Source organism: Equus caballus, chromosome 17, assembly GCF_041296265.1.
Source record: "Equus caballus isolate H_3958 breed thoroughbred chromosome 17, TB-T2T, whole genome shotgun sequence".
NCBI classification, from domain to species: domain Eukaryota; kingdom Metazoa; phylum Chordata; class Mammalia; order Perissodactyla; family Equidae; genus Equus; species Equus caballus.
Window position 1 is genome coordinate 94,382,812 of NC_091700.1, and position 288,358 is coordinate 94,671,169.

Sequence of the window (288,358 nt, forward strand, 5' to 3'; positions counted from 1 at the left end):
TTCTTGTGTAAATGCAGTAAGGAACTCGTGAGAAATGAAACGTTGTTGTAGGAAATTCCACTGATTGTGCCCTTTTAATTGTTCCTAGCTTTTGACCTATTGTTTGAATAATTTTAAGGAAAAAAAAATTCCCTCCTGAGAAGGAAATATAATAAATACCACTTAGGAAATACAGAGATATAAATATAATTATGAGAAGAATGTGTTATTTCTGCCAAATTACTGGTGGAAATCTAAAAAGGAAATTAAGGCTTTTTTAAACCCATCAAAAATGTTCACTTTACAAAGAATAAATCCTGCTTAAACCTAACCTCAAGTGAGATTTGTGGAAGACTAACTTGACATCCACCTTCTAAGAGAAAAATAATGAGAGAACCTGAGCCCAGAAGTGTTTATGAGTGTGCTCTAATAACAGAATTTGATCCACAATCTTTGTATTTTTCTTTAACAACAAAGATCACTTCGGTTCTCTTATAAATTTCCCTCTTAACAATTCATTGTAAACTGTATGTATATACATGTGTGCATATAGACATAAATCTTACTGAAGCAGAATGCAGAGATTGACCCCTACCTTCATGAAGGTTTAAATAGATTTCACTTTATTTTCAGAAAACAAATTTCTTGTCCAAGTAATCAACTCTACAGAAAACAAAATTCAATCTTTATCATATAAGGACACATCCATGACAAGGATTTTAAGATAGAGGCATAGAAATTCTCTATACTGAAATAGAATCAACTTTTCCATATCTTCTGAATCATTACTTTTCTTACCTTAATATGCCCCATTTTTACCTTTTCAGTTCTCATTTCTCCCTGAGTATCATTTAATGATAGTAAATGAATTTTATATGCTTTAGTAGAGATTCAATGAAAAAAATCAGTGTATTACTTATGATTATCCTTGATCTGCCAAGAGAACATTCCACAGCCTTCTTTTCCCCCCATATCCTTTGCAAAGTGAACCAGAAAAAAAAAAATGTGGGAATAAATACACACTTTAGAAATGAGAACAAGTATTAGGCTTATCAAAGTAGCCTATAGATCACATTTTGCTTAAAAGACCCTAAATTCAAAATTATCCCAAGAAATTGAAAAGTATAACATTACTCCATTCAACAAATATTTCTTGTAGATCTAGTATGGGCTAAGTCCTCTATAAGGTGTCATAAAGAATATTAGGAAGTATCAGATACTTTCTTCTTAAAATCTGAGTGAGATAGTACAGGTAGGTAATTATGGGGAAATTCCCAAAATTATTGACCCAAACTAAACAAAAGGAAGGGACCACTGACAAGTGTAAAGCTCTCCACTTAGTTTCAAAATAATCTGTTTCATATGTTCAAGTTACAAAGAACTGAGAACCAACTACAAACTAAAGAAGAGGAGACAGAGTAGCAGCTGCTAAGATCCCTAATACAAACCTGCTTTAAAAAGACCCATCGTCATCCCATACTGAGACTCCAGACGCTAAATAACGTGGGATCAAGTTCTTACTTTATTAGGAAATATTAGCCAGAATCAAGTGGGAGAAAAGGTCAGTATGCCCAGCACACAGTAGATGCTCAATAAATTGTTGGGTAATGAATAAATAAATGAATTGTCTTCAAACATGTTTGTAATAAATATCTGAAGGTAAAATGAGCTTATGCCTATTTTCATTTTTCTAGGGAGGAGGTAAACACTATGGAGAAGAAGTAAAAGAAAGCAGGCTTCTCAGGATGTTGGCTATCCTCCTCTAGACCAGGGCTCAGTGCAGTGTGGCGCCCAGACCATGTGCATCCTGTGGTCTGGTTTGATTGGAACACAGTCACACTCACTCATTTATCTTTGTCCGTGGCTTCCCTTAAAGCCTAAATTAGTTATTGTCTAGTCTTTCACATGTATTCCTGCCACCAGCAGGGTTCTTGGCAACCTTCTTACCATAGTGCTAGCTCTTTTTTTAATAACGGGATGCAGCATAGCAAAGGGAAAAGGTGAGACATCAACAGTGCCTTCCATGTCTGAACTTCATTCTATTGCAGCATTTCCTGAGCTTATTTTCTCACTTTTTTCTGTAGGATGTCTTTCAAAACATGCTTTTCTATGACCAAACATATTTTGGGAGGACTACATATAATAACCTCCTACTGGAGATTCCTAATAATCTATAAGCATGTTCTTATTCATATTCTGAGGCGACCTACAGGCAAGGAGCCAGTTTCACTTTGCTTAACCCACTATTTGCCACTCATGTATAAAGACAGAACTCCTTTCTTCTCAGAGCACTTCCCAAATTCTCTGGCACCAGGGTTTACAGAACATACTCAGAGAATATTGCTCAATTCCTCTATTTAAGGGAACCAGAATAAGTGTCCTAAGTAGGGTGGACATGCACAGTTAAGTATAATAATGACAAGAAAATTACTTGCCAGACGTGAATATCTAGAATACTACTAAATCACATTACAAACTATGAATAAACTTTGTGATTAGAACTTTGGCTATATTAAGATAGTGTTTTTCCAAGCAACCCATGGATGCCCTGCATCAGCATCACCTGGGAAACTTGTTAAAAGTGCTGCCTTCCATGCCTCACCCAAGACATAATAAATCAGAATATTTGTAGTGATGTTGTGCATCTCCAGCTTAACAAGTCCCCAGAGGATTCTCACATGCCTTACTACTGGAGAGCCAAGCCCTCCGGAATATCAATGGAAATTTCTCAAGAGAGAATCGCAGGGCCCACTCGTCCATGATATTCCTACTTTCCCCAGTGCTTTTGTAAAGTTGGCTATCTTTGAATCACGGAGGACAGCCGCCTTGGGATGACATTAATGAGGCTGTGCAAGCGGATTAATGCAACTCTAGGAAAAACACAAAACAAAGATTTACATCTATCATAGCAATCTCTCTACCAAATATAAGAAATCAAGAAATTTACAAAAAACCCTTAGGTTCATTTTTGACCTTTTCCATAAAGCTTTGCTTGAGCTTCCTTCAGTCTTCTAAGATTTCCTTATCCCTTAAATTTGATTGCAATTTTAGTTTTTTCTACATTATTTCATAAGTATTTATATTCTATTCAATATTATAATATTTTATTATTTTATATTTGCTCATTCTTGTCTCCCCAAGGCAAATACTCAAAAACGTGTTTGTACATTGTGGGACACAGTGGGGACAAGTAAAGCTGTTTTAATAAATATATGTGACATGTTTGATTTACTACTTCATGATGCCAAGTAGATAGTAACATATGTGTCAGTGTCATAAGCGGCCTTGTTCACGGCTTTGTGAAGACAACAGGGATACAAAGAGTCCTGATGGCGGCTCAGCTATTTGCCCTTCTCCGTTTTCATTACATACACCGGTCTCAGTGACTTGAGGGGTGATCTTCAGAGGGAACAGAGGTTCTAAGGTCATATAATGGGAAATAGTGGCTAAAGAATGAAACTGATTATAGAGTCGGCTTGGTTCAGTAATCGAATGGACTCAGGCAGGAATTTCCCTGCAGCTCTGAGCTACAAGTTAATAGCCTCAGCAACAACAACAAAACTTGTGAACAGAAGGAATGTTTTCCTGAGTGGAGAGCATGGGAAAAATAGTGTATCCCCAAAGTCATAGAAGGAAACAAGCATCATTAGCCATAATTAGGAGAAGAAAGTTTGAAATGGGTTCCTTTAGGGTGCTAAAACAATGCACACGTGTCCCGAGGTAAAGCTGTGTGTGATCAGTGATGAGGAGATGGTGTTTCAGATAGCTAGATGGCAGGCCTGCAAAGAACTGAGGGAATGTTTGAGAATGTGTAGATTTAGAAAGGAAACAAAATAGCATAAAAGCTTGGAGGCAGAATTCGCTGGTGCTGGGGAAACCTTCAATGGAAGACCAGAGGGTGTTCAAGGACAAGACCAGAAGGAAACCCAAAATATACATTTTAGACATTAGTTTCTCAAGCAAAGAATTGAGTAAGGATCCGCATTCCTAAGGTCCAATAAAAGACTAAGCCCAAGGTTCCTGTGAGGGAGATCTGGGGCCACCAGCGGGGCCACCTGTGGACATTGGTGTGAGCAGGGTGTTTACCTACAGCCAACCTTGGTAGGCTGGTGCCCAGGTGGGAGACAGCCCAAGTCTGCAGGAACCTCTGAGTCTTCAGAAAATTTTTCCTGGGTTTGAGGATAACTTTGGTTAAATGAATGGGGGAAAAAAAAGGTAAAAGCAGAGAATATCTATTTAAGACTTAAAATAGTCTAACTATCATAAAATGTAATTTCTATGGGTTGTAATTCCATAAGGACAGGAACATGTCCTATGGCCACATAGCCACATAGTAATTACATTTGCAAGAGTTTATAATTATTCCTCCAAATTTTCTCACAGGATCAAAACTTAGTTATGCCTTTGCATGTCCTCTGTGCTAAATTCAGCATAAATAGCCTGAGGAGATGTGAGGTACCACCACTAACACGGAAAAGCTAAAGGAAGATCCAGGCGTTTTTGATTTCATATATGTATACTGTGGAGGTTCTGTATACTGATCATATGTGTATGTGTTGGAGACAGATGAATGTCAGCACTCATGAGTCTACTGCTGCTTCTAAAAAACACACCTTTCCATAGCTCTCCTCGGCTTCTCTTAGATTGTGGCGACAGAAAGTGATCTACAACAGAGCTACCTGGCTGGAGCAGCCTGCAATTTGGAAAACAGGTAAATGTCTTTGAAGTAGCTTGTTCATATTCTTGGGGTGGAGGAGGTCTGTGCCCTGTTTGCATGAACAAAAAAGCAGGAAACTCCAGGAAAAAGAGGGAAGTGACTACTGTATCCCTTTAGCATTCAGAGTGGTGCCTTCTAGCGTTGGGTTGTGTTGGTTGGTTTGTCGCTTTGTTGTTTGCTTGCTTCTCCTGCCCTCTTTCTGAGCTCTTTCACGGTCAGCAGCTTCGGAGTGCTCTCCTCTCCCACCTCTTTCCTCACCCCCATAGATGAGAGAAGTCTCTCAGAGTTTTTTCCTGAGGAAGCTTCGGTTGCTGATCAAAATTAATCGCACTGCTCCCTCGTGGTACATTTACTGAGAATCTGAGAGCAATCAAATGTATCAGGAGGAGTAATGAGCTCTAATTTAGAGTGAACTGAGCAGGCTAAATGCTATATTTGCCTGCAGCGTTATCCTTCAGAAACCTTGTTTTGTGGTTTGACTTTATTGCCCTAAGACCCTATCATCCTCTAGTTGACGCTGAGTCACAGCACTCCCTAAATATGACAGAGCAAATATTTCACTTCTTCAAGATTAAATTTAGTTTTCATTTTTTTCTTTTTCTTTTCTTTTCTTTTGTTTTTTTTTTTGAGGAAGATTGGTCCTGAGCTAACATCTGTTTCCAATCTTCCTCTCTTTTGCTTGAGGAAGATCGTTGCTGAGCTAACAACTGTGCCAATCTTCCTCTTTTTGTGTGGGATGGCTGCCACAGAATGGCCTGAGAAGCAGTGCTAGGTCTGTGCCCAGGATCCAAATCTGTGAACCCGGGTTCGCTGAACCAGAGCCCGAGAACTTAACCACTACGCCGGCCCCTACTTTTTCTTTTAAAGAATTTTATACTAACTTTTAAGGCAGTTATTTTCAAATTTTATTTGAAAAGGAGAAAACAAATGAAATGTTTTATGAAACTGCAGTTTTGATGCCAGTTTGAAGCTAAACCTTTTCCTTCCACCTCCACCTTACCCACCTCTGCAGCCGTAAGAACCTCTGCAGAAGTGCACAATGTGTGTGCAATGCAATTGTAAGTTTATCACTTTCAGGTAACAGAGTACTTAGTGTGATCTGAAACCAGCACTGACATCGTCTCCTGTAGAAGCCCCAGGTAAAGAGTAAAGGCTAAGATTTACCCAAAACTTTCTCTCCTATTTACTTGCCAGCTTTCAGGAAATAGCCTTTCATCAAAAGAAATTATTTTAACTTTTAGTTACTTATTTGTAGCCTAAACATCTATGGCTGAAGATAAGCAATCAAGAGAAACTAGTTTAATCATTATCTTCAGAAAATCATTTTATATTTATGTTCTGTTACAATTTTTATCATAACTTCCAACTCATCATTCTTCTCTTCTCAGAAAAATCTGTTGAACTTTGAGAAAATCCATCTTCTAAGTGAGAATATTCTGTCTGCCAAATGGTGATAGTTGGCATTTGAAGAAAAAAGTAAACAGAAAGTAGAAGAGTGAGATGATTATTTTTATGAAAAGTACTATCAGTAACAATCATATTAAAGTTTTTTCTTCAGAAACTTTGGACTATAACTGGGCAACCAGAAGAGGATGATGGGAAAAGACGACTCCAGATTTCTATTTGAGTTACACTAGTTATAACGATGTAAAATTGTTTCATATTCTCCCAGATATTGGTGCAATTAATGAAATAGCAGATGCCATTCTTTATGGACGCTCACTCATGTATTGAATGAGAAAGACACAATAATTGGCTTCATCCAGATGTCCTTGGGAAGTAACTGAGATTTTGAAATGGTAAAATTTCTGAAGAAATATAAAAAGGATGCCAAATCAAAAAATGTTTGTTGATACATGGGAAATAAATTCAAGCAAGGGAGAGTGCTTTAAAAATTGTGTGATTTAAAAAGGCGCATTAACTAATTTCAGATAGGATAGGTTAAAACTAATGCTGCAAGTGTACTTTGTTTTATAAGACGCTTTATTAGGGGCTGGCCTGGTGGCGTAGTGGTTAAGTTCACATGCTCTGCTTCAGTGGCCTGGGGTTCACAGGTTCAGATTCCAGCCATGGACCTATATACTGCTCATTAAACCATGCTGTGGTGGCATCCCACATATAAAGCAGAAGATTGGCACAGATGTTAGCTCCGGGACAATCTTCCTTACACACACACACACAAAGACTTTATTAGTCTAAGACTGTAACACAATTTCTTCAGAGCATTTTCTGGGCATAGTCAGATCCAAAATAACAATAAATGTGGTACTCTGTAGCTCCAATTTTTCAGAAATCTAACTTTCATTCATTTCCAATCAGAGCTATGTCACAAAAATTCATCTACAGTTTCTCGTTCTGAAATTATGCTCTGAAATTATGTCTAGTTATTCCCAAGACATCTGAATACACAAGCCTGACATTCTGGTGGCATAGGTCCAACCCTTTGTCAATCAGGGCTACGTTTGGAACAAAAGAAACAAACTTGGCTAACAGAAACAGAAAAAAATTAATCAGAGCCATACAGGTAACTCACAGAATCAACAGGAAACCTGGACAACCAGATTTCAGGACCCGTCAGTAACCATGACCTGTTTCAGTAACCATCCAGAAAGATGTTTACCATAGCAAAATTAAGGTCATGCACAGGGACAGCTGAGGTAACATGAAGTTGCCGCAAGACCTAGACGACCACACTGCTATCTCCGGACCGTGGATGCTGCCAACTCTAGTGGAATGAATTCTAAGATGTCTCTGCTTGCAGTTACATAGGCAGACTCAAGTGAGGACGCTCACATGGATACACTCAGATCCCCTGGCTTCACTGGACCTAGCAATATGTTGGAGAGCAAGTATCTACTCTTTCTTTTTTTTCCTTTTTTCCTTTTTTGTCTTTTTGTAGCATGGCAGATTCAAAACTAGAGCTCTGAGACACTGGGCATCCAAAGGAATGACAAGTCTTCATTAAACACGTGATACTGTTTCACCATTGTACCAGCCTGGTGGCATGGAGTGGCAGTCTCTTAACTACTTTATTTTTCTGACTATTTCACAGTCAGAAAAGATAGCACCATTGGTTAAGGTTTTATTGTTTTGTTTAAAACAGATTTATAAAACACAATTTACATTATTACAATCAAGGTTTCATATGTCCATTATAGAAGAATTGGAAAATATAGATAAGCAAAGAGAAAGAATAGCACTCATTACTCACCCAGCCAGAAATAACAAAAATGTCAACATTTGGCTGTATAACTCCAGATTCTTTAAAATTCTTAAATAAAAACGCAGATATGTAGGCATACCTCGCTTTATTGAGCTTCACTTTATCACACTTTGTAGATATTGCATTTTTTCAAATACTTTCCACCAGCAAAAAGATTAAGACTCGCTGAAGGCTCCAATGGTGATTAGTATTTTTTAGCAATAAAATATTCTTTAATTGAGATATGTACATTGTTTTTTAGACATAACACTATTGCACACTTAACAGACTACAGCATAGTGTAAACATAACTTTTATATACATTGGGAAATCAAAATATTTATGTGACTCACTTTATTGTGATATTTGCTTTGTTGCGGTGGTCTGGAACAAAACCTGCAATATCTCTGAGGAAGGCCTGTATATAAGTGTGTGTATGTGTGTATTTGTCCATTGGGTGACTTTAGAATACAGAATAGTATGTCTTAAACATCCTTAACGTTTTCAGAGTTTTTCTGCATTACTTCTATGTACTCATGTAAATTCCATCATATTGCTGTATCATAATTCATTTAATCCTTTCCCTATTGATGCCATTCATAGATTTCTCCGCATATGTTTCTCCTGTTATAAACAGGCCTGGAATGAACATCCTTCTAGAAAATGTATAATTATGGTCTTAGGATAAATTTTTAGACTTGGGTTATTACAGGATCAAAGGGCGATATCTAATTGCCTTTAATATGAAAGCCAAAGTTCCAGATTATCTAACCGACAGTGCTAGCATCCTGTAGTTAACAGCTGCTGACTTATAATTGAATCCACCCAAGTAATGTTTTTATAAAGCCTATACATGTTTACAAGGCTGGAGTCTGAAGTGGCTTCCCCTCTCCACACTGATGAAGATAAAGCTCCACAAGGATATGAACCACTGACGGCCAATCAGGAGTTTTTCAGAATGGAGTCTGGTAATTAGCGAGCAAATTTAGAACTGAAAAATTCCCTTCACTTTCCTCTACCCACATCTATTAATGTAAAAAGCCTATTTATCCTTCAAAAGACAACTAAAATACTGCCATTCATAAAAACTTCCTTTTCTGGAAGTGATCTCTTCCTAGTTTTCACTTCCTCAACATTTTTTCCTACCACTGCCCTCAACCGCAGCAAATTATGCTTGGAAAGTGATCACTCCACCCCGGTGTTCTCCATGTCCTCATCTCCCATGCAACCCTCAACCAGGACACTACTTTTTCACCCACCATTCTTTCTTAACTTACTTAGAAAAAATACTTATTTTCATTACAAATATAATGTGCTAAATTTTAAAAATACACAATTCCAGAAAAGCACAAATTAGAAGAGGAGATGCTCTATAATCCATTCCTCACCCTTAGCCTGATGCCTCAAGGCCACCATTCCCCAGGAGTTTTTCTCTGGGCACCCTGTCTTCTCCCAACATGTACCAGGCTTCCCAGTCAACATCGCTCATAACCAATAGAGTCAACTACCAATATGCAAATGATTCACACTGGGTCTGGACTTCAGGACATTTACTTTCATGTTCCTAATGTATTCCTTTACCTGAAAGATTAGTTCGTTCAGTGTCTCTGCCTTGGGTCTCAGGCTAGTGCGTCTCCTGATCCCAGTAGGTCAGCCAGCAATTTCCAGTCTTGCATACATCCTCTTGTGCACCTGGTAGGAAGTATAACCACCTTTGTCTCAATTTCTAGTATGCCCTGAGATTCATTCTCATTGTATATATCTGCTCCTGATGCCTTGATAGCGTCTTGATAAAGACAATGTGTAAATTGGCTTGTCCTTGATCACCTGTTCCTCCACTTGGAGAAGGGACAGAGGCTACTTCTTCAACACACAGGTGATCATGGAGGAAGAGGTGGCCTGTCAAAAGACCAGAGGGGTCTTGCTACCAAGGACAATAAATGGATGCCAGCAACAAACAACAGGTGCGCACAACTGCTCTGTACTGCCTTTGTCCGGGCTTCCCTCATCCCTTGCCAGGACACTTCAGGTAACTCCCGAGCTTATCCACTATCCTCCAGAGTATTCTTCCTCCTATTCTCCATTCGAATGAGATGACTGATTTTTATAAAAACAGGTATGATCTTGTCACTCTTCTTTTTTTTTTTTTTTTAGGAAGATTAGCCCTGAGCTAACTACCGCCAGTCCTCCTCTTTTTGCTTGAGGAAGATTAGCCCTGAGCTAACATCTGCTGCCAATCCTCCTCTTTTTGCTGAGAAAGGCTGGTCCTGAGCTAACATCCCTGCCTATCTTCCTCTACTTTATATGTGGGACGCCTACCACAGCATGGCTTGCCAAGCGGTGCCATGTCTGCACCTGGGATCCAAACCGGCAAACCCCGGGCCGCCGAGAAGGGAAACGTGTGAACTTAACCACTGTGCCACCGGGCTGGCCCCTCTTGTCACTCTTCTTAACAAATCTTAATGGATGTTTGTGGCACTTACAAATATTTGAATTCCTAGGCATAGCCTTCAGACTATTCCAGGGTCCCTTTGAAGCCCATTTCTAGTCATAGCCCAAACTAGACTGCTCAGTTTTATCAGAAATGGGATTCATGGGCCGGCCCCATGGCTGAGTGGTTAAGTTTGTGCTCCGCTTCGGCGACCCAGGGTTTCGCTGGTTCGGATCCTGGGCACGGACATGGCACCACTCGTCAGGCTACGCTGAGGCGGCATCCCACACGCCACAAGTAGAAGGACCCACAACTAAAATATACAACTATGTACTGGGGGGACTTGGGGAGAAAAAGCAGAAAAAAATAAAAAAAGAAGATTGGCCACAGTTGTTAACTCAGGTGCCAATCTTTAAAAAAAAAAAAAAGAAATGGAATTCACTTTTTTTATACCTCCGTGGCTTAGTTTAATTTGTTCTCTTAGCTGGAATATTATTTGTACGATACAGTTTTTCCAGGCCCTTGTCTCCACTAGTCCACCACTTCCTCTGCTGGATACAATTGCTTTTGTATCCGTATTTCCGAGGCGTCTCTGTTAAGGTACTGATCGCCTAGGTTTGCAGGAATTTATGTTTACATTTCAGTGTCTCTTAGTTAACTGTGAGTTGCCAAGTTTAAGTCTTCTCAGCTTTAGAAACCAAGATGTCTAAGACAGTGCTTTGCATAAAGTATAAACTCAGGCCAGCCCCGTGGCCTAGCAGTTAAGTTCAGTGCACTTTGCTTCACTGGCCTGGGGTTGGTACCCAAGCACAGACCTACACCACTCGTTGGTGGCCATGCTCTAGTGGTGACCCACATACAAAATAGACAAAAATTGGCAGAGACGTTAGCTCAGGGTGAATCTTCCTCAGCAAAAAAAAAGAAAAACCCAAAAAACAGAAAACAAATATAAACTCAATAATTATTCACTAAATTCAATTTTTATACACTTAGCAACAGAAATATTTCAGAGTTGTTCATATTATTTTTGTTAATCCAACCAGCTTCAATCATACAACATAGCCGTGTGAGAAGCAACAGGTTCCTCCAGAGTCACTCCCATATAAAAGCGTTTTTGTACTATGAGCATGCCCTGTAATCTTTATGGACTATTTTCTTCTAATCAAATGTATTTATTGACCATCTAAGCACAATGCGTGATGCTAGACTCAGAGGTTGTTGATGTTTTATATAAAGGTGACAATAGCGATATTCTCTTCTCTCAAAAATTCAAGGCTATGGATAGCCATCCACGATGAAAGGCCAATAGAAAACATCTCTGAGATGGTGACATGATGATTTCTCTGTGCACGGACGATACAATTCCAAATTGCAATGCACTCCATTAATTAAAGAAGTCTGCATGCCCATAATTTAATTTGCTGAAAGAATTCACAAGAGGGATGGGAAACCGGGTTCCCCTGCTTCCCATAAATGTAATTGACATAATGAGCAGCTTTCTCTTTTGAGTCACAATGCCTTACAGTAATACCTGCCTCACGTGATGCCAAGCTTTCTTGGAGTTGCACAGAGAAATAATTTTCTAAGTGCAGTTCAACTCAATGTAGATAGATATCACATAGCATCAGAGACTTCAGAAATAAAGGAGGTGAAAAGGACTTCAATGAACTTGGTGGGTGGAAATGGTAAAACCTGAGTTACATAATAATTCACATTAACATACTGCATATGTATTTCCCTCTCTGGGCATTTTCAAAATTTGAAATGGAAGTAAAAACATCTTAGGCTGAAATGTGAAATATATTGCATTTGTTACATATATTTCTATTAGCAGTTTACAAAGCACTTTTATATGCATTAACTTGATGTTTTATGTATCAGGTTTATGAATGAGCCAGTTTTTTATCAACCTCCTCGTCATCTCTTTTTACAAATGATAAAACAGAAGATTCGAAGGACTTAGTAATTTGACCCTAATGCTATCATTCTTCCACTACGTCATTTTAAGATTGGTTCAGGATTTTTCATTGAGTCAGGATCATACTAGATGCTCAGTAATCATCTACCCAGTGAATGGATATAATAGAATAAAAAACAATATTTATTATGTCACTTATTTTTACAAAAATTTTAATTTATTCCTAATGCTGACTACTAAAAAATCAAATATCCTTATCAGAAATTTCAATCTCCTCTAAGATTACAGTCACAAATCTTTTGATTTTTTTCCTGATTTTAAAATGGTACTTTTAGACCTCTAAGATAAAATAGCCAATAAAGAGGAGATGTGAGTCTTTATTTTCTGAACGCACTTTATACCTCTCACTCCATCAAAGTTTAATTTCATTATTTAGTTTCTCTCATTCTCCTTCTTGCTGGCCATTTTTTTTCCAGTTAACTATTTGTAGGCTTTTAAATTTCAAATGCAGTCCCTTTCTTCCCTTCCTGGGCTGCATTGCTTGCAATCGTAAAGAAAAATAACCAAGAAGCTAATAAATGTCATTTTTTACATGTTATATAAAGTATTTGTAAAACAGTAAGCAATATTCAAGTATCCTTAGAATTGACCATTTAAGACTTTAATATCTGGCCCTGAGAAAAATAGTACTTTGAAAGCTTTCATTTTATACCTAAGCTATAGAAATGTCAGCACCTGCTGATAGGTTGTGAACAGTTACAAGTGAACAAAACAAATTACATGACAAACTCCTACCAGTGTTGGGAACATAATATTTTAGCGGCTGCTTTACTTATCAAATAAAATAGAATACAAGCAACTACTCAATAAACTTAGTTTTATGATTGTTTGAACCAACTTGGTTAAAAATTCCGTTATATGTACAAAGACACACTTTATACTTTTCATTAATTCAACCTATTTCTCAAATCTGTAGGGTCTCATGTCAGGATCTCTGAGGATCACAGAGATTATATGTTTATATCTACATATCTGGGTCTATATCTATTACATCCTTTCCTTCAACTAGGTTATTTGGAAATGTTAACTGGGTGTTTTTCACTGACAATACTTTTCATAATCTAGATATGTTCAGAACTGTGAAAGTGGAAAATAACCTTGTCCCACTGACTAGTGGAGATGAAAGCTCCTCTGCTCCTCCAATCCGTTTTACCTAACAGCTTGGGCTTTCCAAGGCTACTAGTTCAGGGATAGAATGATACAACAAAAAGGTTTATTTCAGGCACCATTTGAAAGAAAGATTTCAAAAGCATGGCCTGTTAATATGAAAGGACTCTCAGATAATGCGAATGTAATTGCTATAGATATAGAAAAAGGCCCACTGAAATTGGACTCAGTTTGCTTCCTCTGGGCTGCGGAGCGGAGAAGAGGTTGTGAAGAGACCACTGGGACTCTGACAGGCTCTTTGAGTCTCTGAGTCAAGCTCTCCTCCTGCTCTCCATCTCCTGCCCCATCACCAGAAACTGTGTCAAGGGAAGAAGTATCAGAATCTAGATATGTTCAGAACTGTGAAAGTAGAAAATAACCTTGTCCCACTGACTACGTGGAGATGAAAGCAGCCGTCTTGCAGAGCTCTCTGAAAAACCATGGCATGGATGCCAAGGGTGCCGAGTGTGATATCAAGGCACTGGGTGCCTGCAATGGCGCCCCCAAATTCACTGATGTCCCAGAGAACACCTGGGAAGCAGCAATGTTTCTCACGTCCTCAGGAGTGACGCGCACGTTAGCAGGGAGTGGGGTAGCACGCTTGGATACACCACAGGATTAGCACGAGAGAGATGCTCGCAAATGCCCAGGTGTCCATAGGCCAGATTGCTTATAAGATCAAAGTAATCTAAGTGGGTGCTCGCAAAGGCTGGACAGGACAATGCCATTTATGAGGATGGTGGTGTGGACCAGATAACCAAGACCAGACATTCACCCATTTATAGTGCTATTATAAAAAAAAAAGAAAGAAAAGAAAAGCCCCCTAGAATTAGAGATCCTTCTTAGGGAGGAAGGGGAATTATATTGAGACAATCTCTAACTAAGTACATAAAATTTCTGCCATTGAGGGAAATGAGAAGCTCTAAATAAAGATGAGCTTGAAAAGATGAGCTTATGAAAAGTTGCATACCCAAGTTTTTGCCCTGAAAATACTATACCTGTTTTAAATATATCTACTCCACACAGAGTATAAGTTTGAACACAATAAAGTTCCTTAAGGATAGATGTCAGACTGACCTGGTGGCGCAGTGGTTAAGTGTGCACTTTCCACTTTGGCGGCCCGGGGTTCACAGGTTCAGATCCCGGGTGTGGACATGGCACTGCTTGGCAAGCCATAATGTGGTAGGCATCCCACATATAAAGTAGAGGAAGATGGGCATGGATGTTAGCTCAGGGCCAATCTTCCTCAGCAAAAAGAGGAGGATTGGCAGTAGTTAGCTCAGGGGTAATCTTCGTCAAGAAAAAAAAAGATAGATGTCAAAGTTTAATAATAGTTCAAGAATAAAGCAGAAGACACAAAATTAGATAAAAGTTAAGCCATACCTTAAGACATAAACTTTTGGGCAAAATTTTAGTGGAATTTGTGTGCTGTGTTAAAATGATCGGACTTTCATGCCATCAGAATAATGAGATGCTACTATAGGTTGTTAAACATGAGGATGACATGATTCTATGACTTAGGTTAATTGTGCAAAAAATGTGAACGACAGATGCGAGTGATATCTAGAGATTAGAATATTAACTGAGAGTTTGTAGCACTTGTCCATGCAGAGGTTAATAAGGAAGTAAAGGTAAATATGAGAGAGAGATATCACAAAGATGGAATTAACAACATTGGATTTGACTGGAGATTAATTATGGAGAAACAGACTTGTCAAAAACAACTCAGATTTCAAAAACTAGGGGTACATGAGTACAGTTAATGAAGGAGAGGTATTGGCTAGTGGTTAACAGCATGATAGTGAACATTTTTAGTTTTAGGTGATGGAAGGACATCTAAGATGGCAGATCAGAAATAAAGCAATAGAGGAAACATCTAATGGAGAAAATAGTTGAGGAAAAGGAAGGAGCTAGGACTGCTGAAAGCAAGAGGATAGGAAAAGAAAGTTGCCTTTGTGTAGGGAGCAAGGAAACAGAGAATCAAAAGCAGAGATGGGAAAGCAGAGACGTAGGAGGTCAGCAAGACGTGAGAATGCCAAGAAATCTGTCAATCACCTCTCGTGATTGTTGGGAAGTCAGACGGTCTTATAGTTAATGCAACTCGCTACTACGCTGTTGCTCTTAGACAACACGGACAATAGAGAAGCTCGCAAGTGTCTTAAGAGCAATGGCCAGTGATGACAACGACCGAACTGTGCAAGTTCCTCCAGGATTTTCCATGAAGTCTGATGTGTTTTTTGTTGTTTTACATGTTTGTTTTCATTACAATCTCTATGCACAGTCTTTCATGTTGAAATTTTTATTTTCCAAGTGGTTTTCCATTTTCAAGAGACTAAATAAAAGTTCTGACTGAGCTGTACTTGTGGGAATTCCTAGATCTTTTTATAGGAAGTTATTTTAGTCAAATGGAGTTGAGAATCAGATTTCCAGTTGGAGAGAATAACAGAAATATGCAAATTGAGGATGTGGCTGTACAGCACCCTCATGTTAGTGAGAACAAAAATTTGGAGTCATCCAGATATTAACTGTTAAACATCTGGATATTTTAAAGCGTTAAGACAGAAAAAAATCCTATATGTTAACCAAATTTTTATTTAATTTAGTGAACTTCAGAGGATAAAAATATCCTCATTGTGACAGACGCTGCTCTTTGCTCATCCAAATCAAAGCTTCCTTCTGCTACGGGACACACAGCAAGGCTTTCTGTTTCAAGTTCCTCCGCAGTCAGTTGTGGCCAGGAGATTGAGTTGTAGCCAATAGAATGTCAGCAGAAGTAATGTGTGACACCTCCAGCCATGAGTACTTTCCAGTGTTGATGGCCCATGCTCCTTCTTCACTAGCCATTTGGATGGAACGACCACTGGTGTCTTAGAAGTTGATGATGGAAGACTCCGTATCAGCCCGATTCCTTAGAGAATTATGTGGAAACAAGCCGCTACCATGGAACTGGAGCTGTTCAGGCTGGACACTGGAGAGAATTAAATTCCTATTGCATTTGAGTTGTTGTGCGTCTTGAGACTGATTTGTTAAGTAGCTTATGTTACTTTTAATTCAGAGACCCTCTATTTCTTTTAGCATCATTTAGGAGCTTCCGTCCCCTCTCTCCCTCTCCTCCTGCCTCCCTCCCTTCATTTAACTACTATGCTCATTTTCCTCCTCTTCTGGTCCCCAGGCTGAGCTCAAGAAGTAGGGACATTAGCTATTGTCCTTACTCTGCATTGCCAGACACAGTTCTCCTTATTAGTGACTCCTGTCACCTTGTGGACTTTCAGACCACAGCCCTACATGCACTGAGGCACTCACTACAAAATTTACAATCTTCCAAAGCATCTTCTCTGGGAAGATGTCCTCCAACACATCTAGCTTAAAAAAATTCTTGTCATCCTTCGCTGCTACCTCATTTATACCCACTTCATTTCTCTAACCCACCCTCATATACAAGTTTAATTCTTTATCTGTACCTAAAAGTGCTTGGATATTTTAAAATCTGAAATTCGCTTCTTGGGCCACAGCTTCCTACTTCATACCTACCTATTCTGTACATGCAAGGTATCTTTATTCCCCGTATCATCATTTCAAGGGGCTCTGCTTATTCTCTCTGCCTACAACCTTTGTCTTGATATGGCATTCATTTAGCATCTGGTATACAGTATTTGCACGTTAACAACCAGTATCTAGATCTTACAGTCAATCGCTTCAGCCACTACTTTACCACTAACAACCCCCTCATTCTCTCCAGTGTCCACCACTACTGCCATGTTCATTCAGCAAATAGTTATTAAGCACTTACTGTGAGTCTGGAGCCCAGAAGAGAGGTCCAGAATGCAGTTGTAAATGTAGGAGCTGTCAGTGCTGGATGGCATCTAAAGTCATGCTACTAGAAAAAGATTCATAAATGAGAATGTAACTAGAGAACAGGGCCCAGAATCAAGCCTAATATAACTCTCAGTGGAGGGCTAGCAAAAAACAATGAGGAAGAGAGTCCAGTGAGGTGTAAAAGAAAATCCAGGGGGCCAGCCCAGTGGCTAGTGGTTAGGTTTGGCTCGCTCTGCTTTGGCAGCACAAGGTCCACAGGTTTGGACCCACACCACTCACCAAAGCCACGCTGTGGCAGTGATCCACGAACAAAATATAGGAAGACTGGCACAGATGTTAGCTTAGGGCATCCTCAAGCAAAAAAGAGGAGGACTGGCAACAGATGCTAGCTCTGGGCCAATCTTCCTCACCAAAAAGAAAAGAAAATCCAAGAGCAGTTAGCATTACTGAAGGCAAAAGAGATGTACCAATTCAGGTTCTTTGATTTCAAGCAACATAAAACAGATTAGGATAACCTCATGGAGACAAATTAATGGGGAAAATATTTTGAAGGGCATAGAACTGAAAAAGGCTGAAGAAAATTTTGAAAATGTAGGTGATCTAGGTAATGGTCTTATCAGCTTGTCTGCTGGAATTGAGCAAATCTAAGTATTTTTGGTTATTGTGTTATTCTGTCTAAAAGTTATATGCTCAAGGACCTACTATTCCAGAGTAAGAGTAGAACTGGAGACCCACAAACTACGTGATTAAATAGCTAAAAGTTATAGATCTAGCTAACAAAGCTTTAATTGAAATGTATTATTTTCTCCTACCTGGAAAAACATATACTCATGTGGAGAAGTATGTGTAAAAATATGATTTTATTTAACTGAAATTTGGCAAGACATGAAAGATGACTGAACGAAATTATTATGAGCATATTTGGATAAATAATGATAGTGAGACACATGCAATTTATACATTACTATATAGTTATTCATATAAATCATTTTTCTTGTTTTCACTTCAAAAAATTATTAATTAAGTCATTGTGATCATGATTTCACATAATTTGATATTTATTGACAAATGAAAATTTTTTAAGTGTAACTATTCTAATCATATAAAATTCAATATACATTTTCATCAAAATTGTAAATTACAGTATATGTAAAATTAGAAGAATTAAGATAATTTTTTAATATTTTTAAATGTCATCTTTCTTTGAAGGTGGTGAAAATTATCTTCAAAGCATAAAAGGTAAAATGTAAATTATAATTAATACCCAAATATATTAAAACATTTAAGTAAAATTAAACTTTGTCCACTTTAAAAATAATTAAATCTTATCAAGTAATGTTGATCAAAACAAAAGTACTTACAATTCTAGAATTCAAAATCTATCTGCCAGTATGAGAATTTAGTATCACACCTCACACTTGAAAAATATAGACCTATATGCATCAAAAATTGAGTAATAAGGATTGTTGAAAATTACAAATGCTTCTTAATTGTCTCATGCAAATACACATTCACACAAACAATACCACGCTAAGGAGTGTATGCTTCTAGAACCATGTATTGGAATACAAAGAGAAATGAGAAAATAAGCATCTAGCACTACTGGGAAATGATAGCACATTGTCCACATTCTGAAGCTGTGTCTACTTCTACACCAGCAGTAGCATAACCTACAGACCTTCATGACATTTAGACACAGTCATTTTTTGTTTTAAGGATGAAGGCCAAAAGACACGGGAAAGAGTTTCCAGGAAGCCTGAATTGTATTAGTCATCAGAGTGGACGTTGGGGTTACAGGTCCCCCTGGGTCATTGCTGAGCACTGGATCCCAAGTGAACAGAGATGCTCATCTTTTTTTAAATAACAGAGCCCAGGGTAGTGAACTTCATGCCAGGATCCAAGAGTGGTCCTGTTTGGGTGATCCTCTAAAGTAAAATTAGGGTGTACTAGTGAAATAAGGAGAAAAAATGCAGGTCAAGCAAAGATACAAGAAGAAAGAATTGGTCAATGGGTGAAATGTGGCTTAAATAATTTAAAAATTGGGTATAGAAGTATTCACTTGAACTTGGCAAATAGAAGTCACTAATGAATTTAGCAAGATCAGTTTCACTGAAGTGGTAATGAAAGAAATACCACAGAAGTGAATTGAATTGGGAATGTGAATGGGAAGGAAGGAATAGAGACAATGAGGCTTAACAAATCTCTTGAGAAATTGCGTAGTGAATGGTGAGTAAAGACATGGGACAGTCATGCAAGAAGAATATAGTGTATGAGCACAGTTTTATAAAATAGGAGATACTTAAGCAATTTATTATGCTGAAGGAAATAATCTAGCATAACGGGATAGAAGGATGATGCAGAAGATAAGGAAGGTATTGAAGAGCAAAGACATTGAACGGAGGAGAGAAATGTATGGCCAGAAGACCAGGAGAAAAGCATTGCAGAAATTAACAGAATATTTAGAGAACTATGATTTGGTACATAGGTAAGTTATCTAGCACCAAAACACATTTGAAAAGCCCCGAGTCCCCAGATTAGTTATGATTCCAGGGTACTGTGGCCCAAGACTTTAAAAGGTGACCCAACTCGAGAAGGATAGAAGGGGGCTCAAAAAGTATGCAACACAAAATCAGATGTCAGTACATCACTGATGAACATATCACCTTCAAAATGGGAGAAAGAAATCATGAATTACACGAGAAGAATGGTACTCTTTACAGAAATAGGAAGGCAAGTTGGATTGCATGCAATCTTCTTCAAAAACCCTTAGTTGGAAGAGATAATGAGATATCTAAGTAGAAGTGCCTTTGGGCAATTAAGTCAGAATTTAAGATTAGATATTTGAATCTAGGAGTAATCAGCAAATAGTCATAATCTCCTGTCTAACTTCTAGTACATTAAAAAAAACAAAATCAGGGGCTGGCCCTGTGGCTGAGTGGTTGGGTTCGCATGCTCCGCTGCAAGTGGCCCAGTGTTTCATTGGTTTGAGTCCTGGGCACGGACATGGTGCTGCTCGTCGGACCACGCTGGGGCGGCGTCCCATGTGCCACGGCTGGAGGGACCCACAATGAAGAATATACAACTATGTACCGGGGGGCTTTGGGGAGAAAAAGGAAAAAATAAAATCTTTAAAACCAAACAAAACCCAAAAGCAAACACTTCAATTCTGAACATTTTATAGCAAAATACAACTTTTTTTCTAAACATAGATTCTTATGTTTTCTTAACTCTACGTTTAAAACAATTCAATCTTATTTTGTACTTTTTAATAGAAAAACATTTCTAACATAAAAATGTACACCGTAGAGTAGATAATTAAATATGTGTAATAAGTTTAGCTTATTAAAAGCATTTTTATTTGTCTCTCTTAAAAGCAATGTCTCTACTGCCTACGCAAAGTGAGTTTTAGTAAACTAGTCTAATGTAGCAAGATTAAAGTTTCACATTGTTCTGATCGATTTCAAACCTTCTGGCTTATGGAGCTCATCATGCCTTCCCTCCTAGATGAGCTAACAGAATTTGTGTCGCTCAAATTATCTCTGTTTAACTAGTAGAAAAAATTTCAATCCACATCTAATGGTGAAGCTTAAATTATTACGTGTACTGTTGAGAGATTCCAATTTGTCTTTAAAAAGTTTATAACAAAAGAATTAAGGGAGCAAAGATAAAGGGAAGTGTCAAATAGAAAAAAAAAAATCTTCAGAACATATATTTTGAGGAAACAGTGTGTGTAAGTGAATTTTACACTGTGGTGGTAGTCTAATTCTTCCCTACTGGAGCCCTACCAACATAGTAATGAGGCGAAAAGAAAATATATCACATTGAAAAGTTTTTCTTGAAATTTTTGAAAATTGAAAACTATGGTTGAATGAGAGTTCAAGTTTCCTATTTATGGTTTAGATAGAATATGCTAAAATGCTATTCTTTTTTCCATTATGAAATTTTAAAGAATATTTTTGCCATTTTTAAATAAATTTCATTTTTTAGAATAGTTTTAGATTTACAGAGAAATAGAGAAGCTAGAACAGAGATAAACCACTTATCCACACTTTCTCCTATTAACATGTTACATTAGTATGATACATTTATTACAGTTACTTAACAAATATCATTGCATTATTTTCAACTAAAGCCCATATGTTGTTCTGATTTCCTTAGTTTTTACCTAATATCCTTTTACTGTTCTAGCATCCCATCCCGGGCACCATGTTACATTTAGTCATCAAGTCTCCTTAGATTCCTCTTGACTGTGGCAGTTTCTCAGACTTTTCTTATTCTTTAGGACCTCAACTGTTTTGATGTGCACTGGTCAAATATTTTGTAGAATTTCCCTCAATTGGGATTTGTCCGATTTTTTTCATAATTAGACTGAGGTTACCTGTTTTGGGGAAGAAGAAGACAGAGGTAGCATGCGATTTTTATCACTTCATATCAAGGGTGCATAACTCACTACTGTGATATTGACCTTGATCACCTGGCTTGGACTGGGTGTATTTGGTTTCTTGACTCTAAAGTTACTCTTTTTTAAACCTCTTTCCATAATGCAGTCTTTGGAAGGAAGTCACTATGGGCAGCCCCCACTTAAGGAGTGAGGAGCTATGCTCCACCCTCTTGAGGAGGCATCTATACAAATTATTTGTAAGTTTTCTGCATGGGAGATTTGTCTCATCTTCCACATTTATTGATTTACTCAATCATTTATTGTATCTGTGGACTCATGGACATTTATTTTATACTTTGGGTTATAATCTAATACTATTGCAGTTATTTTGTTGATCAAATTATTCCAGCTTTTGCCATTTGGCTCTTCTAGTTTGCTCGTATGTCCTTTTGACATGCCCTCATCAGCGTGGGTGTGTTTTTTTTTCCGTTGAGCACCTCTGGACCTCTTTACATTTCAAGATGCTCTAGGATCATCTTATATTTTCCTGCCCAAATCCTACAATCAGCCATTGCTCCAAGGAGCCCTGGCTCCTTTCATTAGAGAATGGTGTTAGAGACTCAGATCTGGGTGATAGGTGTGCTCATTGTACTGGAGTGTCATTACTTCTAGTCCCTCTCGGCTGACAGAGCAAGGAAATATATGTGCGTATACTAAGCTGTATATATACACACATCTATAAATATTTACATCTGTAGCCAAGTGAACTATATTAAGCTAAATATGAGTTCACATTGATAATGTCTTCAACTCTAATCCATTACCACACAGATCACTCTAGATTTTTCCCACTGATACCAGCGATATTTTTAAAAGGAAACAGAAAATATTCTTTCTGAAGTAGCTAAAAGAAAAATAGAGATAATGATTGAGCCAAAAAATTACTCCAAGTGCATATTTAATTGACATTGGTACATTTATTCCTATATGGGCTAATCTTACCCTAATTTTCATATATGCTAATATTGTACATGGAACTCTGCACACAAGCAAGCAATGTGGATGACTTCATGGTATAACCTGAAGTTTGCCACAAACCTGGGTTTGAATAATTTCCAAAATCTCATCTTTTTTTTTTTTTTTTAAGATTTTATTATTTTCCTTTTTCTCTACAAAGCCCCCCGGTACATAGTTGTATATTCTTCGTTGTGGGTTCTTCTAGTTGTGGCATGTGGGACGCTGCCTCAGCGTGGTCTGATGAGCAGTGCCATGTCCGCGCCCAGGATTCGAACCAACGAAACACTGGGCCGCCTGCAGCGGAGCGCACGAACTTAACCACTCGGCCACGGGGCCAGCCCCCAAAATCTCATCTTTTGAGAGACAACTTCTTTGGTTTGAAGCATTTTTGGTCTTTTTGAGCTCTCCGTAAAAACAAAGACAGACCTAAGAGAAATATCAGTGATACTATTACAGTTTTATAAGTAAGTAACATTCAGAATTATCATGGTCTACCTTCACTGGCAGTTAGTAGTTGGGCAAAGAATAAGGAATAGCAAAGAACTGTCTTCATTTGGAGTTTCAGGAGAGTAAGGATATAGATGAAGAATAATGCCTTGTAATCTCATGCAATTTCAGACACCTGTGCCCAGCAGGCAGCATGAAGCCACTAAGACCATTAGGGCTATACAAACTTGAACAAAGAGAAGATTTCTCAACAAGGGTCCTGCAGTCTAAATGGCTTAATTTCTAGCTGTGTTGGTGAAAAGGATAATTAGTTTAAAATAAGTGAGTATAGTAAATTTATCGTATATTAATTAAGCATTATTCAATGATTGAGAATATTACTAAGTTACTAAATCAAAAAAATGTATAGCAAATTTTTGTGATAAAATTATTACCCACAATTATTTATTAGTCTTTGCAATCAATAAAAGATATAAAATATTGGGCTAGGAAAATCAAACGAGTGTGAGTTAATATTTAAACAGGCCTTACGTCCCCAGACAGGCTCCTGGTGTTCCAGGGAGAGGCTGCTTGCCTTTCCATCCCAGCCAGCAGGACACAGGAGTCACCTCCTCATGCAGGCAGTAGGAAAGAGGGAAGTAAATGAACTAAACAAAATGAGTGTTCCTTTCTTTGATAGCAGCTCATGAAAACTTTAAGGGAGAGTTAGAAGTCAAAGTTGGCTCCAGGAAGGGAAAGCTGAGACCCAGCCTATTGATCTAGTTGTGAACTGATGAAAGCATTAATTCAGGGCAATTGGCCTCCATCCACTATTTCCAAAAATATATTAGAATTTCTCCCCTCACTCTTGCTCTCCTCAGCTCACTTGTATTCTCTAGATATCTCTCATCCTCCTGAACTACTTTAAGTATTTTGGTAGATAATTTCAGATACTATTGCTTCTATGAATGAGGATGGAAGACAGGAAGAGAAAAGAACAACAAAAATCTGATTACTTTCCAATTTATCCCATTCTCTGTCTTATCTATACAACATGAAGGAAAATACAGAACTTTATTCTGGAGTATCAGACAGCTTCATTCCTCAGGTGTAACGAGAACCAAAAGCACAATCGAGTTAGAGAAGCTTGTCAGAAAGCCGATAGTTGATAGTGCAGATTCTGGGAGACAACACAAAGCTGGAAAAATCAGATACGCTAGCATGGATAGGCTGGAGAAGCAAGCTATGGCAAGCACCACAGAGCAATTTTGTTTATAAGTGTGGTCCGCAGACGCCTGCATCACCGTCACTTGAAATGTTTATGAAAACGCAGGTTCCTGAGCCACATACTGTGTCACTGAATCAAAATTGTTGAAACCATAAATCTAAGGAATTGATATTTTTAACAATGTGTTAAAGCTTGAGAATCCTGGCTCTGGAGATTAGAAGATTCAAAAACGCTTTTCCAGAAAGTTGGAGGAGTCAAGAAAAGCTACATAGGTACCACAGGTAGAAAAACGTAGTTATGTAGCTGCACGGGCCAGGGTGAGAGAGAATGGAGCTGAGAAGCTGAACACAGTGAGTCCCGGAGGGAAGACGGCACACCTTCTCTCTGCTCGGCTCCCCTCTGAGCGAGGTGGGCCTCCACACTCAGGTATTAATTGGGGCTCTGAGGCGCCTAGGGACCTAAGGACAAGCCCCACCCTCTCCTGAACCAGGGGCAGGAATGCTGGCATCACCTCCTGCGTCGCTAACTGAATCCCTTCGCAATTCGAGGATTTAAGGAGGGAGAGTCCCGACTACTAGACCTGGACTTTAATTTTCTTCTGCACTCACCCAGACAGCCCTTTTGCACACGGAGTTCATAGTTTCCTTTTCAGAGCAGCCTGCTATGAAAGAAAGACAAGTGAGAAGGCATTTTAGTGATAGTTTTGATGTAATACCCCTGAGAAGTTTCGATTCCAGAAGTCGCTTTTACTCAGGGGCTGCGAAGTCCTGGTGGATAGTACTGCTTTTGTGAAGGCCACTGTCTTTGTTTATACTGCCCAGCCCCAGGAAGGCGGACACTGACAAAAGGGCTCCTTATGTCCTCAGCGGGCATCCTTTGATCCCAGCGTGTTTGCTTCACCAATGTCTTGCCATCCTCGGGCGCGCGGGCAGTCTGGGCAGCCCTGTGCACAGCCTCTGCGGAATTCTGCCTTCCTCCAAGCTGCAGGCTCGCTCCGGGAGCTGAGGGCTCTGGCTTTCACATACTCTCTCTGGTTTTCATACATACCGTTCGTTCATTTACAGGTGAATTTTTCCTTTTCTTCCTAATTGATTTGTTGGCATAAAAATATGCTTTATTTTATTGTTATTGTACCACGCATTGTGCTCATCATTCCTCACTAATGTTTACTATTTACACTTGGCATTACTAATATGGCTGTTATTAACTCAATATTGCAGGCTTTCATTAGTATAACTGTCTTCATTATCTTCATGCCTTCTCACACTAGGCAATTAGCCAGTTCATTGGATCGAGGTACACAGCTAAAATGATGAATTAAGTTTCCTAAGTTATCTCTGTCTACACTGATGATAGGGTGGGTCCTATAGGACAGTAGCGCAACTGAGCATAGGAGATTCCTTGAGTTCAGTTCATCACAGTTCATGACTAACCTGCTGAGAGTGACAAAAAGCCCTAACATATCCACATCCCCTGCTGACTGCACAGGCACATACACTGGGAATGGAAAATCAGATGAGACAAATAGTCTGGACTCGTCTCGTTCTGCAGTGCAAAATACTGATGCTGTCATGAGGAATGACTGATCAGACAGGAGTGTCTCTAGTGGGCGGAGAGCTTCCATTTATTGAACATGCATTATGAGTACAAATAACGTCCTATCAGGAAGCAAGAGAGGTTGAATTAGCCCTCCAAAGCCATAGAGCGGATCGCAAGAGGAAAGCCCATATTAACCAAGGCCTGAATCTCAGTCCAGCCCACCTTCCTTCTATCACACTACAAAGGCAACTGAATTACTGCTCGAGTGTGAAAGATATGCGTAATTTTTCTGTTCCCTTCCTCAGGTTCCTGTCATCTCCACTTGCAGGATAATTTTACTACCTATTCTAAGAATGGATCGCAAGGAAACTGCAAAATGCTCCCCATGCTTTAAACCATATCATTTATGTAGGGGAATAATTGCCTCATTCTCAATTAATTTAAAGACTTTTCTCATATATGTCTCTGAGTCCCAGATCTTGTGGCTCTGGTGTTCCCTACCTGGAATGTTTCCACTTTAAGAATATCAGAGAGGCTGTCATAATAACATAACTATTAATTTTAATCAGATGGGAATGATGACCTGTATCCTGGGAGACAGGAGGGCAAGTGGAGGGGTGTTTGCCAGGCAGTGGAAACAAGCTTACAAGGAACACTTCCTATTTGCACGGGTCTGACCTTTCCCAGGAAGAAGAGGTTTCTAGTTAATCCACCCGCTGATCTGCTCAGCGACTTCCATATAAACAATAAAACCACCTTAGCTTTCTGTTTACAAGCAAGAGCCACCTGTGATGGCTGGTTATTCAAATCTGACCACCAGTTACGTTAATCCATGGAGCTTAAGACAGGAAGGGAAGTGGGGAATCAGGAGCCAGGATTCTGCAAATCGACTTAACATGAAAAGAACAAGGTTAACAAGAAGAGGAGGCAGACGGAGGAGAAGAGGGAACATCCTTGTCCCGGAGTCCTCTCCTCTTTACTGTTCCATTTCAGTAAATAGAAGCATTTCTGCGTCTCATCTGCTTTCTGCTCTGTTCCAGTCTGTTTTTGGCCTCATAATATTTACAGCTTTAGAAGCTGGGTCTAAAACTGGGTCCTGAACTTTAATTAAAGGGACATCCAGGTCCACTGTGTTTTTGTTCTCTCCTAGTATCATAAGACTCAGGTTTCCTGCCAAGCGAGGAGCATCACGCTTGATTCTGTGTGCCTCTTTGGAGGAGATGTTCCTCGAAGCTGACTGAGGCCTGTGAGACTCTGTGATCTCCTCTGTCAATGCTGCATGTTTCCCAGAACTATCATTCTGGGGGAGTTTTGACGTATTCCCAATGAAAAGCCTGCTTCTTATGTGTGAACATCAACTTCTCTGTACAACATTCTAGAACTTCCCAGATATCAGAGTGTGATCATGGAAAGTACACCTAATTAAGTGACAGCAGCACTGGAGCCACTAACTAGCTGTGTCACTTACCAGTACAAGCTAATTTTTCTGAATCCTAACCATTTTTGAAAAATGAAGAAAATTATGCCAGTGATATCTACCTTACGGGGTTGCTGTGCTTTTCAAATGAGCTAATATACACAAGAATGATCATACACTACAAGACACTACACAATTGTAAGGTGTGTGTGCATATTCAATCAGTCATTCATTTAGCAGATACTAACTAAATATCCATATGTGATGGGCACTATAATAACTGCTGGCCCTTATCATTAAGGGCCTTATGTCTAGGACATCAGAAGAGAATTCCTCTTTACCCAGATTTCAAGAGCTTTGTATGAAGTCTATCACTTAATATTCCCTACCACCATCACCAACATCAGATTGGCCCTGGTTTATTGAGCACTTACTAGGTACCCATTTCCCCCTCTATCTGAGAGTAGAGAATTCCTATGAAACCTTTCATAAACCAAAATGGCATAAAGTGAACAAGTAACTATTACTAACTTACATGGGAAAATTTTTTGAATATTTCCAGACCCCAAAAATAACCTAACAAATCGTACAAAATAACATGTTAAACCTAAAATAACACTACCATATAGTAAAAGCAGGGATGATATGCCAAATACACAGCCTATATAAAGTAGAAATAATGTCTGTACAGTGTAGTTTCATTTACCAGAATCGAGAAGACAGCGAGCGCACTGGAAGGTGGGGAGGTGGTGGTGGTGTTGATGGGCTGTTAGGCTGAGTCGTCAGAGGTTGGGGTGGTGGGAAGTCAGGAGACTGGAGTGTAGAAGAGAGGGGAAGAGGGCCATCTGTTAACGTCTCATTGTCATCTGAATGCATCAGGGCAGCGGGGCACTCACATCTACACCTTCTTCTACGTCTGCCTGCCTCCATGTCAAAGGCCGAGGTTCCTTGTCTGATGTGGCTGATGTGGAAGCCTTGAAATACAACAGTATGCTTGACTGCTTTGCCTCTATAATGGCTTGCTGCAAAACAAATGCTGAACGTTATTTTAGCTTTTCTCCTTTTTTCATAAAAGTGAAAATCCTCTTTGGATTTCTTTCAGTTAGTGAAAACAGGTGCTAATGGGGCTCTTTCCTAAAAGCGAAGTGACATGAAGCAAACTTTCGGATAGCAGGGTAAACCTGTACCGGTGCTAAACCAAACACTTCCAGTTAGCTTACTCAGTCCTGGCAAACGTGAAGGGTGCATGCTAGTATCCTTCTCACAGATTAGGAAATAGGCCTCTCCAGAGGGTGGCTTGCTCACCCTTAGGTTGTAATGGCAGATTCCACCTCAGGTTTGCCCCATTCTAAACCCACGCTCTCAACCACCAGCCAAAACGGGCATCACCCAACTTACAGATGACAAATCCGAGGCCACGGAGACTATGTAACAGTCTAAGGCTCTATAAGACGAAACAGGATCAAGACTTGAACCTGCTTTCATTTGCTTGCAAAGCCCTGTTCTTTTCACCATGCCACGGCTTAGCACCCAGGTGTTGAGACCCCAGGCCAACCTGAGCTGCAGAATGATAGCATTTCATTGCAAGAGGAATTATTTGAAACAGTTAAGCCTCAGCAAATGATTCCCTTTGAACCATTTTCTTTTTAAAGACTGTAAGAAATCTTATTTATAGTGTTTAATTTCACTTCTCATTTTATTAACATGACTGAGGTGGTATTTTTCCTTTTCTGCTATAACCTGCTGATTTCGTAGGCTGTATTATTTTATGATGCATCCTTTAATTTTTTCTATTATTTCACACTGAGTGTTTTAATAGGCTTTTAGAAAATTTCCGTTTCTTTCTCAGGAAAAGATTTCTCTCTTGGAAAGGTTTTCTTTGGTGCATTTCCAGCTAAGGAATAGTCTCCCAAGCTATATCAAAGGTTGTTAGCTCTCTGTTCTCTCCTATAGGTCTATGGAGATGAGCTTTTAATATTTATTTCTAAGGGCTGTTCTCTCTGCTTATATCCTGCTGGTGAAATGAGCAGTTCAATAAACTTCTTAATGAAGGTGGTTGAAGCATTTCCTTTTGCTTTCATTTCTATTGCTTTTGAGATGACAGTGTAGTAAACAGTTTCTGTGCTTTTAAAACTTTCTGTGAACTTGAAATGCCCTAATAAATAATCTTGAAATCATTAATTAGCATAAAGAATCACTGAGCTTAGAATTACAATGTTTTTAGCAAACAACCATGCTTTCAAGCTTATATTATCTCTAAAATAAATTCCCCTACCATTCAGTCTCACCATAAGGCTTTTGTGATAAAGGCTGCATCTGGCATTAAGGTTCGTTATGGATTGTCTTCCAGTGTAGCGTGTAGTCCTGATCCTGTGACTTTAAATCAGAACTTTTGCAACAGAAAATTGTTAGAGAGAGAGAGGAAGATTTTCTGAAGTCCTCTGAGAGTCCTGTTACACTAATAGTCTGACTCCTGAGTATTTATTATTTTTTATTACATTCTCCAGTGAATTTCAAAAAGGTTCAAGTACTTTTCAGAATGTAGGCTCTGAGAAAGTTGAAACCATACCTGGGCTTGGCCCTACATCAATTAATAGATGTTTACTGCATGTCTGATATTCCAACTGAGTTAACTAGTCCCTGGAAATAAATTGCCCACATTCAGGAGACAAATTTGCTATTCAAGAAACGAGAATAAGGTAACCTTCTTTTATTGGCAGAGATACCCTACTGCCTTAAAAATAGACAATTCACCTCCACAAAGGTGGATAATTGTCCACCAGATATGGATTATTCACTGGGAATGATCAGGCCAGGCTATATCGTCTATCTATTCATCTCCCTATGTATCATGAATCTATCTATCTATCTACCTTTTATCTATCATCGCTGGAAGGGAGGAGTTTATTCAGTTGAGAAGCCGTTACTCCTGTATAAACATTATTTCAGCACATACAGCATATGATGGCTGCACTACAAATCATAAGAGATCCAAAACATATATGCATATGGATAAAAGATATAGTCTTTTTAATTGTTCGTGATCTACTCAAAATTAAAACCTATATCCAACATGCATGACAAGAGAACAGAACTAAAACAAGTGCTAATAAACAAAAGATGGTATATTTTAGCACAAACTGAATAGGCAAGCTCCAAGAACATACAGACCAACCCTCAGAGTTGGTCAGAGGTGGAGTGGATGTGGGTGGTAGGAACAAACTTCTCTGACGGCCAGCCCTGTATTTACTATCAGAGCTGGACTGAAATGTGAGTCAGGTTTGCTGTTTGGCACAATCCTAAGAGGGACCATTCACTTGTCTTCTCTTTTCTAGCCGGTACCTCAAACTGGACACAAGGAGGATGGAGCTCTGGCAAATCCTGGAATTCCCAGGCTTGACTAAACTGGAAGGTTGCTTAGGCAAAGATGACCTTCTTTTGTTCCTTTCTTAGTTGGAATTCCTGCTATAGAGGATAATACAGTCAAATAGGAGACAAGTCTTTGGTCAGGAACGAGGAAGAAATTGCTGGACACTCCCATGAAGATTCATCTCCAATCCCAGAAAATTTAAAGTCATCTCTGACTACCTTTCTCTTATCTCCCACTGTCAATTTGTCCCAGAGATTGCCTCTCTAATCCTCCCACTTAATTTACCACAGTGGCTCAGTCCTGGGCCCAGTGCCCACCCTACCCTGGACCCCTCATGTGGCCATCTATTCTACTCACTGCTGCCAGGATCTTCTACTGAGTCCACATTTGCACAAGTAATTATTTTGATTAGTGGTTCCTCGTTGCACAGAGACTAAGATGATTGTTAAGAGCAATGTTTTTATTCAGCCTGTAGGAGTCTCATAACCCTAATCTGATAACTAAATCTTTCTGGCCCTCACCTGTAAAATGGGAACAATTCATTCACTCACTTACTCATTTGGAAAAATTTATTGAGATCCTACTATGAGGAAGGTGCTGCTCTAAACATGAGAATACACCGATGAACTAGGCGGGAAAACTCCTGCCCTCACAAAGCTTACATGCTCATGGGCTCCAAAGAGAATGGGGGTGTTCTCCTGCCCTGGAGGATAGCAAAGCTCCTGGAGGGGCAGACACAAAGTAAGTCATTACCTAGGTAAATAGGAACATTGAAAACACATAAAATGTCTTCCATTGTCAATATCTGCTATAAGAAGTTATGAATTATGCATGCAAATATATCAAATAAGATGTAGAAAAAAGAATCTAAATATGCTTAAACATCCTTAGTGAAACATCTCATCTCCTGAGAAATTGAGACTAACTGATTCAAGAAGTTGTTGAAAGTAATAAACAAGATACTCATGGAAAGTGCCCACTACAGTCCTTGGCACATAGTAAGAATTCATTAAGTCTTAACCGTGAGTAGGAGCACTTCAACCGGGGTCCAGCTTCCCTTGTCAACCCCCTTCTCAGCTCTCCTCCACCACTTCAGCCCCACGCAAGACCCACATACTAGCCTGGCTGGCCCAGGGGCTGCCTGGCGCTGCCTTTGCAACTAGTCTGAAATGTCTTTCATGTTCTGCTACTTATTTTACTGTTCCTCCCCTGTCATCAGTATGACTCTCAAAACTGGGGAGGATTTTGTGTGGGGCAAACTCTTAGAAGTAGCTTGTAAATCAGAAAATTAAAAGTATTTTTATATTGGATGAAACTGAAAGGTTTAGAATTAGATTTTATTGCATTTTAAAGCTTTGAAAATTCATGCTGCTGATGTACACAGAGGATGAAAATAGAAGTGCCATTAGCCAAATCTGCCTAGACATCCATTTTGTTTTCCTCACAGAAAGCTTTACAATGTTGAATGCGAATGCCTTCATAGCTGGCAAGTGCTCTCCAGTCAGCCAAGTCTCCACCAGGCTCTGTTTTACACCTAGAAGTCTGCATTCATTGAAATTCCCTACATGTTGCCTGAGGTCATATAAGATTGCCCTCTCTGATGTGGTTAGATAAGTAATAGCCTCTTAGGCAATATATTTTGTTAAAGAGAACAACACAGTGGCCGGCCCCATGGTCAAGTGGTTAAGTTCGCACACTCAACTTCCGTAGCCCAAGGTTTCACTGGTTTGGATCCTGAGTGCAGACATGGCATCGCTCATCAGGCCATGCTGAGGCAGCATCCCACATAGCACAACCAGAAGAACCTACAACTAGAATGTACAACTATGTACTGGGGAGCTTTGGGGAGAAGAAGAAGAAGAAGAAATAAATTGGCAACAGATGTTAGCTCAGGTGCCAATCTTTAAAAAAAAAAAAGAGAACAACACAATTTCTGTTTTCTAATATTTATCCAGTTCAGAATAGAAACCCAGAAAGTGTAATCTGTATTTGTTGAAATTTAGACTTGCTGGAAATATTAGCAGATATTAGAAATATTAGTAGGTATGTCTAAAGAGATGCCCAGTACTCTCACTATCCATGACACATAAAGAGGAATCTGTATCAAACTGTAAAGTTTGCTCAATTTATCTAACGAAAAAGTGAACTCTAAGGATCAAGAAAGAAATAGAACTACAACATAAAACATTGGATTCTTATTCTCATTGCAAATAATACTATAACCCCTAAAACCACTCCATAAAATTTTGGATAATGATGAAAAACGTATCTAAGTAAAACTGGAATTTTTTTATAAACTATCTTGTTTTACAGTACACGATCTCTAAAGTTAACATAACTGACAGAATTTTTTTGGCAGGACTATTGTTGGAATCATGATAAAACTTCCTGGTGCTCTCAAATTATATTAGACCTTTTATATCATTTATTGCAAAGGATGAAAATAATCACATTTCTGGAGGAAACTTTTTCTGCAACTTGAATTCAATAACACCAAAAGCTTCTAGAAAGTGAGGTCTAAGAACTTCCAAATTGGAATTTAAGTTCATGCTACTGAAAGGAAATTGGAACCAGTTTGTGAATAGTTTATGAGAGAATTTCAATGAGATAAGTGTAGAAAGTGAAGTATTTAGAAACTTTTATAACAATTTGACATTGCTGTAATATTAGATTGCATTTTATAAAAATATGAGTCCTCCATGGGCTGGAAATTTAAACAATGAAAACAAGAGATCTCATCAAGATGGTGGTGTAGGCAGACTCTGAACTCACCGCCTCCCACAAACACAACCAGCTTACAACTATTATTGGAAAAATTACCCTGGAGAGAAAAGTGAAAACTGGATAAAAAGAACCCCCACAACAAGGGACATTCTTGACTAAGGCAAAAGAGGAAGTAATTCCTTCTGGAGAGAAAGAAAGCCACCTTCAGGAGCAGTGGAGTTTGTCAGCTGGCCAGGCGGGAGCCACCCTAAGATACACAGCCCTCTCTGGAGAAGTGGGGGACCTTAGCGGGGGCACATTACCACTATAAGCACGCTTCAGACTTAGCACAACTGAGATGAGTGTCCTACTATCTGGCTTCGCTGGCTATTAACTGCAACATGGAATATCCCCTAAAAAAGCTATCAGAGGAAAGCTGAAAAAACCTGGCTTTTAAAGGGTCCATGCAAAAATTCACCTGTCTCAGAAAGCAACCTAAAATCACCAAAAAGACAGCTGCACAGTCCTTTGGTGAAAATAGACTTACCTGGTAGGCTCTGGGTGCATCTCAGTGAGAGGTGAGACCTCTCCAGAGACTGAGACTTTGGTGGCAGCCATTGTTGTGACCTAGTACGGGTGTGCTGACACAGATGCAGGCAGAGGCCACTGAAGTTCTTACCCTGGCCTGATAGCCCCAGGGCCTGCCATACTCACTACAGCACAGATTTAATTTAACCCAATTCAGCCAGGGTAGGCAGCCCACCCTAGAGACCAGCCCCACCTAACAGCAAGCCCTCAGGCTACTTGTCAGCCTGCATAGACTGGGTGCCTTGATCTTCTAAAGGCAGGTGAGTGTGACCACCTGTGTGGGGCAGGGCCTGTGTGAGAACCAGGTGAACTGTGGGGGACATTGGTGGAGAGGTTGGGACCTCTGCAGTGGAGCAACTGGGTATGATCCTGGGGCTCTGGAAGTGTGCATGGACCAGGGCTGTGTTGACAGTGTGTCTGGACCTGTGGAGGGTGGGGCTTATCAGTGGCAGAAGACCTGTGCTTCACAATCAGCCACAAAGAGGATTGGCTCCACTTTCCAAAGCCTGAAATGATTGGGTGCTCCCATGCCTGGAGCCAGCCCCACTCAGCTGCAATGCTAAGAGAGCTGATGACAGCCTTGAAGGCCTAAGGCCTACAGTAACTGTAAGCCCCTGAACCTATCAAAAAGCTACACTGGGTACCTACTCAATTAACAGGAAAACTACCACATGAGTGTGCTATTAGAACTTTCAGCCGACAGTGCTGGGGTTCCTCAAACCCAATTTACAACCAGCCAGCCAGGGAAGGAGAGACTACACTGCCTGGGTACCTGCAGTAAGAGCAACCCTGCCACAGCAGAAGGACACAAGTACCCCAAACAGGGGTCACTCCTGGATCATTTGGACTGGTGATAAGAAGGAAGCACTCTGCTGGGCCACAAAAGGCATCTCATACATAAAGCCACTTCTCCAACACAGTAGACATGGCTGACTCACCTAATACATAGATATAAGCACAGAGAAAGAGGCATAATGAGGAGGCAAAGGAATACATTCCAAGCAAGGGAACAGGACAAAACCCCAGAAAAAGAACTAAATGAAGCAGAAATAAGCAATTTACCTGACAAAGAGTTCAAAGAAAAACTCATAAGGATGCTCACTGATATTGGCAGAAGACTGGATGAGCACAGTGAGAGCATCAACAAAGAATTGGAAAATATAAAAAAGAACCAATCAGAAACAAAGAATACAATACTGGAAATGAAAAATTCACTAGAGGGACTCAATAGCAGAGTAGATGATACAGAAGAATGGATCAGCATGCTGAACAATAGACTAGAGGAAATCACCCAAGCTGAACAGATAAAAGAAAAAAGAATTAGACAGAATGAGAGCAGTCTAAGGGAACTCTAGGACAATATCAAGTGCACTAACATTCTTATTAAAGGAGTCCCAGAAGTAGAAGAGAATGACAAAGGGGCGGAGAGTCTATTTGAAGAAATAATAGCTGAAAACTTTCTTAACCTAAGGAAGGAAACAGAAATCCACGTACAGGAAGCACAGAGAGCACCAAACAAGATGAACACCAGGAGGCCCACATCAAGACACATTATGATTAAAATGTCCAAAGTTAAAGATAAAGAGAGAATCCTAAAAGCGGTGAGAGAAAGGCAACAAGTGACATACAAAGGAAAGTCTATAAGGTTCTTGGAGGACTTCTCAGCTGAAACCCTACAGGCTAGAAGACAGTGCTAAGACATATTTAAAGTGCTAAAAGGAAAAAAAACCTACAGCCAAGAATACTCTATCCAGCAAGGTTATCATTCAGAATGGAAGGGGAGATAAAGAGTTTCCCAGAAAAGCAAAAATTAAAGGAGTTTATCACCAAGAAACTAGTTCTACAAGAAATGCTGAAGAGACTTATTCAAGTGGGAAAGAGAAGACCACAAATGGAGATAAGAAAATTATCAACAACAACAACAACAAAAAACCAACCAGGCAATAAAATCACTGGTAAAGGCAAAAATATTGTAAAGGTAGCAGATCAACCACCTATGAAGATGACATATAAGTTAAAAGACAAAAGCACTAAAATTACCTATTACATTGATAAGAGGGTAATGGATAGATGCACACAAAACAAGAGATTAGATATGATTTCAAAAATGCAAAATGTTGGAGCAGGGGAGTAAAGAGTAGAACTTTTAGAAAGAGGTCAAGCTAAAGAGACAATCAACTCAATATAGATTGCTATATATGTGGAATATTATATAGAAACCTTGTGGTACTCACAAACCAGAAACCTATAATAAGTAAAGAAATAAGAGGAAAGAAATCAAGCATATTACCAAAGAAAGCCATCAAACCACAAGGGAAGAGAGCAAGAGAAGAAGAAAGAGAGAAGAAGTACTAGAACACCCAAAAAAGAAAAGTAACAAAATGGCAATAAATACATTTTTATCAATAGCTACTCTAAATACCAATGGACTGAATGCTCCAATCAAAAGACATAGAGTGGCCAATTGGATAAAAAAACAAGACCCATATATATGCTGCATACAAGAGACACACTTCAGAACTAAAGACATTCACAAACTGAAAGTGAAAGGATGCAAAAAGATACTCCATGCAAATGGCAAAGAAAAGAAAGTGGGGGTGGCAATACTTAGACAAAATGGACTTTAAAACAAACCTGTAACAAGAGACAAAGAAGGGCAGTACATAATGATAAAGGGAAGAATCCAACAAGAGGATATAACATTTGTAAATATATATGCACCCAACCTAGAAGCAACTAAATATATAAAGCAATTATTAACAGACATAAAAGGAGAAATAGACTGTAACACAATAATAGTAAGGGACTCTAACACTCCACTTACACCAATGGATAGATCATCCAAACAGAAGATAAATAAGGAAACATTGGCCTTAAATGACACATTAGATCAGATGGACTTAGCAGATCTATATAGAACATTCCATCCAAAAACCACAGAATACACATTCTTTTCAAATGTACATGAAACATTCTCCAGGATTGATCACTTATTAGGCCACAAAACAAGTTTCAATAAATTTAAGAAGATCGAAATAATACCAAGCATCTTTTCTGACCACAGAGATATGAAACTGGAAATTAACTACAGGAAGAAAATCAGAAAAGACTCAGAAATGTGGAGATTAAACAAAATGCTACTGAACAATGATTGGGTCAATAAAGAAATCAAAGGAGAAAGCAAAAAATACCTGGAGACAAATGAAAATGAAAATATGACATGCCAAAATCTATGGGCTACAGCAAAAGCGGTTCTAAGAGGAAAGTTTATAGCAATTAAGGCCTATCTCAACAAACAAGAAAAATCCCAAATAAACAATCTAACACTGCACCTAAAGGAACTGGAAAAAGAAGAACAAAGAAAACCCAAAATCAGCAGAAGCAGAAGCAAAATAATAAAAATCAGAGCAGAAGTAAACAAAACAGAGACGAAAATATAGTAGAAAAAAATAATGAAACCACATGCTGGTTCTTTGAGAACATAAACAAAATTGACAAACTTTTAGCTAGACTCACCAAGAAGAAAAAGAGAAGCCTCAAATAAATAAAATCAGAAATGAAAGAGGAGAAATTACAACAGACACTTCAGAAACACAAAAGATTATAAGAGAATACTATGAAAAGCTATATGCCAACAAATTGGATAATCTAGAAGAAATGGATAAATTCTTAGAACCATACAACCTTCCAAAACTGGGTCAATAAGAAGTAGAGAATTTGAATAGACCAATCACCAGTATGGAGATCATAACCATAATCAGCAACCCCTGAAAAGATAAAAGTCCAGGACCAGATGGCTTCTCTGGTGAATTCTACCGAACACTCAAAGAAGAGTTAATACCTATCCTTCTCAAACTGTTCCAAAAAAATTGAAGAGGAGGGGAGACTTCGTAACCCATTCTATGAAGTCAACATCCTGATACCAAAACCAGACAAGGACAACACAAAAAAAGAAAATTACAGGCAAATGTCACTGATGAACATCAATGCAAAAATCCTCAACAAAATACTAGCAAGTTGAATACAACAATACATTAAAAAGATCATACATCAGTATCAAGTGGGTTTCATTCCAGGGATGCAGAGATGGTTCAACATCTGCAGATCAATCAACGTGATACCCCACATTAACAAAATGAGGACTAAAAATCACATGATCATCTCAATAGATGTGGAGAAAACATTTGACAAGATACAGCATCCACTTATGATAAAAACTCTAAATAAAATGAGTATAGAAGGAAAATACCTCAATGTAATAAAGGCCATCTATGACAAACCCACAGCAAATATCATTCTCAATGGAGAAAAACTGAAAGCTACCTCTCTAAGAACAGGAATCAGACAAGGATGCCCACTTTCACCATACTTATTTAACATAGTAATGGAAGTCCTAGCCAGAGCAATCAGGCTAGAAAAAGAAATAAGAGGGATCCAAATTGGAAAAGAAGAAGTGAAACTGTCGCTCTTTGAGAACTACATGATTTTATACATAGAAAACCCTAAAGAATCCACTAAAAATCTTTTAGAAATAATAAATGAATACAGTTAAGTCTCAGGATGCAAAATGAACATACAACAATCAATTGTGTTTCTATACATTCACAATGAAGTAACAGAAATAGAAATTAAGAATACAATCCCATTTACAGCTGCAACAAAAAAAATAAAATACCTAGGAATAAACATAACCAAAGAGGTCAAAGATCTGTATACCAAAAACTATAAAACATTGTTGAAAAAAATGAAAGAAGACACAAAGAAATGGAAAGATATTCCGTGTTCTTGGATCAGAAGAATTAAGAGTTAAAATGACCATACTTCACAAAGCAATCTATAGATTCAGTGCAGTCCCTATCAAAGTTCCAAGAACATTTTTCACAGAAATAGAACAAAGGATCCTAAAATTTATATGGAACAACAAAACACCCCAATTAGCCAAAGGAATCCTGAGGAAAAAGAACAAAGCTGGAGGTATCACACTCCCAGATTTCAAAATATACTACAAAGCCATAGTAACCAAAGCAGCATGGTACTGGCACAAAAATAGACACACAGATCAATGGAACAGAATCAAGAGACCAGAAATAAACCCACACGTATATGGACAGCTAATATTCAACAATGGAGCCAAGAGCATGCAATGGAGAAAGGAAAGTCTCTTCAATAAATGGTGTTGGGAAAAATGGACAGCCACATGTTAAAGACTCAAAGTATACCATTATCTTACACCATGCACAAAAATTAACTCAAAAGGGATTAAAGACTTGAATGTAAGACCTGAAACCATGAAGCTTGTAGAAGAAAACCCAGGCAGTACACTCTTTGACATAGGTCTTAGCAACATATTTTTGGGGGTTTTTTTTTTTTCAAAGATTGGCACCTGAGCTAACAACTGTTGCCAATCTTTTTATTTTTTTTTTCTGTTCTATCTCCCCAAATCTCCCCGGCACATAGCTGTATATCTTAGCTGCAGGACCTTCTAGTTGTGGAATAACATATTTTCAAGCACCATGTTTGACTGGGCAAGGGAAACAAAAGAAAAAGTAAACGAAGGGTACTACATCAAACTAAAAAGAGTCTGCACATCAAAGGAAGCCATCAACAAAACAAAAAGACAACCTAACAATTAGGAGAAGATATTTGCATACCATATATCAAATAAGGGGTTAAAATCCAAAATATACAAAGAACTCATATGTCTCAACAACAAATAAACCAACAACCCAATTAAAAAATGGGCAAAAGATCTGAACAGAGATTTCTCCAAGAAGATATACGGATGGCCAACAGTTACATAAAAACATGTTCAACATCATTAAGTATCAGGGAAATGTAAATCAAAACTACAAGGAGATATCACCTCACTCCAGTCAGAAGGGCTACAATTAATAAGACAGGAAACAGTAAGTGTTGGAGAGGGTGTGGGGAGAAGGGCACCCTTGTACAATGCTGGTGAGAGTGTAAACTGCTACACCCAGTATGGAAAACAGTCTGGAGTATCCTCAGAAAACTAAGAATAGATCTACCATATGATCTAGCTATTCCACTGCTGGGTGTTTATCCAAAGAACTTGAAAAGACAAATGCATAAAGATACATGCACCCCTATGTTCATCACAGCATTATTCACAATAGCCAAGACTTGGAAGCAAACTAGATGCCCATCAAGTGACAAATGGATAAAGATGTGGTATATATACATAATGGAATACTACTCAGTCATAAGAAATGATGAAATCTGGCCATTTGTGACAACGTGGATGGAACTTGAGAGTATTATACTAAGTGAAATAGGTCAGATGGAGGAAGTCAAATACCGTATGATCTCACTCATAAGTAGAAGATAAAAACAACAGCAAACAAACATAGCAACAGAGATTGGATTGGTGGTTATCAGAAGGGAAGGGGAAAGGAGGACAGTGAAAGGGGTGATTAGGCACACGTGTGGTGATGGATTATAATTAGTCTTTGAGTGGTGAGCATGATGTAATCTACACAGAATTTGAAATATATTATGCTGTACATCCGAAAGTCATATAATGTTATAATCCAATGTTACTGCTATAAAAATTAAAATTAAAAAAAAATAAAAACAAAACTTGGTTGTTCTCCACAGATAGCTTGAAAGCCCCTCTTTGAGAGGATAACAACCCATTAGCCTCAGCGTTATAACTTTCCTAAGAGCAGAAGGTTTGCTATGAGACAGACCTGCGTTCAATTTTGGATCTGCATATATTGTCTGTGTGACCGAAAGATAGTATGTAACTGTCTAAAACTCAATTGATCCTGTAAACCGAGGAGGAAAATAGTACCTACTTTAAGTATTTCTTTGGTGGAATAAAATGAGATAATGTTTATAAAGACATCAGCTTATTTTCTGAGACATTTTTCAAAAAAACCTGTTACTACTAGAGAAAAATGCAACATTAAAGCTCGAATTGTGGGGCTGGCCCCAAGGCCAAGTGGTTGAGTTCGTGCACTCCGCTTCGGTGGCCCAGGGTTTTGGTGGTTCGAATGCTCGGCGCAGGCATGGTGCCGCTCATCAAGCCATGCTGAGGTGGCATCCCACATGCCACAACCAGAAGGACCCATAACTAAAAATACACAACTATGAACTTGGGGGCTTTGGGGAGAAGTAGCAAAACATAAAATTAAAAAAATAATAAAATAATAAAACTAAAATAAAAATTAAAATAACTCGAATTGTACCTCCCAAGAATGTGAAGAACTTTGGGGTAAAAAATAATTTGGTATGTTTTCAGAGGGTTGATTATAACAATTTAACAGTTTCAGTTTGTATACAGATTTTAACTCGTCTATCAAATGAATACCTTACCGTCTAGCCTTAAAAGCATGATTAAATCATCCTAACACAAACACTGTTCTGCGAGTAAATCAAGTTTGTAATCTAGGGTTACTTTATACATAAAATACTAATCTTTTCCTTTTGTCTTTTCCTCTGCCACAAGGGATGAAAACATATATATGCAGCTCCCATGTATTTTTTCTTTCCATTCTTGGCTGGATCAATATCCTCTGTGCCAATTTTTAAAGCAGCTATCTTATGCTGTAATGGGTAATTTTCCATGTCCATCGTAAGTTTAATAATTCTCACTAGCTCCATCTGCATGTATGTTTTATAGTGCCATTTTCCAGTCCCTTAGTGAGATGGATGTCTTTCCTTGGGCAATTGAAGCAAGGTTACCCATTTGTATCATCTGTGAGTCAAAACTCCAAATTCTATGTGTATATGACCAACTAGGTTTCAAGAAACAGTTTCCTGAAGCCTGTTTAGAGCCTTTCTAACTAATGGAAAAATCTTTCTCCTCTGATGAGAAAAATAATAATACACATTTGTGTTTTATTTTAGACATCCAATGAGCTCGTATATGCATTGTTTTATTTACTCCTCACAACTCAGTGCAATGAGATGACCTAGCTTCTTCTAAGCTTTTGAAAGAGCTCTACAAGCTCAGAGACCAGATGAGCTTAGGTATTAGCATCCATGTATCAGACCTAGACATCCGTGGACCACAGAGTTGTAGGCGTGACAACTGTTGGTTATTCCTTTTATGATCGATCACTTTCTGCTGAAAGACATTAGGTACCTCCAGTACACTAAGCCATATGCACTTCTCTTAATTTTAGATTATATTTGATTACCGGATTTTCTTTTAATGAAACATTTATAATCATTTCCTTTACAACATCAATGTGCACAGTTCCAGGAAAACTAAAGATTCATTAAATTATCAAATGCCAGTAATAGTTTTATTTAAGCCAGTAATGTCATATACGTATAAATACCCAGCAAGTATATTTTAAATGGTCAACAAGGGTTTTTTACTCAAGACAAGAAGATAAACAGAGGAGATAGGCACAAAATAGAAATACGCTTTGCCTGTGAAAGTTTTCTAACTCGCAAGATAGAAATGAGAAAGAAATGTAGGTGATTATTTATAGGAAGTTTGTCTAAAATTGAACTATTTTGCAGTTTATCTAAAAACTTAAATTTGACATATTTTACCCGAGCAGATAAAAATGAACAATTGGCAAAGTCAGGTCTGCCCCAAGTTTCAAGACTCCAGACGCAGATTTCTTCCTACCCCTCCACCGGGCAGACAGCGAGGCTGTGTTCATGACCTAACTCCCACATCTTGCCAGCACGTCAAATGTGTAATCCAGGGCTGTCTACCTAGGATCACCGGTGTGTTGAACTATGGAATCCGAAAAGCCTAAGATTGTGTTTGCTACAGTTGGGATTTAAGCCTGTCTGAATATGCCACTTTCTAGCCAAACAAACCAAACCCAAACCGGGGGAAATCTGCCAAGACAAACTTTCAAACCCCAAGTTTAAAAACATTGGACTTACTGATGTGTAGCCCTCCAATGTAAATGTTGTCACATTGGGCCAGACCATCAGCTTAAGAGAGGCCAGAACTGTGGGAGGAGTTGATGGAAATTGTTCAGTGCCATTGACTAGCTCTTGTTGACAGTGGCAGAGAATGCTACTTGCCTGCCCCATTGTTCCTTCTTCCCTTCCTGCTTTAATAAAATCTTCAGTTTAACTGGACACATCATTTACTACCCAAGAGACTATAATGCCCAGTGGCCTTCGTCCATATTAACTCCCACTGCTTGACCCAGACTCCATCACTTCTACACTAAATTGATGCAATGAACTTCAACTTTTTTCCCTGCCTCTTGTCTTGCTTATCCATAGTGTTTTTCACATCACTAAGGGTGCTCTTTATAAAATCCCAGCCCAATGATGTTTTTCCTCTGCTCAAAATTCTTTAATGCTCTTCATGATTTAGAATACGATAAGGCTAACTCCTTAGCTTGGCACATAAGATCTTCAAATATCTGAGGCTTGGCCGTCTTTCCAGCCCAATCCTTCACCATTTTCCCCTAATATATCCTACACTATAACAATACTATCTTACAGGAACCTTCCTGAACAGACCAAACCCCTGTAAACTTCTTATTTCTTAGTCTTTGTGAAAACACTTACTCATCCTTTCTTTTTTTTCTTGCTGAGGAAGATTAGCTCTGAGCTAACATCTGTGCCAATCTTCCTCCTCTTTATATGTGGTCACCACTACAGTGTGGCTGATGGGTGCTGTTGGTCTGCACCCAAGATCCAAACCCACAAACCCAAGCTGCAGAAGTGGAATGTGCCAAACTTAACACTTGGCCACATGGCAGGCCCCCTTTCTTATCCTTTTTGAAACCTTGAAGCATCTCTTGATCCTATTCCTTTTCCTGGGCAAAAGCTGATATTCTCTGCTAGGTTCTCAGAAAGAGTTCTGCATATTCCCTTTTTATACCTCTTATAACACTTTTATTTAATAGCTGATTGTTTCTAAACAATGTGTCTTTCTTGAAGGAAGTGCTGTTTTCTTGTTCATATTTGTGTTCTCAGGGCTTTCTGGAGCATCTCAGGCAATGTGGGCAGTCCACATGTATTTAATTACTGAATGGTGCAGACAGTTGGTAATGTTGGTGAGATGTTGACCATTGTCACACTATAGTCATGCACCATATAATGACATTGTCTTCAATGATGGACCGCATATACAATGGTGGTCTCATAAGATTAGTACCATATAGTCTAGGTGTGAAGTAAGCTATACCATCTAGGTTTGTGTAAGTACACTCTATGATGTTCACACAACAACGAAATTGCCTAACAATGCATTTCTCAGAATGTATTCCTGTTGACACGTGACTGTACTAAATAAGTTCCTTTTACCTTCCCTCCAGACATCTCACATTCCCTAGGAATAGGAGATCCACTGAAGTGCCAAGATACTTGTCTAGGCCTTCTCTAACTGCGTGTAGCAAATTAGGATTCTTCACATAAATCCATTCTTGCATAATAGAACTTGAAACTGAATCATATAATGCTTTCAAGATTGAGACAGACAGGGATGGAGACTCTGGTCAGTGTTATTTAATTTAATTAGTTTAACTGATACTCAGAATAACTCTGGGAAACAGAAGGTCTTATTATTTGAATTTCATCATTATTAAAATATCTTTTGTGTAGGCATAGTTGGTCATTAGCAAAGATTTACAACATACAGATTCCAAAATTCCTCTACAAGGGAACAATCTGTGAATTGATGTAGTTGCCATCTTTGAAAGGCAATTTTTCATCTCTTCCAACTGGACTCCCACATATCTCTTCCACCATCCCTTGGAAATCCTTGACCTGCTCCACAGAGCATCTGGTATTTAGTGACAAGAGAGTAGATCCAGAGAAAAGTCACATTCTTATATTACCATGTTTCCCCACCACAAGCCATAATCTACCAGCTACTCTCAAAGAGAAAATTAGAACTTTCAAAATTACGTATCATAGTTACGCATTTTCTTGCTTGCTTTCCTTTTTAATACAAGGTACTTGAGATTCCAGGGAGAGAGAAGGCATCCAGTACTGTTCCTTAAATCCACCTTTTCATCTGCTCAGATACTTACACATCTCAAGTTCATTGTCAAAGTTTGTGAGAAAAAAATTAGCTTTACATACTAAAAAATTTGAGGACGTTTATTCTAATCACAGGTCATATAGGGCCGAGGTACTTATATCAAATGATATTGTGTCATTTGTAAGGTCATGCTCTAGTTAAAATTATCTTGCTTATTGTCTCAATGCTGTATCTAAAAGGTTATCATTGTACCTTGTTCTATTGTGGTGAGACTTTTAAATCTTTGAAAATTCCCTTTAAAAATAACAAATAGTCCTTCGAGTGTCAATCCATTGTCTGTTACTAGTACTTTAATTGGGTGTTAGTTCATTAGATCACATGCCAGAGTTGTCACAGACCAGATTAAAGCAGAGAAGAATGGCTTGGAGGTACCTAGATAGAAGCAAGGATAATAGCACTGGGTATGACATCACAATGAGGTGCCCATGCTGCTTCTGAAAGTAAAAGAATGATAGCAAAATTTATTGAGTGTTTATACTATGCCAGACACTATTCTAGGCAATTTATATGTGTTACTCATTTAACTCAATGTCCTCAGAGTAAGTGCATTATCTTGATTTTATAAATGAGGTAACTTGGGCTTAATAAATTTAAGTATCTTGCCCACAGTCATACAGCTAGTATAAACATTTGTACAAGAATTCAACTTGGGCATATTATATTCTGAAATACATGCTTTTGCTAAGCTCTATGGGTCCCTGGAGAAGGGGTAATCAGGTGCCAGCACTAAGAACAGTGTATCAGGCCCTTACTATTTTATAAAGAGGAGGATATCATGCCTTTCTTTTCTTCAACAAATACCCATTAAGCACCCACTGTATGCCAGACCCTTTTTCAGTTGCTAGGGATATAGTTATAAACAAAATTGAAAAGTCTTTATTCTTACCAAGGTTATATAATAGTGAGAGTGCATTTGGTTTTATTTGCTATGCTTTCTGCTCTGTCTTCAAATATTTCCAATAGTGAAAAAAATACATCATATTTTCTACTCTCCAGTGTGCATATTTGAAAAACTATATATATACTCCACAAATGGTAAACAACTAAATACACTTGTGTTTAAATTTTTAGGAAAAATTTTTCTCTGTGATAGAGCCATGAAGAGCATATACATTGGCCAATTGAACTAAAAATATCAAGTAAACTGTTAACACCTACAGAACTTAGCATGAACACTGAACTTTCAAACATGTTAAATAATGCAGTGCCTTATACACGCTGAAAACCTGTTTAAGGATGTGCATTTGCGGACATCTTAGCTGAGTCACTAATGGATTTTTAAAGTATTTTTAAAGTTATTGAATAAATATTTCATCTCACGGTTGCATATGTCTACCTCTGTTATGATGGTGGTAATTGAATGCACCAAACTATAATTATTTTCCAACTTAGGTGTAATTTTTTTTGAGCAACAGGAGCTATTAGGAAAGTCCCATCTCCAGTTTGCATTTCCTAATTGTTTTAAAGAACTTAGTACATAAAATTCATGCTAAGCTACTATTACTATAGAAATGAGAAATACATGATTTTATTTAACTTAATGTATCTACTGATCTGAATAACTCTTTTATGTTCATTCCTTTAGCCCTTCCCTGGGATAAAGAATAAGACAATGGTATAAGTGAGTGACGTCAGTCACATGGCAGAGTGAGCTGTTCCCTTTGCCACTCTCCCTCTGAATTACAACTAAATGGACATTCATTGACCAACAGAGGATACTTACATGGCACAACAGGATGCCTGAGAGATGCATACAGCTATACATCTGAAGGTGGATGAACCAGATCCCCGGAAAGCAGTGGAGATTGGTAAGCACACCCTGCCCCCAGCATGACTCTAAGAGGAGACAGGAACAGCACAGCCTGCATGGGATCACTATCCAGGCCTATAGCAGTGCCCACCTTGCCTCATACCCATTGCTAGTGGGAATGCTCCCCACCAAGAGGCTGTGGCTCAGCCCCACAAAGGTGCCCTGCCCACCAAGCACAGTGGCTCACCAGTGAGCCCAGTGCCAGCCTGCCCCTGTGCAACCCACCCACTGAGTACAGAGGCACAGAGGCACCACCCCCATGAGAGTGACCCACCAAGCAGCTGTGGCCATCCATGCAAATGCAAAGCAGCTGCACCCACACAGACAGGGCAGGATCAGAAACACGGCTCCTACTTCCTCTCAGTTGTGGCAGGTGGAATCTATGACCTGATGCTACCACAAATGCAGCAGCAAAGATTCAGTTTGTCGAGTACCATGAAAAACCACAGTAACCTTCAGAGCAGAAGGAAAATGACAAAGCTCCAGAAACCAATTCTGAAGTTAAAGAAATTTGCAATCTAAATGACAGGGAATTCAAAATACTTGTCATAAAGAAGCTCAAAGAGTTACAAGAAAACTCAGAAAGACAATTCAATGAGCCAAGGAATGAAATTAATGAGCAGAAGGAATGTTTCACCAAAGAGATTGAAACTATAAAAAATCCCACCAAACAGAAATTCTGGATATGAATAACACAATTAATGAAATAAAATATAATCTAGAATCCTTAAAAAATAGTTCTGACTTTATGGAGGACAGAATTAGTGATTTAGAAGATAGACATATAGAAATGCTTCAAATGGTGGAGGAGAGAGAACTAAGACTTGAAAAAAAGGGAGAAATTCTTCAAGAAATATCCAACTCAATTAGGAAAAGCAAAATAAATATTATAGGTTCCAGAGGGAGAAGAGAGAGAGAAAGGAGCAGAGAGTTTGTTCAAAGAAACAATAGCTGAGAACTTCCCAAACCTGGGGAAGAAACTAGATGTACAAGAACATGAAATCAATAGAACTCCTAATTACATCAATGCAAAAATACCGTCTCCAAAGCACGCAGTAGTAAAACTTGCAAGTCAATGACAAACAAAAAATATTAAGGGCAGCAAGGCAGAAGAAAATAATCTACAAAGGGGATCCTATGAGGCTTCCAATGGATTTCTCAGCAGAAACTTTACAGGCTAGGAGAGGATGGAATGATATATTCAGGATACTGAAAGATAAAATCTTTCAGCAGGAATACTCTATCAAGTGAAACTATCCTTCAGATACGATGGAGAAATGACAGTTTTCCAAGATAAACAAAAGCTAAGGAAATCCATTGCCACTAGACCTCTCTTGAAGAATTGATAACAGAAGCCCTCATACCTGAAACAAAAGGGCAAAGGCTTACAAAGCTTTGAGCAAGGAGATGGATAGACAGACAAAATCAGAAAGTTGCAGTTCTCTATCAGAACAAGTTAGCAAAGACTTAATTATAACATAAAAGATAAAGGGAAGGAGAGCATCAAACATATTTAAAACACTTTAATTTAGTCACAACCTCACCACACAAAACAGAATAATTTGTGAGAACAATAACTCAGAAGGGGAAGAGGAGGGGGCCGGCCCTCTTGTGCAGCGGTTAAGTGTGCACATTCCACTTTGGCAGCCCTGGGTTCACTGGTTCGGATCCCAGGTGTGGACATGGCCCTGCTTAGCCCGCCATGCTGTGGTAGACGTCCCACATATAAAGTGGAGGAGGTTGGGCACAGATGTTAGCTCAGGGCCAGCCTTCCTCATAAAAAAGAGGAGGATTGGCAGCAGTTAGCTCAGGGCTAATCTTCCTCAAAAAAAACAAAAAACAAACAAAAGCAAAAAAAAGAAGGGGAAGAGGAGAGGGATGAAACCTGCTTAGGGTAATGGAGACAAGAGGCTATAAGAAAGGAGACTATCTCATCTATAAGATCTGTCATACAAACCTCATGTTAACCACTAAACAAAGAATCAGAGAAGAGGCACAATTAATAAATAAAGAGAAAATGGAGGAAATAATCACATAAAACCACAAAATGAAATGGCAGTCAGGAATACAAAGGAAGAGAAACAATGGAAACATAGAACAACTGGAAAATAAGAGATAAAATGGCAGTATTAAGCCCTCATACATCAATAATCACTCTAAATGTAAACGGATTGAATTCCCCAATCAAAAAACACAGAGCAGCAGGATGAATTAAGAAACAAGACCCAACAATATGCTGCCTCGTGGAAACACATCTCTGCTCTAAAGACAAACATAGGCTCAGTGTGAAGGAACGGCAAGCAAAAGTGAATGACAAACAAAAGGAAGCAGATGTTGCCATATTTATATCAGACAAAGCAGACTTCAAGATAAAAAAGACGATGCGAGACAAAGAGGGGCAGTATCTAATGATAAAAGGGACATTCCACCAAGAGGACATAACATTTATGAATATACACTCACCTAACACAGGAGCATCAAAATATATTAAGCAATTATTAACAGACCTAAAGGGAGAAATTAACAGCAATATAATAATAGTAGGGGCTCTCATTACCCCACTTAATCCAGTGGATAGATCATCCAGAGAAAAAGTCAACAAGTAAATAGTGGATTTAAATGAAACACTAGATCAGATGGATTTAATAGATATATATGTATAGAAGATTCCAGCCAAAAACAGCAGAATACTCATTCTTCTCAAGTACACATGGATCATTCTCAAAGGTAGACCATATGATGAGAAACAAGGCAAGCCTCAATAAATTTAAAAAGATTGATATTATGTCAAGCATCTTTTCTGACCACACTGCTATGAAACTGGAAATCAACTACAATAGAAAAGCTAGGAAAGTTACAAATATGTAGAGACTAAACAACATGCTAATTAATAACCATTGGATCAATGCATAAATCAAAAGAGAAATCACAAAATACCTGGAGACAAATGAAAATGAAAATACAACATATCGACTCTTATGGGCTGCAGCCAAAGTGCTTCTAAGAGGGAAATTTATAGCAACACAGGCCCACCTCAACAATCAAGAAAAATATCAAATAAGTAATCTTAAACTACCCCTAACAGAACTAGAAAAAGAAGAACAAACAAGGCCCAAAGTCAGCAGAAGGAGGAAAATAACAAAAATCAGAGCAGCAATAAGTGGAATAGAGACCACAGAAACAGTAGAAAGGATCCATGAAACTGAGAGTTAGTTCTTTGAGAAGATAAACAAGATTGACAAACCCTTAGCCAGACTCACTAAGAAAAAAAGAGAGAAATTTCAAATAAAGTTAGAAATGAAAGATTGTAAATCACAATGGATACCACAGAAATACAAAGGATTATAAGATAATGCAATGAAAAACTATATGTTCACTATTTGGATAACCCAGAAGAAATGGATAAATTCTTAGACTCATACAACCTCCCAAAACTGAATCAAGAAGAAATAGAGAACCTGAAAGGACCAATCACAAGTAAAGAGATTGAAACAGTAATCAAAAACCTCCCAAAGAACAAAAGTCCAGGACCAGATGGCTTCTCTGGAGAATTTTACCAAACATTCAGAGAGGATTTAATAGCTATTGTTCTCAAACTATTCCAAAAAATTGAAGAACACAGAATACTTCCTCACTCATTACAAGAGGCCAACATCATTCTGATACCAAAACCAGACAAGGACAACACAAAGAAGGAAAATTACAGGCCAATATTGCTGATGAACATAGATGCAAAAATCTTCAACAAAATATTGGCAAACTGAATACAGCAATATAGTAAAAGGATCATATACCATGATCAAGTGGGATTTATACCAGGTATGCAGGGATCATTCAACATCCACAAATCAGTCAATGTGATATACCACATTAACAAAAGAAGGTATAAAAATCACATAATTGTCTCAATAAATGCAGAGAAAGCATTTGCCAAAATCAAACATCCATTTATGATAAAAACTCTCAATAAAATGAGTATAGAAGGAAAGTACCTCAACATAATAAAGGCCGTATGTGACAGATCTACAGCCAGCATCATACTTAACAGTGAAAAACTGAAAGCCATCCCTCTGAAAACAGGAACAAGACAAGGGTGCTCACTCTTGCTACTCCTTTTCAACATAGTACTGGAGGTTTCGGCCAGACCAGTTAGGCAAGAAAAAGAAATAAAATTTATCCAAATTGGAAAGGAAGAAGTGAAACTCTTGCTCTTTGTGGTTGACATGATTCTGTTTATAGAAAACCCTGAAGGATCCATGAGAAAACTCTTAGAAATAATCAGCAACTACAGCTAAGTTGCAGGGTACAAAATCAACTTAACAAAAGTGAGTTGCATTTCTATATGCTAATAATGAACTGACAGGAAGAGAAGTCAAGGATGCAATCCCACTTACAACGTACAACATACAACAACATTGCAACATAAACAATAAAATATGTAGGAATAGGGGCCGGCCTGGTGGCGCAGTGGTTAAGTTCGCACATTCCGCTTCTCGGCGGCCCGGGGTTCGCTGGTTTGGATCCCAGGTGCAGACATGGCACCACTTGGCATGCCATGCTGTGGTAGGCAGCCCACATATAAAGTAGAGGAAGATGGGCACGGATGTTAGCTCAGGGCCAGGCTTCCTCAGCAAAAAAGAGGAGGACTGGCAGTAGTTAGCTGAGGGCTAATCTTCTTCTTCTTCAAAAAAAAAATATGTGGGAATAAATTTAATCAAGGAGGTGAAAGATTGTGCAGTGAAAACCAAAAGACATTGTATGGTGAAATCAAAGATGAGGTAAAGACATGGAAAGATATTCCATACTCAGGGATTGGAAGCATAAACATAGTTAAAATGTCCATGTTACCTAAAGCAATCTACAGATTCAATGCAATCCCAATCAGAATCCCAATGACATACTTCATGGAAATAGAACAAAGAATCCTAAAATTTAGATGGAACAATTAAAGACCCTGAATAGCAAAGCAATCCTGAGGGGGAAAAGAAAAAACAAAGCTGGAGGGATCACAATCCCTGACTTCAAAATATACTACAAAGCTATAGTAATCAAAACAGCATGGTACTGGTGCAAAAACAGCCATACTGATCAATGGAACACAATTGAAAGGACAGAAATAAAACTACACATCTGTGGACAGCTCATCTTTGACAAAGGAGCCAAGAAAATACAATGGAAAGAGGAAAGTCTAGTCAATAAGTGAAAACTGGATGGCCACATGCAAAAGAATGAAAGTAGACCATTATCTTATACCATACACAAAAATTAACTCAAAGTGGATTAAAAACTTGAATGTAAGACCTGACCACCATAAAACTCCTAGGAAAAAACATAGGCAGTACACTCTTTGACATTGGTCTAAGCAGCATCTTCGCAAATGTCATGTCTACTCAGGCAAGGGACACAAAAGAAAGAATAAACAAATGGGACTACATCAGACTAAAAGCTTCTGCAAAGCAAAGGAAACCATGAATAAATGAAAAGACAACCCACCAACTGGGAGAAAATATTTGCAAATCATATATCCAAAAAGGAGTTAATTTCCAAAACATATAAAGAACTCATACAACTCAACAACAGAAAGACAAACAACTGGATCAAAAAATGGGCAGACATTTCTCCAAAGAAGATATACAGACGACCAACAGGCAAGTGAAAAGATGTGCAATATCACTAGTTATTAGGGAAATGCAAATAAAAACTACAATGAGGTATCATCTTACACCTGTAAGAATAGCTATAATTACCAAGACAAAAAATAACAAGTGTTGGAGAGGATGTGGAGAAAAGGGAAAGCTCATACACTGCTGGTGGGAGTGTAAACAGGTGCAGCCGCTATGGAAAACAGTATGGAGATTTCTCAAAAAATTAAAAATAGAAATATCATGCAATCCAGCTATCCCGAAACTGGGTATTTATCCAAAGATCTTGAAAGCAACAATTCAAAAAAGAGATTTATGCACCTCTATGTTCATTGCAGCGTTAATTACAATAGCCAAGACATAGAAGTAATCCAAGTGCCCATCAACTGATGAATGGGTAAAGAATATGATATATATGTACAATGGAATACTACTCAGCCATAAAAAACACAAAATTATCCCATTTTCAACAACATGGATAGACCTTGAGGTATGATGTTAAGTGAAATTAGCCAGACAGATAAAGACAAACACCACATTGTATCACTCGTATGTGGAAGATAAACAAACACATGGATAAAGAGAAGAGGTTACCAGAGGGGAAGCGAGTGGCAGGGTGGGCGAAAAGAGTAAAGGGACACTTATGTATGGTGACAGATAAAAAATAGACTATTGGTGGTGAGCACGGTGCACTGCATACAGAAACAGATAAATAATAACATACACCTGAAATTACACAGTGTTATACACCATTATGACCTCAATAAAATAATTGAAAAGAAAATGGTACAAGTACGAGGATGCTAACCTCAAAAACTAAAGAAAAAAATTAATTTTAGAAGACTAAAAGCATGTCCATATTTTATTTTTATGCTTCTCTAATTTACATTGTAAATATTAACAACTTAAAAACATTGTGCAGCCTCTGAGAAGTGAAATATTTTGGCAAGTGTTTCTAATAAGGCGTTCTACATACATATCAATAAAATGAAATATTATAGTGAATACATAGAAAGCTAAAGACCACACCTGTTATCAGGTAAGCGTGTTCTGCAAATTCACTTATTGGGCTAAGCCTTACACTTTCATTAGCAGTTATGCTCATTGCTTTGTTTGAAGTCATGCTCATTATGGTTCATTAAAATTTGTTAGTTACAAGAAATTTATGATTGAATCGTACAGTTCTATGTAAATATACAGATCTGACATTTATTAGGGAAGATCACAACCTGTCATTTTTATATGCATTAATAGCTATTTTAAGTGGGGCCTGTGGTCTTACCTAAAGTAAAAAGAAAATAAAGACACTGCCTTTAACCATAGAACTACAAATAGGAACATAATTAATCAATATATAAAGACAAATAATTTACGCATTATAAATATAGGCAGAGTTGTTTGGTCTTGAAACTGTGGGGAACAGGGCCTCATGTAAGCTCTAGGGCTAAGGCCTGGCATGATAGAAACAGCATTTTAGAAAAGATTTGTGTGACTAATTGAGGAAGGTAGAAGAGCAAAAGAGACTCAGGAGTCATTAGGTGGCAATTAATGTGATAAAAGAGGTCAGAAGAGCCTACATGGAGATCTTATTCATGGGAGATGCATATCCATCCTTCACAAACACAATATTCTTAAAGGATGACAACATTTGTACATTTCGGTACGTTTGGTTTTGCTTAGAGAGGCGCTAGTCAAATTCACTTACTACTGCCTCCCTTTTCCTGGAGACTTAAAATAAAATAGTTATCATTAAGATGTTCCACATGTGCTTTTCAAAAGCCCTTGTAGCTAAGCCAATAAACCAATTAGATCAGCCTAAACAAATTCTTAACCTTTTGAGAATTTCCTGTACCTTATGCATGTGTAAACAGTTAAGGCATTACAAAAATTGTAAGAGTAAAGAAGTGCAATTCAGGCATCTGTTTGTCAAATGAAGTTCTGCTAACTTTCATTTCCACAAGTTTCATTAAAAGTTTCATGGAGAAGTATCAGTAGATGAAAACAAACAAAAAAAGCCAAATAGTTGTGTGTCTACCATGTGGATAGTAATCTGTTGTAAACACTGTAATTCCATTATTTATTAGTTCTGAACATCCATTAATGTGCTGTAACTCTATCTGAGAATGAACTACAGAGAAGAAAGAACTAATTTTCTTAGAAAAGGATTCTAGTTATACAAACACACATACTTATGTATATACCTTCACAGGTCTTATAAAAGAAATATTTGATTTAGGAGTGTTCTCTTTAACAAAGATAATCAACCAATCCAGAATGTGAAAACTCTTTAAATTAAGCATTAAAAGAAGTTACTATTTATTCTGTGATTTATATTTTACAAAATATCACTACTTACGTAATTTCTAGTCGTGATGACGGTAACAAGAACGAATATTTCTGTTTCTGTCTTGGCAATGAGACTGACTTGGGTTCCCAATAGAAATAGTTTAAAGGGCACACAATAGACAAATACCCACTATTTATTAATACAGGACATTGACTTTCAAGTGTTTCCCTCATCTCCCCTCCATGGCCACCCCACATCACCACCATCACCACCAACCAGAGTCAGGGCCTAATGCATCACACTGCTCATATAACATCTTCTTGAAGCCTTGTTCTTAGCCTAAAAATGTATGTGAATTTCAAATATTCTGCCATAATGTGTCCATATTCATTTTTATCACTTCCAAATCTTCCAGGAAGATGTAGCATGTTGATCATGTGGCTTTGAGGACACTGGCATACTATGTCACATATTGCCAGCTCAGCTGAAGGAGCACTGTTATACTGTCAAAACTTCAGACTCCAATAGACTAAAGTAGGTGCAAAAAGAGTATTCAGCCCCAAACCTCCATTCCTTTGCCTGTTCCCTTGATATTCACTTATCCTTCTGGAAAAGGATGTGAAAAATAGTAGTACTGACTCTCAAGGGGAGGAAACCCTCATCCTTTTAGCTCATTATATATGTAGACTTCTGAGAAAGAAAAGAGCAGAACAATGCAATCCAAAAGGAAGATCCAAGAGGATATGACCCAAAAAGAAGAATAAGAGTTGGCCTTCTATGTAAATAAAAAGCTTTTGATTTTTCTCCATTCCTACTTTTCTGTTCTCATTTCTTAGCTCTATAACCATTAGTGTTCTTGGCTTCAACTCATTAAAATGCTTCTTTTAGGGAATGAGCTGGACTGTGTTCCTCCTAGAGTTTGGATTCTGACCACTATCATTCTCCCACATTTTGAGCTTTCTTCTGTTAACACAGGGAGCTTCACAAGTAACCACAGATATCGTTTTCAACAACAGGGAAATTAACGAGATACGTCAACAGTCCTATCTGGAACATTAAGAGATTAATTCTCCACCATTGCCACTTTCTCCACGAATCAACCTGAAGTTAATGGCCCCTTAAGGTCTTTTGATTCTCTCCTTTCAGGTACATTGAGAAGTAACTGAATTGGACCAGGTCATTGCTTTGGTAATTTTCCCACCAGCCCTGTCATACATTCCACAAAGAAATCTCCCTCTATTTGCCATTCTTGAGTCGTGATGTACTACCAAGTACATTAGACAGTTTATGAAATACATAACGGATAATCAAAGATATCCAATCCCAGTGAAATAAAGAATCTTGTAACATCTCTGTGGGATAATTTACTATATTTACTATCATTTAAGTATCAACAAACTTGGAAGTTAATTCAATTACCCTAGGGCATCCAGCTAATAAGCAGAAGAACCAGAATTCAAATCCAGGTCTGATTGACCCTCAAAAGGAAGTCCTTGATGATAACACTGTCCTGTATCCTGCCCTTTACTGCTCATTCCAGAGAACTTAAATTCTTAAATTTCCTTTTCCAATGTGTCTAACGTTCTTTCAATTCCTCTTTCCCCAACAATTTAAGTAAATAAAAAAACCAAAATAATAAAAAAAGAGGTGTTTTATTAAGAAAGAAGAAAACCAAGAAAAGTAAACCTCCCTACTATTTGAATATTTCCCATTATTTTAAGTTTATTTTCCGAAAGTCATTTGGTAAGAAAAGAATGACCAAAAACTCCTGGCATTTGGCAATACCACTTAAAAATATTCTCCCCATGTTCACTACAAGAAGATAGTGCATTGTTGCTTAAGTATATTCTTATCTTAGAATTACAGTTTAAGATGTCTTTTCTGTAATGTAAAATTCAGAATTCCAAGATTATATTTAGTTATGCTTTTAAAGTTACAAGAAGTTTAGAGACAGCTTAGGGAAAATTGATGAAAACTTGTTTGGAGAAACCACTGACAATACTAAATAAAAGGTATAGGGAGTAGGCGTGTGTGTATGATCAGACAGAGTTTAACGGAACCTAAGGATCTGCAAAGCAGCAAGGGAGGTGACTTGCCCTTTAATAATGCTGATCAAAACTCCCATCATTGTTTGTCAGAACTGTGGCTGATTGGCTAACTACTTATAAAAACCTACAAGTTCTGTCAGGTCAAAGTTGAAGTATGCTAAATAGACTTAGAAAGGAAGAAAAATACTGCTTTCATCTTTAAAAAGTTTTTTTAGATAATAGCTTTCTTTAGGGTCACACAGCAATTTCCTAAGTGCCAGATTCTTTTTGAACAATATCGTATTATTTTTGTTGTTAGTTTTATCATCATCACCATTGTCATCATTGCCATCATCTTTGCCATCCTATAGTACTTTTTTCAATTATCCTTTTGTTTACCTCACATGGAGCTTGTTCAGAGTGATGCATTATGGTTAAGAAAGTGCTTGTATATTACCATGCGGGTTGTTGCAATAACAATACTTATACTCTCAATGGTTTTCAAAGTTATATAATATAATACTAGAGAAAGTAAGAGAAAGAGTATCTACTGTTGTTTTGAAAAAAGTGACAAAAATAATATAGAACTTTCAATTTTAATTTTATACATATTTATGATCTTGTTCTTGTGGCATTGCTTCAGTCTTTAAAATCTTTCTTTCAATGCCTATTCAAGTATGTTTGAGCAATTCTAAATTAGCTATTTACATTTACAGATTGAATTTATATTTTCTTTCTCCAAAAAGAAAAAAACAAATGTCATGGTCTATTTTTATTAGGAAGAATTTCCTAAACTTATTGGCTCTAGAAACTGAGAAGCAAATTGCTTATACAGTAGTATATCCAAGAGCCTTTGCACAGGAAAAATCAAGATTTATATTATTTCTTGTTTACGATTTCTTAAGCCCACTCATACAAACAAATATGACCTACAATATATCTTAAAGTAATATGGAGCACATAATGTGTGTGTACACATGCATATACACATATATAGATTTGTTTTTAATTTGTTATATGTGTGCCCATTTGAGATAGTTCACTCTCAATTACTAGCTCACTATGTTAACAGACTGAAGACTTATTCATAGGGAAATGCATTACGTACATCTTCTACACAGTGCTGGCAACAGCAGGCCGTCTTTGGATGTGACTTATGTTACGAAAAACCATTGGTGGGTAAACGGGATACATCGTTCAACCAATTTAAGGAAAATATATATGAAACAATATGTTTTCCATAAACATCTTTTTTGTAATATTCAAAATGTAGTTAACGTCTTTGCAACATGTCCCCATATCTTTTTTTATTCAATTGCCAGAACTTGAACTTGAACAGAATTAAAAAAGGAGGCTGAATCACAAAGCAATATGAGGTGAGAGGAAGTGAATGCAGTCTTGTGCTCCAAAATTTGTGTAGAAAGATTATGTAAAAAACAGAATAATCCCAAGATATGCTAACTTATACATTTTTAGATTCCTCAATTCTAAACTAAAACTAATCAAATGTGGCTATTTCTTTCCTAGATTGTATAATGGCTCATGCATAAATCTTTCTGTTTACCCAAGAACCTGTTCATAAGTAGACAAATATGTCTAAATGTAAGATTCCAAGGTGAGTTGGAGAAAATGCCATGTAAAACTCTGAACAGCCCAGATGATCCATCAACAGTTAATTAAGTTGCAGGCCCTGAAACAGCTATAAAGCTGCAAACCTGAAGCCTACAGTCAATTCTGGGGTCCTATAAAGAGAAAACCAAAAGTTTTTGGGGAGCTGGGATTAGGGCTCTGTGACATCGTTGGGAAAATCAGACAGTAGTGCACACACCTTTCCATACAAACACACAATCCACAGTTCAGACTGGAAGAATGATGATGAGACGAAGAGACTGAATGACTTGGGTTACGGGTGATGAGACATAAAATCTTCAGCACAGACCTTCTGTCTTTGTCAGCATCTTTAATCTTGTTTAACGCACCTGGGATTAAAAATCGTTAGCCTCTCCTATCTGTTCACATAATTATATAAAACAGGAGCGAGGTCCATGTCCTATGCTTGGATGTTGTTGTCTAAACTCATTGGCCTCTGGAAGTCCCCAAAACCTTTAGAGTAAATGGTATATGTGAGGAACAGTGTTTAATAATAACCAAGGCAATAGTTCATAATTACCAAGGCAAACTGGTTTTATGTGAAAAAATGCAAGTTACTTAAGCTCTCTGAGTCTTGAGTTCTCCATCTGTAAAATGGTGTTATTAGCACTGTGATATGGATGGGAATGTGAGGATGAAATGAGATAATCCATGTGAGAATAGAGGCAAAGTGAGACATATATCATAGTTCCAGAAAAAAAATTAGCTTCTGTGATGATGATGATGATATTGTCTTCCTCCATTTCAACTTCAAATGTATTATATAATTATTTAAGTATATAAATTAGTACCTGGCCCATAATAGGCATTCAATAAATATATGTTGAAAGAACCAGTGAACATAACAGCATAATTCTGTGGGATGGATACTTATATCAGCATGTCACAAAGAATAAAGCTCATTCTCAGAGGACTTAAATGAATAAACTCACTCAGCTAATAACTAATCTAAGTGGGTGAGCAGAGAAGCCCCTACTGTGTCCTGTTGTTCCATCATAATGTTAATCCACTGTCATGATGGTGGCTCTCTCGTGATCAACACAGCACACCTGTGAGGCAGACCGAGCAGGTCTTCTAATCACAGATGCAGGTGAGTTAGCTGATGTCCAAAGAAGCTGAGCATTTTGCTGAAGATCATCGTGTACGTCTTGGGCAAGTGGACTCTAGGCTGGTTCTGGTCATGTGAGGGAGGGAAGGCAGAAGAACTTTGTCCTAGCCCCAGAATTTCCACAAACTAAGTGATGAGCCTAACCCAATGGGTACCTCTGGGCAAATAGGAATGAGAGAAGTGGCACGGTATTGTCCCAGACTTCACTATGGTCATTTGACCTCTTAGCTTGTGACCCAATGACCCATGCTCTTTATAAAGAGGTCTTTATTCCTCACCACTGCCTACCACTGTGAATATTGTATTTTGCTCTTTAGAAAGTACACCATTGTGTAGTTAAATATAGCTTCTTTTCCTTTTATTTATTTATTTATCTATTTAATTGAGGAAGATTAGCCCTGAGCTAACTACTGCCAATCTTCCTCTTTTTGCTGAGGAAGACTGGCCCTGAGCTAATATCCATGCCTGTCTTCCTCTTTCTATACATGGGACGCCTACCACAGCATGGCTTTTGCCAAGTGGTGCCGTGTCCGCACTTGGGATCCGAACCGGCGAACCCTGGGCCACCGAGAAGTGGAACGTGTGAACTTAACTGCTGCACCACCGGGCCCGCCCCTCCTTTTATGTATTTTTTACATTCCATTGGAAAAGGAACATGAGAGGTGACACGTATTATGAATGTTGCTTTCCTAGTTAAAACCTTTTTCACAGTGTCTTTGATGCAAAAGAACATGATTCTTTAAAACGTGTTATGATTGCCAAATGTGGGTAAGAAACAAGAGGCAGCACTATTTACCCAGTCACAAATTCTTCCTTACAAGAATACCTTTGAATACATAGAACATCTTTGGCTTTGAAAGGACATATTGATAATAATACTAATAAATAAAAATAATGACTAACTTGTCTTGATGCACTTATTATGCATCAGACGTGCCCTAAACAATTTACTCCTCATACAAAGATGTCAATTAGAACCTTGCTCTCAGCCACACAGCTCCTGGTGAGCAGAGCTGGGGGTTTAACGCAGGTGGTCAGATTCAGAGCCCATGTTCCTATCAGTGGTTACAGCATAGAGGCTACACTTCGCTGGCACTTAAGGATGCCAATCACTTTTTGGTGCTGACAGTTTGGCAGATAAAATATCTTCGTGCCTTCAGGAAGCCAAACAATGTCTGCTAGCAGCTTTTCCAAAAGATTGCTATAAAATATAGCCATAGGTGGAACACCACTGCATTTATTTTTTATGTTTTTGTAAAACTGCTTTTGAAGACAGTTCTTCACCATGAAATTCAATATTCCTTATTAAAGATGTGGGAAAACTCAGATTAGACAAAAAGTTGTCTCTCCTGACTAATTAATATACTTCCTTTTATGAGAAAAGGGAGCCATCAAAACTCTGATTTTCTGTGTTTACTCTGGCTCCTAGGAAGCTTTGAGAGAAGCTTCGAATGATTGTAGGAGCTTTACAAAGCAAAAGTTTTCAGTTCTGATTATTTCCTTTTCTTATTCTCTACAATTTGATTCTGCTATTTTCAGTTTAATGTAATATAAGTTAATGAAACGCTAATGCTTGAATGTAAGCATTTTCAGTTTTATAATTTATGTATTTTAGTTTTCACATCTTGAAATAGATCTGGTCTTGCAGATCAGCAACCAAACCAGACTTGGGTGGGTAATTTTTGTATACGACTTTGGTTGCGCAAATGCTGGAGTCTATGGTTTGCATTATTCGCTGCCCAGGACAGACTTGCTGTTTTTCAGAACTCCAATAGGTATAGATGTGGTTGAGGAAAGAACATAATTTTCTTTCTGTCATCTTTCAACAGACTCCTCTTATATTTCAAAATTATACTGAACATGTTACATGAAATCCAAAGAGATAATAAGACTATTATAAATTAACGAAAGTCACACACATAAATCAATCACATTGGATCACAATTATAACCCTTATTCATATCAGACTAATAAAAGAGTTGATCTTTGACACATGGCTCTGGGCAAAATCGATCCCAAGTCTTAACTGCAATATAAAGGCTTTTTGAATAAAAACACAATGTGTGAATTGGTTCTTAAGGAAGCATGGAGAATTATTTGGCAGACTTCACCAAGATTAAAAGATACTCTATGAAACTTGCAAAAACCAGAACCTCTTGACTCATTTAAATATTAATATAACAAACTGAACATTTAGCATCACATTTCTAAATTTTAACATAAAAAGTTCAACACAAATGACTATCAAATGCTTAAGGATCTTATGGATTCTATTGATTTTCTTCCTAGTTTGGTTGGGCACACAATTATTAAAAATATGAGAAAGAAAAGTTGTTATATTATTTATTCTGTTATGTAATCTGAAAGAAATCCATTTTTTAAAGGGAAAAATAAAAAATATCTCACTGGGCATCTCTTATTTTTTTCTTTTTGTTATTGTTATTATTATATTCCTATTATTCTCTTCTTTTCTTATGTTTTCTTATCCTGTATTCCTATTATTTTTGCTTCCCATTGAGAAAAATAAGGTATCTAATTCATTGAATAAAAAAGGAAAGACAACTTTATTTTTTCTCCATCAGTACTTGTAGTTCAGTTGAACAGGTAAAAGTCAAAATTTTAACACAGACAGTTGTCAACTTACGATGGTTCAACTTATGATTTTTCAAATTTACGATGTTCAGAAGCAATACACATACAGTAGAAGCCGTATTTTGAATTTTATTCTTTTTCCTAGCGGATTACAGTACAATACTCTCTTGTGGTGCTGGACAGTGGCAGCGAGCCACAGCTCCCAGTGAGCCACACGATCACAACGGTAAACAACTGATACACTTACAACCACTCTGTACCCACACAACCATCCTGTTTTTCACTTTCAGTACAACATTCAATAAATTATATGAGATATTCAATACTTTATTATAAAATAGGCTTTGTCTTAGATGATTTTGCCTAACAGTAGGCTAATGTAAGTGATCTGAGCGCGTTTAAGGTAGGTCAGGCTAACATATGATGTTTGGTAGGTTAGGAGTATTAAATCTATTTTTGACTCAGGATATTTTCAACATATGATGGATTTATCGGGAAGTAACCCTATCATAAGTTGAGGAAGATCTGTACACAAGTCTCTTTGTTATGATAAAGCAGAAAGGTTTAGAGTCTCAGATAGAAAATGTACCATCTGACTTAGAAGGTGATGTCTCAAAGCATCCTATTGCTACTCAACATATTTTAATACTTAGCACAGGTAATGATAATTGTAGGACATAAACTTCTTTTCTTAGTAAAAAAAATTAGTTAACTTAAAATCAGTGAGATACAATAGAGAAAATATGGTACTTTCCAGTATAATAAAGTCTGATCACCACCTACCTGGAGGATGAGAAGTAGAGTGGCAGTGATGGGAGTGGGACAGAGTTAGGAAGGAGAAGAAAGAGCTGTGTTAAATCTAGTCATAGCATATAACCTCCAATTTAAGAACAGCTATTTAATTCCTATTTTCCTTCAGAGGAGGTATTATACTCTAAGTTATGCGTGAATTCTACAACTGAATGAACTTGAAGGACCCTGAAGTCCTTTTATCTATGTATAACACTTCAAATGTTATCAGTTGCATGAGAAATCAATACTGATTTAGATAGTGGTTTAGTGATTCCAATCCTTGGAATTCAGCCAATGAACCCCCATAAGGAATAAAAACACCAATTAGTATTACTGAATACTATTCATAAGAGTGTAAATAGGCATAACTTTTCTGAAGTCAAATAAGGAAAAAAAGATATTAAAGCTACATAATGTATCAAACCTTTGGCAATAATTCCAAATCTAAGAATATTTCCTACAGAAATGATCAGAGATGTGTACAAATAGGTTTCAACAAATAGATACAATGGTGAAAAGTTGATCAACGGCAGTAGTTTAATTAAATATGCAGTATCCATACAGTGGGATATTATGCAAACACTGATTACTTTTAACAAAGAAAAAAAAGTTGTGATATGGAAAACTACTCATGATAAAATTTTTTTTTGGAAGATTAGCCCTGAGCTAACATGTGCTGCCAATCTTCCTCTTTTTTGCTGAGGAAGACTGGCCCTGAGCTAACATCTGTGCCCATCTTCCTCTACTTTATGTGTGAGACACCTGCCACAGCATGGCTTGACAATCGAAGCATAGGTCCACACCTGAGATCTGAACTGGCGAACCCTGGGCCACCAAAGCGGAATGTGTGAACTTAACCACTGCACCACTGGGCCAGCCCCTCATGATAAATTTCTATGTGAAAGAAGTCAGACAAAAAAATAATTATTAATTATTATCTGTATTAGTTAAAATTACATTAGTTGCTATAATAAATAAACCTTGATATTGTCAGACTTCCCAAAACAGAAAGTTATTTCTTAACATGCAAAGTCACATTGTTAGGTGGCTTTCCTTCATAAGGGCCCCATTTTGACAGAAACTCTACCATCTTCGACAGGGTATTTTTCTAGGTCACTCTGGGCACCACACACAGCCAGCAATACGGGGAGAGGGCCCTAGAGGATCATGCAGCAATGTTTAATGGGCCAGTCCTAGAAGCGCTTTATGTTACTTCTGCTCTCATTTTGCTACTCAGAACTCAGTTTCTTGGCCACCTGAGGACACATAGTCTAGCTGTGTATCCAGAAAAGAAATAGGAGATTCAAACAGCTCTCCTGCACTTGTTCACTAAGTTCTACTAAGGACATGAACTTCGCCTGTGCGTTAGTGTGTGTATCCATATACATAGATGTACATATATCTTCCCTTGGGGAGTAGGATAATGGCATTCTTATTTTCTCATTTATGGAGATCAAAAGGCTTCTCCAGCTTTCTCGGAGATGAAAGCGCCAAGTAGAAACAACAAGGTTCCATGATAGAGCAAGAGAGAACATGACTTGGGAATGTCCCAAAGTAGGCATCTAGCAGAAGTGACCACATGACAGCGGCCCTCTCAAAGCCTGGAGGAGAAGTCCAACCTCCATGGTCAGGAAAAAGGAGGGGAAGTCGCAGACATCGTTCTCCAGCTGACCCTGAGATTAAAGTGCCCCCACGTGCCTAAACCACCTGCTTTCCTACCAAGTTCTGAGGAGAAACAATAAACCATGAGTGCTCAAGGGCATAAGAAAGGTTTCTAAGGGCCCAGATGGTCTGTGTTTGCAGCACTGACCAGCACAACTGATTCCCTGTGAATATAGGACACAAAGATCAGCAAAGACCGGTTTCCCTTTGCTAGAATACTTTCTCCTGTCCTGACTGGGAGTAGACGCTACTGCTTCCAGACATGGCTGACTTCACCTTGGCTAATGCCATTGCTTGTACCATCGTTCTCCTGCTTGGGGGACAATGTCCACATGGGGCTGGAGTCTCAACCTCATCAGCTCCGGTAAGGGAAAGAGAATTAAGGGGACCTGGGCTGTCCAGCTGATTAAAGCTCGTGTCTGTGGGCAGGAATCTGTTACCTGCCGTCACTGAGAATCTTGGAGAAGCACAGACCCACAGTGATTTCATCTGGGTTGGCATTGCTTCAGCTAACTGCAGATTCCCATCGGTTCATATTTTGGCAACAACTATTAGACATTTTTTTCTTTTCTGATGCTAAACATTTTATTCACTTTTTCACAGTATTAGAAAAGCCAAGTGAAATGCAGAGAAAAATCCATATAGTACTCAGGAAAGGACTATACCATAGTGGGGTTTTTTTCCTTCTTATAATTAACACTAGCACATGCATGCCCCTTTGCGTGCCTGGCCTACTATAGACGTACTGGTATAAAGTTCTTGTGTATGATCTCAGGAGACGGAGCCAGAGGGAGGCCTTTAAAAGAGGGGTTTGTTGTTTCCCCAAAACGAATGATCCCACTGAGAGAAGAGGAAAATAAAGAGGTGATCTAGCCCCGTGGCCTGGAATGGATGCTTTTTGAAAGCTAGGAAAGAAAGAAGTACATTTTAGAAGAGTGGTAACCTTTTTACTACAGAAAAAAAAAAGGCTAACATTATATATTGAAGAAACCTGTGAAGAATAAAATGCCAGAAATTGTTCTTTTAAAATTATTTAAAAGTAATTATTGGCAGTATTGTGCAACTTATTTCCTGAGGAAGAAAATGAAGGCACATACATTTAAAAAAGAAGTGCTAGGATTTGTGTCATTTAATATTGTCACACGTATTTCCCCCATAAGTGGAGTGAGGGAAATGAATTGACCTAGCATGAACACTGGAAACTACATAAAAGTATGTGTTTACTCTTAAAGTTCATTCGTATTAGCCCGTCCAACTTAGAGTTTATCTTCAGAGCTCATGGGCAAGTGGGTACTAAAAAGGTCAATTTTCCAAGTAAACATTTATCTACTAGTAGAGTGTTACAGAAATGCCAGTTCCTTTTCTTTACCTTTTGGCTATTGGTGTGCTATCTCATGGAAAGGTGAATTTGTATCTTTCTAGGACAACTGAGTTCTCGGTGCATTTTGGCACGTGTAAGTACTATGTTTAAATTCCTGACTGATTTACACGCTGCATATAGCATTCAGGGCCTAGGCTCTTTGTGTCTCCTCAATCACGGATGATGCTAATGTCTTCCGTAGTCAGGGATATGCATTTTAAAGCTGGGTTAAGCCAGACAGCCGAGCCCTAGGAGTGAGGCAGGAATTGAAGACTCAAAGCTGAGAGTTCTGTTCTTTGCTCAGTCAGTGACTCAACGTGTGATCTCAGGCAAGTCACTTAACCATTGTTAACTACTTAATTATTCCATCTATAAAAGAAGGCTTAGTGAAACACGAGGCGATATAAAACTTCAGAGGTAAAATTATGAAACTAGGTGTATTCTAAGAGGCATTTGGGCAATATTCTTAAAAGTGAGTAAGAAATGGTACCTCCAACTGCTTTTTAATTTCAGTAATTCATTCTCTGGGCTGGAAAAGGATTTAGAATTCACTCAGTTGTAACTCTCCCCAATGCTTCATTTAAGTGATGATATATAATAATATCTTGGTAAATCGGATCTTTTGCTTTTGGCTGAGGAAAAGTTTTAGTATTATTTTAAATATCTTAAGTAAGCCTTACTTCTCAATTGAGAATATAGTTAAGACAGCCCTCCCTCCGTATTTCTGCAAACTTGTACCAGATACTTGCTATAAGACCACACACAGTAACCAGAAAAAAAGAAAAAGATTCTTAAAGGTTAAAGGTGAGGACCTCAAAGTATAAATTAGATATGCAAATCATTATAAATCCTATTAATCAATTTAACTTGCCTCTAGTTTACCCATAAGTAAGGTTGCTAGATAAAATACAGGATGCCCGTGGGTCTAGCCCGGTAGTGTAGCAGCTAAGTTTGTGTGCTCCACTTCCGTAGCCTGGGGTTTGCTGGTTCAGATCCCAGGCATCGACCTACGCACCACTCATCAAGCTATGCTGTGGCAGGCATCCCACATATAAAGTGGAGGAAGATGGGCACAGATGTTAGCTCAGGGCTGAGCTTCCTCAAAAATACCCAAAAATCAAAGATAAAGGATGCCAGGGAAATTTGTTTCAGATAAACAACGAATTATTTTGTAGGTTAAGTATGTCTCATACAATGTTTGGGACATACTTATACTAAAAAGTTATATTTTTGCTTATATCACATTCAAATTTAACTGAGCATCTTGTATTTTTATTTGCTAAACTTGGCAATCCTCTTCACAAGTTAAGTTCTCACCTTGATCCCTGTTCTGGTTGCTACTTGTGTCACTGTACTTCCTCTCTGGAGGTGACATTAGACCCTCCTGGGTCCCCAGGATACTCAATGATGGTCTTTCTTAGAACACTAGACAAAACACAAAGCAACACTTTGCTTATTCATTCTTCTCTCTGATACTGGAAAATGAGTTCTCTCAGGCAAAGAACATTACCTTTGTGCCATTACTTTGAAACACGGCCAGAATTCTACGAGTTCTTAAGCATAATCTGTAGGGGCAAGACACGTAATTCCCAACTTCTTCTCCCCATCTCACATTCTTTCTCTGTTTCCAGCTTTCTTTTTCTCTGCAAGCAAATTCCAGGCATTTGTCATAAAAGAAGGCAAACTGACCAAGGGAAATTTCTCACCTATAGTTTTGGGACACATGCGTGGGTTGGCATGAGTTGTCAGAACTATTGCAAATATTGGATTAGCATGAACAGTTACATAGCAAACGTTGAGAGTGGCTTACATTTTTTGTAAATTTTTTTCACTTCCTTATTCATGTATACAACAAATATTCATTAAGTACAAGTGAAGAGCCCAGCCACTGTCACCCTAAATTTCAGTACATATATATTTCAGTATATATATACAGCTGTCCCTCCTTATCTGTGGGTTCCACATCCATGGGTTTAACCAATCACCTATCAAAAGGTCTACCATGGTTGCGTCTGTACTGAATACATTCACACTTTTTTTCTTGTCATTATTCCCTAAAGAATACAGTATAACAGGTATTTACGTAGCATTTACCTCGTATTAGGTATTGGAAGCAATCTAGAGGTGATTTAAAGTATACGGGAGGGTGTGTGTAGGTTATATGCTGATACTACACCATTTACGTAAGAGACTTGAACACCCACAGATTTCGGTATCTGTGGGACGTCTTGAAAACCAGTCCCACGTGGAAACTGAGGGACGATTGTATATAAGGTAATCTTCCCACATTTGATATAGCAAAACCAGGATATGAATCCTTTTTGGGAAAACTAGAAATAAATCTAATCAATCACCTCTTCTTCTGACAAAGAAAGGCAATTTGTGCCTACACTTTGCGCACAAAATGTGATTCTCATGTGCCTGTTTGCTTATTTTTTTGATAACACATCCTTACACATAAGAAAAAACTCCAATAAATACAAGTTAACAGTAAAATAATAAGTATTTTTTATTGATAAAACAATGGTAAAATATCATTATTGCGTGTTTTGTATTACCCAACATCTTCCTGAATTCTTTTATAAAATAGATACAGACTTCTCCACTTTACTACATTCCATGCAAATGACAAATTTAGGAATCCTTAATAACTCTATCCAAACTTGCTGACACAAATTGCTGCTACTTTTTAATATACAAATGATGATCAAATTTTCTGTGCAGAATTGAGAAAGTACCCTTAAACAAATTCTTTTTTTAAATATCAATAGACCAAAATTCAGTCAACAATGCTAATCCTCAGGGTTTGGCAAATATTGTGGCAACTGTGATTGAAAGAGAAAGTAGGGAAATTAGGGAGGGAAAGAAGGAAAGTAGAAATAAAAGAAGAAAAAGTGGCCTTTTAAAAATTTCCCAACATCCCTTCCTTTACCTGTAGATATTAAAATGGAGACATTCATTTGATCTTACTTTGATCTCACCAGCAACCATGTACCCAGTGCGGTCCTAAGTGCTAGAGATAAAAATGAACGTCCCATTCATTTTCTTCAATGGAACTCACAACCTAAAGGGAGCACTAGGCATAGTCACAATTATTTTTAATGGATGGGAAGAGTCTAATTGCTCAAAAGATATCCTAAATTCAGAATCCTTTGGGTCTCTTCAGATGGACTATTCAAATGACAAGTAATCCACACCTTGAACCAAAAAGGCAGACTGTAGAGAGTAAGAAGGCATGTCAAGATGTTGGCTACATGCTACAACACAGAGCTCTCTAGGAGGAAAAGTTTACTCTGTTGGTAAGACATAGCCTGTAGCAAACTTCAGTAATATGGAAACATAATCAATGGCACAAGTCATTTAAATTTAATGTCCTTCTTTAAGAATAATATTGAGTTGTTTTGGAAAAAATAATTTTGTTTCCATGTTAATAACTGTTCCATCTAAATTATATTGTTCAAAGTGTCTTTTTGAGACAACGAGCAGAAAATGACTGAATATTTTGGTTACTTTTCTGCATGCACATACAGGACTAATGATTTATATAACCGTGTTTTCTATCTGTGACTCATAAGATTCTAAAACTTAGCACTCTTCACAGTTGGACTGCATAGATTAGTCAATGATTATTGTTCAACTTTCTGTGAACTAACCACTTGAAAATGGCATTTTCCATATCTCTTAGAAAATTAACGTTTAAGATTGTGCTTTTGGAAATAGAAAGGTTAAGGGCTTTCACAATTTATTTCTTCTTTTTTTTAAATAAAACAGTTACAGTCAGACTTCCTATAATTCATATGTGTATTAGTTTTCTAGGGCTGCCATTCAAAGCACCAGAAACTGGACGCCTTAAGACAACAGAGATATATTCTCTCATCACTCTAAAGGCTAGCAGTCTGAAATCAAGGCTTTGACAGAACTGTGTTCTCTGAAGGCTCTAGGGAGACTCTTCCATGTCTTTCTTTTAGCTTCTGGTGGTTGCCAGCAATCCTTGGTGCTCCTTGGCTTGCAGCTGTGTCACTCCAATCTCTCTCTGCCTCCACAGTCACATGGTGTTTCTCCTGGGAGTGTCTCTGTCTCCTCTTCTTATAAGGACACAAGTCACTTTGGATTAGAGCTCACCTTAATGGTCTCATTTTATCTTGATTATAAGTGCAAAGACCCTATTTCCAAATAAGATCACATTCTGAAGTACTGGGGGCTCACTGCTTCAATGTGTCTCTTTGGGGGACAAATTCAACCCATAACAATATGTAATGCTGATGTCACAGTTCTCTTTAAATTGATTCAGGGAGGGGCCTGGCCCCCTGGCTGAGTGGCTAAACTTCTGCATACTCCACTTTGGCCCCCCAGGTTCACAGGTTCAGATTCCAGGCATGGACTTTCTCCACTCACCAGCCATGCTGTGGAGGCATCTCACATACAAAAAAATGGAGGATGATTGGCACAGATGTTAGCTCAGGATGAATCTTCCTCAGAAAAATAAAGATAAAGTAAATAAATAAATTGATTCAGTGAGAAAATAGGATATCCACATTAGCAAATAGCTATGGAAGAAACAACCATCCTGTAAACCAGATATATTAGGTGTTTAATGCATAAAATACTGAATAGAGACAGACGACCCTTTATAGGAGTCTCATGGTGAACGGCAGAAATTTCAAATCTGAAATGTTGAATATTTGAAGTTCAGAATTAATTTGAAGTTTATTGACAGAGAAAAAAGCTAACAATTTCAAAAAAGAGAAACATTCAATAATTTGAATATAATATTACGAATTCTACTGAGATAGAAGAGCTTCAAGTGAATTCTCAATTATGTTGCTACTGTTACAAGTTTATGTAATTTTTTTTCTGTGCATGCTGAAGTGGCTACCACATTTTGTATATAAAAAACAATCAATCAAAATCTCTATTAGTTTCCTAGGGCTGCTGTAACAAATGACCAAAAGCTGGGTGGATTAAATCAACAGAAATGTATTCTCTCACAATTCTGGAGGATAGAAATTTGAAATCAAGATGTCAGTGGAGCGGTGCTCCCTCTGACACTCTGGGTAGAATCTTTCTTTGCCTCTTCCTAGCTGCTGGTGGTGGCTGGCATTCCTTGGCATTCCTTGGCTTGTAACTACATCACTCCAGTCTCTGCCCCTGACATAACCTGGCTTTCTCCCTGTGTGTCTGTGTCTCTTCTCGTTTTCTTACAAGGACACCAATCATATTGGATTAGGGCCCACACTAATCTTAACTTGATTATATCTGAAGAGATCCTATTTCCAAATAAGGTTATATTCCTGGGTACTGGGCATTAGGACTTATCCTTTTGGGGGACACAATTCAACCCATGACAGTCTGCTCTCTGAGTTGTAGCTTCTGCAGGCTGTCCTCTTTATTAATGTAATATAAAATTAATGTGGCTTGCTTGAAAGTTGATCACTTGACATTTTGAGTGATGTTTTTGGCACTGATCAAGTATTTTCAAAATGCATTTTAAAAATAATTTTTTTGAATAAGAAATAACACAGCCTATTTGGGACTGAGAGTGCTGCTGTGTTCTGCTGGTCTGGAGGAAATGCCACTGCCAGCCATTCCTCCCATCAGTTCAGAGGGTAAAATAGAATTAAACTAAATCTCATTTAACAAATTACTTTGATGATGACTTTTCATTGAAATATTTGATGACACCATATGGTACCCAAACTGCAGCTCGGAATCACTGGTACCAAAAATGTCTTTCTATAGGAATAAATATCCAACTATATATTAGAAATTAAATGATCCAAGTCTTCAATATTTTTCTCTTGATCAACTCTATAACTGGTTGTGCCTTTTGTTTCAGTTGTCCATCTTAAAAATATGCTTTTAGTAATGTCTCTAAAGCAGAAGAATTAGCCACTCTGAAAATGACATAATGCTAAATTACTTTACTGTTAGGAGTGGCATCAAGACATCTTTGAGTAATTTTAATATACCGATTGCTTTTAAAGATAAATAAGAGGGTATTTTTGAATGACTTCTAAAATTTTGAGATAAATTTCTGAAGAATTTTGGACATGAATTTGAATGATATTTGGTAAGATTTCCATTTACGTATATATTAATTATTCGACAAATATCACCAAAATTATCTTCCTCAAAAATTGGAGCTTCTCTTCTGATAAACTTGGGTTTGTAGTATGCAAATAAGAGGCATAAATGTGTTATTTTCTTTTGGACACAATGCCCCGAGCTTCCACATTAAGGGGCGACCTTGTTCACTTATCACAAACTCTGACCTGGGTGACTTCCTGAGCCTCCCAGCATCTCTCCTTCCATGTCTGTAAAATAAAGGGGATTGGATTAGGTTCTTTTCAAGCCATGACATACAGAGATGCTAACTAAATCAGGTTTGAATTACTTGAGGATAGTCTTGCTTTATAATAACACACTTGGACAGTGAAGTATTTAGACAGAGCTTAATGAAGAGGATGCAGACAGCAGCAGAAGCAGACGAGGCCAACTCAGGCATGAAAATCTATACGGTGAACCAGAGGGGCACACCTGCTTCATTCTGGGAACAAAAACCGTGTGTGACTAACTGATGATCCACCCCAACATTTACAACAGCGAGTAATTAACTGGGAATGCTTGATTCTTGAATACCAACTTGTTTTTATTCAATGTGACTCATGCAATACAAATTAATGTTGTCTCATAGACGTGTAATTCTTGTGAGTTAATGTCAAAAGGCCCGCAGTGTCCCATCGCTCTGTCTTTTCTAAAAGGAGCAAAAAAAGTAGATTATATATCAAGAAATCTCATCAGCTCCCGTCAAACTTGACTCAAGCTGCAGCCCATCCAGCCTGTGCCACATTTTATCATTATCATACACCCTAGCTCAGTCATTATGCCCTTAGGTGTCCAAAGGTATTTAGAAAACAACAAGACAACTTTATTAAAATTGGCATGTTACCAGAAATCCAGATGCTGAATGCAATGTGCACAAAAGGGCTGGCAGACACAAGTATCTGCTTCATTAGAGGTGCAGGGCCATCAGCACACTCAGGCAGCGTGACGAGCATCCATCAGGGACGTGTTACTCAGTGGCTGTGATTTAGAAGGGGGACAGCATGAAGCACATACCACCAACACTGTTCGGTGAGCTGGATGATGGGGACTGATGCTTGGGTAGTCCTTGACCGTCCTCCAGCCCTTTCGTGTCCATCATCTTACCTCCCCTTCACAACAATACTCAAGGCGAGTCTCAGTGTGCTTCCGTCAGGATTAGCAGAGTATCCGCGGTGACTTCAGTGAGTTAGGGCCAGAGCTCAGACCAGTACCCCATGTGATTCAGACACCCGAAACTCCCCCACTATTTGAGAAAACACTACACTGCTTCACTTGTGAAGTAAAATGTGGACACTTTAGTCCCATACAGAAATATGTTGTCTTGATTATCTAGATATTTTTAATAAAATTTAAGCTGTCTAGATATTTTCATAACATTTAAATTAGCTAGGGGGTCAGCCTCGTGGCCCAGTGGTTAAGTTCGCATGCTCCGTTTCAGTGGCCTGGGGCTCGCCAGTTCAGATCCCAGGTGCAAACCTAGCACCACTCATGCAGCCATGCTGAGGTGGCATCCCACACAGAAGGACTACAAGAACCTACAACTAGGAAGTACAACTATGTACTGGGGGACTTTGGGAGAAAAGAAAAAGAGGAAGATTGGCAACAGATGTTAGCTCAGGGCCAATCTTCCTCACCAAAAATAAATAAATAAATAAGCTAAAGAGTTGAATAACATTTAAATTATCTAAATACTTTAATAAAATTTCCTTGGTTTGAATTGTTACTGAAAAATTGCCTCAATTCTCAAGTTCTGTATTAAACAAAATGGAAAATCAGCAAAGAAAAACAGTGAAATAAATGTTATTGCTAGACCTCCAGATGACCTAGACTACCCCAGATAAACAGAGTGGAGTTGTTATAACAAATCGTCAAGACTGACTATATCTTAGGGTTGTTAGAACGACTAGATACCTTCCAAAAAATACAATCAGCTTAAAGATAGAATGGAAACAGAGGATAAATGTGTAACTTCTCAAGTGCTTATTACACAAGTCACCTTGTCACAAAGCCACCACTATATAGTGCAGGTAGCAGAGGGGGAGGAGACTGACATTTTGCCGAGCGCCGGCCAGACCAGAGGTGTGGCTCAGCTCGCCGCTATACTGGCAGGTTTTCAAAAAGTCTCTGGGCCTCAGTTTTCTTATCTGTAAAATGAAGATAGAAATGAAATGAACTGCACGGAGCTATTAATGAGCTAATACTCAGTGAAGAGCCTGGTCCACGGCAGGTGATCGATAAACATTAGCTGCACTGTGACAACAGGTGACAGTCCATCCCAAAGACATTTCCTCCTCTGAGTTGACAGCCTGTCTTGGCTACATCACCAGGCCCTGCCTTGATCTGTAGTTAACTCCCTCCTCACCATGTGTTTAGATGAGTTCATGCACTCTTATGTCCACACCGCAGCTCCACTGCTTTCCTATTCCTGTGGAACTGGCTGGTGCAATCAATGACTTACCATAGTATGTGCTAAACAAAGTTCTGTTGTACAGAATCACAGAATCTTTAGCACAAGTGTTCAACAATAGAATCATATGAAGTGATTCAATTGGATTGAATTTAAACTTCCATTTCTCCACACCATTCAGAATGTTTTTTGTTGGGGTGAAAATGGAAACCTTTTGAGAATACAATAGAACGATGGAGAATTACAGCAGAAACATATAAGATCTGATCGTGGGGTTTGAAAATATAACACCTAAAAACTACAGCCGATTTTGCAAAAATAGAGCTAAAAATCTGCTCATTTCACTTAGGGCCATAAGTAATTTGTCAGTGTCATCGGTATCTCACAGGGCAAGAGAAGAAAAAGGAAGGTCTATGGATGTGCTGAGGCAGTTTTTATTTACTGTTCAAGGGAATTAACTTATTTTTCTTCATTTTGCGTTGACACAGAATACTGTTTTTCTGAATAATTAGTTATAAAATTCACTATTGTACATAAACGGCATATGTGAAGTCTTAAGGTTTTTGCACCACAGGGAGACAATATAGTTTCCCATGATTCCTGAACTTAAGGCAATTAGGAATTGATCTGGGGCTGAGACAAGACAAACAGATGACAGCACTCATGCTCATGACACTTGCCACTCAGTGTCAGCACCTGGGGACATGCAGCTAGCTCTGGCTCCATGGAGAGAGGGACGTTCGTGCGTGAGCTTCAGATGGCTCTGAAGGTGGCAGAATTCAGGTTTTCATCTCTCTGTGTCTCTCTTTTCTTCTGTCTCCCTTGTCCATTAGACTCTTTCTCTTTCTGGAAAATTGACTTGTATCACAAACCCTCTCAGAATCCCCTCCCAATACTCTTCCTTCTCCATATTCCCTAAAATCTACAAACCTTCCCTCAGGCATTATGATAATTCTGCTTCTGGTGTTGACTCAAACTGGAATTAGCAGGGTGTTACCAGCAAGCTGGCAGCCTAAGATTGCAACGATTATTTAGACCTTATTCTGAACCTCACTAGGCACAGTGGGTTGGCTCTGCGTTAAGTCATGCAAATAAAAAACAAAAGCCGCAGGGCTGATTTTCTGTGAACTTCAGGCCCTGCCCGAAAACAGCAGTTAGTTCCCCTAGTCCCAGTCAGGTTAGGAATTTGATTGTCTGACATTCCTCAGGATTTATGGCCTTCATCACTATGAATGAGATCATTCAAAGGAGCACTCCTGGAGCAATCGTTTCAAGAATTCTGATCACAGCATCTGTTCACACTGACGGCTGGAGAATGCCTGCAGCAGTTCAAGATGATCCTGGATACATCGGCGTGTGAAAAGCACATGAAGATCCTTCTTCGACTCTAACTTGTCCCAGACATATCCTTGATAAACAATGCCAATAACTGGAGCGAAAAATGAGGAGTATCAGAAACCATGAGCTCTTGGTGATTTTGTCAGGCTAGGTTTGAGCAGCATTTGAAGAGGGAAGGCTGGTAGGGGTCCAGGTCTGGGACCTGCCTGGAGGCTTGAGCATCAGAGTGGGCTCTGCCCTCCTCAGCTACCCCCATTGTCAGCAATACTTACCTTCTACCCGAGGCTCAGCCTTTGCCCAGGTCCAATGGCAATATTGGCCCAGTTTAGCTCATGAGAGCAACCATAAGACTGGGCAGAGGTCGCTAGATACATGTGTCACATAGAGTGGGTATAAGATGGGAAGCTCAGAGAGTCCAATGTTTACTTGGATGTCTAGGAAACCAAATGACAGCACTCTCAAGTTCACGGGAAAGTTCATAGGTAAAGAGTCTGTCCCTGTGTGATGTTACACTCTTTCCTCTCTCTCTCTCAGACACACACACACACAGGCTCATATGCACCCAAACACATACAATTTTTCAGTGGAATACCATTTGTTCACAAACTAGGTAGGTTAAGCCTCCACACAGCAGGCCAGATATAGCATCCTAGAAGTTCAAGCCAGGCCAGGGGGAAAGTGGGCAGTACCACAGGACTGGAGAGGCAAGGATCAGGCCCAGGGAGGTGAGTGGGGACAGAGGCGCAGCCAACATATGCAAGGTCAGGAAGGCAGTCAGACACTGGGGAGAGAGAGTTCTGAGGGACACGTGACTGAAGATCCTTAAACAATATCTAAACAACCCAGAGAAGAGGGAGTGAGCAACAGACAGGGCACCGGCAGTAAGAATGGAGGCCGAGAGGCAGGAGGCATAACATGGAAGAACAAGCTGATAGAAACTTGCACCACAGCTTTGCTACCTTTTGACTGCAGTTTCCTTAGTTAACTCCTCTCTCTCAGCCTCCTTTTTCCTTTTAAAATGGAGCAGATTGAAGCTAAATTGTGGGAACTAATCTAGGGTGCCTGCCTCCTGGCACAGTGCCTCACATGTAATAGGTCCTTAATGAAGACCAGTTTCCCAGGCTGACCTCCTGGGGCTTGTGTGGCCCTTTCTGCTTATCAGTAGGACCGATTTCTAGGTGTGCCTACGACCTCTGATGGGTCAGGAGGAGAGAAAAGGACAACTCCTGGGAATCGCGCAGTTCCATAGGTAACTCACGAAAACCACTCAAAAACATAAAAGCACCCTCCCCCCAAAACGTCCAGTAATTTCTGGGTTAAGACTAAAACGTAAATTCATATGAAATTTAATTCACATCTAAGATCTGCTAAGATGAAAAAATTAGTTTAGCATCATTTTAAACATCAAGATACCATGACAACTGGTTGGTGAGGTAGCTTGGAAATTTTGCAGCAGAGATAGAGCAGTTGGAATCCGGGGTTCGCAGTCGGGAACCTATAACACTACACGGCATGTGATGTCTGTGCCAGCCACTTTCAACAACGCCCACTCCTCCACTACGTACACATGTACGTGGGCATCCTCCCAGGATGGTTTCCTACCGGGAAACTTGCAAAAGGCTGATTTTTGTTAGGTTGAGATTAAAAAAACTGTCTGGACCTTATTCGCCTGTGCAGCATCTATTGAACGTGAAGTATAATCTGAGACCTACCTCCTTATAAAAACTATGGATGTGGAGACAATGAGTTTTCTTCCTTACTAGGGTAGGGAATGGCGGGGCTTTCGGCTTCAGAGAAAAATGCCCTGATGGTTGGTAGCTAACCAGGGATTCACAAAGGCTTTGAAGCCTCAAAGATGCAGAAGCTGTACTCTTCTGCTGAGCTTGCCCAGAGGACATCTGCTGCCAAAGCATGGGAGGCAACAACTGGCCCTGATTGTGTCTCTGGACTTGGGCCCAAAATCTTAGCTGTACAAATTTGAAAGGGTCAGAAGCACCTCTTCTGACACTAGAAAATTTTTTTTAAAGTTTATTATTTTGTAATTTTTAAACCTGCTGTACTGGGTGTGTGTTTAAAACATGGAAGAAATCGTTATAATTAAATATCAAAAGCAGAGTATAAATTTGCATATAAAATATGATCTTATCCATCAAACCTGCCATAAAAGAGCAGTCAGTGGATCGTGCTCTAGCAGACTCCTGGTACGAAGACTGTCGTTGTCCAGGAAACATGGTATTAATTGCATTTAATCTGTCCAGAAACTGGGTCCATAGCACCACGCTAATCGAATCCAGACTTCTGCCTACTGTTACATTTCTTTCCCATTTCCAGTGATCTATTTCAGATATACTTTCCACTCCAAGACGATTACCTGTCTGAGAGCTCTCGGCCTGTGAGGAGGTATTGGCATCTACTGCTGACCATCCGTTTATGCCTCAGATGCAATAGGCGGGGAGGTGGACGTCTGCTCACAGGAAGACAAGAAGAGAAATCTACTGCCCTTAGAACAAATATATATGTGAATTCATCAAAAACACTGATCATCATAGAATGAAGCCGGAAATATGAAATACCACATTAGAAGATGCAATCCTCAAAATCTGTTTTGCAAAGTTTTGTTTCTGTTTATTAAGTAAACAAATCACCTAACAAACAAGGTATAGAACTAAAAGATGGACAGACCCTAAAAATTCATCCTGAGTCAGACCTCCAGGGTTCATGTCCAGATGATTGTGTCAAATTTCTTAGGCACCCAGAGCCCAGTTTCCCATCTATGACACTGAGATTTTTATCCTACTGATCTTGTAGGTTTGTTTAATATCTGAAATCACCCATGTAAAGTCCTTAGCCTAGGACAGCGTACATTGTTAGCACTCAACAACTGTTAGCTATCATTATTACTATCTTATTGATCTACTTTGGGTAACATGGAAAGTGCTGACATATGACATACTCTCAGCAATCAAAATCATCTTATTTTTCCACTTGTGTGATGTTTTGCAATTGAAAGGGCACCTTACCCGCGTAAGCTCATTTAAGCTTTGCATGAACTCTGCGGAGTAGATAAGCATCAAATCTAATTTGAAGAACTGTAAGTGTCCCTTTCTCAATGATCTTAAGCTACAGAGAAGAGGAAAAACACCATCCTGGAAAAATGGGGCGCTCTCTCAAAACAGCACATCAATGGCAGCAACGCTGAAACGAGAAGTCGGAGTAACTGGCTGGTATAGCGTCCACTGTAGAGGAGAAGGACCATGTTCACCCAGGAATGAGGCCACTGCAACGAAATTATGGAAATAAATTGGGAATCAAGTTTCATCTATTCAGTTTCTCAGAGTTCTTTATGCACCAAAGAGATGCCTCCCCACTCTTGTGTTAGGACCAGCTGGCAGGGAGGGACAGGAGCACCAGTCTAGGAGGCAAGCCCTGGCCTTCCTTCTTGTCCCTGCTACTTTTGAACTGAGAGCCCTTGAAGTAGCTACTTTACACTGTCTCAAAATCTGCATTTTCCCCTCTGTAAATGTGGATGGTGGATAACATTACTTATCTCATAAGCTTCTTACAAAGACTAAATAACATCGCTTGTGCAAAGTGTACATGTAGAACGACATTAAATACTCATTTAATGGTAGTTCTCACAGTATTGTTAATATTTTATAAGTCAAATATAAGAATAAGAGAGTTTAAAAAGTCAAAGGATCTCCAGTGAACAAACAACTACATAAACCAAGATATCACGCATCCTCATATGCTACATGCCCCCAGAGACCTCTGGTCACAGGGACACTGGAGTCCTCAGGAGACCCAAACTCTGCCGTGAGCTGCCTGATGAATCTCCCAGAGTCACAGACGTGATCTTGCAAACAGGCAATACCACAGCCTCCACTATATGTTTTAGGGGCTGTGAGTATTTCAGACCGAGTTACGAGATCGGTGGAAACTTTAGATTCTATAATATTTCAACGATAGTTAAAGGACATGGGAAAGATGAGAAGAAGGAAGGAAATGCATATGTGTGGTGTGCTGACTGTGTTCCGGGCTCTGTGATGGTTTTCATAGGTTACATCATTTAATACAACCCAGTGGGAGAGCTCTCGTGGCTCTGATCCTGCTCACAAGAAAACTCAGGCCCTAAAATGCAGTAACAAGGTAGCCCACTATTAGCTCAAAGGATGCCTTGAGATTTACTACTGGTTTCTGACTCATACCTTTTAGAAAGGTGAAAAGTTTCTTACTTTTTTCTCATCCCAAGTAATAAAAAAGAGATGCAAAATTTGTGGCTTCAAGTCGGATCTTAAAGAAGCAAGATGAATATTTATTCATAAAATGAAGCTCTATTCAACTCATCTTAATTGCCAAAACGTCTCCTCTGTGGCTCTTTTCTCATATTTCTAACTCTCCTTGGCAGGTGCTTGCCTCCTCGTCACCCTCCACCTCCTCACCCAGAGGGGCTTAGGATCCTGAGGGTTAGGCTGTACCAGATCAGCTGATCTCCCCGAGGGTCTGACAGCAGCATGACTAGCTTTAAATACACACTGTGACCTTGGGGAAATCTAAGTCAGAATATCCCAGCTGAGGGCTTGGCGGGAGGGGCAAGTTACAAGGTCAGAAGACACAAACATTAGGATAAGCTTAGAGTTCAGCATGAGTAAAGTGCTGCTGATTCCGGAAGCTTAGAGGAGATGAGCAGACCATGCAACCCTGGTGTCCTCAAGGGGTCCCACTCTATGTTTACTCCTCAGAGACTTCACCCATCTCCCAGCAGCCTGCCCAGCTTTAACCACCATCTGTGTGGTAATGACCCAAATCTCTAGTCCGTATGTCTAACTGCCCTCTGGATGTCCCTTTTTGGATGTCCAGATGGCAGATGGCAGCACAAGCTTATTGACTCTCTCTGTCTCCCCCCAAAAACACCTTCTTATTCCTCCTCCATTATTTTCTTTTCCAAATTCTGCATTTTCTGCCTGTTACTGATGCTATCAGCTACCCCATCACACATGCTAGAAACATCAGTCACCCAAAGTTTTCTTCTTTTCACCCCACATTCAGATGTCACCCAGTCTTCTCGGTTTTAATTTAGGCATGGCTCCAGAAACTTGCTTCTTCTCCCTGCCACTCCCATGATTCCAGCTCTGGATTGTCAGATAGTCCAGGCCTGTACACCTGGCCCACCGGGTTCTTTACTGTCTAATCCCACTCTCAACACTGCTCCAGGATGGGCTTGCTAATGGTCATTTGCAATCATGTCTGCCTCCAGCTTCTCCCCAGCCAGTCAATTCATATTGCATCCCAGCCTGAGGTTCTGAGCTACAACTTCATACCCGTCTCCAAGTGCTGTTCCAGCTCAGTCTCTGCTTCCACCTCAGCCCCTTATTGGAGCAGAGCCCTAGTGTTTCTCAAACACCCCATGACCTTCCATGCACTCGCCTTTGTACAAGCCAAGTTCTGTGCCTGGGATTCCTCTTTGATGATATTGTTGTATGTTGTTTATCAGACACTCTGCTCAATCCTTGACTTATTGTCTTTCTTCATTTAGACAATAATCCTCTGGAGTACCTGCTATTATTATCTCCTTTTCCCACAAACGAAAACATGGAGACAGAAGATTAAGTAGATTCTGAAAGGTCACAGGATTAGTAAGAAGCGGGGGCCAGAGTCAACCTTGGCTGTCTGTTGGGAGCACCAGGAGTTTTAACTCTAGACTGTCCCCTCCCTACAGCTGGCAAACTCCTACTCACCCTTCTACGCCCACGTCAAATGTCATCTCCAGAAGGCCTTCCTCTAGTCCACAGATGAATAATTCTACCTTCTGCCTTCAAAACCCTTCACTCCATCTCCTGTGATGTTTACCGTATCACATCATAATTATTGATTTTTGTGTATTTATCCCCTACCAGAAGATTCCAACCTTCTCAGTCTTACTGGAAACTGTCCAGATCTCCTGGCATAGAACAGCTAGTAAACATGTATTAAGGTGAGTGAATGGATGACTGAATTATGAAAAGAGAAATAAAGAATGAAGTGTCACTCATTTAATTCCTATTTCCCTCAATCTGGTGCACAGACCCTGCGGATTAGAAGTTTCGTATTTTTCTCTTTATTTTCTATTCCTCACCTCTACACACCATGCTTTATTTGAGAGATGACACAGTTTTACCCTAATCTCTCAAATCAATAAAAGACTGTACCATAAGAATCTGTATATACAGTTGAGTCCAGTTTAAGTAGTAAGGCTGATGTTGCAACAAGAGATCAGGATCTGGGTGAAGCGCGTATTACCACCCAGAAGTACCACTAAGCTGACGAGAAGCGTCACCAAACCCTGCCCCTCCCGCCTCATGCTCTGACTGCCATCTTCGCCACTCCCTCCTCCAACTTCTCCCTGTCCCAGCGCCACATCTAACTCTCAGAACGTCCCTGTTTCCCATGGTTATAAAGTACACTCCCTTCTGCTTTGAAGGACCCAGGAAGGTCCATCTCTTCCGCCCCAGGAACGCCTTCCCACCAAGAGCTCAGACGGCAACTCCCTGGCCGCTTCCCAAGAAGAGATGACTCATGCTGGGGAGTGGGAGAATTCCCTCATTGCAAAACCCCAATGATAACTACTCTCTTTGCTAGAAATCACGGTTTGTTTGTTCATTCCGCGACCTTGACTGCAAGATGTACAGTCATCCTGAAGTTCGCACATTCCCCGATGCAGCTAACTCTGTTTTAATGTCTGTTTGGATTGAAAACTCCAAGTGGACAAGGATTATATTTATTAAGTACCCACTTATCTTGGGTGACTGATTAACTGCCAGAATTACCTGGGCTCTACTGTGCAAAAGGCACACTACATTTGACTTCTCCTTGTGCTGTGGTAGGTTTAACCGAGAAACAGGAGTTGAACATAGTGCGATATAATATACTAAGTGTTATTTACCTAAAGACATCTTAGCCTTGGGTTCTGGGAAGAATTTTATACCAACCCATCCAATTTTCTTAAAAAATAATTGTTCACTGAGTGGCAAAATTGCTAGTCTCTCTATATATGGTAACCTAGACATGAATTACTAAAGTCAGATTTTTTAAGAAGAGAAAGAGAATTGAAATCACAGAACCATTTCTCATATAAACATAAAGTAAATGTCTTTCTGTAATGTAAAGTAATGGAAAGATGAGTACACAGTCTGCCAAGTTCATTTACTCCCATCTTGCTTTTAAAGAGCAGGTGCAAGGCCAGCTGGCTCTTGCCAACACCTGTCTAGCACATGATCATAGGGATGATTAAGTGCCTATCTTAATAACCTACAGATAGTGGTAGTAAAGTCAAAATAATTGATGATAAACATCTTAAGGGGTTGAATTTTTGTATCTTTGTTCCTGAAATGTTGATGACAGAGACAAGATTTACCTGGGATATTTGAATCCTGACATTCCCACCAGGGACAGGCACTTCTTGAAAAGGGGATGCCCTATTGCTTCCAGAGTGTTCTACTTCCAGGCTTTCCGACTACCTTGGGATTCCACTGGGATGCAGGGCTTTCATCTATCAAATCCCTCCTGCTTGGGACCAGTGTTCACTACAGCATTATTTATAATATTATTAGAATTAATTAACATAATCTGGGTTTTAAAATCACACTATTCCATATAAAATATTGCAGCACATGTGTTGGTGTCCCTCACGTGCTTAGGAGAACGCCTGGTATCTTGTAAGCACCATGCCCATCTTGGCAGCTGCTGCTACACCGTCATTCCCACTTACTCAGACAGCACACTGTGGCGAGACTGTGCAAACATTGGCGGAGACCTACTGCCAACCAGTACCCATTCCTGTGGCCACTGACACGTTCCAAGAGAGACACCCCCAACAGCTTCCTTTCTTCTCATGGTAAATCATGAAGAACGAGATCGACCCTAGTGAAACAAAACATACTTTATAGATTGAAAGCTACCTGATTTTTCACCTGATTTCATCAACATACGTTTTACCAAACACCCGCCCCTACTTAACCTGAGACCTGCATTCCCTTCCCTGGACTCTAATCCTGAGCAGAAATACTTGACACATTTTCCATAATAAGGTCATTTATACTACTCTTCGGCCCTGACTCTGAGATATATCATCCTTATTTAAGATGTATGTTAAACTGGCTTGGCAATCTGATTTCCCATTTGAGTATCCACCATTTGAAGCAGAAGACTAGAGGAAATTTGGCCCATGAGGCCTGTTAGATGCCAGCAAAGTGCCTGCCCACTTCTCAAAGGCAGAAGATGCTGAAAACAAAATTGCAGGCGCAAAACTTTATGTCAGCATAGAATTCTAGAGTGACCACAGCCCCCATATTCCTGGGACAGAGCCCAGTGACACCCAAGTCCTGGTAATGTTACCAAAAGTGCCCCTTTGACTCTCCAAAGTGTCCTGCTTGGATGATACATAATAAGCTCACTATAATTATAATAAATACTGAAAACGTTTCCTCTGAATTGTCAATTAAGGACCAAAATATGATCAATCATCTCTTTCAGGAAAGTAAGAGAAGTACGCAAACATTCTTGGCCAGATCCAGCAAATTGTTAGGTTGAAAATGGATTTGGCATTGGGAAAGCCTCAGCTATCTGGAAATTCACTTCCGTGGAACATGTGCATGCCAGAAGTTGTTACATTAATGAATTGTTGTTGAAACCTGTTCAGATTTTGCTATCATTTTTCTTATAATTTATGACTGTAGTTTTAAATAAGTTGTGTGGCTCACTTGGCTTTAATACACAATTTTCTTCTCCCATGCCCCTTCCTGGCCTAATTTCTGTCCCTGACCTTTAATGTGGCCAAGACCTGGGCTTCTTCTGTGATCAACACTGTCTCGCACTGAATAATAGTATTTCACACAGGGCCATGCCTAACAGAAGGCCAGCATATTGTTGATTTTCTGTAAATGTTACATTATAATGACAAAAACACAAGTTATTTTGGAGCGAAAATAGCTGATCTAACTTCCCATCTGGTTTCCAGGAAACATTATCCAGAAGCATTTCCCTTGAAAAGGCTAAGTGTCTTCGCTGGTGACCAGAGCGGATTTCAGCTTGATCATATTAGTTTGACTTCTTTTTCTGTCACTTTTCTCGTGCTTCAAGTACTTTAACTTTCCAATTAAGATAAGATTTACAGTTTGTTGAAACATTCTTGTTCAGCTGCCTTGTCTCCGTCAGTCCCATCTGAAAAGTTCTATGTGGCCTCACTTAAGGCCATTCAGCGAGAGAGCTTTGCACGTGGGCTTTTAAAGCACAAATCGCATGTTTCCCTCAGTCTTATTTTTAGCAGCTAAGTATGGTCCGGGTTCCACCACCCACATGTAGGAACTGAAGCGCTGTTGCATGTTCCTCCCTTGGACAAAATCATAACAACAAAGATCGACATATGCTTTTAAGGATTCGATTTTTAAAAATATCAAGAAAAGGGAAAATTAAAACTAAGCACTATGGAGGGACAAAGATAACTGTGATCAGGCATTTTTATTGAGTCAAGAAGAACACAGACACTGTGTTACTCCATTTGTTTTCTTATCCTGTGTGATTGGTATACTTGTCCTTATTTGTTTTCATTGATGCAACATTTTTATTTCAGTAAAGTAGGTGAAAAACAATCACATTTTGATCCTAATCAAGAAGGATCAGTTGTTTTTATATGTTCTAGATTTTTTTCTTTTTGAGGAAGATTAGCCCTGAGCTAACTGCTGCCAATCCTCCACTTTTTGCTGAGGAAGACTGGCCCTGAGCTAACATCCATGCCCATCTTCCTCCAATATATACGTGGGACGCCTACCACAGCATGGTGTGCCAAGTGGTGCCACGTCCACACCCAGGATCAGAACCGGTAAACCCCAGGCCACCGAAGTGGAACATGCAAACTTAACCGCTGCGCCACTGGGCTGGCCCCTAGACTTTTAAATTGTGGCAAAATGCACATAGCGTGAAATGCACCGTCTTAAGCGTGTTTCACTCTACAGTTCATTAGTGTTACATATATTCACATTGGTGTGTAACCGAGCTCCAGAACTTTTTCATCTTGTAAAACTCGAGCTCTACCCCCACTAGAGAACAACCCTTTATTTCTTTCTCCCCACAATCCGTGGTGACCACCATTTTACTTTCTGTTTCTATGAATTTGACTATTTTAGATATCTCTTATAAGTGGAATCATACAGTATTTATCTTTTTTGTGAACAGTTTATGAGATAATTTGAGAAACTGGAAAACTGAGACACAGAGAGGTAACATAACTTACCCAAGGCTGTTCAGCAGGCAAGGTGGCAGGCGTAAACTAGAACTCAGGCAGGTTGGCTCCCTGGTCTGCAACTTAGCTTCTCCTTTCTTCGGGAGTCTTGGTTCTAGTTATCTCCCCAAGCTAGAGAGCTAGCTTCTGTCCCAAGAAGCTTTGTCAGAGTAGTTTCCCAATTAAGACAGAATAAATAAATGTATTCACAGAATGTGTCTGATAAATACAATGTTCTCTCTCTTATAATTGTGAGAAAAAGAATTAACTTAAAAATTATGAAAATCTATCAAGTATCACTAGATTGACCAGGCTGTTTTGTCAAAGGGGGACTTGGAGCTCTGTGAATGGTGGTTAGGGCAGACTTGCAGGGGCTGCCAAAGAGAAACCTGTCTTGTAGTCTGGGATGGGCCAACCAAGCATTCTGTCATAAAAACCAGTTCCAGTAGGCAGTGTGCGATTTGACAGGAATGATGGTGACAGAGCCAGCCAGGGACAGATAATCAGCACGGGATGGGGGGTCCTGCCACAGGTGGAGGGGTCTCCTCCCCAGGATGTGGTGTAATGTTGACCTCTAATTGCAAAGAGGACAAAGAGGAGACAAACAAGAGGAAGTCAGTGCCCAAGTAATGGGGTCCAGGGTGGCTCTCAAGAACGATGCTCCAGCATAGAGAAACAAGACAGCACTGCTGTGCAAAGGGAGGCATAAAGTGGAAGTGAGGTTAGGAATTGAGTTATTAAGAGGTTTGTGGGCTCGGAGCAGTGCTGGTAACAAGCTTGGCCAAGCCAAGTGACTGTTACTGGACACGTTTCCCAAGGAAAGGACAAGAAGCCGGGGTGAGCCTCCTTGCCTCCGTACAGGTGGGGCCTGCAGCCCAGCAGTCTTGGGGTTCAGAGTCGGGGGCCTGGGAAGGTGTCGCATTACTTGTTCTCAGATGTCTTCTTCATGGATAGGGATGGTCTCCCTCACCTTCTGGTTTCCCTGGGGCCTGGTGCAGTAAGCCTATCGCCTATTGGGAGATAGGACCCCCCTTAAGCAAAAGTCCCACTTCATTGATTTTGTACATGCTAAGTCAACAAAATGGAGTAAACATTTCCCCTTCTTAGGACACCAAAAATAGTCTTTCTGAGACACTTTTTTAATAGAAGTGTGTTAAATTCCCTCCCCCATCCACCCAGATTTGATATCCAAGTATTTGCTACAAACAGAGACGAGGTGGAAGCACACTTTCCTTCCCAGGGCGCCCATACCATTTTCCGAGCTAACTCACGTATGCGCTTAATCCCGTGATTTTGAGTCTCTGCCGCATTCTTATATTTCTCCAGGGATGCAACCACTGAAGGGAGCTCAGTTTCAAACAGGCTGGTAAAATAACATCCTCTGCCCTCCAAGGCGAGAGGTCAGGGCTTTGATCACAGAGTTCACCGCATGAGGAAGAGCTGCATAGAATGTGCTTGGCATGCAAGCGTCGGAAGGAAGAAGACTGATTAAAAAGTGACGGAGCATCCAAACCCGTATCCCCGTCCATTCAGGGGTTCCCGGGACGTGGGAAAGAGACTGTAACAGACAGTGTACAAACTTGCTACAATGACTTTAATACTTAAATGTTCTTCACACTCACTTGTAACTAGCACAATCCAACCTCAATTTCACAGATGTTACAGCACCCATGCAGAAAATGTTGTGTTTACTTTAGTAAAAAACAGTGAACTATTTTTCAACAGCTTTCAGAGTAAAACTTTGAGAAATAAAACTTTAGGGCTTTTTTAAAAATGGGTTTTGGTGGTAATAATTTTTGGTCTTGGTTTTGGTTTTTCGACTATGTGAGGTTTTCCCATATTCATCCCTTTAAATAGCTTTTTTATTCCACTATTGGCTATAATGTCAGTACTAGAAAAATTCTGGGCAAGAAGTTTAATATGGGCAGCTGGTGGTAAAGTTCTTTCAACTCCTCAGAGTTGCGAGAGGCTCCAACTTTTTCCACCTAAACTGCTCTCTGCAGACCCTGCCTCACACAGCACCCTCTCTTTCCACAGCCCCCCACTATTCTCCTACCCAGGCGATTCCCCAGGAACATACCTGATGGAAAATTCATTAGACTGGCTATTCCCTGTGTCCTCTTGTTTATTGGTCTTATTTTAAAATTTAATATCATCACTTGCATTGTCCTTATGCTAAAGATTTTCTTGTAGTAATGAAGCACGATACTGAGTTTTCAATTATAGCAGTTTCCTATTAAAGAAATGTACTTTAAAAAGCAAATCGAATTGAAGAAAAATATTAAGTGGAAATAATACAGGTTTAAAGAAAGATATGGGAAAATTTGTCACAGTGGTGTGCTATAATTGAAATCTGGGAAATGTGTATTAAAAACCTAAACACTTACCGGATGGAGAGAACTGATTATAAGGAATAAAACGGGTATGAAATGTTTAATGATAACCTAGGTGCGGGCCCACTTACACCATATCCTAGGTGAGTGATTTTCAAAATACAGTCTGAGATGTGTGTTCCACAAGCTGGTGCTGGGCAGTGTTGATACCTGAGACACATCAGTCATTTCCTGTTGGTGTTTGATGAAAACGAGATACACCCTCATTAGTTTCTAATCAAAACTAATATCTCCCTTCTGGTCCATTCTGACAGTTTTCCTGTTATGCCAAGTGGGAGGATGTCCCTTCTTGACTGAAAAAGCATGAAAACTATTGACCTGAATGCAGTAGATGGTGCGTGGAACAGCCAGAAAAACCTAGAGAGGTAGATAGTCTCATTAGCAAACCTCGCCATTAATAAAGGAAAAGAGAGTGCCTTCTCATTTTTTCCAATTCACAATTTAAACTTATTCTCACTCCTTTGACTCCACACTGAGAAGAGATAGCCCTCAGGGAATTAAGCAGAATTGTTATCATGTAGCTTAACCTTCTTTAATTTCTCCTTTCCACCTTCCTGAATCACCTTGCCTTTCTTCTTATTTGCATGGTTTTCTTTTCTTCCATCAATATCTTTCCCAGTCACTGATTTATCATCTATTTGCATATTTGTTCATACCACTTAATCACTTTATGTTAATTCTGCTCCAATACCAAACACATACTTGGGTTTTCAGGCATCCAAAACCGCAATACATGTAATTGCCCACAAAATTGCTACCAAATACAATGAATTAGAAAGCTACTGAGTATTCACCAGATTCTATTAAATCTAATTATCTGAGATCCTTTGAATTACAATGAGATTGCTCATAGTTAAAAACAAGGAACAGTGCATAGTTAATTTGTTAATTTCTAAAATGCTACTAATTTTACATGGTGCTGTTACTGGCTTAACTAGGAGTGGGGTAATTCACATTCTGTTATGAGTAAGGCAAGCTTTTCAGTGAAGGCAAGCCACTCGTGGCTCTTTTCTCAACATCTTTCAACTGTGGAAAAATTGTCAAAATTTAGAGAACTTGATGCGCCCCTGGGTGGGGCGCTGATTGGCCTCTGAGGACAGCCAGAACTTTCATTAATGAAATCCATGTATTGATCATTTTCAAGATGTTTTTGTGACTCACTCCTTCCTTCCAGGTAATAGTCACCTTTAACTGCTCTGTTATGGATACTTATCAGGGCAAATTTCTGATTCCAGATTAGCCTCTCACTAGCATGTGCTAGAATTTAAAAAAAAAAAAAAAAAGGATGGTATTGGATTATGTTGAAGAATCAATGAATTTGTGCTGTTGGTGCTCAGGAAGCATTAACCAAAATGATCCAGCTAGATCGTTTAAAAGAAAATGCTGCCCTCTCCCTAGGCCTTTCCTGGTGTATTTTGATGCTTCTGCTCAAAGGAGACATGATCAAGGTCATTCTGGAGGAAGCTGGACACTGGAATGAGGCTCTTGTTTGCACATCACGACAGTGACGTTCCCTTTCAAGGCGTGCAGAAAAGCACATTCTCAAATGATCAAACACACTCCCCACAAACAGAAAATAACTTGACCCTCAGAGAGCCAAAGGGAAGAATCAGGAAGCCAGAGGATCTCTTTGCCTAGATCAAAATTTTCTGGCCACCAGGCCTCCTGGGAAAGGATACCTTGGTTTTTCCATACTGTTTTGCCTTGTTTGGTTAAAGCAACTCATTTTTGCTGGGTAATCCATTGAAGTAAGAGGCAGGCAACCAGGCTGGCAGCTGTGGCAGTGGGCAGAGATGGAGAATCTGGATTCAGATCCACTGGCTCTATCAGCTCTGTGAGGTGTGGGCAAGTATTAAGCTTACTGGGGCCTCGCTTTTCTCCTCCCTAAAAATAACGAGAACATCAACTGTGAAAACTGTCTTAAGGACCTAATGAGCCAGGAAACAGGCAGTCCTTAGTAGGGGCTCAGTAGCTGTGACCTCGCTGCCGTTCTTTCTCCATATTCCATTTGCTCGGATGTTATTAGTAAGGATGCAAGTTGACAGCCACGGCATGCCCAGATCTGAACCAGCCGATCCCTCCAAATGGACCAAAAAGGATGATCTCATTCTCTCAAAGAATGTCTTATAATTCTCCGGCGTCACTTTGTAGACACATTAAAATACCCAGTATTAATTCTCACACTTGAAACCTCTAGACTCTGGAGAGGATGTAACTGAGATTCGGAGAAGTTCAGGGACTTGCCAAAGATGACAGTGATGAGCAACGGCAGAACAGGGGCCCAAACTGGGCCTCTTGTCCCCCCGAAGAGCATTTGCTAAGTGGACCGTGCTTCCTCCCCAATTAAGATATATTTTTCTAGCAGAAAGGGAGAAAAAACTCGCATGTAAGCTAATCCCCACCTTCGCATGCTCCCTTTGTACTCACACATGTGGGCTCCCCAGAGCTTTGTCTGCCGTGGGTTCTTCCACAGCTGTCAGACAAATCAAAGACCCACATGCAAAACGCAGCCCAGCCAACATTATGTGATGTGGTTTGCTAATACTTACTAGACTTGGGGTCTATAAAATAATGAATGGATTGCACTGGGGACTAAGAATAGAATTTTCATGTGGGACAAATGTAATCCTGAAGGGAAAAAAAAAGTTTTCCTGTCATTTAAAAGACAATGTGACTCCCTTACAGTGGCCTTAGATTTCTAGCAAATGAGAACATGCTACCATCTCTTAAGACCCCCATGATGGATATAGTAGGTCCTGTTTCTGTTTTCTGTTTGACGAAAGTGTGTGTTCGAGAACACCCCAGAAGAAAAACAGAAACCTGGGTGAGGCGATGGATGTGTCTCAGGACACAAGCATGAGGGGGGCAAAAGGCTCTAGTTACAAAACAGCCCCTTTTTGGAGGTGCTGCCACAGAGGAGCTGGGTGACCTCATAAATTAGCAGCCCCAGAGCACAAACAAGGTGCTTTTCTGAAGCGCAAGCACAGTGCAAGGCCAGCTTCTGATTCCACTCACCCTGCACTGTGCCAGGAGAAGACAGTAGAGCCCTAGAGTTGGAATCAGAAGTGGGCTAATTATCCAATTTTTAAAAATTATTATCATAGGGATGTGGATTTCTATTGTGGCCAAGCCTCTGTAATCCTTCCAACATCTCTGTGAGTGCTACATGAGAGTACCACTAGATAGCCATAATTCATCCATGCAACATGTTAAATTTCCCCAGCCAAGTCAGGGACAAAATGAACTAATGAAAATGATATCTCAACATAAGCACGCAATGTGCCCTGATTCCTTGCAAAGAACTGTTATTGCTATCCTCAGGAGAGAGGTTCCCTAGACTTATTGTAGGCAAAAGTCCTGGGGCCAGGTCTGCAACATTGCTGGGATCCAGGAATTTTCTTAGAAAAACTCTCTGCCTAGAAATCTATTGGCTAAAGTTTTGTCCAAATCACTTCACCTTTGAATAGCAAAATTATCCTGAATTTGATTTAGAGCTATTTGAAATGGTAAGATCAATCGAATCTTATTTTCTGTTAGTACTCCAGAAAAAATAGTAGCTTTAAATATGTCTGAAAAATATCATCCCTCTGAACAATCACACTAAGAATAAAAGGTTATAAATTATCAATTACACTTCCTAGGAAGACAGACTTATGAAGGCAGCATTCAAACCTGAGCTGACAACTTCAAGGAAAAAAGACATGGAAAAGGGAGTAGGTGAGAGGATGACAGTTCAGGCAAGGGGCCACATCCCTAATACTTTCTGTTCTCCTCAGTCTATTTTTTTTCTCTTGTTCCAATTCCACAAGAAAAAAAAAATATACATATATATATAGAGAGAGAGAGAGGGGTGGGGGGAAAGCATAAGAAGAGGTGGTAAAGGCCTAGATCCTATTTGGTCCTAAGGCACCCAATAATGAAGCACGTATGTCCTTACTGGGTTTTTATTCACAGGTATACTGTGTTTTGTCTTCCTTTTGAAGTTCCATGTCAACTTCTGGTAGCTGGGACACAGCAAGCTCCAGAAAAAAGCACACCACCTCATGGCGCTTTCTCAGTTGTCCCAGAGCAGAGTCTCGCATTTGAAATGAGTTACTAGTCCTCTGAAGAACGACACAACACACAGGCAACCCCTCTCTTGACAGAGCCTCATCCCTAAGCACAAATGGCCCTGTTAATGCTCGGAGATTCACTTTGGCGAATGCTATCATCCTTGATCTCGACCAGTCTATAAAGCTCCCTTTCTGAGGCCTCCTATGTGCAGCCCTGTTTTCCCACACCTGGCAGAGGGGATGGCAGTAACAATCTGCACTCACAGAAATTCCATCTGCCCCTTACAGAATCGATATAAAATGCCTCTCCAAGGAATGTCCGCAACAACGGAGAAATGCTGCACAGTAAACATCCCACATTCTATTAAACACATTATGGCTCGTACATGTTAAAAACACACTCAGTGAGGCCAAAGTCAGTTTTCTCTTCCTGAACTGCATCTGCACAGCCTGTTTGAGATCCTCTTAAAACTGCAGGATGTTGATAGAGAGACAAATAAAAGCTCGGCCCACAATCGGGAGTTAGATTGCAGCTGAGCGAAGATTCTAAGGAGATAGAGCTTCAGCTGAGCCGGGCGGAAGGCTGGCTTTTTAGCTAGGGCCTATGAATCCATCTATATATATATACACACACACAATATATATACAAGCTTTGTCTTAATACTTCTGAATATTTATGAGATTTTAGTGTTTTCTTCACAATACTTGTAAATATACGGCTAAATACCCCATAACACATATGAGCAGAAAATGAAATCCCGGGTAGAACACGCTCTCTGACATAGACGTACACTGCCAACTAAGAATAAAATACTGCACTCGATTTGTTTCCTTTCTTTATCGTATTTCATGCTTTCAGTGCCAGTGTGTTAAGACATGAGGACTCACACAAACCCCAGCATTACTGTGTTACAGGCATGTTTTATGCATGTGACAATTCAGCTAAGGCAATCCACGACCTCATATTTCTCCTTCTATTTGAGCCAAACTGAACTCTGAAACTTGGAAATTCAGGAATCCCACTTGTCAAAATATTCAGGGATTTTAAGTTTGTACTAAAATGAGAGAAATCCATAATGAGCAGGAGACAGCCTTTTCTTACCGTTATGTTTCTGGCAAAAACAAACCCAGGAAGCACCTACCTAAGCAAACGCAGTTTGGAGCCCCCGGGCGTCGGTAATTACTCTATTCACTCCAGACACTCATCAGTCAGCAGAGACAGGAGAACTCTTGATTGACAAAACAGGACGCTGCCCTTGCTAAAGGGTAATGTCGGAATGCAAATTCCTTGATTTATCATTTTATGCTGGGGATTGTGTTACAACAACTCATTGTGGAAGCAACTGATTTTTTTAGCTGGCTTTTTCACTTTCAAAGTTGCTTCAAGAAAAGGAAAATGCTTTGATAATTCATTTTCAGCATTTCAAAAAATACCCACTGGCCATTGTACATGAGACTTAAAGGAATCCAGGAGGACATCACTGGTAGTCACTCATTCATTCACTCGTCTCTTGAACAGTTATTTATTGAATACTTACTACATACCAGTCACTAGTCTAGACACTGGGAAACAGTTATTTTAAATTATAGATGTTCTTAAGCCTCTTACACATGAGTGTGCACGGAGTGGGGAGGAGACTGATGAAAACCAAATAAACATAGTTTAGAGGCTATTTGGAAAAATAAAACAGGGCAGTATGATGGAGCCTAAGAGTCATGGATTGGGGAGGTCTGGAACAGTCTCTGTAAGGTGGTGTTGGAGCTTGCACTCAGTGGTTAGTAGAAGGAAACCATGCAGAGTCAGTGAAAAGACCCTAAAGCAACAATGGCCTGGTGTGTCTGACGGTAATGTGGCCTAAGGATATGGCCAAAAGCTAGGTCTGAGAGGTGGGGTGGGCAGGGAGCCAGCTCCTGAGAGGCCCCTATCATCTGGCAGTGGTAGAGAGTTCAGGTGTTTCCTAAGTGAAGGGAGAGTGCCAGGAGAAGACAAACAAGGGCAACAACTCATGCTGAGTAGCCAGAGAGGGCATGTTTCAGGAAGTAACATTTAAGCAAAGACCAGAAAGACTGGATTCAAGTTTGGAAAACAAGAATGCAAAAGAATATTCTAGGCAGTGGGAATCATTCAGACGGAAGCTGTGGGACAGAAAAGGACCTCATGTATTTGGAAGACAGAAAGGAAGTGGATTTGTTTCTCAGGGCTGATGGATTAAAGTACCGCTAACCTGGCAGCTTAAAACAACAGAAATTTATTCTTTCACTCTTCTGGAAGCCAGAAGTCTGAAATCAAGGTGTGGGCAGGGCCAGCCTCCCTGAGACTCTGGGCTGAATCCCTCCTTGCCTCTTTCTGGCTTTTGATGGTGGCTTTTGCTCCTTGGTGCTCCTTGGCTTGCAGCCACATCACTCCCATCTCTGCTTCTGTCATCACGTGGTGTTCCCTCTATGTGTCTGTGTCATTATACAGACATCTTCTCCTCTTATAAGGACTTCAGGCATATAGGGTTAGGGCTCACATTAATGATCTCTTCTTAACTTGATGACATCTACACCATCACTAAAATAAAGTTACATTCACAGGTGTCAAGAGTTGGCACTTCAACCTATTTTTTTTGAGGGAGGGCACAATTCAACCCACAACAGGAGGCCACCATGGCAGAAGTTGGTGAGCAAGTTGGAGAGTGGCATGAGTTTACGTGGGTGAGACAGGTGTTGCCTCCAACCTTGTAGACTGCAGTGAGCAATTAGGATTTTATTCTAAGTGAATACAGAGCCTTCATATAAAGGAGAAATGTGACAGTTTACATTTTTAAATGGTTTCTAGATGCAGTGAAGGAATGAATTTGGTTGGAAGCAAGAGCAGCAGTGGAGAAAGAGGCCACTGTGGTGGTCGAGAAGAAAGGGCTTCGGTGGAGGCAGCCATGGAGAATCAGGTGGACTTGACGTACATCCTGGAGAAAGAAACAACAGGATTTGACAATGGGTTGGGCATTAGATGTGCAGGTGAAGGACGGAGAGCAGTCGAAGATGATTCCTAGGTTTCTGGCTGAGCAGCTGGGTAGACTATAAAGCCATAAACTCAGAATGGGGAGACGGGAGCAGTAGGTGCGGGGAGACAGTCAGGAGGAAGCTCACACATGACAAGTCCAAGACGCTCGTGAGACATTTGAGAACACAACTCAGAAAAGCAGCTAGACAAATGGGTCTGGAATCGGGAGAGCGATTCAAACTGAAGATAAGAATCTGAAAGATCTTGTAATGTACGAAAAATATTAATAAATTCTATTTTTGTTAATTGTCTTAATAAGGCATTATTTCTAGACACAGTTACAGTTGTAGATACATATGTTAGCTAAATCTAACATAACCGAAATATTTAAGTGCAATTCACTGACTACGGCTCAGGAGACAACCTGGTGACACAAAAAAGGTGACAGGATATTGCTTGTAGTACTTGCAAAAATTGGTATATGGCCCACAGCAAGTCTAAATCTTTGATTCTGCTATTATTGGGCCATCTTTATATTTGTGTGTTAATTAGGATGCATTTCAAATTGAGTAGGAAGCAAAGGGGATATTACATTTATAAATATTACGAGGCAAGTAAAAAGTACGATGGCCAAATCCTATCAGGGTTGGGTTTTGTGAATTTTTTAAACTCTTTGCAAGACACCCAGTTATACAGCCATGACTCAAAGCCATGGCTCCTCAGTGGCGCAGGCCAAGACTCGTACCAGTGCGTAAGATGCTCTCACCTTATGCACGAATGCTCTCGTGGCCAGGCTAAACAGACCAATTGCTGAGAGTTGTCTATGGAGAGAAAGACTGTACCTGTTAAGCATATGACTTTCCAATTCCGTAAACACGAATTTTAAACTGCTCGTCTTCTTGTGTTTTCTGCCACCCCCTGACATCCAAGTGAGGAGCAGTTAGGCCCCAAGGAACAAAGTCTTGGTTCAGGTAGATTGCATTTTAATTCACTTTCAAAACATATCTATTTTAGCTTAACAGCGTGACAAAATAGGCAAAATAGTTTGAGCCAGAAACATTCTCAAACAAACAGAATACTAAATATTTATATTCATTTTAGTAGTGTTACAACATTTAACGTTCAGTAAAATTTTCAGGAAATCTATATCTTAAAAATATACATAATACAAATCTGTATTATAGATATATATTTATATGAATTGTATGTATATATATATCTTCAATTTAAGCGATAGTCAATTTATTCTGCAGTAACATAACTGCGTAGATCTAAACTCAATCCCTAGCCTACATCACATATTTTCAGAATGGAAAATGTTTCCCATTTCTGTTAATCTAGAGAGACTGCAAAGTGCTTTCAAATGTTACATATTTAAAAAATAGATTATCATCTTGAAGGCTTTTTAGGGAGAGGGGATAGTGCTGAATTACTTTGTAAAATATGGGGGTTATGAGCCAGGCTAATGTGGTTACTGTGGTCATAGACTTTTGCCTGGATCAAAACCACAAGCGTCAAGAGCAAGTAGAATTCCAAAAATCACATCATTACAATAAATATAATTAACTACTGTAAAGAGGTCAAGCTCAGGAATCTGGGAGAGTCTAAAGATCTTGGAGCATATTTTACAATTATTTTCAGAGCACAGAAATTACATGGTTCTTGGAAGTAATGCTCACACTCAATCTGATTCCATCCATTAGAAAATCCATCCTGAGTATCCAGTGTCTCAAGTGAGCCCATGTGGCATCCAATCTGGAGGAATTTGTTTGTTTGTTTGTTTGGGTCTGACTTTAACACTGGGTTAGATTTCATCATTAGAATCAGCGATTGTAACCAGTTGGCATGCGACTGGCCCTGACTGGCTTTGCCTGGTTTAGTTTAATAAAGGGATTCAGTTCCAGGGTTGGCAATGCTGATGGAATTGGATAGAACAGGGGAAAAAGGCTTGATAAAATCAAACTTTGCCAAAAAGGTGAAGTACAATTGTTAATTTAAAACATCTTTTGTGATTTTGTCATAGCTTTACATTGTATGTTATTGTAACTAAAGACTGGACAGACGCAATACCAAAAAGATGACAATCAGAAAATTCGCCCACGGCAATTTTGACTCCAAGTATAAAAGTTATGATTCTAAATAATGTTTCAGAAATACAACTTCCTCAAGCCAAAATCATAGCTCAGCAATTAAGTGTTTTCAACACAGTACCACAAAATTAAAACTTTGTATTCAGAGAATATTGCAGAGCTTATCACTTTCTAATTACTCCATGAGCACCTACAGTATGCGTATTATGAGAAGGCCAAGTTTCCCACATTGACTCATTAATTCAGGCATCTCCTTTTAAAACAAAGTTTATACATTTGTTAGTGTTCAAACTTTTAAGCCTAAGATCTCAATTGGCCTGAATTTGCAGACAATTTTGTTTAAAAATAATATTTTGATGTCTTGAACTACTGGGCCAATCACACTCAGGCCTCATATTCCCTTACTTCTAAGAATTTGATTTTTTAGCCATTCTTTTACAACTCACAGAAATCTCAAACTCAGCCCATCTTGTAGAGCGTGCTCTCTGATCACACTTTAATGCACATGGGACTCATTTAGGGATCTCATCAAACGCAGATTCTGATTTGGTAGGTCAGGGGTGGGGTCCAACCCAACGTGGGTCAATGCTGCTTGTTTGAGGACCACTCTTTGCATAGCAAGATCATAGAAAACTCATCTTCTCTTGGAACTTGCTTTTCATCCTGAGCTCTGTCTTTCGGAAAACAGCATTATTATTTATCCATTAGTATCACTACACACTTCGCTTTACTTCACTACCAGGTGAATTGCCCTCCCCTCCTTACAACGAACAGACAAATCCTATTTGTTGTCCACTCTTGTTAACTCACGCTCTGAAGCATCTGGATTATGGCCCTCCTCTTCATGTACTTTGCCAGTCTCTTATATTTGACCTCATAATACTCACCTAGACTTTCCTAATTATCTCCTACCTAACTAGTCTTTTTTTCCCCACCAGTTTCCTCCCCTTCAATACTCCCTACCTGCTACAAGAAAATGATCTTCCCAAAGCACATATTTCTATCATATTATTACATTGCTTCAATACCATTCCCTCCATCTAAACTTCTGTCTCTTTCATAAATGACAAACTCTTACTTTTCTTTCAGAGTCACCACAGAGCTGCCTCCACTCTCACAGCTCTCCATCCACCATTCACAGCAGACAGAGTACTATCTCCACAGGGCTCTTCCAGTATCTATTAATAACTCTTTCGTGGAACCAGTAGTGTTTTATAATAACTTATTGCATATTTGTCTACTTTTCAGATCTTAAAATGTTGAAAATCAAGGACTAGGTCTTTCTTACTATTTTTTTCTCAAAACCTAGCACAGTGGGGCTGGCCCCATGGCCTAGTGATTAAGTTCGGCACGCTCTGCTTCAGCAACCTGGGTTCTATTCCCAGGCATAGACCTGCACCTCTAATCAGGGGCCATGTTGTGGCAGGAACTTGCATGCTGAACGGAGGATAACTGGCACAGATGTTAGCTCAGTGTTAGTCTTCCTCAGAAAAAAAGAAAAAATCTAGCACAGTGCTTGATGCTGAGTATACTCACAGCAAATATTGGTTGAATGACAGACTTTTTAAAAATTTAAATGATCTAGTTGATTTAATGGAAGAAAGTGTTCTCTGCATCTAAAATAAATACAAAAATGAAAATGTTGACTATAATTAATCTATATGCATGGCACAAACAGTTGATTCTATAATTGAAGGTAAATAGCTAGTACCTAGTAAACACAATTTGAGACAAGAATAGTTGGAAATATGAAATCTGAATTTCCCAAGAAGTACAGTCTTGAATATTTCATTTCAAAGCTTCAGATTTCCAAAATCAAATCAATTTGAGTCCTTATTATTATTGAAATTCTATAAAACAAGTTAACTTGAAGTAAGGGATAACTATACGTAAAATACTGAGATGTACACAACCTATGCATTGACTCACCTTCGGCGCATTTTTTTAATTATGTGCCGACCATATTTCGAACACTGACCTGGTCTCTGCCACTGAATTCCTCATGGTGCTGTGGATGAGGATTGGTGTTTCCCCAGACTCCTTTATCCTGCAACAAGGTTTACAAAAAGAATTGACTCATGGCCTGTTGCAAGGGGTGTCCTTTGATCAAGAGAGGGCAATAGAAGTTTCTGGAAGGAAAGGATGGAAGGTGACACTGACAAAAATAGGAAACCATCAGTCTCAAAACACATACCCAGGCTAATGTCCACAGGTGAGCAATTTCATTACAATAGCTCTTTACTGTGCACACAGCATCTCGTATTCCCTTGCTGATTTGATCCTCTCAATAACTCTGCAAGGGAGGTAGGTCAAATATGATTTTCCCAATTGGACAGAGGCATGGATAATTAAAATGTCACGCACAAGGTTACCCAGACGCAAGGAGGACTAAGACCCAAGGCTGTGTTCACCTGTGGGCAAACCTTCCCTCTACTGCAGCACCCTGCGCTCCTCGGGTCTGTTCCGTATAGCGGCTGGCAGACTTCAAGCCGGCATCTAGTAGGAGCGCTGTCACCGAAGGATTCACTGGCAATCTGAACAGCAGCGCCTGGAAACATCCTAATGTGGCTTGCGGGGAGCTGCTTCTGCTTGGAACGATGTTGTCTGCCTACCATCTTGAAATTCCATTTGTTTTGTTTTGTTTTGTTTTGTATTTTGCCTTCCCACTTAGTTTTATCTCAGCCAATGAAAGGAATTAGAGGATGTGTATTAAGGACTTAAATGGAAATATTTTTGCATAAGTTTGGGGAATGGAGGAAGCAAGTGGAGTTTGGAATAGAGACATGAACTAAAGTGGAAATGGAAAAATTGTCATCATGTGGCATTAACGATAACTGCCTTGGGTTGGCATTTGCCCTAAAACAAAACAAAAAAAACCCAACTAGGTTCAGTTGTCTCAGTAGGGATTTGCAGTTCTGACATCCACCTTTAGGCAAGAGAAGTCTGAAATAAGGAAGTTAATAGAACAAAGATAAAACCACAGTGTCAGGCCCACCTCAAGGACTTCTCCTCATGTTGACAAGGCCAGTTTTTATAGGTAGCAATTCAGAATTGAAAACTAGTGGGTTAAAATTTTGAAGCCTTTTGAAATCTGAATTACCCATTTCTTTCAAATTATTCTGCATCCATACTTGGACTTGTTTTCAAATTCCTGCCTCAGAACACTTCTCCTGAAGCACAGGAAAAATGCGTGAAATTCTAAAGCCTGTAACTATTATTCTGGCCTATCTGTTTAATCACTTGACCATCTAAATACTATATTTTGATTGTAAAAGTAGTCTCAAGAGATGTCAGACTGAAGGCAGGTAATTTTCCTTAAAGGAAACAAGTGACATAAACAGAATACTGACAGGGCAGAAACCAGCGCTGTCAGAGTCCATATGCTTGTATTTTTAGAACAGGATACAGCGAAACAGAAGGAAAGGGATCTAGATAAATAAATGAGACACCGTTTGTGACAAGCAAAAGCTTTTTTTACCTATTGAACAAACACGACGTCTCCAATCGTCGTTGGCAGGAGCTTCACAGGACAGAGCCAAGACAGAGAGCCGTGCTATTTATGTAGTGATCCAATCCTTTTCCTGAACGTCTCACTACATAAAAGGCAGGCCATTAACAATAGAATATTAACCAATTTAAATGTAATCGCTTGCCTGTGTGGAGAAGCTGCTGCTGAAATGTATCCCCACAATTATTTACGGGTCTCTAAGGCTCTTTATCTGAAAGGGGGAAACGGGAGCTGAGACCACAAAGACGTTTTTTTCATCTCCAATGATCCATGATAGATATAAACAAGATGATGATGCTCTGAACCTATTTAATTGACCTGACTGTAATAAACTGCAGCTGGATATTTTCCGTTTATGGTGTTCTAAAGCTACTCACACTTCAGACGTTAGGAAGTCATCACATTGCAAAGGTTTATCTTCGAGTCAGAGAATGGCAGCCGGCTGGAGCTGCAAGGGGCCTTTTGCATCCTTCCTTTCCTTTCCCAGAAAGCTAGGTTTAGGTTTGGCTGTCGGCCCATAAAAACCTTCCAAACAGCTATCAGGAACAAAATGGGTTTTCAAAGTCTGCATAATAGAATATATAAAAGCTTCCATTACTTATTTTTGGAATATGTATGTACATAACAGCTGCATACGTTTTGCGGCTATGGTTTTCAAAGAAAAACAAAACAACCAACAAAAATCCCATTATTGATAACTAATAAGGTGTTTGCGAATAAACAGGTAAATTAGATCACTGATATCTCGTGGGTTTTTTTTTTTTTTTCAGCAAAAACAAGGACCCACTTCTTGTTACTGCTTTTAACTTGGCTTGCATTTAAAAGTATAAGCATTAATATGTCTACGTCGAAAAGTATGTCTTCTGGCTGTGTCTACCTGAGGCAATGAAATTGAGCCGTGACCATACGATTCAGTTCAGGTTAGCCAGAAGCTCACTGCCTGTCTGCACGGATGCCAAACGGCACAAACTGGGACTTGCACGGGACACATTCATCACGAACAGGAACATGCCCAAGCACAGCTTCATCTAATACGGCACAGCCAGCAGCGTCCAGGAAACGACAGTAACCCAGGCGCAAGGGGCCCCAGCGCAGCTTCCCCAGCAGGGAGTCCGTCTGCGCAAACTCCTCAGGTGCTCGCCCGCGGAAGACGCAGGGCCAGGCGCGGAGAGCTCTTCAAGCAACCCCACCAGTGGCTGGTTACAAGGGACGATGATATCGACACATATAGTGCTTTGGTTCAAATAGCAGGGTTCTTTAGTCACGCTTCTAGATAGGTAGAGTTACGTGGTTACCAGAATTATCTTCAAATAATGATGGTCTGGAAGGGAGTTTTCTCTGCTAAATTCCAGCTGGTGAGTGAAGCATTTTGATTAATTTATAGTCATGCCGTCTCAGGGTATCATAAATGCTATAGTAGCATTTATGCTGCTAGTAGCCACTGGACACAAATAGCTCAAATGGAGCTCCTCCAAATTGAGACGCATTGTGCACGTAAAATACATGTGGGATTTTGTGGAGCTAGTGTAAAAATAGAACGTAAAATATATCATTAATAGTTTTATATTGATTACATGTTAAAATTTTATTTTGGATGTATTGAGTTATACAAAATATATTATTAAAATTAATTTTTCCAGTTTATGTATTTTTAATGTGGCTACTAGAAAAATTTAAATTACATGTATGGCTTATGATTCTATTGGACAGTGCTACCGTAGAATATTTGACCAATTTTCAAGCCTAATAATATCAATTTTATGCATTTTCGCAACCATGTCAAATACAATGATTTTTTTCAGCTGGGTTGGAAATTATGTTGTATTTTGCACAATCTTAAAGTAAATTTTTAGGCTGTTGAATTATGAATTAATCAGTTTTATTCTGCATGAGATAAGCTATGTAACTTTTGCATGTAATTGACATTCTCTAAGGAAAAAAGTCTAACCCTCTACATATACTAATTAAAGCCAATCTATGTCTTCATAAAAACAAACGAACACCATGTATGGCATGCCCACTTTGCAGTCGGTGGTGTGCTGTGTTCTGGAGGAGGGTAAAAGCATAAGACAAGGTCCCTGCTTTCTAAGAGTTCTGTGTCTATGGGAAGGGACTATCTTGCACACAAGCAAAATGACAACAAAACTATTCAAGTGAAGGAGGAGAGATGAGAACACGACATATGGAAACACGGTGGAGGAAGCAACTCGATGCCCTGTAGAGCTGTAGTATTATAGGCCCACCACGCACACCTGGGTTCCCTCAGTCCTCCCATGTTACAGATGAGAAGGTAGAGGTATGGAGAGGTGACATTATTTGTGTATAGGCAGTGAGAGGGGGAACACAGATGTGCCCCACACTGAGCTCTCCTAAAGCCCATCATTGTGCCTCTCCACTACAGGAAGGCCAGTGACAGGGGACATGCAGAGGGACATTCCCCACTGAGGAAATGCCATTTCTAAGGAACTCAACTGAAAAGCTCCATGTGTCCAGGAGAGGAGTAATTCTGTCTGCTAATCATAAGTTCTCCTGGAATAAACTGAAGGTCCAAATATCTGTTCCATGCTTTGTAATACCACGATTTTTAAATTTTTAAGACTCTCTATCTTACTAAGAGTCTACTTGCCCTAATGTTTAGGTCCACCAGTACTTCTCCAACACCCCAAAGAGACAGCCCCATGATGCAGGTATCCATGCTCCTGGGCAGGCCGCTCGCTAGTGATGAAGTCCTGGAGGCCGAAATACTGTCTCCTCCTAATGCTCATACATCAAAAGTCCTCAACCTGGGATCCTCTAAAATGGATCAACAAACTTTCTGCAAAGGGCTACATAGTAAATATCTCCAGCTTTGCAGGACCTACAGTCTCTGCCATAAGCACCCAACTCTCCTGTTGTAGCATGAAGGCAGTCACAGAAAATACAGAAACAAATGGGTGTGGCTGTATGTATTCCAATACATTTTATTAATGGACACTGAGATTTGAGTTTTATATAATTTTCACATGCCACAAAATCTTCTTCTGAGTTTTTTTGGTGATTTAAAGATGTCCGAACCGGTCTTAGCTCACTGCCCCCCATCCCTAACCACGCCTTCTTTGTGAGACAGTCATCTGTCTTCTGCAGGGAAACCTCACATCCCTTGACTTGTTCTTTGGGTGACATGGTTTCTGAGAATTGTCATCCATCTGTCGCCTCAAATGCGGAAGCATTCAAGGAAAATCTGTGAACACTAGTACTTAATAGTACTAGTATGTACTAGTACTAATATGAATACTAGTAGGTTAATACTCCTCCTAAGTGTGGCAGTGAGAATTTATTAAAATTCTCCCAATATGGTCTTCCAGGGCTGGCCATGGTGGGATCTGGATACGATGTTTTATTAACAGTCCAAAATTGTGTTTGCAGTATTCGCTGAACTGTGTTTAGAAATGATGAACAAAAAAATTTTTTAAGTTATGAAATTGGTTTTTTCTTTCTTATTTCCTCGCAAGTTAGTATTCATCAGCTCCGCAGAGGAGGAAAAGCAAGCCCACATATCCCATTTCCATTTATATCCTGCCTGCCAGGCTCCCAGAGTGCCTTATATTTCCTCAGGAGTTACAAGTAACAGAACGCTTCTAAAAGTCATTTCATTTAATCCTTGCAACAAATCTGGGAGGGAAGTCTTGTTACCGCCTGTTGACACATGAAGAATCTGAGGCTGGTACAGTGGCAGTGCCCTCCTCTCCCAGCACTCTTTCTGTGCTCCCTCCTCTACCTCTGTCCTTGGAGTCAGCAAGTTCAAACCCAGCTTCAAAGAACTCCAGGATCAGTGAGTTCTTCCAATCTCTGCTCCTTTACAACCCAGGAAGAGACGTGAAAACAACTGAATTATGAAGCGTAAGTGCCCTCATAGAGAAATAAGAAGGGGCTGCCGTGGGAGCGGAAGAAGATGTGAAAAATGAAAGGGAAGAAAAATAGAGGAGGCATAAGGAGAATGAGAACTTATTTTTGTCTTCCTGTCTTTTCATGCTTAGCACTCAATCACCCCCTATTCAAAAATGTTTCGGTACTTTTGTGGAAAGGAGATCAAATAGAGATGCCTCTGAAATGAGGACAGTCAATGGGTCTGTTTTAGGGTTATTAAACCCTGAGAGTTTAAAGTAGAAAATAATGTACTTAAGAACATGTCAACATCATTAGGGACAAAAGCCTTGCCTCCACTTTACTGAGTCCAGAATATTAAATTTTTATGGCTCTAAACATTGGCATTTTAAAATACTATTTTAATTTTATCTATTCATATGCAAGAAATATTTCCAATACAGACAAAGGTGTTTACATTCTAAAGCCAGGAAGCTTTGATGGTTAATACCAGTTGATTGCCCTGGTATATTGTCATTTGTAGAAAAGTTAACTGTGCTAATGTTACCATCTCTTGCCAACCTGTCATTAGTAAGGGGGTTAGGAGAAATACTTTTAGCCCAATTATCATCCCAGCTGCTTGTCAATGTCAGTTGTATTAGCACAGCTGAGACTTAACATTAAACCTGAGCTACAATCAAATGATTATTTAGTCTTTTCTTTTTAATCAGACAGTTGCTTCCTCCGCGTAGAATAATATGTGAGTTCTGTTCATTGATTAAAAAAAAAATGATGAAGTCCTAATTCAAGTTAATATGGATGAAGGAGCTTTGTTTTTCAATTGAAATTAATCAGATATGTCAACATTTACATGAAGCGTTTATATTAGTGGAGAGAATGCAGAAGCACTCAAGGATAATCCAAAATGAATTGTCCAAATGAACAATCCAAAAAGGAATTTATATGTTGTTTCATGGTTTGATTGAAAAATTGCAAAAGCTCAAAACTGGCATTTCTATGCATTGAAGGAACTTTGCAAGGAGCTTTAAAAATAACAAGGCCCACTTGGTTTCAGTTCCATCAGGACAGTTTTGATCCCCAACAACCACAGTAATATGTGACACACTATCTCCTTCCTTGCATTTGAATATGAATATTTGAAAATTTGAGAATTCATTTCAAAAATGTTGAAGCCATACTGTAAAGTTCTGACTTGGGCTTCCAGTACCAACAGACTGGCCAAGAAATGGCTCAAATGCTAAAGTCTGTGAAGGAACCTGGGGCCACATTGTATGTGGACTGAAGCAAACCTCCAAGCACGGGATTTGAACCCTGGACACCTTTATTCCCATCACTGCTCCTGCCAAATTGTAGCCTCCTTGATGTGCTCTTGTGGTCCCTACTGCGGGGTATATGGATCCCTGAGTGTAGGCATTGGATCCATCAGAGTGAGGCAACAAAATATCAAAACATTTACTCATGCTTTTTAATCTATAAAAGAAAAAATAAGCGTTATCTAAAATGTTGATTGATTCAGGTGGCCTTGCTCTATCCATGTTCACTAGTCAGTTTCAGAGATCATAAGATCTAGTCTTAACAAATTAACCCTTACAAATTACACAGTGCATTAACAATAATCCCTCAAAAAAGCAAGAAACTGCAGCCTCCAGATCAAAAGTGGTACTACTAACACAGGTGTTTGTGTTAGTAGTACTACTTATTTAATGATAAGAAAATAGCGAAGCAGATAGCAAAGCTGACCCCCTTTTACTTTAGATAGAAGCCACGAACTTCATCTGCTCCTTAGAAGTACTGATGACTTTCCAATAATGTTCGTTTTTTGAAAGAAACTTGCCATGTGGATAGACTTTTGAAGAAGATCTTTGATATATGTATGGGGATGTAACCAACCACATGGTTATTTTGCTGGAGACAGTGTCACTTATAAAGTGTTCATTTCTGTGTACTTCAAAACATTGAATATGTAAATTTTTTCTAACCTGTTAAAAGAAATCTTCTAAATGATGAGTTTCAGTGGTTCCTGAATTTGTTGAAAGTAAAATGTGCAAACCGCAATACCTCCCAATGAATTTGAAGAATAACTGATCGACATCGGGAAAGATAACAATTTACCAGTCTCATTTCAGCAAAAAACTTGATCGCAGGCAAAGCCAATGCTCACTTCTTCCACATGGCTCTTCCTCTCTATGTGATGTCTGCCCACGTCACCTCTAATACCTTTATGACCAAGGATGGGAGAAGTGTCAGGTGAATGGAAGGAGTTACAGACCAGTCTGTCCAACTCATATACGTGACCAAATCACTCTTGCTTTTTCTAAAATCTCCCTGTAGTGAGGTGGACAATCTGTTGTTTGAATTTGAAAGACATGCTTAGAATACAAGGTAAATAAAGGCAGTTGCTATATCATCAGAGTTAAGATTAAGATGAAAAGCTACTTGCAATTCTGAATATTGAAGATGTGAATACAGGGGTATTTCACTAAGGAAGGTACTTCCAAGAGACCAAAAAGCAAGTCTTGTTGGGACAGGACTCACTAGGGCCTCCTGAGCAAGGCAGCAGAGGTTTGGCTGTGTGTGCACCCCCAAGTATCTGATCTCCCACACACATGCACATCTAAAATCGTTAGGACACTTTTACAGGAGTAATGAGTGTTTGAAAATAGATTTAAGGCAAAAGAACCAAAGAGAACATACAACTTAAGTTCAAAATTGCAATCATCATGAAATGTGCCAAATCTCTAAAGGTAACTATAAACTGTTCACAATTCTTTCAGCATAGTGTTAGCAGCTGGCACTGGAGGATGTAGGATTCAGTCCTAACAAGTCAGTAAATACTATCTTATAAGGCACTGCCAGAAACATATTGCCTATATTAATATTCATTAATTAATTTCAATACATGGGCAAAATGAATTTTAATTACTTTGCAATCAAAAGTGCTTGCAGTAATGTGAATGCTGATGATATAGCAAACATGGCTACGCTGTACATCTTACCAAAGCTCTAATTGAGTAAAATGCACAAAACCAATGTGTGAAACACATTACCGTTTTGAAGATAGTCACATTATCTATGCTCACAAATGAAGACTAAAGCCACATACATTAGTTTACAAAGAAGACAATTGTTTCATCCTAGAATGTAAAAACTCTTTTATGCAATTTCTCTTCCAAATATAATTGTTAAAAAAAAAATCTTGTCCTCATTTTCAAAGGGTGTATGGTTTGAGGTGTTTCTCAAATGTATACCAATGAATAATTGTCCTTTAAATGAGTGCACTAGAGCTTTAAATCAAAGCCTTTTGATGACACAATTCTCATTTAAGATGTCAAACTCTCTTCTTTGACTGAGAACAGCAAGAGGAAAGGATTTGATACACACAGTTATTTTCCCAAAATCTGTTCCTTCAGTCCCCTTGTCATTATTTACACAGCAAATTATTGACAGTTTATGGGGTTGCCTACCCTGTGGCCATCAGAATCTCTTTCCCAACCACATCTTTCTTGTTCACTTTAGTACCTCTAACATTCAGCAAGTGCCTGGCATCTTGTAGATGTTGCAAAATGAGTGTTGCTGATATAAATGAATGTATGAATAAAAACTGTACAAAGCATAACTGGTTCTAGATAGGTCCTTCAATATCAGAGATTTCAAGAACATCCTTTACTGAGAGTCGGAATGGGGTGAAGGGTTTTTGTTTCCACGGGGCATTACTGGGAGGTGGGCAGTAACTCAGAGGCAGCCATTGGCTAAAAGGAGGGACGCCACCAGCTGGATCGAAGAGACCAGGAATATCATCCTACAAGACACTTTTTTTTCCTCTATCAAAAGCAGAAAGACAAAAGAGGTGAAACTCTCCTTTCTTCAGATACCTCATAAACACGAATCCAAGTACGCATTACCATTGTATGTGTATGTGTGTGTGTGTGTTAATGCACATGGGTGTGCTACTTTCCCTTTCCAGAATATATCGATGTTAATTTTTACTTAAAAAATTATTAAGAAATCAAACTTAAAATTTTTTTTAAGATTGGCACCTGAGCTAACAACTGTTGCCAATCTTTTTTTTTTCTGCTTTTGTCTCTCCAACCGCCCCCCCCACCAGTACATAGTTGTATATTTTAGTTGTGGGTCCTTGTACCTGTGGCATGTGGGCTGCCGCCTCAACATGGCCTTGTGAGCGGTGCCATGTCCGCGCCCAGGATGCGAACCAGCGAAACCCTGGGCCGCTGAAGAGGAGTTTGCGAACTGAACCACTCGGCCACGGGGCCATCCCTAAAAAATTTAATTATCAGGGCTGATGGAGGAAAACAGCAGAGAAAGGGCAGGACATAATGAAATTATAAGCCCCAGTTCCTAATGACTCCCAAGGACATCTTTAAGACAAGAATTTTAACATTTGGGATTGTCAATAAACAGAATGATAGTTTTTAAACCTCCCAGTACTTCCAGGCTCTTCAGCAACTTGGTGAAGCTTTTATAAGTCTATTTCCTAGGTTCCTTTGAAAAAACAAGATATATTTCAATATATATAAAATGCAAAGTATTTTGCTATTTTTCTCCCTTTATTTTGTTCTCCCCTTGGGCTCTGTTACCTCACGTTATAAAAAAAATAGGCAGAGGTGTTTACAGGGGAGGGGATGAAAGTCTACAAAATCTAGTTGTACAGGATGTTATTCTCCACAATAGCAAAGGGGAGGGATGAAATTTTCAGACAACTTCCAACTTCTCTATTTAGCATTGTGTCCTGAGAACCAGCTCTGGTTGCAGCCCCAAGGAAAAAAACTCATGAGAAGATCTTCTCCTTTGGACATATTTTACTGTAAGAGCAGGGAATAAAGGAGTCAACGATGGTGAATTATGGTTGACAGAAAAGGGAGGAACCTTGGACCTGATAATAAACAAAGCTTCTCTTTCAAGAATGGATAAGTGAGGTCTCTTATTGCAATAAGGAAGAAAGAGATGGCATGGAAAATAGGGGAGGGGGGGAAACTTTTCAGTCTAGTTGAAGAAAGTTTAAATGGCTGGGGAAAAGTATAATGCCCACTTCATCCCGAAGACATAGACTAATATTGTTAGTTGCATACAATAGAATATCTAGTTTTCTGACTAGTTCATGCTATAACGGAATTTATTAAAGAATGTTGGATGCCTCAAAAAATCTCTGAGAGGGTCAGGACTCTGAACTTGACGTAGCACAGAAATTGAGCCTGGGCTGATCCTCAATTGTACCATGTGGATTGTTCATGCTGAAAGGCCACTGTTGCCATGAGCTGCTGGTCAGCACCTGTGCTGTTTGGGAATTGTGCTGCTGAGGAAACAGATACTTGACCACAAGCTTGAAAAAAATGTCACCCACCCTCTCCATGTGTGTCCACTGCCTTATAATCCTCTCATCCAAACCCAAAACTCATCCAGATGCATCTATGTGCAGAAACGTGGTCAAATATGTGTTTTCAACTTTCCTTTATCAATGGTACGTGAAGGCAAGCTAAAGGAGGTTGAGTGTATGTTGGGTGAGCCAAATCCTAGAGTCTTTTACTGTTCTAGGATCTTGGGATACTTCAGTGAACAAGATGGAACAATGTTACTGCCCATTTGACTGGGACCATCATTAGGCATTATAAAGAGTGAGATGAGCATAAACTACCCACAAGGAGACTTGGCTTCTAGAACTTCTTCCATACTGAACTCCCTATATGACTTAAGGTAAATCACTTCCTTTTCTGTGCTTTAATTTTCCCATCAACAAAATTCATGGCTAATAAAATATGCCCAGATTTCTCAGTCAAGGTCTAAGCAGGAAAGAGAATTCACCCTAGATGGGTCAAATGAAGATGTTAATAAGAGAACAACTTATAAAGGCGTAGGCAGATTTAAGGGATGGTGAGACTATTAACAGAAAGAAGTTGTTACCAACTCTAGGACTGAAGAGACGAGCAAGGAAAATAGTGCTTGTGGGGCCCACTGAGCACTGGAGGTGTGGAAAAGGGATGGCGTGGTGGGAGCTGGGGTCAGCAGGGGAACAGCCACACCCAGAGATGTGGCAACTAAGCCTGGTCTCTGCAGATCCAGCTGGGACCTCTTCCTATTGCATCCTGAAGACCAAGCCTGGGAAGTCAGCCGCAAGAAAGTCTAGCGGAGACACAGCAGGCAGGGGAAAAACAACGGAGAATGGACTGGGCAGAAGACAAGTGGAAAATAACCCACACGCCTAAATATTCCACAGAATTATTACCAGGATTCCATAAGATAACATCTACTTACATACTTTAGAAAGAACTTGAAGTGTTGTTTTTCAAGTTGGGTAATATTTGTATTATGGATAACTTCTCTTTTGGACATGTTATTCTTTATTCTGCTCTTACCAAGGGATTTTTGATTTTTCCAATTAGTTCATGAGACATGAGAAGCGGTTGGAATGAGTTCAAAGAAAGTACATGAAGGAATAAGTTTGAGGAGGGTAAATAGCCATGGAAGTAGGGGCAGGGACAGTCTTAAGGGAAAAGTTGTAAAACAAAGATTGTTGAGGCCAAATGGACAGGAGATGAAGGGATGTGGAGTTTAACCATGTGTTTAAAAAGATCATTGCAATAAATCCTCTTGATTCTCACTTTAAACTAAATATTATTCTCTAGATTTAATGTAAATAATAGAGCAGTAATGGAATAGTAATGACAAGCAATACAATCAGTTCGTCAACTTACACTCTTTCTCCATTTCATATAGGGGAGATATTTCTTAATTGTGAAAAAAAAATTTTAAATAAATAACATTCCTACATGGATTAGGAAAAAAAGGAAAGTTTAGCTTCCTTACTTTGGTAGATATAAATGTTACCAACTTAAAAATGAGTCACAGAAACATCTCTCCAAAGCTTCAAATATTCAGAACAAAATTCTTCAGAGAAGAAAGATGAGCATATGTGAGTGGTGACAGGAATCACAATGATTGGAATTCTGGCTTAAAGAAGGCACATTTTTTTTCCTGACTGATTATACTGTTTTCCATAATTTTGTTCTTCTGCTGAAGGTGAGTTAAAAATGAAAATGAAATATTTAAAACTATGTGAAAAAGAAAAACCTGGACTCCAATGTGTTTGTTCATACTTTGGTCAGGTGTCATTTTGGAATCTGCTGGTAGAAATTTTAGACTAGAAATCAGACAGGAATAAGACACTCCATCATGTTTTAGTAGTTTCTATTGGCAGTGGGGTCTGAAACTTAAATAGAATCCTTTGTTATTGTGGTACTTCTATGAGAAATGAAAGAGTGAAACTAAGCTTTAAAAATCCTCTCTAAATCTGCCTTTTCAAGATTGTTACTTAGGGAGGGTGAGATAACTCCGGGCATTGTCACAGTGGCCCTTTGGCTGTGCACAATGAGCACATAAATCTCAGCGGATAATAACCAGAAACACAGAAAGTGATTTAATGATGTCAAGAAGGCACCAACTGGATATTAGCCGCCTCGCTAAAGCTCAATAGAACCAGGTATATTTACTAAGCAAGAGTGAACAAGAGCCACAGACGGAGATCCAGGCTAGCAAAGATTAAATCTAAGGCTAGAAGCAGGATTCCTACAGAAGATCCTCAAGTTAAAAATAAGGTGCACTAGTGAATGGTAGAATCATTGCTTATGTTATGAGGACTGGATTCACTTAAAAATTTAAAATCTCATAGCTACCACAACATAGGTTTTCCAAAAACCCACTCACAACAAACATACATTCACTACCTGCCGACTTGGCGCTCTCTGCTTCTCGCCTCCTGTTCTCTCCTGTAGATTTGAAGTCAGTTCCCCACCAAGCTCAGATCTGCTTCAGGTCAGCCTTATGAATGGACACCATTTATGCCATTCCTCTAGCTCCTTGCCTTTCTTGGGCAGAATGAAATATGAATACTCATTGTATTACACTCTGAAGGTAAAAGCTGTGGCTAGATTGACGAAATAATTATGTAAATAATGGCAGATGTCTAAGGAAGACTAATGGCTGAAAAAGCTGAATAACATTAAAAAGTTAATATATTTAATGTTAACCTTTGTAGCTTTCGGTAATAATTCAAATACAGGAAAATTGTTGCAGAAAGCATAGTAATATTAAAGCAAAGAGAAGAACGGCTTGGTAATAAATGAATCCCCCAGTTTTCCGGGAAACTAGCAGGATATTATTCTACTTTAACACTAAAAGCTAAACACAAGATTTTATTAATATTGAGTGCCATTATTCTTTGTTGTATTGGACTTACCTGGAAAATGGAGACTTTTTATTTCTAATTATTTATTTGAATCAACAACCTAAAACGTCTCAAACCTAAAAGCTTAAAAAACAAAATTGTTACAATATACAAGAGGAATAATTATTTAAAAATCAAAATGTAAAAGGCTTGGTTGGATTTTTCATTAACACATGATAAGTGAATTATTGAAGCGTGCTAGCAGTGAATATTATATACTTACACATAAGTTGTATTTTCCTTCCCAAATTATTAGGAACCAACTATAACACAAGGGAAGAATGAGATTAAAGGGTCTGAGATTAAATGATGACAATTTTCTTACTTTCACAGGTGAAAGATGGTTTGAGGAGAGAGGAAAGGAGATAAGGAACCTAGTTAAGGAAAATAAGGATCTCCAGACAAATTATTGGTTATTTGAACATTCTGGGTTATTTGAACAATTAGGTCAATCTCGACATTAAAAAAGTGTTGGTTTCTCCTTAGGTTCCTTCAGGTAAGGCTTCAGATCACCTCACAAAGAAAAAAAAACAAAACACTGTTTAGGAGGAGCTGAATAGTTTTCATATGGGGAGACACTGAACGCTGAAAATGAATGTAAATACTTGAGAGTTTACCAATGGGCCCCTAACACTTCTGCTCCTTTTCCTTTTTGCATTTGTAGCCTCTGCCAATGAAATCTGACTTAGAAGACTTGCTCACATTCTGACAAAAAAATACATAGAGTTTTATTTTTTTATCCCGCTAATGAGACAATAAAGGTAGCAGTCACTGGAAAAGCCCCATTTATAGCTACAATTCTCTTAAGCCAGTTAACAAGATTTTTTGGAATCATCATAAATTGTCCAACATTTAACTAAAATCAAACTTTTGCCTGTGACTCAAATAGACTAAAAATTTATCTCTTACTTTCGATGTTAAATGATAAAATTTTGTGGGTCTAAAGAAGCACATCTGTTTTAGGCTTTGCATATTAGAAGTTAAAGCAAATGCAAATTCATCTGTGTAACAACAAAACACATGGGATTGAATGGAGTCTACGGGCTTCTGAATTTTGAGAGGATATTTTCTCTCTTTAGGCTCTTAAGAACATCAGAAAATAAACAAAAAAATGCAAAAAGTAGACATTTGAGAAGACAATTGACTTGCTTACTATTGAGGATTCTGGACAAGTAAAATACTAATGCCACACCTTTGTAATGATGCTGGAAAACTAGAAACATATGACTTACTGTGACAGTCTCTCTAGTGAGCAGCCATATTGTAATGCAGGCTCTATGAGGAGCATACTCAGTTATTATCCCCCAAACACATTACATTGCTCGGTTCTAGTCTGCTAGCTTGAATGCATATTGCTCCCTGGAAAGAACTTACAATTCCCTTTACAATGCATTTACAGTTGATTAAAGAATGGATTTGCAATTCAGAGTCTATAATTAGAGCAAAGGGTCTCTATAATTTCAGTTACCCTCATCCACTAATGATGATGTTATGGAGATTAGCCACTATTATAAGGACCCATGGCCACTAAAATGATTACTGAAAAACATGTACTGAGGTTTAGTAGCCCATTCTTTTACCACAGGAAGCCTATTATAAACAGAGTGTTATACAGGCTACCAGACAGGAAAAATGAGATTAACAATTAACACCTTGCTCAAAGGATTAGTATATCTCTTATGGTGTGATGACTTGGATTCTAATTAAAATTCTCAGAGGTGTGTGTGTGTGTGTGTGTGTGTGTGTGTGTGCCCACATGTGTATACGTCCTTTTCTAGGTGCCTGCTGTTTGCTTGGAGTTTTAGAAAAAATGGCATTCTTCATGACATAAGGTGGTAGCAAACCTTTTTATCAGGAGGGCTTTCTCATTGATCTTTAAGCTGAAATCATGTAGTGTCTTCTAAGGAAAAATCTCAATATTAAAGTATTTAACTCTTCCTTGAACTTATTTGGCTAAATTTTTTTCTCATATGATGCAATTTCACCATTGATTTATGCAGTCGTTTCTACGGGATTCTGCAGTGGAGTAGATTCACTAGCATTTTATGCAGGCACAAAATAGAGTCTACAGTTGTTTCCAAAAGCAGTCCATCCGCTCTGAAATTAAGAGCTGTAAAACCATCATAGGGGTGTGGGGAAAAAATGTAAAATTTCTATTTATATTCTTAAAAATTCATCTTTTTCTGGTTTCTGATTGTGATATTTCAAGTGCATGTATAATTGACATAGTAGCATATGTCATTATATAATCTATAATAATTTGCATGTATTAAATATGTGCAGGGTTTCTTTTAACTAAAAGGAATTTGCAAACAAAAAGTATTTCCCATTTTTTTTCAATCTTTCTCAGGCATGTAAACTTATTCAGATACTCCTAAGTACTGATGCTCCCACTCCTTTTCCTTTTCTGAATTCAAATTGAGAGGAAAATAGGGAAATTTAAATTCATTTTCTCCTCAAATTCCTAGTTATTCTCAGTTTAACTGACTTAGAATTATTCATATAATGGTTAAGTGATTTCATTGCTGGGGTGAAAATGGTAATGAGGAAAAAAATGTTATAAATAGTGTACATTAGATAATGACTAACTGCTATGTTTCGGGAAACTAGAGAAAATTATAGGTGGAATGAAGCTTTACTTTAGGCTGCATTAAAACTTCTAATAACAGAATATTTAGTATAATCTCAGTTAATGAGGAAAAGGTGAGGTCACCAGACAGAATGAGCAAGAAAAAACTTTCTTCAAATTGAGAAAAATCAAACAGATTCCAATCTGAAACTACAGTTTGGCCATTACGGTACCTCTTTGCATGTAGGGCATGGTCTGTGCTCAGTAAGTGTCTGTGGAATGATAAATGAACAAATTTATGACATCAGTGCAAAGAATTCAAATAGTTAAACATTTATCAGAAGTAGTAATAAAAGTCTTGAAGATTTACATTGTTGTTTTTTTACTTTGAAGAAGATATATAAGATACCGAAGAATAAAATGGGAGCTCACAAATAAAGAGTGAAAAAAATGCAGACAGTGGATGACATATAAGTAAGAGTAACTTCACAGTTTGGCCAATCCTGAGTCAAGGTTTGACAAAATCCCACATAACTGCATGCTTTATACTCTATAACACATACACACTTGAAATAACCACTTTTTTCTCTATTTTGAGGGGAAAATTTTTATATGTCAAATGAAATTCTTTGAATAATGATAAAGAAACAACATAACACAAATCTTACGATTTTTCATTTCTGTGAATTACCACAGACATTTCTGCATGGCATTTTGTTCAGGAACTTCAGAAAATATGTGTGTTAACGGTATTACAGCTAAACAAATGATTATTTGAAGGAGGAAACATGAACAGAGGTAATTAAAAGGGTTTACTAGTGAGAAAACAGACTACATATGTAGGCAAAAATCTGCATACAGTTAGCATTTCTAATGATAGTAGGTGGGAAAGATCATTAAACTATACATTTATGATTATGGAATAAGGAGAATTCCAAAGTTACTGTAGGAAAATATTAACTGTAGCGTTATCTCTAGGGGCTTAAAAAAAGGAAAGAATGAAGATCATTAACAGAAGAAGAGTATAAATTGTTCCCACAAGAATAATAATTAGATCTTTAATTACAGGTAAAGGAATATTAATAAAAAATTAAGTAAATAGGATAAAAATTGCTTATGTAAAGAAGCATGTTTACCTTAAGAAAACAATACTACTTATTAGAATATTAGCTATTATATTGAAGATGAAATTACTCCACAATTTCCATTGTACATGAAAGTTTTCATTCTTACATAATGTGTAATTGAAACATGAGCTAATACAACAGAGCTCAAGAAAATTTGAACTGATAAAAGTCTAGAATAATGCATTATGTTGAAAAATTTAGCCAAGTTTAGTCTGGAAAGCATAAGCAAAGCAGAGATGTAGTAACTGTCTGGAAAAGGTTTTACAAACCTGATGGAGTAAATAAGTCAGACCCATTATTCCTGGTGCTCTCTAAGGAGAAAATGAGTCACAGGATTGAAAGGAAACAGGAATAACATCATTTAAATGCACAGTCATGTTCCTATGGTATGAATATGTGAATACTTTAAGATGATATTGGCATCCTGAAAATTAATAAATGAGGAGGAATAACTTTTAAAAATGTCTTTTATTATTACAAGCTGCTACAATAGTTTAGGTTATTCTGCACAAAACAAAAGTAGGTGGTCAATTTCATAAGAGAAAAAAATGAGTCTTCCAGTTTAAATTGATTGTTAAATTACAAGTTGTTAGATTTGGAACACATGTTTGTTTTTTGAGATAATTTTATTATAAAATTAAACAATAACCAAAATAGAAAATTTAATAAATAAACAATAGAAAATATTTTTTAAATACATAAACATTTCTAATTTCACCACTAAGAGATCTGTGATTTTCTCCTGTTTCCTTTTTGTCTCCTTTCTTTGAAAACTTGTCATACATAGAAAGAAATGTTTTTTCTTTTTCATTTCAAGCAGTGGTTCTCAAACCAAAGTGATTCTGCCCTATTGGGGGCATTTGGCAATGTGTGGAGACTATTGGCTGCTACTGGCATATATTAGGTAGACACCAAAAATGCAGCTACACATCCTCTAATACAGAGGACAGTTCCCACAAAACGTAATTATCTGCCCAAAACCTTAATAGCGCCAACATTGGGAAATATTTGAAGTAATAACATCATTTCCTTATTATTTAAATTATTTTAAAGTATTTTCAATGGTGCCCTAAGACAACATCACACAATTTATCATAAAATACTTAACCCTTCCACATTTGCTAAAAAGAATGGTATTTTAAAATTTTAGTTTTCCCAAATATTTGTCAAATATCAAATTGATTTAAAAATACCTTAAAGAAAACTCCATAATGAATTTTCTTTCACATTCTCTTAGGTCTAATGGCTGTTAGGAGTTCATATTGTTATCATTACAAGATGACATGACATTAGTTTCTCAAAAACTTGAAGAGAATTTTAGAATATTACAATTTCCTCCACTCTTTATTAATTTCTAAAAATACCCATTTACATTCAGGCCTAATATTGATAATACTCTCTGCTGACTAAAAAAATTAATAGATCATAATGTTTTTCTTGATAAATGTAAAAACAATTATTCACCACATACTTTCAAATTAAGCCAAATTACAGCCATTTTATCAAGCCTGAGCTAGTTGCTGCTTTGTTCTGTCTTTTTTGAAGCAATATAACATTATGCGTAAACAACTCAAACTAGTGTCTCACCAAAAAAATTAAAAAACAGACTGAAGACATGATTGAAGATTTATTTCAGACATTCTCCCCAATATACAAAACCGCTAATTTTCCCCCACGCCTGTCAATTTTCCTAAATGTACAATTTATCTAGTAGGTTTATACCACTATTTTCACATGCTGTGAATTTTCAGAACATACATAACTGAGAAAAATACATTCCTAATTGTGTAAATGCCTGTGTGGATGGCTCTTCTACAGGGAATGCAATGCAGGTTTCTTTGTGAAGTTTTGGTGGCTTTGTCGGTATTTTCTAATGATGCTGTGCAGGTTGATCCCATTTATTAGGCCCTACTAGAGCCTCAGGTTGCCTTTTCCCCCAGTAGCTAAATCAAGCACTGTGATGAGGAAATGTAACGGAGAAATAGGGACTAAATACCGGAAAAGTGAATACAGTAAGTAAATACCCCAATTAAATACCATCCAAATAGAACCCCAGGTGAAGTTACCCCTGTCTACTGAATTCCCAGGGGCTCCCAAGACAGAACAGCGCTGTTGTGCAGGAGCCCCACATCCGTGTCAGGAGGTGGGGGAGAAGAGGCAAAAGGCAAGTTACAGGAAAGATCTCTCTGGTTAAATGTTCCTATCACCTTCCTGAGTCTAGAAAACGATTGCAAAGAATGAGTTCATTGGCAGCTTTCTTTTCTGTCTCAGATTTTTATCTATCTGAAGATAAGAGCTATGTTCAGCCTTCCTCAAGTACATGATAAGATAAAATGTAGTAAAAAGTAACTGTGTATCATCGTCTTCATAGGTAATAATTTTCTGCTGTTTGTGTGTGTGTGTATGTGTGTGAAATATCAATATACATCTAGCCATGTTAGTGATTTCCTTTTGTTAGCGTTCGCTGATTTTATTTATTACTTCTTAACCTCACTGTCAGATCGATATCTTTGAAAACAGTATATTTATTATTACAGCATGCCAGCTAAAGTCTTACTGTCTTCCATTTTCTATAGGTGTCCAGAGAGGTTGTTGAAGGCATCATTCTAATTGGGGTAGAAGGCTCTCTTCTAGGAGGAAGTGATGCAACTAGTGTAACTAATGTGAAATATACACCACAAAGTTCCATCATCATAAAGATGACCAGAAGCAATACTCTTCCATGGACCTTCATTTTGGTCTGAAGCCTGATGCTACGCAGCTGCCATCTCACTAACAGTGGGTTGTTCTTCATAATTTGATGTTTCTTTCCTTATCAAACGGATTGTATTTTTCCACTGTAAGCTGTATCCTGCATTTTAAATCACTTTTCAAATTAAGCATAATTACATGCGACAGAGATTTACGTCAAAATTTTATCACTTCAAAATCTTAAATTTCTCTATATTTTCCATTATCAGGTATTCTTCAATTTAAAGGGTAGGTCTACCTATTTACAAGTATTTTAATTAAATGCTTTCAGAAATTTTAAATAAACGATGCCAAGAGCTGTTTTATTTAGTAGATTGCGGGAAGTACTAGTAGTATCAAGATCTAATATATTACATATCTGCTGTTTTTAATAGATATTTGATCATTAATACAGCTCAGTGTTAAGTGGAAACGCTCCCTAATCCTGATTACGTCCTTCAGAGTGGAGGAGCGCTACTTACATACCCCTTCTGGTTTCCCTCTCTGCCTCCAATCGTCCATCATACTTGGGTGCAGGAGCGTCTTATCAGACTGGGAGTTTGGGAGGAGAATGGGCATCTTCACTCTGCCTTTCTCCTCATGAGGCCAGCCGCCCACAGCATAGAGCACTCTGCTCTCTGTCACGTTAGACTTCATGGTAAAGGTGTTGCCCTCAAATAAGAGGCCAGCAGTTCTGCAGAACTTCCTGGAATTGTGTGGGTAAGTCTGTGATCCTGGAGTTCAGGATCAGAAACCCACTGTAACCACACACCCAAGGCAATCCTATAACTAGCCTTGACCCAGCACAAAGGGGCTATGCATCTCCACCTACCTGCTCCTCCATCCATCCCAGTTCTTAGGAGCTCAGGCAGGGAGGGGGGTCTTATTTATTGAGCCTCTTGAAACATCTGAATGTAAGACCACAGTAGCTTCACTCATGATTTTATCACACTGTTGATTCTAAGAAATGTATTTTTCAAACTAAAATTCCTAAGGGTTACTGTGAACACCCATACTTACGAAATAGCACTTTTCTTGCCATCAAGTTTGCAACCTTCATTTTCTTTCAAGCAAATTTCAAGTGGCAGAATTCAATTCATTTCTTCATTTTCAAGATCCTTTTGGATCTTGAGTTACTAATGTGCATACCATTTCTCTCAGCTTAATTTCATGAAGAAATTTGACTAAAATATCCTTATGTCTTTGTCAAAGTGATCCATGTCAATGGCGACTAGCACAAACCTGTTGGTACTTCATTAGAAATGTTCTCCATTTTAAATTTAATCTATCAATTTTCTCTCTTAGGGTCCTCCAAATTGTTAAATTTGTTTGATAATTAAAGAATAATTTATGTGTTGTGAAATGCGCAGATCTTAAATTAACATTTTAATAAGTTTTGACAAATGCATACATCCTTGTAACCCACGCCCCAGTCCAGATATAGAATAATTCCTTCACTCCGAAAGTTTCTCTCATGCCCATTTACCAATCAGTTTCCTACTATGGGGGCTACTGCTATGCTGAGTTTTATCACCTTCAATTTTGCTTATTCCCTTCTGATGAAGTTCTACAGTGTCTGCAGATCCTTGTCTGTGGGCTCCACGCTGGTCTTTGTCTTACACAAGGTTGGCCCTAGATGGCTACCTCTTTTTTGTAAGTTGTCTTATAAGAAATGGCAAAAATCCCTAATTAGCTTGAGAACTTAACTATGGTGTTGACAGTTGTCTTGAGTTTGGATTATTGAACATGACCTACAAAACACCTACAACCCTTTAGTTATTGTCCCAGGAATTTCTTTTTTTTTTTAAAGAACGTGTATCTGTCTCTCAGTGTTATCTCTGAATGTCGCTCACTCATCTGGCTGTAGAGTCTTCCCACATTGGAATGTCAGACTTAGGAAAACAAAAACAAAACTGGGTGCTCAGATAAATTTAAAGTTCTGATAAAGAACTAATAATATTTTAGTATAAATATGTCTCAAATATTGCAAGAGACATACTTACATTTTAAAAATTATTCTTTATTTATCAGAATTTCAAATTCAAGTGGGCATCCTGTATTGTATCTGGAAATCCTATGCCACATGAATTATGTTCCACATAGGTTACAATTAGGTTACAATAATGAGACAAACATTATAACCCTTTTGGCAGGAAGAGCAGCTTCTCCTAGGGGCATCAGACTGAAAATAGATTTTCCCAGGGGGATGAATCATGAGGCATGATACTTCCCATGTCACACCATTAAACATACCACCTGGGTGCAGCAGCTCATTGGTTAAACCTTCACTGCTTCACGACTCCTGTTTTTTGTGTGAGTTTCATTGTAAGCGAGTTATACAAAAGTGAGTGGAAGTCTAACCAAAAGCCCCATCTCAGCTTGTGGCTCTTGAAGACTCCTTGGGGCAAGTCATGCTGAAACACTGATTTCCAGTTCCTTTCTAGTTCCCCTGTTGCTGTTGCTATGGCTTACCTTCAACCCTATATGCAAGGATATGCTTCTCAGTCCTGTTGGCATATTGGCGTCACCTGGGGAATTTCACAAATCCCAATATCCAGGTTACATCAGGGACTAATTAAGCCAGAATCTCTGAGAGTGGATCTAAGGCATTTTTTAATCTCCCTAGGTCCCTGCAGAATGCAACTAAGATTGAGAAATGGTGCTCTATACCAACCCAACATGCTGCATTCCATACATTTACAAGAAATGAGGGCTAGCTCTTGCTCCAACTTTCCCCTCCCCAGTAAGCAATTCATATCAATTTCTTAATGTCTTGCTTATTTGTTCCCCATCTTCTTCTTTTTTAACTTTTTTCTCTTCTGATTCTTGAGTCTATTGTTTATTTTTAAATTTGGTGTTTGAATGTGATCTCTCCAGGTTTTGACTCCCAATGATCTCTCAAAGGCTTGGCTCAGGTTCATCTCTATGGCTCCTCTCTCCTAAATACCTTGATATCCACTCCTAGTCAACCCATCAAGATCCCACTGCCAGGTCTGCTGGAAGCCAGGGTGATGCTACAGCTTAGTCAGCCTACCCAGGCCTTGCGCACCGAGGAATTTTTCAGTTCTATTCTATAGGTTGGTTATATCCCTTCTGCAGTCACTTCCTGAGTACTGATAAATATTCTTCTTGACTAATTATAGGGAAGATTTAAGCCCTATGCATCCCTCTAAGGACTCCAGATCATAGAATTCCCAGTTCATGGGTGCTCAAATTGACCAATGAAATTACAAATTAAGTCACAAATTATACAGTGAAAGAGGAGCACAACTAAAAAGAGAACCAAGTATCATATGGCAATCACTCAAGTTTTCCAAATATTTGTAGATATCCATGTGTGTGGCTGGCAAAAAGCTGTATTTCTGTAATAAATACTGCAATATCCATACAGAGTCAGGAAGAAAAACTGATTCCCACTTTCCATCAGATTCTCTGTTAGTCTTGGTAACTGAAGGACATTTGTTAATTAGCACTTGTTATTTGGGCCTTAACTGTAACTTTGGGCCTTAAATTGAACAGAGAATCTTACATAAATTGAAAACTTGTAAACAGAAAGTACTAGAAAATTTAGTTAATTAGAAAGAATAGGTGGTCAAATAGGGATATTTCTACAAGAGAAAATTATGTTGAAAGAGATAAGTTATTGCTTTAACAACTTTCAAGTGAATGAAAAAAGAAAGAAACAGAAAGAAAGAACAAAGGAAAGTATAAAATTTCAGCCAGGTTGTCTTTTTAACACTTGATTTGGATAACTCATAAAACATATGTCTCTTTTAAGTGAATTTTACCATATATGGATTTCTAAACTCAGTGACTAATGCTCACATTTCTGAGAATTATTCTTGGCACTGAAGCTATTTAGATACCACCTTTGAGCCAAGAGAAACACTCCCCGTCATATGCCTTCCTAGATCTTGTACACAAAAACACTGAAAGGTGCACCATGGTTTTCCACATAAACGCTATCTTATTTAAAAAATCTAAAAGTTTGCTTTTGAATTACATTGAAATTTATCTCTCCACAATTTTACATAAAAAAGTTTCCCCATAGATCAGAAATAATAATCCTTTACTCCTATATGTCAGTTTTTCTCCAAAGAAACTAGCACAAATGAAAAAATCCACTGCCAGTTACCTTACACACATGTATGAAAAGAAAACAGAATTAATACAAGCTAGAAGCGTGTGCATACCCTGAAATGCCATTAGTCTAAGAATGGGGTGATTTTTGACTATTTATTTTCACCTGTATGGCTAAGAAAACATAATATTACATGTCCACTTAAACAACACTTTCTCTATGGTGGACCATACACATGTATATTCAAGGTTTAATTCACGGTGTTGACATCATCCTTTACACCACTCGATACAGGCTGGATCTTGGTTTCCTCAGGGATTACTTCAGCAGTAACTAGCAAGATAACTTGGCTCAGGGCACTGCCTCTCATTGAAGTCTTTATCCTGAGAATCAAGGCATAAGTATATTAAACTCAATTCTACCAGGGACACTTACACTTAAGATAAATTATCAGTTTCCTGATCTTGTTTTCTCAAAGGGATGTTCTACCCCAAATAAAGTGTAGAATTTGTTGCTGGTTCTAAGAGTTATTTTGTGCCCTTAACTGAAGATCTATTCCTTACTAGTTGCTGGGTGGGTAAACCTTCCTAGCAGAAGTGCAATATCAAAGGCACACATGCAACAATGATGAAGAAGCAAATATGAGTCTATGCATCCAACCAAGTCAACAGAATCAACTTCCAAAATAAAGCCATATCAGACCCTGGAGGCATATCTCTCTTCCCCTCAGGCTTTTGTCCCACAAGGGTTTACTGAAAATCTACAGTGTTAGTCCCCGCACTGTGGGCTGGGGACATGCCTTCTCTGCCATTGTAAGGCTTATACTTTCCAGTCATCCTTTGTCGATATTCCTCAAACAATAAGTCAAAGGTAGGTTTGTAAAATGTCAAGTATTCATACATTTTGTTTAAAAGAACAAACATAATATCAGTCACCAAGAAGCTCCCTAATACCTTAACCTGTATGCTTTAAAAATTTTAGAACCATACAAGCTTAATTAAAGATTACAGATCATTAAATGGTCCCTATAGAAAGTGACTCTCTTATAAGAAAAGTGAGCACCTACCAGGGCTGTAAAGTTAACCATACATTCTGAATTTGCCCACTGAAGAGGGAAAAAAATTGACTAATGGACATTCTCAAACAAATATAGTGGATTGATATGAAATGGTGCCTTTACTCAAACCCCAGCCACGGCTTATCTCATCCCAAATGACATAAACCAACTCTGGCTGCAAGGATCTTAGGTCAAATTTTGAGAATTGGCACATGGAACACTCCAGAGTGTTAGGTTTATGGCCTATTTGTGGAGAGTGAGAATTTGATACATATTCTGAAACAGACCTTCAATTTAAGTGGGTTATACCCAATTCCTCTTAGAAGATAAATCTGAACATGGACAATTAGAATGCATAAAGATTTCAAAATGTCTTGAAAGTTTGAAGGAATTTCAAAGAAGAAGGAATTCAGCACACTGCTTGCACTTCAGACAGGCTTCATCCAAGCAAAAACTTAGTAGATAATCAGGAAAATGACAGCCAGTATAGGCACTGAACCAGACTCTGCTTCACTAGATCATTGTCACTCTGATCAAAAAGAATTTTCCATACTGCCCCTGCCATATTGCCCAATCTGGGTGAACACATAAAGTCTCTCTTTTAAAATTCAAAACTATTTGGATGAAATGACAGTCTCTCAGCAGAAAGGAAATGGCAAATAGGACTATCACATTTTTCCTGGAGTAAAAGAAGTAGGTGAACCGAAACAGGGGGGATCGTCTAGAAAGGCAGATCTGAAAGAAACTACCATAGCAAAGTGACCTGAGAAGCCAGGAGACAAGACACAGCAAAGACACCATTCTGAAGACAAATCACCCAAATCAACAATCATGTCTATGACTGGGGAAAAAAGTCCACTTTGCATCTTTCTTGGGAACTTAATGACACAGTGACATAAGATGATATCCTCAATTGAAATTGGTTTTTCTTTTCTTGAAAATTGACCTCAGTAAATATCACACTGTCTCTTCTAGTCATTTACTTGATTGCTCGAGCCCAATAGGTCCGACTTAACTATTTTCCGTAACTTTGAAAAGGATGACATTCATTTGTAAAATGAAAAAGGTCAAGGGCTTAGCAGAGAAGAGCTGGCACGGAACTCTTAGGGTGGCAAGAGGTATCTTAAGCAGCCCCTGGTGTCTGTTTCTGTGGGTTCCTTCTTTGTCTTCTTTCTCTCATTGTGGTTACTTCTGCTAACACTGGACATCTATTTCTCATTGTGAAATGCCTCTGCCCCTTTAAAATGTTTTTCTAAAATTGGACCAAGAAGAAATAAAAATAGGACCAAAAAATCCCTTAGGGTTTCAAGACAGGCTGGCATTTTCAAAACTATCATTATTAAACATCAAGAGCAAAGAAAAGGGAGAAGAAAACCATGGAAGGTTTCCTGAGTACTAGCTCTGAGTCATAGAGTGATTGTCTTTCATTTCTAAAGTGATGATACAACTTCTCTCTATACAATCTTTGGAAGCTTCTGGCCCTTGCACTGCCTAGTGTTTCCACTAGACAAGAGTTATGTTTTCTCCTTCCTCAAACTACGTGCTCTAGCCTTAAGCAATTGACAAATTCATAATATTTAACTCTAAGACATGGGCATGATCATGTGGTGAATATTAAAGGCTGTGCAAATGCCCTGTGCACTTCTGGAATCCACCTGAATGCATTTCCTGAAAGCTGCATTTAAGGAAGCCAAACATCTGATCTTCACTGGGGTATTGGCTCCCTTGGAATCCCTTCAGATGAAAACTGAGGGGTCTATCTGTTGTCCATGTTTTGTTACTGAGGGGACCACACCCAAGCAATTGGACACCTTTTCCCAATTTTCCTGCTATAGAATAGGCAATTCACACAAATTGATTGGATTAATTATGATAATCTGAATCAATAAAAGTAAACAGATTGGTGATGTTTAAGGTTTGTATTTAAATGAGAATTACCTCCTTTATTACTTTATAATAATATTAGCAATTGCTCAAGATTACCTTTTGTCCAGAAAAAACAAAACTGATTATAGGTGTGTCCCTGGTGCCTGAAGTATCTAAAACCAATGCCACTGATCTAACAATAGAAAAGAAAACATATTTTCGTCTACTCCAAAGGCAATTTACCTTGAAGAGCACATTACAGAAATAGGCTTTTTTTTTTTCTTAAAGGCTAAATATGGCTAGAAACAGATTTACAATCATTAACAAAGGGAATCCCCGTTGGCAAGTGATGTCACATTTCAATGCTCAAAACTGTGTATAGGTAAGTAGTCACACGCCATCACGTTTCCTGTTTCGTTCACTAGCATTACGGTGAGGACATGGGAGCACTCCACATTTCCTTTCATCATTTGCTTTATTGTAGTGTTTGCAGGGGAAACCATGGCGCACGTGAAAGCATAGCACATTCTGCTCTTTTCTCTTATTCATAACCTTTACACAAAACAATCCTTTTTCAGATTAAATTTCAAGAGTTGGTCTGAATCCAAAGGTAAATTATCTTGGAGAAATTGAAGAAAATATAACCAGATGTGTTTGATTTACATGATTTTTTAAACGCACCTTGTTGATTTAAAAACAATCTAAAGCATACGATACTCTTGGACATTGATAACTTAGAAATGAGTACTGTATTTTCATCAAATTGTGAGAGTTATAATTGAAGTAGTGTCAAGACAAGAAAAAGTATTTCCAAATCTTATGATTTTTAAACTGTAAGTGAAACAAGAGGAATTACGCTGTCCCTACGCAGCACTCTGTTCTCTCAGATTCTGTGAAAAAAAATTAAAGAATAAAATTAACTTAAAAAGATATAGTAGAGATTTATTATAAACAATAAATATGTTATTATTTATCATATATTTTAATAATAATGGTTTTCGTGAATCATGGACATTTTAGAAGCGAAGATATAGAAAATTTTGGAAAAACTGATAAAATAATACAATGAAAAACTATGATAAAATACAACTGTGATAAATGTAAAAGGAATACTAAAGGTTGAATGACTGGACTGTGTCTAGATTTATAGTTTACACTGACCAACAGTAAAAGACCCCCACAGAGAGCCATGTTGGAAAGCAGTGACATTATTTAAAGGAATACATTTTCCTTTATTGAATTTAGAGGAGCAAAAATTGAAACTTTTTTTCCCACAAACTATATTTTTTTGCATACTCCTCTTTATTTAAAAAAAAAAAAAGCAGGATAGCTCCTGCCTAAAAATAATGTGAATGGGAAATCCATATTCTCAATTCTTATTTTAATATAGTGTATATTTGAAACTAGGTGGTTCATTGGAGAGATAGTCACTAACCTGTCCTTAGAGTAAATATGTGCTCTACCTTTTACAAATGAAGCTGCTTATCTGGAAAAATTGTTAATTTTGTATTTCCCTTCTTATTACAATGTTTTCAGGAAAACACAAAGGAATTCATGAAAGCACATCATATCACACTCTGCTTTTTTCACTTATTCATAACTTTTCCACAAAGAGATCTTTTTCAGATTAACTTTCTAGGCTTGGTTTCAACCCAAAGCTAAATTATCCCAGAGAAGTAACATTCTTTCCAACCCTAAGTGTTCACTTTAGCAGGTGGATAAGGACAAAAATTTCTCACTGCCTATTATAAATCCTCCAGCTAGCCTCTTGGATTGGATTTAAGCCCCAATGAGTTGAGGGCTGAGAGCCAACAACTCTAGGGGCCATTCTCAGGGGACAGTCAGGTCTCAGAGACCAAATAGTTCCACTCTCAGAAGTGAAGCATAGCACAGAGTTGGTGAGAAGACCCATCACCTCATTTCTGTGTAAAACCCAAAATTTGTGGGCATTAACAGACTCTGACTAGTTGGAATAGGTTACATTATGCTGTGAAACAATCCCAAAGTAACAAGAAAGGCTTTTATTGTTGTTGCTTGTTTGTTTGATCCGTTGGTGGTCTGTCCTCTCTTACTCTAGCTCACTATTTTTGTTCACCTGGGGCCTCTACTCCCCCTCATCTTCACTTCAGGACCAAAGTTGATGGAGTGGGTTCTATCAGGACATTGCCTATCTTAGAAAGAGGAAAGAGGTGTGGTAATTCATAGCATTTAAAGCTTCTGCCAAATTTGTACATGCGTTCCATTGGCCAAAGCAAGTCACAGGACCAAGCTTTAGTCAGTGGGACAAAGAAATATAACCATCTCCTGATGAGGTACTAACTTTTTTAACAATAATACAGTTGGCCACATGGATATTGCTGAAATAGATAATGATGAGAATCTTTCCAGTGGTATCAAAGGGAACAAAGAATACCACTCTTAGACCCAGACAAGTAGAGCTTCTACCCTGAAATTTAGAGAGCCCCTAATCTTGCCTCCCTCCTGAAGGGGCAAAGAATTTGGAGGGTCAAGTGAAAAACAAAAGAGAAAATGAACAAACCTGAATGTCAGTTCAATAAAAAGGTTTTAAAAATTGAGACATTCTTATCAAGATTGATGAAGCAAAAAGGAGAAAGAAAACATGAATAACAATATCAGGAATATAAGTGGAAAACGATGACAAATCTACAGACATTACAAGGATAATATGGGAATATTATGACTAACTTCAGGCCATTAAATGTGACAACTTAGCTGAAAAGGACAGATTCCTTGAAGGAGAAAACCTATCACAATTAACAAATGAAGAAACAGAAAATTCAAATAAATGGAGAAATACCCTATGTTTGCGGATTGAAGACTCGGTATTAATAAATGTCAATTCTCTCCAGATAGAGCAATAAAGTCAATGCAATTCCAATCAAAATGCCCACTGGCAGAATTTTTTTCTTTTAAAGAAAAGGACAAGTTTATTACAAAATATGAGGAAAGACACGAGATCTATATCAGTCCAAATAAATCTTGACAAAGAAGGACAAAGTTGGAGGACTCAAAAATAAGATTGATTTTAAAACTCACAATAAAGTTAAAGTAATCCAAAGAGTATGGTATTTTTGCATGGATAGAGAAATAGATCAACAGAAAAGAATAGACACAGAAGAAATATGAAAACACGTTCAATTGATTTTCAACAAAGGCACCAAGAATATTCAACAGGGAGAAATATTTCCCTAGACCAACCAAATAAATGTATGTTAATAAATGGATCTCGACCTCTACCTAACATCAATGCAAAAAATAATTTGAAATAGGTCATTGACTTAAAGGTAAAAGGTAAATGTATAAAGCTTTAAGAAGAAAACATAGTAAAATATGTGCATATCTTTGGCATAAGTAATATTTTATTAATGAAGACACACAGAGTTTTAAACATAACAGAAAGTTTTTGATACATTGGACTTCATCCAAATAAAGGAAACATCTCTGTTTATCAATAGAACACATTAGGAAAATATAAAAGCAAGCACAGAGATACAGAACATACATTTAATATATACGTATATACACATATCTTACACAGCATTTGCTTCCAAAATATAAAAATAAGTACAAATCAATAGCAAAAAGACAAATGACTCAATAAAAAATAGATAAAAGACTTGAACAGATGTTTCAAAAACGAAGATATGTGTCTAAAAAGCATATAAAGTACTCAACATTATTAGTCATCTGGAAAATTCACATTAAATCCACAATGAGATACCATTTCTCACCTACTAGAATGGCTAAAATTAAATTGAAAAACACATGAACACATTAAAGTTGTGAGAATGTGGAGCAAATGGGACTCTCATACATTTCCTTGTGGGAGTGTAAAATAGTACAAAGACTTCAGAAGAATATTTGGCAGTTCCTTAAAGACACACCTACACTCTGATTCAGCAAGTCTTTACATTTATCCTAGAGGAATAAAAATATGTGTATATAAAAGATATATACGAGTATGTTTATGTCAGCTCTATTCATAATAGCAAAAACTAATGGTTCAGACACCAATATGGATGCATCTCAAAAACATTAGGTGGAGTGGCAAACAGGCCAAATTTCTGAGTTCATGTGTTATGAGCCCATGTATTTAATGTACATAAAAAAGCAAAACTACAATATGGTAATAGAAACCAGAACGATGGCAACGTACTTGTGGTGCATTTGTCCCAGAAGAAAGCACAAGGGAACTTTCAGGGTTAACAACACATCTTGATTCAGATGGTGCTTACTTAAGCATCCATATTTATCAAAATTAATCACATTGTATACTTAAGATCTATGCATTCCATCATTTCATTGTATAAAAACTTATTTCAAATCATGCATATGTATCTTCTCAAGTGCACATGAAACATTCTCCAGGATAGAACATATCCAATCCATATAAAAACCGCATAAATTTCAAAGGTTTGAAATCATACAAAGTACATTTTTTTATCACAATGGAATGAAATTAGAAATCAATAATGAAAGTAAATTGGAAAATTTTCAAAATGTGGAAATCAAACGTACTCTTAAATAACCAATAGGTCAAAGAAGAAAAGAGTAAATCACAAATTAGAAAATACTTTGAGATTAGTGAAAATGAAGACCTAACATATCAAAACTTCTAGGATACAGCTGAATAATTTTTAGAGGAAATCTTATAGTTTTAAACATCTATATTTAAAAGAACAAAGATCTCAAATCAATAATGTAACCATGACCCTGAGAAGAAGAGAGCACTAAACCTAAACCAAGCAGAAGAAAGGAAATAATAAAGACTGGAGCAGAAATTAGTGAAATAGAGAATAGAAATCAATAAAATCCAAAAAAGCAAAAGTTGTTTTTTTAATAAAAACATCAACATATTCTATAAACCTTTAGCTAGAATAAGAGAGAGAAAGAGAGAGAGGGCGAAAAACAAATCATTAAAATCAAGAATGAAAGAGAGTCATGGCCAAGTGGAATTTATCTCAGGAACGCAAGGTTGGTATAACATGTGAAAATCAATTAACCTCATACTCCTTATCAATAGAATAACAAATAAAAACCACAGGGGCATCTCACTAGAGGCAGAAAAAGCATTTGAGAAAATCCAATGCTCTTTAATAATAAAAACACTCAATAAGCTAGGAATGGAAGACAATTTTCTCAACCAGATAAAGTGTGTCTATGAACAACCCACAGCCACCATCACACTTTATGGTGAAAGATTGAATACTTTCTACCTTACACTCAGGATCGAGACAAGGATATCTGCACTTATCACTGCCATTCAACATCCTGTTGGAGGTTCCAGCCTGGGCAATTAGGCAAGGAAGCCAAATGAAAGCATCCAGACTGGAGAGGAAGAACTAAAACTATCCCTGTTTGCAGGTGACATGATCTTTTATACAGAAAATCTTAAGGAAAGTGTTTAAAAAAATCAATTGTTTTTCTATACATTAGCAGTGAGCAATCCAAAAATGGAATTAAGAAAACAATTTCATTTACAATAACATCCAAAATTTATCCAGTAGAATAAAATATTTAGGAAAAAAGTTAACAAAAGAAGCATAAAGTTTATACTTTGAAAATTACAAAACACTGAAAGAAATTATAGAACTAAATAAATGGAAAGACATCTCAGTGCTCATGAGTCAGAAGGCTTTATTGTTAAAATGGCAATATTGCTCAAATTGACCTACCAATTCAACAGAATCCTTATTAAAATCCCAACTCACATTTTCACAGAAATTGACAAGCTGATCCTATGGTTAATATGAAAATGCAAGGGTCCCACAATAGTCAAAACTATCTTGAAAAAGAACAAAGTCAGAAGACTCACACTTCTCAATTTCCAAAGTTACTGCAAAGCTATAGTAATCAAGACACTGTGGTACTGGCATAGGGATAGACACAAATATATCAATGAAATAGAATTCAAAATCCAGAAGTAAATCATTACATTGATAGACAACAGATTTTTGACAAAGGTGCCAAGAAAATTCAACAAGAAAAGAATAGCGTTTTCAACAAATGGTGATGAGACAACTGGATAGTCTCATGCAAAAGAATGAATGTAGATCCCTTCCTCACAGTATACACAAAAATTAACACAAAATACATAAGGGACAGAGATGTAAGAGCTAAAATTGTAAATTCTTAGAAGAAAATATAGGAGTAAATCTTCATGACCTTGGGTTAGACAAATTTTCTTAAAAATGATGCCAAAAGCATAACTAACAAAAGAAAATGGAGATAAATTAACTTCACCAAAATTAAAACCTTTTTAGGCTAAAGAACACCATCTAGAAAGTGCAAAGACAGTATTGGCAAATCATATATCTGATAAGGGACTTGTGTCTTGAATATGCAACTTTCAACTAGTAATAAAAAGATAGCCCATTTAAAAAGTGGGCAGAAAAATCTGAATAGACATTTCTCCAGAAAAGATATGCAAATTATCAATAAATGCATGAAAAGATGATCAATATCATTAGTAACTAGAGAAATGCAAGTTAAAAGCACACTAAGATACCACTTCCCATCCACTACTGTTGGTTTGCAAACTGGCCCCCATACACGAAGGGAAAGGAGGGAACAAAGAAAGAGGCAGACCACTCCAGATTGATAGGTGACAGGTTTAATAAGCAAGGGAACTTATATACGAGGCTGTCTGAGTGGCTGCAAGATGAGTAGTTCCCCACACCCACCTGCCATAATCTTAAAGGTTTATATACAGGCCTGAAGGGGGCTCAATCACATATTCAGTCCTGATGGAGACCAACACCTTACTCTCTCAAGGCTGCATCCTTGAAACAGCTCTCAGTGTGGGAATGGTGGGTGGAATATACATTCCAACGGCAGGGGAGGGGGTGAGGAGCCTCTGATTGCCTGGGTCCAGCTCAAGGGTCAACCGGCAGTCATGTCTTCTCAATGACCTCCTCCAACAACTATGTTGGCTATAATAAAATGGACAGATAACAACAAGTGTCGATGAGGATGTGGAAACATTGAAACCCCCAAACATTGCTGTTAGCAATGTAAAATGGTGCAGTTCCTTTGGAGAACAAGCTAGCGTTCCTCGAAATGTTAAACATAGAGTTGGAACCATCAATTTTGCTTCTAGTTATATACCCAAGAGTAAGGAAAATCTATGTCCACACAAAGCCTCATACATGAATTTTCATATGAGCATTATCCATAGTAGCCAAAAGAGAGGCAAAAACCCAAAGGTCCAGGAACTGATGAGAGGATAAATAAGATATGGCATGGCCATATAATGAATATATTCAGCAATTAAAAGGAAGGCACAGTTACATACTACAATGTAGATGAACCTTGAAAACATTGTTAAATGAAAGAAGCCAGTCACAAAATAGCACATAGTATACAATTCCATTTATATGAAATATACAGAATATTCTATAGAGACGGAAAGTAGATTAGTTGTCACCTAGGGCTGTGGAGGTGGAGAGAAATGGAGAATAATTGCTGATGTGTTTAGGAATAAAAATGTTCTAAATCGATTGTGGTGATGGTGGCTTATCATTAGTGAATATACTAAAAACACTGAATTTTACACTTAAAATGGGTGAATTGTATGGAATGAGAATTACATCTCAATAAGGGTGTTACACACACATACACACACACACACACACACACACACACACAAAGCAAGAGCAAAATTGCTCTTCCAAACTCAGTTAAATAGAAGTTTCCTAGTTGGGAAGGAAAATTTTCTCAGATTGGAGCCTTTTCTAGATGTGAGTTACTCATTTTGTCACCATTTAGCAGAGAAAAAAAGGGGGAAGAAAAATGATAGAGTAAAAAACACCAGTTTCAGGAGGCTGGTTTGCAGTCCTGTTGAGCCATCTAGCTTCACTTTGGCAAGGCATTTAACATCTCTGGACTTCAATCACGTGACCCGTAATATAGGATCTTTGGACCAGTAAACCTCTGAGGTTCCCTGTATCTCCAAAATTCTATGCATTTTCCATGGAATAACTGGATTTACACTTTCATTACCAGAACACTATCTTTCTGTTCAGCATGTCTCCTAGAATTTCTCTCATTTAATTCTAAACTATCTGAAACCTTTTTCTCAAACTGATATAGATGTGATCTTGCTTCTAAATCAGGACAAATAGCAGTCTGTTATTTGAATGCCCATTGCTGTTATTTGCTACCTGCCAATTTTCTTGCAATGGAAAGTCTAGTTAGAAGGAAAACACTGAGGAGATGAATAGCACCGAGGGCTTCGTTTTACAGCCACTGAGGTGTTAATTTTGGATTTAGCTCTGTTTTTGAGAAATCAATCCCAACGCTCATATTTGCTCAGATTTGAGAGCAGCTGCATACCAGTTGGCCAGTAACACAGATATTTGTTATTCACACTCTTCTTGACACATAATACATTTCCAAACATAAAACAGCAACTTCCAGCCATGCAGAATAAAATGGTTTCTATGCATTACTAGGAAATTGAATACTGTGTTGGTGGAGTAGAGAATGGACTCTAGATGGAGGATACGTTAAATTGTGCGTACTTGTCCATAACATTGAGTCTGAGGGAGGGACGGGACAAACTGTTTAAAGCCTTCCCACTCCGGCAAAGGTCAGTGCCTCCATAAAGTGGGAGAAGATGTACTTCAAACATTTTATTACTAATAGTTGAGTCCATTATTATGTGAGTTATTGATGCTTATGGTGGAAAGTCTGGAAATTGAATTCCTGAATTGAGTTTCATGTATAACCACCAAAACTCACACCAGAGATTCTTGCATATTGGTTTAAGAAAAGTTTCTTTTAGAATTATGTCTATTCTCTTTACATTTCTTTTATTTTGCAGCTATTGAATAACAACAAGAATAGCTCCTATTTTGCTTAAGAATCTCTATTTGCCCAGATACAAGTTTTACAGTGATTATATTTGTTTTACCTGCAAAGCACGTATTACTTCTGAGGCACCATTTCTTTCTGAAATTTCTGATTCTGTGACCTGCAAGGGAGAGGTCAGGCTGCCATAAACCCTTAGAGAGAGAAATCCTCTGTAGTTCTATAGGGGTGACAATAAAGATGTCCTTAGAAGGGAATGGGGCTTCCTTAGGGAGCACAGGGCACTTGAAAACATCACACTGTCGGTTCTTTCTCCCTCCTCCCTCACTCTGATAATTATACAGAAATAAAACCAAGTCACAACATCCACTCATGGAAAGCTGGAGTGGGAAAAAATGTTACCAAAGGAAGTCAGACCAAGATAAGAAACAGAGGGAGTCAGGCTCACACTTTTCTTTAGATGATGTTTATGAGCCGATTGTCTATGAAAGAACCACAAGTTAACGTATTCTCTTTAGATGACACCCAGACCCATTCCAGTACTATCTGGACTTTGTTGGGGAGAAAAATGACTCTAAATACAGGGCTCCCAGCAATCATTTCAGCCTCCCATGACTAAGAGGAAACTTTTCTTATGTTTATTAATTTTCACTTCTAAAAAAGTACAGAAATGGGTGATAGCCGTTCATTGTTCCACGGATCACATTCTTATAAATTACTTGAAAATCTGCCGAAAACTTTAACAATCGTTGAAAATAGGGACTGGATTTATTATGTCACCCTCTCTACTCCTATGTATGAATACAATTTTTTGTAATAAAAAAATTAAAAGACTCAACAAGAAAAAATCAAACAACCCGATCAAAAAATGGGCAGGGGACATGAACAGACATTTCTCCAAAGAAGATATATGGATGGCTAATAGACACATGAAAAGATGTTCATCATCACTAATCATCAGGGAAATGCAAATCAAAACTACACTAAGATATCACCTTACACCTGTTAGAATGGCAAAAATATCCAAGTCCAAGAGTGACAAATGTTGGAGAGGCTGTGGAGAAAAGAAACCCTCATACACTGTTGGTGGGAATGCAAACTGGTGCAGCCACTATGGAAAACAGTATGGAGATTTCTTAAAAAGTTAAAAATAGAAATACCTTATGATCCAGCCATCCCACTACTGGGTATCTATCCTAAGAACCTGAAATCAGCAATTCCAAAAGTCCCATGCACCCCTATGTTCATCGCAGCATTATTCACAATAGCGAAGATGTGGAGCCAACCTAAGTGCCCAGCAACTGATGATTGGATAAAGAAGGTGTGGTATATATATATTATGGAATACTACTCAGCCATAAAAAGGACAAAGTCATCCCATTCACAACAACATGGATGGACCTTGAGGGTATTATGTTGAGTGAAATAAGCCAGACAGAGAAAGACGAACTCTGTATGACTCCACTCATAGGTGGTAGTTAACATATAGACAAAGAGAACTGATCAGTGGTTACCAGGGGAAAGGGGGAGTCGGGGGAGGGCACAAAGGGTGAAGTGGTGTACCTACAACATGACTAACAATAATGTACAACTGAAATTTCACATGGTTGTTAACTATCATAATCTTAATAAAAAAAATGAAAAGAAGAATCTTTTATTATGACAACAATTTCTTTCTTCATTCATTAGAGATTTTTGGAACGTGAACCTGTGAGTTAAAAAAGGCTTAGGCCGGGGCTGGCCGAGTGGCCGAGGGGTTAAGTTCGTGTGCTCCGCGGCCGGCGGCCCAGTGTTTCGTTGGTTCAAATCCTGGGCGTGGACATGGCACTGCTCATCAAACCACACTGAGGCAGCGTCCCACATGCCACAGGTAGAAGGACCCACAAGGAAGAATATACAACTATATACCGGAGGGGCTTTGGGGAGAAAAGGAAAAAATAAAATCTTTAAAATAAAAAAAAAAAAAAGGCTTAGGCCTGTTTGCAAGAGGCTTACAAACGAGCATCACAGAGTCTGTAATGATTTAATCAGCATAACTTGGTAATGAAGAAAGACATGAAGGAAAGACTCTCCACTATGGACCAGAAATGTGTTCTCCTTTGAAACACAGAAAGTCTGTTCATATTGGAATTCTGAAACCCAAAAGCAATTTAAGAACATTTTGGAATGTTGAAGAAGAAACAACCTTATAAGACCTCTCCAGAATCTTCATAGCATTTATGAAGGCTATCTTCCATATGTTATGGCTTTGTGTCTATATTGTCATATGGGCTTAACATCGGGGATACATTCCGAAAAAAGCATCCTTAGGTGATTTCATTGTTGTGCAAACTTCATGGAGTGTACTGAAGTGGAACAAAATTTGCCACAGCAAAATATGTCTCTTTAACATGAAGATTATTTAGGGCTGATTATTTTTAAGAAACAAGTGATTCAGAAAGTTTTTCTTGTTACCTCCTCTTTAACTACCTAAGAGAATTCAAATATTAAAAAACCTGGGGCCCAGCCCTGTGGCTGAGTTTGCACAATCTGCTTTGAAGGCCCAGGGTTTTGCCAGTTCGGACCCTGGGCATGGACATGGCACCACTCATCAAGCCATGCTGAGGTGGCATCCCACACAGCACAACTAGAAGGACCTACAACTAGAATATACAGCTATGGACTTGCAGGCTTTGGGGAGGAGAAGAAAAAATAAAGAAAATTGGCAACAGATGTTAGCTCAAGTGCCAATCTTAAAAAAAAGAAAAAAAAGCCTGTCTCAGGAAGCGAGCTATTACCTTAGCATGACATGAACAAGGTGGTAGACAGAGAGGAACATAGAAAAGCCTGTTTTCTGGGCTCCCCTCTGTGTTCTTCTGTTTGTGTGTGGCCAAACAAACACTTGTTTTCCAAACATCTGCTCCTTTTCACTTACCTGTGAATTGCCTTCCTTCCATTTGAAGTCCCTGACTCTCCCCTCCCCCAACATCTTCTTTTGTCTTTAGCTGAGGATGGTATTTACGGTGAGGACTTTCACCATTTTGGTGAGTTACTCAGTTTTCCTGGGTTTCTCCTGTGTATACATGTTACTAAACTTTTGTTTGTTTTTCGCCTTTAGTCTGTCTCATGTCTTAGACCAGTCAGAAGAACCTAGAAGAATAGAGGAAAATTTCTTCCTCCCCTATAGTACTTACACAAACCTAGATGGTATAGCCTAGTACACACTTAGGCTATATGGTACTAAATTTATGGGACTACCATCATATATGAGGTCTGTCATTGACTGAAATATCATTATGCAGCACATGACTATATGTTAAATACATAGGATATGGCATAGAATTGTCTTTCATTTAGAATTTGTTGCAATAGGCAAATTACTTTTCCCACAGATATGACTCACTCCCTTAGTTCCTTTCCAGGTCTCTGCTCATATGTCCCCTTATCAGTGGTACCATCCTTCACCATCCTATTTAAAACATCACATTTAATCCCCATCCCTGACACTTCAATCCCTCTTCCCAGATTGACTTTTCTCCTTAGCTCTTATCATCCCCTGACTTGCTATATAGTCTACTTATTCATTCACTGTTAACTCCCACCACTAGAATTTAAGCTGCATGAGGGCAAAGGTTTTTGTCTGTTTTATTCCCATCTGTATCTCTAGGACTTAGAACACGGCCTGATATATAGTTTATTCACCCATTGGATGAATGAATAGATGATAAACTCAACCAGAGACAGGAATCAGTCATCAAGATGATTAAGGTGATGGTGAAATGAGTGAGTTGTAGATAATAATTTCTCACAGCATCGGTGATCACAACCACAATGTCATGGTCTAAGGAAAAGAAACAATTCCAGAGAAATGACTATCTCCAAACAAATATCTCCAACATCACAGAATCTTCACATTACAGAAGATATTTTAGGATTGTTTGCCTTAAACTCCCTACTGGAGTAGGAATGTCTTCTACAAGGTCCCTTTCTAAATGTCCTGTAAAGCAGGGTTTCTCAACTGTGGCACTATTGACAACTTGACCTGGCTCGTTCTTTGTTATGTGGGGCTGTTCACTACTTTGTACGAAGATTAGCAGCATCCTTGACCTCTGTCTACCAGATGCCAATAGAAATTCCCTCTCTGAATTGTGACAATCAAAAATTTCTCCAGACTTTGTCTCATGTCTCATGGGAGGGCAAGAGTGTCCCCTTGAGAACCACTGCTCTCGATAGTCTAGACTGTGAGGGAGCCTAGTCCATCATTGGATTTCTCTAATGATTGCAAAAGTGTTTCCTTCTGCACCAGGAATATTTGCTCGGCTGAAATTCTCTCTTTTCTCTCTTTCACCCGCCTCTCTCTCTCCCTCTTGCCTTCTCTGCCATTTCTGCCTTTTGCACTAACACACAAAAAATCAGCTTAGTCCTAAAGAACATTTCAAATACTTGAAAATAAGCATCATATCTGTTATGGGCTCAAATTGTGTCCCCCCACAAAATTCAAATGTTAAAGTCCTAATCTCCAGTATCTCAGAATGTGAACTTTTTAGAAATAGGGTGGTTCCAGATGTAACCAGTTAACATGAGGTTATAGTGGAGTAGGATGGGCCTTAATCCAGCATGACTGGTGGGCTTAGAAAAAGAACGCCATATGAAGAGAAAGTGACATGTACTCAGGGAAGATGACGTGAAGACACAGGAAGCACAACATCCACAAGGAAGCCCCAAGATAGCCAGAAAACCACCAGAAGAAGCTGAGGGAGAGGCTGAAACAGCTTCTCCCTCACAGCTCTCAGAAACAACCAACTCTGCTAACACCTTAATCTCTGCCTACTGGCCTCCAGAATTGTGAGATGATAAATTTCCATTGTGTAAGCCACCCAGTCCGTGGAAATTAATACAATATCCATGGTAAGTTTCTCGACTAAGAAGGGTGATTAGTAGAATATACCTTGATATTTGACTGCCTCTTGATCTTGGAAGCATTTCAGAATCACTCTCTAAGTCAGCTGAAATTGAACTCTCAAAGGTCACCAGTGATGGCTTATTTCCAAATATAAGCCGTTGCCTCATTCTGCATTCTTTCATGGCGCTGTTGACCTTCCCTGCATTCTTGAAACTTCAATAAATGTCCATTCACTTGTTCATACTGTGCTTTCTTTTCTTATTCCACAAAATGATTTTATACTCAGTTTTTAAACTAACTTTATTCTAATTTTATGAATCTAACATCTTAGTGTGATGGAATGTCTCAAAATGCTTCACTCTCAAACCCTAAACCCAAACCTGTTGGATATTTCAGGATCTTTGTCTCACAGCTATATGATCATCTTTGTCAATAAGAGATCTTTACAGAGCATTCAATTAGGTAACACACTACATATGCAGCACAATTCACTGATCCTTTTACATACATTATACTACTTGGCCTCCGTGACGGCTAATTTATGTGTCACCTTGACCGTTCTATGGGGTGCCCAGGTATGTGTCAAACAATATTCTGGGTGTTTCTGTGGGGGTGTTTCTGGATGAGATTAACATGTGAATCAGTAGACTGAGTAGAGCAGGTTGGCCTCTCCAACATGAGTGGGCCTCATCCAATCAGTTGAAGACTGAATAGAACAAAAAGGCTGAACTTCTCCCTAGTAAAAGGGAATTTCCTCCTCCCTGGCAGCCTTGAGCTGGGACATTGGTCTTTTCCTGCCTTCAGACTTGAGCAGAAACATTGGCTCTTCTTGGGTCCTAAGCCTGATGGCTTTTGGACTGGAACTTACACCATCAGCTCTCCTGGGTCTCAGGCCCTTGAACTCAGATTGGAACTACATAGATATTTATACATATATGTATGTATATATACATGTATATATGTATATATGTAGCATTTATATATATATATGTAGTGTTGTGTTACATATGTTACATGGAGAACCCTGACTAATACAATCTTGTAACACTATGGAAGACATACTGTTGTATTTACGTTTTACAAGTGAAAAAATTGCATTGATCCAGTGACATGTCCAAGGACAACTGTTAGAAGAGGCTGAGCCCTGAGCCAAGATTCAAATCCAGGGCTGTCTGACTCTATATCTTAATCCTTCCGTAACTCTTCTTTCTTTATCTGAACATACCTACAACAGAATTGCTATTTCTGTTTCTGTTAAGGGTATTCTCAGTTTTCCCTGTAAATAGATGCCAGTCTTCAGAAAGAACTTTATCTTCCCCAACTCTCTTACACCAATGCATCTTCCAAATCTATTCATGTGTCTCCCTTCATTTATATTCCAGCTGCTCCAACTATAAGTCAGTCTCTGAATACATCCAAACTGGATTGCATGCCTTATTCCTTTTCATCTTTCTACTGTGGTTTGTCAGTTTTTCTCAGATTCACATTAATTGCATCTCTCCACAGCTCAAAAGTCCTAAGTGGACCTCCACTGCCTTCCTCAGGTCTGTGGCAGGACTGAAATTCTTCTGATTTGCCCCTACTCTGATTGGCCAGGGCCCTTACTGTACCTGCAGTAAGTATTTTCAGTATCACTAGAGTGCATCAGCATCCATCTTAGGGAGCCTCCTCAGTCCAAACTTACACTCCAGCTGAAATTCTTATATGGTAATTGGGCATCTGTCTTCTGAAAATGATTCCTTGATACATTTTCTGAATTGTAATTTACTGACCTAGCTAGGGATCAATTTCAAGGGGACTGTGCCATCATCATCTCAGCTCTGATTTACTTTTCCAACCTTTCAACCCACTGTTTTGCTGCATAAATTCTCCCCTCCAGTCAGACAAGCCTTCGTTCCAGCCCCTCAGCACACCCTTTGATTTTCACTCTCTATATATTTCCATATGCCAAACATGTGACTGGAGGGGCTGCTGAGTCTTTATTTATCAAAATCCAACCCATTGTCAATGTCCAGCTCAAAGTCTATTTCCTCAATAAATCTCTCTAGACCATTGACACTGAATGCTATCCCTTCCACTACTCAACTCTAATTGTTCCACTGCTCATGAGGTGGTATGGCTGTATGACAGGACAGAATGTAACTAACCAGTGTAGCCAAGGTTAAAAGGCAGGTAAGTGCCACCCACAGAAGAGACCAGTGCAGGATTTGAGGTCTCCGAGAACAGACAGCAGGCACACCAGGCTCAAGTGGCCCAGCGTTTACTTACAGCAGAGGAGAGAGAGTGTACGGCATGGAACCCTTTGCAATGTGGTGGTCTCCCCGGGGCCAGTGGGTCCACTCTACAGTAGACCACATCTCCCACTTCCTGCTGCAGTGGAAGCACCCGGGCCCCTCCCCCTCGGGTCTGACACACAGCAAGCTGGGGACATGCCTGAGGGGCATTGACACATGCACTTAAGCAGAACAAAGGAGTCCACAGTGAGTCCAAAACTGAGAAAGATATTCCCCCATGAGGTGGTAAGCCCAGCCTAGACTGTGAGGGTTCCTTATCTCTTGCTAAAGAAGTGCTCCAGGCCCAAGGCCCATTCTTGCACGGCTGAGGGGGGTTGAAAGACCACATGCCTGAGACTGCCTTCCCACACTAACAATACTCACTGTCCTTTTCGTCTGAACTAGACATGTGCATCCTATATTGTTTTAGATCTATTTTCATGTATTTATGTCTTTTCTCCTCAACTAGACTGTACGCCACTCGGGCAATGTAATGCAACTTGGTTATCTTTGTGTTTCTCAAGGGACCTTGTGCATGGAGATATTCAATACATGTTTATCAATAAAAATGCTGAGGACAGTTGTACAAGTTAAGAAAGTTAGTATAAAGCCTGAAGTAAGGGGGAGATGGGCCCTTACATGTGTGCCACTTGGTGCAGCTACAGTATTTTCACAGCCGCAAGGATCCCTCCCTGTGTATATGTCCGATGCCTCCTCCTCTAACAGTTGCAGAGGTTCTAGGATCCTTTCTGCACCGAGAAGCTACAGAAATGGTTTACTTTCTTTCCCAATTAAAAAATAAATGGCACAAATTGCCCTTTGCAATTGCATAATAAACTTACCAAAAATCATACATATCACATATTCTATTGCCTTAGCTTATCCTGTTTTTCATAAGAAACATCTCATGAAGTAATTTGATAATTTATGGCTGGGTGAAAATATGTAATGTGACTTTATGCCAGAGTCTTTATGCCAAGTTGAGATTTAAGAGTTAATGACAGACTTTAATTAGGACAATTTAGGGTTCACAGGTTTAAATTAATGTGAAGTAGAAGAAGTTGAGCAGCTGGATGATTTTTGCTATTTCAGATAGAGAATATTTCCCTAAAATTATTTTCTAACACCAACATTTATATCACTTGCCTTTATGAAAGCTTTGAAAATTGTTTTCCTTATAACCCAGTTGCCTAGTTATAAATCACCATTATCAGCAGTTCTAAAGGAGTTTAGAGTCTAGAGATTTAGCAGTTTTATGCCAAGGAATGGTTTTCTCTTTGACCCTCAGCCCTCCAGGGGTTAAGGCAGCATTTACGGGTTCTGACTCAACTCACCCCTCTTCTGAACCTCACTTGCCAACCTCCAAACTGTGCCAAACCTCTGTGAGTCTTAGGCCAAAGCATGAACTTTGTCCCTCGGCAAGCTCAAACCACCTACCTCCCCAGGAATTAACTGCTTAGATTAAAATAATTAGGGTTCACCTTACAAACCCCGAGTTGAGGCTCCAATGACCTGTGATCAGAAATTACAAGATGATTATACCCAGCACGTCTTTGAAAAGTCCCATTGACAAAAGAACGACTGAGAATTATTTCCCAATTTTGTTCGTGCAAAAGAATCATTTAATGGAACACCATGTAGCTATGTATCTTTGCTAAAGCCAGCAGTTGACAAAAGGGAAACAAATTACTGAATTAAGCTTGGATTTTGAAAGCTATTTAGAAAAGAAGTTTCTTGGAAGTAGCCTTTTAATTTCTTGACAATACACAACTTTGATAGAAAATGCTAGATTTTCCCTTTAATCTCTTCTTCAGTCTTGGTTGCCCTCCAGGGTCCTAGTCCACCTAGTTGTGATTTATCGCTCCAGAGTTTGCTGTCTTTTTTCTCCCATTTAACTGCTTCACTGTGCTGCCTGAACCTTAACACCCAGGAAATTTTGGCAGATTCTCCAAGGAAGTCTCTGTTAAATAAATAAGTGTTCATTGGAACAAACTGTCCACAGCAGGCATAATTTTGCTGGCGTAAAGAGACAATATTAGCTTCCAATTTTGATGATCATATTTTGTGAACTGTTTATTTTTTCTTTTTCACTTGCATTAAAAAAAAAAATCCCAGAAGATCTTTCTTCCACGTAGCTAGCAATAAATGTATTCGCAAATGTCTACAATCCCAAACAAAGCCGTGAACTCATAAGTCCTCATAAGAGAACTGGGAAAAGTGTAAACTGGTAGAAATAACAGTCATTGAGTATATCCTCTTCAAAGCAGAGAAATGGAGTTCCTTCACGTCCTCCAGAAGGGGCCATTGCCTTAGAATTGTAGATAAAACTAACATTACTTATTTTAAAACTTAACTACACAGCGTCATATGAAAGGTCCTTCAATTCTCTGGTATATACTGGGAAAAAAATCAGGAAATGTAATGCCACTCTTAGGCAGTGTCAGTCCGAAGGGGAGAAGAAGAAGGGAACCGGAAGGGAGACGAAGAAGAAGAGGAAGAAGGAGGAGACAGCAGCTCTAACATCACAGCATCACTGGCCACCTTGCGGAGGAGCAAAGAGCTCTTCCAATTCATGCCAGCGTTGGAACATTCTGATAAAACACTTGACGTTTACAAAATAACCGCCATCCATAAAAATATGTACCACAGTATCAAGTCAGTGAAATAAAGACTACATTTAGAAAGATGACCATCAAGCTTCTTACACAGGTTTTGACATTTCAGGGGTGATCACTTGGCCATAACATCTTCGAATTGGGAAAAGTACATTCATTATGCTATTGCATAATCGAGGTCTCTTTAAATATCACATGATTCGTTAAAATTGAGCTATTTTCTCACAGTTCAGATTGCTCTTTAGAACCATAATCCATGCTGCTCTGGTAGAGACAGTGGTAACAGAAAACATTTTAAATCTATATATTTTAACAAATATTAATATTGATAATAGGTATGTATATAATGCCTGTTATTTGCCGCTGTTCAAAGCACCTTACTTATATTAACTCCTTTAGTCCTCACAATAATCTTATGCATTGGGTCCTATCATTTGCCCCATTTTAAGATGAGGAAATAACACCCAGAGAGATTAGGTAATTTGCCCAAAGTCACACAGCAGACCATCTAATAAAGTGTTTTAAAGTATTAGATGTCTAGTCTTCAAAGGAGATTCATCATTAGATCCTTTGCTCTAAACCCTTTGAGAACCTAAATTTGTATATTGGTGATGTGTAGCTTGGTTGGCTAGCGCCCGCTGAACTATGGTAAATGGGTGTTTCTGTTTCCTCTGAAGGTAGAAGTTATTCTACTCATGTATTTGTTTATGTTTGTGGTATTTTTCAAGGGAGAGTGATAAAAAATAAGATCTATCAGAAAAAAAGCAGGAAATTAGCACATTAAACAACTTTTGCAAGTAATTTTTGAGCACCTACTGTGTACTGCACTTGAATTCCTTCTATCATATCCCCACCTGGTGGTCACGTAGCCACTGCAAACCTACATGGAAATGCCTGTCTCTACTTTAATTTCTAGAAGAGTCTTAATTTACCAAAATTACAAATGCAAATGTCTGTTACTTGAGGGATACTGGTCCTATAGATTCAAAAGAAGAAGTGGCAGTATGCATTTCCAAGCTCCAAAGATCAAAAATACTGAGAAATGACCAGCATCAAGCTAAATTTCCCATTCTTAACATGTCATCCATGCCCAGTAAGTTTACTCGTCCTTGAACAAACAACAAACTCTTTTGTTTCAGAAGTAAGCATGCGCATTAGGTTGCCAAAGCCAGTGTCCAAATTTGTTCTTCCAGCAAATGGGGAGATGAGTTGCCGTTCACAAGCAAGATCCAAGCAAGATCGAGATATTGCAGAGCTCAGCTTCATGGACTGCTCTCTCCTTTGTCTAAACACACTGTTGCCGAATGAGTGGCTATTCTCTGGCAGAACTGCATAGAAAGCAGACTGCAACATCCAGCAATGACAACGGTACACACGTATATTTACCCTGGTTGTAAAGTTGGGAGAGTTTGAAATTGTTTAAAAAATATGTGGCTTTTTAAACAGGGTTGTCTAAGCAATAATGAAATTGAAACATTTCTTCAAAACAATGTCTACCTAAAACATTTTAAAATTAAAAAATAAAGCAGTTCAAATTGAGTAATGGTGATCTTGGGCACAATAGAGCTGACTGGCAGAAGTTTACTTCGCAGCAGAATTTACTGCAAACTATTTTATCAAGAAATAGTTTAAACAGATTAAATTAAACCATTTCATTAAAAATGCCTATAACATGAGTTCTATTTCTGAAATAGACTATAATAATATATAATTTATAATTTATACATAAAATAGTGCTTCCAGTTTTTAATAAATATATGTGTAAGAATTTTACAACACTTTGATAAATAGGTTTTTGACACTCTATCTTTAAATAATCATGAAAAAAAGAAGTTTACCTCTGTTAGGCCAGGTCCAGCTGGGCATAGTGTAAAATGCAATGACCCTTTGGTAATTACCCTGCAGATTTAAGCAGTGGAACTGGGCAGTCAAGGTAATTCATGCCCTAGTCATCCACATTGTCCTCAACCAACTGGCTAATTGAAAGAAGATTTAGGATGGGCAAAAAGAGATAAAACAGGGACTCTCAATTTCATGAGGGGATGGGATAGATTAGAAAGCATAAATGCCATTTCTTCTCCTGGACATGTACAAATTCAACACAAACACTCAGCCTGTATCTGGGAGCAACATTCTGCCTCCAGGAGAAACAAAAGTAAATATGGGTGTGGATAACAAGATATTTTAGGAAAACCTTGTTCAAACCAGTCTATTCACTAGCTGTGAGGTGAGGTTGCTGATTATCTTCTAGAAATGTTTCATAACTGTTATATAAATAATTCTTGGACATAGGAAGAAAAAAATATTTTGCTACTGATTTACAAGAACTGCCTTCACAAAATTATTAGTGCTTCTTGGTTATATGGACTGATATTCAATGTTGTAACTGTATTTACAAAGGAGGGCAATGAGAACAGGGCAGGAGAGGGTGGACGGGATGTGAAGATCTCAGGGAAGGAGGCAGATGGGTCACAAGTGAAAGATGACGGGGACTTGTACAAAATCTGTCCACTCCGTCGTTTAAGCTCTCAGAGTTCATAATGCATCTATTGATTCATTCAGCAAATACAGTCTAGGTGCCTTCTATAGCTAGGGGACCAATGTGAATAAGCTACAGTGTCTGCTCTCATAGTTCCAGAATATAGACTCTCAGGATTGGAAGCTACATTCCTGCCAATTTTCCAGCTAAGGCATGAATCCCTTCTATAAAATCTCTTCCAAAGCTTTATGCTACCACCCGAGAGTTAGCATTAATAGCTAAGACGTATTTGTTCTCTGACAAATACTGCTGCTAAGCCACATTTCTTCCTTGTCATATTTCCGCAGTAGATTTTGTTTGTTTGTTGAAATTTAAGTGCACAATCTTACATCTACATTATCTTGCACAATGGACCAACTTTTAAAAAAAGAACCTGTCCCATTGTTCCCGCTTATTAAGAACTTTTTGGAGCCAGGGTATTCATTAGCCCTCCCTACACTGGGTTATTTGCACATATGACAAGCAGGTCCGCCATAACTTCATGTAACTGGTCATAAAGATGTTGACCAAGACAGAGTCCTATTCCTGAAACACAGGCTTGCCTGTCAGGCTGAATCTCTGCTACCAGCATCTGGAGTTGGGTCAACAAGTTTTTACCACCAGGCTCTTAACAGCATGCTATTTTAGTAATTTATTTATCTGCAAATTGTAAAATAAAGGTCCTTTAGAATCCTACCAATTAAACGATGGTAAGTTATACGGAAAATAAACTGTTTAGTTGGTCCCCAAAACATGCATCAGGTATATATAGAGATTGATTACGTATGCTGATCTCCCAAAGAGTCCCGTTCATGCCTGGGGCCCTGGTTCACTCTCTAAGAATCCTGCTGTGGATGATAAATTATATATTTATGGCCCCCTGAATTATGGGCAATGGAGCCAGTGAGCCAAATTTCTGCCAGTGTCTCCCCTGTAAATTCCTTGGTCGCCTCTCAAGTAGGTTTAGGAAAGCAGTTTTCTCTCCTTCTTACAATAGCATCTGTGGAGTTCTTAGGCATCTTTACCACCACAGAACAATAAATATTTGAGGGCCAGGATCAGTCATTGCTTTATCCTAGCTGCCAACAGGGTGCCTGGAACACACAGGCACTCAATACATGTTTATTGAGTGAAAACTGATTTAATGAATGTTTCTGTTAACCAATGACCTAATCTGTCCAATGTGATTCTGGGACTTTATGAATAGATTCTCAGGTTGATGAGGATACGTGGATGTAAATGTGAATCTTGCCTGTCTGGACCGTATTTGTCTCTTGGCGCATCCCATTTGAGGATTTTATTTCCTCTGCTCTTTCATACTTTCAGACTGTCAGCTGGGCCTTCCAAGTAACAAATAACACTTTGCCTCCTAGCACGGGGCCTCTTGAGACTTGAATTAAGCAATAGATGTCCCTTCAAAGGTCCTGGGTACCCACAACTGAGTGGGAACGTGGCTTCACCCCTTCGCTGCTCCTGTGCCCACGTAAACAACTAAAGTGTCTGGATACAACGATGGGCTCTATAACACAGACTTCTAGTCAGAGACCGTAGGCCTTTGTTTCAGCCACTCACATTGCTTTGCTAAATTTTTCACAATCGTTTAAGCATACTATTTTGTTTGTTTCCCATGACATAAATAAAAACAATCTGTACAAAAAGGAAAAAAAAAGTTTAAATATGAGTCATTCTAACTTTGAGGACAAATCCTATATTTAGTCTCCTTAATTATGGTCTACATTCAGAGGCAGGAGTCAAATTATTATCTCATGCCTTTCAAAAGACATTTAGTTTAATGTAATTAAAAATTCTATTGATTCCCTACTGTGTGTAACATATATATCCCTACACTTTCTGAACAGTAGGAAAAATGAAATATTCAAATGGTATGGCTTTTTTCTCTAACAGGGAAAACATATGAGATGAAATCTTTGTGCATTGGCTAGTAGATGCCAGGAATACAACTTATTTTTAGAATAATTTTAGGCTCACTTCAGAAAACAGTTGAGTGCATTTTCATAAAGTCCTCCGGTTTCCATGGCAAATGGGGCCATTATTTCTTCTGAAACGGAAGGCTTTTACTTACACTTTCCAAATGCTTTTCATATTGTGCCAAAAACTCAAGTCAGTCTAGAAACAAGTACACTAGTGGCTTATTGTTAAAAGCAGTTCTTACATAAAAATGTGCAGCAGGTCAGAGTGACCTTCTGCGGAGGCCTGTGGAGATAGCCGGACCCCACACTCCAGTCAAATGGCATGTTTGCATCTAGATGTAGACAGTGGGGGGGCATATGAGGAGTTTTAATGATCTGGTACACCTCACCATGATGAGATATAAAAACAATAAGTTTAGATGTTCTCCATGAAAGCCATAATGGTTATTTCTTAAGTTACAAGATATAGGCTCTAAAAATCACTTATATGCAAACCCATTTTATAGCTAATATGCATTAGACATATTAAAGCATAAAATACAAAACTATGTAATTTTGTAAGCTCTGCTTAATTTCATGATAGGTGATGATATTTCTTCCTTAGAGGATCATGGAATTTTTAATCTTAAATGTTAAATGGATTTTGGAAATGCAACTAATTAGACTAATAAATATCAACATGATATTTATATTGTTTATTGGTTTTTTGCTTGTAAAAAAATTATACAACTGCTATGGGAAATCAGTTACAAATTAAAACTTCTAGATAAAAATTAGAGTTGAATCACCTTTTCCTTTCAGCATAAATTTAGTATATAGTGTTAACTTTAAAATTAATGGAGCTAAATCTAAAATAATTTTAATACTAAATCATACCTTTTCACTTAATATCAATCTTTATTAGCCATCTTTTTAACTGCCTATTTAACTGTATCTATGGACTGCAGGATCTCTCTATAGGAAATATATAACAACTAATTTGCAGCTAATATTTATGTATAACTAATATGTTACTACTCAGGGAGGGGCTATTCAAATATGCAATCTTCCTTTGATATGTATCTTAGATGAACTAGTTGGGTCAAGTTAGGATGGCAAGCTCTTCTGTCTGCTGACAACTGACCAGCAGAACTTAGACTTCAAAACACAATGCTAGCCCTATTCAACAAGCTTCTAGTCTTTATTCCATATCCTAAGCTTTGAAGCCAATTTGCTATATCTCATTCAGGCTCCTATCTCTACAGTAACATAAGCAGCTCCACTTTCATTCTTTCAACATCTCAAATCACGTTTGATGATAAACTGACCGTAAGCTTGCTTCTGTCATTTTCATTTTTGTATGAATGGAATCATTTTGGATATTTTGTTGTTGTTGTTGTTGTTGTTGTTGTTGAGGAAGATTAGCACTGAGCCAACATCCATTGCCAATCTCCCTCTTTTTTTTTTTCACTTGAGGAAGATTAGCCCTGAGCTAACATCTGTGCCAATCTTCATCTGCTTTTTGTATGTGGGTCACTGCTGCAGCATGGCTAATGAGTGGTGTAGGTCCGTGCCTGGGATCCGAACCCACAAACCTGAGCCACTGAAGCAGAGTGTGCTGAACTTAACAGCTAGGCCACAGGGCCAGCCCTTCAATATATGTTTAAACCATGGCTAAACCAAGACAGATGTGCTAGGATAGCTGGTGCTATATGTCAAAGAATAAACATAAATTATAAAGAATTTACAATTCATTTCAAAAGTGTGATTCACAGCCATAAGCTGTCTACTATAGCACCCAAGATGAGCCAGGTCAGTGCTCAATAACACAAAAAGTAATGTAATTGCAATATGTAAGAAGTCTCAGTTCATCAGCATAATGAAATGGTTTTACTATTCCAATAAATGTCCCCTTCTACTTTGGGACTCTCTTTCCCAAGGTAGCTGCTTCCCTTTGTGCCTTCAGGCCAAAGTATATACTTTTAGCCACTTTGAGTTATTTGAATAGTTTTATTTTAGTCTTTAACACTTGGTCCTTTTTCTTGTATTAGACAGTCTTGTATTTGATTTAAAGCACTTTTCCTCCCCTTCCCAGAAACAAGTAAGAATAAAATCTGTAGGACCTACAGGGTCGAGCAGGAGGAGTTGGGTCCTCTCTCCTCCCTCTAACTGTTTTAGCATCTCCAGCCAGGGAGTGGGGAGGAGGGAGAGAGAAACAGACAAACTTCTTCTTCATTCCCTGGACAAAGGTCTTGTTCTCTCTGTTTGTACTTCTCTAATGTCCATTGCTGTCAATAATGTCTTCATAGCATGAGTCAAAATGCTCAGATGCATTTTCTGCAGGAAGTTCTGTGGGAACCTCTACAATGCACATTTTCTTAAAATGAGAGATCAGTCTCTTGTTACCTCTTTCACCCCCTCCCTAGTTCCCACAACAGGTGAGCCAAACAGAAGCCTCTTGCTACCTTATGGGGTATCTCCAATATGGATCAAGCCCAGTCTTCTCCAGCAGTGTCCACTGACAATGAGAAATGCATATATCTTTGGGGTGCTGGCTTCTTCATTGATTCCACTCTCTTAAAAAATTCATACTAAGATGTATGTGACTAATAAAATCTTAAGTACTTACTGTTCTTTATCCTCATGAGACAATGTAGGCCAAAGGAAGTCATGTTCAAAACTGACACTTCAGCTAGTTAGTTGATTTGAGGAGCTATATAAGATAGGCAACAGGCTTCCTGGTATCCATAACACCAATTCCAGCCTTGCATGAGGTTAGTTTCTCCTTCATTACTATACATCTGTGTCTCTATGAAAGCTTCATCAAAACCTTTTCAAAGAACAAGACAAAAATAAGAGTATGATCTAATTTATTCCATAGTTTTCCTCCAGATGAAACGTTAATGGTTTCTTTTAACGACATTCTCACTTCTTAGTTTAAAAACATTCACACACGCGCACAATTCAAAGCAGCTAGCCAAGGCAATGCTTAGTTTAAGATGCTGGCTGGATAAGGATTCCATTAGGGATGCAAAATCACTAGGGCAAGAGTCTAGCTGGAGAAAATAGATAAGAAATATGATAATTTAGGAACTAATTTGATACTAAGGATCCAAGGTCAGAAAGCATGGCAACACATCACAATGTTCTTTGAAAAGAGATGGTCTAATTTAGTATGCTTGCCAAATTTCTATCTAGAAGCAACTTAGGGGCAGAAATAATCTTAGGGGTGGGAAGAGGAGAGTGGCAGTTAAGTGACTTCTCCTGAATCTCCATTACCTTAGTGTTTTTAGCAAGATCATGTTTATTTGGGGTGCTTAAGTAGACTAATGGAAATTCCAAGAGGACAAGAACTTCTAACCAACCACCACTCAAAACAAAACAAAAACAACCCTCAGTCACCACTGATCAGTTAAGCTGGCAGAAGGACCAGACCTGACTTCAAAAGAAAGTCTTTAGAATAGCTAGAATGGGAAGAAGCACATAAAGCAAGCAGTGCTCTAGAACTTGGAGATGAAGCAGATACACTGGTGTCCAAGATGTTTGTAAATCATGTCTGCGACTTGCTTGTAAGGTTCACTGGTGGAGGAAAAGGCAGTGGATTGGAGATTACCTGGAATTCTGATAGTAGAAAGAAAGAAAAAGTATTAGATCAACTGTTTCAATTGCCTTTTGACTTAATAAATATCCCCTATAATGTAATATGTATAATTTGAGAAGCAACCCTGGTGGCTTTTAAATAAATAGAATATATAGGTTTAAAAAGATGATAGAGACACACTGCCATTCATCTTACAGATGAAATATTGGTATATACTACATCTTGAGTTAAGAATTGAATGGCCAACATGGGGCCAACTAACTTTCATTAGTGATAATGCTGTTATTTGGATAAAGGAAAGTATGTAGCATTTATTTGAAAAGCGTTTTTTAATGAATCCTTGTTAATATTTATTACTTTTAGTCCTCATTCACTTCTTGCAGTATATCTACCTGGAAAAGCTCATTAACTTTGCTCAGTTCTCTGCATAGAGGCACAGGGAAAGTCTGACAGAAAACACACAGAGCTCTGAACCCTTCAGAGACAAAGTATCATTATCTACACACATCTTGGCAAAAATGATTGACAATTTCATACTACACAGCCCAAGTAGCACCAAGTCAATCAGATAGGGGAAAAGAGTAAAAATAAAAGCCCAAAGTGTTCAATGATTCTACTTCAGTTGAAAAGAAACAAAATCAACTGAGCAATTTGTGGTAGTTTCAAGATGCCACTGAAAGAGATGACAAATTATGAATGAACTTGGGTTGCCCTAAACTGATCTCTGCCTGCTAATTTAGTGGCATAGAGAGTATTACTTCATAATCAAAGAAGTCAATTAAGATGGCTTCCATGGAAAAATATGCCTACACTCATGTGATGATAACTTTCCAATAGATGAAAATAGGTCAATATTTGCCTTCAATATTTTCAGGAAAAGCTTTACCTTAAGATCTTTTGGTCTAGCTGGAAGCAATCAGAGAAGTCTCAGCCTACGTTCCCACTGCCCAGTTTACCTGACAGTGGGAAGGAATTCCCTCTAAACTTCTTACCTGCCTTAACAATCTTTATACATACACATATCTGATTCACTAACAAATTTCACTCCTTTATTCGCTATGCAGAGAAGATGTGATAAGCACACCTGTTTTCCTAACTCAAGACTTCAAAAAATGATAAGGCATATATGACTTTTTATGTGTCCAAAATACAAGGAAACTTTTTTTTAATCAGAGAAGAAATTTTGACTAATTCTAAGGGTCATTTGAATCCATCTACCCCAATCAACATGGCGGGCATCATAACCAGGCTATCACATTATATTATACTTTTCCCAAAGAGAAAATTAAAAATGAGTCTCAACTCTTAAAAGTATTGAACTAACATTAAACAGGGTTTATGTTGACTCTAAAATTAGGGATAAAAATCTTACAAAATAAAAAGAACTAATTCCCATATATGTTCTATGGTATGGTACCAATAAAAGCTTATTGGTAATTACATAGTGCAGGACATCTACAGGAAACAGACATGCATACTGTTGTTAACTATCCTTGAATATTTATACCATTTTTCTCTTAAATTAAAATAGCTTGAATAAATAAAAGAATATATATTTCCAAAAGAGACAATATAAGATAATTCCTTTAGAATTTCTGCTCTGTAACTTACTAGCTTTGATCTCTCCTGCAAATTACTTAACAAATTCCCTATGCTTCACTTAGTTATCAATAAAAATAAATATAATAATACCTATTATACAAGGATTTTATAAGAATTTACTAAAAGGATGTTTGAAAATGGTTAGCAGAGCTCCTGGCACCTGATAAATGGTGGCTAATTATTATTTTAAGCAAAATGAAAATTGGATTTTTAAATGTATACATACATAGTGCTCACTGACATAGCTTTGTGCAAGTTCCTTATAGAACTCAAGTGATAAAATTATATTTGGAATGCTCTAGAAGAAAGAATACTTTCGATGTTAGTTGAGCACAAAACAAATTCAAATATCAGTGCAGACTCTGAATGAAAAAATTTGCAAATAGTAGAAAGCATTGGGCTATTTTTCAGGGCCTCAGATGTAAGCGATCTAGGGTTGCTAACTGTAAGTGGACTGCAAGTAGAGTCGTTAGGAAAATTGAGAACGTTTTTAGGAAGTCTTGGAATATAATGATTAAAGATATAGGCTCCTACTATTTGTATATATGGATATACATATATATATATATATATATACATATATATACACACAGAGGTAATCTGGTGATTCAAATGTATATGATGATGGAATACATTTTGAAAGGAATTCTATTTAATATTTCCTTTTCTCAGTGTCATAAATGAAAGTAAGAATCTCTGACCCCAGTATTCCCACCATGGGGTTAATCACATTTTTATGTTGCTAGACAAAAGATTTATTACTGCTTTTGAAAATTCTCAAAGATCTGAAAACTAGATCATTCACTGTAATTCCAAATTACACAGAATGCTCTGAAGAAAGGTTTTCTGCCATCTTCCCATCTTGTTATTAATACATTATAATTTGTTGAATATGTATTCTAAATGACAGTGAATTTTTTAGAGAAAAAATTCTGTATGTCCGCATGCAATTATTATATTATGAGCACATTTTCATTTGAAATTGCACTGTTCATTTTATTAAAAAACACTGAAGTTATTATAGCTTCTATAAGAACTCAAACTGGCAGATAATGACTCCTTTGCTTTCTCTATGTTCCTTTTCTCTCTCCTCCTCTCTTTTTATCTTTCCCATACACGTACACACGCGCACACACACACACAGATGTATAAACACATACACACAGCTGTGTGACACTCACTGGCCAAAAAATGAAAGAATGTTGTAACCCATTACAAATCCCTTCCTGGGGCTCTTTAATGCATCTAAAATTAGAGAAATCCAAACTAAATTCAGAGCAGCCTCCTCACAACTGTAGTCAATGACCACAGCTGGCGATTTAAGGGGGAAAAACAAATCCCAAGGCTCCACCATAGAAGCCAGTCTGAATAGAGACAGTCAGCGGCCGCCCAGCGCGAGCTGGAGGGGGTCATCTGTATGCCAGTCGGCTCCAGTGACTCATACCGGTCAATTTCTTGAAGCATTACCCTACGAGGGACAGAAAATACCTGGTTAAACCCTCCTGTCTTTTGTTTTCCCCCTAGCTTCTCTGAGGCACAAAGATCACAAACTCATTCTTCAGGAATAATGTCATCATTATTTTAGGGGGGATTTTTTTATGGGCTAGTATTGTTTAATTCACTTGCCTCCTGGGGTGCTGATGGCCAAATTTACATCCTGTGTGAATGAGTCCCCTCGCAGGGCTACATAGAGTGAATCTGGCTCTGTGAACAGCCAAGTGCTTCTATTGTCCAAAATATCTAAGCAGTGGAGGATTCTGGAAGGCTTATTGGCTTATATATGGCTGGCACCCATCTGGCCATCATGTCTCAGGTTTCTGCAGAACCCTCCAAATAGCAAGCTGAAAAAAGTGACTGTGTGTCTAAGTGCCTTACAGTTGATAAACCTATTTTTCAAACCTCTAGGAATATAAACATAGGCCACTCTTGTTAAGAGAGAAACTTCTGTGTTGCACATGTTCCAGGACATTTTTATAGACCAGTGATAAGGAAGCAATAAAGTAGACATATTTTTAAATTAGTGAAATAATCACGCAATGCACAGAGCAGGCTGTTTCATCTTTACTTGAGTCTCATAACTGTACTAATCTCTCACAGTCAGTTGTTCACGGTTTACATACTGGAAGTCAGGAGATCATACTGGTCCAGTGGAGGATGGCACAGCTCCTGCTACATGGCTGGGGTCGTACAGCAAGAGAGAAGGAGGACTCACGGCCCAAGAACACTGAGAATCAGAAAATCTCAGTTCTGGAATCAGTTCCGTCTGGGATTGGCTATATGTAACTTCAAGCCAGTTGCATTTCAGGACTTCAGTTCTCCATCTGTCAACTAGGCATGGCAAATCCTGTCCTACCTGCCTCACAGCATTGTTGTGAAAATTACAGGAGATGTGAAGTGAAACCAGGCTGGCTGAAATCACCAAGAGCTATAGCAACACCATTTAGGATAATTCACTCACGCTTGCGAAGGTAAGGGATTCACTAATTTGGCAAACTTTCAGAGAGAACCTTCATGTGCTGGGCTTCATGGAGACTGTTGGATGGGTCCCTAGTAAGATAATTCCAATTTCAGGACCTCTTTGAGTGACCCCCAAATCTACTCAGAGGTCATTTGTCTAGGCTGAAAATCATGCATTTTAAATATTTCCTCAAGCCTGTCACCCCATAGGTAAGATCCATATATTCGTTTTTCGTGTTGTTTAATAACTTTCTGCTATTGAAAAAAGAAAACAAATGGGACAGATGATACCCGTACACTTGTTAGATAGTGAATGAATAGAATAGTGGGTATTAAACAGAGAGAAAGGAAGACAGGATCAAGAAATACCTAAATAAACAGAAGGCACCAAATAAACAGAAGCCATCAGAGTGCTAAATATTCAAGACACTCTAAATATGGATAAGACAGGATACACGAAATATGCAAGAAGTCTTACATATTCAGGACACACTTAATATAAACAAGCTCTCAATATTTGTGAGGTCTTGACTCAGGCACCCATTGGAGACACCCATTCTGGCTCCAGAGTCTTCTATCCTAGAAATTCTGATAAATCCCATGGCTGTTCAGCAGGCTGATTGGCAATCTACAGCCATTGTCTAGGCTCATTTGTCCCTGTGTCTCTCCAAGAGAACAGGTATATATCATTGACCCAGGGCACCTTGCTCAGATCTCACTCACCTCGTCTGTAGGAATGATTGAGGTGACAGATAGAGATGGCTCATGTGAGCATCGCACGGCCCTTCCGCCCTGTTTGTGCCCGACCCTGTTGATTTGCCCCATCTCTTTCCCCTTGCTTCTAGCTGTGTATTTTAAACTGGTTAATAAACCATAGTCCCTGAGCATTTTAGGCTGGTCTGAGTTTTTCTGTTCTGTGAGCCCTAGGATCACTTTCCTAGCATGGGACTTCAAGGTTCCCAAGGCATGGAGGTAACTTCCCACACGACACCACTCTTTTAGAGCAGCTGTAGTTTGACTCTTCAGTAGATGACAAGAGCTCTTAAACCATACCAATTCCATTGATAATACCAACACCTTACGTTAATTGAGCTCTGTTCCAAGCCCTTTATATCTATGATTTCATTTGATTCTTATGAAAACTCTATGAAGTTGATAGTATAATTATCCTCTTTTTTCAGATGAGGGAGCCCAGGCAAAGAAGGATTAAGTTGTTTGCACAAGTTCTTTGCACAAGGTCACACATCTAGCAGGCAGTGGAGCTAAAATCGAATCCAAGAAGTCTTGCCCCAGACCCTTGCTTAACCATCACGCTGAAAGCTGTCTGTGGCCTGTGGGCAGAGCCCATGGAGTTCACAGTCTTTTAGTGACACTCCCCCCTTGAACCTGTCAACGAAGTTAAGATTTTCGGATTCGCCACTCCTCAGCATATGCTGGGTGATGGTGTGAAAAAGGTGGAGGTTATTTCAAAGGAGGGAATTCAGGGAAGATGAGAGGCCCACATCTAGGACTGGAGGATGGCTTTGCATTAGGAATACGCGCAGCGTCTGAGGGATTTTAGAGCAGCTGAGCCCAGAGGGAGGTCAGGGTGGACGCAGCCTTCCCTTGGCAGATCTCTGGTTTCTCTGAAGTTCTTCACCACCCAGGGAAGCCTAAGAGTGGTTCAGATGGAAATAACTGCGCAGTAACATGCAAACGACTCAGAAAGCTTCAGAAGAAAGTACTAACAGTTTTCGACTCTTTCGAATCCAGCTCCAGGTGGCACTCGCTGGCACTTGGTATACATGATCATGTCTAACCCACACACAATCCTATGAAGAGGCAATGAGTCTATTTTTTGTTGTTGTTAGTGCTGTCCAAGTCCATTGCAGCTCCTAGAGACTCTACGTACAGCAGAGGAGCGGAACCCTGCGATGTCTTTCTGCACCATCCTCTCACATTTGAGCGTCTACCAGACAATGCTCCAGGGCTATTCATATGGTTTTCATGGCCAGCTTTTTCAGAAGTGGGTAGTCTGTCTAGGCTGGAAGCTCCGCTGAAACCTGTCCACCGTGGGGGACCCTGATACAGGTGGCATAGCTTTCAGCATCACAGCAACATGCAGCTGCCACAGTATGACAACCCACAGACAGATGGTGGTTCCCTGACCTGGAAACAACCCAGGCCAGGCTGTGAGGGCACCTAATCATAACCGCTAGACCACAAGTGCTGGCTAGGTGTATTTTCTAGATGAGGAAATGGAAGCTCAGAAACACACTGTAATAGCCCCAGATCACAAAGCTAATAAATCATAAAAGTTGATCATGAACTCACTCTCGATGACAGCAGGACACATGTTCTTCCCATCATATTTCACCACTGGTGAGCCTAGACTGATAAGAAATGCAAGGATCCGCATTGTCACACTGCCCTTTCACCCCGTTCCCTGAGACACTCCCTGACAATGATTCATTTCTGCTTCAGCCCTGCTTCTGGAGAGCTGGGCTTGATCAGGCTGAGTGGCTAGCCAACTTCCTGGGAGGCCCAGGAGGTGCAGAGATGAGCAGAACAAAGCACAGGACCCACAGGCACAGTTTAAGGCTTGAATGTAACTTTCCTCTGAGAGTGGTCAATTTCTCTAAGTTGTAAAATCTTTCTCTGTCCCACCTCCAACCCCACCCACAGACCTTGATTTTTTGGCTAGATCAGCATATCCAGCAGTCAGCTTTCAAAAATATCTCATTGGCCACATGTGGCCCACATTTTCAGACATTCCGGAAATGTACTGTTTGATTTGTACATCCCCACACCTAACAGATCACTCAGGCAGCTGACCCACCGAGCAATTTGCCTCACGTGTCATCTACCATCTGTGCTTACCTTGTTGCAGGAGACAAGAAAATTCAGAAGATGGCAGGGGATTTGCTCTTGATTTATAGAACCATAACCATTAGTGGGGACAAATAGCACTGATAGCTCTTGAAACAATTGCAAATGATGCCTGTTTCTAATTCTAATTTATCAAATTAGTTATCATTCTAATTCTAGTTACCAGCTAATTGGTCATAGTCATTTCCGTAAATTGTAAAACAAATAAGTAAATTGCCTGTAAAATTAGTAATGTTTCATACTACTAAAATAGTACTAAAATTCTTGTAGCTTGTAAATTTCTTTAACAAATCCCTGATGGAAACTGTCTAATTAAAATCTAGAACAATGGATCCTGAAGTGTAGGAGAGGGAACGCAGGGGTCTTTGAAGCTATTGCAAGAGGTCCAAGAATCCATATGGATCGAAAAAACATCATAAGCTTGGCACATATCGGTACTACTACTCTTCAAAGTTATGCTTACCAAAATGCGAATTTTCACTGAACAAAATGGAAAACTACATATAATTGATATTAAATTTATGGTAATTCTTGTTCTTCACCATATATTTAGTCAGTCAATTCTAAAAGGGTACTTCCTGTTATATGGAAAATTCTAGGGGAAAAAAGGCCTTAAAAAGGCATCCTTGCATTCTAAGAGTCTGGGAACTGCCGATCTAATGAGATTATCTTTTTCTGGAATCACACCCATTTGAGTCATCGCCAGTGAACCTTTGACACAAGTTCTCTGGATTTCTTCATAAGCACAAGTGATCAACATCTGACTCAGCCTGGGAGTTCTCTGCTTTTTCCTATTCCTTTAATTTTATCAACACGAATCAGCATTGTAAATGCTTTTCCAACAGGTTCTAATGGAGGCCCAGGGCAAAGGTCACTTCCTCTTTGGAGCCTCCCTGACCTCATAGGCAGTTGCTCTCTCTGTCCTCTGCCCCAACACCATGCCTCATAATCCCTCTATTATACCACTTAGCACACAGCACTTCTCACATGGCCTCCAGATCTCCAAAAGAAAGGGACAGGCTGAGACCCTGCCTTTGGAGAAAAGCTCTTTGATCCAGAAGTTTTACTGTAGAAGTGTTATAATGATGACCACATACATCGCAGCTACTAACCATTGAATGAGTCACAGGTAATAATAACAACCAATAAAATTCAGTTCTCTTCACAGTGCTTCTTCATTATGACCTCCATGACACAATTTAGAGAAATAAATTAAATAAATGGACTCATAAATTGAGAGAGCAATGACACTGAAAATGCAAAACAGTGACCCAGGAGAAGGGGTAGGGCTGCTGCCACAAGGATCAGAATGAAAAAAAAGGGAAAGATGGTTAAAAAAAACACAACATTGAGGCAAATCGGGTGAGAAGACAGGAAGCAAGTTAGATGGGTGATAACAGCTAAGTCTTATTACGTGCTCACAGTGTCCCTATACTCTTGTTAATGTTAATGCCAGTACTACCTTATTAATTTTCTGAAAAACCCAGTGAGATAAATATTATTATTGTCCCCATATTACAGGCAAGTAAACTTAAACATAGAAATCTTAAGTAACTTGTCCCAAATCTCATTCACAGCGAGTGGCAGAGAGGGATTTATATCCAGGTGAGCCTGGCTTTTGAAACACACTAGGAGCCATTGCAAGGGAGGACATGGATTTCTCTAACCTCCTCCCCACCCCCCAGCTCCTTTGCATACTCTCACAAGTCTGGAAGTCTGGAATAAAAGACTGATACAGAGTTGAGAGAGGGAGAGAATTATTTGGGGGGCACTTGTCCTGAGACATGTCAATAAGCATTTACTTGTGCTTAATCCTTGTGACAACCCTCTTTGGAAGATATTATTATTATCCCCTATTTAAAGATAAGGGACTGAGACACAGAGGAGGTTATTAATTTGCCCGACGTCACACTGGAAGGAGGTGGTGAGCCACTTCTGAGCACAGAGTATCTTATTTATCTTTATCACAAAGCACGATGCCTGGCTTAAGATAAGTGTTCAGTAAAGCATTGTGTAAATTAATTAGGTAATTAATTTCAAGGGCAGACATGCCTTCTAACTGCAGGTGAGATGGATGACTGGGCCTGGGAAAGAAGAGGCAAATGATCGAGATTTCTCTCTTCCTCACTGTCTCCCTCCCTTTCTCTCTCTTTCTCCTTCTTTCCTTTCTTCTTTCTTTGAAAAATATATATTGAGCATCCATTATCTTTCGAAAACTCCAATAGAAAATCTAATAAAATGTGGCTCCTTAAGACCCAATAAGCTTACAGTAAAACAGGGACAGAACAAGTTTAATCAAACAAGTAAAATGCAAATATTCCATCCATAAAGAATAATAGAGAAGTTTCTGTGGGAGTGACACTTTAGATAATACTGAATGATGAGCAGAAATTAGAAGGGAAAAGAATTGGGGGAACAAAATAGTCCACGTTGAGAGAACAACATAGGCATGAGGCCTGAAGTTGTATGATACAGAAAAACAAAAGTTCTTCAGTAAGCCTAAGTGAATGAGGAATGTGATAGAATGGTGGAAATGTTAGGCTAGGAAGAGCTAGGGAATCAGAGCATGTTTTGAGAACTATTGGAAGCCATTAATGCTTCCAATCAGAAATATTTAATAAAGATCAGATCTGCACTTTGTTTCCTTGGTGAGGAGATTAGCCCTGAGCTAACATCTGTTCCAGTCTTCCTCTATTTTGTATGTGGGACACTGCCACAGCATGGCTTGATACGTGGTGTATGGATCCGTGCCCGGGATCTGAACCTGTGAACCTGAGGCTGCTGAAGTGGAGCATATAAACTTAACCACTACACCCCTGGGCTGGCCCAGATCTGTGTTTTTGAAAACCTCCGTAGCAGAAATATGAACAAAATGATGGGAGAAGAGAGTTCACGCAGGAAAATCTGTTGGACTTTGTTTCTGATCAAGGCTTGTCATTAGTGGGCTGAGAGTAACAAACCCATGGGACCATCTGGAGCATCTTCACAGAGTGTTCAGGTTTACTCAGGGATGTGTAGTTTACAACACTATGTCTAACATCGCTAGAATGTATAGCATAGAAAAGAATGCATAATGCACATAGGTTTTTAAGACTGAATATTGAACAAATATTTTTACTTTTACTGGGGATCACTTCAGATAGTCTCTAGTTATATCTCAAGTTATCTCTCTGGAATTTCTTTTTAATTAGGGAGGGATTAGGAAGAAAGTCTTAGAAATGTTAAGAAGGGAATATTGCAGTCATCAATACAAGAAGTGATGAGGACCTAGGGAAAAATAAGTAGGAGTGGAGAGGAACCGATAAATCCAATGGACACTAAAACGTTAGGCCCACAGGACCTAAAGAGAGTGGTTAGCTGAAACGGAAGAGTAAGAGGAGAATATCCAGCGTGGCTGAGGTTTCTGCAGGAAATACGAGTCTCAGAAAAGCAGCAGCAGATGTGGAAATGCAGAGGATGAGTTCAGTTGCGGAGACGCCAAGCTGGAGGCGCCCTCAGGACATTCAAATAAAGAGACCATAGAGACCCAGACCAGAAAGTCACCCACATGCATGACAGTTGAAGCCATAGGTGTGAATGAGCTTCACTCAGGAACATGGGTAAAGCGACGAGAGAAGAAAACCAAGATGAGCTGCCAGGCAATGTGGATATTGACGGTATGAGCAGTGGAAAATGAGACAGCAAATGAAGTGAAGGAGGGAATTTCGGAGAGATAGGAGGAAAATCAAGGAGACTTGTCACAGAAGGCAAGAAAAAGAAATCATTCCCAAAAGGGGAGGTAAACCTATGAAATCCTGCCAAGAGGTCAAGATGCCCTCTTGCTTTGGCCCCTGGAGAGGGATGATGACCCTGTGCAGCCAGGTCATCGAGGGTGCACCTGCTGAAATGTTTTCCAGGTTTTAGTGAATGCCAAGGGGTGCGAGGAGGGTGGGGACCTGTCCGGAGCAACTGGGAGGAAGGCCAGCTGTAGGTGTTCATATGTAGGAATGTAGGCTTCACCTATAATTTCTTCTAAAAGACCATGCTAAGAGTCATGCAAAACACTCCAAGTCCTGTCTTGGTATTATTTTTCCAATTCATTTGACATAGACATTTTTTCTTTTCAAGGAGAGCAGGAATCCTCTAAGCACTGCCTTTTTTAGCACTCCTTGGGGAATGCCAAGCCTCGCCTGTGACTTGTGTAGAGCGTTAACTAGAGAAAGCATCAAATGGACGACTTCTTGTTTAATCTTTCCAGACACAATTTTTTTCAAAGTAGGGAACTGTAAGTAATTCTGTCCCCACCTCTAGGACAATAAAACAGGAGAAAATTGCATCCATAAGTTTGCCATTATGGTTTATCACTGAGTAAGTCTGTGGTCACTCCTTGCAGTTGTCCTTTGTTGTCACTAGACTCAGCCCTATTTAAAAGGTGTCAGGAGAATGACCCAAAACCAACTGTGTTCCCCATTTTTCCATACCCTGAGGTAAGTGAGCCATTGGTCGCTGTCAGTGTTTGGGTGGAGACCCCGTTTATGCCTAGAAGCCCCTTGTTTGGACTGCTAAAGTTCTGTTGCCCTAAAAACAGCCAGATTCAAATTCAATAGTGAAAAATATCAGCTAGGCAATCCAAAGTGAGATTTATTCATCTCTGATAAAACTCCCCCCAACACATTTTGTCATCGTTGTAGCTGCAATATAATCGTTCTCCCACAAATGAGTAGGGCACAAGAAGCAATCAAGGCCATGTTCTCCCTGTCTCCATTTTGACCTGGAATAAGTTAGCGGAACTCATTATACTTCACTGTAACAAAGACTGCAGCGCCCACGTCCCTGGCATTGTGCCACAGAGGGAAGAGTTCATCTAAGTTGTTTGTCACACCCTCTTTTAATACTGTTTTTCAGTACCGTATTAGAATTGCTTGAAGTACAGTAATTATTTCTCCCAGCTAATAAAAGCTGTCTTTTTTCTTTCTTTCTCATTTAGAAGGAAAACTGCAAATTGCTACTGTTGAGAGAAATTGTGAGTTCTATTCATCAATATAACTCTTTCATGTTTTCTTAGTAACTCATTGAAAACTTTCAGTCTAATCTGGGTTTGTTGTACCATCTAAAGCTTAACATTACCAGTTAACTTCACCATCTCCAGCCTTCTCCCCACAGACACACTCACACGTGTGCATGTACACACACCATCACAGCTCTCATGCATCAGCAAGTACAATTTTTTTCTTTGGACATTTATTTTGTACAACCACTAAAGCTTGATTCCTGAGCCATTATTGGGGATCATTTTGTCTTTAGTAGGTTGTAGAGGTGCTTATGCAACTTGGCACTATTCTTGGCATTCTGGAATAGGTGTAATCTCATTTTCTATGTCTTCAGGATTCTGCTATGCAATGACTACTACACAGTTAAGAGCACGGATATGACATGCACAGTAGTGGAGTGATCAGGTCTTGGAAGAGGATTTTGTGTGTGTCTTGTTTTTCTGTTCCATCACACACTGCAGACTTCTGTGATCCACGATGTTTTTTTAAGTAACTCTGACAGATCATTGGGGATCTTCCATAGCTTTTCTCCACGCTCTGAGCCCCTACATTAATCTCCTTACATAGACAGCCTTGTTCTTTGCAGATCGTTTTTCAGCTGGGAAATGTTCTTTATTTCCTATTTTCCATGGTCTTCTCATGTAGCAAACACTCAGGTGCCTACAGTTTTCTCTTCTTCCTTTTAATTTAAAAAGGCACCTGAATTTCTTTGTTGGCCAAAATGTCAAATTCTGAAAAAATTTTGTCAGGCACCGTTCTTCACTTCCTCCAGGGAGTGAGTGATAACTCACTTTCTTGTATTTAGTTCACCTGAACTTGTGAAGTGAATTTCATTTCCTCATAGGAGATGATTGTATTATTTCTATGTTTTGAATGGCATATCCCTGGACTGATATTGTCTTTCTTGCATGGCTTTTCTTTTTTTCCTTGAATGCATCTTTTTTCTGAACTATTTTTGAATTACTCAGTGCACTGCTTTCTCACCAACATGTAAAGCTACCTAAACTAAATTTGTCTAAGCCTGAGACGCCAATATTTGCTTTAAATCCACCTTCAGACACATAACTTGGTGTCACACACCCACAGGCCAGCACTTTATGGGGATCCCAATGACTAACGCATTTCTCACCTCCACTCCATGCTGGTTTCATTCAAAAAAACAAAGAGATTTAACACAAAGACCCCCTGAGGCAGTGAAGATGCCAACTCTCAAATTATGATAATCTTGTCTATGTCTTGATATTGGTTTGCCAGGAAAATCCCTTTTGGGTGATGCTTTTGGCAGAACAATGACAGAATAATTTGTAGGAAACAACATCCCAAGTAAGAGGGGGAAAATGCCTGTGAAACAAATAACAAGATTAAATAAGAACATGGGAGTTCCTTCAATCCAAGTATCTGAATGTCACTCTGAAGTGTCAGAGGAAATTCAGGGAGCACAGCCTTACAAAGGATTTTTATGTCAGAAAGTAGCTTTAAATTTAAACAGCTCAGGGATTAATAAGATCTGGAACAAAAAGTTGTGGCTCTGTCTGTATTGTTTTGTACTGACAGTTCTCTAAGGCAGAGAGAGAAAGCTCTGGGCCTGGGAAAGGGAGCCTGAAGAGATACAACTAGATCTTCAGGCAAATGAGTCTATACATTGTGGTGCTGTTGGCCAATTGAGATGCAATTTTTGTCTATGCTACAGCTTTGAGTTTTTAATGTTTAGAAAGAATGATGGGAAGGTACTAGTTATCTAAATGTAATTATTTTCCCACTCAGAGCAGTGGTTCTCAACCCAGGGTGATTTTGCTTCCCCTTCCCAGGGGACACTTGGCAAATGTCTGGAGACACTGTTGGTTGTCAAAACTGGGAAGGGGGTGCTACTAGCATCCAGTGAGTAGAGACCAGAGATGCTGCTAAACATCCTACAATGCACAGCACAGCCCCCCACAACAAAGAATTACCTGGGTCAAAATGTCAATAACACCAAGGTTCAGAAACCCTCATTTAGACCAACAGAATACACAATTATATTCTTTTTAACCTTATTATAGATGAAAGTGTAGGGGGGGAAGACATTTCCTCTTCCCAAATGGGGGTTCGTCTGGCTGGAGAACGAATTAAATTCACATGAGACAGAATAGCAAGAGAAAATTAAACAAAGCTTTATGAGGAACCATGGCCCGGGGCCTTTCTTCCCGAAGGAAGAAAGGGCACCGAAGAAGTGGGGTGCACAGAGTGGTTATATACCCCCAAACAGGGTGTTTCACATGTGATTGAAATGTCCCTTTTACAATAGTCACGAGGCTGCTCTGTCAGCACAGAACTCGATGGAAACGACAGATAGGTCTGCTGTCCCAGTGAACACCGCGGGGTGGCAGGTGTGTTGCCTCAGGCTGGGGGGGGGGGGCGGGGGGGGATGGTCACAGATGAGTGCCGCAATCGGTTCCCAGCCTAAAGAAAAATGCTTAATGTTTAAGGAGATGCCAACGTTGGGAGGGGGAGGGAAGTCAGTTACAGGAGGTTACCAGACTAGCACGATAAAATGCAGATTTTAAGTCCTTGCCTTTGGTATTGATTAAGAGTTTTTAGAGAGAAGGTCATCTCCTTTCTTCTTCCTGGTACAGAGAGGGAGGCACCTTTTACAGATAGAGATTTACCTTACAAATGTAAACGTGTCCTAACAAAGGGCAAGTTCCATTCCTCAGAGCCTCCTTCCCCGTCCCAGTTTATCAAAAGCAATCAGCCTCAAATAATCCTCATGCCAAAGAGACATATCTTGGGGTGGCCAATTCCAGGTCCCCACAAAAGCAAAAGCACAAGTTAATAATCAAAAACATAATCCACAGTTTCAGGTGCTGTGTTTCTATAAAAGTCATGAGTACTGTTTTCTGTTGCTGTAACTCTTCAGCTCACGCTTTCAATCAATTTGAGAAAGAAAATAGCATTTTAATATTTTCAAATTTTACAACGAGGCAGGGTTTTCATTCATCAATCAAGCTTAAAGCAAAACTAATTTTCGAGGCAAGTTTTATTTCTTTATTGATTTTTAAATAACTTCTATGTTCATTATAATAAAAAACTTAATAGTGTATATAATCGTTGATTTTTGCTAAAATATTATTAGAAATCAATTATTCATTCTCAGACAGGATCAAATGACAGAAATAGCGAAAATAAGCACTTGATTTTCTCAATCCGTAGCTCTGTAATTTTTAGAGAATACAAAAGGAACAGGTATATGTTTCTGATGGGAACCTTGAAAATACGGCCTGAGGCATTGAAAAGAATGAATTCCAAATTACCCAGTTTTCATATTTGAGAGCGTTTTCTTATCTGAGTAATCAGTAAGGACCATAAATCTTTGTATGGTGTTGAAAATGTCTATTCTCTTTTTAGTTGTTAAAATCTCTAAATTGGTTACTTGCGAGCTATGGTTTTCATGTCTTTAGCTATAAAATGGACAAAACAATGTGGGTATTGAAATTTCTAAATTATACTGTATCCAGTTTCAGAAAGGGTAATACTGCATGTTATGAAAGTGTATTATGTCTTGTTCAAATCAGTCACAATGCGATTCCTCGATATCCTGCCTCTCCTCAAAAGGCTTAGGACAGTGTAGACTTGGTCTTGGCCTCGGCCCTCCCACAGCAGGGTGCAGCTGGCTCAGGAAATCCCTGTTGGGGCACAGAGCAGATCTCAGAGAAATACTCCAGGGGTGCACGCGCCACAAAGCGCGCTTCTGTCTTGTTTAGTTTTGATCATCATGCTTTCCCAAGGCAGTCTCTTCAGTTTTCTCTGTGGAGATTTTATGTAAAGACATCTTAAAAACTACTTCTCTCATAGAATTTCCCGTCTAAAATACTTTTTCACAAGTGAGCATCTGCTTAATCCAGGGGTACAAAGAAAGCAATGTTGCAGTATTATCTAGAAGGAATCCTGAGCACACCACGATGGGACCGTGGAAGCAGGCATCTCTTACTCTGGTCTCTTTCTGGGAAGGCAACTGCACTTTCGGTGACTGTAGTCCAAGGATGTTCCTCAACGCACAGGGAGAAGAAGGCAACAGTAACCACCTGTTCACCATCTGTAACTCCTAACAAGTCCTATTACCCTTTTTCCTTTCCTTTCATGTGATAACTTCCTCTGCTTCACTCTCTACATCAGATTCCTTGCTTTATGTTAGTAGAAACCATTCGTAAAAGTCAGTTTCCAAAGGGTTCTCCCTGAAAATCACTTCAGTAGTGGACATCTCAAAATGGCCTGAAAGGAGCACAGTGATGGCAGCCACTGTTACCTCTTCAGGGTCACCTCTCCCCATCACTCCATGGTCCCTCCACCGATGCCAAGCCGGCAGTTCCAGGATCACACCGTGCCACACTCGCCCTAGAAGGAGGCTCTCAGGTTGTGCGCCTGCCTCCGGCACACCATCTATGACCTGGCTCATTCCCGTCCCCAGGACCCAGCGTTGGCCTGGGCTCCCCCAGCTTTTGCTGCTCCTCCAGGCTGGCCAGGTGGCCTCGGTGAGCTCTTCCCTCTGTCCTGTGGGTTTCCAGCGGTAAGGTGGGCTCTGTACAGCTGTGTTTCCCTGAGCCTAGCACATTGTCTGGCACACAGGAGACAATGTTCCACTATAGAATGAATAAAAGAATGACTGAATGAAGGCTCAGCCTCTAAAGGAAGCTACAAAATCAACCAGGGAAAGCTAACTATTGAGCAGGAAAGGGGGTGATGTTATGGACTGAATTGTGCCCCCAAAATTCATACCCTGAAGCCCTACGTCCCGTGGGACTGTACTGGGAGATAGAGACTTATGGACGTAGGTTAAGTGAGGTTATAAGGGTGGGGCCCTAATCCAGTCTGACTGGTGTCCTCACAAGTAAAAGAAATTTGGACACAAAGACACTGGAGATGCATGAGCACAGAGAAAAAGCCACATGAAGACACAGAGAAGAGAAGATGGCCTTCTGCAAGCCTAGGAGACAGACCTCAGGACAAACCAACCCTACTGACACCTTGATCTCAGACATCCAGCTCTGGAATTGTGAGAGAATGAATTCTGTTGTTTAAGGCCTGCAGCCTGCGGTCTTCTCTTACGGTGGCCCAAGCTGACTAACGCAGGTAACAGCACAAGTCCCAGCTGAGTGTCTGCTCTGCACCGAGCATGGCATTAGGTTCTGTAATATCCTACCTCATTGTAATATCCAGTGTCTCTAGGTGATGGGTTACCATGATAAATCACTGAAACCATTTCATGTGGAATCTTTTATTACATGCATTTTCTTCTTCTTGTGATTGTATCTATTAAAAAGAAAATGAGATTCTGGTTTCTACTACCTGAAGTCATTGACACTTAGACCAATGCTCATATTTTGTTGGGTAAAAAGTTTTTCTTGAATTAAAACATAAATCCCTCCCAATATGATAGACTAAAGCCCTTAGAATTGATCATTAGAAATATATTTTTAGTCTTTTGATATGCCAAAAATATGTGTTTCAGTCATAAATAAACTAATAATTTAAATGAGTCACCCTCCTTTGGTAGGCTTATGGTATTTTGACAGAATCTTTATATGGCCTACATGACATGCTCCTAACTCTCATCCCACTCTATGTTTCACGTCCTATTATTAATTATTATTGATTTTCTGGCTTAACCATTGGGCTAAATATTTTGTGAAAACAGGGACTGTATTGTTTGGTTTCCTCATCTCAAAGATGGGGATGCTACAAACACTTGCCTCATAGGATGAAATGAAGTAATGGATGTAGGTACGTAAGGCACTTAGCACCAGGCCTGGCATGCAGGGAGGACTAGACAAAGGGTAGGAGCCACAGCAGTTCTGTTACCATTACTATTGTCCTTACCTTACCTTTACTTCCATAGCTGTGCCAAGCACAATGACCAGGCCATGACCGTCCCGAGTGTTTGTGGGATGAATGAATGAAAATCATTCTGCCTTTGATATGGATAAGGGGCATCAATTCATGGTAGAACCTAGACTCTCTGAGGACAGGGAATGTTTTTGTTTTTTATCATGTTATTCTCCACTACACCAGCACCATGCTCGGCATTTAGCGAAAGCTCAAGCACATTGGTTGGAATTCATTGAAAGACTGTGTGGTACAGGTCCACGGAGGAAAGACTTCTGCAGATTACTTGGGGGTGGGCAAATTTTCCTGAGCCAAATCCCTCCCAAATTAAGAAGAGCAAACAATTTAGACTTATCCCCCTATGCATCTTTGTGAATAAGTTACTTCTGGTTTCCTGGGAGGTTTCTGTAGTAGCAATTTCAATTCAATTTATCTAGCTTTTTACTCCATTAACCAAAGTCTAGGTACTACATAGCAAACATTATTATTCATTGGAAGCTCTATCTTCTTATATTTATTTATTTTACCATGTCTCAAGAGTTGTTTTGATCTGAATTCCACAAATTTATTTTGATCTGTGAAAGGTTTACTCTTGAACCTTTAACAGAATGATCTTTTAACCATCTTTAGTAATTAAAAAAAGATAATTTCACAACTTTGATATAGTATGTGACAAAACACACAGTATTAACTTGAAAATAGGTCAGTAAATTATTCAATATTATACTACAACATTTAAGTACCATCTAGTAATATTCACAACATTTAAAGACAAATTTCATCTTTTTCCATCCAATAAGGCTACACATGCTTCCATTTACTGTTAAATAATTATATAAAAAATGTGTTTTTCATCAAGTAAATACAAAATTACATATTGTATCATTTTTGGTTTGAATACTGAACGCATGCACATGCATGCATTTTAAATAGTACTCTTGAATTTAACTATAATTATAACATCAAATATGTTTTCATAAACTGATGCTTGTAAGGCTTTTTCTGAAAAAAAAATGGGTATATTTTTATAGTTTCTATGTGTTGTTTCTAAATTAGGGGATGAAGTTTTCAAGCTGCTCTTTATAAGCTCTTTTCTAAAAATAGTACATTAAGGACATGGAAAGTCTTTATTCTCAACAAATGGAAAGACGATTTGGATATAATCATCACTCTTTTTTCCCTTTTCAACATTTGTTTTTGAAGAGCTGGAGACACCCTGAGATGCTATATAAGCATTTGGATTGGATGAGTACAAATTATTGACCTGTTGATCAATTCATCTTGAGGCAAATTTGCAGAATTAGTATCAATTTTTGTACATTTCAATACTTATTGTATTTGGCCATCAATGTTTTTAAACAATAAGATACATAGAACGAGGATTATCAACTAGTGTGTGTTATCAGCATTCAGCTGTGTGTTTGATTCATTATGATACTCATCTGGCCGCCACCAGACACCATCCAGGGAACAGAGATTCTCAAATAGCCTACTTTAAAAGAAAAGAAAAAACTCCAAATCATTATTTTATGCACTTTTTTTTACAAAGCAGACATTGAGACTGATAGTATTATTATCTTTGATAAGGAGAAAGCTTGGGACTTAGTGACTCACCAATTAGGAAGCCTTCTAGATCATTCTTCCTCTCTTTGAATCAGTCCTGTATTACAAAGACTCAAAGAAGTTGACCACCATTTAAAGCAGATAGGAGGAAGAGAATCAACAGTCCTGTTTCTCTTTTCAAAATTAAGAGAAGAGACATATGAGACAGGGATTATAGAGAATAAATACAGTAATGATTTTTATTATTTTAAGTGTTTTTTGTGGGATCCATCATGTTTCCCAGATGCTGTAACCACCTCACAACCAAGGTGAAGATGAAATTGTTAATGGTCTTTGAAAATACTACTTCCGTTCCTTGTGTGCGTGTGGCAGAAGGAGGGTGTCAGCCTCAGAATACTACCATGACTCATTTTTAGAGTTTAGGACTAAGATGCTAGGCTGTCCTGTAGAATATACATGAAATAGGTAACTGAAATCTAACTCAACTCCGTTTTCTCTTGGCCTGCCATTGGGCTCTGCCTTGAAACCCGCATTCTTTATGATTCCCCGGCCATCTGCACTTGGTGCCCAATACCTCCAACATCCTATTAACATAATTTTCCTCTTTCCTTGACCCAGCTCTGCAAGATCATTCCCTGGCTCCTTCCGCTGATCTAAATTTCTGATTTTTCCCTTTAACATCATTTCAGTGATTCTTCATTCAACTCTGAGTATTTCTCACCATACATTTCCTCTTCACCTTAGTCCAGTCTGTTGGGTAATAAGGACTTTCCTTGTAATTAATCTCACCAGTCCAAACTCCGGGTTTTTGTAGAAGTTGAAACTATATAAATTCCTGAAGCACCAGATTTCCAATCTTTATAACTAACTTTAAAGTTCACTTCCTAAAATAGCTTTTGCTTTATGCAATATGTGATGATTCAGATATAGCCATTTATCGGAGCATATTCTTACCAGATTAATCTTCTAGTTAAAATCCTCCTTTTTATCATTGCTCTGCTCAAAGTCTTTGTCTGAATTTCAAAGTCTTCCATGTATCATTTCAACAAATTCAGCTCAGTTCACTTTCCAATAATAAGGTAGTGGTGGAGTCCTAAAAACTATAGAAATTAAGAGATTCCGTAATTTAGCAGAAAGGGACACAGAGGTTGTATAATTGCACTCATTTATTTAGTTATAAATTAAGACCTGAAAATTTACATTACTTATCTAAGTACACTATCTAAGGTTGACCTAGTTAGGACTAGGACCCATAGAGCCCAGCAAACATGCCAAACTCATTTCTACTCTTCTGGACTTCATTTTTTATATTTAAAAAAAGAAATTTTTGATTGAATGATTTCATATATGTGTACACACACACAACACACACACACATGCGCCTATGTACTCAATCCCTCATATTCTGATGAATGATATTGATGTCTGGACCACCTCAACAGAGCCTTCTTATAGGATTGGAAAGTGCCCTAGGCTGGAAGTCAAAGAAGGAATTCTGATTCTGTTCTCAGCCTTTGCTCGATTACCATCTAGTCATGTGAAACTAAGTAAACGAGAACCATTTTTGAACTTCAGCTTCCTCATCTATTATCAAAAATCTCATTGTGAGGCTCAGGTTGCACCATCATATGTAGCAAGCGTGACCCTCTTCAGCAGCGTGATGAACATATATGGCTACAACTCTTCTTTTTCCCCTCTCAACTAATTACTATCCCAACGCCCTTATTAACAAGAAGTCCAATCTCTCCTTGATACAGCCTTTCAAACTCAAGTACTCAAGAGAGTGACTTAGTTCCAAAGTGGTCAGTGCTGCTTCCAAACACTAGCCAAAGAGAGAGAATTGGAAAGTCAGATCTGTCCACCATCATTGTTGCTTTGATTGCTTCCACTTGACATTGCTGTTGAACCAGCGCTAAACAGTCCCATGGCTCTTAGTGTCCTGATTTGAGATGCCCCTGCTGGTCCAGAACTCACCATAAGCCAGAGGGGAGCTTCACATTTGGCATTGTGGAGATAACACAAAAAGCAAGTATATTAAATAAAAAATGCAATTAAGGGTTAGAAGATGCCCAGATTTTAATGACCTTGGAAATTTGGGTTACCCAAATTGCACTGAAAACCAGGCAGCATGCTTTGTGGTTATGATGGAAGCTGTGGGGTTTGGGGTCCTCTGCTATAGCAATTTGACTGAGGGAACTCTAGAGTAGGCTGTGAAGTGTGTTTTTTAAAGGTTGGTGTTTATTTGAATTGGGGCTCATGTTATTGGAAATCTGTTGCACAGACAAATGCGTGTATAAATGCCTAATTCTTCAGAGGGATCTTCTGAGAGTAAATGAATAACAAGAGGCAAGGGACATTAACCAACACTCCTCAGGGAACCACACTACCACTGAAAATACACATAAGACATTTTTTACCACCCTTGACAAGCCTTCGAGAAGGAAAGCAAATATGACTGTCAAGTCCATTGTTCTCTTAGTCCACACACACAGGCCCAGCCTCTGTTCCCCAAACTACGCACAGCAAGAATGACTGGGTCCTCAAATGGCTTCCAGCATCAGTATCAGGCTCTGCAAAAGCCAATTCTTCCCCACAATACTTAAGTCCTAAGTTATGCCTAAAGGGGGTCATTATCTGAGTCTGAGTCTGACTTCCTCCTCGGAGCTCCTTCCTGGAAATTGAATCCTTTCCTGTCTGCAGACTTTGGTTAGGGCCGCCTAGGTCTATGCTAAAAAGTGGTCCTCTTCTAAGGGCTCCTTATAAAAATTAATTCTTTCTCCTCACTCGCCTCCACCCCAACGGCCTTTGCATTTGGCACAATAAGGAGAAGTGTGTGGCTATGTCAAGCCAAAGGCCTGGTTATCCCAAAGCAAGGATGTTGGGCTAACTAAGGACAGCTCTCTGGAAGCTTTCCAAAAGAGGGATGCATGTCTTACCTTGAGAAAATAGAGAAGCAGCTGACATATGTTAATTTTATGTCATCTCACCTGGCTCCTTGTTATATACTAGTTGCTGATATGAAATATGTTGAAATAAAAGTGCTTTGCAATAATAAAATACATTATTCACTTGTTCTCTCTTTCTTTTGAAATGCTAGAACATTTAGTAAATGAGCCACAGAATTTTGCCCGTGCTGATGCACCCGCCTGTATCATGCAGGTTTCATCTCAAGTTTGATCGTAAACTCCCTGGGGACTGAGGCGATGTCTGTAGTTTTTATGACACTCCCATAGTAGCATAGTTGGAAGGACATGTGAGGGGTTCTAGAAACACTTGTCAATTTATTGATTTATAGGCACAACTAATTGCTGCTATTTTCAAATTATTTCTCCTCAGGCAAACTTTTTGCATGCAAGGCATATTTGTTGGTTGTTAGATTCTCCTCTACTGGCTGCTTTGCAAGGATATTAAAAAATTGAAAAGGTCTTATCTATATTTTCAGTTACGTGGATAGTCCCTAGGTGGCTGTTTAGTAAACTTCATTGTCTCTGATAATCACATTCCCCCACAGCAGCCACACTAAGAATTAGGCCTTGACACACACTTTGATGTGCAGGGGGCATTTCAGATAACATGAGCCCCAACTGAAATAAACTCCCGGCATAGAAAAACACGCCTCACAGCCTACTCCACAGCCCACCCTCAATTAAATACCCCAATCAAAGAAACTGAATGTCATGCTGCTGTGGCTAAGACTGCGCCTGCCACAGTTTACAGAGCAATACACAAATGCAGAGGTCAGGTCAGAGAAATCCCGAGCCTTTTAAGCTCCAGCTGCAGTTTTTATTTCTGTAATCCTCACTTTTTGTGCCACCTCTACACTCAACAATCTCTCTTTCTGTGCCTTTGCAAATGAGGAAATAGGCTTATAGTTCTAACAAAACCGTATCGGAAACGCATTTCAGGCTTTTCCTGCATATCGTAGCTTATTTTTGCATTACATTTTCTAGGTAAGAGCTTTGTTTTTCACAGGGACCTCTCGCTGACTCAGCATGAAAGTGTCCACAGACGTTGCCTCTGCCTTGAAGTGGAAATGCTCACATGGGCATACGCCGTGTTCGTGGGGAATTGCATGAAGGTGAAGCTGTGAGGAGGGATGTTATCCTGTTTTTCATTTTGACTCAGAAGTCACATTTTCACTTACTTACCAGGAAGCTAGCTAGAGAACATGCAGTTTAGCCTTGGCAGCGAACCAACCCCGACAGCCCCAAACCCCGTGAGATTCCTGCAGATAACATCAAACAGGACAAGTAGAGCAAAAAACTAGGGTGAAATTAAATGTATCTTGGGGAGGAAAAACCCTAACCAGGAGCAGAGGTTTTATGAAAATTCTGGATAATGTAAACATTGCTAGTTTCTGGGAATTTAATGCAATGTGGATAAACTTAAGATAGATCAAAAAAATTCAAGCTAAGCTTAGCTTAACTGTTTTGGTCTCCCAAACAGGCAGTTTCTTATTTTTTTTTTTTTAAATCAAAGATGGAAAGATAATAAGAAGGGTTTGATAAAGTGAAGACAGGGTTAGTCAGAGTCAATAGCAAATAGAGAGCAATCGGGAACAGAGTCCACTGGCAAGCTCCAGTGGGAAGCCAACAGAGAGAGGTGAGTGTTGTGGACCAATTCAGGGAGAGGTGTGATTAGGGCCATGTAGGGATTAAAGACTATACTCACTGGGAAAGCTAGACCTGTTAGGGGCAATGGCCTCGCCTATGTAGGTCACATCCCAAACCCAAACAAGCTTAAGCTTCAAACCCCTCACGCTTATACCTTCAAGTCCCATTGACAGATGCTTAAAATCCCTCTAACAGAATTCAGTCTGAGATTATCCAATAGTAATAAGATCTAAAATGCCTCAAGGGTAAAATTGTGTAAAGTTCATATTCAAATAAAATTAAGCATACCAAAGTAAAGCTTTCTGTACAATACAGAAACCTGGGAATCCGAAAATAAGCAAAAGATGAAAAGAAGGGGTAGAGGGGCCTCCTACGCAGGAAGCTGGAATTTATTGGCTTTGCTTATTTTTGAAAATTTATCTAGCTTGGTTTGCCAGAAACATGGGCAAGGGTTTTGATTTTTTTTTTCATTTCATTTCATTTTCTTTATTGAGGTCACATTGGTTTATAACATTATATAAATTTCAGGTGTACATGATTATATTTCAACTTCTGTGTAGACTGCATGGTGTTCATCACCAAAAGTCTAGCTGCCATCCATCACCATACACGTGTCCCTTTACCCCTTGTGGCCTCCCCCCTGATTTCTTTATTAAGGGCCCATTTAGTGGGCACATACTATGCACCGGACCTCCTGCTAAAGCCCTGAGCATGCACTGAAAGGCAAACGGTGTACATTGCCCCAGTCTAATGCACAACCCTGCAACTGTCAGTGCTGTGGATGGAGGTCCATGGATGGAGCACCCTGAGTGCCCACAAAAGGATGTGACTTCTTCAGGGAGTAGACGATGGTTCTGCCTCCTTTTTCTCTTTCTCCTCAAACTATTGCAATCTGGTTCCCACCACCAGCACTTTACAGTACAATAAAAGTTAATAAAGGGGCCGGCCCTGTGGCCGAGTGGTTAAGTTTGCACGCTCTGCTGCAGGCAGCCCAGTGTTTTGTCGGTTCAAATCCTGGGTGCGGACATGGCACTGCTCATCAAGCCACACTGAGGTGGCGTCCCACATGCCACAACTAGAAGGACCCACAACTAAAAATGTACAACTATGTACCGGGGGGGCTTTGGGGAGAAAAAGGAAAAAATTTTTTTAAAAATCTTAAAAAAAAAAGTTAACAAAGTCATCAAATAATGCACAAGTTGATAAAAAGATACTCTTTCAACACTCATCTTTCACTTTCTTTAAGATCAAATGCTACTTCCTGTGAGGAGCCTTCCTCGCTTTTCCCTTAGAGTGATGAGCTTTCCTCAGTTTCCCCTTAGGAAGCTAAGTGTGGCAGCCCTGGACTGAGCTTGAGGTTCTCTGGGTTCTGATGTTTCTAGGAGAGGACCTCAGCACAGAGCTGATGCTCAGCTTGGCACAAAGACTGAGTTAACGAGACTGGAACAGCTAAGTTGACAACTAGTTCAGTCCTTATTTCATTCTACCATTTGGTTCTTATAGTCATTCCTCAGTGATGTTCTGTTCTATTCATCACAACATTGTCACTCTTTTATTATTTACTTATTTATTTTCTGAGACTATGGATATGAGGAAACATCCGCCGGTATTTTCTCGTTTCTCCAAAGTACTATCAATAAGCTTATTAGTGATTGTCCATCCAACAACATCAAATGAACATTCGTGTTGCACAAGCAGCAAGGGCACCCCATCTTTCCTCAAGAAGTATTGTGAAACTTGACCCTTCATGAACATCCTAAAAGTTTCTGCCATTACCACCCCTTCAGCCATCTTTTTTCTCCTACTCACCTCTCCTATACTGGTGAAGCAAGCAGACAGAGTTGGAAATCATGAGCATCTTAGGAAATCATTTTCACACAGAGACCAGCTACTTAATTATTCTAAATCTCATAATTTAAGCCTATATAGATGCTTTATGAACTAAGGTTTATAGGTCTTATTAGCTCATCAACTCAGGAGTAGCAGCATAATTCCCAGATACAGTCCTTCCATCCTTAAACAGAGGAGTGGGATGTAATAAGTGTGAATAAGAGTGTTCTTGGCATCTTGAAACTTGCTAATGTTTAAGGAGAAAATCCGGTTCTTCTCCTCCCACGTCTACGCAGACCTGCTTCTCCACACGGAGCCACACTCCGCCTCATTTCTCGAGCTGAGCATTCTCTGGGAAAGCAGCACCAAATACAGACCAACATAGGGTAGGATGGGATTATCTTTGCATATCTTGAGTGATTTTTCAGTTCAGATACATAAGATTCCAAAAGGCAGCAAATGTAGTAATGACCCCACACTCCCCAGGACCTACCAAGATGCCCAGGACAGAAAATGTTCATTCAATGGTTGTTGAACAGATGAACACCAATAAGACTATTGAGAATATCTTGGAGAAAAGAGAAAATACCACTGGTGTTTCCCATATCCATAATCTCAGAATATAAATAAATACGTAAATAATGAGAGAGAGAGCACTATGATGAAAGCTACAGAATATCACTGAGGAATGACTGTGAGGAGTAAATGGTAGAATGAAATAACAACTGAATGAGTTCTCAACTCAGCTGTTCCAAACCCGTTAACTCAGTCAATTTCATTAACGCATCTGGCCTCGGTTTCCTCAACTGTTCTAAGGGTGTTGCAATTATTGGATTTCAGTGGTCTCTAAATTCTCTTAAGCTCTGAAATGAAATGCTTCTTCCACTTCTCAGATATCAGCATGATATGGCTTTTAAACCATTTTCAAGAAGAATTTCTTCAAATGAACTTTTATGGGAAGCCATCAATTAAAAAATAAATGAAAGTGAATATTGTTGAGGTTTCAGAGGAGGTCCCCATTAAAAAAGAAAAACGCCCTCTGCTCCGCACCATGAGAGGTTAAGGAATAAGTTGAGGGGAAAAAATCAAATATGAAGGTGAAAATGGTGGTGGAGGGAGTGGCTATATCTCTAAGGGGTAAATGGGCTTGCTGATACTTAACCTCTGAATCAGGCAGCAGTGGAATGGGACAGACTTCAGGGCACAGAGAGGTGGACATGAACAGGTGCTCAGTATTTCTTTTGAAATTCTGATGTGATCTTTGATTAAAAAGAAAAATAGAATTTTGAGAAGGCTTGGTTCCTAAATAGCCAGAAAAGCTTACAACGATCAACCACCATGGCAGGTGCCTCAGTGACAAATCATCATTTTGTTATCCAAAGAGAACTCACTCTATGAATCTAGTGGGAAAAATTGCCCTGTGATGTTTCACAATGCATGAGAATACTTCTTCATTGTTCTTAGAAATTCTCTACATTTTTGTACTGGAGATAAGGAATTTTGCCTTAAAGATTGTACAGTAACATCCACAGAGTCCAAAAATAAATTCCTGTGTTTATTTCTTGTTGTAAAATTATTGCAAAATCTAATTTTGAATATTGTGATTTTGATGCTACCTAAGCATTTTCTTTGAAATACACGGTAATTTATAATTTCAAAATAACGTCTATATCAAGGAAAACATTTTCTTTTGTAGGAATCAAACAGTTATAATTTTCTATGAAATTTTAGTTTAACCTCAGATTTTTTCAATTTCGTGTCCAAAAAAATCAAGATAGCGTTGGGAGGTGTGGAAAAGCCTGTCGTCTTGTGCATGAGAGAAACGGTGAGAATCATCGTAATCTACTAGGAGTCAGACTTTACTGCAGTATATGGGTCTGAATGACATACCTTTAACATGCTGGATCAGATTATCTCTAGTTTCTTGTATTGACATATTGGAGGAAGAATAAAGAAATTTTGCATTTTAAACAGCACATTGTGGTAAATCAGGACTCTTTTCAAAACTGGCTGCCCAATGGCAAATTTGAGTAATATGGATGAGAAGCTCAACCACATGGAGCTTTTGATTTCCTCCACTGAATAAAGTATTTGATGCTAACAGGATATGATTAACCATTTACTAATTTTTTAATCACAAAATGACTCATGTGAGGCTGAGTGTCAGAATTTTGATAGAAGAAAGCACAGTGTAGTAAATGAAAGTAATGACAGGAAATTTACTGATAAAATTAATAAACTACTGGGCATATGTGCTCATGATGCTGAGTCATTGTTTATTTACTTGATGTCTAACTTGAGAGAATTTTTTCAGGAGTCTAAGCTTATGATTTATATTATTTAAACAATCATAAAACAGGTGAATTCTTCCTTGTTATTGAATAAAAACACAAGAATGTAAGTTAAACCTAGTAACAGGATATGAATATTCACTGCCACAATTGATCGCAATTAAGGCCATGCCACCTTCAAATCAGCCATGCCTTAAAATTGCAAGAAGTATATTAAGAAATAAAGAGCATTATCTCTTAAAATGGTAATAAGAAGAGAAAACACAGGTACACTAAAATAAAAGAAGCCAAGCTGACTGAAGGGATACATAATTTGACACTTTTTATGCTAATTGTTTATTTCCAAGTATGATGCATCCTTCCTCTCTGTATGTCCAGTGTGCATCCCAATGCCTGACACAGAGAAGGCTTTCAATAAGGCATTTGAATGAATGAGTGTATGAAAGAGTGACCTGAGAAATTAATTACTTCACAACCAGAGGCACAAACGCAGTAGCCGTGTCCATGGGCCCGTGGTGGGAGAGGGGCCCAGTGTGCGTAGGAAGAGTAGCACAGCAGGGACAGAGGGCAAAATCTTAGGAACCAACCACCCCAGTTTGAGAAACAGAAGAGGAAGAGAAGTGAAACACAAAACAAAGCTTCCGGGAAGACTGTGCTGTCGGGAGTGTCACACAGGTCAGCTTAAAAGACTATGAGAACTGAGGAATGTGTCTAGGACTTTCAAAAGCAATTTCAGGATAGTCTTGGGAACAGACAGTATATTGTCAGAGTTCAACCAGTGAGGATGGTGAGGCTGCAGAGGCGGTGAGTGAGGAGAAAGGACTGCAGAGGAGGCCTGCATGGTCTCCTCGGAGGAAGCAGTGCTCAGTGATGGAGGAAGTGAGGTGGGGTAATCTTGGAAGCAGATGGCTGACCAGCTGCCAGCTTTCCAGGGAGTTTCCTAGACTGCGTTTCAATGCCAGCGCCGGGCATCCTCCGTAGATACACGTTTTCCTGAAGCACCTTGCATGCAAGAGCCGTCCTAAGCTGGGGCCTGCACATGATGATAAAGGAAGTCCCCGTGTGTTCTCCAGCTGAGGGAAAAGAGCCCATAGAGAGATTCACAGTTGCAAGAAGGGAGGACCCTTCTTTGAAAACTGGAGTAATAGAAAAGGCAATACAGATATGTCTAATAAACTTTAAAATGTAATATTTTTAAAAGCTGTAAAATGATCTCCATTTGTTTTCCATAAGAAGAAGAATCAGAAGCACTAGAATAAAAGCAAAAAATGCACATAAAAGTAAAATATCCAAATACAAGCCAAGGCCTTTGTCACACAGAGTCAATTTCAAAGAAAGAGTCTGTCAACCAAAAGCAATTTTAAAAATTGAATCATTCCTTTAGTTTCTTGAAAAGCATTAAAAAGATCCATTCACAGGCCGCTGCAATGCTTCAAAACACTCCTCTCTTCAGTTCTCAGACATCCTGAGGCTGCGCCAGACAGTTTTACGCACTGACCCCCCACACTCCACCAACTCACCCTCCACCTCTCCCCAGAGCCATCTCCTAGGGGCCATTCTCTTATCCCTTTCCTCTCTGCCTCCCTCCTGCCCACACACACAGCCTCTCTAGGCCTGCCTCTCCCTTCTCAGAAGTCTGTTTCAAGAAAGCTCAGGAATATTCCAGAAAACACTTTTCCTTTGCACACAAAGGAAGGAGCAAGCCAAAGTGACTTTTTTTCTTTTGCTGTATTTGAAAGAGTGGATAACTCATACTACTTTTCACACTTTCACTTTTCCATTTAAGAAGTAATGCCAACTCAAAGAGGATTTTGAGCTACACTCAACTCCGTCACCTAGCTTAAATGGCCCTAGAAACAATGCATCCATTTAATTCTCCTGTTTGTACACATTCTTTAGCGATTGTCCATTTTAGCAGAAAATTGCATGTTTAAGGAGGGAAAGAGAGCAAATAAATATGGTGAATGGAAAAGGAGCACATGACTAATGAGAAAAAAAATTTAGATAACTCCATTTCCTTGGCTAAGGTGTGTAAGTGTGTGTGTGTGTGAGAGAGAGTTCCAGTGAGTGTATGTACGTGTGTCTGTGAGGCTATTAAGTGAATACCTTGTCTTTTCATCTGGCTTAGAAAAAATAATTCTAATTATTAAAACTTTCTCCTCAAGCCGTTCTCTATTTCACTAAATTAGTTCTCAATGATCATATGTCCTTTTTCCTTGAAAGTTCGGTCTTAATGAAAAACAGAAATTTCACATGGATAAATCCATTATGCAATATTAATTAACCTCATAAAGATACAAAATGACTCAACCAAAAGACATATTTTTAATGACAGTCAAATTAATATTTTAAACTAAAGAATTTAGCACATTTCAAATGATATATAATACCCATTTTACAGGACAAAAACCAATGTCTCTAGCTCAAGACAGTAGTGAATTATGCATATTAACAAAAGTGTATCCTTGTCCCTCAAACAACGTAGATTGAAACCTTCCATGGAGCCATCTGGAGTCACCACTGTCAAACAGATAAAATAATCTTTTGGAACAATGAAGTTAGCATTTTCCATAATAAAATACAGTGGGTTTTTTCCTGTTACTTACATGAGCTCAAGCTTTCAGGACATTGCATACAAGAAAAGATCGTACAGGAATAACATGGCTCATGGTGTTTTGGGTACATTTTATAAAAATGAAGTGCCACCTATAGACAAATCTTACCTGGGCACGATGAATATGACTTGCCTGCCTGTCTATGCTCAGAGTGAGTAAAATGATACTCAGATAATTTGAGATCCAAACAAATATAAAGACGTAAGGAAATCTACTTGCCTAAAATGAGAATGAGAGTAAATGAGAATGGCTTCCGGGCAAATAAAGAAGAGAGTAAAGTTTACTTGTAGATCTCTTGTTTTTGGTGACTCCCTCCTCTCTCAACAAACTTCCTCTCCCCTCCACAGGTGCCATTGTTTGAATTCTCCACAGGGCATCTCTACCTAGGGCACCTGGGAGAAGATGGTCTTCTCAACACATCCTATATTCCAAATCCTTTCCCACTTTTTTTGGCCACCCAAATTTGCTATTCCTCCTGGGTTCTATTTTTGCCAGTTAAAAATGTACTTATGCAAATAATCCAGAGCCTGCTACTGCAGATGGTGCTGGTCGAGCAGGAAGACATGTTTGACAGAGTAAAACATGATGGTTATGTGCACAATGAGAGATGATGTGTGTAGTCAAGTGTGGGTATGTTTAGTGAGAAGACTTTGTGTTTAGTGAGAAGACTTTGAATGCCGCTTGGACTTTAAAAAGGACCTTGGAGCCTTTGACAAAGACTCTTGAAAATCAGGGAGCTTGATGGGTGTCTCAAATGCCACTGGGCAATAGAATAGCATATCAGTTAGGATTGTTAGTTGCAAGTGACTGACATGCAACTCAAATAACTAAAGTGACCAGTGGCCTCTCTACCTAAGAGGAGAAGATGGTCTCCAGCAGTTCTGAACCTGTAGACACAAACAGCACCTCCATATTGCTGCTCTGCCTCCAGCACACTCTCTCCCTTCATATCCAGCTTCTTCACTTTTGCTGCTCATAGCCTCCCATTTTGCTTATATCAATCTCAGTGAAAGAGTCTAAGTGGCTAGTTTGGGTCACATAATTCATCCTCAACCCAATACGAAAAAAGTGAAATCCTGTAATTGGTCCAGGCAGAGCAGCATGTCCCTTCCTGCAGTCAATGTTAATTATCAAGAGAAACGGGTGGAGAAATCTTGTGCAACAGACAAGAAGCAAAAACAATAGCTAACACATTCCACTACTGACGGCATTAAATAGATACTTGGCTGGCTTGTGCTGGGCTTGGGGTTTAATCCTGCCCTTGAGAATGAAAGGAAAGGCAAGAGAAGAGTGGCTTCATGTAGTGGAGAGAGGTGGATGGAGAATGAGGAGACAGGGTTCTCCTGGCGCCTTCATCAGACTACTCCACCTCTGCTATTCACTTACGCACACGCAAATGAGTCAATGTACACAGATGATCTCTGAACCACTTTCCAACTCGAAAATTCTCTTTATGAGGGAATGATAAGAAAAAATTTGGTAAGTACAGGAAGAAAAGGCAAGAAGAAGAGATAGAAATGTGCATTATGATATCTCAGACTGTCCCTTTGCTCTTTGTTCTTTTCCTTGCTATCCATTCCTCTCTTCCCTCTTACATTAAATATATATATATATATATATATGAATAAATAGTTCTTTGCATACTTAGACAATCCAGGGATTTCAAACTGCTGCAGTGGTTAGTACTCACTGTCATCACCACTTTGCCCATAATATTCACTGACATTCAGCTCATTTTCCTTCTTGCATTTTTTTCTCCCCTTTAAAAAAAGTAGATAGAAAAAAGTTGGAGCACATGAACTTGCTTCCTATAGACAAAGTCTTAGAGAGGAATTTTCCACTGCCATCTAATCCACTGTGAATAGGTCCAATTGTATTTCTGAAGCGTTTCCAGTTCTCCCAGGGAGAGGGCATGGGAGCACCCTGGGCTTGGAGGCGGAAGCTCTGCCAGTGGCCAGCTGTCCCAGTTACTGAAGGTTTCTGTGCTGCTCCAAATCTTCATGTCCTTATGAAATTGAAACAGTGCCTCTTCTTTCACAAGGGAGGTGTAAGGATGAAGCAAGAGAAAAAGTATGCAAACATGTAATAAATAATGGAGAGCCAGACTGATGTGGGATGCTGGGTGATGCATCCGTGCAGCAGCAGTGCCTCCAGAAAGCTGCTGTTGGAAGCAGCAGCACTGGAGCAGTCTGATCTGTCTCTGGGTGGCCTCACATGTGACGTCCACCCTAGAATGCACTTGCCCATAAACTGCCATCTAGAACACAGGTGTCTCTGGATGCAGGCCCCTCTCATCACTATTGTCAGGACTGGACATTTATTTATTCATGCCACCTTTCCTAATGACCCCACCAGCCCTGGTCACCTCCCTGTAGGCGAGGAAGTGTGCCTAGACTCTGCCTTCCACATCACTATCCAGTCAGCAGATGCTGCCCGGGTTCCCCTCGCTGTTATAGGAATGCCCCCTCACAGGCCCTGGATGCTGTTTCCTGACTCGCTGCTCTTTTGAGTAAATGGATAAAAAATTCGCCTGTACAGTAGTAGGTGAATGAGAGATAGAAATAATAAAAACTGCCCATTTTTGAGTGTTTTCTATGGGCCAGGCATGCTGCTAGGTGCTTTATATATATTATTTTGTGTTGTCCTAACTGAAGAATTTTTAGATAGGTAATATTACATATAAGTAAATAAGACGGAGAAAAGGTAAATAACTCACCCAAGGTCGCCCTCCTGTGAGTGGAACCAGATTGTCCTCCGTCTACACTCAATTCTTCAAACACACATCTTAGAGCCTTGTTTCTCAAAGTGTAGCCCAGAACAGAGATGTAGGACTCTCCTGGAGAGCATTAGGGATACAGACAGTCAGGCCTTACCCTCGATCTACGAAATCAGAGTCTGAATCTGGACATCCTCCCTGAGGGATCCACATGCAAGCTAAGATTTGAGAAGCCCTATACTAGATTTCAAGATAAGAGGTAAGTGGGTAAAGGAATGGTGTAAGAAAGAAAGATTCTAGTAAAACTCTTGGAGGACTTTGGGAACATAAAATTCATGATTTGGTGCAGCCAATTACAGTTAAATACACTCTGTTTGGCTGTGGAACTGTGGTATCAATGACTAAATGACTCCTTAGAAACTTTTAATGTAACTATCAGAAGTGGATACCCACTCCTTGTAGGAAGGTATTGATCTACGTAGAAAAGAAAAAGTTTTGAAAGCTTTGATTAAAAATAAAAGTTTTTAGCAGAGATGTGAATGGTCTGACACTAACACCCACAGGCCTTGCATTAGTTAATGGTCTTCACTCACCTTGTCTTTCCTTAGGAATATGTTGCTGAGAAAGAATAAAATGCAAAGACCAACGACTCTGGCAAAAGGCTCTTGCTGTTTATCGATTACCACCAGGACTGGATTTTTGGATGTGTGTCCTGGTAGACATTCAAACTGCCAAAAGTGAAACTATGCATAATACTCTGAGCAAAAGAAATGCTACAAAATTTAAAAGGCAATAAATTTAGAATCTGTAAAACGAAAGTGCTTCTTTGCATATAGTACACTTTGCATGTTACCAGAGCAGAGCAGAGCAGTGAGCGGCGGTGAGGTAGGAATACAAAGGAAGAGTCCTTTCGCTTCGGACAGCTCTATGAATGAAAGTTTGACTGAATTTGCTCTGGGGGACAGGAAAACAAGTTGCCAAATCAGGTGCATAAAATGTTTTCACAAATTTAACCAACTCTACAACTGGAGTTTTGGGGTCTTACAAGAAGGAAACAAAGATACATTAACTGCGATTGAAGTGGACAACGAGCTACACCCTCTCTCTTGGTCTTAATCCCTCCTTAGTGAGGTGGGCCATGAGGCAGGCAGGTAAGGGCTGAGGTAAGCAGGATGTGGGGACAGCTGGGGACCAGTCGAAATCAAAGGGCAGCCTGAAGACCAGTAGGGGGTAGACAGGGGACCTGGTCAATTTCGAGCAGCACTGTTTTTTTCTGACTTGAAAAAGAGAAGGAAACAGCTGTGCTTGGAGCCTGGGTCCCTGCTTAAACCCCAGGACTGGCCATAGCTCATTTGTTCCCTAATGAAATCCAGAGTGGACACTTTTATATTGAGTTCTCTATAATCTCCTGTCCAACAAATAAAAGTCCACATCAACATCTGGCCCTGTGGAGAAGCCCAATACATCATTTACAAAAACGCAGGGATACTGTGAAGATTGATTCAGCCAGTAAGAGGCTGCTTTGAAATCTCTCCGGAGTTTAAGCTGCAGCTGCATTTAGAACAGTCCTAAGATGTGAAAAGGAGGACTTTCGTTCCCTGCAATCATCCCAAATTTTGCGTATTAGTCACGTGGACTCCACTCTGCAGACAGAGCAATGTTTCTCTAAAGGTTTTAATTGTATTAAATGTGTGCTCTACAAACAGCGATTTTTTAGGTTGCTTGCTTATTGTCTGTTGGTTGGGGGTAGGGTAGCTGCTTGATTGTTTGGAGTCCCCAGATACTAGAGTAGGAAGGGCCTTACTGGTTAATCCTGGGGAAGTCAGCCTTCTCTCTCTATTAGTTTTCTGTCACTGCCATAACCAGTTACCACAGTTTAGGGGCTTAAAGCAACACAAACATGTTATCTTGTAGATCTTAGGTCAGGTGTTTCACCTGGCCGGTTTCTCTGCTGGGGTCTCACAAGCCTAAAGTCCAGGTGTTGGTCTGCTTGGCTCCTATCTGAAGGCTCTGGAGAAGACTCTCCTTCCATGTCAATCAGAGTGCAGGTCCTTGAGGTTGTAGGACTGAGGTTTCTGCATCCTTGTTGGCTGTCGGCTGCACCTACTCTTAGCTCCTAGAGGCCTTTCCCTGGTCCTTACTTGTGGCCAGTAATCTCAGAGCCAGCAAGGCACCTCGGATCCTGCTCACGGTGGAGTCTCCACGACTTCCCCTGCAGTTGCAACCTTCTGCTTCCAGCTAAAGAGAGTTGCCTTCTTTTAAAGGCTCACACAGTTATATTGAACCCACCTGAGAAATCCAGGATCGTTTACCTACTTTAAGGTCCATCATCTTGATTACATCTGGAAAGTCTCTTTTGCCATGTAATGTAACATATTCTAGGCTCCAGGGATCAGAGCTTGGGCATTTTGCGGGGAGGGTAGGGGCATTATTCTGCCTACCCCAGTCTCGGAATAAGGCCAAGGGATAAATTGCTACGCACAGCTAGCGCACTGTGAAGGGGAGCCAGCTCTGTGGCTGTCTTGAAAGAAAGGATGATCTTGCAGCAAAGATCCTTTTCTCAAGGTCTATTGTAACTTTAGAACTATAAATATTTTATCTTTAAAACCATAATCTAGCCTTTGTGTTTAATACTATGCATCCATAATATGTATAATATTACGCATCTAATATTATGTGTTTGTGCATATTCTTTTCTCCTTAAAAAAAACCCAAAAATCTAAGAGTTATGATTCCAGTTTTTCAAATTAAAAACCTGAACTTTAGAAAGGAAAAATAACTGGTCTAATTTTATACTGTATATGCATCTAGAGATAGCCCCGGAACACAGGCATTCTAACCCCCACAAAGAGTTTATGATGTCTCATCAACTGCACAAGAATGTTGATCATAGAAACCATAACATAGAAAAATCATAAAAGATGGAGTTGGGGAAAAAAGATCCATCCCCATGTAGCTCTTCATGTTTTATTAACATACAAAAATTAGAAGTCCCTCCTCCAATTTGTTAAAAATACAAATAAATTAAATAAAAATACCTGAAATGTTTTTGCAAATTGTAAAGTTTAAACAATTTAAAAAAGGAGGAAGAGAATTATATGCGTTCTCTAATCTTTACCTGTTGAAACCATCCTTCTAAGTCCACCAGGTAAAACTTAATACCAATTACTGAATTTTTTTCCTGTTTTTTTCTTTTTCTACTTTTCTTTTCAAATCTTGGTTTAATGATGCAGGAGGGATGTGAAAACTAGGTCAGGGGTATTTCTCCATAACGCTCAGCCTCCAAATGTCAGATTCAAATATTGATAAATGAAGAAACCCATCTTGGCTACTACAGAGGCCCTGAGGAAAGGATTCAGTCTCTTATACAACCTGACCCAACGTACACACAACAAGCCTTTGCACAAAGAATTTATTTTGAATGAGGTTTTTTACTTTAACAGATATTTATGATCATTAATTTTTTTAATCTGTCCAAATGAGAAAAGGTGGATTCGATGCATTTACTTTTGGTGAACATAAAACCTTCTTGCTTAAGTACCCAGTGAGTGAGTGATGCAGGATTAGCAATTTGTTATTGACAGTAATTAGTTCTGTATAAAACATTTCACAAAAAAATGTGTTGAGAGTCAGAAATCAAGTTTCAGGAAAAACACATAATAATACAACAATAAGAGAATGATTTCCAAATCATTTTCAGAGTAAATAAAACCCTGTCCTAAATGTATTCAATTTGATAAGAACTAGAGAAATATGAGCTCCAGTTAACTGAGAGTTAAAAAAATTTTGCAGTGAAACTGGCAGGGTTTGGAATAAAAAGAACAAACGAAGAGAGAGAAGATTTGAGAAAGGATAGAACGTAGGTCTCTAACTCAACACCCTCAAAGTCAGCGTCCACACTTGGAAAGAGAGCAGATAACAAAATGTAAAATTGTCTCTGATTGCAATTTTAAGCAAAATAAATACAGAAAAGTTTTTCTTCGAGCAATCCAGAGAGGACTCAGGCAGAGAATAAATGTGAGTTGATTTGAATTCAGCTGTGGGTTTTCTCACTAAAGGAGGTTGCCGCACACCATCTAGTTCAACTGTCTCTTGGAAGGGAAAGAGCTGGCCTCCGCTGGGCTCCGGGGCTGCTCATTTCCAGCTCAGGGCTTAGCCACAGCACTAGGCAAGTAGAAAACAAGCTTGACAAATGACGTGACAGGCAGTGAAAAACAAATAACAATGCACTTTTATTAAAAACAAAAGAATCCGGGTTGTCCTGAAAGCTCTTTTCCTTTTTTCTACTCTGTTGAAGACTCTCCTTCAATCAATGATATTAGTTTTTCAATAAAGAGCAATCAATATGCACTCATTAAACATCTCCTATGACTAGAACATGTTCCACAGTCTTATAGCATAGCAAAAGAACTGTCTCAATCTTTAACAAAAACAAAAAAGCATCATTCTGACAGCTACTTGAGATTCTAGATCAATGGCGCTATGCAATCTGATATTGACTAGCATTTTCTATGACTGTTTTGTTAAAAATAGTTATTTTTGAAATTCTATGTTATAAAAATAATATTTTGGAATAAGTCAATGTTTTTTAAAGCAAAAGGTATATACGTTTTCTTTCCCCAATTGCTTAATGCCACTGTGAAAGATAACTATCAACAGATTAGACATTCTTACATGCATGCACACACACACACAAATACATATGTATAAATTTATGCATATATATGTAGTAGATGTACACAAAAATATATCTATAATTTTAAAATGGCTACAGAGTACTATATTGAGTGAATATTTGTAACAGAAACTTTCGTAACCAACTTTCATTTAACTAACCTCCCTTTCCCTTACATATCACACGAACATCCACCAGCTACCTGTTGGTAACTTGCCAATCACTGGCTTTTCTCTGCTGTGTCCCACCTTCCATTCCACTGTCTGTATGCTAAGAGTTAGTTGTTTTTGTTACTAATGCAAATTACATTTGTTACTCTAATAACGTAATTTAAGTAAGCATAATACAAACTAATTGGATATTAGTATAAAAGGAAAGAGATATGTTTCTACAAAAGCTAAGTTCAATGCTTTGGAAAGATTCTATTAAAATGATTACAAAAATGCAAAGAAAATAGAAGTTTTTAAGTGTGAAGTGAGATGACTGTAAAAGAATAAAGGATTGGGGCAGAAATCTATAATGTAAGACTCTGCATTCATTTTGTTTCGTGCATGTCATATTTTCTGAGCAGGCTTAGTTACGGACACTCTGACTAAAACAATTTCTAGCCAACAGCCCTAAGACCTCCCTGACTTAAAACCGCACAATCATATACCTGCTCACATCACCCGTACACCTCGGGCTGGTTAGGAACTCCGTTCCATGTTGTTCTCACTCAGTGTCCCAGATTATTCAAGTTTCCAACATCAGGAGCACGTGCTCTCCCCACACTAGCGGAAATAGGAGGACAATTGTCAGCACTGGCTGTTCCTTAGAAGTGGCAGATTTCACTTCCACTCCCGATACATTGAACAAAGCAAGTCACACGGACTAATCTGATTGCAGCATGTATATACAATGCTTCCTTCTTCCCAAAAGGAGGGGACAACTGATTCTGGGGGAAAGCAACAATAATGCTTGCTAAACAAGTACAATATGGAAATTGTAGACAAACGTTTAAGGACAAATTTATACGAAAGTATGTGATGTGGCATCCAGTCCACAGGCTTGGTCCACATCTTTTGCCAATTTCTCTACATATTTTTTGGTTAAAATTTATCCTCTGGTATCTACTCATGGAAAATATGTCACGCATGGGAAATATATTCCTGTATTTGTGTCTACATCCAAAAATACTTTTCTGCTGCCTTTCTACTTAAAAGAGAGGTTGGCTTAGTAGAAAATTCTTGAGTCTCTATTTTCATGAAGACATTATAGGCAAAGTTTTAGTAACTTTCATTACCAAATATTGTGGTAGAGAACTTTTCAGTCAGCCTGAGTTTTCTTCTTTGTAGATGACTCAATTTTCCATCTTCATCCCTGAGGATGTTAATGCACATGAATTTACGGGGACTTATCTCATACTCCAGCATATTTCAATTGTTTTCTCATACATAGGTATGCTTTCAATGTAAAGTCAAGTTATCTTTTATTTTGGGAAAGTTTTCTTGAATAACATCTATAAATGTTTTATCCACTATTTTTTCCTTTTTTCTTTGGAAATAACTAATTATGCATATGCTGTATCTTTCTTGACTACGTAATGTTTTCTTTTATACCTAACATTATTCATAAATATTTGTTCAATATATGTTTTTTCTTCTGGAGAGCAGCATAAAAATTGAGTGTACACTCTGAATCCAGGCTACCTGAATTGAAACCTTAGTTTTTAACTTTGGTAAGTTATTCAATGACTTTTGTTTCATCTCTGTGCATGTGTCCCTACCTACTTCATAGGGTTACACTGAGTATTAAATAAGATAATATATGTAAAATGTTTACAATTGTTCCAGGGACATATAAACATTATGTAAGTGTTTGCTGTTAATGTTATTTTCTTGATCTTGTCCTCATTCTTTACTGAGTTTCCAGCAATATCACTCCTCTGATTTGCAGCGTCCAATGTGATCTCCATTCCTATTTATTTTGCTATTCAATATATTTTGTGAACACTGCCGACTTATGTTTTATTTCCTTCTGTTGTCTTGCGATGATTTCTTTCAGCTCTTCTTTGAGATCTATGTTATACAAGTATGTGGTTTATTTTCTCGGAGTATCTTTGCATAAATCACTTTTATCTTGATCTTTTATTTTTGAATGAGGTGAGTTCTTCCAGAAGAAGATATTAGCAAGAGCTTTATGTGATGGAAGAGAGTGGTCATCTCCAACCCAGAGGGATGTGTATGAATGCAAACTAATAGTTAGTGCTGTAATTGTTTGGTAGAAGAAAATAGCATTTCCTGCTATAACGAATATGGGATTTCACCAGTGATTTGGAATTTCATTGTTTTCTGGAAGAAAGAGTAGTTCTTTGAAAGTAGATATGACTGACAAGGAGATATACTTAGTGGGGAGGGAATTGGAACAGGAGATTCATGTTATAAACAAAAGTAGAAAAATGGTAAAAAATATGTTGTGTGGAAAGAATGTGGGAAGAAAACTATGACTTATTAAAAAACCACTGTGTCTCATGTGCCATGCATTTTTCCTACAATATGCTCAAGAAATATGTTATAGCTTTCAGGAATTATTTACCTAATAAAATCACAGTAATTTTATGACAGTGACGAGAGAAAGGGAATCCTTCCAGCGTCTTCTCAGCTTTGCTGTTTTCCTCTCCAGCAGATGTAAGAGCAGGTGATTTTTCTTCTTAGCCAATATCTTAGTTCTTGTAACATGTGATTTTTAAAAATCTTTTGATCTTCCATGAAATCTTGGTATGTTTTATAGAACAAAGTCTTTATTTTTAGAATTATTGTTCTATATGCTAAATAGCCATTTTATAATTTTGTATCTTGAGGGTAAATGTCTGTCATAGAATATATCAAAGAAAAAGATTACAAACACATTGTGATATGACCACCCTATATACATGCATTTAGTTCATTGCAGCTACATGTGTGTCAGATATATTCTTTACTGTAATATAAAATCAACCAAAGCAAAGAATTTTGTTTTGTTCAGCCAGACCAGGAAGTGTGCTTGGCATATAGCATCAATGGTTTTTTTCATCTGAAAATCAAACACAAAATGACAATATGTGCCAAATTTATACACATGAAATAAGTGCTTTTAAAATTTTAATGAAACTAAAAATGGAATTGAATAATAGTCATGATAAAGTATGAAGTTGTGTGAGACCATCAAACCAACCATTGTGACCAAAAACATATTTATTGTTCAGCCAGATAAAAAGCACCCAGTCACACTTCTCAAAATCAAAGGAATAGTTTGGCAGAAAAATGCATGTATGTATATATGTATATATATATCGAGAGAGAGAGAGAGAGAGAGAGAGAGAGAGAGAGAGAGGGAGGGAGGGAGGGAGGGAGGGAGAGAGAGAGAGTGAATGGGTTTTATTCACTATTCTTCCTTTTCTGTTTCATTCCACAAATATTTACTGAGCTCTATTCCAATTATAGAGAGAAGAGAATAATCAATGGCCCCTGCTGATATGTGCTCAGTTTCTAGAGGGTATGTAAGCACATAAATAATTAATGACAATAAAAAGGGATGAAGGTAATAATCAAGATATGTATCAAGGGTTATGGAAACATGGAGAAAATCAGGGCTAACTCTGGGAAAAGGTTTCATGGAGGAAGCCTTAGTTGAGGCTTCTAGGATGTTCTAGGATGGTAGGAGGCCATATGGCAGAGAAGGGCATTCCAGGCTAAGAGATAAAAAGGTGTGAATGTGGAACAGAAATTGAGCAGCACTGTGCCCCAGACACAGTGAAAACTTTCGTGAGATTTAATCAAGGGATATGAGGGAGGGGATGATCGGAGAGACCTCTGTGAAGACAGTGAGTCATTCAGGAAGCCATTTATTTGACTAATGGGAGTTTAAAAACCAGTGGGTATTTTTTTCTCACATAAAATTAGCTGTATTAGAGTTGGCATGTTGCTAATATCATTTAGCTACATTATGGTTTTGAGTTGGCATCTCAGTTATTCCCTTGGCCTTTGCCTTTCCCTTGTGGCTGCAATATGGTTGCAGGAACTTTAAACACTGTGTCCTCAAGCCATTGTATTCAAAAGCCAAAATGCAAGAAGACATGGCTCTGGTTAGAGAGGAAAAGCTCTGCCAGAAGCTCCCAGGAGATTTTCCCAAATGCTTTACCCAGCAGAAGAGGAACACATGCCCAACTCTGAACCACAGAGATAAAGGGATCTCTTCCAGACATCTCATAAAATTGGATTCTGTAGACAAAGAAGAAGGGGGGAGAAGAGGGAGAGGTTGAAGTAGGCAATAAACAATGCTTTTCCCATGTATTTTAGGGGACAGATTATGAAATCCTTATTTGACATGCTAAGTAAATGGGTCTTTATTAGGTAGTGAATGAATAACCATTAAAAGATGTTGGTAGGAAATCATCAGGACAAGATTTGCAGTTATGTGCTGTATAACAATGTTTTAGTTGACAATGGACCGCATGTACGATGGTGATTCCATAAGATTAGTACCAATAGCCTAGGTGTGTAATAGGGCATACCGTATAGGTTTGTGTAAGTATTGTAGAGGAGAAAGAAATTTTCCTCTACCCTTCTAGGTTCTTCTGGCTAGTATAAGAATTAAACTGACATGAGACAGATCAACAGGAGAAAAATACACAAAAGTTTAATAACATGTATACAAAGGAGAAACCCAGGAAAACTGAGTAACTCATCAAAATGGCCAAGGCCCTCACTTTAAATATCATCTTCAGCTAGAGACAAAAGAAGATGTTGGGGGTGGGGAAAATCATGGACTTCAAAGGGAAGGAAGGCAATTCATAGGTAAGTGAAGAGGAGCAGACATTTGGAAAACAAGTGTTTGGCCACAGAAACAGAAGAACACAGAGGGAGCCCAACGAACAGGCTTTCTAGGTTCCTTCCAGTCTACCACCTAGTTCATGTTATGCTAAGGTGATAGCTTGCCTCCTGAGACAGGTTTTTTTCTTTGAATTCTTTTAGGCAGTTAAGGGGGAGGTAACAAGAAACACTTCCTGAGCCTTTTGTTTCTCAAAAATAATCAGCCTAAAATAATTCTCATGTTAAAGAGACACATTTTAGGGTGGCAAATTTTGTTCCCCTTCAGTGCACTCTATGATGGCCACACAACAATGAAATCTCCTAAAGACACATTTCTCAGAACATATCCCTGTTGTTAAGTGATGTGTGACTATAATTTAGAGAGAAGATTACTCTGGTGGTAATACAGAATATATCCTGAGCAGGAAAAAGAACAGAGAAAGAGAGAACTGGGAAGCACTTACTGGAGCTTAGGCAAGAGATGACAAGGGACTGAACCAAGCAGAATCAAGGATGGAGGACGATAAATGTGTCATGATGATATTTTCTTGATAGTATTAAAAATAATTGATCGGATGGGTGTTAGGGAGTTCAGTGAAGTGAAAGAAGAGTCAAAGTTAGCTAAAGTAGTTCTCTTGGTTTTGTGTTTTTGTTTTGTACATCGTCAGTAACTGCTGAGGCCATTGGCAAGAAAGTGAATAGTACAGATGGAAGAGATTCTCTAGGTTGATAATGGAAGGAATTGGGTTTTGATTTTGAGATGTATAAGGCACCACTGGAAATAACTGTGCCTTGAAAACTTGCAATGTGGATCTCAGCAAAAGTTTACTCATTAAGCTAGATATTTGGTAGTTAATGACATCAAAGTGCTGTTTTGTTCTATGAGAGTGTTTAAGATAGGCAGAGAAAAGGACCAAGGCAGAATCTGGGGGAAACACTGAATTAGCATTTAAATGATGGAGAAAAGATCCAGAGTAAATGCATTTGAGATGGAAAAGAAACTGAGGGATTATAATATCAAAAAGACAAGAAAGATAAGGATTTACAGAAGATGGCAGTCAAGGGAATCAAATAGCTTAAGGGTCAAAAGGGAAGAGAATGGAAATGCACAAATTAGGAGATTCTTAGTAATAGAACTGAGAGCAGATTTATAGACTATTGGGAGCAATACCTAGACTATAGTAGGTTGGAGTATGACTAGAAGTTTGGAAGTAGGAGAATTGATATTATTTCAAAACGTTTACAGAAATGTGAATACAAAAAGTGTTTTGCGAAGATGGCAGGGTCAAGTGATAATAATTCTAAAGAACATGTTTATGTACATCTATAGACAAAAGGAGAGGAGCATCCGAAGGATGGGCCAGATAGGCAACACTGTAGGAGCAGACGTGTTTGGACAAATGGAAAGTCCCTGGCAATGGATTAAACTTAGAAAAAGGTAGGGGCATTTTAAAATTTTTTAACTAAATTTTTATTGAAAAAGCTTATCATGAACTGTGCAGACCTTAGATATACAGCTTGCAGAGTTTTGGCAAACACATTTTTCATGTGATAATATCCCAATCAAGTCAAAGAAATTTCTATCATCACAGAAATTTTCCTCCTGCACTCTCCTCTGCTCCCTCACAGAGGAAACCACTATTCGACTATGTTTTTACCATAATTTGGTTTAACTTATTGTAGAACTTCATATAGATGAAATCATGCAGTACATACTCTTTTATGTTGACTTTCTTTGGCCCAACATAACGGGTTTGAGATTTACCCGTTGTGCTGTGTGTCATTTTTCCTCCTCAGTGCAAGGCTGTACTCTAGTGTATTCTCAGACCACCACTTGTTTATCCACTACCTTGCCTTGTTTCTAATTTTTGACTACTATGAATAACGTTGCTGTGAACATTTGTGTGCAAATCTTCTTATTCTCATACAGTATTTTCATTCTTTTCAACATCTAGAAGTGCAATTGCTGGATCATACAGCAGGTGAATGTTTAACTTTTTAAGAAACTGCCAAAAAGTTTTTAAAAGTTGTTGTACCTGTTTATACCCCAGTGCTCAGATCCTCACCAACATTTGGTGTTGTCAATCTTTTGCAAATTTTAGCCATTCCAGTAGGTGTGTAGCTGCTATAACTTGCCTTGCAAGTAAGGATACTTGTAATGGGCTCAACAGTCTCCACTAAATGATTTTTTTCAACCAGACACAAGACTGGGAGAGAATATTTGGGTTGATTTTAATACTGATTTTTAAAAGTTAGATAATATAAAGCAGATGAGGAAATTGAATGTTCTAATGAGTGTGCAATCGAAGTTATTTTCTAAGACATCAAAGGGCAATGGGAACTGTAAAAAAGTCAGGCAGATAACCAGGCAGAATGGTGGATGGGGGGAAGAGGAGTGGGTCAACAGACTGGGAATCTTGAAATTGAAGAACAAGTTTAGAGAAGAAGGGAAATGACCAAGTAGAGAGATGAGAACCATGGTTAGAAAGTTCAAGGTTTCCAACAGTTACAGGGGATGATAAACCTAGATTTTAGTATGGAAATACTTAGCTAAAAGAGAGAGGAGAGAAAAGATATTTGAAGTGAAGGAAGTCAAACATTTATGTGGCTAGGGCTTTGGCTCCACTATATCGCGAGAGTTCCTAAGCTGACTATCAAATGAATGAGCTGAGGCGTAAAGGCACTGATGAGATAGAATGTAAGCTATTGGATATTCGATTTTCAGGAGCATCCTTCCAAGTCACCAAGCTCTCCTTCACGCCACAACATGGCAGGGAATTTGAGCCCCAGGCTAAATCTTCAGAGATGCCTCCTGAACTATAGAGTGTGGGGGGTATTGGGAGAAAGAACACAGAGGGAGCTTTTACAACTACTCTCTCCACACTTCTAGCAAAAACCAAAATCTACACTTGAGGACCCTTTTTACATTATATTTATGCAATTATTTGTCTTCCATTTACTGAATAAAATATGCTAAATATGAAGCCTTGAGTAACTTTTTAAAGTCACTTTTATGAATATTTTGATATAATAATCAACATTTGTCAATATTCATGACACTGAGTAGTTAGGAATAAGTTGTCATTGCAGAGTTAATTTCAGGGTAGTGCTCTATGAGGATGCTCAACCATGATTAAATAACGCTACTGTTTGTTCCGGCCAGGACCAAGCTGGGCCTCCATTCACATACTGGCGTGAGATACAGAGGACCTTCATTATTCATTAGAATCAGAAAGCCAGTTCTGTTGGCAACAGCCTAAGGGGGCCAATTAGGATAGGGTGGATAAACAACTCCATTCTCATTGGTACTGCCTCATGCTGATCCGCAGTGGTGGCAACGGCAAGTTAATATATTCACCGCACCCCTGGAACTTAATGGAAAAGACTCATCATTGCTCTTACTCCACTAAATGGAATCCTAGAAATGATTTTTAATTTTACCCATTTACTTGAAGTAGTTCATTGAATTATGCAAAATGAACAAGGCAAAAATTAATACCTCACTTTCTTGAGAAAGGATTTGGAGCTACTTAGACATTTTAAAGGAGTTTTTGTTTTGATTTCCACTATACTGCCCTGTTTCCGAGCCTACCATTCAAACACCTTCCTGCTTCTTTTTTCCATTCTAACATTACGTGGTATTGATACCACATCTCTGAGTGCTGGCTGTTATTATTGGAGGGTAGGAAGGTGGAAGTGAACCAAGAATGTACGTTTAACTTGTAAAAACTGAAAATATGAATACATTTTAATATTACTTTGGTGAGGATTTTACTATAAAATAACTGAGATATGATAATTTTTCATAAATAAACTATTTTACTATATTGGGTTATGTGTTTTTGACAATACATTCCTAAAAGAAACTTTTAGGTTTTGAACATTATCTTGAAGTTTTAATTTTTAAAAAGGCCTTCAAGAGCATTCTTATTTTGCGGTTGATATGACTGTCATGTTTGAATAATGTGTCCTAGAGTAACGCGGAGGCAGGGGACCCGCCCTTCTAGGTCATGCTCATCGTCTGCGTGCACGTACACTTTCTCCTGCACAGTCTTGCTGGTGGATGTTAAATTAAAAGGAGATTTACATGTCGATTAAGTCTGAATTTACTTTTAACACATCATAAAAATGCAACAAGGCTTGAGAAAAGACAGTATAAAATGACTTTAATTCAGAATTCGCCTTGCATATCCAGCAGGAATTGCCTTGAGGAAGGAACGTTTGTGGACTCCTAATGTGAAGAGGTCCTCGCCCAGTGTTGTACAAGACAAGATCAAACACCTTCCAAAGCCTGTTCTGATGCAGTCCTGGCCACAAATGCCTACCATGCCATGCCTCATGTCACGTGTCACAAGAAACTTGACGTAATTGGGGGATCAAACAGGCCAAGCCCAGCTCAGCTCCCCAGAGTTGACAATGTGATAACTGCCTGCCAAATCCTCTTTATCCTATTTTGGGGGAAACTAGCTTGAAGACAGGGTCCCTTCTTTTCTGAGATATGAAGTGACTGTGTGCCTGAGACCCAGTTAATGGAAGTTGGTGGAAGTAATGGTTTCCCCCAAACTGGAAACAAGTCAAATGTCTGCCAGCAGGAAAGTGGATAAATAATTGTGGTGCACTCCTACCATGGAACAGCACTCAGCACTGAGAGAGAATTAACAAAGAAGAAATGCAGCAACCTGGGAGGACCTCAAAGTATTTGTGCTGAGTGACAGAAGTCTACAAGGAAGGATACATGCTGCAGAATTCCATTAATAGAAAACTCTAGAAAATACAAACTAATCTATAGTGACAAAAAGCAGAGCTGTGGCTGCCTGGGGAAAGGAACTAAAAGAAAGAGAGGGCAACATTACAAAGGACCCTGGGGAAACTTTTGGGGACAATGGCCAGGTGCTCTGTTTTGGTCATGATGATGTTTCCATGGGTTTATACACATGCCAAACTTCACCATATTGTACACCTTAAATATGTGTTTATTGTATGTCAAGTGTGCCTCATTAAAGCTGTTTAAAAAGAGATATATACCAGAGCAAAGAGCAGGTGGAAATATATCCCAGGCATTTAAAGTAGCAAATGCCGAGATTTTGTGTATGAAGGTGCATATGTGTATGCTAAGTGTTTGAAAATTAGTTTAAAAACTTAATGATACTTCTCTGCATCTCCTTATCATATCAAGTCCCAATTCCCTACTCCCTTTTAGGTTTTATCTACCACCACTTCTTTCCAACACACATACACCCTACATTTTACCCACACTAAACTACTCATCAACTCCTAAACAAATGCTAAGTTCATATCTTCGTTTTGTTCATATCCTGCCCTCCTTTACAACTCACCTTTCTCCAACTTTCTCTACTATGAGTAAGGCTCAAATGAACTTCCCATGCTTTCTGATATTTTCCCAAGTCGTGTTTTAATTTTTTAAATTTTAGTTCCAATAGCACTTGGTACGTACTCAGTTTAGAATTTGTTACATGATTTTAGGCCAAGGTAGGAATATTTCCATTCACCCTATATGCCCAGCAATTAGCCTGGTCCATAATAGCTGCTAGGGATCCTCCAACAGGTCAGCAAATAAAACAATACGTGAATGAATAATCTTATTAAAGATTTCAATAAAAATAAATTACCTTTAGCAAAACAAATGTGTTAGGCACTTCAAATTGAGTACTTCTAAATGTCATAGCAATCCTGCAAACTGGTATTATCATTCACCTTTTACAAATAAGGAAATTGAAGCTCGGAAAGATGAATGATTTTCCTAAGGCCACGGGGCTAATAAATGGCAGAGCGGAGTGGAAAGCTAGTTTTGCTCCTGACTCAAAGTCTGCACTGCAAGGGCAGCACAGGAATCTTCGTCTGTGCCCCCATACAATGGCTTTTCAGTCCACGCACTTTTCCATCACCATTCTTATTACACAGTTTATATTCCGGAGTCAGATTTCTTCATCGCTGACTCTCAACTTTTCTTCAAGACATTCCCAATTTGTTTTTGAACGCAGGCACATACTCAGATATCAGCGTGGTTGTCTCTTAACACTGCCCTGAACACACACGCACCTGGACTTTCAAAAAGGCCCAGTATTTTTAACACTTTCAAATCATATACCATCTTTCTTCACTGTTAAAATAAAGTACACTTTGAACTAAACATGTAAAAATATTCAACAGAAACTTAGGACACTGGGACAAGATGTCTACACATTCCCTAACAAGGTTTATTTAAAGATATGTCTAGGTTCTCACTGAGGCAACACATGTTGGGTGGTAAGAAGAAAGGGTGGTATTAGCTGAGCGATGGTTACTTGAGGTTTTCACAGAAATACAGTAACAGAAAGGTTGTTTGATCAGATAAATGCAGGTGATCTAAAGCAGTCACAAAATTGCAGAACCTGTAAATGAGGCGCGCCTTCAGCATCTGTCCAGTTACTCAAAGCAGAAACTGGAAGTCATGGACGACTTCTTTCTCTCCCTCAACCTCCACATCCTCCTTCAGCAAGTCCGACTGACCCCTCCTCCGAGATACATCTGGATCTGGTGTCTCCTCTTTTCCCAGACAAGGCGACAACCTACTCCAACTATCATCTTGTGTCTGCCGTGGTGGTCATGGCCTACTAATAGGCCTAGACAATTCCACTCTTGACTCCTTCCCTTCCACTCTGTGCCTGAAAGCCATAGTCATCCTTTCAAACTACAAACCAGATTGTGCTCCATCTGCTTAAGCCTCCAAAGTCTTTCCAGTAAGCATAGGATGAAATCCAAACCCCTTACCACATCTTACAAGGTCCTGCATGGTATGGCCTCACTGGTCTCTGGACACCATCTTCTCCTCAGGGACATCTGAGTGCCTGTGCTATGGTTCCAAAAGCAGGCGTTATTCTTGCTCACAGCAGAAGCAGTTCAATTCCTGTTTCCTTACACCTGCTTGTCCTGGGCAGTTATTTGCTTCATTACCTTTCAGGCACTTTGATTTTCTATCTCTGGTCTGGTTGGTTTTAAAATCTTCCTGGATACTGGTATTCGTATTCTTTCTTTTGCCATTTGTGGGCTTCTCTTGACTCTCATTCTAGACTCAGACCCATCCCGGTGTCTGGGAACTTAGACAAGAGGGGCTCTCAGAGGCCCTAGACCACAAAGCTTCCACTCTGCTCCTCGGCCAGGTTGCAACATGTTCCCCAGCCTGATACACAGGCCGCCCCCTGGAACCCGATTCTGCACCTCTTCCAGGCTGCGGTTGCCAGTCTATGGCCTTGATTTCAGTATCCAGCATGATTTCAGGCCTCCTAATTCGTGAGATTTCTTTGACATTGACCTTCCTGGAGTTCCAAATAGGATCTTTTCTAGAACTTCCAAACATTGGACCCCACTCTCTTGACCTCCTCAAAATGCCACTCCTCTTCTTAAAACCATTGCACTTTTTGTTTTGGTAACAGTTTGTTCTAATATTTTTAGATACGCTTAGTACTATACCTAAGAGTAAATTTATTTCAACTCTTAAAAGTTATTGTTATAATTAGGTTGAGATATGCTTTCAATATTAACATATCATTATGTTTTGCAACAAACGTGAGAGTGAAACGTTTTATTAAAGCACGCTCTATTTTACTTCCGATGGACAAAACAACACTATATTTCTGCTGCTAAGGTAGTATTAAGTACTATCTAATAACAACTAATTCCAAACTAAGAAATTGATTCATACATATTTTGTGAACTTAACTTAGATGTGATAAAACTAAAATCTATTTAAAGTTGTGTAGTTTAATTTCAAAACATGTGCATTAGTATTTAATGGATTAATCCATAGTGAATAATGTATTTAAAAATAGAAAATTCCTACCATCCTATTTTGGACTAAGGTAAAAAAAAATCCTTAAAATTTTTAAAAAATAACAATAAGTCACAAAGCCAGATATTTTCAAAAGCTTTCCAAAAACTTGAGATAGTCTTAAAAATTCAATAGCAATAGCCTAGAATCTATGATACTGGAATAATTTAGTTTTGTCTAAATTTAGTTTAATCTCTTCTTCTAGTGAAACCCGACACAAAGCTCAGACTATCGGCCATGTGCAGTCTACTCGCCATCTCATGCTTGTATGACATCTCTATTAAGATTGTAAATTCCCTGAGGATAGTATTCCCTTAGGTAATTTATTCCAATATATTCACAAGTTTGATCTTAGCTGTCACTCAAAAGGACCAAGAAGATTTCCAAAATTAAAAATTAGAACCCAATTAATCTTCAGCATAACGTCAACATGTTTCATATTTCCTTTAGTGAGCCAAGAAATTTTGGAAGGTGACATCATGTCTGCGAAAATGTCACACCCGGCAGGAAAGATTCTTTGACTAATTAGAGTAGCCCTTTGAGGTGATACTGTGCAGAAAAAGTGTTGAAAATATACAGTTGTCCAAAAAGGGATAGAGCGATTCACTGTTCTTCCACGTAACGCAGTGTTTGTGATCCACTGCTTGACAACTCAGTTTTGTGAAATCATTCTGTTTTGGGCTGCATAAGACACATAGATTATATGAATGAATTATCTTCCTGCTTTCCATTATATCAATGAGAAGTGAGAAAAGAGATTAATAACTACAGATCTAGGCAATGAAAATTAAATGCAGCAAATGGCAATTACCATTGTTGGAAAGACCAATGAATTTTTGGCCCCTCGCAGCTACAGAGGGCTGAGCACAAATCAGCAATTCCCTTCAGCTAATTGTTCCTAGGAGAAGACTGAAGAGAGAATCGATGCTCACATGCAGTTAAAAAGGCAAGCTTCCTGAATCCCAACAAAATATTATGTATATTGTGGTTTATTAAAAAAGTTTATCTGTTTTTGTCTGCAAAATATTGTAAGTTTTTCAGAATGATATTAAATAGCATAAATATTTTCTTAAAGACCCTGCTTAACATTTATTTCATTGCTAAAGTAGACATGAAATAAAGTCGAGGGTTAATATATAAAATCTTTCTTTTAGAAATAATTCACTCTTTGAAGAATGCTGCCAAAAAACAATGTGTTCCAATCACTGGGTCCACCTCTTTTTATTTAAATTTTTTATTGAGTTAATGATAGGTTACAATCTTGTGAAATTTCAGGTGTACATTATTGTCTGTCAGTTGTATTGTAGGTGCAACCCTTCACCCTTTGTGCCCACCTGCCACCCCCCTTTTCCCCTGGTAGCCACTAATCTGTTCTCTTTGTCCACATCTTTAAATTCTTCATATGAGTGGAGTCATACAGAGATTGTCCTTCTCTGTCTGGCTTATTTCACTTAATGTAATTCCCTCAAGGTCCATCCATGTTGTTGCAAATGGGATGATTTTGTTCTTTTTTATGGCTGAGTAGTATTCCATTGTATATATATACCACATCTTCTTTATCCAATCATTTGTTGATGGGCACTTAAGTTGCTTCCATGTCTTGGCTATTGTAAATAATGCTGCAATGAACATTGGGGTGCATGGGACTTTTGGAATTGCTGACTGCAAGCTCTTTGGATAGATACCTAGTAGTGGGATAGCTGGATCGTATGGTAGTTCTATTTTTAATTTTTTGAGGTATCTCTATACTGTTTTCCATAGTGGCTGCACCAGTTTGCACTCCCACCAGCAGTGTATGAGGGTTCCTTTTTCTCCATAACCTCTCTAACATTTGTTATTATTTTAGTTATTTTTGTCATTCTAATGGGTGTAAGGTGATATCTTAGTGTAGTTTTGATTTGCATTTCCCTGATGATCAGGGATGATGAACATCTTTTCATGTGCCTATTGGCCATCCACATATCTTCTTTGGAGAAATGTCTGTTCACGTCTCCTGCCAATTTTGTGATCGGGTTGTTTAATTTTTTGTTGTTGAGTTGTCTGAGTTCTTTATATATTATGGATATTAAGCTTTTGTCGGAGGTATTACTTGCAAATAGTTTTTCCCAGTTAGTGGGTTGTTTTTTTATTTCAATCCTGTTTTCCCTTGCCTTGAAGAAGCTCTTTAGTCTGAGGAAGTCCCATATGTTTATTCTTTCTATTGTTTCCCTTGTCTGAGAAGACATGGTGTCTGAAAAGATCCTTTTAATACTGACATCAAAGAGTGTACTGCCTACATTTTCTTCTAGAAGCCTTATGGTTTCAGGTCTCAGGTTTAGGTCTCAAACCCACCAGCCAACATTATACTCAATAGGCAAAAACTGAGTGCCATCCCCCTGAGAACAGGAACAAGACAAGGATACCCTCTATCACCACTCTTATTTAACATAGTACTGGAGGTCCTGGCCAGAGCAATCAGGCAAGAAAAAGGAATAAAAGGAATCCAAATAAGGAGGGAAGAAGTGAAACTCTCGCTGTTTGCAGACGACATGATCTTATATATAGAAAACCCCAAAGAATCCATTGGAAAACTTTTAGAAGTAATCAACAACTACAGCAAAGTTGCAGGGTACAAAATCAATTTACATAAATCAGTAGCATTTCTATACTTTAATAATGAACTAACAGAAAAAGAACTCAAGAACACAATACCATTCACAATTGCGACAAAAAGGATAAAATACCTCGGGGTGAATTTAACTAAGGAAGTGAATTACAATGAAAATTACACAGCTTTTCTGAAAGAAATGGATGATGACATAAAGAGATGGAAAGACATTCCATCTCATTCTTTTAAAGAAGTAAATACACTTTTAAAAATAGGATGTGTTTGTGTTTTGAAGAGCTTAAATAATTCAAAAAATACACATTATATGTTCCTTTCCTTGATAACCTCTTTCTTTTGTAATATAAACTGAGACTTCTGTGTGGATAATTCCCATATTTATTTCTACTGATGCACAGATCACTCTCCAAAAGTTAGTCCTAAATTTCCAACTGCCCACTGCCACTTAAGCCTGGCGTCTCATCCAAACACCACCCTCAGCAGGCTCACAGCAGAGCTTGCCACGTTCCCCTCCCGGTCTGCTTTTCTCTCCTAAATTCTTAGCTTAATTTCTTCCTAAGCCCAGGTTAAACATCCGGCCAACTTTAATTCTGATTCCACAGTATTTCTCCTATCCATCTTCTCCGTGTTTCCATGCAACTTTTTATTTCAGTCCTCTAGTTCATGTTATCTTGTCTCAACTATAAGAGTATTTTCCTAGACTCTCACTAACTCCATTCTTTCCTTTTCTAAACAATTCTACCCAGCACTTCCTGTTTATCTTCAAAGGATAAAATTTCTGTCCACTTACCTGCTCAGAAGTATCCACTGGTGACCCATGTGCTAACAATCAAAGCCCAAGTTCACTAGAAGCTATGGCTTCTCCCGCCTTCTGTAATCTAACCTTGGAGAGTATTTCGCATGCCATCCCTTAAGGTATTCAAAGCCATAGCTTCTGACATTCTGCTCTCCTGCTTCATGTGTTGGCTCCGCTGCTGTAGCTACTTCATTGCGCGTCCTCATCATCTGTAGATTCCCAAATTCTCCTCACCCATGGGCCCTGTACAAATGCCACCCTTTATATTAACCTTCCAATCTTGAGTGACTGTCTTTTCTGAACTGAAATGGCAATGTAATGGTACTCCTTCTGTCACTTAACATTTTCTATCTTGCGCCATAGTAAATTTCTGTATGAATGTCATCTTCCTCCAACCAGAATCTAAAACTCTTGAAAGATAACATCTTATTAATTTTTATGCATTTGTTTATTGAATTAAAGGTTGGTTGTATTTTGCATTTCATATAGTGACATCATTTTGTTTAGCTCTAACAAGGAATTATAAATTAAATATTGTTTTTTATCAAGGAAGAAATTGATTCTTCAATGTTTGTCTTTTTGTCTGAAATACTCAATCAATTGAAATAAAAACATCTCTAGTGCCTTAATTGATCCAGTACATCTGTGACAAATAGGAAACCTGCTGATACTTTCACATAAAACTCAGGGCACTTTGGTGCGCCTAGACTTCACTCGTACTTCCCACACCAGAACATTTTTACAAAGCATGACCTTAAAATTATGAGATTCCACAAACCAAATAGGAAAATTAGAATCATTATTTAATGAGCATATATCAAATGATACCAAAACATCATAACCACTGTGATTAAGAGCATTATGTGAAGGATGAAAATATATTGAATAGAAACTCTTAGCCATATGGGAAGGAAATGAGGTACTAATACATATGGGTTCAAATAAATCATGTCATAATAGAATTGAAGTGGATTATCTTTTTTTTTTTTTTTTGAGGAAGATTAGCCCTAAACCAACTGCCGCCAATCCTCCTCTTTTTGCTGAGGAAGACTGGCCCTGAGCTAACATTTGTGCCCATCTTCCTCTACTTTATATGTGGGACGCCTACCACAGCATGGCTTGCCAAGTGGTGCCATGTCCGCACCTGGGACCTGAACTGCCAAACCCCAGGCCGCCAAAGCGGAACATGCACACTTAACCACTGCGCCACTGGGCTGGCCCCTGAAGTGGATTCTAACAATCATTACCAATCCCTCTCTGAGGTTAGAGACTGTGGTTCCCAAAAGCTGAGGAATAATCATCCAACCTCTTGTGGTATATTTTTAATGGTAAGAAGCTAACAACCTTTACATTTCTCATACAATTCAAACAGTTGTCAACGTCGTCCTTACATACTAGAAAACTGGTGGAACTTTGCCTCCAGTCCTATATCCCTAGAGAAAGTACATTGTGGTATACTTCCACGAAATGCTTTCAAAACTATCAAGACAGCGACTGTGTTTAAGAAATATCCTCCTTTTTTCAATAGTTATTAGATGATATCACTTCCAGGCCACACACCATCCTGGTCCCTTTCCGCCAACACACTCTATTTTGTTGATTCATTTAGCACTCATTTACTGAGCAGCTTGCGAGCAGTGGGCTCTAACCAGAGGAGGACACAAAGACAAGATGGACAAGGTAATTTACTCGCAAAGTAGCCTTCTTCATTTCTATGCCCTCATTCCACTATATTCACATTGGGACTCTCAGATCATTTGTTTTTATCTGGACAACTGCAGGTGTGACAGCCAACTTTGAATTATGTGGGTCTGAGAATTTCTCCAAAAACGTGCCATTGTCAAAAAGTTCCAAGAAAAACTAATATTCTATGTAAAATCCCAACAGAAGTTTTAAGCATGTCCTATATACTCAAAGAAAGAATACATTGCTTGGTATATGCATGTGGCTTGTATAGAAAGCAAATACACAGAGGCTATCTTTTAATATTTGTCCTACATATGATAAGGTAAAAAAGAATCTGTGCCATGTGTTCATTCCTGATTTTGATTTGGCCACCTGTACTGTGAGAGTGAGGCCAATAGTTGGCAGAGAGAGTCAATTTGAGCATAAGAAAACATCCAAGTGTGGCTAGATTTGCAGAGGAAGGGACTTTTTCCAAGGATCACATAATATGATACGTGTACCCACTCTTGGGGATGGAAACCAGTTATATATTCTAACTTTTACTATTTTTCTAAGCCAGCGCAGAGATGTGATGAGTCCAACTCATAAAAATTCAGGAGAACATATATATATTTTTTAACAGATGTGGTGGCCTGCTATTTCAAACAGCTGAATTAAAGTAACTTGGAAGTATAAACCTTGCTCCCTGACTCTCTCTCTGAAGCCAATCAAATAAATGATTTTAATCACCCCTGCATAAGTGGGAACTCCAGAACAATGATTTGGGTGTTAGCACACTTTTAGCTGCTACCGCTAGCTTTCTGGACACAGGTATATGGCAAAAGAGGTTTTGAACTTTAGACTTTCATTGGCCTGATAGTGAAGCCTCTGTTCAGATCCTGGTGAAACACCTCCAATGTCTAGTGCCATTCATTTCTCTGCTGCATCCAACACTAGGTATGCACTCTTTGCATTCTCCCAACTACAACGTCAAAAGGAGGGATCTGATAAACTCATAAAATGGTATTAATGATTTATTATCCCTCCCAGCACTGCTTGCATTTTTATAGGGGTCAAATGTGTAAAACATTCATCTCTTGGGGTGGAATTTCAGGCATGATTGGCAGAGCGGATTGCAATCTCCGCCCCCTTCATGTCACACCCCACAGATAGCTCTCTCTCGACTTTGCCTTCAAGTAAGGACAGCTCTGAAGACTATGGTTCTATATGATTCATAAGATGAAAATAGTTATTTTAGGCATTAAGTTTTAAGGATGGATGAATAGAGACACATAATATAGTCCATAGTGTCCTTAGCATGAAAATACCCCCTTTCTTCCCACAACAATGTATAGGACATCTCATTCTTTTCTGAAAATACCACAAGGTTCTTTACCCTGTCTGAATGGCCAGATCAGCATTAGAACTGCATGGTTAAGCCTGTGATGATGCTCTGGACTCTCTGTTTGTAAAAGACTCTAGCGACGAATTTGATCCGCAGACAGACCATGAACCACCGTCGAGGAGCTCCGCGCCACTGTCGACCCACTTCTTGGTAGGCTGGAGGTGGTTGGATTTGAGCTGTGATTGAGGCAGGTCCAGGTTACCACCCTCGGACAAGCTAAATATACCCCTCCATCTGACTTACCATGCCACTCCATTGCAACCACACTTGACTACATTGTTTGATTCTTAAAATCATAACATGTATGGAAGAAATACACTGATATCAAAGTCTTCGGAAACAAGAGGCTAAGAGCAACATATAAGGGGAAGTTCTACATTTTGGAACGTTTAAAACAAAGCTGATAACATGAAAAAGGTGAAGAATAAAATTAATATGATCTCAAGATTAGAAACTAAGCCATATAGTAATAAAAGTCAGATACTCATTAAAAGAATGAAATTAACTTCCAGAGAGCTAGTCTGTTGGTGTTTGCAATGCCCCCACCTGTATATGGAACGGTGTTTTAGCCAGCTTCTTCTCTTTTCCCCTTCCAATCTATTCTCTAAACAGAAGTCAAAAGGATCCATTCAGTATGTTAACCAGATTATGTCTTGCCTTTGTTCAAACTCTCCAATGGCTCCCTGTTTCTCTCAGATTAAATGTCAGGTCTTTACAATGGCTTATAAGGCCCTCCTTGATCTGGCTCTGGTGTCATCTCCCACCTCCCTCCCTAGACCACTGGGCTCCAGCACACTGACTTCCACCGTCACAACATCTTCTGCCCCTGGGCCTTTGCACTTCCTGTCCCTCTACCTGGAATGTCCTGCCTCAGAGAGCTTCAAGGCTTAACCAGCCACTAAATTTGGGCCTCTCTTCAATTGTCACCTCAGCATAGGGCTTTTCTTGACCAGTCTACTGAAATAGCACACAAACTGTCACTCCCTGCCTCACTCCTCAAACACTTATAATGATCTAACCCTTATAATGGTCAGCATCATTAAACCTATGCTCAGAAAGGTTAGGAAATTTGCTCAAGAAATAACCAATAGAATGGTGGGACAGTGATGCAAACGCAGGCATGCCAACCTCCACAGCTGGGGCTCGGGCCTACCCACCTCTGCTGACCAATGAGGAGAAGAGAAAAATCACCCCTAGTTATGCAGGTTCCGAAGTCTTTTGGTGAAATATGTATGAATGAATGACTGTATGAATAGTATGTATAGGGACCTCCAAAGGAAGACCAGAAACCATCTGAAGTTGGAAGGTTTGTCTGAAGCATCCATAAAATCCTGGTCTAACTTGATTGATAGCCTTCCAAGTAAGAGAAAGCTTGTTCAAAATTAGGGAGCTGACCCTTTTTGAAAGGGAAAAAAATAAAATAGAGAGCAAAATAAGGAATGAAAGGAAGAATTAAAAAAAACAAAACACTTCCCTTACCAGATACACTGAAACAGAACTGTCAAATTCAGCAAAATCTTGTAAAATGTTCCTCTGCTGTAGGCCACAGAATAGAACTGTAATAAACTCTGACCCATAAAAAGTCATGTAAACATTATAACCTGTTTTTACTAGCCCTTTAAGCACGGGGAGCAATTGATCTAAAACAGCTTGACTCTCCTAGGCTCCCAAGTCTCCATGAGAATCCAGCCTCCAACATGGGTGTTCAAATGCCTCCGGCATGGAGTGCCAAAAATAGGAACGAGCTAGAAAATTGCAGCTATTTAGCTATTTGCCCTGGGCAGATGTTTGATATTTCCAAGAGCAAAACATCCAAAAGGAAAGCTCCCTAAGAAAAGTGACTTTGCAACACCTATTGCCATAGAATTATTTAATCCACAATGTCCGTAACTGAAATCAATATCCGTGTGGTCCTCAGCTGCTGGTTTTAGCTGTCCCTAAAAATTAGACTAAGAAAGTTTTCTGTGCAGTGAAAGGAGTCACATCACTGCCTCTGGACAGATCAGCTCTGACTATCTCCCCGCGGCTAAAAAGCTTTACTGTATAAAACATAAATGTGGAAACATTCAAGTGAGATTTTTACAGGTGTCAACATGAAGGCTCATTCCATTACCCATTTGTGGAATGCTAGTTAAGTCTGCCTGGAAAATATCTTTTTCTTCTATATTCCTAAAATCCAAAAGAAATCCGGGAGAGCAGGGTGAAATTAGGCAGGAAGCCTAGAGGTACGTTAGGAGATTGTTAATTGTTAGATTTTTCTAATCTTGTTTTTAATCATCCTTCCGATGGACTTACTGTGTGCGATTTAGTCTCAGTTGAAAAGTGGATGGATCGGTGGCTAAGAGGAGAGTCAGAGTCATTCTAGAATAGGGGCATTAGCTAATTGATGGGAACTCTGCGGTGAAGGTATCATCGAGCAGCAGAAAGAACTTTGCCTGGCATTGAACGTTGCTGTCACTGCTCATCCCCACCGTCGCCTCGCTGGCATGCTCACTGCTTTGCTAGTAGCATCACGTCGTGGATGGATTCAGTGAGTCAGTTCAGCAAACACATCTTTACTAACTGCCTATAAAGAGCCAAGGATAATGCTGGACACTGATGTAAGATGGGTCCTGCTCTGAAGTTGCTCACAAAACCAAGGAGCGTTACAGGGAGCCAGTGGGGTCTGTCCCCTACTCAGACACTCGGGGTGCACTTGACGAAGGCAGGAGCTCATAGCCTCACATTTGACATGGGAAGCAGACACATCAAAGTGCTTGCTAAGTGCTCAGAACAAATTGCCATTAAGTAGAAAAAGTAAAGAGAAATTAGAACTGAGAAGATACATTTTAAGCATAACAAGAATTTGTGAGGATGTTTTGAAATTCTGAGAAAGACATCAAAGTTTTTGTTTTATGCATGTATTTTACATAAATACATGTATGAATAAATTTCTTAATTGGGACAGCAACTTTCCCTACGGTGGATTGATGTCCCAGATTAAAAAAAAAAAAAAAGGAGTAGAAACCTGAATGTATTTCTACTTTTCTTAGCATACAGAAACTTAGCAAAACGCCTTCCTGGATTTGGAGGGGTAAAACACTTCTTTCCACTTTCTGGAATCCCATAAGCACTCCCTGGGGCTTAACCAGAAACACAGAAAAAGAACCATCATGACTCACATGTGTCTAGTCTCTGTAGATCACTCAAATAGACCAACACATTTCTTCTTCAAAATAACCTTGGAAAAATGGGTGATTAAGGTATTATCTCCATTTTTTAGATGTGGAAAACTGAGGGGAAGTTATTTTTACCAAGACCACAGAGTCTTAGCATTCTTTCCACTATGGCAAATGGGATGTAGACACTGCTGGTCCCCCATGGCTGCCCATCCTTCTCTTTTCTGACCATACTTCTTGAACAGAAGCAAGTGAAGGTGGTACCCAGAGAGAAGAGATTCCACCTAGAACTGTGCCACTTCTTAAAATGTAGGCTGGCAGTATAGCTCCTCCTATCCATAATGGATATATCATGTTTTCTCAAAATAAAAAAAACTGCAGTATATTTACATTACATTTGTATTCTGATGCCTACTCAAAGGAAGAGAAGAATTAGGAAAGTTAATAATTAAGGTCAAATAAAAATAACTACTCTTGCTGTCATACACTGAGTGTTTGCTATGCAACAGGCACATCCAAAATGCTTCCTATGAATCTCATTTAAACTTCAAAACATACACATAGATAGATACTATAATTATCCCCATTCCACAGCCATGGGAACTGAGGCACAAAGAGGTTAACTTACTTGCCTAGGGTCACACAGCTAGTAAGTGGTGAAGATAGCAGGATAAATACCCCAGCTCTTAGTCACTATATTGTACAGATAGCAACTGCTATAGATAGAAAATTCATATTGAAACCTCCTCCTCAAGGTGATGGTGTTAGGAGGCGGGACCTTTGGGAAGCACTTAGGTTATGAGGGTGGAGCTTTCATGAATGGGATTAGTGCCTTTATAAAGAGACGCCAACAAGCTCCCTCATCCCTTCTACCAGGTGAGGACACAGTAAGAAGAGGGCTATCTATGAACCAGGACAAGTCTTCACTAGACACAGAATCTTCCAGTGCCTTGATCTTGGGCTTCCAGCTTCCAGAACTGTGAGAAATAAACTTCTGTTGTTTCTAAGACACCCAGTCTGTGGTTATTCTGTCATAGCTGCCTAAATGGACTAAGACAGAAATATACTCAAAGATTATAGCCAGTTAATGTTAGGACATGTGTCAATATATTTATTTGAGAAACAGGTTAAGACACAGAAGAATACTTAGGAGGATCAGCATTTAAATACATTAATGAGCCATTTTCTCCCTACTTTGGGAAAATGGATCAGGGCATTTGGGGGCAGAGAAGGTCTCTATGCCATTTGAACACCATATAAGTTTTATGTGCGAATTTGACAATAAAAGAGAAGGCAAGAAAGTGAAAGGGAACAGGGAAGGCAAGGAGAGGAGAGGAGAGGGTAGAGAGAAACCCCTCTATCCATGGCAAGAACCCCAAGCTCCCGGTAACAATATTTACACAGCTACTGCAGATGAAATGTCCTTTAAGTGATGGTTCCAGAACAGAATCAGGGGTGCAGCACTAGCCATCAACTTCCACCTGTCTGGGCATAAACCTTGGGCAAAGGGAGTTGGGCCAAAGGAGGGACTTTTCACATCTCTTCCACAGGGCAGTCTTCTTAGCACAGAAAAGCAACACTTCTCTGTATTTATTCATCCCTAGTGTAGGGGAGGAAGACATATCCTCTACTCTCTGCTTCCTTCTGGCTGGGCTAGGAATTAAGTTCACATGAGACAGAATCACAGGAGAAAGTCAAACAAAGCTATATAAATGTGTACATGGGAGACGCTCAGGAAAACTGAGTAATTCCCCAAAATGGTGGAGGCTCTCGTCTTAAATACTGTCTTCAGCTAAAGGCAAAGGAGGATGTCTTCAGCTAAAGACAAAGTGGTTTGGGACTTCAAGGGAGTGGAAAGCAATTTACATTGAGATGGAAATGTAAATAGGCCAACTACAGACAGTGTGACCTGAGAGACAAGGTTTTACATGACATTACACTTATCTTATGGTATTAGCTCCTCCTGGAAGAGGCCCTTCTATTTTAAATTCTTTTAGGCAGTTGAGGGGGAAGTCAAAGTTTCTTTCAGAGTCTTTTGTTCTTAATAACAATCAGGCCAAAGAGACATATTTTGGGGTGGCCAAATCTGATCCCTCACACTAGTGTACACATAGTACCAGAAAAAATTCTAAAGAAGGATGGTGCTTGTCCACTGGGCACCACTTAGATTCCAAGGAAAAGAGAAACATATCAATATCCCTATCAAACAGAAAGAAGTGATGAAGAAGCCTGGGAATAAACAAACACACCAAGTGTTTGCTACTTCATATAGGAACATTACAACTTACCTGCTGAATGTTACAACTTCTCTCCTCCTCGAAGTCACAAATGTGTAATATCATAAAATGAAATAATGTCCCAGGCTCACGGTCTCATTTGTTTGCATTTGTTTTTGTAAAGAGATCATTAGCCTTGAAAATAATCAGAGCAAGTGAAATGGATAAGCTCATTCATGAAAACCAGCAGAGGCAATGTGAACAGGGTACAATAGCAGTGTGTGTGTGTGTTTGCGTGTAATGAAAATCAAGCTGGATTCTAAAACATTCAAGAAGCCAGTCTTTGCCTAATGATAGTTATTTTATCCAGCTTTGAGGGAAGGTTATGGAGGAACCCTGAACGAGTCTGCTTTGGAAGGATGCTTAAAATCTTCTTCCTTTCTCCTAGAGCAGACAATGGGCAAGAAGAGTCACAAGATGAAATAAAGAGAAGACGAATCTGTATTTCACTGATCACATGCCATTTGGTGGATTGATATTTTAGCCAATGACCACCTGCTGCCATTAAAAAGTCTTCAACAAATCGTGTACATCAGACGTTTCAGATAAGTGGCTTGAAATGTCAGGATTCATATGAATACATTTTTCCACACATTATTTGTGTTTCCAATTCATTGTGTGTCCTGGAGCATTTTCCAAGTTCATTGGTCTGACAGTTGGCTAAAAAGCAAATCTTCATCCTGATCTTCCCCGAGGGTCAGCCCTAAGGATGAGGAGCCCTGGGTTACTGAGGACAGATGTGGGTAGTCGCTTCGTGAATTCCAACACAAAGGAAACACGAACACTTCCGGCTGAGTCTATCCATCCCTCTCAGCTGGAAACTGGTGGTCAGAATGAGGTCCCAGAGAGTGGGAAGCAGTCTATTCCTCTCTGTCCCTCTAGTGCATTAACGAGGACAATTCAGCAGGGGTCTGAGAAGCGAGATGGAGGAGCAAGGCTGACAGTCCTCTCACGTATCTCTTCATGTTTGCTCATGTGGAAGGATCCAGGCATGTCCAGCTCTGTCTTGACTGTCAAACTTTCCTGAGAACTTATATGTATTAACACTGAGGCATCTATTGGTCCTCCACCGCAGGGAGGAAACTTCAGGAAGTGTCCAAATCGCTGTGCACAATTCTCTGCATAGACAGAGAACCCATTGTGTTAGGGTTAGCAGACTACCATCACTTCAGATGGTTTTGAGAAAAATTTTAGGAATTCATTTCTAATTAGCGATTTGTAAAGCTTAGATGTCTGTATGAGTTTAATGCGTTGATTAAAATAATAAAAAGTTTCACAGCTTGCTGTAAAGTAAATAACCACCTTAATCCTAGGAAATAGCTAAATAGTAAAATAAATAAAACCCTCGAAGGGAGGAATAAATTTCATATACGAGCAAAGACCCAAAGTCAAGGATAATTCTAGCAGGCCTGAAGCCGGCGTCACTAGGGCAGAGGGAGTCTTTGGAAGAGTATAAAAAGGCAGGAGAAGCCCAGGAAGGCTCCATTAATGATGTAGGATCCTGAAGTCACTCCGATCAGCATCTCGCTTTGGGTAAACAGGCAGGGACTCTCTGCAGGGTTGTTCCACATAGCCCAATCTATCTCACAGTTCCTGGAAGGTTGGATTTTATCAAAAGCCTTCCTAACTTAAGAGCAGTTATTGCACAGCATGGCTGGATTTTTGCAAGCACCCACAGTGCCTGGACAAAACTTGCTGGGCTCTCATCCTGTAGGATGTAATCCCAGAACAGAGTAAAATGGGCACTTTTCATACCGTTTCATACGTCTGAGTCCCACAGTAGAAATGAATCAAAGGAAACAGCAGGAACCTGAAAATGTTGTTTCTGCCATCTGAAAGCAGCCTGGAATTTACGCCCACATAGTTTACTCACCTGAAAGAGCAGCCCCATAATCACTGTGTGGAAGGCTGCCTGTCTCTACTTACATAATCCCACAGCTCGCCGCTCCAGATTGCTCCCACCCCCAATGTTCTCAGCCAACATCCAGGCCATTTCATCTCTCATCAAGTCTCTCTCCCTTAGTTTCAGCAGCTTAGCAAACCGAGTTCATGAGACATCAGAGTGGCTTTATCAGAATAACTCTGAGTGTGCAGAGAAGCACAGAGAGATAGAAAGAACGCTTCCAAGCCTCACGGACTTCCTCCCTGCATTTGCTCGACTCTGCTATTGGAAGCCCTCCAGGGGCCAGGGCCGCCTGGGCTTGTCAAGGGATTCCTTCTCCATCGGGGATGCCATCACCCAGACATTAAATCAGAAGAGAGGAGAAATCCTCACGGCAATAAATCCCCGGAACAAAAGAAAGAGTTGAGAAACCTTCATTGCATCCTGCTCTTTCAGAGGGAAAAATGTTATTTACAAGAACTAAATTAGGTAGAGTAAAAATTTACTAAGATGTTTTCTGTCCCTTTTTTTCCCGCTTCTATGTTAACAAAACCAAATTCCTTTGATGCTTTGCAATTTCTTTCTTTTGTTTCTCTGTGTTCGCTGTTGAGTTTTTGTTTGTGTTATGTTTTGAAAAAAACTCTCAAATATCAGATTTTAAAGTATAAAATTTGGCATATGAGATATGCCGTGCTTTTGTTTTTAGGTAGCACAATATGCTTAGATGTCTTGGGAATATGCAACCACAGTTTCAGGGACAGTTCTAGAAGGAAATATTAAATCAGGAGAATTCGTTCAAAATCCCGTTCAGTTGGTAGAGTTGGGATGCCATACTCTGGTGTCCCCATCTTCATTCCCCTTTCCAGTTACCCTGAGATCTCACGCTGGTGTTTGGCTACTCAGGTTTCTTAAGTGGGCAGAGTGGGGCTGCTCATTCCTTCCTCCCTCCCATTTCTCATTCTGTGACTCAAGAGCAAGAGGAGGTGGTAAAGTTCACCCACATTAGGACAAAATTAACTAAGACATGATTCAATGCTAATTCACACCAGGGGAATTTGTATGAACAGAAGACAGTGTCATCCTAAAGGCTGACAATGAAACATCTGGAAGGGAGTTTGTGGAAAGATAGAGCTCCTGCATATGGCAAATTAGAGGACACACATGGGGGCCTTTCCCAACGCCGTGTACCATTAATCCCCTGGTCATCTTATATCCCAGTCCAACAAAAATGTCACTGGCATTTTTGCAAAAACCAAGTTCTCAATTCTAGCAGTATGAATTAGAAAACTTTATTAACCATTCTGCCTTTATAGTAACTTATTAATACTATAAAAAAGCAAATCTTTATAAAAAGCAGCATCTAAGACTTCCAGTCAAATAAGAACATTCATACCTATTCCACATCTTTTTAAATATTTCATTCCCACTCTATTGCTTTTCAAACTATATAATATTCAGCAGTAAAATACAATTGGCTTAGAGAACAGTTCCATATAGATATGTCACTGACACATACTGTACCAAACCGATCATAATAAAATAGACGGTATTTTAAGCTTTTATTATAAACTTGAATTAGATTTTGCTTGGCTGTCGTATAAAAGGTATTTGAAGTATTAACTGCATTTATCACACATTTTTCACATTAAATGCTATTTCATAAGAAATAATATCACTTTAGGTCAAACCAATGGTTTTTACTCAACTGGTGTTCTGTTTGGACATACACTGAAATATTTATAGAGCCTAATAGAAAAGGATACTATAACAGGTTTTGAAAAACTGCTCTATATCAGGGATTCCATCTCTGCTAACACCTTGGGTGGGCTGGCATGAAATACAAATTGTGCTATTAAATCATGAAAGGTTTGAAGAAAATCCAGAATGAATTCTAGGGATTCAGACTAGCTTCAGATTTCTTTTAAAAAAGAAGAATCAAATATTTAAATAAGTTCAACATCATTTGTTTAATGGACTGAAGTTCTGTGAATATATCAAAAACTAAAAAATTTGAGATCGTAAAATTTATGTCACTCAGTACAACTCATGTGTGTACGAGACGATTGATGTGACAGGGATCCTGACCAAGAGTTTTGCTTCTTTAATTAAAACTGTACACACCAAAGATTACTGACCAAGACATCATCTTAATACAGTCTGTTGTATAAGATGATCTAGGAATTCTTGGAGTTATTAGACAACAAGCATAAGTCTCGTGAACCAAAAGATAAAGAAGGTCAAAAAATAGTGGAAAAAGGAAAAAACTGATGGTAAAATAGATTTATTTTTCTAAGAATTTCTTTTTCATTTGGGGAGTTATGAAGGAGAGAAAAAAATTATTTGTTGTTTGTTTTAGGACTTCACAAAATTCTCAGTTTATGAAAGTAGCATAATCATAGAATTATTAAAGAAACTTTGAAATGTTTATAGTCCCTTCCTGACTGCACCTGGGCCTTCGGGAGCTGCAGTTTTGCCTGCTCCTTCTCTAGTCTGGTGACGTTCTAGCATTGTGATTACAAGAGGCAAGAGAATGGCAAGCTGCTCCTCACCCAGCCCAGGCTCGGGCAACAGCATTGCTTTGGGGAAATTTGAAGGGGAGAAAGCTCATTTGAGAAGCTTCCCCGGTTGTTTTTTTTTCTCTGATACCAGACAGACCCAGCGCCCCACACCACCCCAGTCTCCAATTATCTGTCCCACTTCTCACCCCCTTGAACTCCTAGGACCCATCTCCTTTCTGCTAAACTGCTGAAGGTTAGACTACAGTCAAGGCATTTGTGATGAAGGCTAAGGAGAGACATTTGCAGAATAAGAATAATTTGGGATCTGTACTCAGAAGAATGACGCAGGCCCTCTGCTGTACAATCAATGGGGTTTTCCAGATAGCAGTTCCCACTCCCATGACGTCAACTGCACCCACTAGAGGTGTGTACCACACACCGTACACAACCACCCTCAGAGAGCTTCCTACCCCGAAACCTCCCAGGGGGAGAAAATACAAACACCTAGAGAGCCAGGCCTCAGGAATTTGAGACCCAACCAAAAAGGCACTGATTTTATTTCTTTTACATATTAGACTTCTACCTGAGATTTCCTTTGAATCAAGACTTTCACAATGAAAAACTACTGAAAACCAAAGTCCTCTTAAGGCCTCAGGGGAATAATGGAAGGCAGAGTTGTACAATAGAGGAAACCTGGGCTCTGAAGTCAACATTTCCAGGGTGGAGTGTTGGCTCTGCCACATATGAGCAGTGTGGATTGCAGGTGCTATTTCTGTAGAAACTGCAAACTACACTCTGCCTCTGAACAAAGAAATGCGAGAGAGTGGCCAAGGACAGGGACTCAATCTGCACATCAATCCACCAGCAGGACAGACGTTTCCTGGACCAGCAGCTCAGCTGGATGCTGAACTGAGGACTGCTAGAGAGAGCCAGGAGAGAGAGGGCCCAGGGTGAGCCTGTGGGATGCACCCATGTCTGATATCTACCACTCTGTACCTCTTGTAGCAAGCAGTAAACCTCCTCTCATTTGAGTAAATGCTATTTGGGGCAGTTATTTTTCCTGTTGGCCAACCCACAGGAGGAAAACCAGCCCAAATATTTCACAAATGAGCAAGTAGATAAAACAGGAAGCCTGGGACCTACTCTCTGAGGCAATTGATATGCATGAAGACGGGAAGCCTGGAATTTGCATAGAAATGCATTTTTCAGGTCCCCAAATGGACACTTGTAATGATTGGCACATAGAATATGCTCACTAAGAGGTGATTATTGGTGGTTGTTATGGAGGATGGCCTCATTTCAGGAGCAGGGACTGTTGCTTGTTAGCCTCTCAAGTCACATTATGTAGGAATTTGCCTATTTCTTATTCATCAGATTAAACTTGCTGCACAGGATAAGCGTCTAGACAGGTAGCAGTCTACAGACCAATGGAAACTGCCACACAAGGAATGGTCATTAGTCCAGAATTCATTGGAAAAAAAAAAAAGACACTGCATGCATACCAAATTGGAGGCTAAGCACCATCTATTCATCTTTTATGGGACATGACGCACACACACACACCAATTGAAAGAATACCCATACGTACGTAGTCAACTTTAAGTTCAATACTAAAGGCTTTTAAAAGATAAACACAGATTCGTTTTGAGTCCTCAGTTGAAAAATCAATATAAATAGTTCCAATATGGAAACTCAAAGCAAAGAGCAAGAGAGGACTTCCATGCGCCAAAGATGGGAGATTCAATAAACCAGCCAGCCATCAGTTATCAGTAATACACTGGCATTAAAGCCTGGCTCTGCCTACATTGACATGTTTTATTCACATCAAGTATTGAGATATTGTCCTCTTTTAGCAACTGAGCTTTGCTTGCCAATGCATTTTTAATCTGTGGATGACTACAATTCTCCGCTTTGTAGAATTTGGGTTTGCCTGTATTTCTACAACCTAGTCAGGTAGATGGCTGTTGAAATATCTTTATGTTTGTTTTTGGCTATCCCCAAAGCTTTGAGTATTTTAAGTACCTGTGGTAGGACTATGAAGAAATGAGGCTTCCAATACTGATTGATTATTAAATATGTGCAACAATATATTAATCTTGTCAACAATATAGCAATCTTGGCAAAGAAAAATAATTTCTCTGAATACATTTTTAGTGCCCTGTTGATCATTGGCTTGCTACACTCTTGTTACAATTTGTCACCAGGTCTCAGGTAGATTTCTAAACAGGGATGTTTCTGACTCCTTTCTCTTATGCAATACTTCTCTCATTGTAGATTCCTTGGCTTTGACACAAGAAGACTTCAGAGCCAAAACACATCCATTCCTGATAATGGTGTAGAGTATTATTTCCACTTGAACGGGAATTTCAGAATATTTGAGCAAAAGTCTCCGACTTTTCTGCAGGGAGTTTGAACATGAGATCAGTAACCCCTTAAAGAAGCCTCAACGAAAACAATACATTTGTTGTTTCCCTACCTGGCTATTTGCTTGACTTCACTCTGCTCCAGAATTAGTAGTTGAGTCACATCACCTCTGTAGGTGTGTCACATGCCCTTTTACTCTGCCACCTTGGCAGTCACACACCTTCTTAGTTCAAAAAACAGGAGTAGCCAGAATGCCCACAGTCAGTGTGGCTATTCTAACGTCCCAATGGATGCGCGGCAGAGGTTTAGGGGTAACCATTTTATGAGGTCCGTGCCTGTCACTCTGAAGTCAGCTGCCGAAGGAAAACCAAGGAGCTCACTCACAGCGTAATTAAGTGGCAACGTCAGGGGGTCGGGCAGCATCATCTTCTCCAGCCAAAAGCATTTGGAACCCTCGTGTGGTGATTTATGATTGTGTTGCCTGGCCAACCACCAGGAACTCAGCTATCTTAACTCATCCAGGCCACACTCTAAAAAACTAGTCTCTGTCTTTTTAATGACATCTCTTCATTTGTGGAGCATCACTCATTCCCAGAATGTATCTCTCTCACCAATTACACTGGTGGAAATTACTGATGCTGGCTTTCTTGTGATGTCCTTGTATTGTGGCTTCCTTCACATCCCTCTGCGTGACTTTTACTGTAACCTAAATAGAGCTGTCACTGTTGTATCCTTATAACCTACAAATCATAAAACTCCTCCCCGTATTCCTACATAACTGTATCCAGATAGTATTCTCCACTTTGATGAATTCAATAGCCTGCTTAGTTTCTCCTGCCACTCTCTTGAATCTAAATACATTTTTATTAATAGGAGTAAAATTATTAATCTAAAATGTAAATAGAGGACATAAGAATAATAAGTCAACCCTAGAGTCTCCAGAAGGGACCAGCACTGCCGACACCTTGACCTTAGCCCAGTGAAACTGCTTCTGGACTTTTGGCCTCCAAAACCGAAGAGAATACATTTGTGCTGTTTTTAAGTGACTAGATTTGTGGTACGGTAGTCCCCCTTATCTACGGTTTCCATTTCCACGGTTCGGGTTTGAGTCAGCCCTGGCCCACCACCGTCTGGAAGCCATGATCCTCCCCCTTATGTATCACCAGAAGGTTAATACTAGTAGCCTAACACTACGTCACAATGCCTACATGGTTCACCTTGCTTCACCTCCTCATGCAGGCACTTTATCATCTCACACCATCACAAGAAGGGTGAGTACAGTGCAACAAGGTATTTTGAGAAAGGGAGACCACATTCACATAATTTTTAGTACAGTAAGTGTTATCTTTGCTTTATTATTGCTTATTTTTGTTAACCTCTTACTGTGCCCAACTTATAAATTAAACTTTATCATAGGTGTATATTTTTAGGAAAAAACATCGTATGCTTAGGGTACGGTGCTATCTGAGGTTTCAGGCCTCCACTGGAGGTCTTGGAACTTAATCCACATAGATAAGGGGGGAATACTGTAATTTGTTACATCAGCAATAAAAAACAAATACACATTCCTCTGTCCAGTAGGTAACTCAAGAGAGTTCCTATTAATCTGCCACCTGGTCAGCACTTGATATTTTCTGTCATTTCATTTTAGCCATTCTTGTGGGTCAATATTTCATTGTGGTCTTAATGTGTATTTCTCTGATTAAGAATGAAATTTAGCAGTGATTATATGTTTAATGGCCAATTAGATTTCCTTTTCTATGAGGTGCCAGTTTGGTTTTTTACCTATTTTTCTGTTATCTTTTTTTCATTGGTTTGTAGGTGTGATTTGCGAATTCTATGCACTAAATTTTCTTGGATATGTAAATATCGATGTAGATTTGGACATGGATATTGATATAGATAATCATCTCTCATTACACAGTTAATCTTTTCATTATCATATTATTTATTTTGATGAACAGAAGATATTATTATTTCTTTTTTTTTTTTTTGAGGAAGATTAGCCCTGAGCTAACTGCTGCCAACCCTCCTCTTTTTCCCAAGGAAGACTGGCCCTGAGCTGACATCCAAGCCCATCTTCCTCTACTTTATATGTGGGATGCCTACCACAGCATAGCTTACCAAGTGGTGCCATGTCCGCACCTGGAATACAAACCAGCGAACCCCGGGCCACCGAAGCAGAACGTGCGAACTTAACCGCTATGCCACCGGGCCGGCCCCAGAACAGAAGATCTTAACTTTGATGTAGTCACTTTTTATCAACCTGTTCCTTAGTGATTAAGGAGATTAAGAAATTCATCTCCTGCTTTGAGACTATAAAAATGTGCCTCTACATTATATTCTGAAAGTTTTACAGTTTTATTATACTATGCTTTTCATTCAGCTAGAATTGATCTCAGCTATGTTGTGAGATAAGTGTTAATTCAATTTTTCTTCATACGAATACCCAATTTTCTCATCACCATTTATTAAAAACATAGTCTTCTTCTACTTCTGCAGCACGGCTTGTGTACGTGTTTTTTTCATGGACCTATTTATATATCCCTGTCCCTATCCTTCATTATCTTTATCACTATAGTTTTATAATAATTCATGATATTTGTTGGATTGAGTGCTCCCACTTGGTTCTTCTATTTATTTGCATGTCTTAGCTATTCTTTGCTTTTTGCAGTTTTATGCAAATTTTAGATTTAGCTTATCAAGTTCTATCAAAAACCTATTTGGATTTTCATTGGATTACATTGAACTTATAACTCAATTTGGGAAATGTAACATTTTTAAAACACTGAGCCTATCCAACCTATATAGATAATGACTGTCTTTCCATGTACTTAAGCCACCACTAATGGCTGTTAAAGAGGTTTTATATTTTCTTTTATAAAAAATTTTCATTTAACAGCTTTCAATCCTGTTGTTGCATTTATTCCTATATGATATTTATTTGCGATGCAACAGTAAATGCTGTGCTTGCTTAAAAACATAAATCAATAATATTCATTAAAATTTTACAGCTACTTAAAAAAATTCTACCCTTAATTTTGATGCTTAATTTTAAACAATAAATTACTGCCATAATGCTTTAAGTGGGTTCCAAAATGGCAATCACATCAAATGCAAAGTCATGTTACCAAAGGTTAATCAAGTGACTGATGGAGGCTGCAGAGCCAGCAGCTCTGAAGGTCAAGGACCCAAGGACTGGAAGGCAATTTTCTGTTGCATCTTATCCAAATTTGCGTTAGCACTGGGGCTCATGGTATCATCAAAGCACTGCAAAAATTTTGGCAGACCATGTAATAAACGGACACAAGTTTGCGTTAACTCAAACAAAATAAACTGTTGATTTTGAATTCTAATTTTCACATGTAGCTAAAGAAATGCAAGTTTCAAAAACAATAAGATTCTATTTTCCACCTAATGATAAATGGTGTCAAAAGTGTAGGAAAACAAACCCTCTCATACACTGCTGCCAGCTTTGTAAACTGGTATAAAATTTTTGGAGAGCAATTTAGCAGTTCCTATCAAAATGTAATATGCTGCTCGTACCTTTGTCCCAGCAACTCTGCTATTAGAAAGCTGTACCACGGACATACTCTCACACATGCATGAAGCACCATCACTCAGGTACACATGCCATTGGATAGCCACATGAAGCATGCTTATATAGTTGAGAGTAAGGTAGGAGTAGAAAGCAATGAGTATAGCATGCTCCTATGAGTATTTTTTTAAGGATTAGATAGATAAAGATGATAGAGAAATAGTGTATTAGGGTTCTCCAGAGAAAAAGAACAGAAAGACAGATGAATGGATGGACAGATGAACAGACAGATGTGTTGAAAGGAATGCCTGTACATTCATGGTAAATTTCTATTTGGAAACTGTTAGGAGTTTCCTCAAGTGATGCGGATTAAGGAAGACTGTTGATTTTATCATTCACTCTTTTGTGATGTTTTAATTTTTTAACCATGTGCATGGATTACTTTTTCAATCCTTAGTTAAAATATTAAATCCCATAAAATAAGTGATTAACATGAAAATACATGGAACTGCTCTCATTAATCTCATTTTCCTCTACTCTGTCCCCTGCCACCATCTTTCAGTACTTCATGTGCATGCTGTTTCTAAGCCTTGCAGCATTTCTATTTGCATCGCACCGACTCACTTCCTAACTTTCCTGCTGCTTTGTTGAAACTGCACCTCTTGGTCTTCACATCTTTGCAAATACTGTTCCTTCTGCCAAATCTGTTCTGTTCCTTCTTATACAAGTGAACTCCTATTCATCCTTCAAGACTTCCTTCTGTCAGCTCTGGGAGGATTTCCAGGAGTTAGTCTTTCTGGACTTGTCTATTCCTTTGCACCGAGATTTTTACAATAGGGTCGTTTTGAATTATAACTTCTTGATTGCATCTGTGTCTCTCCTATTGCAACTCTGGGCACAGAGCTTGTCTTATTCTTTGACATGTCAGCCCCAGCATTTGGCAAAATGCTCCAGTTGACTTTGGTTGAGCATCAGAATTGTGCATGCAAGCATCTCAAAATACAAAATCCTGGAGATGCTATGGCCCGGAAATCTGTGCTTTCAAAGATATTCATGAGTGTTGATTAGATCCCATCAATCTTAAGGTTTCTTAATGTAGTTAGTACCTAAACTTTGTCAACCATACACTTTCCAAATCCCCCAGTGCTATTTTAATCATCTATTTTCTTCAACACTTCTGCAGTCTACTTGCCAGCTGCCTTTATTTTTTCCTTCTTTGAAACTATCATTTATTGAGTATCTACTATGCGACAAGTGGTCTGCTGGAACCGTACATAAATGAGTTCTAATCTTCACAACCCTACAAGGTGAGTATTCTTATTGCTATTTTTATATGGGGAAGCTGAGGCAGAGAGAGGTTCGGTCACTTGTCTAAGATGGTGCAGCCGTTAGGCGGCTACAACAGAACTAGTTCTTCCTGACTCGTGGATCCAAGTCTGTTCTTTCTACTCCATCCTGTTGCCTCTCCTGACACTCTGCACTGCCTCCTGCAGGACCACAGTAGTCTGCCGCTCTCAGGAGTCTTTGATGTGTTCATCTGTCTGCTCCCTGGGCTTCTTTCTTGACTCCCACCTCCAGAGGTGGAGTTTCCAGGGGTAAAACTTCCTGTAAAGTCAAACGCTTCTATCTGGCTTCAATTACTACTTCTATGTAGAGAATTCCTGGGTTTACATTCAAAATAATTTATATATTTTTTTGAATTAGTGACTTCCAAAAACTATTCTTTGTTGAACATCATTCCTATTTTTCTGCTAGAATCATCTAGTTCAGACTTTCTCAGCCTCAGCTCTAATGACTTTTTTGACTACATAATGATTTGTCGCAGGGATTGCCTATGCATTAAAGGATGTCTACCCACTGGATGCCGGTAACACTTCCTGCCCCCAGTTGTGACAATTAAAATGTTCACAGACATTCCAAAATATCCCGTGTGTGTGTGTGTGTGTGTGTGTATAAAATTGCCCCACTTAAGAACACTGAATTGTGACTGGATGTCCTGCCAGCCCCTAAAATTTCATTTAACCTAAATTACATTCATAGTCTTCCCCCCAAAATCTCTTCACTTCCTAATTTCTATTAGAGGGTCTAATTTTTCCTCAGTCATTCAAGCTATAAACCACAATACCATCCATGTCTGCTTCAGCCCCCACCCCCAATCCTCCACACCCAGCAAGTTCCTAAGACACACACCGTTGACTTCAATCCCTGAGTCTCTCATTTTCAATTCCTCTGCCTCTGACTCCGGCCTCCATTCCCTCACACTAATTTAAAAAGCTTTCTTATATCCTCCCTATCTTTAATCCATCCTATCCAATGACACTGGATAAAGCTTCCTCAAAGGCGGCTTATACTATGGCTCTTCTGTTATTGGAACCTTCAGCACCTCCTTATCATACATCCAACTAAGTATAAATTGCTCACCCTTGCATTTCAGGGCCTCCACCATATGGCACCACCTCCCTTCCCAGCCTCGTTTCACACATCTCCTTTGCAAGTATCAACATGGTTACTTATTGCTTATCAAAACTGGTCTGTGCATATGGCCCAATGCCTTTTACTCATGCTGTTACCTCAGTTGGTGAGCCCTCTTCCACAATTTCCCCTTTAAAAAAGCTTACTCCTCTTTCAGGGCTAATCTAAAATCCAACACCGCTCACAAATCATTTTACGGTTGACCCAACAGAATGTGTTCACTCTCCCCTCTGAATCCCTTTAACTGTTCATACTCCCTCTCTTATATTGCTTGCACATCATTCCCTGATGTCATATTTGTGGGATTACTATTATCTTCCCTGCCAGAGTGCAACCGTATTGATGGCAGAGATTTAGTCATATTCTTCACACACCATACAGCACCTAGAACCACCGTATACATTTCAGATGTTCTTATTCATCTAAACGAGTAATAAAAGTGAACTTGCCTACGACCTTAGGTCAGTTCCTCACCATTCTTCTCTTAATTGGTCTCTCACCTGGCTTTCTGACTCCATCCCTCTCCAGTCCATGCACTGTCTGCTACCAACATAACCTTTCCAACCATAAGTCTGATCATGCTGTACCTACATTAGAATGGCCCCCATTGACTAGAGGAACACTGTAAACTCCTTTGTGTGGCACACAAAATGCTCTGTGTTCTGGCTACCCTAGTTTTTCTTGGCAGTCCTTCCTCCAACCATGCTCTTGTGACACGTCGGTGAGTTTCCAGTTCCAGCTGTCACACCAGGCTTCTCCCTCCATGTGTTCCATATCTGTGCTCATACTTCCTCTTCTGCCAGGAATGCCTTTGACCAACCATATCCACCTGCAACATCTGTTCATTTGTCACCACCTTGTAGGGAAAGCCCTTGCCCTCACACAATGAATCCCTCCCGTCTTTGGACACCCACTGCACTCTGTGCATGTTTCAATCCTGGATCCTATAATAGGTCGCTCTGCTTACTTTTTACAGGCCTGACCCAACTACTGCATGATATGCAGATAGAGAAAATGCCCTGTGTTTTATAGAACTTTGCATTCCTGATGCCTAGAATAGTGCCTAATAATGGAGGAAGTTAATGAAAACTGTTTTGCTGAATGACCTACTGAATAAATACATGAATCTAAACCAGAAAATCAGTCTATTTTAGTTATCGATTAGGAAAGTAAGAAGTCAATGAATAAATTGCCTCCAACAAGCAAAATCTGTTTTGTAAGACCTGAATATGACATCACTGAGAGGAGAGAGAATCTGAATGAGTCAATTTTCCAGTTTATTGCCATTTGTCAGTTTTATATTTTAAAACCTCTCAACTGCATTATATATTTTGCTTGTCAACAGGATATTCAGGAAATAATGTCACTCTATTTCTATGTTGGACTTATCATGAAAATAAGTTTCCATGTAGGCTTTAACTAATGAATGCCCACAGATACCATAAAAGAATAGCCCCCTACTAAGAAGACTGGAAAGTTGGCCTTAGCCTCTATTTCCTGCATTGCCAACAGGTATTATTTTGCATCCTGTTAGGGTTTCTACTTAAGGCCTCACCCAACTTGGCTCCCTGCATCTATCTTATGACTCAAGGGAGTTGTTAGGACACACCAGAAAAGCCAATGTGTTAGGTCACATACCTGTTCAGACATTTCTTTATCCATAGATATTGTCCTGAGATGACTATGTGTCTGTTCCAGGGAAGAAGAGAAGTGGGCTTCACGGGAGCTGATCCTCTTGTGTAGCAATGGCTTTGTGTTTGAGTTCTAGTCCTGGTTCTTAAAATTGCCACAGCCTGACGACCAGAGGTTCATCTGCCATTGGAGAAAGGGGGCTCAGGTACAGTCAATGGAGATCATTTTATGCTTACATTTTGCGTTCTAATCCCAAGTTGGAAGGAGGAAATAGAAGAGCAACCTTCAAATTCCACATGCCCAAGTGGAAAGGATGTTAAAATTGAAATAAAAGCAAAGATGTAACAAGTGAAAGAAAAACTTTTAAAATAGCATGGAAAGGAACAAACAGATTGGAGAAGATCAAGAGCTATAAAGGAAAGTAGTAAGTTACGCAGAATATAAAAGGAAGTCTATACCCATTATAATAATTGAAGATGGGATAAAAATTTATCCTAATCATCTTTAAGAGGATGCAAAAAATAAATAATTGAAGTTAATGCATAAATAAAATGTGGCATCCTTAACAAAATAATTTGCTTGCTAACAGAAGGAAATATAAGTTCAGAGGAAGGAATCTATACAAAACAAGAAGGTGGCAAAATCAAGAATGGAAGGAGTCCTGGCAGCCCTGGGTTCTGAATGGTAATAACTAACACTTACTGGGCATGTACTCTGTGGTAGGCCCAAAGTGCCTTATGTGCGTTATATCATTTAATCTTCACAATAACTTTTGAGAGAGTTGCAAATATTCTACCTATTTTAAAATGAGGAACATGAGTGATTCTGCTATCTATTGCAGCAAGAACACTGAATAGAAACATTCAAAAAATCTCAGTGGTGTAGAACAACAATTCCGTGCTAAGGACTGGGCGAGGTTCAGCTCATCCACCCGGGCCATACACACATGAGCTGCACCTTTTCAGTTGTACGTGAACAAATGCAAGTAAGCTAGTCCTCTGTGTCTGCTGGTGGGCTAGCTGACAGCTGTTCTAGAATGGCCTCATCAGGATCTGGAGCAACTCAGATGGGGTCCACACATTCCATCCTTTAGCAGACTACCTCAGGCGTGTCTTCCTTGTGACAATGGCAGAGGGCAAGTCTAAAAGTAGAAACGTGTAGGTGCTTTTTCAAGTTTATGCTAGTGTCTCATTGGTCAAAGAAAGTCACATGAGTTGGAGTGGGTGGACATGGCAAGGTTACCTTCCCAAGGGTGTGGATGGAGGGTGGGGTGAAGAATGAGTCCTTGATGCAATCAATTTACCATGCTGCAGATGAGATCAATTGGGTCATTTGCAAAAAGTCACTAATTTCCAGGAGCCTGGATTCCAACTAGACCTATCCAGAGCCAGTCTTTTAATGGTCACAGTGAATAAAGAATCCATAATGTGTCAGATTGTGAGAGCCTGCAAGTCACTTGGCAAACAACATGTCAAGGAAAGTGCGGAGACACTGTGATTTTCAAGAGAAGCAACAGCAAGTCCAACTTAAAAAAAAAAGTGAAAGAAATCAAAACCAAGGGTCAGATTGCAGGGATAAAGCCGCCATGAGAGCAGAAGCTCTGAAGCACACGCCTCTATGTTGGCACAAAGAACCAAACTCATCTGGGCAGGAGGGCAGAGCATTTTATGAAAAGAATAAGAGGAGGAATGAGATAAAGGTAAAGGGTGAAAATACGAGTTCACGGAGTCTACATTTCAAATGTTATTAATTTCTTGTGTCTGGATATTCTGTATGTGTTTCCAGTTTTATAGGATATAATTGACAAATAAAATTGTAAGATATTTAAAAGATACTTGATATAGGTACACATTGGGAAAAGATTTGCCCGTCAAGTTAATTAACATTGGATTTTATTTTTTATTGGGTAGAAGTCTTGAAAGTGTGCATTATGTAAATAGATTTCATAATGCAAAATACTGTATACAATTGAGCTTCCTGAGATGTTTGCAAAAATATACCTTACAAATTATAAATCCCTTTAGAAATTTGGAGAATTATTCATAGTGGCAGAGCCAACCATCTTTCTTGAAGGAAGCAGAGCAGCCAGTTAACCTTCTGAGTCACCTTCTAGGATTTTACATGCCTTTGAAGGAAACAAGATAGCTAAGGTAAATAAATATATTCAAAGACTACTTTCTTAAAAGTAATCCTGATTGCCCATTAGAGTGGTGTCAGGGCTGAATAAAATTAAAAGCAAACAAAGAGATCTTTAGTGTTAATTCACCTAAAATAGATCCTTTATGAAGGAACCAATGTGAGGTTACTGCCACCCACATTCAGATTCAACACAGAATAGAGTCGACAGGTAACATTTTTCAGAGCTGATGAGTGACTCTGAATTTAATTCTATCCTGTGGCTAACTGCTAACTCTGTATCTCATCTGACAGAACCATTTTCATTACAGGGCTCATCTGAATGTCACAATGACTTTCAGGAGTATTAGTGTCACTGTCACTTGTCACTTTCACCTATTGGCCCTGCTGTTCTGACTTTCTGCTTTCAAAGTGTGTGATGTTTCGTTACCGGGTAAATTAGAGGCCACACAGAAAAGTTGGATTCTTTCTTCTCAGAGGCGACTGCTCAGGCTGGGCAGGAATGTTGCGCGCTAATGGGATAAGCGCCTGAGAACGCCACAGTCACCAGCAGGCGATCCAGGGCGCTTCTGGGTACCACGGCAGTCCTTTTAAACTAGCTTGTCCACGCTTAGCTTTGTCTGTCATATGATCATTACTAATCACAGTAAGAATAGTAATAGTTAACCATTCTTGGAGTGCTGAGTTTGGCAATTTACCCACATCATCTTATTTAATCCTCACAACCACCTTTCCAAAGTTATCATTATGAATATTTTTCAAGCAAAGAAATTGCTCCAGGTCACCCAGCAAGGGCTGGCAGGACTTGCCTTCACTTTTAAGCTATGGTTCTTTCTCCTATTTGAAACTGCCCTTTTTCTTATCTCTACGCCTTAACTTGGGAAGATAGAGCCACATGCCAAGAAGGTTCAAATCCTATGGATTTTCCATGGCTTTGTATTCCCCGACCACCTTTAGAAAGTCAGACAGACTTCTCTTATGGTAGAGTCCAGAACAGCAGGGCCTCAGTTCCGCTTCTCCCAGTGAACTGACTGTGTGATCCCACACGGGTTACTCACCCTGGCCCAGCTTGGGTGCCCATTCCTGCGAACGAGGTTACTGTCTTGGCATTGCCCATTTCTCAGGATATTTTGTGAGGACCAGTGAGGATCAAGTAGGTGAAAGTACTTGCAAACTGTAATGCAAGGCACACGTGCTAGTGTGACTTCTGCCTTGTTAATCTCTCGCTTGGGCCCTGGAACAGCTGTGTCATGTTCTGTTTCCAAAAAGGACGCATAGCTGGGCAGTCAGGCTAATATTATTCCACCTTTAACTAGATTACCCTCCCGCTGCCCCTCTGCTCCTTTCCCATGCATGTTGATGATTTTTCTTTCAAAAGCAAAACAATATGTTCTGACCACTTCTCTCCCCCGTCTGCACTTGTCGCTCTGTGCTTGCCTGTCGTGTTTTCTTCTGCCGGACGTGGGAGGAATGGTAACCAAATGCAAACATCACCACCAATTAACACATGCTTACATCCCTTGCAAGTGATTTTTTTCCTCTCCCCCGCCCAGAACTCAAACGGCGCAGGGTTTTCTTCTCTGGGTTTTTCCAAGCCCTATGCAAACATTCGGCTATGTGATGCAGATTCTGAACTTGGGAGCAAGCTGTGACAGTCCAAGTGATCGAGTTTTGTAAAAATTATTAGTGATATCCCAAGGACCTCATGGAGGCATTCTGCAAGATCTGTTTATCCTAAAGCTACCTTGTTTAGAAACTTTGATGTAATCCAAACCGGCATATAAACCTCTCCCCACTCCACTCAAGGGGATTGGTTATAGGGTCACCAGCTATCCTGGTTAACCAAGGACTGCCCCATTTTCAGTACTGGAAGCCTTGCACCCTGGGACACCCCTCAGCCTTGAGCACACCGGACAGTTGGTCACCCTGGAAGTGGAGCAGTCTGCTACCGGCTCCCACCCAGCTCTTTGGCCCGCTATATTTGCGGGCCCCAAGCACAGTGAATAATTGTCAACTATCCGTTACTTGCATGAAGCTTTTTTGGAGCAGCGTAAGAAAATGAAAACTCAGTACTTCACTTTTGCCCTTTCACTAAACCCTCATATTACCTCAAGAACACAAGCCCCCGTGCTGTTGCCTGGTGCCTCCTGAGTCACTCGGGTCCTCGCTGCATATTTTGTATTCAAAGCTCCTGATAAATTATCGGCTGGTTTTCATGTTTGTAGCTTTCCCAGAACAATAAAGCAAAAATGTTTGTCATCCATAAAGTACAGCTGCAAGAAGTGTGTGGGAGTGATAATTGGATGACACCCAGGGAAGGGGAAAAACATGAAAAAAGCTTTTCATGGAAGATTCAGTGCCTTGTGGAAGGCGAGCCAGCGGCCCACAGAGGATGGAGCCCAACATGCTCCCTGGCAGAGGGCCATGCCAGCCGGGTGCCCGTGTCCTCTGCGGCAGCTCAGATGCTCTCCCGGTACCAGCCCTGGCAGGTTCTAGCAGGAACCTGGTCCCAGACTGTGGGCCACACCCATCGCTGGCCAGTTCAATGCTTTCTACTCACTTTGGCAGCTGGAGGTAGCCTGAGGGGGAATTACATTTCTGTTTCCAAGTGGGCCACCGAGCTAGAAAAGGCCAATTGCCTTTAACCCCCAAGAAGGCCCTTTGACAGTCAGCTTTGATTCACTGAGGGCTCGGTGCAAAGCGAGACAGGCAGCTGTCAGGACTGCGCCTCTGGCAGAAAGACGAGGGGAACATGGATCGCCATGAAAGAAACACTACAAATGTTTGATCCTCTTATCCTGTCCTCCTTGCTCTCAGATTCCCCCTAGACAATGGGAGAACTTAGGAGAATCAGTGCACAAAGAAGCATTTATTCGCATTCATCTGAGCCGAGTCGGTTCCTCTTTTTAATCATGACTCAAGGAAAATCTCAAAGGTTTAAAAATCATCCCACTAGTCTCTAAGCTTTTTATGCAGCATCCTCGACCATCAATTTAAAGTTCACAGCTTAATGTTCCCATATTTTCTGACTTTCTATGTAAGTTGTGTGTGTGTGGGAATTATGGGTTTTTCTTTGCAAGAATCAGTGGAGGATGTTAAAGGCCAGACTAAGGATGAAGAGCTGGACCACCTTATCTCGGGGATGATACATAAGGCAAAATGCGATAGCAACATTAGGGTACTACAGAGGGCAACGTAAACAAGTTGCACAGGGGTTTGGAGAACAGGAATCATAACACTAAAGGGAGAAGAAGAAAAGAGGAAAGATTTGATTTGAGCTTATCCTCAGTTTTCTTTCCCACAGAAGAGAGAACATGCTCACAGCAGGGGGGAGGAGCAGCATTCGTGCCCTCATAGAGGTGGGCACTGAGTCAAGGGCTTTGCCCACGGACAGCCAGATTCTGAGAGGTTCCTCAATCTTTAAGCAGAGCATAGAAAACAGCTGCAACAAGTAGGAAGAAGACAGTCCCTGTGTAGTTCACAGAAGGTTCTGGAGACTCCTAGCACACGTGGCCTGATGCAGGAGGACAAAAGCTGACCAAGGCTCTGTAGTGTTCTTGCAGCCTGAAGGCATATTTTTGTTCCTAGAGCAGAGTTTCTTAGCCTAGGCACTATTGACACTTCGACTGTGTCAGGGACTGCCTTCGTCAGCCGGGGTGCTATAACCAAGTACCATAGACTGGGGGGCTTCAGCAACAAATCTTTGTTTCTCACAGCTCTCGAGGCTGGAAGTCCAAGATCAAGGTGCCAGCAGCTTTGTTCTTGCTGAGAGCCTGCTTCCTGGTTTGCAGAGGCTTGTCTTCTTGCTGTGTCCTCAACTTAGCAGAGAAAGACCTCTTCTTTCATGTCTCTTCTTAGAAAGGCTTTCATCTCATTCAGGAGAGCGCCATCCTCATGACCTAATTACCTCCCAAAGGCCCTACCTCTTAATACCATTACATTGGGGATATAGGCTTCAACATAGGAATTTAGGGGGACACATTCAGTCCATAACAGGGTCCTCCGGAGAACAAATAGGAGCTAAGTATATATATATATATATGTATCTCAGTAATCCCCCTAGTTTCCTACTCTGGGGAACCTCAGTTCTTGCTCAGAAGGTGTTCAGCTGACATGATGAGGCCCACCCACATGATGGAGGGTAGTCTGCTTTTCTTAAAGTCAACTGATTGTAAACGTTAACCACATCTACGAAATACCTTCATAGCAACACGTCGAGTAGTATTTGATTAAATAATTGTGTTCTATGGTCTGGCCAAGTTGACACAACTAGTCATCCCAGGGACCAACTGGTAGTTTTTTGTTGAGGTAATTCTTCGTTGTGCATTGTAGGATGTTTAGCAGCATTCCTGACTGCTACTTGTTAGATACCAGTCAGCAGCAGCACCCACCCCCCCCACTCCCCCCCCACAACCTCCAGTTGTGATAAAAATACTTCCAGGTGTTGTCAAAAGTCATGCAAGCACCACTTTTCTAGACCATGAGGTAAAGAACTTGAATTTAATGTGTCACCCCACAAACACTTCTGCATTATCCACAGTTTGATGTAGAGAGCCCAAAGAGTAATGCTGGGTTTTCGCGACCTTTTGTTTTCACTCAGATGCTATTTTAACACATTGAAGGTTAGGGAGCTTAATTTTCTTCTAAGTCTACAGCAGGCAGGACATCTGAACTTTTGCGTGGGAGCAGTCTTATAATAAGTACCCTCAGGTGCTGCCTTGTACTCTATCACTGGTGTGACAATGACTTTTCTCTGAATTAAAAATGAAATAATAATGTAACCAAAGATGAAATTTGTCCTAGAATCCTCAATTAACGTGTTCACACTGGGCCCTGGACTGAAAATTCTCTACCAAAAATTCTGGAAAAGTTTAATATCACAATTTGATTTCATGTTTCATTGAACAGAATATTTTTACTTACTGAATACATAAAAATAGCCTTGAGCTTGATATAGATGAAGGCAATTTGACAAACACTCACTTATCCTAAATGATAGATATTTTTCCTTTTTTGGTGCATTGCTATTAACAGATTTTTATATGTACCCTTCTAATATTAAAAAACATGTCCTGTGCTCTTCCAACCATCTGGTGTGAAATGACACATGGATGGCAAACTGCTATTTTAAGCACAGAATACATTATCTATAACCAAGCATGATTATCTCCTGCATTGTTAATTTCCTGCTGTGCTAGTGTAGTTCTGGTATTTTCTTGGTCATGCACAACTGTATAGCATCTTACAAGCAACCCACATACATTAAAAATGAAAAAAAAGGGCAGAGTTCTTTAATGATACTTTGACCACAAAGTTGTGCTGCCGGGACTGGGAAAGGAAGACCCCAAAAGGCTAATAAACCATTGTTTGTAACTGAAACATACATATTTATTGAGTTGCTTCAAGCAAGGCAAGGAAAAACATCCAATTTGGAATTTTGACCCATTAAGCATCATGGCAGGATGTGGAAATTTCTCCTTGGCATTCTTCTTTTCCCATTAAAAAAAAGAACATTTTACTGGGCTCTTAAGTGGGCTGCATCTTTTGTCTGATTTACAGTGTGGTCAGCCGAGAACCAGATGCTGAATGTGTTCCTTGTAAAACGCGCCGGACATTGGCACTGCTGGTCCAATAAAGTGTTCATTTTGCTAATCAAGTTTAAAGGGCCAGCATAGACCCAGGCAGAAGCAATATTTTGGGTTCATTTCTGAAGGAAGACCTCTTTGTTTTCTCGAAACCCACCTAGATGTTAATGTGAGGCTACTTCCCAACAATAGATGAGTGTTGACAACTTCTATCCTCCCCCAGATGTTTAAAGAGAAATGGATCTAACTGGCGAGAGAAGGAGCAGCCAAGATGTTAAAGGATTTTTTTTTCATCCTTCATCTTAATCCTCTCTGTGTGGCCATTTTCATCCTGCCTTAAGACATAAATGAAAGTGATTTATGTATCTTTATGCACTGACTCAAACACAAATACAGGCTCTGCATCAGTTAGCTAGTATAAATTCTCTCAGGTTAGAGGTTAATCTCACACACTCAATAACAATAAAATAAAAGCAATATTCTTCATTATGAGGATGTCACAAATTAATAATTCTCTTCACTCTGAGCCTTGGAGTTACATGGCGCTGTATTATTTGACAGAGGAAGTCAATAAACTATGGCTGCACCTACTCCCAGAAAACTTGCATTCCAGCAAACTGGTTTTTCACTATACTTTCCACTAAATTTAAGTGTAAATATTTAACTTTATGCCCATCAAAGAAAAAAAAGACTGGTTTGGCTCATTCTGCATGAAGGTAAACATTTTTTTCCCTTAAAAAAGCAAATGTGTTTTCTTTTGTTATGTGTTCGTAAATTCATCATAGCTTGATGGCGAAAGGTAAATAGCCTGGACTAGTTGCTTCGCATAGTTGTTCCTATTTATCTCTCACAAGAACCTTGCAAAGTAGATATAAGTATTCCCATTGCCAATATAGAAACTGAGGTTTGTCTAAGAATGTACCACTAACAAGAGGAAAGATTTTAAAACATATCTGATGATCAAAGCCATGATCTTGCCAGGCATTAAGTATGATTGAAAGTTCATTAAGATGTTTGAATGATAAGCTCTGGACAGTTTTACCCTCAGAGCCCAAATATTCTTCCAATTCTGGGCCAGAGGAAAGAACGTTGAATGATCCTATATCTAATACAGATTACAATATAAATGTCTAATAGTAAATGTCTCACAATGACAGAAGACAATGATAGCTTGGAAAGAGACACACAGAATAGACCATGAGATGATTTAAAATGTCTTTCCATAAGGAGACTAAGAAACATGAGCCTACTTCTAGTCAATAGACCTAATCTGCCATATTTTTTTAAACAAATATCCCACTCTAAGAGTCTGAGCTGTTCCACAGAACACAGAGAATGTTTGCCTGGGCATAGGTTTATTGAGACAAGTCATTGAATTACAAAGCATACAGACTAAAGAAAATCAAAATCACCACCATAGCCACTTAACTGAATCCTTTCTCGTTCATATACATGTGTTAAGCCAACACTTTCAACCTTGTCTCTTGTTAGAACCTCAATCATATATGCCAGCACAACCACCACCACGAGTGCAGGAAACTTCTGTTCTGCTCCCTGCTGAGTTTCTACCACCAAACCGGTTCCTGGCTTCTAAGACATATTCAGTAAATTCAGTGAATATTTACCAAATGAATGAGTTGACAATGGATTGACATCTGAATAAATCAGTTTTATGTCATGGAAATTCAAGAGGCTTCATATTATGACTTTTTCATAAATGTTTAAAAGAATTGATAGATTGAAAATATCAGACAAAGGCACTTAAGATTTGTCTCTGGCTAGAGCAGAGCCTAAAACATATTTGACATCAAGTAAATACTTGTTAAATGAATGAAAGGATTAATGGAAATATAAGGAAAAGATTATTCATATAACATGAGTTATCCCAAGAGCATTGCACCATGGATCTAGACCCACCTTGTAAATGAATAATTGGCTATAGTAAAAAGAAAAGATAAGAAAAGCCTTGTAGTCCTGCCAATTCTCCTACTGTTGCTTAGCCATCACCTACTGTGTAATACATAATTGGCTTAAGAGACATGAAAGGGGGGCAGGTTCTAATTATGGAGAAGTTAATGATGCAAAAAATAATTACTCCACAGCCTTTTGCATTGTGTGGTTTCTATTTCATGGTTTTAATAAAGAGGATGTGACATTCATCACAGCCATATCCAAATTCCTTCAAAATGATAGAAACGTACTCCAACTTGACAAGAAAGAATTTTGTTTAATAAGTCCATGTGCAGCACTCCTGCCAAAGTCCTGGCCTTTCCCATCCCTGCCGTGGATTTCTTCTTATTTAAGTCACGTCAACCATCTCATTGCATTTATGGTTCATAAGTATACAGTTCTCTGACTTGCTTCGTTTCCTCCCAATACTTTATTTCTTCCAACATACTACCAAGCCAATTTTCTCTATTTGTCATATTCCGACTATTTTATATTTCCCGTGTGTCTTGCCAACATCCTAATAGGTGCATATCCTAAGCCCATATCCCTTAGACAAACTTCTACTAGTTATATTCCTATTCTAAAGTGTTAAATGATAATGCAGTCATTAATTCTGAAACTGTCTTCTATTTTTTTCCGTTTCCTATTTTTCTTTTAATCACTCTGCTTCTAAGCTCGAATTTCCCAAGTTGCCGCATAAGTACTCATTTTCCCAAGATTGCTTTATTGTGTGTGGGATCACTATTGAAAGAACAGTGAACTTTCCCTTCGCTTCTGTACTCCCACTCACGACTGAGCAAAAAGAAGTAGGATGAAACAGAAGCAGGAGATATTCAGTTTACCAGGAACCTCCTGACAAAGGAGAAATTGTCTCTGCGACTAGCAAGAACATAGAATCTCCTCTCTGAGGACATTTAGAGTTGGGAAAGAAACTGGAATATCGGGAATAATTTAGGTGAACTGCAGTAGGGCAGCAAGACTGAGAAGTCATTTCCATTCTCATGTCTTTCCAGAGCAGAATCCCATGTACAAGGCATTCTTACTCCACAGCATTCACTGTGGAGGCAGGTATCAAACACTCTTACCCAAAAAATTCCTTCTGACGAGAAATTGAATGGGAGATAAATAACCTCACATTTCCTCAAATTTGCTATTTCCATAATTATAATTGTTTCAAGATGTAATGATTTCAGAGCTCTAGATGTGAGTTTTCTAATTCTTTTCTGGTTCTTTAGCATTCCTCACAGATTCACCAAGAAACCAATTGCTCTTGCCTAAAAGGTGTCCTGATGGCTGAAACTTCTACAGGTAAATGACACCCTGATTCAGAAAATATATACAATTTTATGTTGAACTAGAAAGCACTTTTACCCTTTAAAACCAGTGTTCTAAATTCTGAAATCTTGATTAATTCTGAAGGTGAATGTGTCAAGGTGCTGAAGCACACTGTTTGAGAAGAGCTGAATGCAAGCTTTGGAAACCCCCAGAGCTTGCTAGTGCATTTGACTTCTTTTAATTGCAACACATGGCAGTTGCCCAGGTGGTAAGAGCCATGGAAGGTCAGGAAATGACACTAAATTCAGTGCCCAGGAATGCATTAGGGATAAACATAGGCCATTGTGGCAGAAAAGGCTGAACATTCAAAAGTAGGAGATTTGAGGAGGGAAGCCGTGGTCATGAAAATTCATATATAATAGGATACAGAACGGCTCTGAAAAATGTATTTCAATTTAAGGAGACACCCTCAGAATGCATATTGTTCAACTTCCTGCTCATTTACAGACCAAACAAAAAACCAAACTGAGGCAGAGATGCCCTCCCCACCTCCTTCCCCGTATCACAGAGCCAGTTCCAGGGCAGAGCTAGGATGGGAACATGTGTCTTTGGAATTCTAATCCAAAGCTCATTCAAGGGCTCTATGATGCCTCTTAGAAGTGAGAAAGTTCTCCTTGGGAGAGAGAAAAAGATTTCCATGGCTTAACATACAAAGTTCATAATATGGAATTGAGCATTGATAATTCAGTTTTGAAAATCCCCCTATCTGCAAGCATATATCCAGATCACATGAAAGGAACTGAGAAGCACTGTCTCTCTCTTTTACTGGCTTCCTGCAAAGGCACAAGGCATGGGGGTTTGTTTATAAGCACTCAGCTCCCCCTGTGAGCGACAGCCCTTCTCCCTTAGCACCACTGCTCAGGAAAAGTACTGTTCTAATCCTTTAGCTGTGAGTTAGCCCGGCATGAGAACTCACTTATTTTTTATGACTGAAAAAAGCCAGCTAATTTTTTATTATCTTAATCATTCTAAAATGCCAGACAGTACAAATGTAGTTTTGTAGACTCCACTTTGATCCTGCGACAGATACCTAAATACCTGCGTTAGAGGCATTTGAAAGGTGCATCTTATTTTAGCCATTTCCATTTGGGGTAACAAGTTAGAAACCCCTGCACACAGCATATGCTTGGGTTATTATAATTCCGTGGTCTATAACCTTGAAATAATTTTCCACTTTTAGTCAGAAGCTACTAAATGCTTAAACGAAGGAGGATGGTGGGAAAAGGGAAGAAAAATTGCTTAAGTCTTCCCATTCAAAGGAAAGTCGGGACTTGGAGTGAAACTCAGGCTTATTCAGGTAAAGTGCAGATTCAGCAAAATCCATCCTTTGTAGGTGTACAGTCATAAGAATTTTAACAAGTACACAGTAGTGTAGCCATCTCCGCCATTAAGATACAGAACAGTTCCATCGCCCCAGAAAGTTCCCTCACATCCCTCTCTAGTTCACCCTTCTCTCCAGCCTCAGCTGTTGATGAACACTGATTTGTTTCCTCTTCCTACGGTTCTGCTTTTCCAGAACGTCATATGAAGGAAGTCATACAGCAGGTAGCCTTTTAAGCATGTGTGATATCAGAAGAAATAAGAACCTCTGACAAAACTCTGGGAACCATAATTGTCAAAAGAAAGGAGACATCAAAAAGGAGAGTAAAAGGGCTGGCCTGGTGGCCTAGTGGTTAAGTTCACACACTCTGCTTCTGTGGCCCAGGGTTTGGATCCTGGGCATGGACCTACGCCACTCACAAAGCCATGCTGTGGCGGCATCCTACCTACAAACTAGAGGAAGATTGGCAGAGATGTCAGCTTAGGGACAATCTTCCTCAAGCAAAAAGAGGAATGTTGGCAACACATGTTAGCGCATGGCCAGTCTTCCTCACCAAAAAGATAAATAAATAAAAGGAAACTAAAGCAATGGACAGAGAGGTAGAATGCAAACAGAGAATATTTTATCATTTAAATAAGGAGAAGTGAGGGACCGGCCCAGTGGCGCAGTGGTTAAGCGTGCACAGTCCACTTCTCGGTGGCCTGGCTTTTCGTTCAGATCCCGGGTGCAGACATGGCACTGCTTGGTAAAAGCCATGCTGTGGTAGGCGTCCCATGTATAAAGTAGAGGAAGATGGGCATGGATGTTAGCTCAGGGCCAGTCTTCCTCAGCAAAAAGAGGAGGATTAGCAGTAGTTAGCTCAGGGCTAAATTTCCTCAAAAAAAAAATAAGGAGAAGTGAACATTTCAAGAAGAATGGAATAAATAGAGATTATGATAAAGAAGGAGTTAGAGAAAGACCAATAAATATAGTTAGCAATGCGGGGGGGGGGAGGGGGAAGAGTGGAGGAGAGACGAGTGTAGAGGAGGTGGGGAGGGGAAATTTACAATTCACAATATAGGCAAATCTTTCAAGAGTTATGTTTCTCTTTTTCCTCTGGACACCCATAGTATTTTTCCCTGTCCTTATTACAGTTCATAAGTACTCTGGACTAAATTATAATTTCAATTAATTTCAACATCTGTACAGTGACACTTACTAGGATTTATGTGATTTGAGAGGTTGCATGACTCATCTATTCAATTAGACTATAAAGTCCTGGATCACAAGATTTTTGAAAATTCAGCTTTGTATCCAACACAATACCTAGCACAGAGCCTGGTGAAGTGTGGATGCTTACCAATATCTGTCACCTGTCTGTGAATGAATCACTGATTAAAGATGCAGAGAGGAAGTCTATTTTAAAAAGCAAATCTGCACCCAGATTTTCAAAGAGTAAATTTCATTATAAATTTATTTAGAAGATTGCTTGATTATTTACAGTAGTTAAGACATAGAAACAACTTAGGTGTCCATCGATGGATGAATGGATAAAGAAGTTGTGGTATATATATGCAATGAAATATTATTCAGCCATAAAAAGTGAGGAAATCTTAACCATTTGTGACAACATAGATGGACCCTGAAGGCATTATGCTAAATGAAATAAGTCAGACAGAGAAAGACAAATACCGTATGATCTCACCTATATGTGGAATCCCAAAAAACCAACTTCATAGAAAAAGAGATCAGGCTTGTGGTTGCTGAAGGCAGAGGGTCGGAGGAGGGGGAATTGGGGGAAGGTGGGCGAAAGGTACAAACTTCAGGTTATAAATAAGTACTAGGGATGCAATGTACAGCATGATGACTATAGTTAATACTGCTGTATGAGATATAGAAAAGTCATTAAGAGTAAATCCTAAGAGTTCTCATCACAAGGAGAAATTTTTTTTCTTTTTCTTCTTCTTTGGTTTCTTCATATTGTATCTATACGAAATGATGGAAGTTAGCTAAACCTATTGTGGTAATTATTTCGCAATATATGTAAGTCAAACCATCATGCTGCATGCCTTAAACTTATATGGTGCTGTTATGTCAATTATTTCTCAATAAAACTGGAAAAAGGGGGAAGATTGAATCCTCCACTTTATCTTTCCCCTCTTGATCATTTTCTGGCCCAGGTAAACAATTATAGAATCTCCAAATTAGTACACAGTAGTGAGGAATCAGCACCAGACATAGATGGATGAATACACCTTTGAGAAAATTGAATCATTATGGTTTGTGGACTATGAAATTATGTAACACCACCAGGCATATGCCACAGAGCTTCATGCAATTCTCCTTCAATAAGGCATCGTTAACTTCCAGAACTCAGTGAATGGAGCCCACTACAGATGGCCATTTGTTTTGATGTTCTCCAATTACATTCTATTATTGATGCCTTCATAAAAATGATGCCACTGACCTACCATCAATCGGCCATGCACTAGAGGGAGCTTTCACTGCAGTGCAAATAGATCTAGTTACCTCAGAAAGGCAGCCAGCTCCGGTTGTAGTCATTGACTATCCCAGTCCAAGACGAATACCCATGCAACTTGAAAAAAACTCAACTAGCTCCACCCTCAACCCGTAGATGGTTATATATTTGGATGACCATAAAGTTTCTGTTGCTTTCCTTCGTTGAGAGAGAGTAGAGTGAGAACAACTTGCCAAGGAGTGCAATCCGGACAAAGCAGACCACTATAATTGAAAATTACAAATTTTAAACCTTTTATGAGGTCTATTTGTTGCCATCATAGAGTGAACAGCTTAGTAACTGGACCCATTTCTTTCTACATTGGTCCAGAGGAACATTCTGGAAAACAGAGGAAAAATAAAGATAGGGACTCAGGTCTCCATGATATTATAAACTCTACTCTCTTTGGACAAAGGGTTGGTGCTGATAATATTCTCTTCAAAAAATAATTTTATCCTAAATATGCATCTAGGCTAAATTGCCTCCTCAGGGAGAATTAAGAGGTTGGAGTAGCTGGCTCCCTGTAGAGTAGCTTGCTGAAATCCTAAGGTAACTCACCCTCCTGCTTTGTGGTGTTAATCCTGTCAAAGTCTGAGAAGTGGACTATAAGAAATGGGTCCTTAGGTCCTTGGTTTCTTAAAAAAGACCAATCCCTGTGAGAAGAATTCAATTTTCCCTAAAGAGAGAAGAGGATCTCATGTTGGTACAATCGTTCCAGAGGGTCTGAACATTGTGGACAAGTAAAAAAGTCTAGGAAATGTGATTAAGAGAATATAATCTAACCCAGGTTCACTCCTCTGCTGACCCAGGCCAGAGAAAGCAGAATGTCCCTGAGGTTGACTAGTCCAGTTGTATTGGGCAGGGACCAGGTACGACTGGAAATAAAGCGAGAGGTGGCCCATGGCAGAATTAAGAGTAGCTGGGAGGAGCATGAGGCAAGAAGCAGCACCTACTGAGCAGATAATTTAGGACCAGACATATGACAAACTCACAATTTCCAAATATACTGCAGACTTTGATTAAAGGAGATCTAGTGGAAGAAGGACATCACCTTTAGAGGACTGTGATTGAGTTAGTAATAATAATTCTCATAATCCCTGTAGCTTTAATGTGCTCCTGGTCACTATTGGACCCCATAAGACTATCTACCAACAGTCCCTTTGAAGAAAATTCAATTACTGAAATACCAAAAGAATTTTAATGTTAATGCTAATGAAATTTAAATAATGTCTCTCAAAAATGCACCCTGAACCTCAGAATGTGACTTTATTTGGAAAATAAGGTCTTTGCAGATATAATCAAATTAAGATGAGCTCACACTGCAGTAGGGTGGACTCTAATCCCACAACTGGTATTCTTACAAAAAAAGGAAAATTTGACACAGAGACTCAAAAAGAGGGAAGACGGTGTGAAGACACACAGGGAGAACGTCATGTCATTGGAGTAATGTGTTTACAAGCCAAAGAACACCAAGATTGATAGCAACCACCAGGAACTGGGAAGAGGCAAAGAAGGATGCTCCACTAACCCTTCAATGAGAGCAGGGCCCTGCTGACTCCTTAATTTCCGACTCCTGGCCTCCAGAACAGTGAGAAAATATGTTTCTCTGGCGTGAAGCCATCCAGTTTGTGGTACTTTGTTAGGGCAGACCTAAGAAACTAAGAGAATTAACCATGAAAAAGTACCAAAATCAAGATGCGAACAAATATACTATGGAAGCACTAACAGAATAATAATTACCATTATGGTGATAGTTTAAATCAATCACATATCAAAGAAAAGTACCTTACCATTTAGACAAAAAGAAGACTACCCCACGAAATGGATGACACATATTTTGGTGGGAGACAAAAAACAGATTTCCCAAGTACACAGCATAAGCAGCAAGGACTCAGGTAGAACACTGATCTTAGTAGCACTGAACCCCTGGGGACCATGTCTCCTTATTGCTAAAATAAGGTCAACAAAATCCTTGTTGTGTTTATTTGATGTAGATTTCCTTTTCACATAGATATTCTAAAGGTCAAATGTCTTGAGGAAATGGCCAGTAAACTGTGAAGTTCTTTGCAGACATAAATCATTATTATTAACAATCATAAGGTTGGTTTTGTTCTTTAATAGCATTGAAATTTGAAAGAATAATTCCAGGGAAGTTGTTTGGAACTGATAGCTCTTTAACCTGTTATTGTTTGTTCAGCCCAGATCTAAGACCTAATAAATGTGCAAAGTATGTACAAATGGATATTAGCAATCAAAAAAGAGAAAACATTTACAATTAAAAGTCAATTTACCTCTACAAGCAACAATATGTTTCACAAATAAAAAATCTACATCATGGAGCAAACACATGACACTATAAGATTAGGCATAGGGAATTATGTGTTAGAATTGTATATAAATACAAAGAATATGCAAACAGATATAATTACACAAAAATGCTATTACTCATGTATTATAGAATTATTGAGTATAGTATATATGTTTTTTCCTGAGGTAGTCTCTAAAAAACCATGAAATACCATTGATCTCAACAATCCTGGTAAAGAAAATATAATACATCATCTCATATCTCGGGTAAAATGCCATACACATTCTTTTGCCCATCAATGACACTCATCACCTTATTTCATACATTTTAGCTGCCTAATAAATATTTTTGACTACATTTATAAGTATGGTTAAGAACTGGGCTTTGGTATTCCAGAATAATACACACCACTCCTACTCCCAAGGAAACAAAGAATACATTTCCTGAAGACTACTCGTATATCTTGCTTATTACCGTGTTAAATCAGTTTTCCACTTCTTCAAAAATTTTAAGAACCAGATTGAAAGAGGAAACAGACTCAAGATTTCTCAAGAGGATTTGCAGATGACGTGATTCTATATAGAAAACCCTAAAAACTCCATCAAAAAACTATTAGAACTAATAAATGAATTCAGTAAAGTTGCAGGGTACAAAATTAATATACAGAAACATGTTGCATTTCTGTACAATAACAAAGTTTTACAAAGAAAAATGAAGAAAACAATCCAAATTACAACTGAATCAAAAGAATAAAATATCTAGGAATAAATTTAGCCAAGGAGGTGAAAGACCTATACTCTGAAAACTGTAAGACAGTGATGAAAGAAACTGAAGACAACACAAATAAACGGAAAACTATAACATGTTCATGGACTGGAAAAATTAATATTGTTAAAATGTTCATATTACTCAAAGCAATCTACAGATTCAATGCAATCCCTATCAAAATACCAATGGAATTTTTCACAGAACTAGAACAAATAATCCTAAAACTTGTGTGGAATCACAGAAGACTCTGAATAGCCAAAGAAATCTTGAGAAAGAAGAACAGAGCTGGAGACATCATGCTCCCTGATGTCAAACTGCACTGCAAAGCTACAGTAATCAAAACAGTATGGCCCTGGTACAAAAACAGATGCACAGGTCAATGGAACAGAGTAGAGAGCCCAGAAATAAACCCATGCTTATTTGGTCAATTATGCTGCAATAAAGGAGGCAAGAACATACCATGGGGAAGAGACAGTCTCTTCAATAAATGGTGGTGGGGAAACTAGAAGCCAAATGCAAAAGAATGAAACTGGATCATTTTCTTATATCATACAAAAATAAATAAAAAATGAATTAAAGACTTAAGTATGAGACCTGAAACCGTAAAACTCCAGGAAGAAAACATGGGCAGTCAGCTCTTTGACATCAGTCTTAGCAATATTTTTTTGGATCTGTCTTGTCAGGCAAAGGAACAAAAACAAAAATGAACAAATGGTACTACATCAAACTAAAAAGCTTTTGCATAGCAAAGGAAAGCAACAACAAAATGAAAAGGCAATCTGCTGAATGGGAGAAGATACGTACAAATGATATATTTAATGAGGGGTCGATATCCAAAATATATAAAGAACTCATACAACTCAATATCAAAAAAACCAAACAATTCAATTAAAAAACAGACAGAGGGGCCAGCCCGGTGGCATAGTGGTTAAGTTTGCACCCTGTGCTTCAGTAGCTTGGGGTTGGCTGGTTCAGATCCCGGGCATGGACCTACACACCACTTACCAAGCCATGCTGTGGAAGGCGTCCCACATATAAAATAGAGGAAGATCAGCACGGATATTAGCTCAGAGCCACTCTTTCTCAACAAAAAGGGGAGGATTGGTGGCAGACTTCCTCAAAAAAAAAAAAAAAAAAATGGACAGAGGACACGAATAGACATTTTTCCAAAGATGACATACAAATGGCCAGACACATGAAAAGACATTCAATATCACAAATCATCAGGGAAATGCAAATCAAAACCATAATGAGATATCACTTCACACCTATCAGAATGGTTATCATCAAAAAGACAACAAATAATGTCTTGCAAAGGATGTGGAGAAAAGGGAACCTTTATGCACTGTTGGTAGGAACATAAATTTGTGCAGTCACTATGGAAAACAGTAGGGAGGTTCCTCAAAAAATTAAAAATAGAACTACCATATGATCCAACAATTCCACTTCTGGACATGCATCTGAAGAAAATGATAACACTTTGAAAGGACATATGCACTCCCATGGTCATTGCATTATTTACAATAGCCAAGACATGGAAACAACCTAAATGTGCATCCATAGATGAATGGATAAAGAAGGCATGATATGCATACACAATGGAATATTACATAGCCATAAAAAAGAATGAAATCTTGCCATTTGTGACTAGAGAGTACTATGCTAAGTGAAATAGAAAGAAACAAATATCATATGGTTTCACTTATACATGGAATCTAAAAAACAAACAAATGAACCGACAAAACAAACCAGAAACAGACTCATAGATTCAGAGAAAAAACTGGTAGTCACCAGAGGGGAAGGGGTTGGGTACAGGCAAAAATAGGTCAAGGAGGTTAAGAGGTACAAACTTCTGGTTATAAAATAAATGGGTCACAGGGATGTGGTGTGTAGCATGGAGAATACAGTTGATAATATTGCAACAATTTGGTGTGGTGACAGATAGTGGCTCGACTTATTGTGATGATTATTTTGTAATGTATAAAAATATCGAGTTACTATGTTGTACACCTGAAACTAACATAGTATTGCATGGCAATAATTCAATTAAAATAAGATCTCTCAGGAGAAAATTGAATTTAATTAGTACTTATTGAGAAATATGTAATATTTTAAAACAATTGTGTGGTTCACAAAAAGGAAAGAAGAATATATGGCTACATATAAATGTTTGTTAGTTTTCATTACAGTCAACATCGTAGTCAATTGCCTCTTGAATTCAGATTGTTTTGAAACCCAAATAAGTGAATGATATTCATAACGTCCAAACAGGCTTTCTTACCTGACCTCAGCCTCAGACCTCCCCTCAAAAACCATGCTTCTTTTACTATGAGCCCACATTGTTATGTCAGTCCAGCTAACTCTCTTGTCTAGCAAAAGCCCACTTACTAAACAGGACAAAAATGACAAATGAAAGCCTTTCCTTGCCCTACAAACCCTGCCCTCTGCATGCTGTCTGCCCACCCACAGACCCCCCTTCACTGCCATCCACCCACATACGTTCCTCAGACTGTGCGACTCTCTCATCTTTATAGCAGATTCTCTCTTGAAGGTCATGAGCATCGTCCTCCTCATCAGCTCTGAAGTCCACTTCCCAGTCCTCAGGCATCTCACTTCTCCGCGATGCTTGAGGTTCCTAAAACCTACTCCTCCTTCACTCGCAGTGTTTCCATCTACTGCCCTAACTGTCCTCTCCCAGCCTCCTCGCTGCTTCTCTTCCTACAACTTATTCTCTGAAGGTAAGTTCCCGCCAGTGCCTGTCGTCAGCCCTCTTCTTACACTCAGTGCCTCAGAGACTCTCTGCTCTTCTGTAGTCTTGATCTCTATCTTTACTTGAAAAGCCACAGACCAAACTGCTTGTGAGATTATTTTCAAAAGGATGTATATTGTCTATTTGGCAATAACTTTAAAATATTTCAGTATAAACAGTGTTGTGTCAATATGTATATAAGTTAATTTTGCTCTATTTGGGTTGCTTTGCAAGTATTTGAAACATTAATCAGCAATCCATAATCTATATAGTAACTACAGCAAATACTTTAAATACCATTATCTAAATTGCATAGGCTTATCTGTATGAATTATGCCAGAAATAATTTTTTACTGGTGAAATAAATAATATCCATGAAAGATTTCCTAGAGCCCACTGTCCTTGCATGATGAGGTGTAAGATATAGGAAGCCAGCAATGCAGCAACATGACAGCTTTATGTAGGCTCATGCTAGAGCTCTGTTTTGCCTTATTTCTACCCCCCAACCCCTCTCCCATCTTCTGTTCCCTGCCCCCACTCACCTCATCTATCCTCTCTCCTCCCCCAACCCCCATCGCAACTACAAAGGAGGACTCTATTTCCTGACCTGACTAGAAATGTGGCCACTCCTCTGTCAGATTACCATTGCATCCATCTCTGAGTTAACCTTTCACATAAAGTGCCCATCAGAATGCATAAGATAGAGTGGTGATGCCTCATGCTTATAAACATCTCTGTGACATGGTTTCTTCCTGCTTGCTAGTGAGGTTTTCCCTTTGGGAGGATTTCAGTCTGATAGTTGCTTTAATCGCAACTATCTGTGCTATAATAAGATATAAACACTTAATGAGGTTGTGGTACAGTCAGTCAGGTTGTAGTTGAGAATACGCATAGCCCCTACCTATCAGTCAGTTGCTAGGGGTCCCTGACCATTGTTGAAGGACTGAATTGGCTTAGGTCAGCTCACAAATGCGATCAAAACTTCACTGATATTGAAGTCACGTGGCTGAGGTCACCCAGTTTTCCTTCTCTATCCCTCCCAAATGCCCGACACTTCGGGTTTCATATTTCCTTCCCCTCCCCGTCTGGAAGGATCATATGCCTTCTCTCTCCTCCACTCTGCATCTTAGATCAGTTACGCATTGGTCCTGCCGTTCCCATTAGGTTCCACCATCCATTCCTGTGATGGGTTGCATTGTGTCCCCCACAGCGATATGTTGAAGTCCTAATCTCTTATACCTGTGAATGTGACTTATTTGCAAACAGGACATTGCACGTGTAATCAAGCTAAGAGGAGGCCGTTAGAGTGGGCTCTAATGCAATATGACTCGTGCTTTTATAAGAGGAGGAGGAGAGACAGAAGACAGACACAGCGGAGAAGATAACCACTTGAAAACAAAGGCGGAAACTGGAGTTATGTTGCCTCAGGTCAAGGAACACCTGGGACTCTCAGAGCTGGAAGACGTAGGAAGGATCCTCCCCTAGAGGCTTTGTAGGGAACACGGTCCTGCCGACACTGCAAAATTCTGAGAGAATAACCCTCTGCTATTTGAAGCCATCCAGTTTGCACTGTGCTATGAAAGCCCTGGGAAACTGACACACTTCCCAACATTATTGATCCTGTTTAGTCCTCAGATCCAACTGGTGCTCAGTAACTGCTTGGCTTACAATGACTAATCATTGGTGGCTTCAAGGCTCTGGTCCCATTTACGTCCTCTTCATCCTTTGTGTTGAAATGAGATTAGTCTTCCTGTTGCACAGCTTTGACTCCTATTGTTATTCTCTTGATCAAAATCCTTGAAGATTATCACTTACATTCACAACAGTCAAAACCCTGAGCATGGGCCTCCCAGAACCAACACCAGCTCTCCAGCTATGTCACCTACTGCGCTGCCTTGGACCCTTTCCTTAATACTGGAGTCTCTCTGCCCTTCCCCATAGAGCCCTCTACTTTCTCACCTCTACCCCACACTGTCCCTGGCCTGAACTGCCCTTTCTTCCATCTCCACCAGATAGACCCAACTCACATGCCATTGCTTATGTGATGGCTTTTATAACCTAGTCTCTCAAATAGGGATGTGCATCTCCCTGCTTCATAAGACCATATGTATGTGTGTTTGGTTCTCTATTACAAAACTTAAAATTCTGTGTTAGAGTGAATTGTGAACATAAAGGTTTTCATTTTTGCATACTCTGTGTTGTCTTGTGCAGAGACTGGCATATCATGTAATATTGGTTGGATTCAACTGGGAAAAAATAAATCGTGGGTTGTCTCTGTAAGAGTCAATAGGCACATATTCCTGCAATAGCCCCCATCCTCCCTATCAGAAGGCGTCCACTGAGACTCGCACACTCAGGCCGATCCTTTAACTGGCTTGTTACCAAGCAAAAGATCATGCATCAGAGAGAGAAACTACACTCGTGCAATTGTTTCCCTTTGGTAACATGATCACTCTGTGTGTATGTGTGTGCACACATGCACACTCTGGTCACTACTTTTGTTTTCCTTCTCAACTTTTCTAAGTGGAAAAAGGGAATATGTGAGAGTGTGTGTCTACATACATATTTGTTTTTATTGACACATTAACAAATGTCAACTCACCATACACCTAAGATAAGATAGACACATCTTCTTCCTTTTTCAGCAAATTTTCAGAAATACTCCCTCTAAAAGTAGGAAATGGAGGCTGTATCATAACGTAATCTCTTACCTTGGAATTCTTTTGCTACTGTCACACCAGAGCACACAATTGATACAATTTAATATTTTTGTGACTTCTGATAACAATTCGGTAATGCTGGATCAGGACTGAGGAGTGGAACGCCATTCTATAGGAGTCCTTCCATTCTTCAAGTGCTCCAGCATCCTCAGTCACTGTATGCAGCTGATTAACTGGGCTTAGCAGACTTTCTTTTATTTTTTTTCTTTTCTTTTCAAGGAAGATTAGCCCTGAGCTAACATCTGCCACCAAGCCTCTTTTCTTTTTTTTTTTTTTTTTTTGCTGAGGAAGATTTGCCCTGAGCTAACATCCATGCCCATCTTCTTCTACTTTATATGTGGGATGTGTGCCACAGCATGGCTTGACAAGCGGTGCGTAGATCTGCCCCTGGGATCCAAACTAGTGAACCCTGGGCCACTGAAATGGAACGTGCAAACTTAACCACTACACTACCAGGCCAGTCCCTAGACTTTCCCTTCTAAGTTCTATTGTTGCTTCTGGCACTATGAATTTATCTGGGCTCAGCTGATCAATGATCTGTTTCAGATGCTCAAAGTAAAAGGCTTTAATGTAAGAACTATTTTACTATTTTTCTAGAAAGAATAAAAATGAAAAATAACTGTTGTGCAAGATCCAGGCAATGACTAGGAGTGAGGAAAAAGTGTTCACAAATGTGCTTTCAAAAAATAAAATCTTGTGATAGGCACTTTTATTACAAAAGTCAGTGCCCAACATTGACCAAGTAACATCACTTGCAAAAGTAAAAGTGAATCTCAAAAAAAGGCAATTTAGTGTAGGTCATGCAAGTTCTAGAAATATGAAATGCTATGTGAGATAGAAACATTTATTCTGGTTTGCTTTAATAAAACCATAGACTGTAAGTTGTAGTGACTAATGTAGAATGGCTTTTAAGTTAGTTTCTAATCACTGAGTAGTTTGACCTGAAAATTTTGTAGTTTCTCCTTTTCAACACCTATGTTTATCAGTTTAGAACTGCATCTATACTTATTAATTTAGAACCACATTCCTCATTTCTGCCTAACATTTGGATATTTCTAAAAAAATTAAGGATTTTGGAAGATGCAACATCACTACATCCATCAACAATCTTAGCGGAATACATAAGCATTCAGAATTCTGTGTTAACATTGACTTCTTAGTCCATAATTATTATTGTTTTATTATTGATTTGTCCCTCTCCTACGTGTGATTTCTAAGTCACTAAAAGTCAAACTGTAAAAGAGAAACAGTTACACTAACCAATGGCCATTAATTGATATTTACTCTTAGCATTCACCTTCAAGGGTTATCTTGAAAATGATGTAGCTATCATCTTAAGGGAGCATTCTTGAAAAAGCCAATTTTAAGTGTTATTTCAGTTCTGTAGACCAATTGGAAATCCATAATTTTAATTGATTTATTCAGATATTTATATCATATATACCAAATACCAAGAATGACTCTTTCATAATTTTGATCTGGTTTCCAAATTGGGACATTTTGTGTATCTTCTTTTTAGTGCCTATGCAGGTGTATCTTGGTTTATGATTCTGTTTGTTGCATATTTTCAGTCTCCTTTTATTAAATTGCAATTCTTGACCCTTAGGTACGTTAGGTTTCAAAAATCGTTTCTTCAGCTATGCATAAATACAGAAAATTCTGCTACCTATCTTTTCCACTTTTTCTTTGCAATGAATATAATAAAAATATATTCTTTTGACAAAATAAACTTAAAGGTGATGAAGTTCTTTGAAAATGAAAACAATGAGACGAAGAAAAAAATGGGAAGGAAACAAATTACTGCCTGTTAGGAGTAAATAAACCGCTTCGCAAAATACTAGAATTTAAAATTAACAAAATGGAACTGGTATTTCCAAAATGAACATATGTTATCTTACCCTTTAATAAATTGGTGTTAGTATCAACAGCAAAAAAAATGGAGCAAATGCTTATTCAAAACCAAAGCCAACTAGAGACTAGACAAAATAGACTCAGAGTAATGCAAAAAAGACACAGGATTTGCTGTCGTCAGTGTTAAAACAGGAAAGACAGTTAAGCGTCGATTTCAGGACCTGTAAAATTGCACATGGAGAAGTATTATTGGGGTAGATATAATATAACTGAGGTAAATAATAAAATGATAGATGTTTCCCTGTTCTTTCTTAAAGAATATCTTTTACTCAAAAATCTCATTAAATGGGTTCAAGGAAACAGCACACAGAGCTCTAACAAACAAACCTCAAGATTGCACAATCTCTCCTGTATTTAAGATCTACTCCCAAGCAGAACAGAGAGTTTGCCAACCACCTGATACGGGAAATTGATAACGTATTGAAAAATGAATCAACATTATGGTTGGTCTCAAAGATTTAGGAAACACAAGAATACATCTATATTGTGCCTTACCCACCACAAACATGTATAATCAGTGATATTTGAACCTAGATGCATACCTCTCTAAAAATACAGATATTATATACAAATGCTACCAAGAAAACTAGCAGGGACTAGGAATAGAACTGAAAATCTTACAAGTAAGTTTTGGGGGTTTTACTGTGAGGAAGTGGCCCTGAGCTAACATCTGTTGCCAATCTTCCTCTTGTTTTTTTTTTTTCTTCTCCCCAAGGCCCCAGTACATAGTTGTATATCTTAGCTGTAAGTCATTCTAGTTCTTTTATGTGAAACGCCACCACAGCATGGCTTGATGAGCAATGTGTAGGTTCACGCCCAGGATTGGAACCAGCGAACCCCAGGCCACTGAAGCAGAGCATGCCGACCTAACCACTTGGCCATCAGGCCAGCCTCAAGATTTTTTTTCTTTAGTCAGCAATATATATTTTTTTAAAGATTGGCACCTGAGCTAGCATCTGTTGCCACTCTTCTTTTTTCTCCTTCTCCCCAAAACCCCTCAGTACATAGCTGTGTATCCTAGTTGTGAGTGCCTCTGGTTGTGCTATGTGGGACGCTGCCTCAGTGTGGTCTGATGAGCGGTGCCATGTCTACGCCCAGGATCCGAACCAGTGAAACCCTGGGCTGCCGAAGCTGAAGCCGAGCATACAAACTTAACCACTCGGCCATGAGGCCGGCCTCAGCAATATTTTCTATGGTTGGTTTTTTTCTTTTCCTTTTTTTTTAACCAGTTCAAGGTATGACTGACAAAAAGCTGTGCATATTTAAAGTGCACAACTTGGTGAGTTTGGAGACAAGTATACACCTGTGAAACCATCACCACAATCTACATCATAAACATAGCTCCTTCAGAATCCTCCTTGTGCTCTATTTTATGGTGATGATGATGATAAGAACATTTAAGATATATCCCCATAGCAAATGTTTAAGTACACAGTACAGTATTGTCAAAAATAGGCACGAGTCCACACAACAGATCTCGAAGATTTTCATCCTGCAGGACTGAAACTTTACACCCTTTGACTAACACCTCTCCATTTCTCTCTCCCCTGGCCCCTGGCAAACGCCATTCCAAGCTCTGCTTCTATGGATTTATTTATTTATTTTTTGAGGAAGATTAGCCCTGAGCTAACATCCACCGCCAATCCTCCTCTTTTTGCTGAGGAAGATTGACCCTGAGCTAACATCCATGACCATCTTCCTCCACCTTATATGTAGGACGCCTGCCACAGCATGGTTTGATAAGTGGTGCTAGGTCCACGCCAGCAAACCCTGGGCCGCTGAAGCAGAGCATGTGAATTTAACCGCTACCCAACCAGGCGGGTCCTGGAGTAGATTATTTTAGATTCCTCATCTAACTGGTATAATGTAGTATTTGTCCTTCTGTGTCTGGCTTATTCCATTTAGCATAAAGTCCCCCAGGGTTGATCTTAAAGTGATGTTTATTTCCAAACTAAAGTTTGATCAATCTTAGAGGAACAATCCCTAACATTTTAACAATTAAGGAGTTCCTTTATTATTCCAGGAACTTCATGGTTTAAAAGGTTTTTAATTTTCCTCTCAAGAAAAATTGTATTTAGAATTAATTCATTTTCCATTATATTAATCAAAGACAAATTTCACTAAAACGACAGTAAACACAGCACATGGTCAATACAGACACAAATGGCTTGTTTAATTAAGTCTTGTTTACACTGAAATACTTAAAGGATCTTGTGTGCACTTAGGATCCTGAGAGCCAGTGTCACAGACCATTTGACTAAGAATCAAGAAATCCTGCTATAAATCTTAGTTCTTATATTTACTGCCTGTGAGTCCTTAAAAAAACCACTTCAGCCCTCCTCAGGAACATCAGTCTCTACATCAGCAAAGTTAAAGAAAGGATATCACCATGCCAATATCATAGGGCTATTGTAAGGATTGAAATTTTTTAAAAAAGAATATGTTTTACAACATATATAAACACAAAACACATATCAGTATTAAAAGTTTCAGTACTTTGATTAATATTTCTGTCATGTATACAGACCATAAATTATTGGATCCTCCAAAAGTAATGGTGAAAGGGACTCGTGCATTTTTTTTCCCAGCAAGGAGGCTTGCAAAGGAGCTACAGGCTATGCAGTGTCGGGGAAATGCAGAACCATACAGTGCATCACAGGAGAAAAAGTCAGAAAGTACCCACCGTTAAGAATCCAGAATCACCATAAGCAGACAACCCTTCTGATGTAGCATTTTGCCAATAAAAGTAACAATAGCAAAGATGTCCTATGAACACAAAGCATTGTTATTAGTAATTATGGTAGTAAAATCAGTAGTAATGGTGGCATTCATGAGGTAGGGATAAGAAACAGAAAAACGAAGATGTTCATATTCAAATATGCAAATAAATACTAACATAATTTGATCTAAATTTGATTCACGCTCATAGTTATGAATTTATATTATGAACAAAAACTATGAATCTATATATGAATAAAGGAAAATTAGTGTGAATTAAAAGACTAAAAGGAAAATGTAGCTTCAAAATACTTAAGTACTTAGTCAACAAAGATTTGAGCACACACTATGCACAACTCTGTTCTAAGCACAAGTGGATCAAAATTTAAATAAAAAATAACATCTAGCTCTGACAAAGGGAAATGGCTATCTCACATTTTTCTGATAGATAAATGAATGGCTACATCTTTTTTGAAAAATATTCTGGAAATATCTTTTTAAATTAAAAATAAATATAGCCTTTGACTTGGTGGTTGCCCTTTTGTGAGCTAGCCTACGGAAATAAACATAAGATATATGTATATTTATTGAAGTATTTTTTTCTGGTAGAAAAATGATAACAGTAAGAACTACAACAAATCTAGAAAAATATCTGATATTCATCAAGCAAATAGATAAAAAGCTTGAACGTTAAAAATAATGAGTTGGCTCTATATATACTGACCTAGAAGGAAGTCTATGATATATTGCTAAGTGAAAAAAGGAAGTGGAGAGATTTGAGGAGTTCTGCTTGAGCTTCTGATTAGGAATTTTTGCTTCAAAAAACTTTATATAAGCAATAGCTGCTTGTTTTAGTTTTTTCATGGGATAAAAATACAGAATTTTGAAAAACAACAACAAAGAAGACATTGAAATTACTTAGAGTTTGCATTCAAGCAGCTTAAAATAAATAGATGAGAGGCCTTTAAACAATGAACTCTAAGACAAGTTAAAGAGAAAAAGCACTCAGTAGGAGGCACTCTCTCGAGATTTCCAAAACACGTGAAAATGTCCTGGAGACCGAGGGGTGGTTAAAACTGAGCTGGAAAGGATTTGGCGTTGGATTGGATTTTGTCATACTCTTCCAAGAACATTCTAGAACAAATGAAGCCAGAAGCAGGGCTGGGGATATCTGAATGAGGCAAAATGAGACTGGATTGAAAGATTCATTTATTTCCTTTGCTCTGTCCAAGTGACCAGATCTGATCAAGTCAAGATGACACTAGTTCCCACCCAACTTGAAGTCTTGGAAATTGAGCCCATTGAAATATTTGGTTATGTCTAATTTTGCTGTAATTTTGTACATGTAGCCTAAGAGTGTTAAAATAATCTAAAGGAGAAAACAAAGACATTAATTAGCATTTCTAAATAAATTTTGCTGAGCTATAATCTTAATTAGGTAATATTCTAGATATGTTGAAAAGATAATTTAGTAACAGAAGAAATGCTTATTAACAATTAATCTTGAAAAGATACAATATCCTCAGAAGTCTTACGGATACAGATGGCACTCTTGTGGTGGGATCATAACAAAATGCTAAATAAGCCAATTTGTATATGATCTTTGTCTCTAGTAATAGAGACTTTGTCTTTGTAGGATTCTGATTTCCAAAATTACCGCCCATGCAGACCTGAACATCATTCCGGCAACTACTTAGCACTCACATAGCTTTCACAGTAACAGATGGCAACAATAAACAAATCTGCATATCAAACACTTACTGATACAACTATAAGCCAGCTAAGAAAATTAAAACCTAAGCAAAATAGGTAAGTAAAAATAAAGATTGGTTAAGTTCCCAAATACAGTAAAAAATAAGCCCTAGAAAAACTCTTAAAATGGCAACAGTTCTAAGCTTTGTGAAAGCACAAATTAAATCAAGTAAAAATGTCTCCATTTTTAATTAAACTTCAATCAAAGCTTCTTAAGCATGAATGGAGTGGAGAACTAGGTGTTGAGATCCCAAGGAACGTACGTAGATAGTGGCCAAGTGGGACTCAGGCTTGACATCTTGGTGGCATCTACATTTAACCTAATGTAGCTAATCAAACAACATTTATCAAAGGAAGAGTTTCTTTCTAACAATACAATAATCCTTTCCTACACATTTTTAGTATCCAAGAACCTAAGAGTCAACATGTCTAGGTAGATTGTCACTTCTTGATCTACCAAGAGATTCAAAAATATCTACAGATTGTTTTTCCTTTCCAGAGTATGCGAATGTCATTTATTTATTTATTCCTTCTTTATTACACAAAATATGTGAATCACTTTTGTTTTTTTAATCAAATAAATCTTCAACACTTCATGCATCCCTATTCAAATTACAAAACTATATATACAAATAACAAAGACCTGCAGTATACGATGTTCATTCCAACTTTCAAGTAAGTTATTACTAGTGTGAAAGTCACAGGACTTAAGCTTTGGATCACTGGAGAGACACTAGCCAAAATCCTCTTAGATTCTCTAAATGTTGTATATGAATGTTTGAAACACAGTTTTCACTGATAGTATGATGCAGGAGATACGCTGCCTACCACGTGTAAGAGACATAAAGAGAACTTCAAGATTTCTATGCCAATTGCTCTAAAAAGCTGGTAAACAAGGTTGTTCTCTCAAGTTTACCTTGATGCTAAGATACCATCTCCATTGTGGTTGAAATTGGTTTATATACTATACAATGTCGAATAATTCACCTTCACAATAAAACAAGAGAAGATCGCATCAAGTGTTTAGGCAGATGTACCACAGGATGCAAGCAGACTAGGAAATATACTTTTTAGACATCTGGAAAACTCTCCCAGTTTTGTACCTAAAAACATTATCAAAAGATCTGGAAGGAGAAATCCAAAATTATTGCTTTCTGGTGACTTTGCTTCTAAAACGATAACATATACAAATAACAAACGATCATTTTTCAGAATGAGTCATACATTTATGAGCTCTGGACTGAGCTCACATATCACCCTTCCCTATGCAAGCCTGCACAAGGTCGCTGTCCACGTGTCAGCCTATCTCATTAATTGCTTTCACAGCCAAGGATTCTTAAAGAAAAGTCTGTGCTCACCCTCTCCCCATTCTGACCTCCATTCATCTCTCAACATCTGCTTTCTTGGAACCCTTCGGATACCACTCTGTAAAGTCCTTCAGACCACTTCGCCTCGGTCCTTTGTGTCCTTTCCTCTGCTTCGTCTTTACAGGCGAATGATTCCCTAGGGCTTTGTCTTTGGTTCAACTCTTTTCTTAGGGCACCTATACAGGCTCCACGGAGGAATCTCATCTACACTGCCCCAAACACAGTGACTCCTAACTCTTTATCTCCAGCCAAGTTCTCTTTCTAGTCTCAGACCCTGTGTGTCCAATTGATACTGGGAATATCCCCCTGGAGTCCCCTAAGAACTTCAACCTCAACAGTTCTAAAACCAACATCATCAACATCTTCCCTTCCACTACCCCTCCACATCTATTTACAGTCCTGTGTTTCTCATCCTGACTAATGGGAACATTTTCTTGACCAAGGATGCATACTCAGTGATCGAAAAGCTTGAAGTCATGGAAAATAGGAGACATTTTTTATTCATATTTGAATCCCCAGCATGACATGACAGAGAGTGGATGATCAATAAATGCTTCTTGAATGCCAAATGTAGTCTAGTGGTTAAGATCCAGCACTCTCACCACCATGGCCCAGGTTGATTTTCCGCTCACAGAACCACACCCTCTGTCTGTCACTTGTCATACTGTGGTGGCTGTGGGTGGCTATGTGTTGCTGTGATGCTGAGAGCTATACTCACCAGTACTTCAGATACCAACAGGGTCACCCATGGTAGAAAGGTTTCAGCAGAGTTTCCAGACTAAGACATGAGGAAGAAGGACCTGCCCACTCACTTCTGAAAAACTTGTCCATGAAAACCCTATGTATACCAGTGGAGCATTGTCTGATACAGCACCAGAAGATGAGAGGATGGAGCAAAAATGGCAGGGTTCTGCTCTGCTGTACACAGGGTCACTAGGAGTTGGAATCAACTCGAACAGCACTAACAACAAATGAATGAGAAACAATAAGTGAATTTTATAATGAAAGGCTTTGAAGCATAGACACTATCCCAAAATAGAACAAGAAACAAAAATGTGGAACATTCGGACTTAAAAAAGCCTTTCTGCTTTTTTAGAAACTGGAAGACAAAAACTGTGCCTGTGTAATATTAAGCTTGTAGGGAATGTCTCTGAGACCTGTAGCAATTAATACTCAATGAGCATTTGTCTAATGATTTCATGAATTAACTCATTTGTCGAAAAGCTCTGTTTTATACTTTAACCCAATAATTGAATGACTAACATTAAGACTTTCTGATATTTGATATTTCTTAACTAGTTATTTCTAATCAACAAAAAAAGGGTGAAATAGCCTATCAAAGTCAGAAGAGTATGGGCTTTGGAATCTTTAAGACTTGGACGTATGTCCTAGTTGTGACCCTAATTTCTGTAAGACTTCAGGCAAGCTGCTTATTGTCCTGAGCCTCAGTTTCTTCATCTGTAAGTGGGTTTAATTATTTTCATCTTGCACGTCCTGATTTCATCTCAGAAAATTTCAGAGGTGTGCCTGGGGATTGCCACACTAGATACAATACACAGCAATGGAACAAGAACATGGATTTCAGATTGGGAGCCCTTAAAACAGGAGATTTCAAGCCTTCTTGTAAGGGCTCATTCACATCAGAACCAGAATCTCTGGGAGTGCATCAGGAATTGGCATTGTCATCAAACTCTAAGTTAACTTGATGCACACAAACCAAACATTTGAGGACCACCGCCTTGGGCAAGGGCAGTCATATGTACTTTATATTTTTTAAAGTGCCTTCAAACACATTCATACATCTGATTCTTACACGGCAGGGAATCATCGATCCGTTCATTCATTTATTAAACCGGTAGTGACTGAGTGTCGGGCATTGTGTTGGGTGCTGGGCAGTAGAATGGGAAATAAAATGAGACATTCCTCAGTTATGGAACATATGATTTGCATGACAGACCTTACTCAAATATTAACTCAATAAATCTAAAGTTACATTGTGCCACACGTTAGGGAGGAGACACACATATTACTGTGAAATATTCATCTTGGTTGCATTGGCAAGGAAATCATGGTTGAGAAAGGTCAAAGTACATCTTAAATCAGCCTCATTGACTGTGAACAAAAATAGTGAAAAACTGGATTGGTTTTAAGATGAGCATTCTACCATCTGTGAGACTGTTCTTATCAAATTCTGGCCTCTATGTGTGCAGACAACAGAGAGCAGCAATGTTCCCAGAAGGCTCACATGTGATGAGCTGACCTTGAATTGCTGCAATCTATGAGTCCCAAAACAAAGAAAAATCCCAAGGATAGCCTGAGACAGAGCTTCAAAGCTGTGGCAGGGCCAAGGTCTAGAGATAAACAAAGGGCAGACAGGCCAGCATCACAGAGAGCAACCAAAAATAGAATGTTCTCAAGCACTCTCCTTCATTGTTGGTAGATTTTCCCTTCCTGCGAAATTCGACAGGATAAAATTTGTAAAGTCTCACAATTATATACATCCTTAGGCCCAGAAATTCCACTTCTAGGAATTAAAATTTCAAACATATGCTCAAAATATAATGGTTCAATATGTTTTATTTTGAAATGCTATTTATAATTTTAAAAATCAGAAACAACTTAGATGTCTAACAGTGAAAGAATATTTAAATAAGTATGGTCTAGCCATAAATTTGAAAGTATGCAGCTCTTAAAAAACATAAGGGTTTTTAAGACATAACATGCTCACTGCATTTTAAATGGGAAAAAGTATACACATGATTTGATCTGAATTTAGAAAAATACCAGCACAATAGCTGTGTGTGTTTATGTGTGCCTCTGCCTGTTGTAGATGTGTGCAGGTATATACAACAAAACGCACAAATATACTCACATTGACCAACCCTGCACTTTAATTTTATTCTACCTTCTGCATTGTCCCTGAGTCTTCATCTATAATAAAAAGGAAAAGAAAAACAAGGGCAGGTGTTTATTAAGAAACAAAACAAAACAACTTTCTTCTGAAGAACCACATCTTTTCTGGCTGACCCAGAGGCTCAGGGACTGAGGTGGGCACAGTAACAGGATTCTCCAAGAGCAGCTGCAATGATGAAATTAATGAAGAGTAATTTTCAACTGCGACCTGGGCAGTAAGAATCCAGAAGAACAAGATGGTCTTTGAAAAAAGCAGTAATTTCTTTCAGAAGCCTAGTAGCATCATATATATATATATTACAAACACCACTCATAGATTAAGAATTAAGATTACTTTAAAAATCTTGTTTGAATAGTTTTGGGACAAAGTGACCATAATAATATGGACATATTTATTAGGATGGAATAAACATCAAACTATGTCTGGACTTCAGTCAGGATATATTTCTTTAAAGACTCATCTCATTTTTCTCTCTCTGTTTTTCATTCATGTAACTTACTGCTTTCGTGTGTTCTATCCTAATTGGGAGAGTTGGACTGTGTCAGTATATTAGCTACATTCTCTTATATGAAGCCAACACGGGATACCATGACATCAGGAAAACGCAACATAAGATCCCAGATTCATAAATGAGGTCCCTCTGGGAGTCTTCAGGTGGTGACAGGTTGACAAGGCAGTATCTGAGCTTGCCTACCGCCTAATGGAGTGATGCGGGACACTTTCACATCAGGTCTACTGAGCCCCATGGATCCTGGGGGGAGATGCACAGGCTGCCCTCCCAGCTGGTGGCCATCTGCCTAAGTGACAACTGCCAGATGGGAAGAAAAGTCTGAAATAGGGATCAAACATTAAATAAAGACGGATTTCTTGGAAAGCAGCATTGACATCGATTATTCATATGACATTCTGATGTCTTGGAAGTTTGAGTTTGAAATATATGGGTAGGAATTAAAAAAAGACAAATTCCTGGATGAGTATGTCTAGTGTGCTAGACATGAAATGCTTTGTGCTTCCTCTGGAAAACACACAGAACTGATTTATAAATGCACTCGTTGTTCCATTCAAACTTCAAACTCAGATAGATCAAAGAATCAATAAATAAAGTTTGTATCCACTGCCCCCCTCCCCACAATGAGATAGGGAGCACTTTGCCTCTCTCCTCATCTCACTCCCAGTTGCGGTTGATGGGAGAATTCCCCAGAGCTGTGCTCGTATGAACCTCTCACCTGAGGGTTGTCTAACTTTGGGGATTAAACGATGAGCAAAGGAAAGGATGAAAAATGATGAAAACAAGGAGGATATCTCTTTCTAGTGTTTTTATTATGGAAATGCACATGGACATATAGCCAAAATTCCTCTCGATTTTGCTGTAAACCTAAAAGTGCTCTAAAAATCATTAAGTATCTATAAAAGTAATGGTGGGAGCTACCTTAGCTCGCTCTCCGGTTGCAAGTCATGACTAGGAAGAAAAGCAAGTCATGAAAGGGACCAGAATAAATAAAAACAGAATTTTTGCTATCTTTTCTTTATCCCATTTTGAATTATATCATAAGAAAAATAAATTTCTGTACCATCACAATTTTCACTTTAATGTTAGGTTTTGAAGTTTAGGGCAAAATTCTGGACTCAACAAACGACATTTAACTAAAGAGTTCAAATAATAGTAGTCCGTGAACGTGGACTTAAAGTGGAGTTAAGAATGGAAGTCAGAGTTAAAGAAATTGACAGACAGCTATCAATGCTCAAGTCTTCCGTTACTGTCAGAAAACAGCCAGGGGTGTTGCTTCTTAGCTGACTCTAGCAAATAGGATTCTGACTTGAGAGGTTCTCTCTGGGACAAACACATCAAGACGTCTTTGTGCTCCTCTGTGACTGTCCACTGGGATATTAACTGATACAGTGGTTTGTGGACGCTGTTTACTCCTTTTCAAGGACGGAGTCCACTTCTCCCATTTTGGCAGGCGATTGGGTCTATCCAAGCACAGGTTTTATCTAAACCGGCAGTGCTGAGATGATAACCTCCAATGAAAACTGGTATGTGCAAATTCTCCAATTTGACATTTTCTGAAGCATTTGATTTGGCTTCAACAGAACTGCCAAAAGAAGCTGTAAGTTGTTTTAAGATATTTACATTTTTATAATTCATGCCTGTATAGCTTCTTGTCTTTTCTAGTGTTTTTATTATGGAAATGCACATGGACATGTAGTCAAAAATGATACAAAGCAATCAGTGTTTATGTGGAGATTTTTTTAAAGCACTAAATCTGAAAATTAACACTCATCTAAGTTTTAAGTTCTACCATAAAAAAAAGAAAAACAAGTTCAATTTAGCTTCAATGTTCAATTGTCAGATTTACTTCTAAGAAAATAATGGATTCCAGAAGATCTGGAAATCTCTTATAATTCCTACTGAAACACGGCTATCCATCTTCTATAAGATGTAATGATTCTGGATTGGAAGTATATACAGATGTCTATGTGTTATTGCAAAGTTAAGAAATATGAAGAACAGAAAAGATAGGTAAGAGTAATTTTATAAATGGCTAGTTTTGTTACTTTTATATATGTCAAGTTGAGTGGACATAGGTCAGACAGCATTAAACATTAAACAAGCAAGTATATTCTACAAACATGGACATAGACATAAATTCTTAAAACATTCTATGGTAAGATGAAGAAAGGATGACATCATCCCCCATATAATTTTTACTGAGATGGCTAAATTAAACAGCAACTGGTCTGACAGTCTGCCAGACCTCAAAGCAACACAGAATCAACACATACTTTCAAGGGGGTTAACCAGAAAGCACTAAAAGTTGACACCTGTCTTTCTCTGTCGCTTGATATATTCTTGGGACATCCATTTACCCTTCCTGATCTGGGGGAAGAGAGAGACATTACCTTCACCAACAAAAAGGGATTCATCCAGAAAATTGTAATTTTGGATGCACTTCCCTGAGTCACCACATAGTAGTTGAGTTTTGTGATTATTATAAACTTCCAAGGGCTCTGCACGTCAACATCAGCTATTCTCACCTCACTTTGGATAATCTGGGTGACTGTTGTTTTGCCAGTTTTCTCATGGCATGTCAAGTTTTCTCAAGTGCTATGCTTTAGAGAAATATTTCCTATTTTGTAGCCAAAAATTCTAACAGTCAGAAAATATTGTCAAGTTTCTGGTGAATTTTCTGATGCTGAGACTAGCTTTTATTTCGTACCGCAGCTGCTACAAATCCTTAGTGAGTATAGATAATGCAGTATATTTCACTCTTTTGACCATGTCTCCCAGGTTTCTCAAAGATAGCTACGGTTTCAAAGATTGCGCGCATTTCAGAATGCTTTCAATAGTGCCGAAGAATGTAGAGTTGGGGTGTCAGAAAAATCGCTTGTTTAGAAGCTTCATTCTGCCACTTAGCTAGGTGATTTGAACCAAGATTGCCCCACTTTTCCAGTTTCAGTTTCCTTATCTGAGAAATGGTGACTAAATGAGATAATTCATGTAAAGTGCCTAGAACAATGCCTGGCTTTTAAATGTTTCTTATTAATAATGACATTAATATCAACTGACCATAAACCGAGGTTTCTCCAGCAGCTGTGACTTTCCTAAATGTCTCATAAACTTCAATCAGCATGCAATGTAGGGCAAAGTTAAATGATGCTGTCCAACAAGTTTCTCTCCCACACATCTATAGAATAATCCAGGAGAGAAGCTGAGACTAGAGGCAATACCAACAAGTTTACTAGTACGGGTGCTCTACGTCCTTAAGAAATGTTGAGGTACTTTTAAGATACGTCACCAAGCTAAGAATTTCCTGGTCCTCTGTTAAAACACCACATACCTTTAGCAGTGCCCAACTAAATCTCATCACCAAATAAATGTATTTAAAACAGGAAAGCTGGTTAATTTATCAGCAGTTGGTCAATGGGCAGATAATGCTCCCTGCCCTCATTAATATTTGGCACAGTCAACTTTGCAGTGAAACTACCCTTCTAAACAAAAATCTAAAATCCCTACCCTACCCTGCTCCTGCCTCAGGTTAGTAGAGAAAGTCTTCCAATGCTAATCATGGTGAGCCTCCAACTTCTCCCTCTTATATTCTTTGTGTCCCAACCATCATCACACTTGGGATGCCACAACAGAGAGCCAGTTCCATTTAAAGAACTGGTGCTTAACAGTGTAATAGCTCAGTTATAAATCACTGCTGCAAGAAGTATAGAAACAACCTATATCAGTTTAAATGCTGGCTGTGCACAAATACTAACACATGAGAATAAACGTGTCAAACCGTCAATAAAATATTGACAGAGTTGAAAATATAATTTTTGAAAATTTTGTACCAAAACAATCTCAAAGTAAATTGACCCAGAAAAAAATATTGGCAATTTTCTAATATACAAAGAGCTCTTATAAACCAGTAAGAAGAAAATAATTCCGTAGGAAAAAAAGAAATCATTTTTAAGAAACCATTCTATTACAAAAATAGAAATGCAAATGGCTGATAAAAAAAGTTTAGCTCTAACACGCAATAAATCAAAATAGTAAAATGGAATAGTATTTATTTACCTGATAGCAAATGGTTTAATAGAAAGAAGTATATTAAAATAGGTTGTATAATATATATTTATTTAAAATACATGAAATATTTGTTTAAACTCTCAAATTGTTAATAGATAATGAAGTTACAAGATAATCAGGAACTTAATGTTACCACTTAAGTAAAATTATGTATAGCTAAACATATTTAGAATAATAAGTGCTAAAAACATGGTTATTTTAGGACAATGGAAATTCAAATCATTTTTTTTAAATTAATATTTTAAATATTATCCAGGCTAGAATCATTTTTTGAGCCTACTTGACATTTCACTTAGGATACTTATGGTTATCTCAATCTTAACACATCTGAAACCGTTCTCTGGGTCCACAACCTCCCAATCTTCATCTTTCTCTTTTTAATATACTTCTTTACATGTGACTGCTCACACTGGGAACCCAAAGGGCTAACTTGATACTTCTTTTCCCTTCTACCCTACGCTCAACCTAACACACAGTGCTGTTCACTTCAACTGAAGAATATATCTCTGTTTTGTCCATCTGTTTCCATTCCTTCTCTTATCCCACTTTTGCCAGTAACTATATAACCTCTGCACTGGAATACCAACCACCCCCCTTGATCGCCACTAACCTATTCTTTTCACAGCAATTTACTAATCTTTTAAAAAGATGCTATGGATCATGTCAATCTCAGTATCAAACCCCATCTATGACTTGCCTTTCAGACTTCCACATGAGATGTCTTGCATACAATTAGGACCTGCAGGATTTTCCCCTAGCCTGGTCCTATAAACTAATCATATGTTAGCCGTCTTCACTGCAGTTTTGGGTCTGTAGCTATCAAAGAGGTTAACCTCTAACAATCAAGAGCTTGTGGTCCAGACCCTTCACAAATGTTGTCCACTTTGCCTGGAAGGGCATACCCCTCTCCTGCTCCTTCAGCTAACTCTAACTGAAGATGCAGGTCTCCATGGAAATGTCATTTCTCAGCAAGGCCCTCCCTGATCCTCCAATTTAAGCTAGCTTACCCACATGTTGTTATCTTCTTTTCTTGACATCCTCTGCTTTCCTAAACTTTACGATAACTTACATTTTCCTATTTGTCTGTGAAGTTACTTATAAACATTTGGCTCCCCCACACTTAGCAATATGAAGATAGAGGCTGTGTCTGTTTTCTTTACCAATGGAGACCCGGAGCTTTTCCAGTTGATAGCCAGCATTTGGTTGAGCATAGAGGTAACCCAACAAGCCAATCCAAGTAGGCAAGATACCCCGCCTTAGGGAACAGGTGCAAATACTAGACTCTCCCAGCCCTAAGGCAACTGGGTAACAATTGATTCTGGAGACAAAACTGAAGTTGCAAGTAGAAACCCTTAGTTGATTAGTTTCAACCAAGGTAGTGCCTGAAACGTCACCTGCCCAATTTCATTCTGTACAGCCTGTAGTAAAGGGAGAAGACCTGGGTCCAAAGTAAGCAGGACTGAGGGCAGGAGGAGTCCCCTACTGCTTTGAAGAGGGAAAAGAAGAGAAAAGGCAGGATGCAAATCCCAAGTACTGATGAGAAGGGTCAGACGAGTTCCCTCTCCTGTGGTCTCCCTCATTCATGCTCCTAAGACATACATATGAGAGTCAGATGCTCACTCAGTGTCTTTACTGAGTGTAAGTTCAAGGCAAAAATCACAATCCCTGCCCTTAACTAATTTAAAATCCAGGAAGCAGTATGCAGGCCCATCAGTAATGATATAAGTTAATGCCGGCTAGGTTAGTGCTGTGCTGTAGAAGCCACACAGTGCTGTCATATGTGTGCTCTCATTCCAGGTAAAATGTGTTCGGTGCTGTACCAGAGGCCTGATCAAATCACTCTATGAGCAAATTAGAGATAATCCCTCAGACTTATATTTTAAAAAAAAGACAAAATTTAAAAACATATATAAAAGGAGTCCAAACCACCCCACAAGGCTCTGGTTAGACTCTAATGAGGAGGCCATTCCTGCAGTTAGAGAGAGATTTTCATTGAAACCATGCGGCATAAGTCATCTCTCTCTGGAGTCAAGCGAGGCAATGTTTGCTTAGACACAGCCTCCGCTTTACAAACAGCTGGCCTGCCTTAGTCAGTGCTGACGTCCAGTATCCTCGAAGATTTGGACATCACTTCCCTTCATTGCTACCATATTCTGGATAAATTGAGAACCTCCATTTCCATCTTTCCTATTTAAAACGCAACTACTTGTTTACTGGCATAATCTCCTAACAACTGACTCAACCCCCAAAATGAATAAAAGTGAGTGTATTAACACTTGAGGTAAGCAGAAAGTTTTTCTTTTCTGATCGAGCCGCTACAGCAGCACTCACAAGCCTCCTTGCTCAGGTGTTTTCCACGCTATCTTACGAACTCGGCCCTGATAGGCAGAGAGACTCACTCCCCTGTAATTATGTCACATAGGAATCATGTCAGCTGAGGAGAACCTGCACTGCCTCTTTGTCTACACAGCTGTAGCTGTGATTATGATAAAGAATCAGTTTTGTCCTGGTGACTTAAAGTTCAGATTTACCTATGTGTCACATGTTGCTTTTCACCTGCTCTGTTATGCGTTTGAAATAGTCCTAAAAGGTAATTCCACTAGGTGCTGTTGTTGACATAGCTATGACAATTTTTTTTAAATATTCTTCCCAGGATGATTTGTCCTTATTTTTATTATAAACAAGAGGTGTTAAATGCAGGTTTAGCCTTATTGTATGAAAAAAAATCCTATGTCCTAAACTCATGTACGCAGATGCTTGTAGAAACATCAATGAAACATATTTCTGGACTCTGCCATACAATACTTGCAGTTAGTTCCATTTGCCATAAGATCAGAATGACATGCAGATAAGGAAGTAATATAACTGAGAAATAGAAGGTACCTGTTGTTTAACTTCTTTTCAGCAATTGAAACCAATCTCTTTAATCTTACATTCATTTGGAAAGGCCAGGAAAAGGAAGGTGAGAGGGATATTTATTGCATATCTTTAATGGACCAGTCTCTGTACTCAGAAATCGTACACATTTTGTTCTTTGATTACTGCAGCATCATGGCAAGGTAAGAATTCTCATTCATTTTTACAGATAGTAAAGCAAGGCTCAAAGAGGGTAAAGGCTTAAAAAATGTCATCCACGCAAGTAGCACACCCATGTACCCTCTTTAAATATGGGAGCAAGACCATAGACAGATCTCCGTGACCTCATACTTTTTGCATAAGGAACATGGACTCACTACCATTCTCTACTCTTTGAACCCTCTTGAAATATTAAAATTGCAAAGTGCATTCACATAAAAAACATGGAACAGCTATAATGATAAGTCAGCCCAATTCATTAAAAAAAAAAGAGAGAGACAGAGAGAAAGAAAGAAATGCATCCTATAACCCACAAGAGCAAGTTCAAGGCAGAGCTGTGGTCTGACGGTTTCACTGGAGGTTAGAAGGGACAGCTGTGTTACACATAAATTTGCTGACCCTCATGAACTTTCCGTCAACAAGATTCTCTCATCCTCCCATTATTACTGTTCAACAATTAATCAACAGCTGTTGAAACATTATAAGCATGCTTGTAATTTGGGGTAAAATTAATGATTGCCTATCTATTAAAATGCTGAGGGAGGCTTTGTTTTCCAGCCCCAGTGTGAACTTGCTGATTTATTCTTGAAATCAATTACCCTCTTGAACTCCCTTGCTGTTGGCTAAGAGCATCCCACAGCCCGCGCTTCTCCCAAGTGAGATTGTGACGTACACAAGACCGGTTATGCTTGCCTGGCCATGCGGTTCTATGGAACATAGAGATGTGTTAGCAAAGTAAAAGATAAGCATGCTTAGGAAGACAAGATTCTGTTTTATCGTTCTTCCAGTTCTCTGAAAATAAACTTTTAGAAATAATGGTAGTATCAAAAAAGTCATCACAAATACTATGAATCAATGACTCAAACAGTAGCAGAATAAATACTACATTTTATATAAAAATACAATAAAATAAAGCCAGTGAAACCACTTTGAATGGGCTCATTTCTCATTGACTAGTATTTGCAAGGTGTTTCATAATTTACATAATATCTGGATCTATTAACCTACGATGTGAACACATCAAAACGTCCAGAAGAAATTTAATTTCAGCAAAGTGGACATCTTGTCAGTGGTGGTGTTCCAAGTTCAGTCAAAATAAGACATTGGGATTCTGCTTTGATGCCCAACAGCCTTGACCCAATTCACTTTTACCCACTAGACCCACTAGGTTGGGAGGAGGAAACTCTATCCTCTGCTCTTTCAGACACATTTTAGGAAATGCGCTGGACTACTTCGGTCAATTATTACTTTTTCTTTGTCTTGTTTTTTACATTTTTACAGTCAGGGCACGTAACAGTCGTCAAGGAATAATGTGATCTCTTTAACTTAAATTCAGAAACTTAACACTGAATAACGGTCAGCTTGGAGCACAGAGACAGATGTGGATCACTACTTCTTCGTCTACACTACTCTCCATACACTGCTGCACCAGCATTACTTGTAATAAATCGAATAATAGGAAGTATCCAGTTGTCACATTTCCAACCTAACACCTCATGCAAATACACACTTCAAACAACTTACCCAGACATCTACCCATAAGACACCTCTAAATGAAACTTAACTGCTGTTCAAACAGATTTCTGCTGCCCACCTGAGCCAATAAGAAGGTAGTTTTACCTGCTTGTATTTTTCAGATTAATTACATATAAGAAGGGATTAAAAAAAGCATAAGAATATAGTTATAGTAGAAACAACCTTTTCTATAACTGTATGAAACACATAATTTGGGGTAAATGGATATTTTAATAATATAATGTGCTACAGATTCCCATTCTCTTCTATCTGTATGAAATGCTTGGGTTCTCGATCTGATCAGTCTCTTTGTTTTCCTTCATAGTACAATAAAATATTTTTCTCTTCCATGAGTTTCTATGAAGTACATCTAACACATTAGTAATAATGGTATGCCACTTCAAACAAATTACAAACTAACGTTAGTGTTCTTACCAAGGGTACACCAAATAACAACTCCCTGCAGGCCAATCTGCATGCAAAATGTAACATTTAAAGCCAAGTTACAATTAGCACTTTATTGTGGAACCCTGTGATTGTAATATACTGCAAACTACTTACACTTGCTACAAGGATTTTTATTTATGAAAAATTACACAATTAGAATTGCCATTACCACAACCAACTTGCATTCAATTCCAAACAAACTCAAAGACCAACAGTCACTGTTTATACTTAAGAAGTCGGAAAATATAGAGCATTGCACACCCCCTCAGTGCGGTGGTGGAAAATAAAAAGGATGGCTGAGCAATTTTGTATTTAAGTTGCAAATATAATGACACCACATCCATATGCACCCCTCAATATAAATAATGCCCTATACCAAAAAGAGCAAGCATGGAGAATTAAATTTGAGAAACTACAGTCAAAAAAAGCAAGTCAGGAATATCACTCGCCCTTCAAAGTGTAGGATTTACTAGTTAGTAATATTGGATACAATGGGTTTCTTCACAAGAATTTACAAAACTAGATTATAAATAATGCTACCAGTACTTCCACATACCTCATTGTTTAAAAACTGAAGTCATATGGCCTGTGTGCTTACAAAGACTGATTTTTCTCACTATTCTCTCAAAATTTATACTTTGAGCTTGCTAGAATACCAGAACATTACCAGCTTGCTAGAATAGAACACCAACTTGCTAGAATATTTTCCATTTTAAGTCATGGAAGATTGGCTCGTAGTGGAAACTTGCGAATTCTTCATTCTAGTTAAAGAGAAGTGTATTTCTCAAATGTCTAATTGTGTGCTTCTTATGAAAGAGTGCTTATGGGATTTATAAATACCCATTCATTGTCTAAAATTGTAATTATGCCCTTCAAATTAACTTTAGGTTAATTATTTTTTATGTTTCACCTCAATATAAAAAATAAACTGAAGTTGAACACGTTTACCTTTATGGTTTGGCTTATATTATAAAGCGACAGAGCAGCTTGATTTATTAAGATATTCCAAAAACTGAGAAAAAGCCACGGAGATAGTCACATAAACCAATGCACACATGTATCTTGTGTGCATACACACAGACATACATACACACACACTCACACATTTCATTTGAATGAATCTTAAAGATGATATTGCACGTGCAAACCGAAATTCCATTTAACAATGATCTCAGAGTCTTTAAGCGTCTATTAACAATCAAAGTTCCATTCTTCTTTTTCCTCATTTCAGCTTGCCTTTTTATGCACTAAGAATGATATAGTCCCTCAATCTTCCTCATTCTTCCCCAGTATAATTTTCCCCCCATTTCAAATATTATTAGTCAAAGTACATGAGCAAGTGGCGGGGGATGGGAGATACCCGCAAAGGCAAATTCTATAAATACCCCAAGCTAAATTCTGTTCCGAGATAAGCACCAAGAGTTACAGCTGCCATCAGCAAGAGAAATGGAGGCTGCAAAGAGGGAAAATGTTCCCTAGTCATTTTTATAGTGAACATAACACTACAAAGTAATAGAAATTATAGCTTCCTGCAAAGAAGGGTTAGCACCGACTTTAAAGTCTATTCGCTGCTTTCCCACTGATTTGGGTCATAGCCTTAGACAAGTCATTGAACAGCTTTGTGACTCAACTTCTCAGATGCTAAATTAGCAGAAATTCCACCTGACGTCTTCCTATCAGCAGCACAATGAATATTACAGAGATAATGTGGGTAAAGACATGTTGGATTCCAGAGTCGAAAGAATGATGTATCCATCCAATGTTGGCATACACTTACCACCGTGCTGTGGAGAGATGCCAGTCTATCTAACATGACTTAAGAAACAAGGAGCATTTAACTCTCCAGGCAAAAAGAAGCCTAGGCATTGCTATTAATCCAGGTTCTGCTGTGCAGTATTTATATTTAATAAGGTACTCATTTATTGTTCACTAAGTCGTATTAAAATATTTAATCTCACAACCTAAAAATTAGTAGCCATCAGTTCCCAAGTAAACAGGTCAGCACTATGTGAATGAAATACTATTAACATTATTATTTTATAACATCCCTTATGGAGATCTCATAAGTAACAAAAAGTAAATAAATTCAACATTTTTGTTAAGGATATCTCTTTTCCTCCCTCTTTTCTTGTGCATGTTCACTTCACTAGAACAGACTGAGAAAATGTGTATGAATTCAGCTCTTGGTAACATGTTTGTTCATGCTGGGCTTAAAGACTGGTGGACCAAATTATCTTGGAACAATCCCCTGGGCTTCCCGATTTCCTGGGGTGCCTGGAGTTAAACCCTAAGAGGTCCTTGAGAACATACTCTCTTCACCCAAGCTAGGATTTCTTTAGACATAACTAGAAAAGTAGAGGGAGACTCCTGGCAAGACTGAGGATTCTCAACTGATTTTACCACTAGAAGTCATCAAAAATACAGTTGTGGTTTGTTATTGGGTACTTCGAGTCCTTAGGAACCCTGGAGAACAAACTGCCGCGCAAATACATAACTTAAAATGGATTGTCTCACTAAGAACAATTTGAAGGCAATCATCACCATTTTGTCAAGGTCTGACAATTTAAAGATGGATCTCTAGAAGAAGTAGTTTTGAACATAACCTTTTGAATGTTTCACAGTCTAGCACAGTGCCTGGCCCACGTGTGAATGTGCATATACACGTCTGTGAGAATCCAAGGTCAAGAACACAATCCATACCAGGTGGTCGTCACTGGAACTGAAAGAACCCGAAAGCTCGATTCTTGGTGGTGATTCCATTATGACTTTAAGTTCAAAGTTTATCTAATTTATTTCATGTTCATTCAAGGTAACTCAGTTCTCTTTCCTGAGCACTCCACTAGTCACTGAAAGACCAACAGAGATGACGAGGCAGGATCTCTGTCCTCAAAGTACTGACTTCTAGAGCAGAAATCAAGTATGTGACAGGGTGCAGCATGGTGCCTGGCATAAAGTTAGCATTCAGTCAATGTTTACATGACAGGAAAGACAATTAACTAAAAAGCAAGGCTGAAAGAAAAAGTTAAGTGCTAAATAAGACTATAGCCATCTTTGAAGAAGTAGAGTAGAAGACAAATATTTCTTACTTTGACATTTAAAAAAAGGAGCAATCGTTAAAACACAGATGAATTTTACTTGGGGAGAATGAGGAGAAGTTACAGGTAAATAGAACAGTGTAGACAAATACTGTCTACACTGTACAGGGTAGACAAATACTGTGGAGATGTCGTGAAGTTCAGGACCCCCTGGGGAAGGTCCCTGGGCTGTGAGGTAATGGGCATGGAAGGATGTAGAACCCGCCGGACTCCCTAGTTTGCACATTTACTCTCCAAACCTCCTAGACTGGCCAGGCACAGGGTTGCTGCTGCATCTTGCTCTATGCTGCCTTTCTATTAAAATCACCCAAGGACGCTTTAGCTAGTTTAGTAATCATATTCTCCATTGCCTTGTGTTGAGTTTGCAACCAGCTAAAACATGCACATCTTTCTTTCTCAAATATTGTCAAGCTTGGTCACACATTTTTGTAAATGATTTTTTTAACCTAAACACAGACTCTGACACTGCTGTTGTGTTTTTTTGTGTGTGTGTCATTGTTAATGGTGATTTATTATTTTGTCAAGATTTCTTTGAATCCTGCATTTGTCATCCTCTGTAATAAGTGCTCCTCTGTGCTTCAGGTAATGACAAAATTTATAATTATAGCATACATTTTGAGAGGATCACAGACTGAGCCTGGTGGCATGCCTCTAGAGACCTCCAGCCAGACTAACAGTGCTCTATCAATCAACACTCTTTAAGCTTCGATTTGATGAGCTATCCATCCACACTAACTGTTTGGTTATCCAGTCTGCATTTCTCCAACTTCTATACAAGTTCGTCAGCTTCTTTTTGAACTGCATTGCTGAATTTAAAGCTCACTATCTCACTCCCATCGAATTCAAAAAGACTATGCTCTATGCAGGATTATGTTCTCTGGAGGGAAACAAAACTTATATTAACTATTTCTACACTTTCTCATTGAGTCACTTATTTAGTTTGTCAACTAACATTTATTGATTGTCCACACAAGTTCTTCCCAGTTGACCAGGATTAATTTCAGCATAGCCTGTGGTGTGCTGTCACTAGCTCATACCAGATCACCAGAGCCAGTTGTGCACATCTCTTCACAACTCTACAGCCAATGATTCTCATCGGTGGCTTAAACCAGGCTGGTGACATATTTACTCCAACTAATCAGCACATGCTACATATCAGGGATTGTTGTTACTGTTGAGGAAACTGGTTATTAAACATTTATCACCATAAAGCAGAACAATTCTAATCATCCTCCAAGATGTTGAGTTTTGGGTAAATCAAATGGTATCATCCTCAGGTAAAAATAGGTTTTGGGTGAAGAAAAAAGAGAATCCTAGGGGCCTACCCCGTGGCACAGTGGTTAAGTTCACATGTTCCCCTCTGGCAGCCCCGGGTTCGCTGGTTCAGATCCCAGTGCGGACATACACACTGCTTGTCAAGCTGTGGCAGGCATCTCACGTATAAAGTAGAGGAAGATGGGCTCAGATGTTAACTCAGGGCCAACCTTCCTCAGCAAAAAGAGGAGGATTGGCAGCAGATGTTATCTCAGGGCTAATTACCCTCAAAAAAAAAAAAAAAAAAAAAAAGGAATCCTCTTACTACATGATGCATTTGTGGTGACTTCAGGACACCTCTGAGAAGACATTCAACTCACAGGTGGAAATAAGGAAGTGAAGGGCAAGGGAAGAGAGAAAAGCCAGAGATGCAAATTTGGTAACCATCAATCTGCTGATATCGATGCAGCCCCAGACTGGATGAGATGTGAAGGAGGGCCCGTAGATGGGAAAAGCAAAAGTCTAAGGACTGAATCTTGTGGAGCACCTACCTCTAAAAGTGGAATGGGATTCTTGGAGCCTTTGGAGAGGAAATAGGAGTCCAAGACGCAAGAAGAACCAATATGAAGGCACTGGCACCTGGACCACCGTCAGTGGAGCACAGGGAGTACTCAGCGCTGGGAACTGGGTGTCTCCCGTTAATCCACAATGGACCCAAACACATAACTTTGCTTTCCAGATTGAAAAAAAAATCTTCAAATAGAATGGGGATTTAAAGCATTATTGCAATTTTAGCCTGAAGGACACATTTTCTGTATCAATGTGGAATCAAGTAGAATTATCTTTCATCATTTGAGAAACTATTTTAACATTTCTCTAATATTGAGAATCTGAAAACAAATCAAACATGTTTCATTCTTCCCTTTACCCCCTTGGGATAACCCTGGTTCTTCTAGCATCAGCAATAAACTTGCTGTTTTCTTTTCAAAATAGAACTACTGTAAGAAAATTAACACAAGTAATTCTTCCCAATATGCTTTGCCAAAACTATTGAAATTCATTCTAAACAACTACATTGTTCAGATGAGTTAGCCTCCCATTTGGAATTATAGATGTTCTTGCAATCTTAATGGGATTTATGAATCTCAAGTAGAAATGTTACAGAAGTGACGAGTAAAATATGAGCTATAAAATGATGACTGGGAAGACGCATACTGCTTCCCTGTTTTCAGATATTTATACTTTGTTTTTCACCTGAAGCTGTAAATCTTGGGCTCATGAATGAACTAAAATAAAAATTTACTCCAAGTAATTTATGCAGCTTTCATTCCTCTCAAATACAACACCTCTATTCTGGATTGCTGATGTCAAAGGAAGTTCCAAGAAGTAGAGTATAAGCAAATTTGATTTTTCTCTTTTTGCTTCTATATGTATTTTCCAAATTTTTGACAGTGTATCTATACAGTCATAAGTCATTTAACGATGGGTATACATTCTGAGAAATGCATCATTAGGTTATTTCATCTTTGTGAGAACATCATAGAATGTACTTATACAATCTAGATGGTATAGCCTGTGCTCACACACTAAGGCTATATGGTACTAATCTTATGGGACCAGCATCATATAGGCAGTCTCTCATTGACTGAAACGTCATTAGTGGTGCATGACTGTATTAGGTGTATTTAAAACATTGTAAATCTAGGGCCGCCTTGTGGCTCAGTAGTTAAATTCACCCACTCTGCTTCAGCCGCCCAGGGTTTTGCTGGTTTGGATCCTATGCGCGGACCTAGCACCACTCATCAGGCCATGCTGAGGCAGCAGCCCACATAGCACAATCAGTAGGACCTACAACTAGAATATACAACTATGTACTGGGGGTCTTTGGGGAGGAGGAGGAGGAGGAGAAGAAGAAGAAAAAAAAAAACAGAAGATTGGCAACGGATGTTAGCTCAGGTGCTGATCTTAAAAAAAAATTGTAAACCTAATACAAAAAAAGAAGACTTTTTTGGATAAGCTGGGACTTTCACTCACAGCCACATTTATATCAATTTGCTTCATTTTGGGAAAAAAATACAAGTAACAAAATATATAAATTCTACTCAAAAACTGTGTATTCAATAAGTAATTTTGAGGATGTTTATTTTAAAAATTAAATTATAATTTAATGGCTAATGTTGACAATTTTGAGAAATAGAATGGTTAACAGTGAGTATAATGTTATAAATACAAACTTCTTACAAATAGGGATGCCTTTATCAAGAATGGGATAAACCATAGAGGCCCTAAGAGCTCATAGGATTGTCTACAGGAGTGTACACACAGCCCAAATTCTCGGCTTATGTTGCCAGCCATTAGCGATTTAGGAAGAACTTGAAATTGCTGTGTCAATTTGTGTGCAAGTATGTAAGTTTTGTCTGAATTATATTCAACGTGTGGAACAAGATTATTTTTCTCTTCCATGATTGATCTCTTCTTTTGCTTGGTTCAAAATATATTACTCATTTCTGCCAACAAGACCATTCTTCCAGCAACAGATGTTATGTCATAAAAAGAGACTTATGCATGCTGGTATAAATAACAAAGGTGTTAGCTGGAATTAAAGGGAGACATTTCCTGTTTATATATATCTCTCTTCAGTGATTACTGAGTGAGGGTAAAAATCCGCTATAAATAAGTTTTACATAAACAACTTGTTTAAGGAACATTGGAAAGTTTGACTGAGAAAGAAAATGTATCTTCAAATTAATGACTGTTTTGTTCACCCTTATAGAGTTTACATGACTGTTATACATACATAGCTTCTAGGACATTCATTAATCACCAGCTTTGAACTCAATCCCCATTTGAAGAGAGCACATGTGCTTCTGGGTGTGATTTTTATAAACACCAAGATGCCTTAACACTCTCCCATGTTTTAGAATCAGTTATTGCTTCCAAAACTTTCCCCTGGAAAGAAATCACAAATGGGGGGAGATTGTCTTGCCCTCTCCCCTTTGTCAGCCCCGGCCTGCTACACAGGACCAGCCTTTGTCGTCTTGCCGATACCAGGTCATCCTGTCGCGTGCAGTGAGGTATTCCCTGCTCACTCGGCAGCTGCTGGAAGCTCAGCCTCTCCAACAGCTGCTTTCTGACACTTCTAGAGGGTTATAGGGAAGCTGAATTGCCAACAGCTGTGGGACCACCAGCTCTAGAATAATGATTCTCCTATCAATCTAGGAATGAGGGAACAGAGCATAGAAAAACAATCTCACTCTTTTTTCACAGGTCCCCTTTCTGATTTTTTTTTTCCAGCTGGTGGAAAGCAGCATAGGAGAGCACTGTAGTCAAGAAAAGCCATGAGCTCTACAGACAGGAAGGTTCAAATCGTAGCTCCTTCCACACAGGTGTGGGACCTCCCTCAAGTCACTTATGATGATGATAATCATACCTTCCACATAGGTTGTTATGAGTACTTAATACATGAAAACCTGTAAGGGACTTGGAAGAGTGTCTAGCACATAGTTCTCAAGGCAAAAAATTAGAAAAAATAAATACAAAGGAGACTTCATTAAGTCAACAGTGCTTTCATGTATGCTCCTTAATTTTCTGGACAAATACATGAGGATGATATTATTATTCCTATTTTACAGGTAACAAATCTGAGGCATAAGAGGTTAACCAAACTGTTAAGCACAAACTAACAGGCCCATGAGCGTCTATGCAGAGACGGAGTTTTCCACCACCCTTGTTAAAAGAAACTTGAATGTTCAGAAGAACAACTCCAAGCTACTAATTAAAATATTCACGAGGGTCACTGTGTGCTCATATTCTACCTTACTCCAAAATGGATTTGGGGAGGCTGATAAAAAGCACAAACAGTGGTAAATAGATAAAGAAGAGGGAAATATTTGCCACCTCCCAGATGTCATCTCCAGAACTAAATGACTGTAGCTCAGTGATTCTTAGTATTCTGTGGGCCAGGAACACTTCAAAGTTCTGACTGAGTCTATGATCCGATCTTGAGAAAACAAAGCACCTATCTTAATCTTGCTTAAGTGTTCAGAGGTCCCACAGATACCCTGAGACGCACCCTAGGCGTCCATGGCCACTCTTGGCTATGAACTCCTTTGGAGTCATAACACATTACCAAGAAAGAAAAGAAAATATTAATGAGCCATGTCACTAATGTGATTTCTTTTCATCATGTAAATAATGTAACTGCTCTCCAACATTGCTACTCTAAGAAAGCATGGGTAAGGAGGGCATTCATTAACAACAAGAATGTAGAGGAGAAAAGTTGATACCACAGCTGAAATATAGCCATCAATTCCAGACAAACAAAATGAAGAGGAACACACGTGGATATGTGTATATATGAATATTTATATTTATAATCTACCTATCTTTCTATTGATACATTTGTATATATCTGATTCAGAAGGGGAGATAATTGGAGGAAATCTCAAATCTTTGTTTATATAGCAACCATAAAGATGTAAAGAAACTAAAGCTTATCTCCTTGGAGAAAAGACTGAGGAGTTAAAGAAAGGGCATAAAAGAGAAAAGAAAACATGATAACAAATGTGAACGAGAGATTGCATTTTGATGTTTTCAAGAGTACTGTGAATAATTTTTTCTGTCTTCATTTATCTTATCCACCCTGTTATAATACCCACTTCACATTAGATATGTGCATAAACATGGAGTTAAATTCCATTTAATCCTAAAATACATACTACTATATACAAAGGATTTTATGAATAGAACTTTTTCATTAAATTGGTGACACATGTTTAACAGGAAAATGAAATCTTTGTTGATCAGCAGAGACAGAAATATGCCAAAGAAAAGTTACCACAGGGATGTTGTTCTGGCGTCCCTACTTCTATTTGTGAGCGCAATGGTGACAGGAACCATACTAGTTTTGTTCACCTGTTCTCACAGCAGGAGCACAGCTCTTGGCACACAGTGGGTATCATGGACCGAATGATTGTGTCCCCCCGAAATTCCTATGTTGAAGCTGTAACCCTCGATGTGATGATATGAAGAGCTAAGGCCTTAGACAAGTAACTAGTTTGAGAAGAGGACGTAAGGGTAGGGGCCTCATGATGGGATTAGCGCCCTTATAAGAAGAGACTAGAGAACTGAATGTCTGTCTCCCTACCACCCTCCCCACCCCCTGCCATGTGGACACAGTAAGAAAATAGCCATGTGCAAGCCAGGAAGAGGGTTCTTAACAGACCCTGACCATGCTGGCACCCTCATCTTGAACTTTTAGCCTCCAGAACTGTGAGAGATAAATGTCTGTTGTTTAAGTCTCCCAGTTGATGGCATTTTTTTACAGCAGGCTGAGCTGACTAAGACAGTGGGTGTTCAATAAAATGTTGTGGAATGAATGAACAACTGTATAGATCTTTGCAATGTCAATTTAGCCAACAAATATTGATTGCGTATATAGTATACATATACTATACACCATATACTTTATGCCAGGCACGGTTCTAAGCTTAGGACACAGCTGTGACTAAAAGAGGCAGACCTGGACGTCATGGAGTTCATGTTCTAGGGGAATAACTAAGACATTATTTCTAATTCTTGTGGAAAAAAGATTTTATTTTCAAAAGATAGAGATAGAAGATTTCTTAGGTTTAGGAAAGTTGTACTGACTTCCCAATTTTTAATTGATTCACTTAATATGTACAGTCTCTGGACAAAGCTGCACTTGGCTCAGCTCCAGAGGGCACTGTTCGCGCTGTCATCTTCATGGATGGTGCTCCCGGCACTAGGCAGAGAACAACATGCAACATGGTTGTTGGGTCTGCTCTGCTGGGTTTGAACAGTGCCTGACTGTGAGGAACTTACTTCACCTCATTGTGCCTCAGTTTCCTCCTTTTGAAAATGGAAAGAAAAGCCTACTCAAAAGGCTATGCTAATGATCAAATGAGCTGGTTCATGTAGAGCAGTGCCTGGCATACAGCAAGCACTAAATCAATTGTAAGCAGGTGTGGAAGAAATAGATCAGAGCAGAAGCCATTGCTTTAATCAAAGTAAGAAAGTTAGGGACTCAAAATATTGTCATGGCAATAGTTGTCACCTCTGTCAGCCGAGGCACCACAATTTACCAGCCATTGCCTGCTCCTTCCTTCTTTTTACCCACTTCCCTCTACCCATTCAACAGGTTCTTTAATTCCATCTCCTTAATTTTTCTATGTGCATCCCTTCCTCTCACCATGGGGGTGTTTCAAGCCTTATGTTTTCTTATTTTGATTGAAACAGTGACATCTGCTTTATCTCTTTCCACCACACATGCTTACAAGTGGTCCTTCACATTGTCAACAGAGAATCCTTCCTGAGAGCAAGTAAGCACTCAGTTAAGAACATCCATGAGTTCACTCCTGTGGCTAAAATGTGTGCATCATTCCCAGTCGCCTATGGCTAGATTGTCATCTTTTATAAAGCCCGTGCAAGCTGTAACAACATGCGTCTGATCAAACAGGATCACCATGGGTGCCTCGCTTGTCTGGCCCAGGATCAGATTGTGCGCAACTTGAGGCGGTGGAGTGCCCCACTCCTCTCTAAAGCCTCAGTAACTGATACAGTGCCTGGTGAACAAAAGGTGTTCAGTATGTTCTTGGAAGAATGGGAGAAAGGAAGATTGGCTGGATGGCTGGATGAATAGGGGTTATGAGTGATAGCAAAGTAATAAAATAACTTAATATAAACCATTGCTCATATTCAAATCCTATTAACAGAAATATCATATATAAGAAATAACATTAGCAGAAACATTTGAGTACATAGATAACAATATACACTATTGTCTGATAAAACAGAATAAAAGGATTAACTTGTCTATACAAGTGTTTTGAAAAACAGGGTCAATATTAAGCTTCTTTCGACAGATAAATAGGTAGATAAAATGAGCTGAAGTACTCTTATTATCAGTGAAGTCAGGTGTAACCTCAGCCTAAAGGCAAGCCTATAATTTTCTTGATGGAAGAGCATTATATTGTTTCATATATCCATCTTCCAATACACATAAAAGATATTAGTAAAATTAAAGTTCTCTTCTTGTTATCAATTCAGAAATGGTTCAGTCACTCCTGTGTATTGTGCTTCTCCATGAAGCAATTTTAATATATCGATATTGTAATATATTGATATTGCCAGACTGTTCATTTCAGGAAAAGTTCAGGACGTTCCAACTTGTGCCAGGAAGACTGGAATTATGGGAAAAGCGGAATAAAATTCCAGCTGCTTAATTTCACTAGTCTGGTGAAACCATACAAAGCTATCTCCTACCCTTAGAGAGAAAGCAGACCTGTTGTTATGACCTGAACATCTGTGGCCCCTCAAAATTCTTACGTTGGAATGCTCAGCCCTAAGGTGACAAATTAGGAGGTGGGGGCTTTGGAAGGTGATTATTAGGTCATGAGGTTGGAACCTCATAAATGGGATTAGTGCTCTTATGAAAGGGATCCCAGCGCTCTCTCACCTCTGCTTCTACTATGTAATGACACAGCGAGAAGACAGTTGTCTAAGAACCAGGAAGCAGCTCTCACCAGACATTGAATCTACCAGAGCCTTGATCTCGGACTTCCACTCTCCAGAACTGTTAGATAAATTTCTGTTGTTTACAAGCCACCCAATCCATGGTATTCTGTTGTAGCAACCTGAACGGACTAGCACACCTATCCACAGAAGACTCAGTGAGGAGGGCATCTTCCAGTCGTCAGTTCTCACAAGAATGATGGGCATCTTACAGGGGCTGGTTAACGTAATGGAATCCTCACCTGCTGTCTTATTATCCTGCTTCTTCCACTTTTTACACTTTTACAGTGAAATTAAAGATTATTTTTGGAAAGATGAAATAAATTTAAATAACTCAAAATATTGGTGGCAGTCTGCACATAAACATTGCCGGTTAAAGTAGGGTGCCTGAACGCACACAAAGTCCATTCACATCCGAAACAGGTGAAGGTCCATGTAAGGAGTATGTTCCCAAAAGATGATCATGGTTCTGGAACGACAGTAGTATGACGTGACCACTATCTACTCAGACAGACTCTGGATTGATCAGTACAAACTTGACCTGCAAAATTCAAGTATAACTTCCCAGGTGCAAACCGGTGTACCATTGGCTGTTTACATCCCATTGCTGGATCAGTGGTTCTCAACTCTGCTGCACATTCAAATGGCCTGGGCACTCTGGAGGATAATAATGTGTCACTGTAGGTTCATCTATTGTAACAAATGTACCGCTCTGGTGGGGCAGGTTGGTAGGGAGGCTGTGCAGGAGTATATGAGAACTCTGTACTTTCTGCTCAATTTTGCTGTGAATGTAAAACTGCTCTAAAAAAAAAAGTCTATTAGAAAAAAAAGTCGCTGATGGCTGACTCTCGTCCCTAGACATTCTTATTTAATTAATAGTGGTTGTGACCCGGGTGTGGGATTTTTGAGAGGGTCCGAGTGATTCTATAATGCAGCAGAATTTGGGAACCTTGTGCTGGATGATTAGTGCTTTAAGTTACTAAACTTTTCTTTTTAACTTTAGAAGGATACCAGTGATCAGAATGTTTATCTCATGATTTAAAGAACATAAATGAGTAATGATATAAATACGTGCATTTGCAGTGATATTCAAATACCTAGATCTAGAGCATACACACTTAAAATTCGAAGCTTACTCTAGATTTCAAAGAATCAACTGATTCATCTGTAAGTCAGCCAGTTCCTCTCCCTCTACCTTTCTAACAAAGTGAAATCCATAACAATGGAAAACGTTTCCTTATGGACCTCCTGTCACTCAACGTGTTAAGGGTCTGGTGCAGAAAGTTTCTCCATTGGCTGGGAAGTAGGAATTCAATGATTTTTGGCTTCCTAAAAATTCTCAAAATCTATGATACACATTGTTTTCCTTAATGCCACCTAAAGTTTAAAACCAAAAAGTCAAAACTGGCAAACCAGAGAATAAAAGTAAGACATTGACAAAAGGAAAGAAATGAGACGTTTTAAGTGTGCTGCATGAGGGATGAGTACAGTTAGAAACATCAATTCATTGAGTTGAAGGCAATACAGGTGAAAATAGAGGAATTCTCATCTTTTAAGAAGGATGAACGTAATTACTTCCAGTTGGTATGTTTATGAAAATGTAATTTGGTATGTCTATACCTAAAAATAATAACAAATGTTGTCAAGACTGAAATATTGTAGAATGAAGAATTACTTTTCAAAAAGCTACAGAAATCTCACAGCGCCTGGTATGATTACAGACTAAGCAAGTGCCCAATAAATATTTGCTGAAGATTTAAGGATGACGGGGTGACTTCAGACACAACAGTGTTAAACACTAACAGAAATAAAGTGAAAACAGGTAACAGTAGTACTTTCTGATCCTGACAATACGGGTAGGAAATTTCGATTTAAAATAGTGTTTCGTCACCTATAGTGAGTTTGTTTCCACCATCATTTTTGGAGGTTTCATTCATTTATTGCTTTTATTCTTAAAGAGATGTATACTGACACTACTGATTTAAAAGAAAGTTAGAAAAGAATAACAGGGGATCTGAATACTGAACATAAATTTGCAAGATACCTGCAGCCAAAAGTATCAAGGTGAATAGTTGTAATGGTGACTTTTATAGGCCTCAGTGATTTGGATTGTTAATCCACAACTCTGGCCAATTCAATGTGCAATTACTCTTGATAAATGCACTAATATTCTTCCCATATTAATATTCTTGCTTTGTGTACATTTATACAGCTGCTAAATGTGAGGTGCAGAATGGTCTGAAGTTCCCAATGTCCCCTACCCCAGCATTCCCTATCCCACTGTATCGTGCGGCTGTTATTCACACTCTTTCTTTCTACTGCTGCTTCCTTCACTTCTCTATGCTCTCAGTCCCTCCCCAACACACACACAATTTGTGACTTAGAAGTCAGTAGTAGTTCTCTCATTAAGAACTCTAGCGTTTAGACAGCTAGTTTCATGTCCTTCCAAGCACCAGGAAGGTCAGTGGAATTGACTAATATTTGCATTTTCTTGGACCTTAGTAATCGTGAAAGGGTGCACCAAAAAAGCAGATCAATTGCTAAACAATTGCTGAGGGTGAAATAAAAATTTACTTTCCTATCAAGGGATACTTCTAGTTTTTCTG